This window comes from Moschus berezovskii, chromosome 17 (genome assembly GCF_049115385.1).
Source record: "Moschus berezovskii isolate FMDL1 chromosome 17, NW_MosBer_1.0, whole genome shotgun sequence".
Taxonomy (NCBI): Eukaryota; Metazoa; Chordata; class Mammalia; order Artiodactyla; family Moschidae; genus Moschus; species Moschus berezovskii.
The window spans coordinates 40,389,570-40,593,643 of NC_142476.1; the positions used below are offsets into that span (position 1 = coordinate 40,389,570).

The 204,074-nt window shown below is 44.6% G+C and overlaps 2 protein-coding genes and 1 pseudogene across 7 annotated transcripts; 1 reads left to right on the forward strand and 2 right to left on the reverse strand.

The window, feature by feature from the left end:
- Nucleotides 1-10,739: 10,739 nt before the first annotated feature.
- LOC129550969 (dehydrodolichyl diphosphate synthase complex subunit NUS1 pseudogene) lies at nt 10,740-13,238 on the reverse strand (annotated as a pseudogene).
- A 28,729-nt stretch (nt 13,239-41,967) lies between these two features.
- On the forward strand, nt 41,968-129,889 carry SPEN (spen family transcriptional repressor). 4 transcript variants are annotated; one of them, XM_055419285.2, is made up of 15 exons: nt 41,968-42,193; nt 68,058-68,378; nt 71,479-71,955; nt 103,402-103,562; nt 105,371-105,571; nt 108,172-108,323; nt 110,834-110,959; nt 111,582-111,695; nt 112,566-112,679; nt 114,282-114,382; nt 118,381-126,523; nt 126,934-127,413; nt 127,574-127,768; nt 128,113-128,271; nt 128,727-129,889. In XM_055419285.2, the coding sequence occupies exons 1-15, from the start codon at nt 42,111-42,113 to the stop codon at nt 128,856-128,858; spliced, it is 10,959 nt and encodes a 3,652-aa protein (XP_055275260.2). In that variant the 5' UTR covers nt 41,968-42,110; the 3' UTR covers nt 128,859-129,889. The 4 variants fall into 4 exon arrangements, with proteins under 4 accessions (XP_055275260.2, XP_055275261.2, XP_055275262.2 ...); XM_055419286.2 differs by lacking the exon at nt 105,371-105,571; XM_055419287.2 differs by lacking the exon at nt 71,479-71,955.
- A 1,242-nt stretch (nt 129,890-131,131) lies between these two features.
- Nucleotides 131,132-159,276, reverse strand: ZBTB17 (zinc finger and BTB domain containing 17). 3 transcript variants are annotated; one of them, XM_055419289.2, is made up of 16 exons: nt 159,225-159,276; nt 157,096-157,182; nt 136,995-137,201; nt 135,957-136,145; nt 135,193-135,333; nt 134,734-134,853; nt 133,954-134,195; nt 133,735-133,877; nt 133,338-133,638; nt 133,085-133,172; nt 132,881-132,997; nt 132,670-132,790; nt 132,321-132,451; nt 131,801-132,010; nt 131,596-131,685; nt 131,132-131,511 (listed from the first exon to the last, which is right to left on the reverse strand). In XM_055419289.2, the coding sequence occupies exons 3-16, from the start codon at nt 137,197-137,199 to the stop codon at nt 131,228-131,230; spliced, it is 2,382 nt and encodes a 793-aa protein (XP_055275264.1). In that variant the 5' UTR covers nt 137,200-137,201; nt 157,096-157,182; nt 159,225-159,276; the 3' UTR covers nt 131,132-131,227. The 3 variants fall into 3 exon arrangements, with proteins under 3 accessions (XP_055275264.1, XP_055275265.1, XP_088701477.1); XM_055419290.2 differs by lacking the exon at nt 159,225-159,276 and having other exon boundaries at nt 157,057-157,185; XM_088845351.1 differs by lacking the exon at nt 159,225-159,276 and having other exon boundaries at nt 136,995-137,221; nt 157,096-157,159.
- Nucleotides 159,277-204,074: the final 44,798 nt, after the last annotated feature.

The window sequence follows — 204,074 nt, forward strand, 5'->3', positions numbered from 1 at the left end:
CCCATTCTCACAGAAGTGGAGACTGGAGCCCAGAGAGGGTGAGACCTGCCGGGCTCACACAGCAGGCCAGGGCCATGCCTAGCGGTCCTGATTTCCAGAACAGGCTTTTTCCCATCCCTCCCACTGTATTATCTTCCAAGACTTACTTGCGGACCCAGGCAGGTGCCTGCAAACATCTCGAGGAGAAGGAATGAAGGGTGTGGGCAAGAAAATTGGACCAGTGTTTTGAATAGGCTGACCCAGGGTGGATGATCCCCCGGGGGAAGGCGGATAGGCTTCCGACAGGGGTGAGAGTTGACTTGCCCCAAAGGATGATGTGAGTCACTGGAGAACAAGGCTCACACTTCCTCCTTCCTCCAGGCTTTGGTCTCAGTTCTCTGGGAGGAGGTGCAGCCTGGGTTCCTGGGAGCGGCCCTCCTCCGTGAAGGTCCAGATTGGGGTGCCAGCTATCTGCACCCCTCACAACTCCTCCACATTCCCTTTCTGGGGCCCTGGTAAATTTCCATCTTGGCCCTAGGTCTGACTCAGGCTCAGCCCATCACGTGGACATGGGCTGCAAGAAGGTGCAGCCTCCTCGCTCTCACCCTGAGCTCAGCCACATTTCCTCTGCCCTGGGCTACGCCCCCTTCTCTTTCTCCAGAAGTTGAGCCACTCTGACAAAGAGCCCCTGGCTGCCCAGCCAGTGGAACAAAATACTGACTGCAGGGAAGGTATCTTTGGAGACCGGGTCACCAGGAGCCCCTGATGGAAGACCAGAGATAATGACCCCATGAAAGTGAAAGTTGCTCAGTCCTGTCCAACTCTTTGCAACCCTGTGGATTATACAGTCCATGGAATTCTCCAGGCCAGAATACTGGAGTGGGTAGCCTTTCCCTTCTCCAGGGGATCTTCCCAACCCAGGGATCGAACCCAGGTTTCCTGCATTGCAGGCGGATTCTTTACCCCATAGCTATGGCCGACTGAGGGCCTATCATGTGTAAGGTGCTAATGCAGCCAAGAGCCCCAGGAGGCAGAAATATTCGTGTCCTCGTTTCACAGAGAGGAGAGAAGGTGAACCACAGCCACAGGGAGTGCGTGACCATGACACCCAGGCAGCATCCAGGACCCACTCTGGACTGAAGTCATGGATTTAAGTTTATTTTTTAGATAGTTATTTACTTGTTTATTTGGTTGCACTGGGTCTTAGTTGGGGCATGTGAACTCTTAATTGCAGTGTGTAGGATCTAGTTCCCTGACCAGGGATGGAACCCAGGCCCCCTGCATTAGGAACGAGGACTTCCAGCCACCGGACCACCAGGGCAGTCCTAGGTCACGGATTCTAGGGGGCAAATGACAAGGTGGTGTGTTTTGCTCCAGCTACAACCAGCCGCCCAGGTGAGGCGCAGAGTGGGTGGAGAGCTGGGTTTGACTCCTGTTGGGGTTTTGGCAGGTGCTGGGAAGGTTGTACAGGTAGGAAGAGCAGTGAGGAAGCAGGGGCCGAGGTTCAGGGAGCAGGGATGGGCTTCCTGACAGCTGGGGCTTGGGAACCAGAGATAAGGAGGAGGGGAGGAGGGGGCAGAGGTCAGTCATCGGAAATCAAGGAGACGTTAGTGCAGGCTTTAGTCCTGGGCTCCGAACCCTGGGGTGGCCTCTGCTTGCAGGAGGAGTTGTTTGCTTCCTGTGTGTCCTCGGTCCACAGTCTGCAGGGGAACAGACCCTCCCTGAATATTTATGGAGGGAGAGTGTGGCTACTAGGGGGAATCTGGGGTGGGGTCACTATCCTCTACCATGGTGTTTTATTTTTCTTTTCTTGAAAATTTTTTAAAACTTTGTTTTTGGCTGCTCTGGCTGACCAGGGATCGAACCCATGTCCCCTGCATGGGCAGGCAGATTCTTAGCCACTGCGCCATCAGAGAAGTCCTACTATGTGTGTTTTAAAATAATTTTATTTATTTATTTATTTTTGGTTGTGCTAGGTCTTCGTTGCTGGGAGGGGTTTCTCTAGTTTCGGGGAATAAGGGGTACTCTCCAGTTGTGGTGTGAGGGCTTCTCATTGCTGCGGCTTCTCTTGTTGCAGAGCACACGCTCTCGGGCCCTTGGGCTTCAGTAGTGGCAACGCGTGGGCTCAGTTGTTGCGGTTGCCAGGCTACAGAGCACAGACTCAGCAGTTGTGGTGCATGGACTTAGCTGCTCCGTGGCATGTGGGATCTTCCCAGATCAGGGATGGAAGCCTTGTCTCCTGCGTTGGCAGGCAACTCTACCACTGAGCCACTGGGGACGCCCACTGCCATGTTTGTTTGTTTGTTTTAAATAACAGCTTTATTGAGCTATAGTTTACATACCACAAAATTCAGCCTTTTAAAGGTTTTATAAACAGTAGTTTTGTTTATATTCAGGGCTTCCCTGATGGCTCAGCTGGTAAAGAATCTGCCTGCAATGAGAGAGACCTGGGCCTGGGTTTGAGCCCTGGGTTGGGAAGATCCTCTGTAGAAGGGAACAGCTTATCCACTCCAGTATTCTGGCCTGGAGAATTCCATGGACTGTATAGTCCATAAGAGTCAGACACGACTGAGTGACTTTCACTTTCACTTTGTGTATATTCACAAAAATATACAGCCATCATCACTATCTAATTTCAGAATATTTGTGTGCTAAGTTGCTTCAGTCATGCCCAACTGTTTGCAACCCAATGGACTGTAGCCCGCCAGGCTCTTCTGTCCATGTGATTCTCCAGGCAAGAACAGTGGAGTGGGTTGCCATTTCCTCCTCCAGGGGATCTTCCCAACTCAGGGATGGACCCCAAGTCTCTTACGTCTCCTGCATTGGCAGGCAGGTTCTTTACCACTAAGCCACTTGGGAAGCCCCTCAGAATATTTGATCACCCTCAAAAAGAAACCTCAGACCCGCTTTCCCCATCCCCTCAATCCCTGGCAACCAGTAATCTACGTCCCATGCATTTGCCTCTTTGGGACATTTTTATCAGTGGAATCACACAATATACCGTCTTTTGTATCTGTCTTCCTTCACTTAGCATGTTTTCAAGGTTCACTCATATTGTAGCTTGTATCAATACTTCATTCCTTTTTATTGTCAAATAATATCCCATTGTATGAATATACCACATTTTGTTTATTCGTTCATTAGCTGAAGGGCACTTTGGTTGTTTGCATTTTCTTGACTTTTATGAATAATGCTGCTATAAACATTGATGAATAGGTTTATTTTTTTAAAATATGTTTATTCTTATTTATTTGGCTGTGTCAGGTCATATTTGTGGCACGTGGGATTTTTCCTCGTGGTGCATGGGCTTCTCTAGTTGTGGTGTGGGGGCTCCAGAGTGCACAGGCTCAATAGTTGCGGTGCTTGGGCTTAGTGAGTTGCTCCGAGGCATGTGGAATCTTAGTTCCCTGACCAAGGATTGAACCCACATCCCTTGCATTGGAAGGTGGATTTATAACTACTGGACCACCAGGTAACTCCTTCATGTATCTGTTTCTGTGAAGATACATGTTTTCACGTTTCCTGGGTATGCATCTGGCAAAGAGTGGAATTGTTGGGAGAATTTGTACATTGTTTCAATTTTTTACATAATTCTTTGCTAAAAATTAGAAGATTCCTTTTCTAAAAAGATGAGCTGATCCATAGAAAAAAAAATAATGGAATAATATTTGAAATAGGAAAGAGGTAAGGATAGGTGGGGAGCTGAGACTGAGCCTACCACCTGGTTGGTGAATGACTTTGAGCAAATTCCTGCCCTTCTCAAGGCCAGGCCTGTGAAATGGGGGTGGGGCAGGGTTGGGCAGGGCAGGAGCAGAGGGTTGAGCTGGAATGAAGGCTTTTCAGGGCCCACCCCACCCTGACACCACAAGGTCTTGAAACTGGCTGGGTTTCCACACCTGGTTAGAGAAACAGACGAAGGAAATGATCTGGCCTTTTGAGTTCTCTCCCTGAAAGAATAAATAACATGATGCAGGTATTCCAGGCAACAAGCCAAATTCAACCTAGAAGAATGTTTTAGGTCACTCCCTTTTCAATTCCTCAGTGCGATGAAGAGATATTTCACTCAACCTGACATTTATCTTCCACTCTAAAACAATCTCAAACTAAAACGTGCGTAAGAAATGCTGGGGGCGGGGCGGGGCTGGGGGGAAATCCTGGGGATCTTAATAGTCAAATGCTGAATCCACAGGGCTGAGATTCTGCAATTGTAAAGACCTATCAAGTAATGTCGGGCTTCCCTGGTGGCTCAGAGGTTAAAGCGTCTGCCTCCAATGCGGGAGACGCGGGTTCGATCCCTGGGTCGGGAAGATCCCCTGGCGAAGAAAACGGTAACCCACTCCAGTATTCTTGCCTGGAGAATCCCATGGACGGAGAAGCCTGGTAGGCTATAGTCCACGGGGTCGCAAAGAGTCGGACACGACTGAGCGACGGAACGGAGGGACGGACGGACCAAGTAATGTCAGTGCAGCTGGAGAAGACTCTTCAGAGTCCCTTGGGCAGCAAGGAGATCAAACCAGTCAATGCTAAAGGAAATCCGCTCTGAATATTCATTGGAAGGACTGAAGCTGAAGCTCCCATACTTCTTCGACTACCTGATGCAAAGAAATAATTCATTGAAAAAGACCCTAATGGTGGGAAAGATTGAGGGCTAAAGGAGAAGGGGGTGGTAGAGGATGCGATGGTTGGATGGCATCACTGACTCAATGGATGTGAGTTTGAGCAAACTCCAGGAGATGGTGAAGGACAGGGAAGCCTGGTGTGCTACAGTTCTTGGGGTCGCAAAGAGTTGGACATGACTTAGTGACTAACCAACAGCAACCACAAGCTGATTTGCAGCCCATGATTTATTTACTTACTTATTATAATTTAAAAAATTATCTATTTATTTTGTTTGCTTTTGGCTGCACAGGGTCTTTGTTGCTGCACGTGGGCTTTCTCTAGTGGCAGAATGCAGGGACTACTCTTCGTTGCCCTGCTTGGGTTTACTGCAGTATCTTCTCTTGTTGTGGAGCACGGGCGTGGTTCCTCTGTGGCAGGTGGGGTCTTCCCAGACGAGGGATGGAACCATGTTCCCTGCATTGGCAGCCGGATTCCCAACCACTGAACCACTCAGTTCAGTTCAGTTCAGCTCAATCGTGTCCGACTCTTCGTGACCTCATGGACTGCAGCACGCCAGGCTTCCCTGTCCATCACCAACTTCCAGAGCTCACTCAAACTCATGTCCATCAAGTCAGTGATGTCATCCAACCATCTCATACTCTGTTGTCCCCTTCTCCGCCTACCTTCAATCTTTCCCAGCATCAGGGTCTTTTCCAATGAGTCAGTTATTCACATCAGATGGCCAAAGTATTGGAGCTTCAGCTTCAGCATCAGTCCTTCCAATGAGTATTCAGGACTGTTTTATTTTAGGATTTACTGGTTGGATCTCCTTGCATCCAAGAGACTCTCAAGAGTCTTCTCCAACACCACAGTTCAAAAGGATCAATTCTTCGGCACTCAGCTTTCCTTATAGTCCAACTCTCACATCCATACATGACTACTGGAAAAACCATAGCTTTGACTAGATGGACCTTTGTTGGCAAAGTAATATTTCTGCTTTTTAATATGCTCTCTAAGTTTGTCATAGCTTTTCTTCCAAGGAGCAAGCATCTTTTAATCTCATGGCTGCAGTCACCATCTGCAGTGATTTTGGAGCCCAATAAAATAAAGTCTGTCACTGTTTCCATTGTTTCCCCATGTATTTGCTATGAAATGATGGGACCAGATGCCATGATCTTAGTTTTCTGAATGTTGAGTTTTAAGCCAACGTTTTCACTCTCCTTTTTCACTTTCATCAAGAGGCTCTTTATTTCTTCTTCACTTTCTGCCATAAGGGCTGTGTCATCTGCATATCTGAGGTTATTGATATTTCTCCCGGCAATCTTGATTCCAGCTTGTGCTTCTTCCAGCCCAGCGTTCCTCATGATGTACTCTGCATATAAGTTATATAAACAGGGTGACAATGTACAGCCTTGACATACTGCTGTCCTGATTTGGAACCAGTTTGTTGTTCCATGTCCAGTTCTAACTGTTGCTTCTTGACCTGCATACAGATTCCTCAGGAGACAGGTCAGGTGGCCTGGTATTCTCATCTCTTTAAGAATTTTCCACAGTTTGTTGTGATCCACACAGTCAAAGGCTTTGGCATAGTCAATAAAGCAGAAGTAAGATGGAAGAGCAGAACATGTTCTCATCTTCTTCAAAAACTCCAAAACTACAACTCACTGCTGAACAACTGTCAACTGGAGAAAGTTCAGTTCAGTTCAGTTCAGTCGCTCAGTCGTGTCCGACTCTTAGCGACCCCATGAATCACAGCACACCAGGCCTCCCTGTCCATCACCAACTCCCAGAGTTCACTCAAACTCATGTCCATAGAGAAAGTTGGATCCCACCAAAAAAAGATACCCCACGTCCAAGGGCAAAGCAGAAGCCCCAGCAAGATGGTAGGAGGAGTGAAATCGAGTTTAGAATCAACCCCTTACCCACCAGAGACACTCAGAGGGCTCAAACAAAACTTGTGCTCACCAGGACCCAGGAACCTCACAGAGACCAAACCAAAACTGTGCTTGAGTGTCTCCTGTGAAGGTTCAGGTCAGCAGTGGCCTCCCACAGGGGCAGGGGCTCTGGGTGCAGCAGACCTGGGTATGGCATAAACCGTCTTGGAGGAGGTCACCATTAACCCCACCATAAGCCGCCAGAACTTACACAGGCCTGGGGAAACAGACTCTTGGAGGGCACGAACAGAAGAACCATGTGTGCACTGAACCACTAGGGAAGCCTAATTAGTATAATTTTTATTGGAGTATAGTTGATTTACAATATTTGTTAGTTGTTCTAGTTGCAGGTGTACGGCAACGTGAATCAGTCATACATACACTTATATCCACTCTTTTTAGATTCCTTTCCTGTATAGCCTGTCACAGAGTATTGAGTAGAATTCCCTCTGCTATATAGTAGGACCTTATTAGTTACCTATTTTATATATAGTATTGTATATATGCCAGACCACAATTTAAATAGCAAGGCTCTAGGGAATTCCCTGAGAGTCCAGTGCATTGTTAGGACTCCACGCTGCCACTGTAGGGGGCCAGGGTTCAATCCCCGATTGGGGAACTAAGATCCCACAAGCCATGCAGCATAGCCAAAAAAAAGAAAAAGAATAAAAATAAATAAACAGCAAGACTTTATTCCTCCTACACAAGGGAATGAAATAGCACTTTGCAATTTTGCCATTATCCATTAGGGAAAGCTATGCTATTGCATGTATTTTGATGAATCTCTCATAATTATGATGACTAGGTGAGTGAGAAGGAAATGGCAACCCACTCCAGTGATCTTGCCTGGAGAATCCCAGGGATAGGGGAGCCTGGTGGGCTGCCGTCTCTGGGGTCACACAGAGTCGGACACGACTGAAGTGACTTAGCAGCAGCAGGTGAGTGAGAGAACAAAATGCTTATGCCTGTCCCAGAAAGAGCATGAGGGAAAACAACATCATTTTGTCCTTGCAATAACTCTGTGAGATTAGAAGGTGGTCCCCATTTTGCAAATGAGGAGGGTGTTCAGAGAGGGTGAGCAAATGTCAGAGGTATGGCTTGTTCTATAGTCTGACTCTAAAACCCAGTGCCCACTCCCTCACACTGCCTGGTCCCCAATTCCCTCTCTCCCACATCTCTGGAACTGCTATTCAGCCCTGGATTTTGAAACAGTATCTTTAGGGTTTTCTAACCAAGGTCTGTCTAGTCAAGGCTATGGTCTTTCCCGTGGTCATGTATGGATGTGAGAGTTGGACTGTGAAGAAAGCTGATCACTGAAGAATTGATGCTTTTGAACTGTGGTGCTGGAGAAGACTCTTGAGAGTTCCCTGGACTGCAAGGAGATCCAACCAGTCCATTCTAGAGGAGATCAATCCTGGGTGTTCATTGGAAGGACTGATGCTGAAACTGAAACTCCAATACTTTGGCCACCTCATGCGATGAGTTGACTCACTGGAAAAGACTCTGATGCTGGGAGAGATTGGGGGCGGGAGGAGACGGGGACGACGGAGAATGAGATGGCTGGATGGCATCACCAGCTCGATGGACATGAGTTTGAGTGAACTCTGGGAGTTGGTGATGACAGGGAGGCCTGGCGTGCTGTGATTCATGGGGTCGCAAAGAGTCGGACACGACTGAGCGACTGAAGTGAACTGAACTGAACTGATTACAGTAATCCAAGCCTATGCCCCAACCAGTAACGCTGAAGAAGCCGAAGTTGAACGGTTCTATGAAGACCTACAAGACCTTTTAGAACTAACACCCAAAAAAGATGTCCTTTTCATTATAGGGGACTGGAATGCAAAAGTAGGAAGTCAAGAAACACCTGGAGTAAGAGACAAACTTGGCCTTGGAGCACGGAATGAAGTAGGGCAAAGGCTAATAGAGTTTTGCCAAGAGAACACACTGGTCATAGCAAACACCCTCTTCCAACAACACAAGAGAAACTCTACACATGGACATGACCAGATGGTCAACACCGAAATCAGATTAATTATATTCTTTGCAGCCAAAGTTGGAGAAGCTGTATACAGTTAGCAAAAACAAGACCAGGAGCTGACTGTGGCTCAGATCATGAACTCCTTATTGCCAAATTCAGACTTAAATTGAAGAAAGGAGGGAACACCACTGGACCATTCAGATATGACCTAAATCAAATACCTTATGATTATACAGTGGAAGTGAGAAATAGATTTAAGGGACTAGATCTGATAGATAGAGAGCCTGATGAACTCTGGACGGAGGTTCATGACATTGTACAGGAGACAGGGACCAAGACCATCCCCATGGAAAAGAAATGCAAAAAAGCAAAATGACTATCTGAGGAGGCCTTACAAATAGCTGTGAAAAGAAGAGAAGCGAAAAGCAAAGGAGAAAAGGAAAGATATAAGCATCTGAATGCAGAGTTCCAAAGAATAGCAAGGAGAGATAAGAAAGCCTTCCTCAGTGATCAATGCAAAGAAATAGAGGAAAACAACAGAATAGGGAAAGACTAGAGATCTCTTCAAGAAAATTAGAGATTCCAAGGGAACATTTCATGCAAAGATGGGCTCGATAAAGGATAGAAATGGTATGGACCTAACAGAAGCAGAAGATAATAAGAAGAGGTGACAAGAATACTGTACAAAAAAGATCTTCATGACCAAGATAATCACGATGGCGTGATCACTCACCTAGAGCCAGACATCTTGGAATGTGAAGTCAAGTGGGCCTTAGAAAGCATCACTACGAACAAAGCTAGTGGAGGTGATGGAATTCCAGTTGAGCTATTTCAAATCCTGAAAGATGATGCTATGAAAGTGCTGCACTCAATATGCCAGCAAATTTGGAAAACTCAGCAGTGGCCACAGGACTGGAAAAGGTCAGTCTTCATTCCAATCCCAAAGAAAGGCAATGCCAAAGAATGCTCAAACTACTGCACAGTTGCACTCATCTCACACGCTAGTAAAGTCATGCTCAAAATTCTCCAAGCCAGGCTTCAGCAATACGTGAACTGTGAACTTCCAGATGTTCAAGCTGGTTTTAGAAAAGGCAGAGGAATCAGAGATCAAATTGCCAACATCTGCTGATCATGGAAAAAGCAAGAGAGTTCCAGAAAAACATCTATTTCTGCTTCATTGACTATGCCAAAGCCTTTGACTGTGTGGATCACAATAAACTGTGGAAAATTCTGAAAGAGAAGGGAATACCAGACTACCTGACCTGCCTCTTGAGAAACCTGTATGCAGGTCAGGAAGCTACAGTTAGAACTGGACATGGAACAACAAACTGGTTCCAAATAGGAAAAGGAGTACGTCAAGGCTGTATATTGTCACCTTGCTTATTTAACTTATATGCAGAGTACATCATGAGGAACGCTGGGCTGGAAGAAGCACAAGCTGGAATCAAGACTGCCAGGAGAAATATCAATAACCTCAGATATGCAGATGACACCACCCTTATGGCAGAAAGTGAAGAGGAACTAAAGAGCCTCTTGATGAAAGTGAAAGAGGAGAGTGAAAAAGTTGGCTTGAAGCTCAACATTCAGAAAACTAAGATCATGGCATCTGGTTCCATCACTTCATGGGAAATAGATGGGGAAACAGTGGAAACAATGTCAGACTTTATTTTTTTGGGCTCCAAAATCACTGCAGATGCTGATTGCAGCCATGAAATTAAAAGACACTTACTCCTTGGAAGGAAAGTTATGACCAACCTAGATAACATATTAAAAAGCAGAGACATTACTTTGCCAACCAAGGTCCATCTAGTCAAGGCTATGGTTTTTCCAGTGGTCATGTATGGATGTGAAAGTTGGACTGTGAAGAAAGTTGATCGCCAAAGAATTTATGCTTTTGAACTGTGGTGTTGGAGAAGACTCTTGAGAGTCCCTTGGACTGCAAGGAGATCCAACCAGTCCATTCTACAGGAGATCAGTCCTGGGTGTTATTTAGCTAACCATGCTAAAGCTGAAGCTCCAATACTTTGGCCACCTCATGTGAAGAGTTGACTCACTGGAAAAGACTCTGATGCTGGGAGGGATTGGGGGCAGGAGGAGAAGGGGATGACAGAGAATGAGATGGCTGGATGGCGTCACCGACTGGATGGAGGTGGGTTTGAGTGAACTCCAGGAGTTGGTGATGGACAGGGAGGCCTGGTGTGCTGTGATTCATGGGGTCGCAAAGAGTCGGACACGACTGAGTGACTGAACTGAACTGATGTATAGTTATCATGTCATCTGCAAACAGTGAGTTACTTCTTTTCCAATCTGGATTCATTTCTTTTTCTTCTCTAATTGCTGTAGCAAGGACTTCCAAACCTATGTTGAATAATAGTGGTGAGAGTGGATACCCTTGTCTTGTTCCTGATCTTAGGGGGAAAGCTTTCAGGTTTTTCACCATTGAGAATAATGTTTGCTATGGGCTTACCATATATGGCCTTTACTATGTTGAGACAGGTTTCTTCTATGCCCATTTTTGGAAGAGTTTTAATAGGTGCTGAACTTTTTCAAAGGCTTTTTCTGCATCTATTGAGATTATCACATGGTTTTTCTCTTTCAATTTGTTAATATGGTGTATCACATTGATTGATTTGCATATATTGAAGAATTCTTGCATCTCTGGAATAAACCCAACTTGATCACGGTGTATGAACTTTTTAATGTGTTGTTGAATTCTGTTTGCTAGAATTTTGTTGAGGATTTTTGCATCATGTTCATCAGTGATATGGGCTTGTAGTTTTCTCTTTTGTGTTGTCTTTGGTTTGGGGTCAGGGTGATGGTGGCCTCATAGAATGGGTTTGGAAGTGCTCCTTCCTCTGCAATTTTTTGAAAGAGTTTTAGAAGGATAGGCATTAGCTCGTCTCTAAATGTTTGATAGAATTCTCCTGTGAAGCCATCTGGTCCTGGGTTTTTGTTTTATGGGGGATCACTGTTTCAATTTCAGTACTTGTAATTGGGTTGGTCATAATTTCTATTTCTTCCTGTTTCAGTCTTGGAAGATTGAACTTTTCTAAGAATCTATCAATTTCTTCCAGGTTATCCATTTTATTGCCATATAGTTGCTCATATAATCTCTTATAATCCTTTGTATTTCTGCATTATCTGTTGTAACCTCTTTTTCATTTCTAATTTTGTTCATTTGATTCTTCTTTTCTGCTTGATAAGTCTGGTTAAAAGTTTGTCAGTTTTGTTTATCTTCTATAGTATTCTTAAAAATTTAAGTTTGGCCACCAGGAAAGACTGAACAAAAATTATTCCCCTCCCTCCCAAACAACAAGGAAACAGCTTTAATCATCTCTTTCCTGACCCACAAAAACAGGGAAGTAGTTGGAACTGAAGCCTTTAAATATGAACTTTCAGCTCCTAAAACATTGCTAGTTGGTCAAAGGTGAAAATCCACACATTTTCTTCTCCAATATGTGTCCTATTTGTGAGTTTATTTGCACACAGCATGCATGCACACATCCCCGGTACTCACTCACATGTGCTCTTACTTTCACGTGAGACACTATTTTTGTGTGTGTGTTTGTTCATTAATTATGAGGATAACAAATTATGAGGTGTGTGCAGAGTTTCAAAGGTGCTTTGTCCACATCAAAGTCACCTGAATCCGTTTCTCTGAAAGCCTGAAAAATTGCACAACCAAGGATCACTACTTTCCCAGATGCTGTTCACAGGCTGCATATTGACGGAGGGTAGAGAAAAAAATCCTCATAACTGATGCTTAGGTGGGAAGGCAAAGAGACAACCTTCATCACCCTGATACGCTAGAGCAGAAAGCCTAGTGTGCTGTCCTCAGACCAAACTTCAACACTAAGTCAGGATCAGGGACATCATTCAAACTAAGTAAATGGTCTAACATATCTGCATCCATATCTGTGGATTTCTTTTGCTGCTGAACTACTAACTGGCCAAAGTCATGAGCAGCTCTCACAATATCTGCTTTTCCACCTTCTGGGGACAGCACTTTCGCTGCCGAATGGCAATCTTTTGTCATGACTTTGCAAATTCTACTGAGTATTTGTAACTATCTAAGTCAGTCCAGATATTCCTGATGTTGTTTTAACATTTCATCCATCAACCTGGAATTATTTCTCTGACAATCCCCTGGTGGTCGTAGACGCTGATGTAAGAGATGCCCACAGACCGCACCACCAAGCTTGTGATGTTGGAGAAGCTGGGCTCCTGCGCCTCCTCGGTGATCACCAGGCTCACACACACAGGCAGCTTCTCCAGGGCACGGCCGTCCGCGCGCTACTGCAGCCGCAGGTGGGCCGGCCGGACCGGTTCCCTCAGCGGAGGCCGGTGGTCACGGCCGTTCCCGCCGGCAGCCAGGAGCTGGCGGAGCTGGGAACTGAGCGGCGCTACGACCGCGGCAGAGGCGGCGCGGCTGCGGCTCCGCCTGGTCCAGTTCTAGGTGCCGAACCGCAAGCGGAGCGGGGAGGTGACCTTGAGATGAGGTGCAGGCCGAACCGGGCGTGCAGCCACCTACAGCAGCAGCTCCTACAGCCCGATCATGCTCTCGCGGCTCCCAGGCATCCGCCCGCTCCCAGCCCCGCGGCGAGCCGACTCTCTATCCAGCCGCCCAGCGTTCCCCGCCCCCGGCCCCCAAATCCGTTCTTTACACTTTCCACGCACCCCCAACCTCTTTCTGCTGTCAGAACCTCACCTCGCCCCTCCCCCAACTCCCCCACCCCCATCCCCGCCATCTCCCTCCATCACCAGAGTGATTGAACCGTGCAGACCTAGGTCTGCAGACCTGAGTTTGCACACCGGTTCTGCCACACTAGGGAGTTAATTTGAGTCCCAGTTTCCTTCTTTATATTAGAACTCCCAGATTCTCTGGGATTTTCTTTTTCTTTTGGCAACTCCAGGTGGCATGTGGGACCTTAGTTCCCGGGCGAAGGATGGAATCCCTTCAGATCCCTGCAGCACTGGAGTCTTAACCACTGGACCACAGGGAAGTCCCTTCTTTATAAAGTTACTAACAGGATAATGCTGCCTCCGCCAAACAGTTTTAATGAGCAAAGTACTGGAAAGGGCTTTGTAAGCTGCAAAAGCTCCTTCCAGATGTTAGCTATATGGGTAAGATGTCCACCTAGCCCTCTGGATGGATGTCATCACAAATGATTACTCGCTCTAGTCATCACTAAACAAGAAAAAAAAAAAAAAGAGAGAGAGATTTGGGGGTATAAGTTTTGTGATTCAGTTCAGTTCAGTTCAGTTTAGTCGCTCAGTTGTGTCTGACTCTCTGCGACCCCATGAATCACAGCATGCCAGGCCTCCCTGTCCATCACCAACTCCCGGAGTTCACTCAAACTCATGTCCACAGAGTCAGTGATGCCATCCAGCCATCTCATTCTCTGTTGTCCCCTTCTCCTCCCACCCCCAACCTTTCCCAGCATCAGAGTCTTTTCCAGTGAGTCAACTCGTCGCATGAGGTGGCCAAAGTATTGCAGTTTCAGCTTTAGCATCAGTCCTTCCAGTGAACACCCAGGATTGATCTCCTTTAGAATGGACTGGTTGGATCTCCTTGCAGTACAAGGGACTCTCGAGAGTCTTCTCCAACACCACAGTTCAAAAGCATCAATTCTTTGGCGATCAGCTTTCTTCACAGTCCAACTCTCACATCCATACATGACCACGGGAAAAACCATAGCCTTGACTAGACGGACCTTTGTTGGCAAAGTGATGTCTCTGCTTTTTAATATACTATCAAGGTTGGTCATAACTTTCCTTCCAAGGAGTAAGCGTCTTTTAATTATTAGGCAAGAGCTGAATCACAACCCATGATTACAGCCCGGGCAAAAGCTTGCTAGAAACATTCTCTGACATTTTTAGCCAAAAAGTTGTTCATTCCTCAGTGTTCTCCCTCTTTTGCATCCCACACTCAGCCAGCGACTGACTCAGTCTTAAGGGAGAAGTAACATGAATTCAGCAACTTTGTATATAGCATCTTCTTATATTCCTACACTGAGCCAGACTTCCTTAGGTAAGAAGAGAAACTGGAACTGGAGATCTTCAAGAGACCTAATTGGGGGACTTTCCCCGGTGGCACAGTGGATAAGAACCCGCCTGCCAATGCAGAGGACACAGGTTGGATCCCTGGTCTGGGAAGATTCCACGTGCCATGGAGCAACTAAGCCCCTGTGCCACAACTACCGACCCCACATACTGTAACTACTGAGGCCTGAGTGCTCTAGGGTCTGTGTTCCACAACAAGAGAAGCCACCGCAATGAGAAGCCTGAGCATCACAAGGAAGAGCAGCGCCTGCTCGCCTCAACTAGAGAAAGCCTGCACACAGCAATGAGGACCTAGGGCAGCCAAAAATTAATTTAAAAGAGAGAGACCTAGGCAGAAGTTGCCAGAGATGTCATAAAGGGGATTCAGATATGAGGTGAGAGGCTGGAGCAGATCAGTACTAAGATCTCTTCCAACTGTAAATTTCTATGGAGAAGAGCTCCTGCCCTTTTGAAGCACACAATCTAATCAGGGAGATAGACATGAAGAACGTGTAGAGACTTTCCTGTCGGTCCAATGGGCTTCCCTGGTGGCTCAGGTGGTAAAGAATCTGCCTGCAATGCAGGAGACCTGAGTTGTATTCCTGCGTCAGGAAGATTCCCCTGGAGAAGGGAATGGCAACCGATTCAGTATTCTTGCCTGGAGAATTCCATGGACAGAAGAGCCTGGCAGGTTACAGTCCATGGGGTCACAGAGTCAGACATGACTGAGCAATGAACACTCCTAACCTTTTCCAGTGGTTAGGACTCTGTGCTTCCACTGCATCAGGCATGTATTCCATTCCTGGTCTGGGAACTAAGATCCCTGCAGGACCAAAAAGAAAAAAGATGAAAAGACAGTAAAGAAAAAGTCCTGAGCAGGAATGAGCATTGCCTATTTAATTACCATTTCAAGTATGTTAGTTGCTTCAGTTCAGTTCAGTTCAGTTCAGTTCAGTCGCTCAGTCTTGTCCGACTCTCCGCGACCCCATGAATCACAGCACGCCAGGCCTCCCTGTCCATCACCAACTCCCGGAGTTCACTCAAACTCATGTCCAGAGTCGGTGATGCCATCCAGCCATCTCATTCTCGGTTGTCCCCTTCTCCTCCCGCCCCCCAACCTTTCCCAGCATCAGAGTCTTTTCTAGTGAGTCAACTCGTCGCATGAGGTGGCCAAAGTATTGCAGTTTCAGCTTCAGCATCAGTCCCTCCAATGAACACCCAGGATCGAGCTCCCTTAGAATGGACTGGTTGGATCTCCTTGCAGTCCAAGGGACCCTCAAGAGTCTTCTCCAACATCACAGTTCAAAAGCATCAATTCTTCGGTGATCAGCTTTCTTCACAGTCCAACTCTCATATCCATACATGACCATGGGAAAAACCATAGCCTTGACTAGACGGAACTTTGTTGGCAAAGTAATGTCTCTGCTTTTTAATATATTATCAAGGTTGGTCATAACTTTCCTTCCAAGGAGTAAGCATCTTTTAATTTCATGGCTGCAATCAGCATCTGCAGTGATTTTGGAGCCCAAAAAGATAAAGTCTGACACTGTTTCCACTGTTTTTCCATCTATTTCCCATGAAGTGATGGGACCAGATGCCATGATCTTAGTTTTCTGAATGTTGAGCTTCAAGCCAACCTTTTCACTCTCCTCTTTCACTTTCATCAAGAGGCTTTTGAGTTCCTTTTCACTTTCTGCCATAAGGGTAGTGTCATCTGCATTGTGTCCAATTATTTGTGACCCCATGGACTGTAGTCTGCCAGGCTCTTCGGTCCATAGGATTCTCCAGGCAAGAATACTGGAGTGGGTTGCCATTCCCTTCTCCAAGGGATCTTCCCGACCCAGGGATCAAACCCAGGTCTCCTGCATTGCAGGCAAAGTCTTTACCATCTTAGCCACCAGGAAAGCCTATCACTGCAAGGAATGGTGACTGTTTTTCAACTGGGGGAGGCCTGTGGGTTTAACTCCTCTAGGAATCCTTGAAATTGTTGATGTTTAGTACTTAAGTCATGTCTGACTCTTTTGTAACCCCGTGGACTGTGGCCTGCCAGGCTTCTCTGTCCATGGGCTTCTCCAGGCAAGAATACTGGAGTGGGTTGCCATTTTCTCCTCCAGGGGTTGGAACTGACAGGTCTGGTTTAATAAGTCAGCAAATGTGACTTGGGACAACTAAAGTTGGAAGGCTTGGATTAGCTCACTGAGGGAAGGGCAGGTCCTTGCTCTGCAACTGCCAATCAGGGTGCGGAGGTTTTAGAGCAGCAGCAGCCACACTGCCATTAAAGGAAGAGTACAGCCTGCTAGTCAGTGGGAAGCTAGAGGTGGCTCCTTGTCATTGCTACTTGCTTTCTGAACACTGTTGGGACATTGTAGAGCTCACAAACTCACACACATTCTTTGTTCTGTGAGGTACGCAGGATAATTTTTATCCTCACATTGTAGTTGAGGAAACTTTGTGAAATGCCTTACCCTTTATCTAGTGAGTTACAGGCTATGCTGAGACATGTCATGTCCGATTCTTTGCGACCCCATGGACTCTAGCCCACCAGGCTTCTGATATCTTCTGATGTCCCTCGTATCACACAAAACAAGCATGTCCTGAGTGTGTGCGTGTTCAGTTCAGTTCAGTTCAGTTCAGTCGCTCAGTCGTGTCCGACTCTCCGCGACCCCATGAATCACAGCACGCCAGGCCTCCCTGTCCATCACCAACTCCCGGAGTACACTCAAACTCATGTCCACAGAGTCGGTGATGCCATCCAGCCATCTCATTCTCCGTCGTCCCCTTCTCCTCCCGCCCCCAACCTTTCCCAGCATCAGAGTCTTTTCCAGTGAGTCAACTCGTCTCATGAGGTGGCCAAAGTATTGGAGTTTCAGCTTTAGCATCAGTCCCTCCAATGAACATCCAGGATTGATCTCCTTTAGAATGGACTGGTTGGATCTCCTTGCAGTATAAGGGACTCTTAAGAGTCTTCTCCAACACCACAGTTCAAAAGCATCGATTCTTCGGCGATCAGCTTTCTTCACAGTCCAACTCTCACATCCATACATGACCACGGGAAAAACCATTGCCTTGACTAGACGGACCTTGGTCGGCAAAGTAATGTCTCTGCTTTTTAATATACTATCAAGGTTGGTCATAACTTTCCTTCCAAGGAGCAAGCGTCTTTTAATTTCATGGCTGCAATCAGCATCTGCAGTGATTTTGGAGCCCAAAAAAACAAAGTCTGACACTGTTTCCACTGTTTTTCCATCTATTTCCCATGAAGTGATGGGACCAGATGCCATGATCTTTGTTTTCTGAATGTTGAGCTTCAAGCCAACCTTTTCACTCTCCTCTTTCACTTTCATCAAGAGGCTTTTGAGTTCCTCTTCACTTTCTGCCATAAGGGTCTCGTATCACACAAAACAAGCATGTCCTGAGTGTGTGCGTGTTAGGTTGCTTTAATTGTGTCTGACTCTTTGCGACCCCATGCGCTATAGCCCTCCAGGGTCCTCTGTGCAGGGGACTCTCCAGGCTTGGGTTGGGTGGGTTGATATCCCACCCTACCTCCAGGGGATCTTCCCAACCCAGGGATCAAACCCATGTCTCTTACATCTCCTGCATTGGCAGGCAGGTTCTTTACCACTAGCGCCACCTAGGAAGCCTCAGGTGAGTGCTTGTTCCTTAAAGAAGATTGTCATGTGAATTTCAAGACTATCTAGAGTCAGGACTTTAAAAAGCTGATGTGTGTGGAGAAACTTTGTCATATCTCGACTCCCCACTTTCCATATCTAGACACACACAATGATGATAAAGTTAAATGTATTATTGCAAATGCAAGAATACTGCATTTGAATGTGTGCTCAGTCATTTAAGTCGTGTGTAACTCTTTGCAACCCCATGGACTATAACCCGCCAGGCTCCTCTGTCCATAGAATTTTCCAGGCAAGAATACTGGAGTGAGTTGCCATTTCTTTCTCCAGGGGATCTTCCCAACCCAGGAATCGAATCTGTCTCTCTTATGTCTCCTGCATTGGCAGACAGGTTCTTTACCACTAGGGCTTCCCTGGTGGCTCAGATGGTAAAGTGTCTGCCTGCAGTGCGGGAGACCTGGGTTTGATCCCTGGGTTGAAAAGATCTCTTGGATCTTCCACTTGGATCTTTACCACTAGTGCCACCAAATCAAATCCATGAATCTGGTAACTTTCTGGAACAGTGCAGTTTGGTAGGAATATAATTTAACTTTTCTAGAAATTACATTTTATAAATAAAAAGGCACAGAGTAAATTAATATATTTAATTCAATATATCAAAAATATTTTAAAAACTTATAATCACAATATATAATACTAATGAGATAGTTTAAATTCTAAGTCTTCAGAATTTGGTAAGTGTATTATGCTAATAAGACTTGTAGCTTGGACAGTCTTGGTCAGTGCAGTTCTAGAAGTAGAACTGCTAGTATTTGAGGCTGACCCCAACCCACTCCAGTACTCTTGCCTGGAGAATCCCATGGATGGAGAAGCCTGGTGGCCTACAGTCCATGGGGTCGCAAAGAACTGGACACGACTGAGGCAGCTTACCACAGCACAGCACTGTGAAGTTGACAGGCATCTTTTTGGGGACAAAATATCTTCTGATGTCCCTCATATCACACAAAACAAGCATGTCGTGGGTCATCCTTCAAGAAAAAGAAATGAAAAGGAACTACAGTTTACTCAACTTTTTAAACTGTAAAAGATTGTATTGGAAGGGCTCTCTGAGATGATCTAGTCCAGAAGTTGGCAAATTTCAGCCCTGGGTCACATCTGCTCACTGCCTTTTTTTTTTTTTTTTCTGCATCCTGAAAGCTAAAAATTATTTCTGCATTTTTTAAACAGTGACAGACTTTATTCTTTTGGGCTCTCAAATCACTGCAGGTGGTGACTGCAGCCATTAAATTAAAAGACACTTGCTCCTTGGAAGAAAAGTTATGATCAACCTAGACAGCATATTAAAAAGCAGAAACATTACTTTGCCAACAAAGGTCTATCTAGTTAAAGCTATATTTTTTTTTTCCAGTAGTCATGTATAGATGTGAGAGTTGGACTGTAAAGAAAGCTGAGCATTGAATAATTGATGCTTTTGAACTGTGGTGTTGGAGAAGCCTCTTGAGAGTCCCTTGGGCAGCAATGAGACCTTGAGCAGTCAATCTGAAAGGAAAACAGTCCCGAATATTCATTGGAAGGATTGATGCTGAAGCTGAAACTCCAATCCTTTGGCTACCTGATGCGAAGAACTGACTCATTGGAAAAGACCCTGATGCTTGGAAAGATTGAGGACGGGAGAAGAAGGGGACGACAGAGGATGAGATGGTTGGATGGCATCACTGACTTGATGGACATGAGTTTGAGTAAGCTCTGGGAGTTGGTGATGGACAGGGAAGCCTGGTGTGCTGCAGTCCATGGGGTCGCAAAGAGTCGGACACAACTGAGTGACTGAGCTGAACATTTTTAAATGGTTCAAAAAAATTGAAAAAAGAATAATGTTTCATGACATGTAAATATTATATGAAATTCAAAAATCAGTGTCCATTATAAAGGTTTTTCAGAACACCTCCACCCTCATTTGTGTATATTTTATCCATGGTTGCTTTTGAGCTACAACAACAGAGTTGTCACAATGATAAAATGACCTACCAAGCTCAAAGTAGGATTAACTGGCCTTTCACAGAAAAAGTTGGCTGACCGCCTGCACTAGAGCAGACATTCCCATTCTATTGGTAGGGAACTGAGGCACAAAGACATGACAGGCCTGAGGTCACACCATTGGCCAGAGGTTGAAATGAGACCTCAGTGGTTAGTTTCTTCTCACTACACCATCACATAAAAGGTGGTACCCAAAAGCTTCTCAGTTTATCAGGACAATGACTGCTTGGTCCTTTTATGTGCCTGTCTGCGCCTCACCTGCAAGCCTAACATAGGTTTTAGTAGGGGCCGCTGCATCTGTGGTGCAGTAATAAAGAATCTGACTGCAATGCAAGAGACTTTGGTTCGATCCCTGAGTCAGGAAGATCCCCTGTAGAAGAAAACGGTAACCCATTCCAGTATTCTCGCCTGGGAAGTCCCATGGGCAGAGGAGCCTGGCGGGCTCCACGGGGTTTCAGAGTCAGACATGACTGAGTGACTGAGCACGCTGCATTGTAACCTCGAGAGGGCAGCACTGGCTAACGTGGCTCCAGAGAGCAACCTTTTCCAAGAAATGGCCAAAATAGAGTACAGTTGTGTCTTTAAAAAAGAGAAAGAAAAAAAGCAGGTCAAAAAGGTCCTGGGTTGCTTTTGATGGTGACACACATACATACTAGTACAGTGTAAGATATTTAAATTTTTTTTTTTTTTGACAAATTGCCAAAGGTGAGTTAAAGCTCAGAAAATATCCACATCTAGGTAGAATTGAAGGAAGGCAAATTGGTAGCAAAACAAAAGTAGGCATTTCAGAGAAAAGCACCCACACATTTAAAAAAAAAAAAAAACTTTCTGAGTATTGAGGGAAGACTAAGAGGAATAGTAGAGTGGGTTGCCATGCCCTCTTCCAGGAGGGGATCTTCCCAACACAGGGATCGGACCCAGGTCTCCCACATTGCAGGCAGATTCTTTACTGTCTGGTGGCACAGACAGTAAAGAATCTGCCACCTACACATTAGAAAAAAACAAAAAGAAAACCCAATTCTGAGTATTGAGGAAACATGGAGAGAAAATGAGTTCTCCTGGAGCCTTAGGGACAGTTTAAGTAGGTGAGTGGAGCTATGCTTATGACCCAGATTTGTACTCCTTCTGAGGGGTCTGGAGAAGAGCTTCCATCTCTTCATTTTGGTGAGGTCTAATCATAAAATGTGGCTAGTGAGGTTTGCAGCCTAGTAGAAGGCAATGGCAAGCCACTCCAGTACTCTTGCCTAGAAAATCCCATGGATGGAGGAGCCTGGTGGGCTGCAGTCCATGGGGTCGCTAAGGGTCGGATACGACTGAGCGACTTCACTTTCACTTTTCACTTTCACACACTGGAGAAGGAAATGGCAACCCACTCCAGTGTTCTTGCCTGGAGAATCCCAGGGACGGGGGAGCCTGGTGGGCTTCCGTCTATGGGGTCACACAGAGTCGGACACGACTGAAGTGACTTAGCAGCAGCAGCAGCATGAGGCATTTAGTAAGTATAATTAATATTTGCAAAGGGCTGTAAAATCCTACAGATTAAAAGGTGCCCTGTGGAAGATGCAAGATGGACTGGTGTTACTGTGAGGGCAGATATATTTTTGTGGGTGTCACCACTGTTGTTGTTTACTGAGGAGGCAGAGGGAAAAAGTAGGTTAAGGCCAGGTGGCACAGTACTTCAACGTGACTCAGAACTGGGCCACGTGAAACCTGTCTAGGCAGACTATCACATCAGATGGTCTAGAGAAATTTCCCCAAGAATGCATAAATCCTCAGAGGCAGAATGGTTAGCTTCATGACACATAATCACGCCTGGAAGAAATCTGGTGGGGCTAATTAGAAAAACACATATGGCACTTCCGTCTTTACAAGGAAGGGGACTGAATGTATTACTCAGCAAATATTTTCCTCAGCCTGAGCTTGACTTCTGAGATTTTCTGAGAACTGAGCATTTTTTCTAAGGAATCGCAAAAGCCTGGGTAACAGCAGGAACTAAGCTAGTAGTCTAATTAAGCATCCCCATACTGCGACACTTTAACACACTACTGGGAATCCCAATGAGTTCCTAATGTCTAAGTCCTAAATTTAATCCAAAGAGCTCCACTGAATCCTCTTGCATGACCTTTGTTAATTATGTAATATCTAATCACCAGTGATGATAAAAAATTGAGAACGATGACATGAACTGATTCACTCTCCTGCAGGTATTCCATCAGGAACAAAGATTAGAGCATCTCCAAGGAGTAAAACTTCAGCATATAGGAAACTGCTTTCAAATTCTAGCAGTTAAGTATATTCTTAGTCCCTGGAATGATAAAAATATGGATCTGCACTGAATGGGATTTTGTTATTGTTGTTCTTATTTTTTCCAGTTAGAATTTTAGTCCAGGTCAATCCTATAACATGTGGGAAGACCTTACAGACTTACCATGAAAATAATCTGGTGACTTAGGGTACGTTAAGAAATCCACAGCAGAAATATCAGTAAGTTTAAAACTTTATTCTATTACTAAGAAAAGTAAATCCACAACTCCAATATTGTATTCGCTTTGGAAATTATAAACTACCAGAAAATAAAGACAGGAACAAGGAAAAGAAAAATAGAGGTATTATACCACTCAAGTGCCCAGTATTGTAAATATAACTTGGAACTTACTTTACGACATTCACATAAAGCTAATTGACTTAGATGGCTTTGGTTTTCTGGCTTTTGTGTATCTTTGTTAGCTCTGTAATGTTACATGGTTTAGAGGATCAAATCCTATTTTGTGTAATGTTGTATTCCATCTTTGAATTTCAAACCAGTTGACAGAATCTTTAGGTTATTGGTACAGTCCTCAAAGAGGGGGAAAAAAATCCAACTTAACTGTGACTCTGTTTCCTATTGTATTTCTCATTTAAGAAGTCAAAAACTCAGTGGACTTTACTCCAAGTCTCCCTAGCATAATATCTTACTAGATTTCAATAGCATTTCTTAGATTACAAAGCATTTTTACATCCATTCTATCCTTTCATTGGGTCTTCAGAACAACACTGTGGATGGCTATGGCATGCATAATATAGTTATTTAATAGCTTCATTTCCAAAAATTAATTCAGTAAATATTGAATGGCTACTGTTTGCCAGACATTTTTAGACAATGACCATTCAGTGGAAAATAAAACACACAAAGAGCCTGCCAAAAATGTTTGTGATATGCCTAAGACTATAGAAAGTAAATCCAAAACCTTTGGATGGATGTACTATATCATCATTTCCATCTTCAGCTGGAAAAATGAAGCACAGATAACTTACTTGACACTGTCTCTTAGTACTGTACTGGCATTTCTTGTATAGATTTGCTCAACTACATCTGCTTGCCAGTATTTGCTCCCATACATTCCAGCCTCTGGTCTTTCACTAGATTAATTCTTTTATACTCCCATCTACAGTCAGTTCCTTCACATAGGCAGCTCCTCTCTCCTACTTAAGGACATGTATCCAGTCAACTCTCTCCCATACACTGCCATTCTCTAATGTATCAAAAGATAAAATATAGAGTTGTTTAAAAAAAAATAAAGTATTGTAATTTCTTCTGCCTTAAACAAACCTCTCAATCCCACTTCCCCCAGCCACTCACCCCTTACCAGTGACCACTCCATTTTTCTTCTTTCCTTTTGCAGCAAATTCCTATTCTTTAATTTGTAAGTCAAATAAGTATTTATTGAACAGATGCAGAATAAATGAACTAGGAATGTTTCACATGAAGTTAAGTTCAAGTATTCAGATGCCTTGTCACACACACACACACACACACACATACACACACAAACTGGTTTTATATTTCTGCAAAAGGCAGAACTATACCCAATGGTTAGAAATATCCAGCATGATATTTGCACCAATAGTTTCAGTTTCTCCAATATAATGGATGCTAAGGTTTCTCTCGTAGCTCAGTTGGTGAAGAATCTGCCAGCAATGCAGGAGACCCAGGTTTGATCCCTGAGTCAGGAAGTTCACCTGGAGAAGGAAATGGCAACACACTCCAGTATTCTTGCCTGGAGAATCCCATGAAAGAGGAGCCTGGCAGGCTACAGTCCATGGGGTTGCAAGAGTTAGACATGACTTAGTAACTAAATCATTCATACTTTTTCAAAGAGATGAGATATAGGGACTTTCCTGGTGGTCCAGTAGCTAAGATTCCAGCTTTGAATACAGGGGGCCGGAGGTTCAATTCCTGGTCAGGGTACTAGATCCCACATGTCATGACGAAAAGCCAATGCACCCAAATAAATAAATAAATAAACAAAAACAAATATTTTTTTAAAAAAGAAATGAATATAAATTTATTTATTTTTTTAAAAAAGCAGGGGCTTCCCTGGTGGCTCAGCTGGTAAAGAATCTGCCTCCAGTGTGGGAGACCTGGGTTTGTTCCCTGGGTTGGGAAGATCCCCTGGAGAAGGGAACAGCTACCCACTCCAGTATTCTGGCCTTGAGAACTCCATGGACTGTATAGTCCATGGGGTCTCAAAGAGTTGACTTTCACTTTCCTTTCACTTATAGTATTCTTGGACCTTTCAAGGAAATCGAATTTTCATGGCCTATCCTCCACACCAGCAATGGAGGCACTCATACCATCAGAAATACACCTCAAGTCAACTGATTTGTTAAGGAAGTGGTTTTTCGTTCTCAGTTATGTTTTCAGTTTCATATCAGTGATTCTCAGAAGGGATGAGGAAAGTCTCACAAAGCAGATATATCAGAATCCCTGGAATTCTGATATTCCATTCTAGGGAGACAGTCTTCCTCAGCCCCTAAGTGAATCACTTACCAGTACAAACCAGTGTGAACTGATGAAGTATAGTCTGTGCTAATACAAGGGAATAACTAGAAAATATAAACTAAACTACATAATATACTAAGCTTCAACCAAATTGATATTTCAAAGTAGAAATTGTTTGAACAATTACTAGGCATAAATGTACATGGTAATTTATATCTATGTTTTATCACATGTTCCAATAAGAATAAGATAATACAATACAATACAATAATACAGTAGGAATAAGATAATACAGCTGAAGGTAAAAAATGTTAATATCTGTATTTATCAGTACACAGCATTTTAAAGGTGAAGCTTGAACCCAGGATGATAAACACATTTTCAAATAAAGCACATGGCAAAACTAGTTAACTGTTGTTCATTGGGGAACTAGAGCAGGCTCCAATACGATAGGTAGAGAAAACTTACTAAAAGGAAACTTCTGGGACTTTCCTGGTGGTACAGTGGATGGGAATTCACCTGCCAGTGCAGGGGACATGTTTTCGATCCCTGATCCAGGCAGATTCCACATGCTGCATAACAATGAACTCCTGTGCGCCACAACTACTGAAGGCTTCCCACTTCAGAACCTGAACTCTGCAACGAGATGCCACTGCAATAAGAAGCCTATGCACTGCAACGAAGAACAGCCCTCTCTCACCACAACTAGAGAAACCCCTGGTGCAGCAAAGAGCCAGTGCAACCAAAAAAAAAAAAAAAAAAAATTGGAAATCTCTGGGCACTTAATTTCTAGGGCATTACCAGTCTTGTGATGGGGTCAGTTTGTCATCATTGTTCTAATACTTTTACAGGAAATCCTACAAAATCTGCAAAATCATTGGTAATTATTGAAGTACACACTTGAGAAACCAGGGTAAAAGTCTGCCTTGTTGCATTTCTAAGCAGTGTGGGTGGCTGAATTGCCTCAGACCTCTGGTGAGGATCAGTGCTTATATAAACGCCAGGAAAATCTCTGCTAGTCTTTGTCCTACTAACCAAATTCTTCTAAGTAATGACCAAATTCCAAGTTCTGAATTTTCAGATTTTGTAGAACAGTATTCTTTCCCAAAGAAATTGTGTATTATTCAGATTATGGAACATATATGAGGCTAGCAGCAGACCACATCTTGAATGTAACAATTCTTCCAGGAGCCTAAAGGTTTTGAGTTTCTGATTCTCCCACTGATCCAGGAACCTTTGAAATTAACAGTATTTTGTACCATCATAGTCCCTAGCATTTCTGTCCAAATCCACTCCACTGTAGTACTTTTCCAAAGGTCAGACTTCACATACTAATTTTTTTTTTCTGCAACCCAGTCCAGTCATGCTTTTGCCCCCTCTGCTCTACCAAAACCTCTCTTGCCAAGATCACCATTGACCTCCATCCATGTTGCTCCAAGGGTCAGTTCTCAGGCCTCACCTTAACCTCTCGGCAGCATTCTACAGTTGATCACTTCCTCCTCCTTCAGATATTTTCTTCACCTAACTTCCAGGACACTATTCATCTCCTGGTTTTCCTCCTCCTACCTAACTGGTTTGTTCCTACACAGTTGCTCTGCAAGTTCTTTCTCCTGAGACTTCTTAAATGAGAAATGTCTCAGGGCTTTTCTGGTTCTCTTTCCTTCTGTATCTACACTTATTCCCTTGGAGATGTCATTAAGTTTCAGGCTTTAAGTGCCATTTATATGCTGATAACTCCCAAATACACACACACACAGATTATGCATTTTATATGGTAACATATCTTCAGAACTTCCTCCTGAACTAGACATATCCAACAGCCTACCTAATGTCTCCATTTAAATATTTAATAAATTTCAAGTTGAACATGTGCCAAACTGAACTCTTAATATTCCCCTGGAAAATTGTTCTCAGTTCAGTTCAGTCGCTCAGTCGTGCCCGACTCTTTGCAACCCCATGAATCACAGCACGCCAGGCCTCCCTGTCCATCACCAACTCCCGGAGTTCACTCAAACTCATGTCCATCGAGTCGGTGATGCCATCCAGCCATCTCTTTCTCTGTCGTCCCCTTCTCCTCCTGCTCCCAATCCTTCCCAGCATCAGTCTTTTCCAGTGAGTCAATTCTTCACATGAGGTGGCCAAAGTATTGGAGTTTCAGCTTTAGCATCAGTTCTTCCAATGAACACCCAGGACTGATCTCCTTTAGAGTGGACTGGTTGGATCTCTCAAGAGTCTTCTCCAGCACCACAGTTCAAAAGCATCAATGTTCTCTCTAGTGCTCCCTATTTCAGATGATTGCAACTCAGTCTTTCTAGTTGCCCAGAAAACCTCAGGCTCATCCTTGACTACCCCTCCCCCAGCCCACTTCTATTAACTGTATATTCAACCCATCAAAAAGTCCTCTTGGATTTGCCTTCAAAAAAATCTAACCAGGATCCCTTAATCATTGAAGTTCTCATGTTTCATTTGGATTACTGAAAGAGCCTCCTTTCTAGACTTCTGCTTCTATCCTTGATCTTTTATTCTCAGTACTTCTCAAAACCTAAGTCATATCATGCAACAGCTCCACACCAATTAAAAGCCAAAGCCTTCCCACTCTGGCCCACCAGGTTCTACAGATCTGCCTCTCACTCCGCTTACCTCTCTGACATCCATCATCTTCTGTACTCTCTGCCTTGCTCACTCTGTTTCAGCCACAATGGTTTCCTGTGCTACTCTTCAGGTGCCAGTCATGCTCTACTTGAGTGTCTTTGGACTTGCTGTTTCCACTCCCTGGAAACTCTTGCCTAAATATCCACATAGTTTGCTCTCTTAGCTCCTTCAAGTCTTCAGTATTTTCTTGAGGCCTATGCTCCACTTGAAATGATAACACATGCTCCCTCCCTATTTCATCATCTTACTGTTCCTATTAATTTCCTTTTTATATTTATTGTCTCTTCTCCCTCTATTCCCCCATAGTAAGTTCCATGAGAACAATGATTTGTTTTATTCAGTGATGTATCTTGAGCACTTGGAATAGGATCTGGCACAAGCTGATTCTCAAAAACTATTTGTTAAACAAATAAAAATCTCTACTTTTAGAAGTCTTTTTGATGTATTGTCTAACTGGACCATTTCAACTGTGATGCCAAAATGATAAGCCCATGTTTTCATATAATCTGCACAACTGTCAGGATAATATCTTGTTTTAGGAATGACCATATGAACTTTGGCAGAACAAACAAATGTTGAGTTGTTCAGGAGTGTTTATTTTTATAGATATGCTTCTATTTTTCTAAAAAATACACTGTTAACGGCAGGGATTTGTCCTTTGAACTCCAATACTTCGGAAGTGCTGAACTTCTGAGTTTTGCCTCAGAAAGGAAAGGACTATTACAGCATGTGGGAGTGCTTAACTACTGCCAAAAATATTTGGAAAAACTTCCCACAATACTAAGTCTTTAAAGAAGATCATTTATCTTTTCCAGGAAAAGGTTACTATTGTTTTAAATTTGCTCCTATGCTAGAGTTTGGCATGAAAAGCTGGCCTTTTCTGGAATAATGAATAGAGAGATTTAATATTTCTGTATGTTGTTTGGAAAAGGTGCACACAAGCTTCGCCAAGTGCCAAAAAATAAAATCAAAGGCTTAAGCCAAAGGGGCCCAGAACGTAGCACTCAATTCCACACTGGCTGTCTTAAGGATCTGAGTATAATTAACAGTTTTGGTTAACACCTAATCTCTTTCAGGGAACACAAACTGGTACAAATTAATTCAGAACCTGTTTTAGAATAAAACAGAAAAACTAAAGAACAATGGACTGGTAATCCTGGAATTCACTAATCCTGCCTGGTTTGACAAAGTGAAGAGACCCAGGAAAATACATATACAGAAGTATTTTCACTACTTGGGCAGATCAAGAGACTATGATAAGTTGGAAAGTGTTTTGAGGCCAACAGGAGGAGTGTTATTCCTGGATTTCTGTTATACTGTTTTGCAAATGTATGGCACTGGCCACAACAGACAGGTGAAAAGTGCAACATACTACTTACTATTTAAATGATAAACTATTTTTTAGAGCAGTTTTAGGTTGACAATAAAATTAAGTGAAAAGTACAGAGCTCCTTTACATTCCGTGCCCTCAACACACAGCCTCTCCAACTACCAACAGCCCACACCAGAGCAATATATTTATTACACTGACACATCATCACCTACGCTCACGGTTTATATAAGGGCTCATTCTTGGTATTGTAAGGTCTATGGGTTTTGACACATGTATAATGACAGATATCCACCATTGCAGTATTATACAGAGTAGTTTCCCCACCCTAAAGAGTCCTGTTCCCTGCAAATTCATTCATCCCTCCCCACTGCATGCATGCTCAGTCTCGCCCAACTCTTTTCGACCTGCCAGGTTTCTCTGTCCATGGGATTTTCCAGGCAAGAATACTGGAGAGGGTTTCTATGCCCTCTTCTGCAGGATCTTCCAGACGCAGGGATCAGGGACCGAACCTACATCTTACCTTTCCTGCAATGGCGGGCATATTCTTTACCACTACTGCCACTTGGGCCTTGGGAACCACTGATCTGTCTTTGTAGTTTTGTTTCTAGAATATAGTCGGAATATTATAGTACATATAGATATTACCTATGCTTAAGAATATATGAATTGAAAACTTTTTTGGTATAAAAAAGGATGTGCTTTTTGTGTTAAATGTAATAGCAAATGGGAAATAAGTACTCATTTTATAAATTTAAAAAATTGGAATTAGAATTGTTTAAACAGATACTTCTATGTCTGTATAAAGTGAAAGAAAGGTTGTTCAATCATTCTCTGAATTTCAACTGCTTGGCTGATTAGGGGTGTGATAGTTTGTTTGCATTACTAGGAAGGCACATTCTAATTCCCCAATAATACTAACAGTTTCATACTATTCGATTTTCGTTGTGCAGGCAAAAAGTAATAGTTTTTAAAAATACATTTTTAGTAAAGCAACTATTCCCCAATATAAAATAAAAAATTTAAAAATATATTTCATAAGCTCTCACCACCAAAAGAACGTACAGTATTGTGCTTTACAGAATCTTTGGTATTAAAAAATGAAAACTCTATGCAGTGGTTTTAGTCGTACCGAACCTGAAATAAAACTTGGACTTTAACAATCACTCCTCTGATGTTTCTTTCATCTGGAAGCCATCAACGACAAATATATTCTTTACATTTTCATCCACCATTATATATTAACCCCCCGGTTACTGAAACAGATAACCGCCTATAATTATATGTAGTAGGGGGAAAAAAACAAAAAACTACTGTAGCTGTGACACCAAAAAAAATTTAGCCGGAAAGGCTGACTAAATTATGAACACATGCTGCTGTCGTCTTTTTTTTTTTTTTACTCACGCTACTGTGGAAACAAAAAAAAGACTGCACAAAGTTAAACAAAAATACCTCGCGCAAAAAGCCAAGTCTGGAAGACAAATTTAGTAGCATTACTCTTTAATTTCCTGGCTTTGGTGATTTTGGTGTCGCAAAGTTAAGATCACAATGCCAAGATTCATATTTAAATATTTCCCTGGATGTCAGGAAAACAGCTCTTCCAGAATTTGAAATCACACTTGAAGGTAAAGGAGATTTTGAGTCAACGTCTTACTTATATATTCATAAGGGATTTTAAAAAGTTAAATGGAATATATCCTCAACCGACAGAAATAAGTCATTCCAATCTATTGTTTCAGTTTATAGCTCAGATATAAATAAGGGGCTATAAAACCTGATCTGAAAATAGTTGCGCAGTGCGTGCTTCACAGGCAGCCAATGAAAAGCAACGTCTCGCTTCTGTGGCTGACAGCACACTACCTTTTTTTTTTTTTTTAAAGAGACCGACCTCTTTGTTACCCTGTCGTTTAGCACCTTTGTTGGGTCTCCCAGCTCCGCAGTTTAATTTCCATCTGCAGAACGCCATTGCGGTTCAAGGCATTGCATTCGAGCAGGCTTAGTGCTCCTAGCATCACACAGCTGCAGAAAGCGCCTTCACTCTCAAGGCAAAATGACAGCTTCCCACGCTGGAGTTCTGAGCACTGCCTCGTAAAACCGATCCTTTTCACACGGCAAGTGCTGGAGTGAAAGATCCCACTTTTCAAGGGCTTACAGGGTAGGAAGCACTTGGGACTCCGTGCATGCCTCTTTTCAGAGGTTCACACGCCGCATGCTCACCCGGCGCGTGTCCGGGGCGGGTCGCCACAGAGCCTGAGCCCAGCCAGAAGCACAGAGGCGAAGAACAAAGGCGACCCGCCCGCCTTCGCTCCCGGGGGCAGCCCGGCGCGCGGTCGCCGGCCCCGCCCCCCACAGCCCTGCACCCGCGGCTGCGCGAAATGGCGGCCGAGACACAAAATGGCAGCCGGGCCAGGCCCCGAGCTAGCTTGGCGAATAAAAGGCGCCGCGGACCCCTCCCCCCAGCGCAGCAATGCCAGCTCGAGCTTCCTCTTCATGGCAGTCCAGCCCAGCTCTCCTCCAGCACTGGCGCGCCTTGGTGGCTGCATGGAGACCCCCGCCGCCTCTCAAGTCCACACGGCCCCCTCTTCAGGAGGCTCTTACTGAAGGGGGTAAAAACTGAAAAGAACTGAGCGTTGCACACCTTCAGGGCTACCCTTGCCCTCCCAGGACGCCCCTTAAGCCGGGAGCGGGGCGGCGGGAGCAGCTTTAGCTTCAGGTCGCCAAAGACAGGAAAGGGGGATCAAAGAGGCCTCCAAATGAGGGGAAATTAAGGAAACCGGGGTCAGAGCCCCAGACCAGTCCTTCGGCAGCAAGGTCGAATCCCAACGCACTGGCCCCACACCCCAGCGCGCAGAGAAGAGCCGCCGGTGGCCCATAGCGCGCGGGCATCTCCAGAGCCCCGATGTCGGCTTTGGCTCCACCACGCAAACATCCAGTGAGCGTTTTAGGCTTTTCACCATTCCCCTCTGCCCTCTCCCTTCTCCCTGTGTTGAGGGGCCTCGGGGGCTGGGCACGGGCAGAGGAAGGAGCGGCTGCTGTGGTCCCCACACTGTTTCCCCTGGCGTGAGGGTCTCGGTGGGCTTGGGCTTTGCTTTGGTGGTGGCTTGATAGATGGAGGCAGGGCGCTATCGGTGTACTTGGGGTTTTTCGCTTTTCCATCTCTCAAATGCTCGCTTCCCTGCGTTCCCCATCCCCCAGCTTCCTTTGAAGTGCATCTTTCCAGAAACTTCTCAGGGAAACTCAGCAAAAACCCGCAGGCTCTGAAATCGCCTCCCTTCCGGAGCATGCGCAACACACTGGGCGGCAAGCTCAGTGCGCGCGTGTACAAGTGTGAGAGTGGTACGTGCGCGCGCGCGCGCGCGCCGTGCGAGGCGGGACGGTTCTCTCACAATGAAGGGAACAGGTTTTCTCCCCTCCCCCAACGTCCTGTCGTTGCGCAAGCGCGTTGAGCCAACTCCGCTGGCTTTGAGAGAAGTGGGGGGAGGGGCGGGCTCAAAGGTCTGGAGGCGCGGTTTCGCGCGCCTGCGCACTGGGTCGTCTTGGCCCGGCTTTTTCCGCGCAGCTTGTGGTAGCGTCTTTGATGTGAAGTGCATCTGAGCACCTCATTTGCGCCGTACTCATTGTGTCCTCTACTCTCACTCGCGGAAAGTCTCTTGAGGGGTTATCAATTACGTCCCGTGGGTTTCCTGGAGAATGGCCTTCCCTTTGTGTCTAAGGGCTAAGGTTGAACCGTGTCTCCTTAGCCCCCTTCCACTCCTGCTGCGCCTTTCCCACTCCTACCTGCGCCTTGACCCCAGACAGCAATCGATGACTGGAAAGTGTTGGAACCATCTCCCAACTAGGGGAAACAGCTCTGATCGAAGGACCGGGTGACAGCCGCGCTGGCTTCCATCAGGCACTACCTGCAGTTCTTGCTTACTAAATAAAGGTGTCCTTTATTTGGAACCCTGCGCTTGGTCCTCGACACCAGCCTCTGCTGGGGCTGGTGGGAGTGGCAGCTGGGCTAGTCCTCCGAGTGTGGATGCAGACAAAGAAAGGGCTTTGGTGTGTCGCTCTTGTCTCCATTTGCAGAATTGAGGTTAGAGCATGGTAACCATAGTAACCGCGTTTACTTTTTTTTAAGGTGCCTATTGTTTTGTTCTCTTTTCCTCTTCCTTTCGCAGTGTGGTGGAAATGATTACCAGGGTTGTAGCTTCTTAACCCGCCCGGTCCCTCACCGCCCCAGCTCTTTACCTTGCCACCTTTCCACTTACATTCAACCTCGTTTTTTGAAATCCAGTAGGTTCAGTAAGGTCCGCTTGGCAGGGCGTAGAGGCTTGCCACATCTCCAGTCTTGAGTTTTGTTTCCTTGCCACTCTTCTTTTGAAGGACACCACCGTCGCTTCCCTGGTGGACTAATTGTCTTTCTGTATTCATTAGCCATGTAATGTACCTTCAGAGCCTCAGAGATGTAAGGTTTAAAAGAGGGAATTTGCGAAAAAGGCACCTTGGGGGCTCCTAGAGACTGATGTTGCAGTTGCAATTTTGTATTTTATGGTCTCCAGCACCTGCTAACTTGCCCGCAGGTGCTAGTGAGCCACTGACTCACGCCGAGTCCGAGGTCAGCCCAGGTCATCGCTCTGGGCGGAGCCACTCAGTGGGTCCTAGTTCAGGGAGATCTTTTTTCCTGCTGGGAATTTTGAGTTGGTGCCAGATTCCTCACAGGAACTCTTAGCTGCCTTGAGGCTGTTGAAGTACTAGCAAGCAATCTAATTCTGTCCCTGCTAACAAGGTTATAGTGTCTTTTGAAGATTGGAAAAGATGAGATCAATCGCAATAGTCCCTTGAATTTGCAGAATTTCTGGTAGAGATTGTGTCTTAACAAATATGGTTAATGAGAGTATTTAAAGGCAAAGTTCCTACAATAAGGATAACACTGCTAAATAAGGGGAAGAAAATTTTGAGTATGTACGTCTTGCAATTTTAGTTACGCATAACATATTCAAATTTCTTATGTGCTAATAATTATAATCCTGAGAAACTGATCTCCACAGAAACGATATATTTAAGTTGAAAACCATGGAGAACAAAAGTAACCAGGTTTAAAGCCCATTTCTTTGGGTGAATTTTTTTAAGTGCAGGGTTTAGGCTTGGGTGTGTGTTTACATTATCTTGTGGGGGGGTGGGGAAAACACAAACTGCTTTGTTAGTTCATCTCATTGTGCCCCTCCCCCCATCAAACAGTATATAGTGAAATCTTTAATTATGACTCTTGCTGGTTCTGTTTTCTTAAAAAAAGCATTTAAAGTTAATCTAGCATTTTCTAAGAGAGTTATTTTGAGGCAAATTATTTTTCAGCCGAAGTATTTTCAAAGTATAACTGTAAGGGATGGTTTCTAGGACCTTTGTAGTACATAGCTTGAACAGATTCTATTATCTCTTTTATCAAAATACTGAAATTTAACTGTTTAAATTTCAAAATATTTCAGCATTTAATTCAGAAGTGCATCATGTCCTACTTAAAGTTTAAATAGAATGTGGTTTTAAACCAAAAGGTTTCAAGTGTATAATTATGGAATATATGTAAAATTAGCAATCATTACCATCCTGAAGATTAATAGCAAAATACCGAAGCAGATATGACTTAAAGTAGCATCACTATTAAATAGCAATATTTAATTAAAATGTAAACAGTTTCAAAACATATTTGGAATTAGTTCAGGATGTTTTGAATTCTCTACTTCAAACTAGAAAGTGAAAGTGAAGTCGCTCAGTCCTCTCCGACTCTTTGTGACCCCATGGACTGTAGTCTACCAGGCTCCTCTGTCCATGGAATTTTCCAGGCAAGAATTCTGGAGTGGGTTGCCATTTCCTTCTCCAGGAGATCTTCCCAACCCAGGGATTGAACCCAGGTCTCCTGCATTGTAGGCAGACGCTGTATCGTCTGAGCCATAAGGCCTTTCAGAGGAGCAGTAGGGGAGCTCAACACCCTAAATCTGAAATTTTCAATACATATGTAACAAGATACTAAAGTATATTTGATTTGGTGCTATTGTTTCTGAGATGCTATCAAGTTTACTTTGATAGTTTTCTCTAAATTAATCAGCAGCCTTGATTTGCATTATGTATATTATGCTTACTTCTTGATGCTTAAGTGACAATCTCTTAGACCTGGGGTGTTTTTGGCTATTGTATATCACTTACAGTGAAGAGGTGGTTTTTTCTCACATGAAGATTAGCAGTACAGTTTTTTTGTTGAATTAACTCTGAATTAACAGAATAGTAATAATGTTCATGTGGGAGCTGTTACCATAAATATGTTGATTTAATGTAGTGAAGTACCAACATTTCAGAGGAGACCTTAACTAAAGTCCCCCCAGAAGCTGACTTCCAGCTCATTTTAACTTTCTTCTAATTGCAAGAGCAATACATGTTAACCAAAGAGAAGTTAAGAAAATAAAGATGAATGAGAACTTTAAAAGAAGTTTTGAATTCAGGACTTCCCAGGCAGTCCAATGGTTTGGACTCTGGGGCTTCCACTGCAACGGGCATGGGCAGTTCTATCCGTGTTTAGGGAACTAAGATCCCCACAAACCTCAAGATGCAGCCAAAAAAAAAAGAAAAAAGAAAAATTGAATTCTACCATTTAGACACAACCATGATCAATATTTGTTAAGTATCCTTCCTGTCTATTTTTTATTCAATGCCATCAGTTCAGTTCAGTCGCTCAGTTGTGTCCGACCTCTTTGCAACCCCATGAACCGCACCATGCCAGGCCTCCCTGTCCATCACCAACTCCCGGAGTCCACCCAAACCCATGTCCATCGTGTCGATGATGCCATCCAACCATCTCATCCTCTGTCGACCCCTTCTCCTCCTGCCCTCAATCTTTCCCAGCATCAGGGTGTTTTCCAATGAGTCAGCTCTTCACATCAGGTGGCCAAAGTATTGGAGTTTCAGCTTAAGCATCAGTCCTTCCAATAAACACCCAGGACTGATCTCCTTTAGGATGGACTGGTTGGGTCTCCTTGCAGTCTGAGGGACTCTCAAGAGTCTTCTCCAACACCACAGTTCAAAAGAAACAATTTTTCAGCACTCAGCTTTCTTTATAGTCCAACTCTCACATCCATACATGACCGCTGGAAAAACCATAGCCTTGACTAGACCGGACCTTTGTTGGCAAAGTAATGTCTCTGCTTTTTAATATGCTGTCTAGGTTGGTCATAACTTTCCTTCCAAGGAGTAAGCATCTTGTAATTTCATTGTTGCAGTCACCATCTGCAGTGATTTTGGAGCCCAGAAAAATAAAGTCAGCCACTGTTTCCACTGTTTCCCCATCTATCTGCCATGAAGTGATGGGACCGGATGCCATGATCTTAGTTTTCTGAATGTTGAGCTTTAAACCATAAGCATTAGTAAATTGTATTCCCAATTCTAAACATTAGATATATTAGCAGTATTTCCTCATAGAGGGAAGAAAGTTACTTTTAGCAACTTTCCAAGGAAATGGTAGCGATATAAAGATTGATTTTTTAAAAAGAAAATATCAGCGATTATATCCATTTATGGAAAACCAAAAACAATGTGGAATAAATAATTTAACTTTCTTAGAGAATTGAACAGTAAAGTAGATTGTGAAGTGTGAAAGAATGATTTAGAGAAGGACTGGCTAGCTAATACTGTTCAACTGATGGGAGTTTTATCATTGATGTATGTATAATTTCACTTCAGTGAGCCTCCTATATCAAAATAAATCTGTTAATAGACTGGTCTGTCTTTTTCATCAGTTGACTCAGAACTAACAAGGTGTCAAAATACTCTTTGAGAATAATGCAGTAGTTCTGTCTGTTTTATTTTTTACTGTTCTGGGGAAAAGAAAAAACTGATTCTAATACTAGGAGGTTGCTTGTATGGTCAGGTTTTCATGGGTCTTGTGTGCTTTTAATGTCACCTTTCTGAATTATCTTTCATACTCATGGGAAAATTGACTTCACTATCCATTTATCATAGATGAAAGAAGAATCACATCCTACTTTTTGATCTTTTTCAATGACCATAAATTATTAACTGTTAAACTAAAACATTTTAGAACTAGTTAGTATATCTTCATGTTATGCCTTTAGGAACAGTGCTTATATTTTAAGTATGTTTTCTTATGAAACAGTTCATAGTGTGGAACTTGACTGGTAACCAAATTTGTGTTAAATATCTGGTAACTGTTCTGTCTTCTATTTAAATGGTGATAGTAATTTATCTGCTCTGTTGGCTCCTTAGCATTCAAAGCTTGAGTTTGAGGCTCAGATGCTTTTCCCCATTGGGCTTCTATTACACATGACTGAACTCTTTGAGCACATCTAGCATGCTAAATACAGGCAGTCCGCACAGTGAAAATGAGACCTGATTAAAAGCACATCTATTTTAATTCCACTTTGCAAATGGCTCTGCTTTTAATGTCACCTTTCTGAATTATCTTTCATACTCATGGGAAAATTCACTTCACCATCCATTTATCATAGATGAAAGAAGAGATCACATCCTACTTTTTGATCTTTTTCAGTGACCATAAATTATTAACTGTTAAATTAAAAAATGAGAGAATAAAGAATGGACTGTTTTTCTTTTGAAAACATACAAAAATAAATGCTTATGAAAACAATTCTGCCCTTGTAAATATTTGTAAATAATTCTGCCCAAGGACAGAAACAAAAAAAAGTTTTCCCAGTGTTCCCTGATACATTGTCAAAAAGCATGAAAAGCACTGAGAAAACCCAACATTTGATTTTCAGGGCTGTGCAAATGGCATGTACTTACCAGTTTTGTTATTAAGAGTTTTGCAATAGAAAAAGTCAGCAAGAGTGAAAGGAACTTCATAGTTGATATGCAGTCACACATGCTGATTTGACTATAACATCTGGCTCTAATCCTGAAAAGCTATAAATTGATCATGGTATGTTTTTAACTTCACCTGATGCTTACTTCTAATATTAATATGGAATTACCAGTCAACTTAATAGTATTTATGATATTTTTAGGCTGTGTTACTTTCAAATACTTTTATATGTATTATCTTCCTTGATACTTCTAACAGCCTTACTAGATAAAGAAGAGATACTTTTATCCTCATTTTGCAGATAAGGATATTAAGACTTCAAGGAATTTAACTGACTTTACTAGGCCATATAGCCAGTGACAAAAGTGGAACTGGAATTTTGACTCAATGCAGGGGTACTTCCATTATACTATAATGTCTCTCATTTATACCATCAGTGTTTTTCAGTATCCTTCAAAGTTCAAGGTCAAGTAATGTTATGCTGAAGAATCAGTAAGGAGCATGGACATTACTTTAAACCAGTGAATGTTAACTTTTGTAGAAATGGATAGAATTCCCACCTGAATTGCTCATTGGAACTTAGCATCTGTAATGTGAACTACTTTTCCTTCAAATGAATTTGCCTAACTGAAGTCAGAATAATATTTTTAGGGGCATCAAAGGAACATACTAAAAATTTGAACAGAAATAAAATTTGTTTTACTCATTAAATAATCTGCATGTTTATTTAGGCTGATGTATTGAGATTTTAATAGGCTGAGAATTCTCTTTTGAGAAGTGTATATCAGATTTTAAAAAACCCAAGAAGCTAAAATGAATACCTTGCTACTTTTGGTGCCTATAATTCTGAAAACAAGTATGAAAGTAACACTTCAAGAGAATGTGAGTATGAGGTGCTATCAAGTAATATTTAATGGGATTTTGCTAGCCCAAATATGTTAATATATATATGTGTGTATGTATACATATATATATATATATAGTGCCTTGTGTCTTTGTAATCTTGGTTTCCTGATCAGTGATTGAACCTGGACCCTGGGCAGTGAAAGCACTGAGTCCTAATCACTGGACAGCCAGGGAATTCTCTAGCCTTTATATTGTTGTTTAGAGACTGTTTCTCAGTTTGATAAATCATTGGCAAACTGGGAAATGATATTAACTTCATTTGGCATTTGCTAATCATCTTCTTGATATCCGGTGATCTCTAAAGGTCTTCTGGAGAACTTGTAACTCAGCTTTGCTTAACAATTTGTATGTTAGTAACTATCCACTCCACAGTTTCTCTTCTGCTACCTCCCAAAAGGTGGGAGGCTTGGAAGTATTTGCAACAACTTTGCCATTTCAAATTAAACTTTATGTAGAATTATATATGTACTCTGCTTTTTACATGGAGAAACAGCACTGCTGTAACAAGATCTTTAGGAAAATCTAAGAGAACTACATTAAAAAAATTTAGTTGACAAACATGCTGCTTTCAATTTTCATTTAATCTCTCCCTATTCTTGTGCAGTGGGGAAATTATAAATACCTCTTATTTTGTTTTAGCTTATCCTTTTATTGTTCTGTGGGCGTTATAGATGGATACAAAATACCACATTTAATCATGACTCTAGCCTCTCTTCTCGGAGAAGGCAATGGCAAGCCACTCCAGTACTCTTGCTTAGAAAATCCCATGGATGGAGTAGCCTGGCAGGCTGCAGTCCGTGGGGTCGCTAAGGGTCGGACATGACTGAGTGACTTCACTTTCACACATTGGAGAAGGAAATGGCAACCCACTCCAGTGTTCTTGCCTGGAGAATCCCAGGGACGGGGGAGCCTGGTGGGCTTCTGTCTATGGGGTCACACACAGTCAGACAGGACTGAAGTGACTTAGCAGCAGCAGCAGCCTCTCTTCTAATGATTTTGCTCTAAAAGCCACCCCCCCATCCCTTTTAGCCCTTGAATTTTCTTCAGCATGATTTTAACTGAAGGCTGCATTCAAGGTGAGATATGTTCTTTATTTCTCTAATTGTAGGGTGCTGTTTTTTGAATCTTCTTTGTCTGTTGCCCCTTAAAATGAGATTGAGCTGAGCCTCTTCTATTCTTCCTGTGACACTAAGAAGATGCAGCTAATTCAGGGCCTCTCGGGTTTTAAATGCGTAATTTACATAATATTTTAAAGTGTGTTTCAAATTGTGGCTGCTTATATAGAAATTTATGCTTCATGGAAAAATGACAGTCAGTTCAATGCTAACTGCAGCCATGTATATAGAACTATGTAGTTCATGAGTGTAGATAACTATATGCTGGCCTGACACTCCTTATGTGATAACTGTGACAGAGAAATGGCCAAATGTAAATGTCTAGTCCTACATCTGAATATAGGTTGATTTGCTTTTACTGAGGAATCAATTCCATAATACTTTCAAGAAAAAGTATTTCCATGTCATTTAATGACTGATTTGCATGAAGACAAGGTGAACCTCTGGGGTGGCATTAAAGGCCTTAACTAAATTACGAATGACTGCCACTATTGTGTTGGTACTTTTTTATGAGTAAGTTGTCAAAAAGCGAAAAATCATTTCAATGGATAGTTATCTCCTGAGGAGGCACATCTTGTTCTGTAATTGTTCTAACTGTGTAAGGGGTTGGGGGGCTTGTTTAGTCTTCTAATATCCTAAGAGTAAGGAAGAGAAGATCTCAGTTGAGCAGACCTGCTGAGATCAAATTTAAGTACAGTCGTCTTTGGGGTCGCACAGATTCGGACACGACTGAAGCGACTTAGCAGCAGCAGCAGCAGCAGCAGCAGGTTCAGACCCTGAACCCTAATACAAGAAAAGTTGATATAACTATCTGACATGACTCTGACACATCATTAAAGAAGCATATGTTAAGCTATATGACGAACAAAAAACCTACTTGGAGCTTTACCATCTGTGGAATTAAAGAGACAATTTAACTATGTACAGGTGACCCCAGGTGTTAGTGCCATTAATTATGGTCCATATGTTCCAATTCAACGTATCAGTTTGATAAGTTGGCTTGTATTTAAGGAGACAGTGAATGAGATCTAATATTTAAAATCTGGTCTGTAAAGCACTACACCTATGATTGTTTTTCTGTAGATAAAAAACATAAAAGAAAATTGAGCTGTTGACAGTTCTAAACAATTTTTCTCGACTCAATACCGTTGCCTTAATTTTGTGGGTTTTCTTCGGGGCTCTGATAACTAAAAAGTTCAACTGCAGGCTTTAAAATTTAAAAGCTCTTAGGTCTGGAAAGGCTGGGGTTCCAATCCCTTCCCTCTGGTTAGATTTTTTTTTTTTTCTCATTCAATCCTTTTGTTTTATTTGGTTAGATTTTATAGTAAATTTTCTGAGGGGAACACTATCCAGACATGTAACCATCTCACTTCAGTTCTACTCTTGGTACACCATAACGATCAGCAAAGAGATCTTGCAAACGGTTTCGCAAGATCTTATATAAAATAAAATTGCTTAATGTTACAAGCTAATGATTCTTGGGAGGGATGGGTTTCTGCAGCCGTCATAGCTTAGATGGGCGGTGAGAAAGGCGGCCTTGTTCTGACACTTTCCCAAGCAGGCGCGGCTCCAAGTGCCCGGAAACGGCCAGAAGCTGACCAAAGGTGAGCAGGGGAAGGAGTCCTGACTTCTCCTAGGAGAGAGGGCTCGGCAGCCGCTTTGACACGCAGCCTTGTGAATACCAATCCCCTTTCTCTTTTCTTCCCCCAGGCCAGCGCCTGGGACCCCTGCTCGAGGCGACGGAGGCGGTACCTTCTTCTGCACTCCCTGCGCCCCAAGCCTGAAAGAGCGCTTGACCTGACACAGTGCTGCGCGCCTGCGCACTGGGACGGAGCGCGTGAGCGTTCCTTCCTGGCCCCGCGTTCTTCCCTACCTCGCGCGCCTGCGCGCCGGCTGGGAGGAACTCGGCGTCTCGGCCTCGGCGGGCGGTCGGGCGGACGAGCGCGCGCCCGCGGTGAGGGAGGCGGGCCGCGCGCGCCGGTGGGAAGCGTCCGGCTGCCACAGCGCCAGCTCCATCGTAGTCGCTGCCGCCCGGGTCCCGCTCGCCCCTCCTCCCCGCTCCCCCGCCCGCCTCTGCCCGGGCGCATGCGCCTCCGGAGCGCGAGGGTCGGCTTCGGGTGTGTGGTGGCGGCAGAGCGGAGCTGCGAGGCCCGAGAGTCAGAACCTGGGGGAGAGGGATGGTCTCTGCACGGGGGGGAGCCGGAGGAGCCGCCGCCGCTGCCGACGCCACCGCCGCAGCCGCCGCCGCCGCCGCCTCCTCGGCGCCCGCCTCCCGGCGCTGACGGGCTTGTACGAAGCCGGCGAGGGGGAACCCGCACCAGCGGTCGCCAGCACACCGCCCAGCATGGTCCGGGAAACCAGGCACCTCTGGGTGGGCAACTTACCGGAGAATGTGCGGGAAGAGAAGATCATCGAGCATTTCAAACGGTGAGTGACACGAGGCCCGGGGCCGCGCTCTCTCTTCGGGCACCGCTGCCCATTCCGGCCCGTTGCCGGCCCCTCCCCGTGCGCGGAACTGGTGAGGGAACCCGGGCCAGACCCACGGACCGGTGCTGAGGGCGCGCGGCTGCCTGGCCGCCTCTGTCCGCTTCGCGGCGTTGGGCCTCGGCGGAGCGGGCCCGGCTCCCACCCTCTCCCTTCCCAATAAGGAGGCGGCTGTCGCTCGGCCTCAGCGAAGCCGGCGCCGGGAGGGTGCTCTCAGGCTGGCCAGCCGGCGGTGGGGTCGCGTCCTTGCGCGCCGTTGCCCCGGTTCGGTGCGGCTGTCCTGGCCAACACCGAGCCGCCCCTGGGCTGGGACCCGAACCCCTACCCCGCCCCGACAACCCCCGGCCCGGCCAACTCCCGAGTCCCGCAGCAACTCCAGCTTCTCGCCCTGCGGACGCGTGGATATGTCTGACCTAGAGAGGGTTTTGTGCGAAAGGAAAGGTTATACAAACGAAAAAGTCTTGGTAGGTGACATGGGGGCATCTCGGAACTGGAAAGACACTACTGGATTCTAGGGACCTCTCATGGAAGGCTCACAGACCTCTAAACTAAATGGACGCAAATGTTTTAGAGTCTCCCCACCTTGTTTTTGTGGGGTTGGGCGAGGATGGTGTCCGAGAATAAGCTGGTGCGTCTGTTTCGGCTCTTTTGCCTTCCTGCCTTCGGCGCTCTGGGGTCCCTGGATGGGGAGGACGGTGGGGACCCAGCGCTCGCAGAGGAGGAGCCGCCTCCTGCAGCAGAGTCCCTGCCGCGCCGGCGCTCAGTGCTCGGGGTCTGAACACTGAGCAGCCTTCTTTATAAGGCTGCTCCCCTCCCACCCAGAATTCCTACATCAGTGGTTAACAAATGCAAGCCTTTTCGGGTTAAATGTAACTCTTCTAGAAAGCTTTTTCCCAGAGTGTATTTTTTGTTCAGGGGTAGTAAAGGGTAAATGTTTTTGATACATTTTACTTAGTAGCGTTCAGCATTTGTTTTTACTTTGTGAAATCACTGTCTGCCATCGCTGATGGAGCCCTCGGTGTGAAATAACCGAAAATGACGCTTTACTGAACAGCGATGTAAATCGAGAGGACCGTGGCAGATACGTGATAGTCCTCGGAAATGACTGTTTCTTCCGATATTCAAGACCTCAGAAGGTTTTAAGTTTGGTTTACTTTTAATTCCTCTTACTATCTGGTGAGTGAAGGAAATTATGGAGCGCCCTTATTAGTGAGTCACCATGGGAAAAATAGGTTGCGTCGCTGGCTCCTGAGCAGCGTGGATCAGGAAATGGAAGCAGCGGCAGCGGAGCTCCGCTCTTTCAAATGGAGGATCATTGATTCTGTTGGTGGTTGCTGTTACTGGGGTATTAAATCTTCACCGCCGGAACGCGCGTCTGCGCGTGTCCGCGTGTGAAAAGGAGCCTGGAATAGTGAGGCCATTCATAACCCACTAAAGCTGTCCTCGGCGAGACTGGGGGAGGCGCGCTTCCAGGGACTCCCGGTGTTTACTACGCTGTGCTGAGAAACCAGGCAGCGGGAAGGCAGGAGCAAAAATTCGCCTGTGTCCCCTGTGACAAAGGGGAGATCTCGGGCTCGTGGGGAAGCAGATGGGAACTCGCTCCCTGGCAGTGCTCCACCCCTTACCCCATACCGAGGCCCCGTATCTTCAGTGTTTTGGTGGAAAAATCATTTAGGTGCAAGATTATTGGAGTGGAAAAGCCACTTAGATGCGCTTGCTTTTTTATCTTCTTGCTGACCTTCTCTGTAGGTCTCCGCCTGGGAAATTCGTCGGCACCGACGTGCAAACACGTGCATTGCAGCATTTGCTTTGCCCCTCAATATTACGTGGCCTGAAGTGTCATTTTGGCATTATGCAGATTCTAGAAACAGTGCCTGCCTATCGCGGGCAGTTTGATTTCTCTGGCGAGATGAGGGGTTCGAGAGGAAAAAGGAAGTCATCCGAGGGAGTCTTGGAAGGTTTTGAAGTAGATGGTGCTGCCGTCCGGCCTGTGTGAATGACTTTCTAAAATGGCGGCCAGGACCCACTTTATGTGGGAATCAGCAAAGCTGATCTCAGAATGCACAGAGGGAGGAGCGGGCGGAGAATGCGAGCTGCCTGGGAAGGCGGCGGTCTGCAGGAACGTTTCTGGTTTAGCTGGCACATTGCTCAGGACTGCATTTAAAGCAGTGTGTTACCTATTGCAGAGCAAAAGCAGATGCTATTGATGAAAGCAGATTATCTTAAAACTAAGTAGACCGAGTGTCCCTGACACTCCTTTATATTTTTTAAACGACTTTTGAGAATTTTAAACAAGTTTGCTCAGATCTTTGGATAGATCGTGCATTCTTAGTGGGTTTAGAGAGTGTAAAAAGGTTTACAGAAAAATCTTCCCTTTATTCCAACCCTGGGAATTCCAGTTCCAACCCCCCACCCCCTACTTCCCTAGCAGGTAATCTCTATGTCTGGCTTCTTGTTTATCCTTAAACGTGTACAAGAAATATTCTTGCTGATCCAGCTGTGGCGCTAAATGGACTTTGTTTGGAGAAATTCAAGGTCTTTTATCCTTATTGTAGAGAACGTTTTGTAAAATGTGTGATTGCTACAGGGAGGGAAACTAAATGTGAATAATTTAAATGAAAGGGATAAAACAGTGGTTGTACCAGAATGGTAGCTATGCAAGATAACTTAAGACTATTCACTTCTGATGTCTTCTAGAAATCATAATGAGAAAAACCATGCCTATACCTATACTGAGGTTACAGTATCTACTTTCACTGTTTTCCCTAGCTGATTTCAACATTAACTAATAACTGTTTTACGGGATTAAGTAGTGTACACTGGGAATACATTATATAAAATGTTTCAGAATGAATGTTCTTGTAATGGTGATTAGGCTTTGTAGTAAGTGTTTGAATTTTAAAGAATGATTCAAAGAGACAGCTTTGGGAGCAGGATAGTTGAGAAGCATTTTGGGATGGGGGTCGATCAGAGCCAATTCTTTTATTTATATTTTGATCAGTGTTTGGTAGAAAATAGATTGAAGGAAGCTTGCTGATTTGGCTTTTTTCTCTGTGCCAAAGAAAGACCAAACCTTTAGAATGTAATCAGAACATTTTCAAAATTTGGCTTTACCTTCTTGCAATAAGAATAATACAATGTGCTCGTTATTTTAACAGCATTCAATATACTGATTGAAAAGAATTAAGTGAGTATTTCTGAATCAAATTTTATGTAACAAAGATCCATTGCAGAGACTGAATTTGCACAATAGAGAAAGTCCTTTCCTTTGTATGGTGTGTTAGCTGGATTGAAGGGGGATGGGAGGAGTTATACAACAATTGGTTGCTGTCTTAGTTGTTAGAGGGAGAGGTGTGTGTGCTGAGGCGACTCACTGAATTAGAATGAGCCAATGAATAAAACCCTTTAGAAGAAAAAAGATTCTCTGTATTTTATTTTCAGATTTGAAGTAAATCACATATTCAGGTTCTTCCTATCCATTCTCAGTTTTAAAGAATAGGTTGAAGATCTTACAGAGGTTGAGCAAGGTAGTAGTTCACTTAAAATTGTTGTCTAAGAAAGAACCTCAGTTTTAGCTGGTGTGTGTATTACATTACGTGAATTTGGATAGCTTCACTTCTGGGACACAATAATAAAGTATTGTGGTGGAGTTTCCTTATCCTCACATACTCTATGACTAGAGATATTTTTAGACTTAAACAAATTTGACTCACCCTAGCCTGCATCACTGCTTTATGGTTTATTCTTTTAGGCTGAGCCGGTTTCTATGAAGAAACACCTCTGGTTCTGCATGTTATAATTGTGAATACTTATTTTCATGATAGGCTTTTTCACATTAAAACAATGAAGTAAAATACTTTTATACTTATCTTGAAAAATAGCATTAAAAATTAACACAGAATGCTTGAAATTTTGTATTTTATTTCCTGAGTTAGAACCGCCCCTGGCAGATTGGAGGAGAACAGAGGGTTCAGTGCCAAGAAGAAAGAAGGTGTTTGACTTGCGTTCCGTTCTGTCGCTCAGTCGTGTCCGACTCTTTGCGACCCCGTGGACTGTAGCCTACCAGGCTTCTCTGTCCATGGGATTCTCCAGGCAAGAATACTGGAGTGGGTTACCGTTTCCTTCTCCAGGGGATCTTCCCAACCCAGGGATCGAACCCGGGTCTCCCGCATTGGAGGCAGATGCTTTAACCTCTGAGCCACCAGGGAAGCCCTTGACTTGTGTAGAGGGCACCTTTTTCCAACTACCTTTCTTGTAGACTGATTGCTCAGGTGTTGTATTATTTGGTATGCTTATGAAGAGATTTCAGGCTTGATTTCAGAGATATTTTAAATCTTGTGAGCACTAATGCTTCGGAAAGACATACAGATGTTACAGGGATAGTGATAATTTGAAATTTTTTCCAAATAGTCTTCCAAGTCTCATTTTCCCCTTAGTTTCAAATTTTGCTCAAATTTTTTTAAAAAATTGAATTTTTTTGTGAAAACTAGTATACTCCGATTGGGGACTATGTTTTTTTCTTTTTGTTTTTTTGCTTTTTAAGAGTCCCTAGTGTTTGAGCTGTATTAAACTAGTCCACAGTATTTAGAGTAAACATTGCAGTCTGAAAATACCTTGAGTGTATATAATCGTTAAAATTGTACTCCCAAGTGTCAATACTGGATGCTTTGAAATAAATTGTTGTTCATCAACTTTAAATAGATATATATTAGTCTGTTGAACAAGGAGGTTAACTAAAGTAACACTTTTCTATATTAAAAACACTTTACTATTTGTTTTAATTTCTTTATTATATGCCTTCTGTCTGCTCATATTTTGAGTGAAAATAGCATGCTCTGTTATGGAAATCAGTTAGGATGTTTAATCAGCTTATTATAAATTTATAATTTTGTGTGCTGTCTAGCCGGTTTTTAGTATGTGGAAGTATGCTTTGCAGTGAGGTGTTCTTGGTGTAATGTTAAAGTGTTGAGATAGCCACATTTTTTCCCCTTACATGTGTCTCTGCCAAGTTGAAAATTTTAAACATCTAAAAAAAACCCACAGTGGTATGTCTCTATAAAACCCTAACTTAAATTTAGTGAATTCTTGGATTTAATTACTTAGAATTTCATTTTGATTACAGGATGAATTGAAATCTAGCATGTTTAAAGATTTTTATTATATGAGAACTGCTCCATTTCTTACAGTTAAGGAATATTTGTGGAAAATTCAAATGGAAAACACTTATTACTTTTGTTTTATACTTGGTGCTAGATTTTTGGTCGAGCATTAAACTTCGGGAGTATGTGTATGTCTTTGTATATTTGTATTAGATGCTGAGTTTCGGTTACATTGACAAATGAAATGAAGATTTTTCTGGTTATATCTTGTATTAACTTTGTTACAGTCTTAATCATGTTTATGCACAGTGTATGTACTCTTACATATAATACATTTATAGTTTCTTTGGGCTTCCCTGGTGGTTCAGATGGTAAAGAATCTGCCTGCAATGCAGGAGACCTGGGTTCGATCACAGGATTGGGAAGATCCCCTGAAGAAGGGAATGGCTACCCTCTCCAGTATTCGTGCCTGGAGAATTCCATGGACAGAGGAGCCTGGTGGGCTTATAGTCCATGGGGTTGCAAAGAGTTGGACAGGACTGAGCGACTAACATAGTTTCTTTGATACTTAAAATAGACTCAGTGACTTTTTTTTTTTTAACTTTCACCCAATCATTTTATTCCTTTTATTTAAAAACTAAAATATTTGTACTCTGCTTAAAAACATTTTGTATTTTACATTTGACATATAGTGATTTGCATATTTTGTAAATCAGTAAATTGGTAGGTATGAATTTTTTTCAGGCATTACTTTTTTTTAAAGAATAATAGAGCCCACTAAAGAAGTTGGTTGTCAGCTATCTTTTTTTAAGATTTATTTAATTATTTATTGGCTATGGTGGGTCTTCGTTGCTTCAAGCAGGCTTTCTCTAATTATGTCTAGTTGTGGCAAGTGGGGGCTACTCTTGGCGTGTGAGGGCTTCTCATTGCAGTGGCTTCTCTTGTTGAGGAACACAGGCTCTAAATGCATGGGCTTCAGTAGTTGCAGTGCATGGGCTTAGTAGTTGTGGCGCACGGGCTTAGTTGTTTCATGGCATGTAGGATCTTCCCACACTAGGGATCAAACCAGTGTCCCTTGTGTTGCAAGGCAGATTCTTAACCACTGAACCACCAGGGAAATCCTTCAGCCATTACTTTTTAAAATTCATGCTTCATGCTGTCTGCATTAAAGGCTCATTTTTCTCAAGATTTTAAAAATTTTATTTTTTTTTTCCCATGGGGGAGCTGCATGTTGTGGCATGTGGGATCTTAGTTCCCCAACCATGGAACCAACCCATGCCCTGTGCAGTGGAAATGTGGACCCCTAGCCACTGGACTGCCAGGGAATTCCCCACTCAAAATTATTTAAGTCATCTGAGATTAAAAGAAAAAATATTTTAAAAGTTTAGCACTTTACTATATCAAAAGGATATTAGATTCTTCAATGAAAACTATTGCCATTTAGACCAGAATTTAGGAGGAGGTACTTAAATTTTGCTTGGAAAATACTGTATCTTTATTTTCACTAACTTCTTATCAGAATTTAGCATTTCTGTCAACTCTTAACTGTATCGTGGTATAGTACCAGCATGGTAGTATGAGCAATACCTGTGATGATCACCAGCACCAATCAGATGTATTTGCGTATTTCACATTACAGTTGTTGCAGATATCTCATTTATGCTCATCACAACTTGAAATGATAGTAACTTTTAGACCTGCTAAATACTTCTATTTAATGCATTAATAAAGGTGTGTATAGACACATACACAAATATATATATTTGTATATATATGGGGGCTTCCCTTGGTGGCTCAAATGGTAGAGTCTTCTTGCAGTTTGGGAGATCCAGGTTCAATCCCTGGGTCAAGATCTGTGTCTGTCTGTGTGCAGATTACTACAGACAGCATGAAGCATGAATCTCTCTCTGTACACACACACACACACACACACGATAGTGTATGGTCAATCTGTTGTGGATATACTTTTAAAATTCTACCTTTGAGAATTTTGAACGTACACAAAAGGTAGAAAAACAGTAAATTAATCCTGTGTACCCATCATTTGGCTCCAGTGACCATCAACCATGACCTATTCTGCTTTATGAGGAAAAGAAAGCACATTAAGGGATGGGGAGTAATGGGGGTGGCAGTGATGAGGAATGCCTCTTTGAAAAGATAACATTTGATTCACAGGGATGAAGACCAATCCATATAACTAGATCCACTGCCTAACTGTTACTTTTTTCACTTAAAATTTATTTTGAAATAGTTAAGGAAGAGTACAAAGAATTCCCACGTTCCCTTCACACAGATTCCTCAGTTGTTAGCATTTTGCCACGTTTCTTGCATTACCTTCTCTTGTTGTCTCCTGGCATGTCATCCTTTCACCCTTATATTCTCCAGTGTGTACCTCCTGAAAACAAAGACACTCCTGCGTTTCACCATGCAGTATTCTCAGCCAGGAAATCAACACTGGTATAACAGTATTACCCAGTCCATCAGTTCAGTTCAAATGATGCCAGTCATCCCAGCAATGTCCCTCTTTCTTTTCTGATCCAGGATCCTAGCCAGTACCATCTATTGCCTTTGGTTGTTGGGTGTCATCCTTCTGTAACAGTTTCTTACTCTTAATTCTCATGTGCCTCATAGTCTTAAAGAACATAGTTGTTTCAGTCTGCAGGCTGACCCTGAACCCAGGTCTGTCCAATATTACCTCGTGACCAGATCAGGTCATGCTTTCTTGGTGGATATACCACAGAATGTGCTTTATAAAAATATGGAAACAGTATGGCTCCATCCCACACTGGTGATGTTAACTTTGATCACCTAGTAAAATTAGTGTCTTCAGTATTTTCCCCCTTTTATTTGATTAACATTTTATGGGAAGATATCCAGTGTTGTTCTGATAGTCTTTTCCATCGTCAGCCCTAAACCTGGTAGCCTTAACATCCTTTGATAACTTTTTAAAAATGTTTTCATTTTTGTTTACTTATTTGGCTGCATTGGGCCTTAGTTGTGGCATGTGGAATCTAGTTTCCTGATCAGGAATTGAACCCAGGCTCCCTGCACTGGAAACTAGGAGTCTTATCTACTGGACCACCAGGGAAGTCCCCTCATTGTTGACTCTTGACTGTATTATATACTGCTGTGATTGTTGCCAAATGATAATCTATTACTGTGATTATTTCTTCAGTAATTCTGCTGTAGGTAAGAATTTTCCATATATATATTTGGAAATATGTATTTTTATATACATATGTAAATATATATATTTATACATATATCAGTTCAGTTCAGTCGCTCAGTCGTGTCCGACTCTTTGCGACCCCATGAATCACAGCACACCAGGCCTCCCTGTCCATCACCAATTCCCGGAGTTCACTCAAACTCATGTCCATCAAGCTGGTGATGCCATCCAGCCATCTCATTCTCTGTCATCCCCGTCTCCTCCCGCCCCCAATCCCTCCCAGCATCAGAGTCTTTTCCAGTGAGTCAACTCGTCACATGAGGTGGCCAAAGTATTGGAGTTTCAGTTTTAGCATCAGTCCTTCCAATGAACACCCAGGATTGATCTCCTCTAGAATAGACTGGTTGGATCTCCTTGCAGTCCAAGGGACTCTCAAGAGTCTTCTCCAGCACCACAGTTCAAAAGCATCAATTCTTTGGCGATCAGCTTTCTTCACAGTCCAACTCTCATATCCATACATGACCACGGGAAAGACCATAGCCTTGACTAGATGGACCTTGGTTGGCAAAGTAATGTCTCTGCTTTTTAATATGCTGTCTAGGTTGGTCATAACTTTCCTTCCAAGGAGTTAAGCGTCTTTTAATTTCATGGCTGCAGTCAGCATCTGCAGTGATTTTGGAGCCCAGAAAAATAAAGTCTGACACTGTTTCCACTGTTTTCCCATCTATTTCCCGTGAAGTGATGGGATCAGATGCCATGATCTTTGTTTTCTGAATGTTGAGCTTCAAGCCAACCTTTTCATGCTCCTCTTCCACTTTCATCAAGAGGCTTTTTAGTTCCTCTTCACTTTCTGCCATAGGGTGGTGTCATCTGCATATCTGAGGTTATTGATATTTCTCCCAGCAATCTTGATTCCAGCTTGTGCTTCTTCCAGCCCAGCGTTCCTCATGATGTAGTCTGCATATACGTTAAATAAGCAGGGTGACAATATACAACCTTGACGCACTCCTTTTCCTATTTGGAACCAGTCTGTTGTTCCATGTCCAGTTCTGACTGTTGCTTCCTGACCTGCATACAGATTTCTCAAGAAGCAGCTCAGGTGGTCTGGTATTCCCATCTCTTTCAAAATTTTCCACAGTTTATTGTGATCCACACAGTCAAAAGCTTTGGCATAGTCAATGAAGCAGAAATAGATGTTTTTCTGTAACTCGCTTGCTTTCTCCATGATCCAGCGGATGTTGGCAATTTGATCTCTGGCGCCTCTGCCTTTTCTAAAACCTGCTTGAACATCTGGAAGTTCATGGTTCACATATTGCTGAAGCCTGGCTTGGAGAATTTTGAGCATGACTACTAGCGTGTGAGATGAGTGCAATTGTGCAGTAGTTTATCCAAAATACAAATATATATATTGAGAATATATATACATATTTGAATAAAGGTGAAAGAGAAGAGTGTAAAAGCTGACTTAAAACTCAGCATTCAAAAAATGAAGATCATAGCACCCAGTCTCATCACTTCATGGCAAATAGATGGGGAAACAATGGAAACAGTACAGACTTTATTTTCTTGGGCTCCAAAATCACTGCATATGGTGACCGCAGCTTGCTCCTTGGAAGAAAAGCTGTGACCAACTTACACAGCATATTAAAAAGCAGAGACATTACTTTGCCAAGAAAGGTCCCTATAGTCAAAGATACGGTTTTTCTGGTAGTCGTGTGTGGATGTGAGAGTTGGACCATAAAGAAGGCTGAATGCCGAAGAATTGATGCTTTTCAACTGTGGTATTGGAGAAGACTCTTGAGGGGCTCTTGGACTGCAAGGAGATCCAACCAGTCAATCGTAAAGGAAATCAATCCTGAATATTCATTAGAAGGACTGATGCTGAAAGCTGAAACTCCAATACTTTGGCCACCTGATGTGAAAAGCCGATTCATTAGAAAAGACCTTGATGCTGGGAAAGATTGAAGGCAGGAGAAGAGGATGACAGAGGACAAGATGGTTGGATGGTGTCCCCAACTCAATGGACATGAGTTGGAGCAAGCTCCAGGAGATGGTGAAGAACAGGGAAGCCTGGCATGCTGCAGTCCATGGGGTTGTGAAGAGTCGGACACGACTGAGCAACTAAACAACAACAATATGTATTTGGAAATATGTGTGTACATACAGACACACATATATATGATTTCCATTTTTTCTGTAGGTTTTAATTCAGGGCTTGCTTATTTTGATACCCAAATCATTCTAGATTTGACCAGTGGGAACGCCTTCAAATTGGCTACTTTGACCTTTTGATATCTCCCCACTATTCTCTTAAACATTTATTTCTGGCAACAACAAAGGCTTGTCTTGTATTTTCCCTCCCCCAGTCCTGGAATCAACCATTTGTCCAATAAACTCTTGGTTCTTTTCATGAGGGGTGGTATTTAGAAACCAAGATCTGGGTGCAAGTTTACTCATTGGTACAGAGATAAGAGGATGTGTATTGTGTGTGTATATGTGTACTACCTCTTCATTGACTATGCTAAAGCTTATGACTGTGTAGATCAGAAGCTGGAAAATTTTTAAAGAGATGGAAATACCAGATGATCTTACTTGTCTCCTGAGAAACCTGTTTGTGGGTCAAGAAGCAGCAGTTAGAATCTTACGCAGAACAACTGACTGGTTCAAAATTAGGAAAGGGGTATGAGAAGGCTGTATATCGTCACCCTCCTTATTTAACTTCTATGCAGCGTGCATCATGCAGAATGTCAGGCTGGATGAATCACAAACTGGAATCAAGATTGCAGGGAGAAGAGTCAGCAGCCTCAGATATGCAGATGATACAACTCTAATGGCAGAAAGTGAAGAGGAACTAAAGAGCCTCTTGATGAAAGTGAAAGAGGAGAGTGAAAAGGCTGGCTTAAAATTCAACATTCAAAAAACTGAGATCATGGCATCTGGTCCCATCACTTCATGGCAAATACATGGGGAAAAAGTGGAAGCAGTCACAGATGTTATTTTCTTGGACTCCAAAATCACTGTGGACAGTGACTGCTGCTGCTGCTAAGTCACTTCAGTCGTGTCCGACTCTGTGTGACCCAGACATGAAATTTAAAAATGCTTGCTCCTTGGAAAGGTATGACAAACCTAGACCAGTCAATCCTAAAGGAAGTCTACTTTGAATATTCATTAGAAGGACTGATGCTGATGCTGAAGCTCCAATACTTCGGCCAACTGATATGAAGAGCTGACTCACTGGAAAAGACTCTGATGCTGGGAAAGATTGAAGGCAAAAGAAAAGGGTGGCAGAGGATGAGATGTCATCACTGACTCAACAGATGTGAATCTGAGCAAACTTCAGGAGATAGTGAAGGACAGGGAAGCCTGATGTGCTGCAATCCATGGGGTCACAAAGAGTTGGACATGACTTGGCAACTGAGCACCACCACCACCAAAATTGCATGTGCCACTATATCATATATTTAAAAGCTATGTTCGCACATGTTTCAATACATGAGGATTCTTTCTGAACTCCCCATTTCCATGTTTATAAACTGCTTCTCAGCAGTGAGAAACCTGACTGTTGTTCTCAATATATTTGCTTATTTACCTAGTCATGTTCTCAGTATAGCTTATACCCCAGCCACTCTGCCTCATCTACCTTTGGGCACCTCGCCCCTGCTGCCTCTGCGTCAAATCCCCTCCCTTTTGGCTATTCTCTTTGAAAACCAACACTGGGGGAGGTGAAAGGCAAGGAAAGGAAGGTGGAACTCGAAATTACTTGAATGTTTTTGTCTTCAATTTTTTACCTTATAGGAGACAACTTGTGGATGGATGAATCACCTGCCTCTGGTGCTATTTGTAGGCAGATTTAGAGCAACCTCACTTTTAAACTGTTGGTTTTGGTCCTACTTCCCCACTGACTTTATGACATGAGGTTAATCACAGGATCAATATGAACTGTATTATATACTCAGTCATTCAGAAGAGGTAGTGGTAAAAAGCTTGTTTTTTAGAAATAATATTAAGTCCCATCATTGCTCCATGTATTTGGGTGTTAGTCATTCACTTTATGTGATATCTCAGCAAATTTTCTCTTGCTCTACTTCCCCCCAAACCTTAATGACCTCAACCTTATTTCTTTTTTTGTTTTAACTTAAATTTTTAAAAATTAATTTTAAATTAGTAAATTTTAATTTAATTCTTAATTGAAGTATAATTGACATAACCTTATATTGGTTTCAGGTATACAACATAATAATATGATATTTGTATATATTGCAAAATGATTACCATTAGTTAACATTCCTTATCATACATGGTTACAAAAACCATTTTTTTTTTCTCGTGATGAGAGCTTTTAAGATTTACTCTCATAGGAACTTTCACATATGCAAATACAGTATTAACTGTAGTCACTGTGCTGTACGTTATGTCCCTGTGACATTCACTTTATTACTGAAAGTTTGTACCTTTTGAGCCCTTTCATTCCACCCATCTCTGCATTCACCAGGCGCTGATCTTTTTTCTGTATCAATAAACTTTTTTGTTTTAAAGAATTCCCATGTAAATGAGATCAAATGGTATTTGTCTTTCTCTGACTTGTTTCACTTAGTATTATGCCCTCAAGTTTTACTCATTTTGCTCCAAATGTCAAGATTTTCTTTTCTATGGCTGAATAGTATTCCATTCTGCATGTGTGTGCATAACATACACAGCCCATATGTCACATCTTCTTTATCCATCCACTGATCTGCGGATACAGATTGTTTTCATATCTTGGCTCTTGGTAATAAATGAATATTGCAGTGAACGTGAGGATGCATATGTCTTTTCAAATTAGTGTTTTTGTTTTCCTTGGATATATACCCAGAAGTGGAATTGCTGTCATATGGTAATTATATTTTTAATTTTTTGGTGAACGTTCATACTGCTTTCCATAGTGGTGGCACTCTGCTTTCTTTTTCCCCTCCCTCTGTACTTCTCTTCGTCCCTGTCCAAAGAGTTGCTTAATAAATTAAGAACTGTATTCCTTTGCACAAGCCCTACAATGTGTATAGTTGGTATTATTTTGAAGTAGCTCCCAGACATCTTTATCCATAAATATTTCAGTGTTTATCTCTAGAAGATATGCACCAATACTGTGGTATATCTGTATTTCAAATACCCAGTCTGACTGAGGCATTTGAATAGGGATATACCATTGGCTCAATTACAAACTTGAGCCAGTACTCAAGTTTGTAATTGCTTTAAGAATCTTTTTTATTTTTTAAACTCAGGCTCTAAATAAAATACGTAAGATTTATTTTAAAAATTTTGTTGAGGTGTAATTTGCATACAATAAAATGTACCTGCTTCAAGTGTTGAGTTTGTTGAATTTTGAGGAATGTAGGCATCCTTGTGATCACCACCACTACCACAGTCAAGATGCTACATTTACTTAGACATTAGACTATTTAGATTTTTTTTTAATCCGTAAGTTTTAATCTCTCTTTACAGCTTAATTTGTTGGAAATCAGGTTGACTGTGGAGTTTTTCACAGTATGTTTTGCTGATTACATTTGTGTCCTGTGGTATACATTAACATCAACTTTTGTCCTCTGTATTTCCTATATGTTCAAAAGGGCCTATTTTTGAATATTTGATAACTGTGTTTCAATATAATTGGTTTCCTTGTAATTCATGCATTTTATTTTCCCTATGACCCCATGGACTGTAGCCTGCCAGGCTGTTCTGTCCGTGGAATTTTCCAGGGAAGAATACTGGAGTGGGTTGCCGTTTCCTTTTCCAGGAGATCTTCCCAACCCTGGAATCGAACCTAAGTCTCTTGCATTGTCAGGTGGATTCTTTACCACTGAGCCTTTAATTTAATAATATTCTGAGAAAGGGTTTATAGGTTTCACAAGACTGTCAAAGCAGTCCGTGGAAAAAAGTTTAAGAAATATTGGTTTAGGCAAACCATTAGGTTAAGAGTAGAATGCTAGCAGTATATTTAAGTACTGATTTTAGCCTTGACCTAAAAAGGTTGAGGTTAAAAAGTTAATCACTGAAAAACTTTGACTTGAAAATGAAATAAAGTAGTGTCCTTTGAATAGCTTGATTCTTTCCCTCTTTTTCCTCACTGTAAACTTAGATTAGAACTGCTCCTTATCTTTTGGGATTTTTTTTCTGTTTTTTTCATCCTCCTCCCTTCCCCATTTATCCTAAAAATCATGGAATCTTTAGGCTTTTAAGATTGTTCCTTTTGGTCAGCTTTAATTCTTTGAATGATATGAATTTCAAGCACATCCAGTGTTAGATGCCATATTAGATATTGATTTCTGCTATATAGATGGATCTAGCCTTAAAGAAAACAAGATTTGTAAAAATCTCAATTTATGGAGTGTCTTTAATTCAGTTAGTACGTGATATTGTATATAAAATAAGACAGGGAATTCCCTGGCATTCCAGTGGTTAGAACTCCATGCTTTCACTGCCTATAGGGCGTGGGTTCAGTCCCTCGTTGCGGAACTAAGACCCTGTAAGCCATGTGGTGCAGCAGAAAAGGACAAAATAGGAAACTATCTCTTCAGTAACACATTTATTATCTAAAGTGAGTACATTTATTTTCTCCAATGAATTAAATGGGTTGGATTTTAAGATTTCTGAGATCTTTTTAGTTTAGAAAATCTTGTTCTAGGGCAAACTATGAACATGTTAGAACTGGTAAAGGGTCTTTATTGGCATGGATAAATATTTAATGACAAAACAAGTTATAAAATGGGATATGTAACATGATGTCTATCAGTTCAGTTCTGTTGCTCAGTCGTGTCCGACTCTTTGTGACCCCATGGACTGAAGCACGCCAGGCCTCCCTGCCAATCACCGACTCCTGGAGTTTACCAAACTCTTGTCCATTGAGTCGGTGATGCCATCCAACCATCTCATCCTCTGTCGTCCCCTTCTCCTCCTGCCTTCAATCTTTCCCAGCACCAGGGTCTTTTCCAGTGAGTCAGTTCTTCGCATGAGGTGGCCAAAGGATTGGAGTTTCAGCTTCAGCTTCAGCCCTTCCGATGAATATTTAGGACTGATTTCCTTTAGGATGGACTGGTTGGATCTCCTTGCAGTCCAAGGGACTCTCAAGAGTCTTCTGCAACACCACAGTTCAAAAGCATAAATTCTTGGCACTCAGCTTTCTTTATAGTCCAACTCTCACATCCATACATGACTACTGGAAAAACCATAGCCTTGACTAGACGGACCTTTGTTGGCAATTTTGATTCCAGCTGTGCTTCATCCAGCCCAGCGTTCCTCATGATGTACACTGCATATAAGTTAAATAAACAGGGTGACAGTATACAGCCTTGACGTACTCCTTTCCCTATTTGGAACCAATGTGTTGTTCCATGTCCAGTTCTGACTGTTGCTTCCTGACCTGCATACAGATTTCTCAAGAGGCAGGTCATGTGGTCTGGTATTCCCATCTCTTTCAGAATTTTCCAGAGTTTGTTGTGGTCCACACAGTCAAAGGCTTTGGCATAGTCAATAAAGCAGAAGTAGATGTTTTTCTGGAACTCTTGCTTTTTTGATCATCCAGCGGATGTTGGCAATTTGATCTCTGGTTCCTCTGCCTTTCCTCAATTTAGCTTTAACATCTGGAAGTTCATGGTTCACATACTGATTAAGCATGGCTTGGAGAATTTTGGGACTTCCTGGTGGCTCAGATGGTAAAGCATCTGTCTTCAATGGGTTCAGTTCCTGGGTCGGGAAGATTCCCTGGAGAAGGAAATGGCAACCCACTCCAGTACTCTTGCCTAGATAATCCCATGAATGGAGGAGCTTTATGCAGGCTACTGTCCATGAGGTCGCAAAGAGTCGGCACGACTGAGCGACTTCACTTTCTTTCTTTCTTTGGAGAACTTTGAGCATTACTTTACTGGTGTGTGAGATGAGTGCAATTGTGTGGTAGTTTGAGCATTCTTTGGCATTGCCTTTCTTTGGGATTGGAATGAAAACTGACCTTTTCCAGTCCTGTGGCCACTGCTGAGTTTTCCAAATTTGCTGCCGTATTTCCAAATTTGCTGGCAAATTTACTGGCATGATCTCTATGGGGCCAATGAAAATCTGTACATGTAACTCTCTCGTGTATATGCTCACTGTGTCAACTTTTGATCCAAATGGTGTTTTGATTGATAACTGAAAACTTAAAGCGAGAGATGAACGAGTATAATATTAAAAGCTCTTGCAAGCCAAAGAAAAAGAAAATCTGGTTCTGCCTGTCATTCTTCATAATGAATAAGAGTCACTGGAATGCTGTGAAGATTTTTTAAAAAGTATATATTAATGATTAGTTGGATAATAAAAGAGCTTACAATCTCTGAATACTGTGTATCCATCATGCAAAACATAGGCATATAAGTTCTTTTCAAGTGAATCATTCTGCTAAATAACTACGCTTATCAATCAAAAATAGCCTTTCTTAGGTCCAAATTTAAGTGGTCTTTGTAAAGTTTCAAATAGTTTTAAATTATATTGCAGTTAATTTTAAAACATGGTGTATGTGCCTCGTTATACTAATCTAAGGTATATAAGAATATAGTCTTAATTTTTCTTGTCACTTATAGCACCCCATTTTATTTTTTAATGAACTAGCCCTTTCCACGGTGGTTTTTAACACAGATTATTCCATTTCAGCATACATTTGCTTTGCCAGTGTAAAAGTACATGTATAAAAGGAACTTGCATCACAGATTGGGGTCTCACAGGATTGTGACATTTGATTTCCTTTGTGTTGATCTTATTGGAAATTTGATTGTAAAACATTTTTGCTTATAAGAAAAAGCTTTTTAGCTCTAAAGATGACAATTAATCAGACTAAAGTGTTGACTGAAGAAGTTTGCATATTAGTATTTTCAGGAATGATTGAATAGAAACTGGCGACTTAATAATTTAATGGATTTAATTTTGTGCAAAGTTTTTTTTTAATTTGGAAGCATGATTATTTAAAAGTTTATAAACCATTGGAATTAAGTAGAAAAATCCAAAGATCTTTTAAGATTAGAGTGGTACATTTCCTTAATCTGGAAATACAGGTAGTCTTTAAAGATTTTTCAAAAATACAATGGTGGATAAAAAGAATATTAAATTTGTGTCTATTATAAAAAGATCACATTTCTGTCTTGATTTTATTCTGTCTAAGCACCCAAATGTTATGAAATTAGGATAGAAATGTAATCAAGTGACATATTAGAAGGAATTTATAATTTCTCAGTCTTTTTTAAACTGTTATTTTGTTACTACTATGAAGTAAGCCATAGATTAGAAGTTAATTTCCTTTTCAGTGATTGTACTGTAATAGTCCTATTAAACCAGGTAGGAAGCACATTTTCAGAGACCTTTGCATTTATACCCCTTCCTTCCTTTCTTCTTTCTCTACCCTCCTTCCTTGGAGTCTCTTGCTGCATGTGGGCTTTCTCTAGTTGCCTTGAGCTGCGGGGACGGGGAGGAGGGGGCGGGAGGGGGGCTATCCCTTTTTTTTTTTTTCTTCGGGGCGTGGGCTTCTCCCTGCAGCGGCTTCTCTGGTTGCAAGCACAGGCTCCAGGCACCCGGCCTATGGGCTCCAGGGCTCAGGCTTCAGTTGTTGTGGTGCACTGGCTTAGTTGCCCTGAGACATGTGGGATCCTCCTGGACCAGGGATTGAACCCTTGTCCCTTGCATTAGTAGGCAGATTCTTATCCACTGTACTACCAGGAAAGTCTAAGTGAGTATTTTTGATTTCCAGTATTATGTTAGGAAAGGAAATTCTGACTTAGGCTACAACATGGATGAACCTTGAAGACATTATGATAGGTGAAATAAGTCACGAAAGAATAAACACTGTATGCCTCCACTTACATTAACTACCTGGAGCAGTCAAATTCATAGAGACAAAGTGGAATGGTGGTTCCATTTTTTTTTATTGTTATAAGCAGTACTGCTTACTAAGGAATCTTGTACACTGAGACATGTGCAATTATACATGAATGAAAAATTCCTTTGCATGAAATTTCTGGGGATGTGTACTTAGTTCTGAATTTCTTTTATCATTTATTTTTGACTGGGTCACAGGGCACGCGGAATCTTAGTTCACTGACCAGGGATCGAATCTGCACCCCCTGCATTAGAAGCACGGAGTCCTAACCCCTGGATGCTAGGAGTGTCTTCCTTAGATGTTTATCTAATTTATATTCCTGCAGACAGTGTTATGAAAGTATTATTTTCCTAGACTTTCACTGTTATCTAGATATTAATATTTAGATTTTTGTGTTACATGGTACTCTTTTTGGATTTTTGAAATTTTGAGTGAAATTATTTAAGAATTTCCTATTTAGGTATTCTGCCAGTTTTTGGGGGGGTGGGCTTCTGGCTCCTTTGATTTGCAGAAGTTTGTATATTTAGGAAATCACTTATTTCTCATTTGCAGGTATTTTTCCCCATTTGTCTTTTGACTGCATTTTGCAATTTAGGAGTTATAATTTTTATGTGGTTTAATTTATATGGTCTTTTCTTTAATTTATATGGTCTTTTCCTTTATTACATAGGTATTTTATCTCATGCTGAGAGTCTGTAGAAGACTGTACAACAAACTATTAATTATTTATTTTTGGCAGAGAGAGAACATAAATCAGTAAGCTGTTACAAATCATTCTCCACGCCTTCTTTTACCACCATTCCCCCATTCCTCCAAGTAGAGCAATATTTTAAATATTAGCTTTTCCTAAAAATGAGGTTGGGAGCCTGTGGTTGACTCCTCTTTGCTGGCTGTAGGGATTCTGAGTCTGTTTTTGCCATCTTTAGTTATTTGTACAGTTCTTACTCCAAAGATAGAGTGTGATTAAAGGGGACTATGTTAATTTTTTAAGAATAGCTTATAGATATGTTTTATACATTTATACTGAAAGAATTCGGTATTGCTGTGAAGTGAAGATAGGTTTTGCTTGTCATCTAATGGGTTTCTTATCTTCCCAGGCAGGCATGACTGAAATAGAAAATGTCTTCGGTGTGTGCCCATTTACAGAAAACGTGGCATTCAGTTGATTTATTGAATAGGCCAAAAAGTTCATTCGGGTATTCTGAAACCCCAAATGAACAAAAACTTTTTGGCCAACCCAATATATTGAGGGTAATGTAAATGCTTGTGACTAAAGGAGGCATAAATTCTGATTTATTAAAAGACAGTGACAGGGGCTTCCCTGGGAGTTCAGTGGTTAAGAATCCACCTTGCAATGCAGGGGACACCGATTTGATCCTTGGTTGTAGAATATCCCACATGCCTTGGGGCAGTTGAGTCCATGAGCCACAACTACCATAGGCAGTAGCTACTGAAGCCTGCGCACTTTATAGAACCCGTGCTCTGCAACAGCAGAAGCCACCACAATGAGAAGCCTGCACTCCGTGCATAGCAGTGTAGACTCATCACAGCCAAAAATACATACATACGTATATACATACGCACGTAAATAGTAAAGAAAAGACAGTGACAGGTACTATCTTGTGTTTTTTCTTTTAATAGCAGTTTTAATGAGATATAATTCATATGGCATAAAATTCTTTCCCTGAAGGTTTACAGTTCAGTTGTTTTTTAGAATAATTCCGGAGTTGTGCAGCCATCACCACTGATATCAGAATATTTTCATCACTCCAGAATGAAACCTATTTGCAGTCATTCCCCATTCTTTCTTCTCCCCAACTTCTGGCATCCACTAATCTTTTTTCTACTTCTGTGTATTTGCCTATTTTGGACCTTTCGCATATGAAATCATACAATATGTGACTGGCTTCTTTTACTTGGTATAATTCTTCGAGATTCATCCATTGCTGTAGCATGTATTAGAACTTCATTCCTTTTCATTGCCGAATGACATCCATTGAATGGATATATCACATTTTAAAAACTCCACTCAGCAATTGAACTTTTTTTTTGGCTATTATGAATAATGATATTGTGACATTTCTGTATTTTTATGTGGACATACATTTTTAGTTCATATCTAGGAGAAGAATTGCTGAATTATATGGTTCTAAGTTGAACATTTTCAGGAACTTCCAAATTGATTTCCAAAGTGACTGTACCATTTTGCAGTTTCACCAGCAATGCCTTAGGGTTTAGAAATCTTGGGAAAATCTTAGAAATCTTCTTATCCTAATTACTTGTTATTGTCTGTCATTTTTATTTTCGCCATTGTATTGAGTGCGAAGTGGTATCTCACTGTGGTTTTGGTTCTTATTTTCCTAAAGACTGATGTTGTTAAGCGAATTTTTGTGTGTTTATTGGCTGTTTATCTTTTTGGGAGACATTGTCTATATATCCTTTGCCTATTTTTAAATTATAATATATCTTTTCATTGTTGAGCTGTAAGAGCTATCAGATAATTTGCAAATATTTTCCATTTTCTGGGCTTGTATCAGTTTTTGATCCTTTGGACAGATTAATTTAGACAAATTGGTAAATGACAATTAACTTGTAATTTGTGATTATCATGCTAACAATTTAAATTTATCTTTGTTGTTTTAGATAATTGTTAAAACAGGTTCTTCCTTTGGTTTTTAACTTATTTAAATTGATAATAAGACATATGACATATTAAAACATCAACATCTTATTTGATTATGTCCAAATTGCGGGAGTTTTGCAATCTAAACGTATGATTCTGAGCTACATACTACATTAATGTGTTGATGTATGGGGAGTATCAGTAATTGTAAATTATGTAGCTTTAATGTCTACCTCCACTATGTTGAGGACCAGAAATAGCTGTCATTTATTTGAAAAGATTGGGGTTGTACTCTTAAGTGTCTAAATAGCTAATTTTATGTTATATTTTATTGCAATGAAAATTAAAAAAAATTTTTCCTGTGACTATATAGGAAAATTGTGGCCAGCTCCAGTTTAAATGCTGTTAAGAACCCCTGGAGGAGGGCATGGCAAACCACTCCAGTATTCTTGCCTGGAGAATCCCATGGACAGAGGAGCCTGGCATAGGGCCCATAGACTTGCACAGAGTCCGACATGACTGAATCGACTTAGCACACACACACACATAATGCTTTTAAATTTCTAACGGATTCTGCACTTTGGTATTCTTGAAGTATTTGTAGTCACTGGTATAGGAAATAAAGGTCTAACACAGAGGGGAAGCCAGTCTTTTGGTCTAAATATAGGATCAAGTCATTGATTTATAAATTTTGTAATTCCTTCATAAAAATTTTTTACTATTTGATTTCTGTAAGTGTTGATGTTACAGCATTGTTACAGATAGCTTGGTGGTTGTGATGGATGTATTTATAACACAACTGTTTGAGTTTGGAAGAGGAATGATTTTGAATGTTTTAATAATGTAAAAAAATTGTTGTTTAGTTGCAAAGTCGTTGTTTAGTTGCAAAACTCTTTAGCAACCCCGTAGACTGAGCCACCAGGAAAGCCCATAAATAGATGTTTACAGGAGACCAAGTGAAAGTAAATTTGCTCAGTCGTGTCTGACTCTTTGTGACACCATGGACTGTAACCCACCAGGCTCCTCCGTCCATGGAATTTTCCAGGCAAAGAGTACTGGAGTGGGTTGCCATTTCCTTCTCCAGGCATCTTCCTGACCCAGGGATTGAACCCGGGTCTCTCACATTGTAGGCAGATGCTTTTACCGTCTGAGCCACCAGGGAAGCCATCACAGTAAATGTGGCACTATTTTGGGTTATTTTAAAATTCTCTCTTAAAAACTTTTAAGAACTCTAGTGTATGTTGATAAATTTAATACGTTTTGATGGTGAATATTTTTGACCAAACAGAAACCAATGTAATATTTTTTTATTGTGTTTTTGAAAACAAACCTTTTAGATTTTATATACTGCAACTGGTAGCAATCAAATACGATTTCTCAAGTTTATGTTCTCATTTTTAAAAAGTTTTGGTTCTCTGATTCTTTAAAAGCTACAAGTGAATTAACTTATTACTACAAGCAGTGACTATGTAACTTAAAAAATTTTTGTGCGTGTTACTGGAGACTCTTTGGTAGATTCTCTGAAAACCTATAGCTAAGGCTTGATGTTGTTTTTTATAAAGGAAAATATTATTGTGATTTTATTATTTTTGTTATTTTTTCTTTTTTAATTAGTAAATGTCAGGTAAATGTTTGATCTTGAACACTTGAGGACTACTTGAGTACTATAGGAAATGTGTTGTTTTGAAAAGAGTAGACAAAACCAGGAAATCACATTTACATTTTGTTTTTGTTGTTCAGTTGCTAAGTTGTGTCCAGCTCTTTGCGATTCCATGGACTACAGCATGCCAGGCTTCCCAGTCCGTCACTGTCTTCTGAAGTTTGCTCAAACTCATATCCATTGAGTCAGTGATGCCATTCAACCATCTCACCTGTCACCCCTTTCTCCTCCTGCCCTCAATCTTTCCCAGCATCAGGGTCTTTCCCAGTGAGTCAGCACTGCATCAGGTTGCCAAGCTTCAGCATCAGTTCTTCCAGTGAATATTGAGGGTTGATTTCCTTTGGATTGACTGGTTTGATCTCCTTGCTGTCCAAGGAACTCTGATGAGTCTTTTCCAGCACCACAGTTCAGAAGCATCAATTCTTTGCTGCTTAGCCTTCTTTATGGTCCATCTGTCACATCTGTACATGCTGAGTTTTATGAATATGAAGAGTTAAGCAGTTTTTTTTTTCTTTTTTTTTTTTAAGATTCGGGTGTTTCTAGTCTACTCAGTGTAAAAGAGTAATATAATACCTGATGAAGTTCTTTGTTAACTTTGGAGACAAATTTGTATTTTGTTTCCAGACTATACTCCCCTTATACAACAATGATGGGGACCGTGAGCCCACCATTTTGATGAAGGAGGGCCATTTGACTTTGTTTTACATGCATAATTTGTGCATTGAGTGTTTGGTCCCTTTTTTCAATATTGCATTTAGCTCTTTGTTATTCAGAATTTAAGCTTAAATATTTGTTTTTCCTGTCATATTTTGGCTGACTTTTTTTTGACGGAGAGTTGGCTGATGCTTCCCTCTTTTCTTTCTTCTTTCTAATAGAATAAACCTTTGTGCTCTTGGGCTGAAGTGATAAGTTGTGTATGTGTGTGCATGTTAAAATATACAAAATACAAAATTTATTATTTTAACCATTTGACGTGTACAGTTGGTGACATTAAGTGCATTCACAGGGAAGTCCCTGGTTGTCCAGTGGTTGGATTTGGTGCTTTTACTGCCAGGGCCCAGGTTCCATCTCTGGTTGGGGAACTAATCCTGGAAGCTGCTTGGCACAGCCAAAAAAAAGTGTACTCACAATGTAATGTACCCGTTAGCACTATCTATTTCTAGAATTTATTCATTCCATACAAAATTCCATTCTGTACCATTAAGCAGTATCTTCTCAACCTTTATTCTACTTTGTCTTCATGAATTTGTCTATTCCAGATACCTCATATAAGTGGAATCATAAATTAATTGTCCTTTTGTGTCTGGCTTATTTCATTTAGTATGATGTTTTCAAGGTTTATCCATGTTCTAGCACATATCAAAACTTCATTTCTTTTTATGTCTTAATATAATATTCCATTTTATGTATATGCCACATTTCACTTTATTCATTCATCCATTGATGGATACTTGGGTTGTTTCCATCTTTTCGTGTTTGTGAATAACGACATTGGTGCATATGTACCAACATTGGTACATATGAGGGCTTCCCTCATAGCTCAGTTGGTAAAGAATCAGCCTGTGATGCAGGAGACCCTGGTTCAACTCCTGGGTTGGGAAGATCCGCTGGAGAAGGGGTAGGCTACCCACTCCAGTATTCTTGGGCTTCCCTTGTGGCTCAGCTGGTAAAGAATCCACCTGCAATATGGGAGACCTGGGTTCGATCCCTGGGTTGGGAAGACCCCCTGGAGAAGGGAAGGGCTACCCACTCCAGTATTCTGGCCTGGAGAATTCCATGGACTAAGTCCATGGGGTCTCAAAGAGTCGGACACGACTGAGTGACTTTCACCTTCTCCTTCACCAACATGGGTGCTCAAATAGTTGAGCCCTAGTTTTCAGTTGTCTTGGGTATATACCTAGGAAGTGCTGGGTCATATGGTAATTCTGTGCTTAACTTTTGGAGAAAATGCTACTTTTCCACAGTGGCTGTACCATTTTACAGTTCCAGCAGCTATGCAGGAGGTTTCAGATTTCTCCATATCCTTGCCAATACTTGTTCTGTTCTGTTGTCTTTTCTAATAGCCAAACTAGTGGGTGTGAACTGAGTGGTATTTTATTGTGGGTTTGATTTGTATTTCCCTCATGACGAATGATTTTGAGCGTCTTTTTCTGTGCTTGTCTGCCATCTGTATATCTTCTTTGGAGAAATGTCTTCTCTAATTTTTAAAAAATGAGTTAAGATTTCTTAGATTTTTAAAACAAGTCATTTGTCAGATACATTTGAAAGTATTTTTTTATGTTTATATTTCTGTTTCTATCATTTTATTCCCCAAATTTAAAAGATCCTTTCATCAATTTATCCCATGTAATTTTGTTACATCTAGTTCAGTTGCATGATGAAACTGGATTTTAGGATTATGTTTCCCTTGTGAGAGGTAACAACTTAAATCATACTGGAGAATATAAATGAAAAGTTGTGCTTTCTGATAATGTCAACTTCTTCAGGGGAAGTGTAAAATTATGATCTTGGATTGTCAGCATGTAAGAGTGTTATATTTAAAAGTGCTGTGCCTGCCTTTTTAAAATGCCAAATTAAAAAAAAAAGCCAAATTACAGGGATATATAAAATACAATGAACTCCTAATGAAATTTGTAGAATTTTCTTGAATTTTAAAATTCTAGATAATTATATTTTTTACATGCATGCTTCAGAATATAAATGGTGCCATACAATTTTTCTTTTTGTACAAAGTAAACATTATTTTTGGAATGAAAATGAGAACACAGTCTGTCAAAAGATTTTCTGATGTATTAATTTATATAAACAATTTAGTTATACATAAATTATAAATTTTAACACTTTTTCTTTTAATCCCCTGGAAAAGAGAATTAAATAGGACTAATACTTGCACATGCACAGAATATTTGAATTTATTTTGCCTTCCAGTAAGGAGTGTTTGAAATCATTTTTTCAGTAAGATCATTTTCACTTAATGAATTAAGTTAAAATGAAATCTTTAAAATAGCTATTTTCAGCTACAGTTTTTACTTTAATAAAAATCTCTTAAGACTGGTAAGTTACTTTGATTATCTTAGGTATAATATCCTTTTTTAGGATGTAGAATTCCTAAAAACTTATGAAAGTCATTCAGCTCAGTGTTATAGAAAGATAAAAGTCAACTTATAGTAAATACTATATTTACAAATGAGAGCAATAAAATAACCTGGTAAAAATGTTTGGAAATAATTGCCTCAAAAAATAAAAATGTGAGTATACAAGACATTTAAAATTAACTCACAACCCATCCCCTAAACATGCATAATTAAATTGTTTAAATATAAGAAACATTTTGAAAATTATTACTATGCAGCAATAACATTGACTGTTTGTTTTTTATTTTTTTCAGATATGGCCGCGTGGAAAGTGTCAAAATTCTCCCAAAGAGGGGTTCTGAAGGAGGAGTGGCTGCCTTTGTGGATTTTGTGGACATCAAAAGTGCACAGAAAGCTCACAACTCGGTCAACAAAATGGGAGATAGAGACCTACGCACGGATTATAATGAACCAGGCACCATTCCGAGTGCTGCTCGGGGATTGGATGATACAGTTTCCATAGCATCTCGTAGTAGAGAGGTTTCTGGGTTCAGAGGAGGTGGTGGAGGGCCTGCTTATGGCCCCCCACCATCACTTCATGCACGAGAAGGACGTTATGAGCGGAGACTTGATGGGTAAGTTCCAAGGTTTCTGTAGGCAGGTATTTTGTATTTGATATGGTGAGAAACAGAAACTCATATTTAGGGGCCCCAGATGGATTTAAAGTTTTGGGCATTCTCAATGTTTCCTATTTTGGGTTGGAAACGGAAGTGATTTCTATCCCAGTGGCTGGTATCTTATGGAATCGTAGAGGATATTTCCTGCAGCTGGTTGGATATCTACTGCTGAGATATAAAGTGGTGGAAGATTTTGTATGGCAGCATCATTTTTGGAGTTACCTGTCTTCTAGACTTTTATTCCTTCTCTTGGATAATGTTAAGGCTTTCCTTGGATATATCTCTTCTACCTGATGGAGCTACTTGGCTACAGATTTTGTGGTTGTACTATATGGAATATTTCTGGAATATTAGAGCCTACAGATTTCTTTTAGAATTTGATATTTGTTTCTCAGTTTTCACTGCACGAAGTGTATGAACGAATTGGATTGTCACCAAAAAACCTAGCAGTCCATATGATTCGACCTCTTGGATTCTACAAACAATACTTTAACCTGGAAATGTGTACTTGGATCAAGAGGAGTGAAGGCAATGCTTGATTTTTCCATTTTGGATCTACACAGTTTCCATGTTGGAATTATACTCCTTGATGGAATGGGGAAAAATTGAGATGATGGACGTTCCTAAATCCTGGAATATAGCCCTTCTTTTCTAATTGCTGGAATGTATGGGATATCATGTTGTCAAGATTCCATTAGCCCAAGAGAAGAGGATTACTATTCTGTTTCTTAAGCAAGTTGCTGTCCAATTAAAGGTACTTTAGCTTTGAACACATGCTGATGATCAGTTGTGGATACAGCAATCAAAATGGACTTTGCTGGATGGCTACAAAGGTGAACTGTTGGCGAGCAACTGTGCCTTCCTCATTTGGTGGAATTGTAGAGGATATTTCCTCTTCTGTCAGCTGCCTGATTCATACTTAGGGCTGGAGATTTTTGTGAATGTGGATCAATTTATAATTTTCTACTGTCTCAAGAAAGAAGTCTGGGGGTTTAAGAGTTACAGTTTGTCTGGGACTGCTTGCTTCCAGTGGAATTATTTTATCTGGTCATTAAGATTTTTTTTTCTTGTGGTTCATCTAAATATCATTTGACACCCTTGCCCATTAAGAAGGTGGATTACCCCCAAAAGAGGGGCCAAAATTGGGGAAGTTATGTTCACAATTCTCTCCCTAGATTTAATTGGGATTATAGGTCGTGGTTCCACACTTGGAAAAGGTTGGTATGTCCTGACCTGTGTATATTAGCCCCTCTCCTAACCCAAGTCAAACTTTCTTTTTTTCCCCACTAACTCTAGAATTATTTAGTACTAATAGATGATTCAAAGAATAGCTATTAGATTTCAGCTCTGCTAGCTCTTGTGCTTGCCTTCTGTATCTTCCTAATGGATAAGAACTTTGCATATTTATAAAATATCAGATATAGCAGTAATTCTCTTAGAACTATTACTTATTGCTTCTGTTATATCATTAATAATAGCTCTTACTGATTAACATTTGATAGGATACTAATTGAATTATTTGTGAAATTTTCTCTTTAAGTCTTAGAAGAACCCCTCTTCTTTGTTAGACAGTGAAATATCTATCCAAATTCCAGAAATGTAGCAAATAAAAAAGGAGAGTCATTTGGTATATTTAAGTAGGAAAGATAATATTGAATATTTTTGCCATCCCAGTTGCTTTTTATAATAGCAAAAACAAAATACTGCCTAGGAGAAGGTGTGATTGCTACTAAGTGAGATGGTGAAAATGAAGGTTAGTGGAGAGATTTGGAATCTAGGCACGTATTAGAAACACAGTATTAGTTGTAAGATTTTTGCCACATATTCTTCATTGCAGAGATTCTAATTCTTCCGTATCTTTCATAGTTCCTTAATCACTTTTGATAAAAGATAAACCCAAAGGTAAGGTTGAGAAGAGACTCAACCTCATGCTTGAGATTCAAGTGAACTGGTGTTTTAGGAACTTTCTTAAGTAGAGAACTGAAGATTTCTTTGTAGGATTGGAATTGGTTTTTAATATTAACATATAATTGCATGTGTGTAACTGTACATGCAACAGTTTTTGTACTCATAGATTGACAAGTATTCATGACCTACAGAAAAAATTTTTTATGGTTAAACCATTCCTAAAAACTGAATTTTACAGTTCACAAAGTTGCCTTATTTCATCAGAGGCAATTTGAGTATAACTAAAACCCTAAGAGAATATATTTCTTTTAACCATTAAGTAATACATTAACAGATTGAATTATGGACTAGCCTTTTAAAAATTATTTGTAATTTGATAGCACAAGAAGATTAAATAACCATTATTCTTTAATTAGTTAAATTTATCATAGCATAGCATGCGGCAGCCCAATATTTTGATATCCTAAGTGGTTTTTGGTTTGATTTTCTTTTTTATGATCCTGTTTTTATTATTAAGTGTGATTGTTTGAGCACAGCAATTTACATAATTTACTAATTTTATAATTACCTAAGAAATTGAAAGTTAATATGAAAAAGTTATACTTAACATTTTTTTTCTATACTTCTTTGAAAATGCCCTCCTATTGCTGGGACATGGGCATGCATTGCAATGAGGCTTTCATGTCTGTGTGAAAAACATCATGGAAATTTTGCCTGAAATACATTTGCAAAGTAAATACAATTTGGCATATATTTTAATCCGATGGAAGTATAGAAAGTTTCATTTTCATATTAAAATGAAAGTCTCTTCTTGTTCCATTAAATTTAAAATAAAAAAGGAAATGGCATATGTCTATTTCTGTATATAAGCCAGAAAATCCCTAATAAAAAGAGCAACTGACTTATAGAACACTAGTCATGAAAGCCCAATATACAGTTACAACAGTAATTGCTTAGCTGTGGAAATAAGTTTTGGAGTCAAGTAAAATGTTAAGCTTGTTAATGTTTGCTTACTAAAGTAGGTTACTGCTGTTTAGAAAATGACCAGTTGCACAAAGAAAATGCTGAAGTGAATGTTTGCATGATTTGCTTTTAGTTTTGCTTTCCCATTTCTGATTGATTAAATATTTTTCCCCCCTCCTAAATGCAGGGCTTCAGATAACAGGGAGCGTGCTTATGAACATAGTGCCTATGGACACCATGAACGGGGGACGGGAGGATTTGATCGGACAAGACATTACGATCAGGATTACTATAGAGATCCTCGAGAGCGGACTTTACAACATGGGCTCTATTATACTTCTCGGAGTCGAAGTCCAAACCGTTTTGATGCTCATGACCCCCGATACGAACCTAGGGCTCGGGAGCAGTTTACACTGCCCAGTGTGGTACACAGGGATATCTACAGGGATGACATTACCCGGGAGGTACGAGGCAGAAGGCCCGAGCGGAATTACCAGCACAGCAGGAGTCGGTCACCACACTCATCCCAGTCTAGAAATCAGTCTCCTCAGAGGCTGGCTAGTCAAGCGTCTAGACCCACAAGGTCCCCTAGCGGCAGCGGCTCTAGAAGTAGATCCTCCAGTAGTGATTCAATCAGCAGCAGCAGTAGTACCAGCAGTGACAGGTAGGTTAACAGTCTTTTGTTATCAGAGACAGGGTCTTGAATAAATTGTTACAAATGTGCTACCATCAGTGGTACTGATTTTTAGTATAGTAATATTTTTGAAAGTAATCTTGGATCATGTATATAATGAATGAAGAAACCTTGATTAGCCCTCTGGCCAACGAATTAACTATTTTCCCAAGTACTTGAATCTAAATGATGATTTGCAAATACTGTTTCATCCTTCAGATGCTGAATGTTAAAATTGCCAAAAAGGAAGAAAAGCAGTAACTTCAGTTGTATGAAACTAATCTTGTGCCATACAATGAAGTTTTCAAAGTTCGTTAATTTCTTAGTATATACTATTTCTATTATTTGGTTGAAAATTTGTAAAAGCTGTTGGGTTAAAGATGTATTGGTGAAATATATTGTTGATAAGTTTATTATCAATGTATAAATTGATGTGTACATTTTAACTAATTTTAACATCAAGATGGTAATCAATTTATAAACTCAAGTAAGAAAGCTTTCTTTAAAATTCAGGTTGTGTCTTTGCTGTTCACTAAGGGTGAGTAGACTAATTTTGTTAGTTGGGATTTTTTTTTTTTTACAAAGGAGTTGTATTTCAAAGATGAAAATGATAAACTGAAAATAATCTTAACAAGAAACAGCTTATAAGTTAGGTTATAGATTTTGAAGTAATAGGTCAAGGTAAAAAAAAAAAAAAGGTCGAGGTAGACAGTGTACTACGTTTACAATCTTGGACAAGTTACTAAAGCTCTCTAGGCCTCAGCTTTCTCATCTTTCATAAGAACCACGTTTCCTAAAGTTATTTGGAAGGTTAAAATGAAAAATACTTAACGCGCTTAGCTTGATGCCTTGTTAAATACTGCCTTCAGTAACTCCCAGCTCTCGTCACTGCTAGTACTTGAGATGTTGGTAGTCTTGAGTATTTTCTGTTCCTCATTACTGTTATTCAACATGTTAATCTCAGACATTCTAGTTTTAAATTTAGGTGGGATGTATTGTAAATTTACAAGACACAAATTCTTTGACCTAATTGAAATGCCCAGATTATTTTTCCTTTAGTATTGCCTGCTTAGAATTAACTCAAGAAAAGTAAATGATCATGTAATTGATAAAAGGCTCCTTTTACGCCTCCTGAGTTTTCTGATTCAAAACAATAAATGGAAGCCTTTTGTACATTTATCTATCTAGATGTAATTCAGATATTCTGGAAGATGTAGCATATTATAGTGAAGCAAGCAGTTAGTTTAAGTCGGAGGAGTTAGGTTCTGGCTCCAACTTTGCAGCTGTGACATGGTTAAGACCCTTAACTTCTTTTGATATCATTTGATGTATTGTTGAGTTAAATGAATGAAAATTTTATTTGAATTCTATAAACTGATTATAAAATCTTGTCATGATTCACTTTCTTCTGCATAGAATTGGCCTAAGATACTCAAGTTTTAGTCATTTTTCCCAAATCTACCTCAGTAAAGGGATGGCACGGCACTCCACTCAATCAAAACTTTTTGAAAAGTCAACCAATTGAAGAAGTATGGATGTTAGAGATGAAACGCATGGCTTTCAGAAGGGTGGCATTGTACTTTGGTGGGAGTTACAGTGGTTTGGGATCTGGCCCTTGGAGTTGTGGGATCAAAAACTTGAACCCAGAGGTGATCTGATGAATTTTGATGGAGCTAATTGGTGTTTACATAATCAAAAGAAACAGTTGTATGCTTCTGAATATTCACATTCAGAAAGATAACTGCCACAAAGGCAGGATGAGCTTGGGAAATTTGCTGCTGCTGCTGCTAAGTCACTTCAGTCGTGTCCGACTCTGTGTGACCCCATAGACAGAAGCCCACCAGGCTCCCCCATCCGTGGGATTCTCCAGGCAAGAACACTGGAGTGGGTTGCCATTTCCTTCTCCAATGTGTGAAAGTGAAAAGTGAAGTAGAGGGTATTTTCTCCTGTCTCAACTGCCTGAATCATACTTAGGGCTGAAGATTTTTATGATTTAGAGCTATGAAGGATATGTAGAACTTCAGCAAGAAGATATGAATTTTGGGCTAGACAGGGAAACATTGTGAGCAGAAGGAACAACTTGAAGAGATACAAGTAGGTGGAAGAATGTTTTGAGAACAGCAAATAATTTCGTATGACTTAACCATGCTAATGTTTTTGGGTTTTATATTTTTTGCAGAGATGAGCCATTGAAGGATTTTGAGAAGGGAAATAGCTTGTTGAGAACTGTGCTTTAGAAAGGCATCTGCTTTAGAATAGGAAAGAGAGATTCCAGTTAGACAATTTCAGTATTCCATTGAAGGAAAACTTGGACATTGAGAGTGCCTAACTTGGGAAAAGTGGACATTGTAATAACATTCAGATTATATCGATTTATGAAAAAGAGAGTCAACTTTTTTGAAAACATGATGATCGTTTTGGTGCCATTCTGTAAGAACAGGGCCAGGTAGGTCTTCCTTTTTGCACACTGCAGAGCCAGCTAAGTGTATTGCCTTTCTCCGAGTACACGTTCAAATAGTTGAAATACTTAGATACAATTCTTAGTAAAGAGGAAGGTGAAACCAAAATTGATGTAGTAGTTAAAAGATTGGTCATTATATTGTTACTGAATCAAGTACAGAGAAATAAAATATTTGGATGTTCAGAACACATCCATTGTCTTGGGGTTCATCCCCCTTTATCAGATATCCTCCTTTCCTCTATAATTATATTGATTACAAAACATGTTATTTTTTTTAAAAGATTTATTTGTTTTTTGGCTGTGGGGGTCTTCGTTGCTGCATATAGGCTTTCTCTATTTGCGGCGAGTTGGGGCTACTCTTTGTTGGGGTGCACAGACTTCTCATTGGAGGGACTTCTCTTGTTGTGGAGCACAGGCTCTAGGCATGCATACTGGTTCAGTAGTTGTGATGCAGGGGCTTTGTTGCTCCGAGTAATGTGGGATCTTCCCGGACCAGGGATTGAACCTGTGTCCCTTGCATTGTAAGGTAGATTCTTAACCACTGGACCATCAGAGAAAGTGAAAGTGAAAGTCACTCAGTTGTGTCTGACTCTTTGTGACCCCATGGACTATACAGTCCATGGAATTCTCCAGGCCAGAATACCGGAGTGGGTAGCCTTTCCCTTCTCCAGGAGATCTTCTCAACCCAGGCATTGAACCCAGGTCGCCCCCATTGCAGGCAGATTCTTTGCCAGCTGAGCTACAAGGGAATCCCCTCAAAATGTAATATTTTGAGTTGTCATTGTCAGTTCACAATGTTCAATGCCTTTTTGGAAGAAATAAGTTCTTTTTTGTAATCCTTAAAACTTGATTGTGAAATGGTGACATTCCAAGTCCTTTTAAAATGTTTTAAATCAATAGGTTATAGTAGATAAAATATAGCTTGGTTTTATCTATAAAAGAGGTTTCTATTCTGTCTGTATGACTGACTGGAAAATTAATCATCCTCCGTGCCCCTTAATTGTTACAGCTTTGGTGAACAGATTCCTTGCAGTGCATTTCAAATGAGCAAACATGGGATTGATGACAGTCTCATTGTGAAGTCCTTGTAAATGATACACTAACTGTTTCTGCCAAACTATTCACAGTATTTATTTAGCTGCTGAGAAGATGAGGGGCAGGTCACTTAATGTTACAGACTTCGTGTGTACAAAGACCTGTGCTGCTGCAGTTGCTGCTGCTGCGAAGTCGCTTCAGTTGTGTCCAACTCTGTGCAATCCCATAGACGGCAGCCCACCAGGCTCCCCCATCCCTGGGATTCTCCAGGCAAGAGTACTGTAGTGGTTGCCATTGCCTTCTCTGAAACCTGTGCTGCTGCTGCTGCTGAGTCACTTCAGTCGTGTCCGACTCTGTGGGACCCCATAGACGGAAGCCCACCAGGCTCCCCCGTCCCTTGGATTCTCCAGGCAAGAACACTGGAGTGGGTTGCCATTTCCTTCTCCAATGTGTGAAAGTGAAAAGTGAAAGTGAAGTCGCTCAGTCATGTCCGACCCTTAGCGACCCCACGGACTGCAGCCTACCAGGCTCCTCCATCCATGGGATTTTCTAGGCAAGAGTACTGGAGTGGCTTGCCATTGCCTGCTCCGAAACCTGTGCTACTGGGTGTCTATTTCTTTCTCTGCCTTGGTTATTTAGTGAGGCCCTTTTCTTTTCAAAATAAACTTTAAATACATGAGTTGAAAACTTTAGGGGTCAGCCTTTTTTTTTTTTGTTCCTCTGAATCCTTTTGGTTTGTCCAAAGAAGAATATGTCAAGTAACCTACAGACTTTTATTCTTTCTAATCACAGAAACAGGCATTTAGATGGAAACCCTTAAAACAAATGTAGTAATAAACACAGATAACTACATATAAATAACTGTTGTTGGTTGTTGTTCAGCCGCTCAGTCGTGTCCAACTCTCTGCAACCCCATGGACTCCAGCATGCCAGGGTTCCCTGTCCTTCACCATCTCCTGGAGCTTGCTCAGACTCATGTCCATTGAATCGGTGATGCCATCCAACCATCTTGTCCTCTGTCATCCCCTTCTCCTGCCTTCAGTCTTTCCCAGCATCAGGGTCTACTCTTCGCATCAGGTGGCTAGAGCTTCAGCGTCAGTCCTTCCAATGAATTCAGGGTTGATTTCCTTTAGGATTGACTGGTTTGATCTCTCTGCTGTCCAAGGGACTCTCAAGAGTCTTCTCCAACACCACAGTTCAAAAGCATCAATTCTTCAGTGTTCAGCCTTCTTTATAGTCTAAGTCTCACATCCATACATGAGTACGGGAAAGACCTAGTAGGTGACATCTCATTGTGTCTGTCTCTGTGGCTTTCAGTAAGCCATGTTGTCTTAAATTGTGCTTAGTTTACCAGTTTGAAGAAATCAGAATTTTAGAGCAAGTTTCCTTCTTAGTTAGGTTTTAAGAATTGGAATAGGTTGATTTAAAAACTGTATATAGGCAATTCCCTGGCAGTCTAGTGGTTAGGACCCCATGCTTTCACTATTGAGGGCCTGGGTTCATATGTTGAAATATATAAGGAAGAAGCTTGGAGATAGGAAGGGGAAGAAGAAGACACACATACAATATCACTTCTAGGTCAGAAAACAAACCTGTGAAAGTCCTTGTGGTGTTTGTTTAAAGTAATAAGAAACGTCTATATAACTGCAAGCAATCAGTCTTTTCAGTTCTGATGCTGTATTAAGATGTGACAGTCTTTATGCCCATCTCTTGTCCAGTATATTGGCTTTGCATTAGAATAATTTACTTTTTATTGAAAGGGAAATGAAAAATAATTTTTAAAAATAAAATTTATTTAATTTTGGCAGTGCTGGATCTTTGTTGCTGTGCATTGCCTTTCTCTAATTGTGGCGAGCAGTGACTACTCTCCAGGTGCAGTGCGAGGGCTTATTACGGTGGATTCTCTTGTTGCAGAGCACGGCCTCTAGGGTATATGGGCTCAGTAGTTGTGGCACATGGGCTTACTTGCCGTATGACACGTGGAATCTTCTCACACCAGGGATAAAACCCTTGTCCCCTGCATTGGCAGGCAGATTTTCAACCACTGGACCACCAGGGAAGTCTATAAAGTATTTCTTATTGCTGGTATTATTTGTAGAACTTGTATGTGTATTTCTTTTATATGTTTTGAATAAAATATCTACAGTTTTATTAATTTTTTCTGTTTGCTTAAGAATATTTTGCATGAATTATAGTTACATAGTAATTATTTAGAATATTAAATTCTGAATTTTTACAACAGATAAAGGTAAAATGAATGTGACCCTTTTAACTAAAAAAGTGTTAGCATGGCAGTCCCTAAACTGACAAGCTTTTAAAAAAATTATACACACACACGCACATATATATATAATGTGTGTGACCAATTCTGCTAATAATTTTATGAATGATGTAGATGTTTTAGATTATAGTTTCTTAGAGGGGGAATTTTATTCACATATCCTTTTGTCTGCAATTTCATGAGGAAGTTTTGTAGTTCATTTAGTTTATGAGAGAGAATTTCAAGTTCATGAAGAAAAATTGTCAGAATTGTCCATCTGAAGCTTTGTGGGAAAATATGGATGAGGCTGAAGAGGTACTAGATGTGGTGGCAATGCATGTATCAAGGTGATCGTGGCCATGTACTTCCCACTTCTCTTAAAGTATGCTTATTTATAATGTTGATTAGGGGAAGGAATTCTCATGTCATTGGTATTACCTGGCTATGTAATTTGCTATGATATATATTATATGCTAGAAACTGTCAGATATTGCACCAGTTTTAACAGATACATGCATGAAGTAAGAGTCAGTTTCTTAAAGTTGTTAAAGGGATTAATAATTAGTGGGTTTTTTTGATGATGGTTGCAATGGTTAATCATAAAAACACATTTGTCTGGAATTGTATCATCAAAGGTGATCTTATCTATAATTGGGGCTTCCCTGGTGGTTCAGATAATGAATAATAATTTCTGAATTCAGTTAGAGATAAAATTTGTTTTTTTGCACTGTTTGACATGAATCACTTAAATTGACATGGGATTTTTTTGTTATTATTCTTTGAGTGTGTAAAGAGAAGATACTTGTGCTCTGAAACCCCTGAAACATAAACTGTCTACAATGTAAAAATCAATGATTAGATATCTATTGATTTGAGGGATAAAACCAAGTGAAATGTATGTTTTAGATGCATTCAGAGGACTTTCAAGGAGGAACAGTAAAGGTTTATCAAAAGGCCTTTAGAAGAAGCCAAAGTCAAGGATAATAAATATTCTTAGGATGTTTTTTTCTTTGTCTTTTGCCTCTTATTTTTATTTAGAATGAAACTATTTCCACTCTTATTTTAAGCTTGAATAAAACATTGCATTTTAAATATCTGATTTATTTCTGGATTTCACAGACATTCTTGGCCTGTTTTATTGTTTTTGTCCTTCTGCCTCATTTTTACTTTTTTAAGATAGTTGAAATTGTCTGAATTTTCAAAAGAGAGAATGTCTTTCCAAATATCAGTATTATGAATAAAATGTATTTGTTACAGTGGACTATTCCAGCTGCTAAGTGAAGTTTTTATTTTGAAATTTGCAACTCTTATTTGTGATGGATGGCTTTTTTGACTATGGTTTTGACTTTTTTTAAATGATTATTCTTTCGCTGAAATATTGGTATCTTAAGGTTTTTTTTAAATATTAATTTTGGTGTGTGTGTGTGCTCGTGCTCACACACGCTCTTCTTCCTTGCTTTGCACAGGCTTTCTCTAGTTGGGGCAGAGGGGACTACTCATGATCATTGTGCACCTGCTGCCCTTGTGGAGCACAGGCTCATGGCACTGGGTTCAGTAGTCCTGGTGCAAGGTCTTTAGTTGCTCCCAGGCATGTGGAATCATCCCTGTTGTTTATTTGCAGTCCTGGAGAAAACCGATCTAAAATCCACATTGTTTTGCCTCATTTTGCTTTCAGTTCAGTCGCTCTGTTAATTTCCAAAGGAATAAACACTTGCTCATTCCCTCCTTAACGCAGTTTTGGGGTTGTCAGCATGAAGGCATACATGTTTAGCGATGTGTGCTTGAAGAGCTGCTGTTCTTCAGTCGCTCAGTCGTGTCCTACTCTTTGCGACCCCCTGGACTGCAGCATGCCAGGCTTCCCTGTCCTTCACCATCTCCTGGAACTTGCTCAAACTCATATCCATTGAGTTGGTGATACCATCCAACCATCTCATCCTCTGTCGTCCCCTTCTCCTCCTGCCTCCAATTTTTCCCAGCAGATGAGTACCCCCATCTAATTAATTAATTAAATTTATTGGTAGTGTTTTTTACATTCCCATCAGTGGCAGGTATACTGAAGAGACCGTATTCTGGAAATATTCCTTTCCAGTTTATTGGACAGTAAGCTACACACTTCTTTTGGGATCACCTTAGCCAGCCAAGCCTTTTTTTGTATGCTGAATATGGGAGATGGACGTGTTCGCTTTCTAATTGCTCTGGTGGGCTTAACTTCCATTATGGAGATTTATAAATAGGTCTAGTTCCATTTTTTTTTAATTTTATTAAGTACAGCATTTCAATAAGGCTTTTGAGAGGTGTAGGTAGGTGTTGCCAGCGTTAGCGTTCCGTGCGGAATAGGCAGTCGGTGTTGGAAACCAGTGCGAAGCGGACCCATTTTGACTGTATTAGGAGCCTTGCTTTCATTGGGAGCCTCCGCGGCTAGGGAAAAGAGAACGAGCGAGGTAGACTTAGAGCTGATCGTAAATGAGGAGAGTTCATTGTGTGCCGCCAGGGCAGCCAGTGTCGCCAGTGCCTCTGAATATTATGGGGAGAGCTAGGAACTGCTTGTTTGTGACTCAAACCAGCCTAGACTGGAATCATCCAGTTTGAGTTGGCGGCTTGCCACCTTCCAGAGGCTTCCTTATTTTGACAGGTTTTGCCCGGCCCTCAGCGCAGGGGGCGGGGCCTGCGCCTGGGGGCTGGCCCGATTTGGGGAGGAGCGCCTGGGAAGAGGCTGCAGGTCAATCTCCGTGTGTTCCTAAGGAGGTAGCCTTTCAAAAAATTCAGGAGCCTAAGAATAGAAGCTGGTGTGAGCTCCAGTCTTCAGTGCATCTTTCCATTGTTACTCTCTTGTTTTAACTGTAACTTCAGAGAAATTAAGGCTGGAAAAATAGCTTCTGCTGTACCGCCGCTTGGGTATATCACCGCATTTTCTGCGTTTGGTGATACGGAATTTGTTACCCCCCAATTAATTAATTATCAGAGTTCCCCAGGAACCTTTAGTTGTTCGTCTGTTTGCAGTGAGGAACTTTCTGCCATGCCCCTTTTCATTCTTTTCACCGAGGCGCTGGTTTTTATTTTGGCTTGTTAGGTGGAAGGAATGAAAATTAGGTTTGAGGGATAAACTGGTGACTTGGTATCTTGTGAGTTTTATTTAACTTTGATGTAAATTTTTAAATGTTGCTTTAAAAATTAACAGAAAGTAATTTAAAGTCCTAAACAAACTTTAAACTTAAAAATACTGTGCCAGATTGTATTTGATTTAGAAGCAGAATCAAAACAAAAATGCTTAAATTGCAGATTTTTAGTGTCATGACTGATTTGTGCATAGCCTCTTTCACAACTTTCCTCTTTGACAAATAAGGGAGTTAAATATGGCCTAATTCCTGGTCAGAGAACACTGAGAAGTCACTAAAATAATAAAGCCACAAATAAAGGAGTGCATTTATTTTTGTCTTTAGAAGTGCCAGAGCTATATAGAAAATGTAAGTGCCTATAAATTTGTTTATGTTTTAAACTTTTGGAATGAGATTGAAACCTGTGTTAGTCTTTTTTTACTTAGTAGCATTTTCTGAAGCTTAGAATTAGCCAAGATTTCATTGCCTACCTCCTCCCTAGGTTTTTTTTTTTTTTTTAAATGTTTTTTCTAGTACAAACTGAGTGTTTACCCTTATCTGTAAAGGATAATTTTGTGATTTCCTTTTGTGAGAAAATGGAAAGAGCACCCTTTGATGATTTATTTACTTAAATTATTAGTCATTCGTTAAACTAGATACTATTAGGGTTTCCTGCTGCTACAAATTGTATAGTCACTTCTGTGGGACATTTTCCTACATCTACTTTGTAGGATAAAGGAACTTCTCTTTCCAGGTATACAAGATAATAAGTGAAATAGGTTTTAAAATTAACTTTGCAAAACAGTTGGTATTCCTAAGAATCTGAGTCACACTCTTTAAAAAACTTCTGTTGGTGTAGAATAGATTAAAAATATATTCAAATATATGGTGATAATAATATGTATTCTTTGAATTAGATTGGAAAATATTTAATTCAAGTAAAATAAGATTAGACTTTTTTTAATCTTTTATTTTTTAAAAATTTTATTTATTTTTGGCTGCCCTGGGTCTTTGTTGTTGTGTGCTGGCTTTCTCTAGTTGTGGTGAGGGGGCTCCTCTCTCGTTGTGGTGCAGACTTCTCATTGCGGTGGCTTCTCTTGTTGTGGAACATGGGCTCCAGGGTGTGCAGGCTGTAGTTGTGGTTGACGGGCTTGGTTGCTCCATGGCGTGTGAAATCTTAGTTCCTGGACCAGGGATCAAACCTGAATTCTGTATATTGGCAGGCAGATTCCCAACCACTAGACCACCAGGGAAGTCCAGGGCACATTTTATAATTTGACTTGGTTAATAACCTTTTGAGTTTTTCTTAATGCCATTAAATTAGAAAAAAAAAATTGTTTTAAACTTGTGTGAATTACTGGTACAATCCCAAATAAAGGATGGTGGTGTGTGTTTTTTTTTTAAACTTATCAAGAAAGATAGTTTTTAAATTTTAAAGTGATAGGTACCCAAAAACTAAGTTCTACTTTGTCTATTTATTCCTCTGTACTTTTGAAGTGGAAATGTATGTTTTCAGGGATCATTCTGCTCACTTCCTAGAGCTGTCTGGAATTAAAATGAGAATTTACGTGACTTTAACAAAATAACACTTTTCCGTTAGTTTTTCTTAATGATTTTTTGTGTATACTGTAACAATTATTGATTTATTTTAGAAAATATTTATTTCTGTATTTATGGCTGTGCTCGGCCTTCATTGCTGTTCTCGGGCTTTCTGTAGTTGTGATGAACTGGGACTACTCTAGTTGCAGTGGCTTCTGTTGTTGCACAGCATGGACTCTAGGGCTCTCGGCTTCAGTAGTTGCTGCTTGAGGGCTCTAGAGCGTGGGCGCAGTAGTTGTGACACATGGGCTTAGTTGGCCCTGCAGCATGTGGAATCTCCTGGACTAGGGATAGAACCCCTGTGTCCCCTGCATTAGCAGGCAGATTCCTAACCACTGGACCATCAGTAACAATTATTTTTAAATGTGCTAAACCTCTGAAGTGTTACCTCTCATAAATGGTGTTTCTTTTAAGTACTTTTAAGGCTTTAACATGTTCTTGTTGTTCAGTCGCTCAGTCATGTCCGACTCTTCGCGGCCCCATGGACTGCAGCATGCCAGGTTTCCCTGCCCTTCACCGTCTCCAAGAGCTTGCTCAAACTCATGTCCATTGAGTCGGTGATGCCATCCAACCATCTCATCCTCTCTCGTCCCTTCTCCTCCTGCCTTCAAGCTTTCCCAGAATCAGGGTCTTTTCTAAGGCTTTAACATGGCCTCTTGTTTAAGGATAATGAGCTTGTTTATTGGGGAGCTTTCTGGTACTAGAACTCAGTTGTGTATTACTGTATCCACTAGCCACATGTGGCTGTTGAGCACTTGAAATTTGGCTAGTCTGTGCACCAGTACTGATCCACGCTGTGACACGGATAAACCTAAAAAAAATGTTTAGTGACAGAAGATGGTAGGAAAGACCACATATTATATGATTCTCTTTATGTAAAATGTCTGGAATAGGTAATTACAGAGACAGGAAGTAGATTAGCAGATTAATGGCTACCTTGGCCTGAGGATGGAAGATAATGGGGTGTGCTGCTAATAGGTATTCGTTTTTTTTCTTGAACAATGCAGATGTATCAAAATTACATTATGGTGATGATTGCATAATTGTATAAATATACTAAAAACTATTAATTGTATACTTTTAAATAGGTCAGTTTTATGGTATGAAGTTATATCTCAGTAGAACTATTTTTTAAAAATACAAAATTTTGAAGATACAGCAAAACAAAGTTACTAGTTTTTATGTTGACTGCATGTTGAAATGACATTTTGAGTATATTACATTAAATAAAATACATTATTAAATTTCACCTGTTCTTTTTAAGGTGTGGCTACTTTAAATTACATTTTTGTCTTCTATTAAATTTCTGTTGGACAGCGCAGTTGTAGAAATGAACTCTATCAAGATGGAATGTCATGGAGTAATTTGTGCATTCATATTTAGTGCTTTTCATTTTTTTAGAGAATAGCATCCATTATTTTTATTCTCATGACCCTTCTATTCTTTTTAAATTAACGATTAATGAAAAAAGCTCTTGGGACTTATCATAAAGTGCTAAGACTTAAAATATAGTCTTTGCTGAGTCTGTCTTTTTCAAATTTAGGATTGATCAGCCTAAAATATTAAAATACATGTTGATTTCCAAGATGGCCAAGGGAATGTCTCAGTTGTTGAAAACCTTTAATGTGTAAGTCTCCAATAAGTTAATCTTCCAAGAGGAAAATTATGTCATCTTAACTGAGTGATATTTTTTAATAATAAAAAAAAAAAATCCCTCAACCCCTTAATCTGAAGGTAATTTTTAAATGATGGCTAATACTGTTAATAAAGGTTTAAAATGTGTTTAAAATACATGAAATTCTGGTGTTGGAATTAGAATAAGACACACATTTAAGAAATACTTGTCTTGTTTCTAGATGCGATTTATGTAACCCAAACTGGGGAGTTCTGTGACTCTTTGAGTGTTAATTTTGATCCTGGGGAGGGGCACACTCCTTTTCTGAATGTGCTGTGTCATGGTAGTTGGATCTATTTGGAGTGCCGCTTTGTGTTTGTTTCCATTGGAAGAAATTGCAGAGGAGTTGTTTAAGAGGAAGGACTTGAGGCTGGAGTTTTTTAGTGAGTAATTTGAAGTCATTTATAAATAAACACATGCATCAAACAGTGTGTGGCTTTAGGCTTCCTAGTGGGGAGTTAGGTGCCCTGGTAACCTCTTGAGTATGGAGCTGCCTTAATAAAGAGTTTAGAAATGGAAAATAGCAAGCCTCTTTTTAAAAATCTGGATAGGAAAGAGTTACAATTAGCTCCAAAGTTAAATTGGAGAAAGGCAAAACCCAAAGTTCAAGTTTACTTGTGGGTTTGGTAAAGACTACAGCATTTGTACATAACCATTTGGGAATTGAAAAACAACAGCAGCAACAAAATGGTTTCACTTGATCTGTATGCTTTCTTGGTTTATGCCTTTTAAACTGTTTCTTTGTTCATACAACAAAGAGATCTAGTCTTTATACTGTGTGTAGTTGAGGAAATAAATCCCACTGTAATAATTTAGCGGTTTAGATTTCTCCTCAGTTTGTCCCTCAAGTGATACATCCATCCTATGGATGTTCTAAGGGCTTTGCCGCCTTACAGAGCGATGTCTTGTTCCTTAGGCAGATGTATGTGTTCTATCTGCTTGTCACTTCTAGGATGGCTTCATGTTTGATGGTCTTTGCTTTGAGTTACCTGAGTAGCAGGTTTTGTGAGTCTTACATTGCCAAAAATGTAATGACACTGCAGGCTGAGGCTTTTTGGAATTTAAGCTAAAGGTACTTTTGACCCTAGAGGAAAGGCTACAGTGAGAATATATACATAAGTAATTTTCCCGCTTTATCTGCTACAAATTTTTTTTCTGCTATGCATCTGTCCAGGCAGAATCTGATCACATACCTGCCCCGCCCCCAAATCTGTTTAAAAAAATAATAATAAACTGCACTTTGTGACTAGTTTTCTGCCACCCCATCATCTTAAAATTAACTTGGAAGTTTTTTAGAGCCCCATGAAGCCCATCAGCAAATATGCCACGCAATTCTTAATAACAGATTTATAAGAGCTTAGCCACTTTCCAATTTTTTTCCAATAGCCAAATTTTGCTGTTGTTATTAGAACACTAAGATTTGAAACCACAAAACTATAGTTTCTTAAAAATATTTATTCAGTATTTATTTGGCTGTATTGGGTCTTTGTTGTTGTTATTGTGGCACATGGATTCTCTAGTTGTGGTGTGAGGGCTTAGTTGCTCTAGGGCATGTGGGATCTTAGTTCTCCAACCAGAGATTGAACCTGTGTCTTCTGGATTGCAAAATGGATTCTTAGTCACTAGACCACCAGGAAGGTCCTCCAAATATGTTTTTAATGCCTGAACTTGTAAACCTTCAATTTTTAAAAAATTGTGGTAATATATATATATAGCATAAAATTACCATTTTAACTGTTTTCAAGTGTACAGTTCAGAGACATTGAGTATTTTTACTTTGTTGTACAACTATCACCACCGGTCATCTCCAGAACTTTTTCCTCTTCCCAGACTGGAACTCTGTAACCATTAGACAATAGTGGTTTTTCTACCCTAGTCCCATTCTTCTCTCCCGTAGTCTCTGGAAACCAACATTCTACTTTTTGTCTCTTTATGAATCTGACTATTCTAGGTAACTCATAAAAATGGAATAATACAATATTTGTACTTTTGTGTCTGGCTTATTTCACTTAGTGCAATATTTTAGAGATTCATTGGTGTTGTAGCAAATGTCAGAATTGCCTTCCTTTTTAAGACTGAAATGAGTGCGTCAAGGCTGTATATTGTCACCTTGCCTATTTAACTTCTATGCAGAGTACATCATGAGGAATACTGGGCTGGAAGAAGCACAAGCTGGAATCAAGATTGCTGGGAGAAATATCAATAATCTCAGATATGCAGATGACACTACCCTTATGGCAGAAAGTGAATAGGAACTCAAAAGCCTCTTGATGAAAGTGAAAGAGGAGAGTGAAAAGTTTGGCTTGAAGCTCAACATTCAGAAAACAAAGATCATGGCATCTGGTCCCATCACTTCATGGGAAATAGATGGAAAAACAGTGGAAACAGTGTCAGACTTTATCTTTTTGGGCTCCAAAATCACTGCCAATGCTGATTGCAGCCATGAAATTAAAAGATGCTTACTCCTTGGAAGGAAAGTTATGACCAACCTTGATAATATATTAAAAAGCAGAGACATTACTTTGCCAACAAAGGTCCGTCTAGTCAAGGCTATGGTTTTTCCCGTGGTCATGTATGGATGTGAGAGTTGGACTGTGAAGAAAGCTGATCGCCAAAGAATTGATGCTTTTGAACTGTGGTGCTGGAGAAGACTCATAGGTAAAGGCTAGGTGGAAACTAGTTAACTTTTGAAAAGTTAATTTTTGAAGTATAGATTTTCTATTATACTTAAAAATCCTTAGAAAATAAATTATTTTTTATATTAGTAGAAACTGATTGCAGTGTAAAAAAAATTTATTGCTGGTGGATTATGGCTCTCTTTCTGCTTCTAGCTGTGTCTGTTGAGGTAAAGGTTACACACAGGCATGTGTGCTCATGTGCGCACACACACACAGAGTATTACTCAGACACACACACACACACACACAGAGTATTACTCAGCCAGCAAGCAACACAGTCAGACCTGGAGATTACTATACTAAGTGAAATAAGTCAGAAAGAGAAAGACAGTATCTTTTATCACTTATGTGTAGAATCTAAAAAGATGATGTAAGTGAATTTATTTGCAAAACAGAAATAGACTCAAAGACATAGAAAACAAACATATGGCTACCAAAGTGGGAAGGGATAAATTAAGAGTTTGGGGTTAACAAATAAATACTACTGTATATAAAATAGATACACAGTAAGCACCTACTGTATAGCACAGGGAACTGTATTCAATATCTTAACCTACAGGGGAAAAGAATCTGAAAAAGAGAATATAAATATAAATAACTGAATTATTTTTCTGTACACCTAAAACTAATTAACATTGTAAATCAGTTATACTTCAATTAGGAAAAAACAGATAAATGTTGAAAGAAAAGGAGACAAAACTTCTATTGTCAGTTTCATTATTTCAGTTAATCATCATATTTTTAAAATCAGATCTTTTCCCATTAAAAGTCTTTGTGGTTTCTAATGATAGAAGAAATATGTGGACCAAAACAAAATTGACATTAAAATATTGGTTCCATATATTAAAATGCATTTCCACTCTTTAATATATTAGTACAGTTTTTCTCAATAAGTATCCTAAATACCAAGAATTTAAACTAACTTTTCATTAACTTTAGGTCTAAAGAGTTTAGTTTATAATTTATACATTCAAGACCTAAAATGCTTTCCCCATTTCTTTCCAGATAGTTGTGGAATCACCAGTTAGAACTGACTCATTTCTCTGAAATTATTTCTGGGGAACCTTGATATGCCAGGTTGTGAGACCTCTTGATTCAGCAGAGCCTTATTGACAAAACCCAGCATGTAGCTTTTTACATTGACTGATTTGGAATCTCTCCATTTTTTTCTAAGGAACAAAGAGAAGTACAGTTCATTTTGTATTTTACTTCTTAGGTTTTGTGTGTATGTGTTCAGTTCAGTCGCTAAGTCTGACTCTGCCACCCCATGGACTGCAGCATGCCAGGCTTCCCTGTCCATCACCAACTCCTGGAGCTTGCTCAAACTCATGTCCATTGAGTTGGTGATGCCATCCAACCATCTCATCCCCTTCTCCTCCTCCCTTCAGTCTTGCCCAGCATCAAGGACTTTTCCAATGAGTCGGCTCTTTGCATCAGGTGGTCAAAGTATTGGAGCTTCTGATTCAGCATCAGTCCTTCCAGTGAATATTCATATTCAGGACTGATTTCTTTTAGGATTAACTGATTTGATATTCTTGCAGTCCAAGGGACTCTCAAGAGTCTTCTCTAACACCGCAGTTCAAAGCATCAATTCTTTAGCGCTCAGCTTTCTTTATAGTCCAGCTCTCACATCCATACATGACCACTGGAAAAACCATAGCTTTGACTGGACAGACCTTTGTTGGCAAAGTAATGTCTCTGCTTATTTAATATGCTGTCTAGGTTGGTCATAGCTTTTCTTCTAAGGACCAAGCGTCTTTTAATTTCATGACTGCAGTCACCATCTGCAGTGATTTTGGAGCCCCCCAAAATAAAGTCTCTCACTGTTTACATTGTTTCCACATCTGTTTGCCATGAAGTGATGGGACCCGATGCCATGATCTTAATTTTTTGAATGTTGAGTTTTAAGTCAACTTTTTCACTATCCTCTTTCACCTTCGTCAAGAGGCTCTTTAGTTCCTCTTTGCTTTCTGCCATAAGGATGGTGTCATCTGCATATCTGAGGTTACTGATATTTCTCCTGGCAATCTTGATTCCATCTTGTGCTTCATCTAACCCAGCATTTTGCATGATATACTCTGCATATAAGTTAAATAGCAGGGTGACAATATACACCCTTTACGTTCTCCTTTCCCAATTCTGAACCAGTCCCTTGTTCCTTGTCTGGTTCTAACTGTTGCTTCCTGCATATGGATTTCTTAGGAGGCAGGTGATGTGGTCCGTTGTGTGTGTATAGATAGCATGAAATTTACCATTTTAACCATTTAAGTATACACTTTAGTGACATTAGTACATTACTGTGTTGTGCAGCAATCACCGCTTTTCATCTCCAGAACCCTTTCATCTTTCCATTAAACAAGAATTCTTCATTCTCTTCTTCCCCAGCCCCAGGCAGTGCCATCATTCCTTGTCTTTATAAATTTGACTGCTCTAGTTACTTCATAAAAATTGAGTCATACGATATTCACCCTTTGGTGAATGGCTTATATCATTTAGCATAATATCTTCAGAGTTCATCCAAGTTTTAGCATATGCCTGAATTTTCTTCCCTTTTAAGGCTCAATAAAATTCCATTGTATATCAGTACCACATTTTATTTATACAGTCGTCTGTCTCTGTACCCTCGGGTTACTTCTACTTTTTGGCTATTAAACATGCTATGAATGTGGGTGAACAAATATCTATTTGAGCCTCTGCTTTCAGTCCTTTTGGTTATATATCCAGAAGTGGAGTTGCTGAATGGTTGTGGCAATTGTAATTTTTTAACCAACGACTGTACTGTTTTCCACAGTGTCTGCACTATTCACTTTCCTACCAACACTATTCGCTTTCCTACCAACAGTGCACAGGAGCTCCGGCTCCGTTCCATCCCAGCCAACACAGTTATATTCTGTTTTTTCACAATAGCCATCCTAGTGAGTATGACGGAGAAGGAAATGGCAACCCACTCCAGTATTCTTGCCTGGAGAATCCTGTGGACGGAGGAGCCTGGTGGGCTGCCGTCCATAGGGTCTCACAGAGTCGGACACGACTGAAGCAACTTAGCAGCAACAGCAGCAGCAATGAGTATGAAATGGTATCTTGTTTTGATTGGAATTTCTCTAACTGTCATGTTTAGCATGTTTTCATGTGCGCCTTGGCCATTTGTGTCTTCCTTGGAGAACTGTCTGTTCAAGTTTAAAGATACTCATTTTTTGCATCTGATGGGTTGTTTTTTTGCTGTTGAGTTATTGTCATTCTTAAAGGCAATTTTTAAAATGTCTCAGAGTTATAAGGCAAAATACCCCCTTAAGCTCTTTATGCAGAATAGAAGTTTTATTCATTTCTCTGACCATGGTACTTTGGTGAGAAAAATATCTAGTTGTGATACTGAACTATCATCTTAAGTCTTTAGGTTGAGGGTGAAGAAAGCTATTGAGTTGAGGAACAATTTTAACATGAATTGGAGTAGTTACCATTGATGTGAACCTGATAGAGTAGGAGTAGCTGTACTGTATATTTCACCCATATATTTCACCATTTATTCAAAAATTATAAAACAGCTTTGTCTGCAAGTACTTTGATCCTGCTATTGACATGGCAAAGCACATATTATAAAAAGCTACGTGTGGTTTCCCTTTTTGTCATGTTTTCCAAAATCAAATGACATCAGAACATTTTTGATCCTAGCTTCCTCTCAGTCTAATCTATAAAAGTTGACCTTTTTTTATTTTTTCCCCTGTAAGTTTTGGTGTTACTCAGAGATTGTTATGAAGTGATAAATATTTAAAAATATTTATTCACTTATTTGGCTGTATCAAGTCTTGGCTGCAGCAATGAGATCTCTGTTGGGGTGCACAAACTCTCTAGTTGTGGCTCTCAGCTCAGTAGTTGCAGCTCCTGGGCTCCAGAGTACTAGGGCTTCAATAGTTGTGGCAGGCACTCAGGCTCTCTACTTGTGGCACTTGGGCTCTCTAGTTATGGCATGTAGGTTTTGGACTGCGTAGATACACGCACTCCTATGGACCCAACTGCAACTCAGTAGTTGTGGCACAGGGGCTTTAGTTGCTTTGTGGCACATGGGATCTTCCCGGACCTGGGATCGAACCCACATCTCCTGCATTGCAAGGCAGATTCTTAAGCACCAGACCACCAGAGAAGTCCCTGAAGTGATATATTAGTAATAAGGAAGAGTGCACCCCACTCCAGTACTCTTGCCTGGAAAATCCCATGGACAGAGGAGCCTGGTAGGCTCCAGTCCATGGGGTCGTGAAGAGTCTGACACAACTGAGTGCCTTCACTTTCACTTTTCACTTTCACAGATTGGAGAAGGAAATGGCAACCCACTCCAGTGTTCTTGCCTGGAGAATCCCAGGGATGGGGGAGCCTGGTGGGCTTCCGTCTGTGGGGTTGCACAGAGTCGGACACGACTGAAGTGACTTAGCAGCAGCAGCAGCAGTGACTTTAAGGATCCCACGTTTGAATTGCAGCTTAAAATTAGCACATTGGATTTGCAAAAGACAGGAAAGCAGTCAAAGAAATAATGTAGGCCGGGTTTTCTCAACCTTGGTACTATTCATATTTAAGGCCAGATAATTCTTTGTTGTGGGGACTGTCTTATGCATTGTAGGATGTTAGTAGCATCCCTGGCCTCTGCTCACTAAGTGGCAGTAAGCTTCACCCCTACCCACAATTGTGACAACCAAAAATGTCCCTTGGGGCACAGAATTGTCCCAGCTGAGAGTCACTGATGGAGGTCTTCACAGTTACAAGATTTTTGAGTGAAATAGAATAATGCATCTAAAGACTCTGGACTTTGTTAGATATTTAATGCATTGTGTTATGTGTTATAGTTGTGCTTTTTCTTTCATCACATTCCCTGGTGGCTCAGATGATAAAGCGTCTGTCTACAATGTGGGAGACCTGGGTTTGATCCTTGGGTGGGAAAGATCTCCTGAAGAAGGAAATGGCAACCCACTCCAGTACTCTTGCCTGGAAAATCCCATGGATGGAGGAGCCCTGTAGGCTACAGTCCCTGGGGTCGCAAAGAGTTGGACACGACTGAGCGACTTCACTTTCACTTTTCTTTCATCCCAGAAAATGTCTGTTTAAAAAATCTTCTACAAAGTTGTAGATGACAGGATCCATGAAGTGTTTTTGTTTTTACCGTTACCAGTGATTTTTCAGTCAGGTTAATAATATGTGTCGAAGTCCTAGAATCTTGGCTAGAACAGCCATTGTTTTTCTTGAATAACTAATGAAACATTAAGGAAGAAAGACACACTTTGCAGTTTCCAACAAAGCCATATTTTATCAGAAATTTTCATTTCACTCTTAGATACTGAATGTATTACCTTCATTCTGTTGAGCTTGGTGTACTTTGCTAGGCATCAATTTCAAGTTGCTTGCATAATTCAAGTCAATAATTTCTTGGAGGCACACATCCATTATACATTGGGCACCATGGCTAGACTCTGTACAAAGATGAATTCAGTCTTGGACTTTTAAGAGTCCAGTAAATGAGTGGTTATAATACTGAGTGAAGAGGTTTGAGATAGTCATTGTAGTAAAAGAGGTTTAGAAATACACAACTAAGAAACTAATGAATGCTTATGGGGTGGGGTGGGGTTGTCAAGAACAGCTGCAGAGCAGGAGGTTAACTTTGGATTTCACTAATACTTGAAGGGCTTCCCTGGTGGCTCAGGCGGTAAAGAGTCTGCCTACAATGCGGGAGACCTGGGTTCAGTCCCTGGGTTGGGAAGATCCCCTGGAGAAGGAAATGGCAACCCACTCCAGTACTCTTGCCTGGAAAATCCCATGGGTAGAGGAGCCTGGTAGGGTATAGTCCATGGGGTCGCAAAGAGTCGGACACGGCTGAGCAACTTCACTTCAGTCCTTGAAGGCAAATCAGGGAAGTACAGGAAGGTGTCTTTAGTAGGAGCAGGTATGGACAAGAGCACTCATGTTGCTGTGTGCTAGGCAGAGTGCTAAGTAGTTTGTCATCACTAACTCATTAAACCTCACCACAGCCTCTCATATGTGGTAGGTATTATGACCATTTACATGCAAGAAAGTGAAAGATTAGAGAGGAAGTAATTTAACTAGACTGGGAGAATCCCAGGGACGGGGGAGCCTGTTGGGCTTCCGTCTAAGGGGTCACACAGAGTCGGACACGACTGAAGTGACTCAGCAGCAGCAGCAGCAGCAACATCTGATAAGGAAAAAGGGAGGTACCCATGATTAGAACCTGGTGTACTCTTTTGTTTGTTTGTTTTGGCTGCACTGTAAGGTGTGTGGGATCTTATTTCCCCACCAGGGACAGAACCTGTGGAAGCGCAGAGTCCTAACCACTGGACCATTAAGGAAGTCCCTAAACTGGTGTACTGTTATGCGGATAGATCATTGCTGTTGTTTAATCACCTGTGGACTGTAGCCCACCAGGCTCCTCTGTCCATGGGATAGATCATCAGTGGGTGGGATAAAGTGTGACAAGAGACTGAGAATGAGCAACTAGGCAGTTAGTTTGGGGCCGAGTTGTAAAGGGTCCCCTCTCCCAGGTTGAACAATATGGAGGTGTAAGAGCTGGAAGACTTGGAGAGAGGTAGAGAGTCATAGAATCCTAGAGTTAGCAGGACCTTTGAAGATCTCATAACCCACTAGGGAAATTAAAGTTTAGGGAGGCAAAATGAGGTACCTTGCCAGACTGAACAGTTGAGTATTTCCTTCCTGATTTTCTTATAAAACCAAAAAACCACAGAATTAATTCAGCAATTCAGGTTGTATCAGAACTGGTGGAGTATAAAATGGAATTAGGATCACATCAGACCATCTACTGAGCTAGTGGGGTTTTTGTTTTTAGTCTTGTTTAAACTTTCTGGTGGGCTCAGGACCCTTTTATATTTTTAAATTACTGTGCTTTTGTTTATTTTGTACTGTCTAGACATTTTGCCATATTAGAAATTTAAACTTTTAATTTGAAATTTTATTGACTCATTTGTCATAACTTTTTCTTTCCTTTTAAATTTTAATAGTTTATTTGAGCAAAAATCTAATTGAATTGGGCACTGCCAAACTGGAAGTGGTTAGGAGTGCTCCATCAATAGGAGCTGGAGGGAAAGATTTTTATGGAGAAAAGCAAAGCAGAAAAATGATTTGATCAGTTATAGCTTTAGTGTTTGCCTTATTTGGAAAAGCCCAACTGGCTGTTGGTTATTGGTTGTCTTGGTTTGATTTCCTAATCTTGCGGCATTTGCAGGCTTAGGTTTTGGTTTACGTATGTTGGGCTGTAAATTATCAGAACCACCTCAGTCTAATGGTCTCCTTGCTTAATTAACACCCTCCCCCCCTTTTGGCCCTCTTCTCATGCAGGAGAGCTTAATGAAAAATTCGGTGTAAGTGCCACTCTTGGTCACCATCAGGTTGTTGTTTTCGTCTGGGCGTGAAACTCATAGGTTATGAGTCTGGTCTGTGAAAGAATTGTTTTTGCTGTTCATCTTATTGTTCATCTCATTTCTCTCCAAGTGCAGTGAGATCATCTAATGTATTGCTGATGACTGCAAACATGAATTTAAGACCCTTAAGAGAATACAGCCCATCAGGGAGAGTATAATGATGACTGTCAGTTGGATAATACCAAGAGACTAGAATGCTCCTTAAGGCTCCCTGGGAACCAGCCAAGTTGGTATCTGCAAGAATGTACTCAAAGGGGCATTAACCTGTCTTAAGTCAAGTGGCTTCTTTGTTAATTTTCTGTGTTTCCTCCAGGATCAGAGGGATTGATCCAGGTATAGCAGGAGGTATTTGCTATGGCATAAACTTATGGCTTGTTTTGCCAGTAATTGAAAGCAATTCTGTTATCCAAACCACCTTAGCAAGAAATTCTAGGGACTTTTGTTGTGCAACTATGGCCTTAGTGGTAGATTTAGTGGCAGTTGCCAGAGTTAAGGACATTGTCTTCCTGTGTGTTAAGGTCCGTTGTCTTCCTGTGCATTTACAGAGGAAAAAATCTAGTGGCGCAGAGACAAACCAAATAGTTTCATATTGGAGACAAAGATCTTCACCCATGATCTTGGGAGAGCCATCTACCTCAACTTGTCTGCTTCTGGGGAGGAAGCTCCATAGTCAGTTTTAATTTTAGCTCCCTAGCTGGGTGACATAACCATCTTTTGAAACAAAAAAGAGTGAGATGAGTGGCATCTCAGCAGATAGCTAGATTCTCATAACTACTTCTGTATTCAAATTGTGATTATAAAATTTTTATATGAAAAAGTGTGAAGTATATGAAGAAAATGTGGCCTCACACAGATACATAATTGAAATAGGGAGAACCTCAGAGACCCTCAAAAGGACCTTGGAGATCCCCGCAAGACCTCACACCACATTTAGAGAACTGCTGCGCTAAAAAGATTGTCTTGAGAATTTGGACTTGTGAAAAACTGGACCTAACGGGATTATTACTTGGTATGATAATACGTTCTGTTTAAGAAATTAGATCATTTTACCCCTTCATTTTATGAAAGCCCCAAGGGCAGCAGGTACATTTTGAATTGCCCAGGCCTGATGGAAAATCTGCATTTGGCATCTTTTATCCTAAGCTTATATATTGACTATATATATAGAAAAAATTGTTAGTTGCATGATAGAAGAGAGACTGTTGGAAAGTTGTCACTTGAGATTATGTCTGCTTTTAACAAATCAGCCTTCTTAACTAAAAAACTGCCAAGTTTTTTAGTCACTTTCCTGGTTCCTTTAAAAAAAAATCCACTTAGGCCATACTTTTGTTTCTCAACTTGATTTGGTGAAATGCTTTTTAATATTCCAGCTTAAAAAAAAGCACAGATGCATATTTATCATAATGTAATGTTTTCAAATACAAGTATGTACGTGTGTGTGTGTGTCATTGGATGTTACTCTTGTGTATGAACAAATTTATCCCCGAGTCATCTTATAAATGGGCTTCCCAGGTGGCTCAATGGTAAAAGAATCCGCTTTGCAGTGTAGATGATGCAGAAGGCTAGGGTTTGATCCTTGGGTCAGGAAGATCCTCTGGAGGAGGAAATGGCAATCCATTCCAGTATTCTTGCTTGGAAAATTCCATGGACAGAGGAGCCTGGCAGACTACGGTTCATGGGATCGCAAAGAGTTGAACACACTGAGTGACTGAGCACATCTTATAAATAGACATACGCAGTATCTTGACATTTTCAGTGTTAAGAGTCAAATGCTCACTGTAGTTCTGTGTATAAAATGGCTGTGGAAACAGTAACGGTTACTTATTTGACAGCATAATTTGGTTTAAGGGAATCCTGGCATCCCATATTCTGTTTGCTTATCAAGAATTACTGTGTAACCAATCACTTATATTTCTCCACTATGGAAAATTTCGATCAGATCCACTTCTTAGTTTTCTGAATAATTTTTCTTTCTGGGGAGGAGGGTAGAGGGCTGTGTCACGTGGCCTGCGAGACCTTAGTTCCTTGACCAAGGAACCACAGCACTGAAAATGCAGAATCCTAACCACTGGATCAGAAGGGAATTCCCCTTAGTAATTGTAATTTAAAAATTTTAAGCACATACAAGAAATAATTCAACCTTAATTGTCTTATGCACTTAGGAAAAGTGAAACTAGATTTCTTTTAAATTGTTATTCTTTCAGGTTCTTTACCATTTAGAATTTTTAAGTGATGTTGAAAATATAATACTGATACGGTCAGGTAAAATTTTATTTATAGTTTTTTAATCAAAGTGAAGTTGACTTACAATGTTGTGTTAGTTTCAGGTGTACAGCAAAGTGATTCAGTTATACATCAGTCAGTTCAGTCACTCAGTCCTGACTGACTCTTTGCGACCCCATGGACTGCAGCGTGTCTAGGTTGGTCACAGCTTTTCTTCTAAGGAGCAAGCGTCTTTTAATTTCATGGCTGCAGTCACCATCTGCAGTAATTTTGGAGCCCAAGAAAATAAAATCTCTCACTGTTTCCTTTTTTTTGTTTTTCAGATTCTTCCTCCTTAGGTGCGCTCAGTCGCTCAGTCATGTCTGACTCTGTGATCCCATGGACTGGGGCCCACCAGTCTCCTCTGTCCATGAGATTTCCCAGGCAAGAATACTTGAGTGAGTTGCCATTTCCTTCTCCAGGAGATCTTCCATATACAGGGATCGAACCCATGTCTCTTGTGTCTCCTGCATTGCAAACGGATATTTTACCCACAGAGCCATCATTGGAAGGCTTATAGGTTATTACAAAATACTGAGGATAGTTCCCTGTGTTATATAGTAGTTGGTTATCGACTTTATATATAGTAGTGTGTATATATTAATCCCAAACTCTTAATTTACCCTCTTTCCCACATTCTTTTTTATGGCTGAGTAACATCCCATGGTATACATACACCATATCTTATCCATTCATCTATTGATGGACACTTAAGTTGCTTCCATATCTTGGCTTTTATTAATAATGCTTCAGTGAACATTAAGGTGGATGAATCTTTTCGAATTACGGGGTTTTAAAAAATACTTATTCAGTTGGCTACATTGGGTCTTAGTTGTGGTACACAAGATGTGCTTCTCTCATTGTGGCCTGTGGGCTTCTCTCTAGAAGTCTCGCCGATACCCAGGCTCTAGAGCACATGGGCTCTCTGGTTGTGGCACGTGGGATCTCAACTCCCCGACCACATCCATTGCCTTGGAACGTGGACTCTGAACCCCGGGACCACCAGGGAAGTCCCTAGGTGTGTTTTTTTTTCCTAGGTGTATTCCCAGGAGAGGGATTGCAGAATCATGTGGTAGCTCTGTTTTTTAGCTTTTTATGGAACCTCCCAGTGTTCTCCTTAGTGGCTGCACCAATTTAAATACATTTCCACCAACAGTGTAAGAGGGTTCCTTTTTCTCCACGTCCTCTCCAGCATTTATTATTTGTAGACTTTTTGATGATGGTTATTCTGATCAGTGTGAAGTGATACCTCACTGTAGTTTTGATTTGCATTTCTCTAATAATTAGCAATGTTGGACATCTTTTTGTGTTTCTCTTGTGGCCCAGTAAATTTAAAGCCCACTTTCTTAAAGCTATTAGTTGGTGCATCTTCATTACCAATACTTTAGACAATTTAGATTGGAAAGCTTCCTATTAACTCTTCTTGGCTTTTAAGAAACAACTAAAATACTATACAGGCTTCCCTGCATAGTATGGCTCAGCAGTACAGAATCCCCCTGCAATGCAGAAGATGCAGGTTTACTCCCTGGATTAAGAAGATCCCCTGGAGGAGTAAAGGGCAACTCACTCCAGTATTCTTGCCTGGGAAATCCCATGGACTGAGGAGCCAGGTGGTCTACAGCCCAAAGGCTCACCAAGAGTCCGATGCAACTAAGCACAAAATACTATACATTGTAAGTTTTGATGAACTCTTGTGATTTTTCTATTTTAACAAGATTCTGAAAATAAGAATTTTTAAAAGTTTAAAATTGACACAAAAATTCTGAGCATTTGGTTTTTCTTTAAGTTTATAGGGCCGAAAAGTATTTGGGGACCTGTTTTGATTCACGATCTTGAAATCCACAGTACATTTAACAGATTACAGTTTTGGGTTAGCATATTAAAATACAAACTCAAAGGTTATATTGTTTTATCATTTCATTAATTTATTTAAAAACCTTTCCTTCTTTTTAGTTATAACTCCAAATTGATAGCAGATATTTCTGCCAGTTAAATTTTTTATCTTGTTTCAGAATTGGTGTGGTAGCAGGAAATTAAACAAAAGTGTGATGACATTTCTATCATTGTTTTATGCCTTCAAACCATTAGCATTGATTCCTCTGCATTTTTATAACATAAACTTAAACATAACTTTGTTGGCTCATTATTTTGGTACCCAGAAATTCTGTTCCTGACCATATTTGTTTACATCTTTCCCCACTATTGCTAAGGAATTTTGGTGTATATAATGGTAGTATTGATAGTAAAGTGTTTTCCTTAATGGTGATTTTATAGTTCCTTGAAATTAAATTGATAAGTCACATACATATTTTATATTGTAGTCATCTGGTGGCCTTATGAATAATCTTTATTGCTTGGAGTATGTAATACATGTACCAACCATTTTTTTTCCTTCTGTGCTAAAAACAGGAGATTAATTTTGTTAACCCTTGATTTGAATGGGGCTTCCCAGGTAGCAGTAGTAGTAAAGAATCCACCTGCCAATGCAGGAGATGCAAGAGACTTGGGTTCAATCCTGGGTTGGGAAGATCCCTTGGAGAAGGGGATGGCAACCCACTCCAGTAATCTTGCCTGGAAAATTCCATGGACAGAGGGGCCTGGCAGGCTACAGTCCATGGAGTTGCAAATAGTTGGATACAACTGGGCACACATGGGTTAATTTGAATGAGAGTAGTGTCCTATTTCAGAGAAGGCAGTGGCAACCCACTCCAGTACTCTTGCCTGGGAAACCCCACGGATGGAGGAGCCTGGTAGGCTGCAGTCCATGGGGTCACTATGAGTTGGACACGACTGAGTGACTTCAGTTTCACGCATTGGACAAGGAAATGGCAGCCGCTCCAGTGTTCTTGCTTGGAGAATCCCAGGGACAGGGGAACCTGGTGGGCTGCCGTCTATGGGGTCGCACAGAGTTGGACATGACTGAAGTGACTTAGCAACAACAGCAGTGTCCTATTTGGGCTTCCTAGTAGCTCAGCTGGTAAAGGATCCACCTGCAATGCAGGATACTCTGGTTTAATTCCTGGGTTGGGAAGATCCCTTGGAGAAGGGACAGGCTACCCATTCCAGTATTCTTGGTTTCCCTGGTCACTCAGATGGTGAAGAATCCGCCTGCAATGCAGGAGACTCTGATTTGATTCCTGGGTCAGGAAGATCCCTTGGAGGAGGGCATCGCAACCCACTCGAATATTCTTGCCTGGAGAATCCTCATGGACAGAGGAGCCTGGTGGGCTACAATCCATGGGGTGTCAAAGAGTCGGACACGACTGAGCAACTAAGCTCAGCTCAGCACAGTATCCTATTCAGTTTGTTGACATTGTTGAATTGCTCATTTGTGTCCAACTCTTTGTGACCCCCCTGGACTGCAGCATGCCAGGCTTCCCTCTCCTTCACTGTCTCCTGGAGTTTGCTCAGACTCGTGTCCATTGAGTTGATGATGCCACCCAACCATCTCATCTTATTCACTTAGTAGTTGTAACACTACTTGTACTTTATAACCTAGAAAATAATTTATTTTTATTGATGGGAAAACTGAAGCCCAGTCATTTCTAGGAGGCGTAGTAGTGATGACTTGTGATTCTGTCTTGAGGCTTTTATCCATAGTAGTTTGTATTTTGTAACTCAGATATCTCCTTTTGGCTCTTACTGGCATAGGTTTATTTCTTTATGTTTTAAACTGCAGAAAACTCTGATAACTTCATAAAATTTTTTATCTTTTGCCTTATTACGTGAGAACTAAATAAAAATGCTGTATAAGTTGTATTTTCTTAGGGTATTCCACCCCCCGGCCCCAACCTGAGGTATTCAAAAAGCAGTAGCAAGTTGGTCTCAGTTGTTGGAGTTGGACTTACTCATCTGACTGGTTCAGAGTTTGTTGTGGATGTGAGAGCTCTAATCTGAGTGCAGATGACAAAAACTATTGAATTTTTCTTTTAGGGAGTGTGCCTAAGGTGGATTTACCACCTATGCCCCACCCCCAACCCCCATCCTTAGTTGTTTGCTTAAAGGGTTAAGTCTTCCACTCTAAGGAGCTGAGAGAATGAAGCAAAATTTCAGAACCCTGGAAATAACAGAACCTGTAAATAGCTTTTTATTTTTAGTGTATTTGGAAATGCTATAAAAAAACTTAAAGCATAGCAGTCTTGCAAATGGAGTACTGAAATGATACTTTAATATTTCTCACATGGTTCTTGGGCATTATAAACGTGTTAGAATGTCTGTCTCTTGTTCTGACCATGTTGCCATGTTGATTGTTTTCTCTTTGTCTTTCTATTTTCCCAGAATTTATTTTTAGTTGGAGGGTAATTGCTTTACAGTTTTGTGTTGGTTTCTACCATATATCAACATGAATCAGCCATAGGTACATGCACATCCCTTTCCTCCTGAACTTCCCCCACCACCTTCCACCCCATCCCACCCCTCTAGGTTGTCACAGAGCGGCAGATTTGAGCTCCCTGCGTCATAAAGCAAACTTCTACCGGCTATCTAATTTTGCAGATGGCAGTGTGTACGTTTCAATGCTACTCGCTCAATCTGTCCCACCTCTCCTTGTCCCTGTGTCCACAAATCCATTCCCTATGTCTCCATTACTGCCCTGCAGATATGTTTATCAGTACCATCTTTCTAGATTACATATATATGCGTTAACATATGATATTTGTTTTTCACTTTCTGACTGACTTCACTCTGTATAATAGGCTATAGGTTCATCCACCTTAATAGAACTGAGTCAGGTGAGTTCCTTTTTATGGCTGAGTAATATTCCATTGTGTATATGTGTACCACAACTTCTTTATCCATTCATCTGTTGATGGGCATCTACGTTGCTTCCGTGTCCTAGCTGTTGTAAATAGTGCTACAATGACTATTGGGGTACATGTGTTTTTTTCAATTATCATTTTTTCCAGGTATATACCCAGTAGTGGAGTATTTGGATCATATGGTAGTTTTATTCCTAGTTTTTAAAGGAATCTCCATACTGTTCTCCATAGTGGCTATATCAATTTGCATTCCCACCAACAGTGCAATGGGGTTTGCCTTTCTCCACACCCTCTCCAGCATTTACTGTTTGTAGATTTTTTGATGGTGGCCTCTGACCAGTGGAGTGATACCTCACTGTAGTTTTGGTTTGCATGTCTCTAATAATGAACAATATTGAGCATCTTTTCATGTGCCTATTTTTTGTTTGCATTGTTTGTTTTCTGGTATTGGGCTAGATGAGCTGTTTGTATATTCTGGAGGTTAATCCTTTGTCAGTTGTTTCATTTGCAGTTATTTTTGCCCATGCTGAGGGTTGTCTTTTCATTTTGTTTATTGTTTTGTTTGCTGTGTGAAAGCTTTTAAGTTTAATCAGGTCCATTTATTTATTTTTGTTTTTATTTGCATTACTCTAGGAGGTGGGTCAAAGAGGATATTGCTGTGATGTATGCCAAAGAGTACACTGCCTATGTTTTCCTCTAAGAGTTTATAGTTTCTGGCCTTACATTTAAGTCTTTAATCCATTTTGAGTTTATTTTTGTGTATGGTGTTCAGAAATGTTCTAGTTTCATTCTTTGCATGTAGCTATCCAGTTTTCCCAGCACCACTTATTGAAGAGGCTGTCTTTTCTCCATTGTATATTCATGCCTCCTTTGTCAAAGATAAGGTGGCCATAGGTGCGTGGATTTATCTCTGGGCTTTCTGTCTTGTTCCATTGGTCTATATTTCTGTTTTTGTGACAGTACCATACTGTCTTGATGACTGTAGCTTTGTAGTATAGTCTGAAGTCAGGATGGTTGATTCCTCTAGCTCCATTTTTCTTTCTCAAGATTTTTTTGGAAAAACACAAATTGTCTTTTGTATTTCCATACAAGCTGTGAAGTTTTTTGTTATAGTTCTGTGGAAAATAGCACTAGTATTTTGATGGGATTGGATTGGATCTGTAGATTGCTTTGGGTAGTATAGTCATTTTCACAGTATTGATTCTTTCAGTCCAAGAACCATGGTATGTCTCTCCATCTGTTTGTGTAATCTTTGATTTCTTTCATTAGTTTCTTAAATAGTTTTTTCCATACATGTCTTTTGTCTCTTTAGGTAGGTTTATTCATAGATATTTTATTCTTTTTGTTGCAACGATGATCTCCTTTTCTTTCAACTGTGATTGTCTTACACTTCAAGGTTTATATTAAACTGAAGAGAAAAATTAAATTTCACTGACTCTCATTTCCCACATTATTCACAGAGAAAAGAGCCTAACTGACAAGACTCAAGTAATTTGTATAATGTTTCTTTATTAGTCCTTCAAAAATTTAAACCTGGGAAATTATTTTGAATGTCTTTTTTTCCTAAAAATTAATATCTATGAGGTGGTGGTAATAGTAGTAGTAGCAATAATAGTAACAGCATTGCCACTTCATTTATTTCTTGCCAGTCATATTCTGAACTCTAAACCTGTGTGGTTTTTTGTTTCTTAACTTTGTGAGATAGGTACTATTATTATTTCCATTTTTACAGATGTAGAAACTAAGGCCTAGCAAGAGTTAAGTGACTTGTCCAAGGATACATGCTTTATGTCTGAGTCAGGATTTAAATAGACATCTCTGAATCCAAAACTCATATATCCACTATTTTATTAACATTACCCTTAAGTCATGTGTGTGTACTAGTCTTGTTTTATTTGGAAAAAATTGTTCAGATTTTGCACAGAACAAAACATTTGTCTTTCTGTGGCCTGTGGTGGTAAAAGATTGTTACTTTTACTTCCACATTCTTAGGCAAGTGTTTGCTGTCTTCTGGCCTCTCTGAAGGTAGAGTATGAAATAGATGTGGAGAAAGTAGGGTATCCAGAAAACCCAGACCTGCAATTTAGACCTTTTAATGATTGCCACTTGTTGACTATAAGAGGTTTTATATGTGATTCTTTGTTGGTTTTTTCACTTGTTTGTTTTTTTCTTTGCCCATCTGTAGCACTGATTCCAGCAGTAGTTCAAGTGATGACTCTCCAGCCCGATCGGTTCAGTCTGCAGCAGTCCCAGCACCCACTTCCCAATTGCTTTCGTCTCTGGACAAAGATGAGCCCCGTAAAAGTTTTGGGATCAAGGTTCAGAATCTTCCAGTGCGCTCTACAGGTAAGATTTTGTATTACTGTACTTTCCTCTCTGCTAATTTTGGGGAGTGAGAGAGCAACTTATATTTTCTATATTGTATAGATTTTGTTTAAATCTCTCTCTCTCTTATTCTGACTGTGTTGGTAATATTTTCTATTTGTCTTTCAGCTTTGATTTCTTTTTCTTTTTGTGGTTCATTGATATTTAATGCCATGTAATAAAAAGCAAGTGATTATAATTTACGTAATTTCTAGGTTGTTACATATGTAAGATTACATGTTCAGTTCAGTTCAGTCGCTCAGTCGTGTCCGACTCTTTGCGACCCCATGAATTACAGCACGCCAGGCCTCCCTGTCCATCACCAACTCCCAGAGTTCACTCAAACTCATGTCCATCGAGTCGGTGATGCCATCCAGCCATCTCATTCTCTGTCATCCCCGTCTCCTCCCACCCCCAATCCCTCCCAGCATCAGACTCTTTTCCAGTGAGTCAACTCGTCGCCTGAGGTGGCCAAAGTATTGGAGTTTCAGATTGCATGTTACTTGTACCTAATTATATATACATATATATACATTATTATGCATATTGTATGCATTTACACACATGAAGATTGTATGGTGGGTGTTATATAAAGAAAACATGGTTTGTTTTGAATAAAAATGCTTTCTGGATTAAATATTTTTATATTAGAAAAATTTAGTATAATTAAATTATAGAAACACTATTTTGAGTTAGATTTACAGTGGTCTGGAGTCCTATGAAATGACTTGGACATAAAAAAATTATGCTAGGAAACCCATTTCAATATGTTAACATTTTAAATGAAGAAAGTCATGAATAATGACTTTATGTAGTTAAAAGCTCTGTTGTAATTTTTATTCCGATTTTTTTGGACATTTGGTTATAATGTATTTTTATTGCTCTGTCAGGCATATACTGAGTATGTAAACAACTGTTAGTCGATGGTCAGACCAACAAAGACCAAACTAAGTATGTCTTGCTAAGTGCATTTCAGTGATTACTTATTTATTAAAATAGCCTGTGAAACCTACATACCAGGTTTATGAATAGAGACTATTGAGATGCAAATGTTGATGAACTTTTGATTTAATTACTTTGTAATTTAGGAATGGACAGGGGTTAAAATTGGCTTGTCTTTCTGTACAGTTTTAATTTTTATAGTGGAACTGATTAACGCAAGACTTCCAGATAGTATAATTCATCTCTAAAAGGCCTTAAAGTTGTTTAGCATGTTATATGCCATTTCCCACACAGTTTTATCATCAGCATGATGCATGGAAAACCAGAGAGATGGCTTTCTTTCTCAAATCTTTAAAGTTTTCATATGCATATATATGTATGTTTGTGAAGTTTTTATCATGAAAATTTTAAAATCACCCACAGTAGAAGAAATAGCAAATTGAACTTCCCTTATAGCATACCAGATTTAAAAATCATCAGTGTTTTGCCACACTTGCTTTAACTGTCTCCATCTTTATTCTTTCCTATTCTTGTTCCCTTTTTATCCTAAAGTGAATCCCTGGTGTTATATCATTTCACACTATCTTAAAAGATCTGTACGTAAGAGTATTTTCCTGAGTAACCATGCTATATCATTCTAGCAGATAACCAGTAATATCTTTTAACACCCAGTTTATTTTCAGAATTGTTCAGTAGTCTCTAAAATGCATCTTTAGAGTGGTTTAATTTGAAAAAGTAATGTTTTAATGCTAATTAGGTCAAAAGTCAGGTTAAAGACTCAGAAGCTTACATTTTGAGTTGTAACTGTATTAGAAAAATGAGCAACTTGTTTTTGTTTGATGGTTTAGATACAAGCCTTAAAGATGGCCTTTTCCATGAATTTAAGAAATTTGGAAAGGTGACTTCAGTGCAGATACATGGAACTTCAGAAGAGAGATATGGTCTGGTATTCTTTCGGCAGCAAGAGGACCAAGAAAAAGCATTGACTGCATCAAAAGGAAAACTTTTCTTTGGCATGCAGATTGAAGTAACAGCATGGATAGGGCCGGGTAAGAGACAGAGACAGCTCTATTAACACACTTTCAGTGTCTTCTGTTTTAAAGAGCTGTTGTTTATTAAGTTGTTGCTCAACTTAATAAAATAGATTGTTTTGGTTCAGAAGGCGTGAAGATTGTTTTTGTAAAAGGCAGTTTAGGCCCTTGTTGAATCCCACCTCCCCCAAAGGATTGAATTGATTGCGATAAGGTGATACTTCCTTTCCTAGGAGAATGACAACAGAATTAGAAAACAGACTACATCAATTGGGGACTAGTTAGACCAGTTTTGTTTCCATTATGCTCTGCACAAATTGGACCTGTTATCCCAGTTTCCATGACCTTGAAAGATAATGACAGATTGAGTATATGCAGCCTGTTGAAAATTCCGAGGGGACGTTACATTGCTTGAACCTACCTGTAAGACTTGTCTATTCTAAAGCAGGAAGTCTTGTCAGACATGACGTGGGTCAGTGTTCTTCCTGTTTCAGAACCACCTGCAGTGCTTGTTTATAATGCAGATCTTTGATCCTACCCTCGCTTACTGGTTTAGAATTTGCATACTCAAGTTTTTAAAACCCCTGATTTACTTGTGAGTAAATCTATAGAGGAATGAGCAGAAATGTTAACTTTGTGCATTCGCATAATGTATGCGTGGGACAGTTGAACTTCAAGAGTGAGACTTTGAGTGGAATTTATAGGATAAACATAGCCCATTTTCTTGGAATATTCATTTTATTTGACAACTAAGAGGAAAAAGATAGAATTTCTCTGATAACAATGTGTGTTATTTGTATATTAAAAGAGACACAGAGTTGTTAGAATGAAGACTATAAAATGTGCTTAATTTTGTGGTAAAACACAGGAATTCAAAGGAATATTATCTTTTCAAAGGAATTGTTAATATTAAGTTATGCCTTCACATTTATTTCCTCCTCTGTGGAGTTTGAGATGTATTGCCCTAACTTATACTGGGCTAAGGGCAGCTCAGGAGTTAACACATTTTAAACAGTCAGAACTGACTTTGAGGAATAAGATTTATAATGTCATATAATCTGTACAAGTTTTTAGAGCCATATGTACATATGTAATTTTTAATTAGTGAGGATCTATCTCAGGCATTATCAATAAGTGACCTAATCTCCAAGTAGTGGGCTCAGCTTGAGATTTTTAGTGGGGAAAAAAAACAATGTTTGAGGTCTTTCCTGGCAGTCTAATGGTTAATACTTTGTGCTTCTAGTGCAGGGATCTCAGGTCCCATCCTTGGTCAGGAAACTAAGATCCCATATGCTGCACAGCATGACCAGAAGACTTTTTAAAGAAAATCATTTTCCCTGATTAGTTAACACCCAGGATGTTAACTGGGCTTTAACCACCAGCCACTGAACATGTTCAGATGTTTTTTTAAACTTCCCTGGTGTCTCAGACGGTTAAAAATCTGCCTGCAATGCAGGATACCTGGGTTTGATCCCTGGGTCAGGGAGATCCCCTGGAGAAGGGCATAGTAACCCATTCCAATATTCTTGCTTGGAAAATCCCTTGGACAGAGAAGCCTGGCAGGCTACAGTCCGTGGGATCACGAAGAGTCAGACACTACCGAGCCACTAACACTTTCACTTTCTTTTATTGAAGATGTTGAGAAGTTGGATTGGTTCAAGCATAGGAAATTCAAAGTTACTTTTCCCAAATGGGACAGCATTGAAAGACCAGTTGAGTGGGTTATTTGAAAGCTGTGTAAGGACATTTGGTTGGAATTAGCTGTTGGATGGTTGTCATAAATGTTTTATATTGAAATGTATGGAGCTGATTGCTTCCTTAGCTCTTGGAATTAAAAATATCCAAATCCAGGAATCCTAACTTTGCCGACAGACCTCTGGTGGCTTCAAACATTGTGCTTTTTTACTCCTCTGCTGCACAACATCACAGTCCCCTCAACATTTCAGTGATGTGTAGGTAATAATAGTTAAAACTGGTCATGAAGGCTGAAAGACACACTCCGAAATTTTTACTGAGCTGTTTGGTGGAACTGAAGTCATTGTAGATTTTAATGGTTGCAAATCACGCTTTATCATTCTGATTCTGCTTTTTCTTTTTTTTGACTGCACTACGAGGCTTGGGAGATCTTAGTTCTCCTGACCAGGGGTTGAATCTGGACCACAGCAGTGAAAGCCTAGAATCCTGACCACTAGGCCTATTTTTAGCTGAATTTCATGTTTATTTCAGATTTTAGGATTTTAGTTTTATAGTCTGCATTCAGAGCCTACTACATAATTTTGAAACCTAAGATTAGGCTTAAATAATTGCCATTTTCCGCTGGGGGTTAAAACCTATTTCTGTGATAGTGATTATCTTTTAAAACAAATCAACTGAAATGGAAATTCAGTCTACTTTTCTATTTGAAAGATCAAGGTGTTAACTTTCTCTTAATTTTTTGGACATGTTTCTCTAGCCTCTGTATTCTTCTTTTGCTTTGGAGCTGTTTCTGATGGTATATATGATTTTTCAGATTACATGAGAATTAAGCCCCGTATATCAGAAAGTTGATTTCTTAAAGTAGATTTTCCCATGATATAAGAGTAAACATTAAAACACTCTCTGCCCCTTCCCACTTACAGAAACGGAAAGTGAAAATGAATTTCGCCCCTTGGATGAAAGGATAGATGAATTTCACCCCAAAGCAACAAGAACCCTTTTTATTGGTAACCTTGAAAAAACCACTACTTACCATGATCTTCGCAACATCTTCCAGCGCTTTGGAGAAATTGTGGTATGTTGGTTTTTTTAAACAATGAAAACAGTTTTAAATCTTTGTCATAAAATATACAGCATAAGTGCAGGTTATATTTGGAAAAATGTATTTAGATGTTAAAATGAATATTTTTCTCATTTGCCCTATGTGTTTTTAACTCCTGGTAAAAGATGATCTGGCAAAACTCATCAGGGACTGCTTTATGTATGTATGTAAAAATATATAATTGTCTTTATTTTATTTACATATGTATTTTCCTTTCTACTTTTCTTATCTTTGTCCACTGGATGCTGTTTTAATGCCATCTCTTGTCCTGTGGGTTGAAAGGAAAATCTGGAAGAGAAAACATGTCTGTCAGAAAGAAGCAGCAGATTAGTATATGATGCTTTTTATCACAATGCACATTAGAAGTACCTTGGGAGTAATTGGAATGTGGTTGTCGTCCTGGAAGCTCAGTTCTGTTTTTAAGTTTTAATTAGAATCTGTTTAAATTATACAGGTCATTGTTTGATTTAGAGATAGAAGGATTTTTCTGTTCTCCATGATTTAAAACTTGAGTCAAATTATAGTGAAAATGGTTTGGTTACAGTTTTGCATCCTTAGGTATACTGTTTTGTGCTGTGTTTGAAAAAATAGGAAAATTACTTCTGTCTTCCTAGACTTTCTCTAGGACTTCACCGTTAATAATTGTGAAGAAAGTAATATATTTGGACTTTGGAGAGCAAAAAAAAAAAAATTTGAGTAGAAACATCTATTGTACGTCTTTTAGGCTTGTGTATATGTGATGTCCATTTGTCCATTCTTATGTTTACACTAATGCTCTAAGCAAAAGATTCTTAATATTTTTTAATGGCATAACCTAGTCTTGTGAATAAAATATTATTTGTGCTTGTGGCTGAACAAAACTTCCATCTTTAGGGGCTTGAGACAAGAAATTGAAATGGTTGGCAGAAGTGAAGCAAAAACAGAGAAGCTGTTTAGGGAGAGATACAAACAAAACATTCATCTTTCTTTTCTGATTATTTAACTTCTCTTATTTTTGTGAGGGTACTGTATACTCTTAATTCCAGCTCTACCTGGATGAGTGACTAGACACTCAGTTATCTATCTGGGCTACAACTTCTTCTGTCTTTCGATCACAGTCTGTTATTTATTTGTTTTTTGGCTTTGCAAGACTATGAATTGATAAAAATTTCAAACATACTTTTATTTGAATGTAGCTGCTACCATAAGTTTTGGAGGGGTATAAAAAGTTGAATTTGGGCATGTGGATATATTTTCATCACCAGGGTTGCTAAAAATGGAATGATTATTGAGAGCTATGCTTGTCAATAAGGTGGACATGTTAGTATTCCATTTGAATACTATTCTCTTGTCTGCAGTTGCTCATGATTGTCACTGTTTTAATGACATACAAACCTTGGGAACATAGTCTGCTGCTTATTGATAACAGATTATGCTATAACAGAACCTTTTTAGTGAGTCAGCCCACCATTGTTCTTTGGGAAATTTAAATGGAGCTATCCTGAGTTACTACATTCTATGTAATGATGAAACAGCTTCCGTTTACCATTACTTAGAAAAATTTTGAGTATAAATTATTGCTTTTCTTTTTTTTAAGGACCCATCAAACAGCTCTTTAAATGCATTACTCATTTTGCTCTGTTTCAGGTTTTGATTATTGGCTTGTGACCCTTAAGGAGGCTTAGATAATCACAATACATAATCTGCAATATATGGCCCAGCTCATTATTGTTTAAGTACAAGTTTTGCCATCCAAGTGTCTGGTTTCTCTGGACCATTTTCATGTGTAAGCCAGGTTTTTTCACTACCTCCTCTAAGTAGGCAGGACCAGAGTGTCAGATGTGACAGCAGGTTTTGAGCATTCCAAAGAGATGGGGATATTCCTTTATGTGGAGTGTTTCTTTAGTCCAAGGATGGTGTTCTAATGCATCTTCCAGAGTAGTTCAGATATTTATGTAGTCTATTCTTTCTGGGTATGAGAGATTATTACCACATTTATCAGTCACCAGGTTTGATTCAGTTAGATATACTAATAGAATGAATCTTCTGATTCAGGATTGCATATTTCAAATCACTTTTTGAAAATTTGACTTCTTTATCATTGTTATTCTTCCCAGATGCTGTATTTTAAATAGCTTGCCCCTAATAAGGATTTTAGATACTGCAGAAGGGAATTATTTGTTAGGTTTTCATTAAATAGGCCACTTTTTACTTCTTATCATAAATTTCTCTTAACACAGGTATTATGGATTTAAAATTTTGAGTTTTGAGTTGCATTGCAGTTGCTCTTCTGCAAAGAGCTTCACGTGAGAAGAATTTCATGGTTTGTGACTACAAATGTTGTGTTGAATAGATTTTTAGGCTATTTACAGTTGCATTAAGATGTATAATTGTAACTAAGCAAGTGGTTTGGAGGGAATCTGTAGCTCATATGGACTTGGTTTATTCTGATTTATATTTTATTGGCATATCACTAAGTGGTATCCAACAATTGTTTTTTTCAGGATATTGATATTAAGAAAGTAAATGGAGTCCCTCAGTATGCATTCTTGCAATACTGTGACATTGCCAGCGTTTGTAAGGCTATTAAGAAGATGGATGGGGAATACCTTGGAAATAATCGTCTCAAGGTAAAGGAATTTATATAAGTTGCTGTGCTGTTAATATTTGCTGTGTTTTTTTCCCTCAAGATTTGGAGGTGTTTTCTTTTGGTATATATGATTATTTAAAATTGTAATAGTACAGTTGCTGCTACTGCTGAGTCACTTCAGTCGTGTCCGACTCTGTGTGACCCCGTAGACGGCAGCCCACCAGGCTCCCCTGTCCCTGGGATTCTCCAGGCAAGAACACTGGAGTGGGTTGCCATTTCCTTCTCCAGTGTGTGAAAGTGAAAAGTGAAAGTGAAGTCGCTCAGTCGTGTCTGACTCGTAGCAACCCCATAGACTGCAGCCTACCAGGCTCCTCTGTCCATGGGATTTTCTAGGCAAGAGTACTGGAGTGGCTAGTACAGTTAGATAACCATAAAGGTAATAAACTTCTTTGCATCCTTATCTTGTTATACTGTAATCTGAATTAATACTCACTTAGCCAGGCAGGATAAATTTTGTGCAAATTTTTGTTTGATTTTAACTTGATGATTCCCACTTGAGGTGGTGGTTTGATAAGATTCCTACAGAATACAAGTTTTTTCACAATTTTTGTTGTTGAATAATTGGTGGCTTAACTAATAGAAATTTTGCCTTTTGTATTCAGCTGGGTTTTGGAAAGAGCATGCCTACAAACTGTGTGTGGTTAGACGGACTTTCTTCAAATGTGTCAGATCAATATTTAACACGACATTTCTGCCGATATGGGCCTGTGGTAAAGGTAAGTGGGAGGTTTGGGTATGTGGCTTTAAGTTACTACTGACTTCCTTTCTTTTGGTATCCTGTCCTTTCAGACCCAGTTTCTACTGCTGACTTTTCTTTAGTAACTCATACATTAAAATTCTCTTTTTTTCCAAAATTTGGTCTAGAAGAGCACTTGCTTATGATATGAGTATTTTGAAAAAACTGTATCGAACCCATCAAAATGATTAATTTTGGAACCAGTCTGCAAAATACTGTTAAATAGACTGTTGCTTAGGGATTTCTATAATTTTATCTCACTAAAATTAGTCTGATTATATAATTATTCACATTCACACTTATATGTAATTAGACTTGATTTTTAAAAAAAATGATAGTTTTCAAAAACACTCACACAACAGAATATTCATTCAACTAATGTTTGTTGTGTAACATTCACAAACAACAGGAAAAGGGTCTCTGGACCCCATTCCATTATGTGAAGGTTAAAATTTTAACTTCTTAAAAGGAGATTTTACATTGTGGGAGAATGTTGCAGAACTTTGACATTTCTTTAAGTGTAGCTTTTGTTGTAAGGAGAAACAGTTTTTTGGTCTGGTGGTTTTTTGTCAGTACTTACTTGAATATAGGACAGTACTCAGTCAACGTGGAAAAAGTAGAATACAGAAAAACAAAATAAATATACCTCAGGCCACAGTATCCACTAATCTAAACAGTTCCTATGACATTTTGTTGTGTTTTTACTATAACATGCATCATCAGGAAAAACAAATTTTTTTCTGGAATAAAAAATATATATATTTATTCTTGGCAGTGTGTTAGTGACTTGGATTTTGTTGGGACTAACACAGAATTTTGTTGGGGCTGATGTTGTTTTGTTTTTTTACAGGTGGTGTTTGATCGCTTAAAAGGCATGGCCCTGGTTCTTTACAATGAAATTGAATATGCACAAGCAGCTGTAAAAGAGACCAAGGGGAGGAAAATTGGTGGGAATAAAATAAAGGTGTGCAGAATGACTTTAAGCAGAACCAAAACAAAATCATGTTTGGATCCCAACCTTTTAATGATTGGCATTTTGTTGGCTTACAGCACATCTAGTATATGTCCTCAGTTTTCAAAGTCAATATTACATTCTTTACATTTGACTACTTAAGGACACAGAGTCATAAAACATTACCACAGAACCTTCCCTAAAAATCTTCATTCGAGGAAGTATGCTTCCCTACACCCTGGGTTCCTGGTGCTCACGAGTGAGCTCTCAGTGCAGGCTGCACTCCCAGGAGCTCCAAGTGTCAGTCCAGCTTCTTGAATGATCCTCTCTTGATCTTTTTCCCTCTTCTCTTAAAGAATGGGTAATCACTGAAAGTATGATCTTTTGTCTAAGTATTTTTATTTAAAAACTTTTGTTCATGAGAGTTTCAAGGAATTTATGAACTTAATAACTGATGGTTAGATTGAAATCAGTCTTTTTAAAATAAGATATTGATAGATGGTGAATATCATGCTTTAGTGACTTTAAGGCCCCACTGAGTAAAGTTTAAATGTTCTTCCATATTTTGTGTTCTAACTGTGGTTCCAGCAAATTTATGCACAAGATGTTGTTTAGTTGCTCATCATATCCAACTCTTTGTGACCCCATGGACTGCAGCACCCCAGGCTTCCCTGTCCTTCACTATCTCCCAGAGTTTGCTCAGACTCATGTCCATTGAGTCGATGATACCATCCAATCATCTCATCCTCTGTTGCCCCTTCTCCTCCTGCCTTCAGTCTTTCCCAGCTTCAAGGTCTTTACAACGAGTCGGCTCTTTGCATCAGGTGGCCAAAGTACTGGAGCTCCTGCATCAGTCCTTACATTGAATATTCAGGGTTGGTTTCCTTTTGGATTGACTGGTTTAATCTCCTTGCTGTCCACGGTACTCTCATCCAGCACCACAGTTCAAAAGCTCAATTCTTGGGCGCCCAGCTTTATTTTTAGTCCAACTCTCACATCCATACATGACTACTGGAAAAACCATAGCTTTGACTAGAGGACCTTTGTCAGCAAAGTAATGTCTCTGCTTTTTAGTACGCTGTTTATGTTTGTCATAGATTTTCTTCCAAGGAGGAAGCATCTTTTAATTTCATGACTGCAGTCACCATCTGCAGTGATTTTGGAGCCCAAGAAAATAACGTCTGTCACTGTGTCCATTTTTTCCCATCTATTTGCCATGAATTGATAGGACCAGATGCCATGATCTTATTAGTTTTTGAATGTTGGGTTGTAAGCCTGTTTTTTTCATAAGATATTACTAGATTTAGTTGGTCTGATTATTTAACTGATGGCCTAGAATCCTGATAGGTATGTTTCAGTTTTTTATTTTGCTTTCTCCACTTCTTCAGGATTGGGTTCTGAAATTTTAAATTTTATTAAGATTTCTGTAGAATTTGAGAGCTTTCAAGTAAAAAAAGTACAGTTTTAGTTATGAGGACTATTTCACTTAAATGAAATTTAAGTTACATTTTCTTGAAATTTATCCAGAAGAAGAGTTTTCAAATTTGGTAACACTTTCCATCATTGAAATCTGAAACTTGAATTAAACACCTGATATTCATTTTTTTTTTTAAGGTGGATTTTGCAAATCGAGAAAGTCAGCTGGCATTTTATCACTGTATGGAAAAATCTGGTCAAGATATTAGAGACTTTTATGAAATGTTAGTAGAAAGAAGGTATGTATTTTCAACCTATCAGCATAGCTTGAATTTTAAAATTTCTAGTACATAAAATTTAGATGGGATTAAATTATGTTTTTCATGCCTTATTGCTACTCTCATTCCCCTCAAACTTATCCCTTTTATTATCCCCACGTATGGAAACACATTAAAAAATCAAGAGCTTTGTTTTAAATTCAGATCTCTTAAATAATTTGTGAATCAGAAAGCCAAAGTTGTATAAATTAGTAACTTTAGCTATGTAGAAAGTAAAGAATCCTTGGGAATTCCCTGGCCTTCCAGTGGAAGGACTTGCTGCTTTCACTGCCATGGACCTGGTTTCAATCCCTGATCAGGGAACTAAGATCCCACAAGCCACATGGCATGGCAAAAAATAAAGTAAACCGTACTTGTTAATGTTTGCAGTCATGGTTATGTGATATTTGATATTTTTTCTGCTGCTTGTGGGAATTGTAGGAACCATTACAGTTCACAGTCATTTAAGGTGTCACCATCTAAATCAGGCTAATGCTTAAAATTGCATCAGAACTGATGATTAATTCTTTTTTAGACCACATATATTAAAACACCCTGACAATGTCAGTGGGTTCTTCAAAAGCTGATCACATTTGAAAATGGAAGCTATCATCCATATGATAAAGCTTTGTCCAAACTTGCCTCTGTGATTAAATCTCCTGGAATGTTTGTACTAGATCTCCACCCCTGTAGATATGTGTTAGACAAAAGACTATTTGAGAAATGCCTTTAGACACTCAAGTATGAAACGGCTCTGTGGCAAGGATGAGGCAAATCCTGATCATGATCCCAGAAACCTATTGAGTGCATTCCCTTTTTATTGCCTCTTCTTGCCACTTCATTTTTGTTTAAATCAAAGAAGGTATATATTTCTTTTTCATTTCCTCATGGTGTTTAGTGTAATGGTCATTAAATACTTGGGCGGTTTTTAATGAAAAATGTCCCCTACAGACAAATTTCCAAAAGGGTGAACTTCTAAGGTGTCAGTGGTTTTTCACTAGTGAATTGGAATCCACGTTCTAAATTTTTCTGTGTGAGAGAGAAAGAGAATGAACATATGTGAGAACATGGTCTACATATCCTCTACAGGGAAGATTCTCCATCCTCCCCACCCCCACCCCCACAATATGAAGTCATTGTTAATACTTTAAGTGCTTATAGGAATTCTTAGCCATAAGTGAGTGGAAAATGTCTTGATGATCTAGTGGCACTTAAGACATAAAAATTTCATTAAAATTCTCTGTGTGTATGTTCAATATTTTTCTGAGAACAGTGTCTTGTGAGGGTTGGATAATGTTATGTGGGTGTTAGTTTTTTAATACTACCACTCAAATTAATTCATTTTACTGATGATCTGGCTCTGGCTTTGTTCTTTGGTCATTTACCCCTGTTGAGTGGAGTTTATCTCTAAAGCAGGAAGCATGAGGGTGTGGGACTTCACGTGACCCAGTTTTGCCTCATTTGGGTTCAGTGTTTCTGGAATGCATTCCTTTCAGTAGAACTTAAGAATCTTTGCCTTTTCCATAGAGTGGAAGGAAGTCATGCCACTCAATAGTTGATAAATAAGTAGGGCGGGGGGATGCTTTACCCGCTAATGACAGTTCAGCTCAAGAAAGCAAGTGATGACTCATTTTCATAGGGCTCTGCAGTTTAAAAGTATTTCTTTTATTCCCTTGAATACAGTGTCAGGGATTTGAATAGGGCTGTGACTCTTTTCATGTGTTACTTACAGTAGGAACTGACGATCAGATGACTTTGCTGTTAAGGTCACAGGCTCCTAAGTGACTGACTGGAAATAAACCCAGTGCATTTAGTTTACCTGCTAGTGTGTTGAGTCTTACAGGTCACCAAAGTGATTCTCAGCACAAATTTATGGGGTCACATTATGCTTTAGATGAATTTCTCACCTACTTATGGTAGTTTGGATATTGTGTAGTCATGGGAACAGCGTTCTCTGAAAACCTGACCTTTCAGAGTCCCTCCGGGTCCTGCCAGAGCCTTTTGTACATAGTACTGGTGTGCAGTTTTATTGTCTCTGGCTTGAGTTCCTTGGTGGCAGGAACACTCATTTCTTTTGGTAGAGTCCGGCAAAATGTGTACAAAATCATCATTTATTAAACTGAACAGTGTGGCACTAATGTTTACGTGTATACCTTTGACTTCTGTAACTTTTTTCTTTCACAGTTTGGACATAGTTTTAGTTTGCTTATTTTAGAAAATACCTGGAAGCCATTTTTAAACCTACTTTTAATGCAGGCAGTAAACTTACAGCCATTCTTGGTGTCTTAACCACTTTATATTAGAAAGCTTAGGGAATTCCCTGGTGGTCCAGTGGTGAGGACTCTGCACTTTCATTGCCAGGGGCTTGAGTTCAATCCCTGGTTGGGGAACTAAGATCCTGTAAGCCATGGTGTGATCAAGGGAAAAAAGGAAGCTTATAGTGTGTTCTCCTTTACATGTGAAAGTGATGCTTCCTTGGAGTTTGTATTTATGGTGATAATGAGTTAAGTCAGCCTAATTTTACAAAATGGGTGGCCAGTATTGAGGCAAAGAATCTGATTCCTATGGAACTGTAGAAGGATCATCTTGAATTGGTCATCCTATTAAATGAAATATCATAGATGTGTCATAAATGATTCTCTTTGAAATGATAAAGTTCAGTACAAATGCATATAATAAGGTGCTATTGATGCTTCCAGTGTTGAATGCTAAGTCTAGATGCTTCATTTGCTGTTGAAAATGGGTTAGAACATTGCCCAGTAGCAACTTTTACATACTTTTCTAAGGTTCATTCTTTCAACAAATTTGAGTACCTGCTATGAGCCAGAAAGACAAAAGCTCATGCTTTTAGAAGCTTAGGTTCAAGGTTCATTATGCTTCGTTGAGCTGCTGTTAGTAGTACGAGGTAGACTGAGTAAGCCACACTTGTTTGAAAGAACAAAAATAGGACTTGAACCAAGAGTAAAGGAATTGGCCTCTGTTACAGGTCAATTTCCATTTTATACACCATACACGTTCTTGCATGTAAATTCAATCCTATTTTGAATGCACTGGGTCATGTCACTTTAACAATTAAGGAATTCTTTTACAATTAAGGAATTATCTCACACAGTTTGTAATACATAATTTGTTATTTGCCCGGGTGGGGAAAAGTAGCAATTACTAAAGGCCAAGTATGTGCCTTGTATTATGTTAGGAAAGTTTTTACAAAGTTTCATCTTATTTAACCTTCTTGTTTAACTTATTCTTAAATAACAGTATCATTTTATAAGTGTAAAGATGGAGCCCAGGGAGACTGGCCCCCAATGTGTTTTTTTAAACTGTGTATTGAGGTAGAGGTTGTGGAGTTAGAAAGATTTTAGTTAAATTGTTAATCTATCTTTTCAAACAATACATTTGTTTCCGAAGCTGTGGTAAGACTATCTCTTGGCAGAAAAGTAATTGATGTATTTTAACTTAGTCTGTCTGAAATACTGTTTCAACATGTATTCAGTCTGACTAAATTACTGAAGTATATGTCTTCTTTAAAAAAAACAAAAGACTAAATCTACCAGATCTAGTCTGTATTTTATACACACCTCAATTTAGACTAGCCCGATTTTAAGCTCTTAGTGGCCACCTGTGGTTTGTAACTGTGGTATTGGATGGTGAAATTCTAATGATTCGGTCGTTGTTTAGTTGCAGAGTTGTGTCTGACTTTTTGTGACCCCATGGGTTATAGCCTGTCAGGCTCCTCTGTCTGTGGAATTTACCAGGCAAGAATACTGGAGTGGGTTGCCATTTCCTCTCCTTCCTTGTCTTGGGTGAGAGATGGAACCCATGTCTTTTGCATTGGCAGGTGGATTCTTTACCACTGAGCCACGAGGGATGCTCCAGTGCTAATAATTAAATAATGGCAAAGATTTTTAGAAGCAGGGCTCTGTAAATGTGTCATTGACGAGAAAACAAAAAACCAATATATTCTCTTTTCTCTTTGGCAGAGAAGAACGAAGGGGATCTTATGACTATAGCCAAGACCGTACATATTATGAGAATGTCCGTACTCCAGGCACATATCCTGAGGATTCCAGACGGGACTATCCAGCTCGAGGAAGAGAATTTTATTCAGAATGGGAAACTTACCAAGGAGACTACTATGAATCACGATATTATGATGATCCCCGGGAATATAGGGATTATAGAAATGATCCTTATGAGCAAGATATTCGGGAATACAGTTATAGACAAAGGGAACGAGAAAGAGAACGAGAAAGATTTGAGTCTGACCGGGACAGGGACCACGAGAGGAGAGCAGTGGAACGCAGTCAGAGTCCAGTGCACTTGCGGCGCCCTCAGAGCCCTGGAGCATCTCCCTCACAGTCCGAGAGACTGCCGAGTGATTCCGAGAGGAGGGTTTACAGCCGCTCCTCAGACCGGAGTGGAAGCTGCAGCTCACTTTCCCCTCCAAGATATGATAAACTTGACAAACCTCGTTTGGAACGCTATGCAAAGAATGAGAAGACAGATAAAGAACGAACTTTCGATCCCGAGAGAGTGGAAAGAGAGAGACGTTTAATAAGGAAGGAAAAGGTGGAGAAGGACAAAACTGACAAGCAGAAACGAAAAGGAAAAGTTCATTCCCCAAGTTCTCAGTCTTCGGAAACAGACCAAGAAAATGAGAGAGAACAAAGCCCTGAAAAATTGAGGAGTTCTAATAAACTGAGCAGAGAGAAAGCTGACAAAGAAGGATTAGCCAAAAACCGCTTGGAACTTATGCCTTGTGTGGTTTTGACACGAGTGAAAGAAAAAGAGGGGAAGGTTATTGACCATGCCCCTTTGGAAAAGCTGAAAACTAAGCTTGATAATGACTCTGTCAAGTCTTCTGCCTTAGATCAGAAACTTCAGACCTCTCAGACAGAGCCTGTAAAATCTGAATTGTCTAAACTGGAATCTGTTAGGATGAAAGTGCCAAAGGAAAGGGGGCTTTCAAGCCACATAGAAGTGGTAGATAAGGAAGGCCGGCCTAAACCCAGGAAGCACTTAAAACCAGAGCAGAGTGCTGATGGGGTGAGTGCTGGGGATTTGGAGAAGCTGGAGGCGAGGAAAAGGCGTTTTGCAGATTCCAATTTGAAAGTAGAAAGGCAGAAATCAGACCTCAAGAAAAGTAGTCCAGAGATGGAAGATACTCGGGTGCTTTTAAAGAAACAGCCTGATGTGTCATCTAGAGATGTCATTCTGCTGAGGGAAGGAGAGTCTGAAAAAAAGCCTATGAGGAAAGAAATTCTTAAAAGAGAATCTAAAAAACTTAAACTAGACAGACTTAATGCTGTGCCCAGCCCCAAAGACTGTCAGGAGCTTACCAGTATTTCTGTTGGGACTGGCTCAAGGCCCAACTCAGATCTGCAAGCAAGACTGAGAGAACCAGTAGGTGAATCTGTGGAAAATCAAGAAATCCAGTCAAAAAAATCCACTCCCTCAAAACCACAACTCAAACAGCTGGAGCTATTAGATGATCAAGGACCAGAGAGAGAAGATAATCGGAAAAACTATTGCAGTCTTCGTGATGAACCACTTGAATGTAAATCGGGCCAAGAGAAACCACATTCAGTAAATACTGAAGAAAAAATTGGCATTGATATTGATCACACGCAGAGTTACCGAAAACAAATGGAGCAGAGTCGTAGAAAACAGCAGATGGAGATGGAAATAGCCAAGTCTGAGAAGTTTGGCAGTCCTAAAAAAGAGGTGGATGAATACGAAAGACGTAGTCTTGTTCATGAGGTAGGCAAACCCCCTCAGGATGTCACCGATGACTCTCCTCCCAGCAAAAAGAAAAGGATGGACCATGTTGATTTTGACATCTGCACCAAGAGAGAAAGGAACTATAGAAGTTCACGCCAGATCAGTGAAGATTCTGAAAGGACTGGTGGTTCTCCCAGTGTCCGGCTTGGTTCCTTCCACGAAGATGATGACCCTATTGGTTCTCCTAGGGTACTGTCCATAAGAGGGTCTCCTAAAGTAGATGACAAAGGTCTCCCCTATTCTCATATAACAGTCAGAGAAGAGTCCTTGAAATTTAATCCTTATGATTCAAGCAGGAGAGAACAGATGGCAGACATGGCTAAAATCAAACTATCTGTCTTGAATCCTGAAGATGAACTAAATCGGTGGGATTCTCAAATGAAACACGATGCCAGCAGATTTGATGTGAGTTTCCCAAACAGCATAATTAAGAGAGACAGCCTTCGAAAGAGGTCTGTCCGTGACTTGGAACCTGGCGAGGTGCCTTCTGATTCTGATGAGGATGGTGAACACAAATCTCACTCACCTAGAGCCTCTGCATTATTTGAAAGTTCTCGGTTGTCTTTTTTATTGAGGGACAGAGAAGACAAACTACGTGAGAGAGAGGAAAGACTCTCCAGTTCTTTAGAAAGGAACAAATTTTACTCTTTTGCATTGGATAAGACAATCACACCAGACACTAAGGCTTTGCTTGAAAGAGCCAAATCCCTTTCTTCCTCTCGAGAAGAAAATTGGTCTTTTCTTGACTGGGACTCCCGATTTGCTAATTTTCGAAACAACAAAGATAAAGAAAAGGTAGACTCTGCTCCAAGACCTATTCCATCCTGGTACATGAAAAAGAAGAAAATCCGGACTGATTCAGAGGGAAAAATGGACGATAAGAAAGATGACCATAAAGAAGAAGAACAGGAAAGGCAAGAATTATTTGCTTCTCGTTTTTTACACAGCTCAATCTTTGAACAAGATTCCAAGCGACTGCAGCATCTAGAGAGGAAAGATGAAGAATCTGACTTTGTTTCCGGCAGGTTGTATGGGAGGCAGACCTCTGATGGGCTGAATAACACAACTGACTTGATTCAAGAGCCAGTAGTTCTTTTCCATAGCAGATTCATGGAACTCACACGAATGCAACAGAAAGAAAAAGAAAAAGACCAGAAACCCAAAGAGGTCGAGAAACAGGAAGATACAGAGGATCATCCCAAGACCCCTGAATCTGCTTCTGAGACTAAAGAGCCAGAACTAAAAACTCCATCTTCAGTTGGGCCTCCTAGTGTCACCGCTATAGCTCCAGAGTCAGCAGCAGCATCAGTGGAGAAGACAGCTGGTGAAAAGACTGGAGAGGGGCCTTCGGTGACAGAAGAAAAGACCACTGAGCCAGCCTCTGTCCCGGAAGAAGCAAAACCCGCAAATACAGATCTGGCTTCCATCACTGTGGAACAGCCTGAGCAAGGAGACTTGCCCCCAGGAGTGGACACCAGGAAAGACACTGCCGAGCCTCCTTCCGCTGTTGAAGGAGGCTCATCAGTCGATCAGCTGCCTTATCTGGATGCCAAGCCTCCAACTCCTGGGGCCTCATTTTCCCAGGTAGAGATCAGTGTAGATCCTGAGCCTAACAGCACCCAGACACTTTCAAAACCAACTCAGAAGCCTGAAGAAGCCGATGAGCCTCAAGTGGAAAAGCCAGACTTGGCCACTAACGTTGAACCAAACGCAAGTCAAAAAACGGAAGACGTTCCTGAGGTTCCGCCTCCGGCTACTGAAGTTGTAGAGACTGATCCTCCAGTTGCTGCAAAAGATAAAAAACCAAACAAAAGTAAACGTTCCAAGACTTCCGTTCAGGCAGCTGCAGCAAGTGTTGTGGAAAAGCCCGTCACCAGGAAGAGTGAGAGGATAGACCGGGAAAAGCTCAAGCGGTCCAATTCTCCCCGGGGAGAAGCACAGAAGCTTTTAGAACTGAAGATGGAGGCAGAGAAGATTACAAGGACTGCTTCTAAAAACTCAGCCGCGGACCCTGAACACCCCGAGCCAAGCTTGCCACTTGGCCGAACCAGGCGCCGGAATGTGAGGAGTGTTTACGCAACCATGGGCGATCATGACAGCCGCTCTCCAGTCAAGGAGCCTGTGGAGCAGCCGCGAGTGACCAGGAAGAGACTGGAGCGGGAGCTGCAGGAGGCCGCGGCGGTTCCCACGACCCCTCGGAGGGGGAGGCCTCCAAAGACTCGCCGTCGGGCCGATGAGGATGACGAGACCGAGGCCAAAGAAGTCGAGACGGTCAAACCAGCTGAGGGCTGGAGATCCCCACGATCCCAGAAAGTAGCTGCTGGTGGTCAACAAGGGAAGAGGGGGAGAAATGAACCCAAAGTTGACCCCGAGCGTCCTGCGGCGACCACTGAGGGGAGTCCCCAAGCGAACGTGAGAGACAATAATACAAAACCCAAGGCTGATAGAGAAGCAGCCGCGAGTGAACAGACACGCGACAAGAAGGAAATCAGCAGAGATGCACCTGCAACGCCCCCAGCTGAAGTAGTGGAGAAAAAAGCAGCCCCGGAGAAAAACTCCAAGTCAAAGAGAGGACGATCTCGAAACTCTAGGTCGGCAGTGGACAAATCTGCAAACGTGAAAAATGCGGAAGCCACCGTGAGTCCCAGTGTGGCTGCAGGCCCTTCAGAACTGCCGGTGGAGAAGGAGGCTGGGGTCGTGGCAGTTTCCCCCGAAAAGAGCAAGAGTCCCCAGAAGGAGGGGAGTGTATCATCACAGTTGAACGGTGAGCCCGCTGAACCAGACAAGGAACCAGAGAAGGAGGATGTGTCTGCCTCCAAGCAGTCCCCAGAAGCAAATCAGTTAGCCCGGCAGATGGAGCTGGAGCAGGCCGTGGAGAACATCGAGAAGCTCACAGAAACCTCCACACCCGCAGCTTTCAAAGCAGCAGCTCCTGATGCCGCAGAGGGCCTCTCTACAGAGGACAGGGACAAGCCTGCACACCAAGCCAGCGAAACAGAACTGGCCGCGGCCATCGGGTCCATCATCAATGACATTTCTGGGGAGCCAGAAAACTTCCCTGCACCGCCACCTTACCCTGCGGAATCTCAGACAGATCCACCACCTCCTGAGGAAGGCATGGAGCCTGAGACCAATGAGGCTGTGTCTGGCATCTTGGAGACAGAGGCGGCTGCTGAATCTTCTAGGCCACCAGGCAGTGCATCTGACCCCTCAGCAGGCCCAGCAGACAACAAGGAAGCCAGAGGAGATAGCAGCGAAACCTCCCACTCAGTGCCAGGAGCCAAGGGGTCAAAAGAAGCAGAAGTTACTCTGGTTCGGAAAGATAAAGGGCGCCAGAAGACTACTCGATCACGCCGCAAACGGAATACAAACAAGAAAACAGGCAGCACTGCAGAGACCCACGTCCCTGAACCTGACCAGGTTCAAAGCAAGAGCCCCGCTTCAAGTGACGGGACGACGGTACAACCCCCAGAAGCTCCACAGGAAGAAAAGCAGAATGACAAGCCCCAGTGCACTGCTTCTGAGTCATGTGCTTCTGACCCAAGCAAGACTCCATCCCGAGAGGATCTGCCCCAAGAAAGCAGCATGGAGGAGGAGACTCCGAGCAGAGCGCCTGCGCCCCCAGACCCCGCCCCTCCTTCGCAGCCTGCCCCTGTGCATGACGAGCCTCAAGCCAGATTCAAGGTGCACTCCATCATTGAAAGTGACCCAGTGACCCCGCCCAGTGACTCAAGCATGCCCACCCCCCCAATTCCCTCTGTAACAATAGCAAAGCTCCCACTCCCTGTCACTGCTGGGGGGATCCCACAGCAGAGTCCCCCTGCGAAGGTGACAGAGTGGATCACGAGGCAGGAGGAGCCACAGGCACAGTCTACCCCGTCTCCGGCTCTTCCCCCAGACACCAAGGCCTCTGACATCGACACCAGCTCCAGTACGCTAAGGAAGATCCTCATGGACCCCAAATATGTATCTGCTACGGGTGTCACTTCCACGAGTGTCACAGCTGCCATTGCAGAGCCTGTCAGCGCTGCCCCTTGCCTGCATGAGGCACTGCCCCCTCCAGCTGAATCTAAAAAACCTGTTCTAGAAGAAAAAACAGCAACTCCGGTAACTAACATCTCTGACACGCAGGCCTCAGAGGTTCCAGTAGCCACTGACAAAGAAAAGGTGACTCCAGTCATTGCTCCCAAAATTACTTCTGTCATTAGCCGGATGCCTGTCAGCATTGATTTGGAGAATTCGCAGAAGATAACTCTGACAAAACCTGCTCCTCAGACCCTAACGGGCCTAGTGAGTGCCCTGACTGGCCTGGTGAATGTCTCCTTGGTCCCGGTGAATGCACTGGCCGGCCCTGTGAATGCCCTGAAAGGCCCTGTGAAGGGCTCAGTGGCCACACTGAAAGGCTTGGTGAACACTCCTGCTGGCCCCGTGAACGTCCTGAAGGGACCAGTCAATGTCCTGACAGGGCCCGTGAACGTTCTCACCACTCCGGTGAACGCCGCCACCAGTGTGGTGAACGCTGCCACGGGTGCAGTGAACGCCACTCCAGGCACGGTGAATGCCGCCACGGGTGCAGTGACGGTCACGGCGGGTGCGGTGACCGCTGCCTCTGGGGGTGTGACAGCCACGACAACGGGTGCCGTGACGGTGGCAGGTGCAGTGATCGCACCGTCAGCAAAGTGCAAACAGAGGTCCAGCAGCAATGACAACAATCGGTTCCACCCGGGGTCTATGTCTGTGATTGATGATCGCCCAGCAGACACAGGCTCCGGTGCCGGGCTGCGTGTGAACACTTCCGAAGGGGTTGTGCTCCTGAGCTATTCGGGGCAGAAGACTGAAGGGCCCCAGCGGATCAGCGCCAAAATTAGCCAGATCCCCCCAGCAAGCGCGATGGACATTGAGTTTCAGCAGTCGGTGTCCAAGTCTCAGGTCAAACCCGATTCTGTCACACCGTCTCAGCCTCCGGCCAAAGGCCCTCAAGCTCCTTCAGGCTATGCAAACGTGGCCACCCATTCTACTCTGGTACTGACTGCACAGACATACAGCGCATCCCCTGCGATCTCATCGGTGAAGGCCGACCGCCCGTCCTTGGAGAAGCCCGAGCCCATTCACCTGTCTGTGTCCACACCTGTCACCCAGGGTGGCACAGTGAAGGTCCTCACCCAGGGCATAAACACACCCCCCGTGCTGGTTCACAACCAGCTAGTCCTCACCCCGAGCATAGTCACCACGAACAAAAAGCTTGCTGACCCCGTCACCCTCAAAATAGAGACCAAGGTCCTTCAGCCGGCGAACCTGGGCTCCACTCTTACTCCCCACCACGCTCCGGCTCTGCCCAGCAAACTGCCAGCAGAAGTGAACCACGTCACATCAGGGCCCAGCACCCCGACAGATCGAACGGTGTCCCACCTGGCAGCCACCAAGCCAGATGCGCATTCCCCTCGACCCAGTGGGCCCGCTCCAAGCCCGTTCCCACGGGCGTGCCACCCCAGCAGCACCACGTCCACCGCACTGTCCACGAACGCCACGGTCATGCTGGCGGCAGGCATCCCTGTGCCCCAGTTCATCTCCAGCATCCACCCGGAGCAGTCTGTCATCATGCCTCCGCACAGCATCACCCAGACTGTGTCCCTCAGCCACCTGTCTCAGGGCGAGGTGAGGATGAACACGCCCACACTGCCCAGCATCACCTACAGCATCCGGCCTGAGACACTCCACTCTCCACGGGCCCCGCTGCAGCCGCAGCAGATAGAGGTCCGGGCCCCGCAGCGCACCGGCACCCCCCAGCCAGCCGCAGCTGGGGTGCCCGCCCTGGCCTCCCAGCACCCTCCAGAGGAGGAAGTGCACTACCACCTGCCCGTGGCTCGAGCCGCAGCCCCCGTGCAGTCGGAGGTGCTGGTCATGCAGTCTGAGTACCGGCTGCACCCATACACCGTGCCTCGGGATGTGAGGATCATGGTGCATCCTCACGTGACGGCCGTCAGCGAGCAGCCCCGGGCGGCAGACGGAGTTGGGAAGGTGCCGCCAGCCAGCAAGGCCCCTCAGCAGCCAGGGAAAGAAGCTGCTAAGACGGCAGATGCCAAAACTGCCCCCGCCCCTGCCTCTCACGGGGAGGCCCGCATCCTCACAGTCACCCCTAGCAACCAGCTCCAGGGGCTGCCTCTGACCCCACCAGTGGTGGTGACCCACGGGGTGCAGATCGTGCACTCGAGCGGGGAGCTCTTCCAGGAGTACCGGTACGGAGACGTCCGCACCTACCATGGCCCAGCCCAGCTCACACACACGCAGTTCCCTGCCGCGGCCTCCATCGGCCTGCCTTCCCGGACCAAGACTCCCGCCCAGGTGAGCACACCCAATCTGTCTCTGGTCCAGAGAGTTGGGGGTACCAATGAGGTCCCTGAAATATGTCGTCCTTTTTGTGGATTTCAAGAGGAGCTTCCTCAACTTCAGAATGAAGGGATCAGATTACAGCAGAGCCTGGGGACATGAGGGAGCTCACAGTGGGAGTGGGTGGTGTGGCAGCTCTGACCCGAGGGGGTGACAAGGTAGGAAACAGGTGACTTTTTACCAGAACCCTCAATCCTGAATGCCCAAGAGCGGGGCCATCTGGTTAAAGCTTCTTTTGGGGGCCTGGCTGCCAGGAGCTGCCCTGCAGGTGACCCATCCGGGGGCTTTTGGCTGCTTGGTTGAGGGCAGGATGCTCTTTGTGTGAAACAGACTGACTCTTCCTTTTTCTTCCCACCCAACTCCAGGGCCCCCCTGAAGGCGAGCCCTTACAGCCCGCTCAGCCCGCACAGCCCCTCCAGCCTGTGCAATCCGCACAGCCCGCCCAGCCTGCACAGCCCTCCCAGCTCAGCCAGCCTCCAAGCAGCAAGATGCCTCCGGTGTCCCAGGAAGCCAAGGGCACCCAGACAGGAGTCGAGCAGCCGCGCCTCCCTAACGTCTCTGCCAGCAGGCCGGCTGAGCCTCATATCCAGGTCCAGAGGGCACAGGCAGAGACGAGCCAGACCTCCTATCCCTCCCCTGTGTGTGTCTCTTTGAAACCTGACCTCCCGACTCCTCTTCCTGCTCAGGCTGCCCCAAAGCAGCCGCTGTTTGTCCCCACCTCCTCAGGCCCCAGCACCCCTCCGGGACTGGCTCTGCCCCATTCTGAAGCCCCACCCACCCCCAAACAAGATTCCTCTTCACACTTGACTTCCCAGAGGCCTGTGGATATGGTGCAACTTCTGAAGGTAAGCTTGGACAGGGCCTCCCCTACCACCCTCCAAGCTTTACGTTGTGTTCACTATCCTGAGATCCCCACTTGGATCAGCACTTTCTACTCAGGGCCATGACCAGCATGGCCTCATTCTCTAGCCGTGAGCTCACTGTTCTTTGTTTCCCTGCGAGCAGAAGTACCCCATCGTGTGGCAGGGCCTCCTGGCCCTCAAGAACGACACGGCTGCTGTGCAGCTCCACTTCGTCTCTGGCAACAATGTCCTGGCCCATCGGTCCCTGCCCCTCTCTGAAGGAGGGCCCCCCCTGAGGATTGCCCAGAGGATGCGGCTGGAGGCCTCACAGCTGGAAGGGGTTGCCCGAAGGATGACGGTAAGGCTCAGGGCCCAGGTGAGCCACTGTCCCACCCACAAAGAGGGAGGGCACGGGTGGCCCCCACTGTCTCCCTGGCTTGTTTTGGGGTGCAGTAATGGGATTCTTGGAGTGGATGATGAAGGGCGTGTTCTGTCTCCACTAGGGGTGTAAAGTTTCTCTAGACCCAGAGATGAGGCTCTTTTTCATTCAGCAAGTATATGGATGGACCTCAAGGTCATCTCAGTAGTAGGGTTTTTTGTGGATTTAGGAGCCAAATCCCCTGGGTTGGATAGTCGTCTTTTTGGTCTCTGACCTTCTTTTGTGAGGTGGCCTCTGATCACTGACAACTCCCTCTTCTCCAGGTGGAGACAGATTACTGTCTGCTGTTGGCTCTGCCCTGCGGCCGCGACCAAGAGGATGTCGTGAGCCAGACAGAGTCGCTCAAGGCTGCGTTCATCACTTATCTGCAGGCCAAGCAGGCGGCAGGGATCATCAATGTTCCCAACCCCGGCTCCAATCAGGTCAGCCCAGCGTCCTGCCTTGGCACGCACATGCCTCTGGGGGTTGTGGGTAGTGTTGTTGGGCAGTTTGACTAACCTGCCAGTGCCAACTAGAGGAGTCCAGGACTGTTTTCCAGAGGAGCTAGACAAAGGGGCATTCTGGATGGAGGAGACCAGCTGGGGATGGGCATGTATGGGCAGGACTGCTGTTTGCCCATCTGGGAGACAGTGGACAGCTGAGACAGCAAGGTTTTTCTTTAGTAAAAGAGGGTCCCAGGGAGGCGGTTAGTTTGTTTTCTGATAGCTAGTTTTCTTCTGAAAGTCTCAAGAGACCTTAGCTGGTTGGGAACTTGACTCAGCCTGGCTCTGTGTGTTGGGCCTTCAGGGCCCCCCAGTTGGGAGTTTGAGGGAGGAGAGGTAGTGGGTGGGTGATGTGAAGCTGGGGGTCCCAGTTCTCTCTCTCGTCCCCACTCCAGCCTGCCTACGTGCTGCAGATCTTCCCACCCTGCGAGTTCTCTGAGAGTCACCTGTCCCGGCTGGCCCCTGACCTCCTGGCCAGCATCTCCAACATTTCTCCCCACCTCATGATTGTTATTGCCTCTGTGTGAGCCACTGAATGGTCACCACTCAGTGTATCTTCCTGAGGCTCTGCAGCAAAAAGTCACACACAGGACAACCCAGCCGAGTGGAGGAAGAAGCTGCCGAAGGGGACAGACTCCACTGCCAGACGGCCAGCCTCACCCTCCTGCCCGCCCGCCCGGCTCAGTCGGACAGACCCCTCTGGGCAGTGGTGCTGCTACTTGTATGTTTACATGACGTTTAGCCCAAGGACAGACCACCAACTGATGGACTTGCAGACACCTTGAGGCTGGGTTTCTCTCTCCTCTTTTTGGAGAAAAGGAACAGGGCAGTGGGATTTTGTTTTTGTTTTTAAGAAACAAAACAGAACTGCCTTTGCACTAAATTAGTGACTTGGACTTTTGCACAGTGAAGACAGGCTGTGACACTCTGGATGTCTTGGTGTACGTGAACACACATCGCAGACTCACGCAGGACTTCAAACATCTGCTGAAACCTTGGGGTCAAGGAACATTTCATTGAGTTGTTTGGTCCCCACTCCCCCCTCCCCCTTGCTCATTTGGATGTCACCTCTCTTCATTCTGCCACCGTCGTCTTTGATTCACCCAGGATGTACAGTTTACAATCAAAAAGAGCAAATGGAAGGATTTTCTCTCCTAGTGGAATATGCAGAACTTGGGATGTGTGTATATATAAATATATAATATATATAAATATATATAATACTGACTTAAAAATCAAATTCCCTGACATACATTTTTTTTAATCTGTGCCAAAAATGTGTTTTCAGAGAAAATCTTATTTTCATACTCAGACTTTGTATTGTCACCCATTTGTATAAGTGCGCTTCGTTATAGCACGGGCCCTGCTCCCACAATTTGGAAGTGTCACACACACAAAAAGACTGTACAAAAAGACTGGCTTCCCTTCTTCCTGTGACCTTGACCTCTCCCCCAACTTCCTAACACTTATTAATTTATGAAACTGTTTTTCTCAGCGCAGTTTTGTTTTGTGTGTCCATTGGATTACAAACTTTATTAAAAAATACAAAACATGTCAAGTGTGGATGTGATTTTCACTTGGATGGGAGGACCAGGGGTCCTTGGCCTCTAAGAACAGTAAGCCCTCACTCCATGTTTGCTTTCAATCCCCTAAGTCTGTATATGGAACCCATCTCCTTTCTGCCACTAATCCTCCCCAAAGATCATTTTATCTTGTACAAAAATTCATCACAGACTGACTTTAACCACCTTTTCACTGCTGTAGTGGTAATGTGACACTTCAAGGTCCCAACTGGTTTCTGGGTAATGTTGAAGGCACTTCAAATTTGATAAAGAATAGGGCCACTGCCCAGTCAAACTCAGAAACATATTAAGAAAGCTTTGGGGTCTTGTCCCTTCCTCCTCTGGGTAAGGTGCAGGCTGGCCCTGCAGCAGCTGCGTCTGAACAGCTGGACCCACCACAAGGTGAGGAGTTGGGCAGGGAGGGGTAGAACACAAAGACTGGTCTCACCTGCAGCACCCCTGGACTCCAGACAGACCTGCACTTCCAGTGCTGGATGCTGCTGTCTCTGAGTGAGGAATTACAACCGCTGGGGGACAAGCCATATGGAGAAGCGGCAGAGATGGCATCTGGGGACCCCCTGCTTCTCCATCCCCACTGCTACACTGCCCACCTCCCCATCAGAGCTCTGGGCCGCTCATTCCTGTTCCTCCAGCCCCTCACCTTAGAGATTCCACTGATTCAGGGCAAGTAAGTATTCCCAGAAGATGACGCTGGCCTGGCCTTAATCTTGCAGCCAGAGTTACCATGAAGCAATGTGGTGCTCTCTGGCTTCCTTAAACCCAACAGAACCAGGCCTCTGCTCTGCCTACCTTGCTGCTCTGGCTGAATGAGCCCTCGAGCTGGGCCCTGCACGGGTGTCCTGGATCCTGGTAAGCAGTGTGGCCAAGCCCTTTGGGCCCAGCTCCCAACACGTGAGCAGAGGGGGGCAGGGTCACAGCTGTGTTCCACGGCAGAGAGGGAAGGTCCAGTCCTCAGGTTAAGCAAGTGAGAGGCCTCCAAAGAGGAGACCGGATGAGAGGACGGGGCTTGTGGAGCCACGGTTTCTCTGGTGTGCTGCCCACACCCCAACTCTGGCGAAGGAGTCAGCCTCCTTCTAGACAGGTCTCGGGGCTCCCTGAAAAGGGGCAGCCTGGCCTTCCCAAGAAGCGGGCTCTGCTGGCTGGTGACTGGTGGAGCAGCCCTTCTGTGGCATCAGCTAAAGCTTCCACCCCACCCCCACAGGGAGCTACAGGCAGCATTAGAAAATAATCAAATTTATTCTCTCTAGGGAATGGGGTCACCCTTCTCAGTTCTAGGGTGCCATCCATCCTTAAATAGGAGGAAGGATGCCTGCTCACTCGGCAGGCGGTGGACATTCAGGGGCTGTAGGGGGTGTCTCTGCCAGGGCAGGCTGCCCATCAGCCCCATCCCGAGGGCGGAAAACCAGCTCCCCGGCCTGCAGCACCTGCCCGGCTGGCCACGTGCTGCCCGGCCCATACTGCTGGTAGAAGTCCGCATCTGTCTGGAACATGACCAGTGCCTGGGCCGTGTGGATCCGCACATGCTGGGCCAGGCTGTTGGCATCCAGGAACTTATCCCCGCAGGAATCACAGGCATAGAGGATGTGGGTGTTAGGATCTGTGGGAGGTAGGGGTGCGGTCACGGCAGGAAGGGCCCTCAGGCCCACCACCTTCCCCGAAGGCAGCTCTGCTCCCCTCTCACCTTCTTCCTGCACTTGCTTCACAGCTTTGCTGATCTCGGCTTTAAGGACTTCAGTCTCATCAGCAGTCACTGCGGCCCCTACTGGCACCACTGTGGGCGGAATCAGCAAGGCCTGAGACCGGTCACCTGCTCCTCTGCAGATGCCCCAGAGGCAGCCCTGCTGTGACCACCCCCTGCTGCCCTGGGAGCTGAGTGATGTCCGCACCTGTGAGCTGTGTGACAGCCGTTGCTGCCAGTGCCTCGGTAGCCAGCGTGACCATGTCATCGACAGTGACCACACTGACCTCACCGCCCTCCTCTGGCTCCAGGATTTTGATGCCGGCCTTGCCCTGGTGCACAGTCTTCACATGGGAGCGAAGGTTGTCCACCCGGTTGAAGCCGCGACCACACTTGTCACACAGGTAGGGCTTCTCTCCTGGGGGGGGAGGCAAGGTTCTCTCCTGCCATTGGGGGGAGGGTGCAGGGGGGAGGACCTCAGTGGCCTCCAGCTTCCCCTGCAGCCCTGTCTTTCTAGCAGGAAATGCTCTGGGGTGGCCACTTGAAGCACAGATGGCCCTTCTAGAAAGTCTGAGAAAGTGGGGCCCTCCTGGCAGTTAAACTGCTTTGGAGGCGGCCTGCAGCAAGTGTCAGCTCCCAAGACTAGGGTCCAGGGCGTCTCCCACCCCTCCCCCCCACACCACCCGGCCCAGGGTCAGGGCCTGGGACAGAAGTGGGCACACACTCACCAGTGTGGATAATGATGTGCTTAGACAGGTCCCCCACGTTCACGAAGGCCTTGCTGCACACGCTACACTTGTGGGGGCGGATATTATCATGGTGGCGGATATGATTGGCCAACTGGCTGGACTGGACGAATCTGCAGGGCCAGAGGAGGGGCTTGCACTGAACCGCCTAGGCTAAGGAGGGGCTGAGATGGAAGAGGACTTGGGGACCTGCCCTGGACAGCCGTGTGACCGGCTCCTGAGCGGACCGGACAAAGCGGGCTTGTGCTCTGTCTGACCCTCTCCGCCCACCCAGTGCTGGGACGCCACCGTGCCTGGATGGGAGGTGGGGGGGCAGGCAGAAGGGCAGCACCTCTTGCCACAGCGCTCACAGACGTACGGCTTCTCCCCGGTGTGCTGGCGCACATGGGCAATGAGAGAGCTGGCCTGGGTGAAGGCTTTGCCGCACATCACACACTGGCATGGCTTCTCACCTGGGGACGCAGGCAGAAGCCGGGGCAAGATGTTAGCACCTCCCTTTCTTCCATGTCCCCGCGTCGCCCCCGCGAGGCTCACCCACCCACCCGTGTGAATGCGAACGTGCCGCTGCAGGGCGCCGGGGTCAGCGAACTGCCGCTGGCAGTGGACACACACGTAGGGTTTCTCCCCGCTGTGGATCCGCAGGTGCCGCTTCAGGTTCCCTGTGGCGAGACCAAGGGAAGGCTTGGCAGGAGGTGGGGAGGCGCGGGGTCGCCGTGGGGTGGAGGCCGGGGCCAGCCGGGCCCTACCTGAGGTGGTGAACTGCTTTCCACACTCCCGGCACTTGAGGGGCCCGTCGGCGATGTGGATCTTCAGGTGGGCCTTCAGATTCCCCACCTGCGCCCAGACAGGGGGTCAGAGGGCCAGCCCCTCCCTCCCCGGAACCTCTGGTCTTGGTCCTCTCCGGGCAGTCCTGTGGGGGGTTCCACCCTTCCTCCAGTCCGGTGGAGAAGGCAAACCCCCTCCGGATCTGCCCTCCCAGTTTCTTCTCCCTCCACCCACCTGGTTGAACTTCTTGTCGCAGTGCGGGCACTTGTGCTCCTTGTCGGTGTCGTGCGTCTCCAGGTGGCGCATCTTCGATGTGGGGTCGGAGAAGGAGCGGCCGCAGTAGTCGCACTGGTAGGGCTTCTCGCCGCTATGCACCAGCTGGTGCCGCTTGAGGTTGCCCGACGTGGTGAAGAGCTTGCCACAGTCCTCGCAGCGGTAGCGCGCCTCGCCCGAGTGCCGCTTCTTGTGCAGGTTCAGCAGGCTGATGAGCCGGTAGCTCTTGCCGCACTCCTCGCAGCCGTAGGGCTTCAGCGGGCTGGCGGCAGAGCGTGGAGGAGTAGGGGTCGCGGGGGGGTGCTCGGTGGGGATCCAGGGTGGGTCAGGCGGAGGAAAGGGCGGCCCCAGGGCCTACCTGTGTGTCTTCTCGTGGGCCTTGCAGGCGGCCGGGTCAGAGAAGGCCTTGCTGCACTCCCGGCACGAGAACGGCTTCTCGCCCGTGTGGATGCGGATGTGCCGCTTGAAGTTCCCGGTGTGCGTGAACTCCTTCCCACAGTCCTGCGGGTGCAGGGGGCGGGGTCAGGGGCGGAGCCGGGCGGGGCCCGGGGCGGGGCCGCCACCGCCCGCGGCGCACCTCGCACTTGTGGATGACCGAGCCATAGGCCTTGGACTCCGTGCGGTCGCCGTAGGTGCCCGAGCGCAGGCCTCGCGCCTCAGCGCTGAGTTCCTGGCCCGAGTCCGTGCTGGCTGACTCCTCACTCTCCTCTGGGGCCTCGCCCTTCTCCAGTGGCGGCCCCTCTTCTTTGACCACCGCGGGCGCGGTGCCCTCCTCCTCCTCTCGCTCTTCTCCCTTCCTGGCCGGCTCCACCTCCATTTCTACCACGAGAAGGGCAGACACTGAGGCATCTTGGGGGTTGGGCGGTGGGGGTGTCAAGTGAGGCTGGGGGCCGGCTCTTCTCTGCGTGGGCGCCTCGCAAACGGCTGGCAGGGTCTGGAAGCTGCAGGGCAGCTGGAGGAAGCCTAGGGAGACCGATGACCTGGACAGTGCTACCTGAAGGTTACAGATGGGCCTCAGTCCATCAGGTCCCCAAGCTGGTGACCCAGGTGGGAAGAATGCTGTCAGCCAGCAAGCACTGGGGGCAGGGGTGGGTGCCAGGGGCAGCAAAGCTCCCCCATGGTGCTCAGCTCAGGGAGAAACAGCAGGGCCAGTAGTGGGACAGCCATACTTCTGTGCTAAGAGGAAGAAGCAAGGCCAGGATGTACAACCAAGAAACTGACATCAAAGTTCAGGAATGAGAACAGATGATGTTGGCCCAAAAGCTGATGTGAGAGTGACTCAGAGTGAGATCAGCTGTGGCAGGAAGAGTGGGGGACGCTGACCTAAGTGAGGGCCGACCTGGCCGGTGGAAGGTACCTTGCTCTGAGCTCTCTGACAAGGCAGCCTCAGCCTCAGCAGCAGCCATGCCACTCGTGGGGTCCGGCTTGAGTTCCACAGGCTCCCGGGGAGCATCTGCCTTCTCCGTCTGCTCTGCACCTGCGGTGGGGGGTGGGGGCATCCAGGGCTGGATTGGGGGGCCCTCTGTCCCAGGGCTGGATGGGTCTCTTGGACTAGACCTCTGGAAGTGGCTGTGGCCCCAGGGGTTTGGGGTGGGGGGTGGCACATCCCAGCTCAGGCTGTTTGAGTCTATGCTCTGGCTTTAACAGATGCCCCAGAAAAACCAACAATTTGTTCTGGGGAGCCTGAGCTCAAGGGATGTAGCTGCCTGTGTACCCTCACCCCCAAGAGCCTCCCGAGGAAGCCACTTGTGGTGCTGAAGCCCACACTGCAGGCAGGTGACAGCCAGCCAGCCGGATCCTCAGCATGGCAACTCACCGCTGCCCGTGCTCTCGGCCTGGCCACCTCGCTCCTCCTTGGGCTCCCGGCCTGGGCCCACGGGCGGACTGCTCCTGGCCGGGTCCAGCTCACTCAGCGCAGTGGCAGCAGCCTTCTCCTCTTTGGCTCTCTTGTCCCCCACTGGAGATGGAAGAGGACAGACCTGCCATTTCCCATCAAGTGCCCACCACTGGGAGGGGTGAAGTGGCCCAGAACTCGCTAGCTCTTCCAGACCCTCCCTTGGGATACACCTAAGTAGTGGTTTGTCGGTTGGCTCACTCAACAGACTCTTCACAGGTACCAACATCACGCCAAGACTGCCAGCTAGGCCTGGGATGTAACGGCCGTAGGGCTGGCAGACTGGTCAGGGAGACAGACCTCGCACATGAAACGGCGCTAATCAGAGACTGCTGCTTACATGCAGAGGAGTGTGCTTTTCTCAAAGTGTGTCAGGAGGACTCTGGCCCACACTGGGCTTCGGGGGCTTTCCTGAGGCACTAGAGGAGCAGGAGGAGGTGGGGGGAGAAGAGGCCTGCTGGAGGAGTGGATTCTGGTGCAAAGGCCCTGAGCCAGGCATTGCTGCCCAGTGCCCTCAGGAAGGGAGGGCAGAAGGGCCCTTCTGCGAGGCAATCTCAGATTTTGCTGCGGCTCCTCCCCACAAGCTTCCCACAATGCAGGCGAGGCCTTATGACGCTGTCCCAGAGGCAGGGGCAGAGCTCTCTTCAAGAGCCAGCTGCTCAGGAACAGCCTGCCAAGAAGCTTACCTTCCGCGGCTGAGGCCTCCATATTCTCCCCAGGGCTGGCAGCCGGCTCAGCCAGTGACTTGAGGGCGTGACAGGCCGTAATGATGTCCTGCATCTGCAGGAAGCTGGCCACGGCCAGCACATCGTCCACGTTCTCAGAGCTCAGGCTCAGCTTGGCTGTGTACATAAACTCCAGCACCTGCCCCAGGCCTGCCAAGGACACAGACATCCGTCACAGACCCATCTCAAGACCTGGTACCAGCACCCTGTCCAGTCGCTCCACTCCATGGCAGGATGGAGGGATCTGTAAAGAGCAGAGTGGCAGTGGCAGGCCACCATTTCCCCCATCTCCCATGCCAGTGGAGAGGCAGGCTCCAAAAAGAAGCACACCCACAGAGGGCTGAGGGTGTGAACGGCCACTCTGAGCACTCTCCACCCAGCCACTGCGCTTCATCACCGGAAGACAGAGGACGTCACCACTGGCCTTCATTAGGGCTCTGCCACCAACCCTCTATCTGACCTCCAGGCTAGTCACCTGACCTCTCTGGGCCTCAGTTTCTGCATCTGTAAAATGGGGAAACAACACCCTGGCCAAAATTCTGGCAGCATGGCACATCCTGGGTTAGGAACCTGAATCTAAGACCAGTTAGCGCCTTCTTCAATCCCAAGACCTTCTTGACACTCCTCCTCCAGACCCCAAACCTTGCCACTGCCATCAAGGCACTGGGATAGTGGGTCAAAGACTGACTCAGCAATGGAAAGGGACCAGGGGCTCAGAGCCTTCTGCTCTCTGCCCGTTCTGATGAGCCTGTCCTGTGTTCACTCAGCCTGAACCTTATCACGAGGCCTTCCTGCCACTCTCCCCTCACCACCCTGCTCCCAGTCAAAAGAGGCCTCTCAGTCATGGTAAGAGCTTGGTACTCTCGCACTTATGGCCGAGTCCTGTGTGGGAAGTCTGGCACCCACCCCCTGTGCCCCACAGCTGGAAGGTGCTGCTCAAGGCAGGCCATATGTGGCACGGGGCCTGCCACAAGCTCAGCCCTGGACCCAGTGGGGTACCTGCTGCGTTACTGATGTCCAGGTGTACCACATCCTTCTGGTCCACGAAGAGCATCTTGAAATATTCGCTGCAGGCCGCCAGCACCGCTTTATGAGCCTTAAAGTCAACACCGTCCACCACAAAAGTGCAGTCGCACAAAAGTCCCAGTTGTCGCTGCTGGTTCAGCTGCTCCAAGACATGCTGGCTGTGCTGGGGAAAATCCATGGCTGGAGAAAGCCACAGGCCTCTGCATTACCAACAAGGAAGGACGTCAACCGGCCCCGCCAGTGATCCCGTCACCCCCGGACAAGAAGCAGGGGGACAGGGAGGATGGAACCAAGTCCACAAAGGCCACATGCCTCTGCAGGCCCAGACCGACCAGGGGCTGGCTTCTAGACTCCTAGAATGACTGGCCGGGAAAGGTTCAAAACCCAGAAAACATGAAGGGGCCGACACGAAACAGTCACCTTCATATCTCAGCAGGTAAATGATATTAAAAAGTCAAAACCAAGTAAACACAAAACACTGATTACTGTCAGCACTTTTTAAAAAAAACGGTTGCCTAACATTTTTTTACAAACAGAATTCATGACAGAATCTTAGAATAAACAACAGATCTTTCAACTGGATGTACTGGGTCCCATGTAAACCTTTCTGTTTTATTTTCACTTTACTCTGTGCCGTGCGCACAGGAAACACATACTTGGGAGGGCAGATGTTCCAACGGTCAGCATTACAGGACCGGCCCCTCTCCTGCAGCACCCATAGGGCTCTGTGCAAGTCCCTCTGTCCACGGCAAACCTGGCCCTTGGGGGTGAGGAGCCATGTTTCCTGCTCTTCCCCACTTCATGGGCTCAGTGAATTACATAAAGTTGATGAGTTCTCCACCTCTGGAAACCTCTCTAGGTTGTCCCTCGAGAAAGAATGAACTCTGATCCTAACCCAAGAGCTGCTGGCCTGGCTGAAGTTTCTCTATCAAAGACCTTGCTTAGTTACTGCCTGAAAATTTCACAACTATCTCAAGTAAAAATGCTCACAAAAACTGCATGGCCTGGGACCAAATCACCCTGAACTGCACAAGCCATGACTGAATAAGAATCTAAAATGGCTCTCCCCTTCCCCTCAATACCACACCTGGGTCCTTCTCAAGATTGGCATTTTCTAAGGAAAAGAAGCAGGCAGGCTCTCCTTTCAAGAAAGAACCAATTTCCAAGTAAATGTCCACGCCCACTCCCGTGACCACATCACAGACCCAATCAGGCTGGGCTGTCACACCCTGGCCCAGCATCTGATAAGAGGCAGTGGTTTCTCTTCCAGCTCTTCTGGAACCTCTGCTCTGAGACCTGGGTCTGTTCAGAACTGCCCTAGGTGGTTCCTGGGCAGGCGAGGGTGACCCTGGGGTGGGGCGGTGGGGTGGCTCTCAGCCTCCAGGTTTCAGCAACCACACTCTGGCTCCGGTTTTCCCCCTGTTACATCAGCCTCTAGGGGCTGAGTCACCACGCGCTGCAGCTCTGCAGCCACAGTGACCATGTATGGCTGTCTGGCTGTGATGAGACGTGATGAAAGCCACGCCCTCACGCACGTGGCTCAGCCGGCACAGATCCATCTGCTTTGAAGGATGCACAGCCCACCCACTCCACAGTGTCTGGAAACTTACCAAAAGTGGAGGGGTATATTTGCTGAACTGGGACAAGTCACCAGGTAGATGGGCAGGGCTCCATCAAGTAAGGGGGGCCAGAAAGTGAAAACAGACCATGTGCCATGGGGTGCCAGCCCCTGAGTCATGAGTTCAGAATTGCTGCCGCCAGAGACTTGAAAATCCCCTTTCCCTTCCCCTAGCATCCCCAGGACTGTCCTTTGGTCCCAGCCTCCACACACAGCCTCCCAGCCAGAGGCACAGCTTCCTGGACCACTCAGATTAGAAGTGGCTGTGGCCTGAGGTTCTTATGTACAGGCAGGGAAGAGCTGGAAGCCAGCTCTGGAGCAGAGAGGTCAGACTCAAGGTGGCTGAACAACTTGCTGGGCAACAAACCAGCCAGCACACCACAGGGCCCCAGGAGCAAAGGCTGCTACTGACCGGGGTACGCCATAAAGACTTTCAATCCCTGGGAGAAGTTCCCATTCATTCCCATTAGTGATCTAAAGGGATGCAAGGGAGAAGTTTGGCTGCTCTGTTCCTGAGCAGGTCAAAGCTAAAACAAAGAAGTTTGGAGACATGGAAAAGAACCAGTGTCCAGCCTGTGGGCTAAACACACAGGCCAGGCACTTAGGCCAGGGACCTGAAGAGGGTACATACCAGGCAGGTGTAAATAGAACCAAAGGTGGGTGGCAAGGACAGGTCTGAGTCAAACCAACCTCTGAGTTGTCTTCTCCCTGCTGTGGAAAAGCCACACGAGCAGACAAATGTGCGCATGTGGGCGTGGGCAGCCCCTGAGTTCCAGTCACCAGCTCACCCTCTTTGTCCTCGGGAGCCTCAGGTGAGATACTTCCCAAGTGCAGAGTGAAGGACCACAAGGGCCTCCTCAATGAGTTGCGAATCATCCCCTCAGAACTCTCCAATCAGACCCAAACCAGTCCCTCCTGGTGGGGGCCTGGCTCTCTCACCTTCACTAGGAGCCGGGAGGAAGCACCTCCCAGGCTCAGAAAAGGAGCACTGGCCGAACAGAACACAAGTTCCCTGCCTCCTACCCCCACACAAGAGGCAAAGAGTTGTTCTCATGCCCCTGGGCTGAAGCCAGCTGCAAGTAGAACCCTCCAGCCGGAAGGCGATCTGACTTGTTAGGAAGATAAACGTGAGAAAAGACTCCTGGCCAACAGCATGGAGAGACCAGCTGGCTTAAAGGTCAGGTGATTACTACCCTTGCCTGCCTGGGACCAGGGCTGCACAAGCCCTCAGGCTGTCACACTTCCCGAGGCTTCTAGGGGAAGGGGCTCGAAGCCCAGGACTCTGGTCGGGGACAGGGGCGGGGGTGGGGGGAGGTATAGGGGCAGGGTGCTTATGTCCAGAGGCCTTGGGGGAAGGCTGATAAAGGTCCCCGGGAGAGGGTGCTCCGTGACCCAGTAGCTTCAGCACCCCCCCCACACACGGGAGCAGCTGTGTGCCCTGAGTAATGTTTTCCACCCAAAGCTAACCACAGCTTTCCGATGAGACATGCCCGCCCAGAAGTGGGCTCCTCCCCAGATGTGGGTGTCAGAACACCAAAGCCTTCTGGAATCCCTCTGAAGCCTCCAGAGCTGTACCAACAAGAGAAACAGTCCTAAAAAATCATCTGTTCCGACAAAGAAAGAAAAGGACGGGAGAAAAAACAGGAGAGGATAAAAAAGAAGGAGGGAGCAGGGAAAGATGGGAGAAACAGGGACAGGAACTAGAAGGAAGGAAGGAAAAGGAGAAAAAAGGCCATCCCCACAGACAGCGGTGCTTACACATACACGCTCACAAGCCCCATCTTGTGACTGGCCCCTGGGGGGCTTGCCAAGTGCTAAACAGTATCACTTGTCAGCAGCACTGTGGGTTTCATAACTGCAAACCCCCAGGGGCAGTCTTCCAGGCTCACCCACTCACCTCCCCGAGCCTGCTGCCTAAGAAAGCTCCCACGGCCCCTCTCTCCCCCAGGCAGTGCCCAGAGCCAGTGAGGGGCATCCCCTCAGGGGGGCTGAGCTACAACCAGGCAGCGCCCACCTCCAGACTTAGGTGAACTGAGCACGCCATGCTCCAACCGTCTCCTCTTTCACAATCTACAGCAGTGGGCCCCAACCGTTTTGGGACCAGGGACTGGTTTTCAAGGAGGACAATGTTTCCACAGCCCGGAGGGTAGCGGGGGATGCAAGTGACTGACACAGCTGTAAATACAGATGGAGCTTTGCTCACTACTGGTCACTCTCCTGCTGTGCAGCCCAGTTCCTAACAGGCCACAGACAGACGCTGGTCTGTGGCCCAAGGGATGGGGACCCCTGCTCTACAGTGAAAGGAACCTACCAGGATCTGAGCCAGCTTAGAGGGGACCAGAAAGAGGGGTGAGTGCATGGGGCACACAGAGAGACCTGGGGGCTCCAGGGGCGGGCAGTGTGGCGGGAGCCAGGAGTCCCGAGTCCATGTGAGGAGGGGGCACTATCTGAGGAGACTTTAAATGCAAAGTAAGATCAGCAGTCATCACACCTCTCATCGCCCACGACCGGGATCCAGTGTGGCTCCTCCAGCCCACCCGTACTATGCGGTGCCCTCTGCCAAGCATAAGTATGCCTTCCTCCCCATTTCACCTCGCTTCAAGGGCGCTACACGTGGGCCTCAGTTAAAGCTGCTCCAAGAAAGAGGAAACTCACACAGAACAACACTGCAGAGCCCACCAAGCCCAAAGCCCTCATGTTTCCGACCAACTCCTGCCTGCAAACAGGCAGCTTCCGTGATATCGCCATCTGCCCAGTCAAAGGCCCTGACTGTTGGGGCAGACCATGTCATCAGAGCTGGGATGCTCCCCAGAGGACGAGCAGGCTGACTGGACATGAGCCCTGGCCGACCTCACAAGAAATTCATTTGGGAATGAAAACATGAGGGACCTGGGGAAGCCCCACAGCGTGGTTTCAAACAGGCCACATGGACACAGGCACAGTGGGTGCAGTCTCCACAGACAGCGGCCAGCAATCCCTCCCTCCAGTCACACCTGCCACGAGACTCCAGCTGAATCTGGGCGGCTCTGTGTGACTCTGACCAGCAGTGACACTGTGCCAGTCCCAGGCCTGGCCCTTAGGTCTGGAAGATTCTGCTTTGCTTGCTTGGAGCCCAGTTGCCCTGCTGTACGGATGCCCAGGTGCTCCTGCTGGGGACAGAGAACACACGGAGGGGCTCTGGAGGAGACACCGTTGTGCACAGGCCCCCGATGAAGAGCTGAGATGCCCCTGCTGACAGTGCCAGGGTGCCAGCCCAGCCACTGGCTGAATGCTGGCACAGGAATGACCCCCAACACCTCATGGAACAAAAACAACTGCCCAGTCGACCCATGAATTGGGGAGAAACAAAAAACTGCTGATGGTTCAAGCCACTAAGCGTTGCGATGGTTGGCTGACAGCAAGAGATAACTGATACAGATGGTAAAACTGTAAAGAAAAGGAATGATTCATGAAAAATTTCAGGGTAACCATTCTCTCTGATGGGAGGAGGCGCAATCAGGGGTATTCTAAGATACTGGAAGCTCTCTGTTTCTTTATCTGGATTCACCTAGATTATATACACATGTACATTTCACATACTTTTATACAGGAATATTTTTCAACATTTAACGATACCTGTAACAAGAAAGAAGTGAGGTACAGGTGCCACACTAAGTCCCATGCAGAGATGGGGTCATTTCCAACTGTGCCCCCGGCCACTCTGACCCGGGCTACCCTGAGGAGGGGAAAGGGTCTCGAAGGCTGACAGGAGTACAGGGGGTGCAGGGGGTCAGTGGCACCAGAGAAAACACAATCCATCTCATCTGCCTTTCAGATCCAAAACATGCGCAAAAAGACTGCTGAGATGAGGAAAGTTTCTCACTGGGTCAGGAAATCCACGCTACTCAGTTCAACAAAATCTGAATCCCAGACCCCCCAGTATCAACAAAACAGCATCTGTGGAGTGTCCTCAACATGCCAGGCAGCATGGCACCAGGTGTGGCATAGTCCAATCACCTCAAAATTAAGAGCATGGCTACCCTGGGCACCAAGTTCCATCCTGCTGCCTCCAAGGGTAAGGACCTAAGAGGCAGTTCAGCACCATGCAGGCAGCAGAATCTCTGGGGTCAAGCCAAGCAGGGCCAAACCCAGGGCCTGACACCCACCACACCAGCAGGTGACAACCTTCTTGTGCACACTGGAGCCAATGGAACTACCTCCCATGTTTGTTACAGGATCCAATTAGGTAATGTAACTAAAGGGCCTGCCCAGTGCCTGGCACGTGGTAAGCACTCCGCAAATGACTGCTACCAGGAGGCAGAGATGCAGACTACATATATTTTTAGGCCAAAGACCACATCAGATGATATCCACATTATCTTTTCATGCTGGGCACCTCAAGTGTACTTGGTGACTTGAACTTTGTTTAGACGTTGTAATCATAACTCATTATTCCTTCTAAATGTAATCTGGAAAAATCCCAGAGCCCAACTAACATTAAGAGACGAGAGGGTACTGGATAAGAACAAGTAAGAGCAATTTTCTGTCAGGGAAGCACTTTATATCGAACAACTGTCTGGTAAGCCCCAAGTGTGCTTCCGGCTCATGTGCCTGCCCAAAGCTCTGAGTGGGTCCACAGAGCACTGCTCTATCTCAGAGTCGAATGGACACCTGTCAAACATAAAATATTACCCAGGTTATCAGCACTAAACTGCAGGCAGGATTTCCAAACTGTGGCAGAGAGGGAAGCTACTAAGCCAGGAAACAACTGGCCGATCACCAGATGCCGATCTGAATGAACCACAGTCCCTGGCTCCTAGAACGTGTTGTGCCAGCTACAGGCCTGGACACGACATAGCCGTCCAGAGGCCTGGAGGCATCTGAGAGCAGTGACAGGATCAGCATTCCTGATTTTCTAGAAATACTGGTGGCTCCTGGACACAACTTGGCATACACAAACTTGGGCCAAGGAAACGGAAGTTCATAGCAGGCCATCCCTGCAAATGTGAAACCTCCCTGCCCAACCCCACCAACCTACCCGGTGTGACAACCTGTCCCTTTTCAGTAAAATGTGACAGAGAAGCAAATACCAACAACAGGCAACATGACAAAGAAGCAAATATCAACAAAGCCAGCCCTGTGGAACTTTCCCCCTTGCCCAGCAAATACAGCTCTTCTATTAAGCTTGTGTTTCTCAAACTTTTAGAATCAATTTCCACTTTATATAAACCCACAAACCTGACTCACCCCTTCCCAACAGCCCCAAAATGCTTCATCTTCTACTGAATAGTGGCCCCCACCCTGAAAATCACTGCTTCCTTCTATATAACGCTCCCTGCCAAGGTTTAGTACTGTTTTCTCTGCTGAATTTGTGTTATTAAAAAAACACTGAAAAAAAAAACTGATTTTTTAAAAAATCTAAAAATAATGTCTAAATATAAAATTAAATTGTGATACTGATGTTGCTTTTCAAACTATACAACTTCCACAACCTCCAAGATTTAACCATGCTTCTGAATAGGGAGTGGACACCCTTCTCCCTGACCCCATCACTCTAGGAACGTGTCTGGGTGGGAAGGGCTGGCTGACCCTGCAGAAAGCAGTCCTGTATCCCAGCACCTGTGCCAGTTTAGAACCCACTGTACCAGTACGTGCAGATCAAGGGCCTTGCTACCAAAAAGAGAACATCAGAACATGGGTGACATGCGTGGGGTCTGACCATTTCGGCCCAGTACTCCCTGAGGCTGGTGGCACATGGACACAGCCTGAAATTACACCAGTACAGGGCTTTTCCTACAAAGTTTAATAAATTCACTGCTGGGCTTCCCTGGTGGCTCAGTGGTAAAGAAACTGCCTGCCATTGCAGGAGACATGGATTTGATCCCTGATCCAGGAAGATCCCACATGCTACGGAACAACTAAGCCTGTGTGCCACAACTACTGAGTCTGTGCTCCAGAGCCCAGGAGCCACAACTACTGAAGCCCACACACCCCAGAGCCTGTGCTCTGCAACAAGAGAAGCCACTGCAATGAGAAGCAGCACACTGCTGCTAGAGGGTAGCCCCACTCACCAAAACCAGAGAAAAAGCCCACGCAGCAATGAAGACCTAACTCAGCTAAAAAGAAACAATACAATTTTTTAATTTAAAAATTAAAAATAAGTAAATAATATATTCACTGCTGGGTGGGCCGACTTCTGGTTTCTTCCTTACAGCTGTTTACAGCACCTAGGACCTTGCTCTCAAATCAAGTTGGGGAATAGGCCTGGTATAGAAGATTCCTGGCCGTGTGGAATATGACTGATTCAAGGTCAAAATATTCTGTGGACCCTTACAAAATGATCATTGTACTTTTGGTGCATGCTACTGAAAAACTAACAGACAAAGCCACTATGAAAAGTGAACTTTTAATCATAGTCTTTTAATCACCACAGCAGCAATATGTATTTGAGAAACAGTTCTATGCATGTGAATGAGAAATCTCCCCTAAAATACAGAAACTCTGTGGTGTGCTACAGCTGCCCATATACTTACTGTACTCCCCTCTGGGGTCCTCCATCCATAAATCAGGAAACAGATATAAACAGAGACTAAACAATCACACACACATTTAATGAGTGCTTACTCTGTGCTCGCCTTAGGGGCAGTAATCCCACTTTGAGCCTAGTGGGGAAGACAGGTAATAAATCAATACACTACATAATGTCACATACTCAGTGCTGTGAAGAAAACCAAAGAAAGCTGAGGCTATTAACTGAGAAAAGGGTCAAGGAGGAGCTCTCTGAGGAGGTGACATTGAAGCAAAGACCTGGATGAAGTGAAGAGCGAGTCATGCCACCATAAGCCCAGGGACAATTACAGACATAAGGAAGGGCAAAAGCAAAGGTCCGGAGGCAGATGTTACTTGGCCAAAGGGGCCAGAGTGCCTGAAAAGGGGGACGGGAGCAGGAGGATGAGAGGCACCAAGATTGGCAGCAGTAGCGGCTGAGATCACTCAGGGTTTCAGAGGCAAGTCAGGCTTTGGAGTTTCTTCTAAGTAGGCTAGTATGCCCTGGGGGTGGGGTGGGGCTGAGAACAGAAGAGTGATTGCAAGGAGCCAAGTGTGGACACAGGAACACCAGGAGAGAAGCCAGAGAGGAAGGTGGCCTCCAACAGGTGTAGGCGGAAAGGTGAGAAATAGTCGGATTAGGGATATGTCTTGGTGACGCCAACAGAAAGGCTGACCAAGTAAGATGTCGGCTGTGAGAAAACAAAGGAGTCAAGGATGACACCAAAATTTTTAGCCTGAGAAATTGGCCAAGTGGCAGTGTCATTTACCGAGATGAGGAATTGATTGTGGGAGCAAGGGATTAGTGGGGGGAAAGCAAGGAGAGAGAGTGGTGAGAAATGCAGGTGGAGGGACAGGCTGGAGGCCACGCCCGTCATGCCAGGACTCAGCCTCATCCCTAGCGTAAGGGAGTCATGCCAGGTTTAAGCAAGAGAGCCACAAAATAGACACATTTCTGAAAGGTCACTCTGGCTGCATGACTGTGGAGCAGCTGAAAGGGCAACAGCAAAAGCAGAAAAACAACTCAGGAAGTCCTGCGGCACTGGCCCCGCAGGACGTGAGGAATGGGGCAGTGTCACCCCCAGGCTGGCGCCAGGTGAGGCTGACTGGTGCCCAGAACCCAACACACTCACTGTGGGTCTTTCTGAGCAGCGTGTACAAGCAGTCCTCCTGTTGAATATCAGCATCCTTTGAAAGTTTTAAGTACATCAACATCCCTTACCATTTAGTACCCAACCGCGCCCGGGAGAAGCTGGGCCATGCTATTTGTCCACCACCACATCCCAGGCAGAGAATTCTGACCTCTTATTCACAACTCAAAGAAAATGCCCACAACTCTGGAGGGACGTACAAGAACCTGGCAATGGGGATCCCCTCACAGCGCAGGGGAAGGATGGAAAGGAGTTACACTCTTCACTCTTGCATCCTGTCTGGGTTTTTCTGTTTTATTTTACCATTTGTAAATGTTATTGAATAAAATATTAAACCTGAGAAAGTAAAACACAGAGGGAAGGAGGGGAGAAAGAAGAAAAGAGAGAAAGAAAATGTCCATGAAGTCAGAGCTTCTTCCCTTTCTCTTAACCATAGCCTTTCAGATATTTTCTGCAAGACCTGGTGACCGAAAACTTCTCAAAAGCAAAAAATTTCTCATAAGGGAAATGGAATATTATGGTAATTTGCACAAAGCATGTGTCACTTGGGAAAACTTGATAAGCAAAAATTCCTTAAGGGGACAAAATGGAAAATCCCCTAGAAGAGCAGCTGGTGGCCTTTTCCAGACGCGGATGAACCCCTCTGACTCTGCGACAGCCCTGAAGGCCTCTCCTGGGAGTCACACACACAGTTCAGCACACGACTTCAGGGAGCTGGCTCCCCCGACCTGGTTAAAACTCCTGCCTTGGAATCCAGCCAAAGTTAGTTAAGTCCCTCAGGCAAGAGTACTTAAATCTCTGCACCTCAGTTTCTTTTCTGTGAAACAGGGATGGTATGAAAGTGTCCACCTCACAAAGCTGCTGTTGGCCATCATTGTTGTTATACATAAACCCAGGCCAGCAACGTCAATCTGTAACAGGAAAGCGGGGAATGCAACGCTCGCCTCCCTTCCCTATCATCTAAAAATGGACATAGGGACTTCCCTGGTGGTCCAGTAGCTAAGACTTCACGCTCCCAATGCAGGGGACCCAGGTTTGATCCCTGGTCAGGGAACTAGATCACACATGCCACAACTAACAATTTGCAGGCTGCACCTAAACATTCTGTGTGCCGCAACTAAGACTCGGCACAGGCAAATAAAAAGTTTAAAAATAAATTTAAAATAATAAAAATAAAAATGGATGTAAAATCTCATCAGTAAGCCAGGCACCCATGACAGATAAAGCTGCAACCTGAAAAAAGATCAGAAAAAGGCTCTGCAAACTGCAATACTTCTTCCACTCAATAGTAACCAGAAGGCAAGGCAGAGGTGCTTTGTACTTGTCAGCAAAAGCCACCTTCTTTTCTACAAAGAACACGATGATTTTGGAGGAGCAAAGCAGCTTTCCTTGAGAAAGAAGATAAAACATAACAATTCCAAAGGAAGGATTAGCCATCCCATGGTACTAGTTAAGATCAGGAATCCCAAATAAAGAAAGAAGTAAGTTGAATACTATTAATAATTACTAGAGGTAGATGTGTATATCTGAACTTCAATGTAGCACATGATTTTCATGTGACTGACTTTTTCTGGGTTTGTTTTGTCATTAGGATTAGTGACTTCAAAGGTCCCTTCTACTGTTCAGATTTAATAAATGCTGAGTAAGTGATGTCATTAATAAGACTGAAGATTACAAATGCATGCATTTGAAATATAACAGATACCATGTGAATGACAATAAAAATGACATATTTACCTAGCGCCTAGCAGGTTTTTTTTTTTTCCTCTAAAACTTTCCTTATATTGGAAATCTTAAGATTTCCAACTAGGAGCATGAACCATATAGGACATGAACATCAGCTATGAACTATATACTGGGACTTCCCTAACAGCTCAGTTGATAAAGAATCCGCCTGCAACTCAGGAGACCCTGGTATGATTCCTGGGTAAGGAAGATCCGCTGGAAAAGGGATAGGCTACCCACTCCAGTACTCTTGGGCTTCCCCTGTGGCTCAGCTGGTAAAGAATCTGCCTGCAATATGGGAGACCTGGGTTGAGTCCCTGGGTTGGGAAGATCCCCTGGAGAAGGGAAAGGTGACATGAACATCAACTATAAACTATATACTAAAATCTATGACCTATATAAGCCAACATCAAATTGTATATTCACTATTCCATATAGGATTAAACTGAAGTTAATATTTGGTAAAACCTGACTGGGAAAAATGAAGAGTAAGGATATTTTAGAGGAGTATTTTCAGAGACCTCAAAAACTTAAGATAGGCCTGGACAAAAAGTGGTCAAGAATTCAGTGCCTCGGCTTCCAAGGATTTCTTCAAACTGTTAGGCTCCTCAAATCCAGATGCTGAGTGCTGCTCCAGAAGAGAGAAATGTTTGGACAGCAGCCGTGGGAGAATGAGAAGCAGCTCACCCTGGCCCTTGAGAAGAAACAGTGCAGCCGGCCTCCTGCCCCTCCAGCCACCACCTGCAGCAGCATGAATCAGCAAAGCTGCTGGAAGCCTTGTAACGAATGACTTGCAACCCTGGCGGTTTTTCAGCCAGCCCCGTTTGAAGTGCAAGCTTCTGAGAGAAACTTGGAAACCACCCTAAGCACTGCCTGGTTGCTGGTCCGAGGGCAGGCAGGCCAGGAGACAGACAGAGACACAGAGAGAGAGACAGAACACCCGCAAGGCCACGGTGGGGGGGAGACAGGTCAGCCCCCAGGGGCCACTCAATGGGACCAGGATGAGAAAGCGGCGGTACCTGAACTTAATTCTTAAGGGCATGAAAGGTCAGAAACATAAATGTTCTGTCTCACTCACATTTCTACCCTTATCTTCTCAACTTCCCAAATACAAATATAAACTGGAGGGGGGGGGTAAATATTTACAGCCTATATGGGAAATAAGGGTTAATAGTCCCAAAATATAAAGAAGTTTAATCAAATGAAAACGTATGTCCATACAAAGCCTGCAAATGTTCACAACAGCATTACTCATAACAGTCAAGAGGCCAAACAGGACTTCCCCAGTCATCCAGAGGCCAAGGCAGGGGACACAGGTTCGATCTCTGGTCTAGAAAGATTATACACGCTGTGGGACCACTAGGCCTGTGCACCACAACTACTGAAGCGCACGTGCTGCGGAGCCCATGCGCCACAAAAGAAGCCGCTGCAACGAGAAGCCTGCACAGCAACTGAAGAGGAGCCCCTGCTTGCTGCAGCTAGAGAAAGCCCACGTGCAGCCACGGAGACTTAGCACAGTCAAAAATTAATTAATTTATTTAAAAAGGTCACAACAGTCTAAATGTCCATCAACTAATGAATAAATAAAATGTGGCATGCAGAGAATTATTTGATAATAAGAAAGTACTGATATGTGCTACAATTTGAATCGAACCTTGAAAATATCATGCTATGTGAAAGAAGCCAGCCACAAAAGACTAAGATGCATGATTCCATTTATACAAAATGCCTAGAATAGGGAAATCCATAATGATGGAAAATGGTTGCTGGGGGAGACAGAGGTAAATGGGGAACGACTGCTCATGGGTGGCAGGTTCTCCTTGGGATGATGAAAATGTTCTGGTTGCGAAAGTTGCACAACTCTGTGAATAAACTAAAAGCCACTGAATTGTGCACTTAAAATAGGTGAACTGTATGGTATGTGACTGTCTCAATAAAGCTGTTATTAAAAATTAAACAGCAAGAAAAAAATCTTCTAACAGAAAAACAAGCCAAAGAAATGAACAGGAAATTCACAAATGAAAAAATATGAGTGTGGTCAATATACTCAATACAGAGAAAAAGATGTTTAACCTTACTAATAATCAGATATGAATGAGCACAAGTTACCACTTCCAGCTTCAAGGTGGCAAAGATCGAAAAGACTGAGTTCCCACTCTGGGCCAGAGCACGGCCCCAGCGAGCAGGAGCAGAAAGTGGTACACTGTGTCAGACTGCAGCCTGTCAACACCAATGCAGATTCTAAATGCGTTCATCGGTTAGGTACAAATTAAAAATGCCGAGATATGAGTAACTGACCAGAGAGCCCACCATGCGGAGGATACGATTTCCCAGCCTGATGGGGTATTACCCAGCCATAAGGAAATAGTGAGTCCTGGTAAAGGACTATGGGACTGGGTCCAGAGAAAACAGAGCCGAGCTAATAATAAGTCCCACTATGCTGAACACTTGAGGGGAGGTTACCGGCAAGAGAAATACTTGGCTCGCTATTTCCCAAGGGCAGTGGCACGTGGGGCGCACAAGTCCAACAGCAGCCACGAGGGAGAAACTGGAATAGCTGCCGGGGCAACCTGCCTGTAGAGTGTTTCCTATATACACGCAACCTCATCAAATGTTCACACTAATTCTCTGGAAGAGTAGTGATATGATCACCCTCGCTGTGCAGGTGAGCAAAATAAGGCTGAGAGAAGCTGTCATTCCACCCAGGTCTAATGACATGCCCGGATGCGAGGCCAAAGCCCACCACACTCTATAAGGTGTGCTCTGTTCACTTTAAACAGGGACAGAACGTCCACGGACAGACACTGGATCCTCACTGGATCAACACTGGATTCACTGGATCCTCAGTCTGTCCCAAAAGGGCAAATTCTCTGTCACTAACTGGCAACTCCCTTTCTTTATACTAATTAGTGTTACAAAACATGTTATATATTTTTTTAAAAAGTCAGAAATGAGCAATGTTAAGTCTTAGTTCTGATCTTTAGTTTGCAACTGCCAAATGAAACCTAAAACTTAAACTCTGAAGCATCTTAATTTCTGAAAGCATGGCACACCAGGTAGGGGCTTCCCTGATGGCTCAGTGGTAAAGAATCCACCTGCCGATGCAGGAGACCTGGGTTTGATTCCTGGGTCAAGAAGATCCCCTGGAGAAGGAAAATGGCAACTCATCCCAATATTCTTGCTGGGGAAATCCCATGGACAGAGGAGCCTGGAGGGCTACAGTCCATGGGGTCATAAAAGAGTCAGACATGAACTAGCAAGTAAACAACAACACAGCATACCAGGTACCCCGACTGACTCTCACTACACAGGGCTACAAATGCTGAAGAAAAACCGTATGACGTCTTTTCAAATGCATCAAAGAACTGGCAAATTAACAAGGAATACTGACACCTCAAACCAACTTAAGCAAAGGCTGGAATTCAGATAGCAAGTGGAGCTTTAAGGGTGGGCAGCAAGAGCATCTGCAGAACTGGGCAAGCTCAAGTTTTCCCCCTACCCCCAAAAAGGGAGGTCCCTCCAGAATAAAGCTGAGTCCCAAAGGATTCTATCTTAGTGGAAAGAAAATGGCACAGAAAACAGCCTATATCAAATCAAGGCACCAGATGGAGAGGTGTACAATCCCTCTGGGAGAATCTGTAACCGCTAGATGGCCTCCATGGACTACAGCCCAAAGTCACACACTGTAAAAGATACGCTTCAGGTAGATAAAAAGTGATCCCAAATGAAAGTATTTGATGCAAGGAGGGAGGACCAACTAAAATAGTAAATAAGAAATAAGTGTATCTAGGGGCTTCCCTGGTGGTCCAGTGGTTAAGAATCTGCCTGGCAATGCAAGAGTCACCAGTTTGATCCCTGGTCTGGGAAGATCCCACATGCCACAGAGCAACTGTGCCAGGGCACCACAATTACTTAGCTCATGTGCTGCAACTACTGAAGTCCATGTGCCTAGTGCCTGTGCTCAGCAACAAGAGAAGCCTCCACAAGGAAGAGAAGTCCCCACTCGCCATAACCAGAGAAAGTCCATGCAGCAGTGAAGACCCAGCACAACCAAAAAGTAAAAGAACTAAACTACACACCTAGGGAATAAAAGCTGAGGAGGGAGTATTAGGAACTAAAGTGTGATAAGGTCCTAACTGCTTGGGAGAAGAGTGTAAAGACACTGACTAAAGTTTGCCTGATAGCTCAGTTGGTAAAGAATCTACCTGCAATGCAGGAGACCTGGGTTTGATCCCTGGGTTGGAAAGAGTGCCTGGAGAAGGGAATGGCTACCCATGCCAGTATTCTGGCCTGGAGAATTCCGTGGACTGTATAGTTCATGGGGTCACAAAGAGCCGGACACAACTGAGCGAACTTCACTTCACAAACTTAGAATTTGGCAAGTCACGCAAATTGAGAGATACACTATGTTCATGAATCAGAAGATCAATATCATAAAAACATCACCTCTATCCAAATTGACATGTAATAAATTCAATTCTAATAAAATTCAAAGTGATTCTAATAAAAGACTCCAACAATTTTTATGGAATTTGATAAGCATAATCCAAAATGAAGATGGTAGAAAGCCAAAACCTCACCAGATACCAAGCATTGTTATATAAGAACTTAGAGGGACTTTCCTGATGGCCCAGTGGCTTAAGACTCCCGCTCCCAATGCAGGGGACCTGGGTTTGATCCCTGGTCAGGGAACTAGATCCCACATGCTGCAACTAAGAGTTTGCAAGCTGCAAGTAAAGATCCCGTGTGCCACAACTAGAAGATCAAAGATTCTGTGTGCTGCATCTAAGACCTGGCCCAGCCAAATAAACAAAAAATAGAAAAAATAAAATAAAAAGAACTGAGAAATTAAATCGGTGGGATATTGGCACACAGACAGAGATAGATGGTAAAGAGCCCAGAAATAGACCCATACATTTGTGAACACTTGATGTACAATAGTGGTTACTGGTGACTTTAAAGATCCACAAGAAAGGAATGTATTTTTCAATACATAGTACAGGCTTAATCTGATATGCTTATTTAAAAAAAGGAAAAAATTATCTCCTATCTCAAACCATATACAAAAATTATTATGAACAGACTAAAGACCTGAGAGTAAAAGGTAAGACTCATAAAACATTTGGAAGACAATACACGGGGAAATACCTTTATAAACTTGAAGCAGGGAGGAAGTTCTTAAAAAGAAATAAGTGCAAACTATTCAGAAAAACTTAATAAATGACATTAAAACTAAGAATTTCTGTTCATTAAAAAAAACTAGAGTGACAAGACAAGCCACAAACTGGAAGTGGATAGTTTCAACACATCTAACTGACAAAGGATTAGTATCAAAACAAAAAAACAGGGAGAAAAAAAGTCTCCATATAATAAAAAGACAACTCAATAAAACAATGAGAAAAAGATTTAAGCCGTTTTTTCAGGGAAGCTGAAAGATGAATGATCCATTAGTGCATGAAAAGATGCTCAACCCACTAATAACCATGAAGATGCAAATCAAAACCACGTGAGGTACCACTGAGCTTCCAACAGATTAGTAAAAAGGTTTAAATCTGATGATACCATTGTTTGGAGGATGTGAAGCAGGCAGAATTGTCAGCTGAGTAAACTGGGGAAACCACTCTGGGAACAACTTGGTATTACTGTATTTAGTCAAACTGAAGATGCATATACCCTAGGATTCAGTCCTCCTCTCTGGGGTGTATCCTAACAGGCTGCACACGCATGCCCCAGGAATGGTCACAGTATCACTGTCTGTCTCAGCAAAATACTGAAAACAAATGTCCATCAACAATAGAAAGGATATGTAAATTCTCATACAACAGAACATAACTCACCAGTGAAAATGAAATACACCTATATGCAACATGGATTAATCTCAAGAACACATGTTAAGCAAAAAATTTAGATCACTGAGAAAAACAAGATGATGTACTGAGTTCAAAATCAGGCAAAATTAAACAATAACATTGTTCAGCAACACAAACACATGTGCTAAAACTATAAAGAAAAACAAGAGATGGGAATTCCCTGGCGATCCAGTGGTTAAGACTTGGCACCTGCAGTGCCATGGCCTGGATTCAATCCCTGGTCAGGGAACTAAGATCCCACAAGCCATGGGGCCAAAAAAGAAAAAACACTAAAAAAAAGAAAAGAAAAGCATGAACACAGTAAAAGCCAAATCCAGTGATTACACTGGGGTGGGAGTGGGACAGGATCAGGGAGGGGTACTTCAAAGGTAATGGTAACATTCTTTAGCTAAAGGAGGTGATGGGTATATGGGTGTTCCTTGTATGCTTATCCTTCAGGTGGTATGTATTTGTTTCAATCTACTCAATATTTAACAAGACAACTTACAAAATTAAACAATGTTACTTCTGACTTTAAGCCATGATTTGAAGCATTAACTTGGGCAGCTGACTTGAGTTACACTCAACCAGGAAAGTCCCTGACAGGGGCCCACCCAGCCCTGAGACTACAGAAATGAGAAATGCTTCACCACCCAGGCTCCTGAACTGGAGACAACTTCCCACTGGGCCCTGGAGCCTTCCATTCAGGACAGGAAAGGTACTGCTTAGATGAATCAGGTCAGGAGAGGAAGTGGGGTGGGTGGGGTAGGGGGAACAGGTTCTACTGCCAGACCTTTTAAGACCAGAAGCTGAGTACATTTTTGATGTGACAATGAACCCACCAAGGCTGCTTTCAGGCTGGGTCCAGACTCTCAGCAGCAACTGCCACCTCTGAGGCTCTGCATGCTGCTCTTTAGACACGAGCGAGCAACTCTCAACCCTAACCATGCCCTCCGCCTCCTTCCTTTGAAGCTCAAGGCTGATCTCTTCAATTCCTAACAAGCAGGTGTGAATGTAAGAGCCCTGGCTTTCTGTAGCATCTGTGACTACATCACTGAGGTCAACCGTAGGTAGCCCTCAGACTGTTAAGCTATTGATACCCATGAGGACCTCTGAGAGTGCCAGACATCTATGCTGACACTGAACACACACACCTGGAGCAAACGCTAAAATCACTTGGTGCTAAAATGCCTACTCTTTGTGACCTCTATTATTTCAATCATTTAAAAATGTGGCTGGCAAAAGAAGTAGATTTTGGTAAATTATGGTGTCTAGGACAATATGCTTTGTACACAAAATGTACTTGGAGTTTTTCGCTTCCTGTGAGGTTGGAGACCCGCCCTTTGGTGGTGTCCACTACCCGGCCAGACACCAGGTCTGAGAACCTCTGTGCCACCCGTGTGGCACCATCCTTGGGGGGATTCCAGGACGGTAAAGAGTGGGACAACTGGTCTTTTTTGTGGCAAACTGTTCGAACTGAAGCTCTGTCCACAGAGGCTGCCCTTTTGGCATTCTAGACTGAATGCTCAGTTTACGTGCAATAAAATCAAGCCACCTGACACTTTAACATGTCTTTCCTGTATACACACACAGGCATGCATGTACACAGAAGGGCCCGGGCGCGAGGACACACAGATGCAGTTAACAGTTATCTGGGACAGGAACCGGGTCAGACATAAGAGGGTCACTTACTTTCCTATCCTAAGCCCTTTTTTCTTCCTTAACTCTGCACACTTTCTTTCTTGACCCTCATAGGAGGTTGTTGTTAGGTCATCCTCTCCTAATTAACACACAGTAACACTAGATACCGACTGTGGACTCAACGACTAGATAAAGCATTCTACATGCATTACCTCATTAATAATTCTACCCAATAAAGCTAGCGTGAGGTCATCATTATTCCCACTACACACCCCAGGAAATGGAGGCTTAGAGAGGTCAAGTACTTTGTCCAAAGGCACACAGCTAGTAAGTGTAAGGACCAGGTATGTTAGGCTCAAGTATCTTTGACTTAGAAGTTCATGCTTCTAACCAGCACCCCGTACCCTAGAAATTCTGTTTTTTGTTGTCTAGTCGCTCTGTTGTGACCGACTCTTTGCAACCCCATGGACTGTAGCCTGCCAAGCTCCTCTGTCCATGGGATTCTCCAGGCAAGAATCCTGGAGTAGTATTGCCATTTCCTTCTCCAGAGGATCTTCCTGACCCAGGGATTGATCCCATGATTCCTGCACTGTCAGGTGGATTCTTTACCACTGAGCCACCTGGGAAGCCCATACTGTGATCACCCACGTGGCTAAGAGTGCCTTGATCCTGGGATCCATCTCCCTCATATCCACACCCCGAACCCCCAGTGCAGTATCTCACACATCAGGCACAAAAAATAGTGTGTAAGCAAGCCTCAACTCCCTGGACCCAAGCAACACGAATGACCCAAAGCCAGAGGAGCCTGCTTTAGGGGCCCAGGGAACACACCCCACCCTGTTTCAACAGTGAGTGGACTTCCCTCAGGCCTAACCATCAGAGTCAGCAATCCAGTCACACTGAGAACAGAACAGGTTCTCTCAGTCAGCTTGCCCTCCAGCAATGGAACTGTTGTGATTTCTCCTTTGGTTGTACACCAGAGGCTGGGGTTTGGGGACACGTTGTACAAAAAGATGTATCTTTAAACATATTAGAACCTTAAAAGGAATGGGTATGTGCTCCCTACTCTGTCTTTCCCTCTCTGCCATACAGAGTGCAAATACAATGGCAGAATCCAGAGCAGCCTGCTCAGTCCATGAGATGGAAGCCGGGGTTTGAGCAAGGAGAGCCACATGATCAATGGAACCTTGCTCCTGAAGGACTCTGCAGAACAGAGTGAGCTACCCTGACCAGTCCTGGACTGCCTACTCCCAGACTGTTAAGGGACAAGAATAAATTTCTATTTCCTTTCGCCACTACATTTTGGAGCATTTTAGATTGTACTTAATTAAAACAAGGTGTGAACACTGCCCAGGGATTAATCTAGCATGATCTTTGTCAGCAAAATGACAACAATATTATCAACATTCTCCTAACCAAACTAACTAGGATTTTGTCATTACTGTACACTTTTAAAGAAAAAGTTGTCTTGAAAGGGTGAGTTGAAGCACACTGCGCCTAGAGAGAAGAGGGACAAACAAACTCACCTCCTGGTTTGTTTCATCTTTGAGTCTTAACAGACATACCTCAGATTTCCAAGTAGCCCAGGCTACTCTGTTCCGACAGTTTGTCTGGGGAAACTCCAGCTTGGCTCTCCTCCTCCAGCTCATTACCTGAATCAAAGACCAAGTGGAAAATCTGATGAGAACCTGCAGGATTCTAAGAGCTGCTCTTGTATCCACCAAATACAGGCAAATGCAGAGCACTAAGCACAGAGTCTGGCACAAAGGGAGTGCTCGATAAATGTTACACTGGATTGTGACTGGGCTGCTGCATGCCAGACCCTGTGCTGGACAGCTGGGACACAAAGATGAATAAACCAAGTCGCAGTTCCTATACTCGGGAAAGCCCCTATACTCGGGAAAGCCTGCTGACCGAAAGGCATAACACAAGGTTGACAGGCAACAGCAAGGAGTCTGTGCCCATTAGTCTTACAGCACTAGCATCCCCAGGAACGCCCCAGACCCCGTGCCTCTCACTCCAGACCCTCACCCAGGTGACACATCCCTTCCCGTAACTGTAGTGACGTTTGATGGATGCTAGCCCACCAACAGACAGTTCCACTTGAATGTTTTACAGGCACTAACAACAGACATGTTCAAAACAAAATATATCTTCTCTCCTTAAATCCCCTCCCTATCCTGTTCCCTATACCACTGAGCAGCATCGCCATTCACCAGTCAAAGATTCAGAGCCAACCCTGACCTCTCCCCCAGCCCCTAAATCCCCCATCTAAGTCATCACCAACTTTGGTCAAGTTTACCTCCAACACACCTCTCCCCACCTTCTGCCTCTAATCTAACTCAAGGCCATGGTCATCTCTCAACTCCACAGTTCTAGTAGCCTCTTAACTGGCCTCCAGACCCATTCCCTTTAATACAGTCTTCACTAATGTGATCTTTCTAATCCACAAATCTGATTCTTAAATGCGTTCTCAATAAAATAAATTGCAAGTCCACAGCTAGGTTTAAAAACTTCCCTAGGGGAGATTCCACTACAGGATCCGTGGTTGGGGAACTAAGGATGCCTCATGCCCCATGGCTGCTTTCCCTCCCCAAAACAAGACCCCTGAAGACCAGACCATACACTAGTATCTTTCATCTCTGTCCCTAGGCAGCTTTCTCACACATTCCATCTTCAACTGAGAGCACTCTTCCCCTTTTCTGCCTGCACTCTCCAAGCATCCTCCAGTTCTGTTCCTGGGGAACAGAAGCCTTCCTGGATTTGCCTAAACTGAGTGAGGTGCCTCTACTCAGTGTTTCCAGTGTTTTCTGCTTTTTATCCATCATATCAGAAGTGCCTACATTTCAGTATTTCTCCCACGTGAGTTTCTGAGCTCTGGGTGATGATGATGATACAAAAAATAACAGCAACAAGCACAGGCAGCATTTACTTTGTGTCAGCAGGCCTTCTCAGCACTTTACACAGATTATCTCATTTAACCTTTATAATCGTTCTAGGAGGCAGATTTTATTCTCAACCCTGCTTTAAGGATAAGAAAACCGAGGCTGGAGGCGAGGAATCAACGTGCCCAGGGACACAGTTGGCAAGCACCGAGACAGGATTCGAACCCGGCTGCTTGGCTCCACAGCCTACACTCTTTAACCACTCGCTCTATCCTCTGAACCCATCAGGAGTTGAACTACCGTCTGTGGAACGAATGAATGAATGAAATGATCTCATACGCGGGCAGTAGCCGTCTCCACCACGACAAATTCCTCCTAGGTCCTCACAGGCATGTGTCCTCCGGCCCCGCCGGCCAAAGTGAGCTGCGCGGGCACCCCGCCACCTCGCGGCCTCAGAACGCCCACCCGCCGCGGCACGCGGGGTCAAGGGGCGGTGACAGCCGGGCGGCGGGGGCGGAGATGCTACCAGCTGGGGTGTCACCCAGCCCGGAGGCGACTCGCGCTCCCTCGCCGGAACGGCGAGTCCAGTCCGCCCGCCCACTATCCGCCCGCTTGCCGGGCAGCGCCCCCCACCCATTTGTCCTGCACCTTCATGTTGTGCGGGGTCCCCTCAGTCCGGGTTCCCGTCCCAGTCCACTTCCCTCCCCTCCCCCACACAACCGTCCCCGGCGTCCCGCCGCGTCCCATCCTCCGCCGCCTCCGCCCGACTGCTGGGACTCCCCCGGCCCCGGGTGCTTGCTGACCCTCACCTGCCATGTCCTGGACCCCACCGCAGAGGGAGGTGCATCACGGCCGCGAGAAGGCCGGGGACGGCACCTCAGAGCAGACAAAGGGCGCCGCCATGTTAGAGTCGGGCGGAACCGACCTCGCTGGCTTCCCGGCTGCAACTTCCGGCGCATGCGCAGTGCCCGTCCTAGGCGTAACTCGCGGACTGGCGCATGCGCATAGTAATCCAGAAGTTCTGTAAAACAAGTCAGTCTGTCAGTTCAGTAGTTCAGTTGTGCGACTCTTTGCGATCCCATGAAACACAGCACGCCAGGCCTCCCTGTCCATCACCAACTCCCGGAGTTCACTCAAACTCTTGTCCATCGAGTCGGTGATGCCATCCAGTCATCTCATTCTCTGTCGTCCCCTTCTCCTCCCGCCCCCAATCCCTCCCAGCATCAGAGTCTTTTCCAGTGAGTCAACTCTTCGCATGAGGTGGCCAGAGTATTGGAGCTTCAGCTTTAGCATCAGTCCTTCCAATGAACACCCAGGACTGATCTCCTTTAGAGTGGACTCTGCGCTTATAAATTCTCTCATTTGCCTAGAAAATCCCATGGATGGAGGAGCCTGGTAGGCTGTAGTCCATGGGGTCGCTAAGGGTCGGACACGACTGAGTGACTTCACTTTCACTTTTCACTTTCACACATTAGAGAAGGAAATGGCAACCCACTCCAGTGTTCTTGCCTGGAGAATCCCAGGGATGGGGGAGCCTGGTGGGCTTCCGTCTATGGGGTCACACAGAGTCGGACAAGACTGAAGTGACTTAGCAGCAGCAGCAGCAACCTTTCCTTGGTTTTCTTTTTCAAATGTAAAAGTAACAGCTTCTACGTATCCAGCGCTTCCTGTGTGCCAGGCACTGTGTTAACCACTTTACGTGCATTATCTCAAATCCTCTTACCATCATACGATAATATTTTTCTCCCATTTTTGAAGAAGGGAAAACGGAGTTTCAGGGTAAATGAGTTGCCCGTTGTCACGCGTCTTACAAATGGTGAAGCAGAGATGTGAATGAACGTAGTTGTGGCATCAAAGCTGTAGGACCACAGTTATGTTTTTCTACCTTCTGAGTTAAACGTTACCCCTTTCCCTGTTTAGGGGATATCCAGGATTCAGTTCAATTCAGTCGCTCAGTCGTGTCTTTGTGACCCGTGAACCGCAGCACGCCAGGCCTCCCTGTGCTCCCTGTCCATCACTAACTCCTGGAGTCCACCCAAACCCATGTCCATTGAGTCGGTGATGCCATCCAACCATATCTCCAGTAGCATATTGGGCACCTACCGACCTGGGGAGTTCATCTTTCAGTGTCCTATCTTTTTGCCTTTTCATACTGTTCATGGGGTTCTCAAGGCAAGAATACTGAAGTGGTTTGCCATTCCCTTCTCCAGTGGACCACATTCTGTCAGACCTCTCCACCATGACCCGTCCATCTTGGGTGGCCCCACATGGCATGGCTTAGTTTCATTGAGTTAGACAAGGCTGTGGTCCATTAGCCTGTGTGTGAATGAGGGTGCCTGAAAACAAAATTTGCCTTGCAGACTTTACCAGCTCCTCTGTGGTGTCTTTCCAACTTTTCAGCACCACCAGTTCATTGACTTTTCTATTTCCCAATAGTTCTCCTTTCTTCATTTTTGACCCTATTTATTTTCATGATCCATAATTTTAGCAACACCCCTGCAACAACCTTGATCTCCTTTGCTCTCTTCTCTTTTTGTTACGTGGATTTCGTAAGAATTTCAACCCTGGATGAATCCAACTGCTCCTTTTTCCCTTTGCCAACACCTAAAGAGCCAAACTCAACTGGAGAAAGTACCCAATGGGACAGACTGTTCTCTACAAATTCATGACTGCCAGCCTTAAGAGGGACTTCAATAAATGTCAGTCTGGCCAGTTCTGCTGCTGTCTTCACAATAACTAGAGAAACTAAAACACTCAGCAACAGTTGACTTCACCCTTTCTTTTACAGGAAAAATAATAATAGCAAATCTGATAGGAAGCCTCTTATCTTCCCAATGCTAAACATATAAGTTTCTACTTCGAAGTCCATCTGTGTTGGATGTAGTCAGTTGAGACTTGCAATCCATTCCTTTCAGAATCTAAAAAGTTAAAATTTTATTTTCCAGACTCAGTAGCAGTTAGAATCCCAGGTACAGGTAGGTTCTGCCAATAAGTAAGATTTGGAAGACGTTGGCCTGATGATGTTAGCCGATTTTTCTGGCAAGAAAGGTCAAGCAAATGTGGGGTGTTGCAGCCAGCAGTACATCATGGCCTGTCTCCAGCTTCTTGAGTGTTCATAAGTATATATGAGATGGAGGCCACCAAACTCAGCATTCTGGTGCCTAGAGCCAGTGTCTAGTCCCAAATCTAGATCCATAGACACTTGCTGTGGCGATGTGTTTGTTTTTCCAAGTCTTAGAAATCATGCCTTCCTTTATTTAATGTTTATTTTTATGCATTTATTTGGCTGTGCTGGATCTTCATTGCTGGGTGGGCTTTCTCTAGTTGCAGCAAGTGGGAGCTATTCTTTGTTGTGGTTCATGAGCTTCTCATTGAGGTGGCTTCTCTTGTTGGGGAGCCCAGGCTCTGGAGCTCGTAGGCTTCAGTAGTTGCAGCTCCTGGGTTCTAGAGCACAGGCTCAATAGCTGTGGCGCACAAGCTTAGTTACCCCGAGGCATGGGCGTCATGTTTATTTTTACCTTTTACACCATGACAACAAAAAGTACACAGTGGAGAAGTGAATAGTTACATAAATTAATCAAAGGCCTAAAAATGCAATTGAGAAGATGAAAATGAATAAACAGTTTTAAAAAAAAATCAATCTAAACCCCAGAGGGAATTAATTATAAAGTGATCCACAAGAGAAATTGGGAAAATCCGCTAGATGCAGGCTAAACATCCAGTCTCCAGTTATGAGGATAAAGTCAGAATCCGGACACGTGTTCGTTATACCTGCATTTCAGCTCACTGTTGGGGAGCAAGTGGTTGCAGGTATTAAAAAAATCACATTAACTGTATTTATAATCACACATTCACTCACTTTTTAAGACAAGTGGTTTTATAATTCATAAAGCAATTACCCAAAACTTACAAAAGACAGCCCTCTTGGAGCCATGAGAACATCGCCAGCCTCTCCTTCCTGGGAGACCTCCCACCGTGACTGGGCCCAGGCACCCTGTTCATTAATCTCAGGTTGGCCATTCTTACATTTAGAAGAAAGTGACTTATCTTTCCCCAAAGGTGCTCCAAGTAGGCTAGAGGGCTCAGCCCCAGAGTCTGCTCAGTTGATGCTGGGAGCCTGAAGAGGAAGCTCAGGTGTGAAAACTGATTCTGGCAGAAAATGAAAAAAATCTGGAAGACCCCACCAACTTGACCAAGAAGCTACACTTGAGCCCCACAGGTTTGAAGCTGCTCTGTATTCCAAAGGACTCCAAGGCAAAGGGAAGAAAAAAAATTAAGGTCAAGGTGGGGGGTTGGAATTTACACTTATGAAAGGACACCTGAAGACTCACTGCAACCCCGACAAACCTTGGATGTTAGGCAGAAGCCTCCTAAGTTCCCATGTTGTATGACCGTGGATCAGAAAGAGGCAGAGCCACAGACAGGGGGTGGGCCAGTGGGTGCCAGGGGCTTCCTGGGGTGAGAATGTTCTACAGTCTGCTGGGTGCCCATGGACCCATGCACTTGAAGCAGGTGAGAGGCGTCCAAAGAAAAGACATTTCCTCCTACGTGTCTGGGAAGGATCAGGTGAACCCAGATTTCCTGCGCTACAGCTGACAGTTCCCTCAGGGTAGGTGATAGCTTATGGTGAACAGTGTTGGATTTGTGATCTCCAAAGAAGAAGATTTAGCTTCAGGACCAGGGAATAGGTTTGATCACTCAAGAGCTTTTGTGTAGCAGAGTTTTATTAAAGTAAAAAAGGACAGAGAACACTTCTGACAGACATCAGAAGGAGGATGGAGAGTGCCCCCATCCCCAGTCTTAGCAAGGGAATTATATACTTTTTAATTGGTTATTACAATAAATCAAAAGGATGTCTCAAGTCTTAAAGATATTACTAGACCCACTCCCATTATATACATTTTAAGATAACAGGATTAGTCAGAAGGTTTTCAGGAAGGAGAAACATGTCCTCAAGCAGGATACATTATTGTTATATAATCCTTACTAAGGAATAAAAATGTTTGTCCTTTCCTCCTCCTTGAGAATTCCAGACCCCTATCTCCTCTGTTTGGAGAAGGAAATGGCAACCCACTCCAGTGTTCTTGCCTGGAGAATCCCAGGGATGTGGGAGCCTGGTGGGCTTCCGTCTATGGGGTCACACAGAGTCGGACACGACTGAAGTGACTTAGCAGCATCTCCTCTGTGAGAGCCCCAGACCCCTTTCTCCTCCTTGGGCACCCTGGACTTCTTATCAACTTGCCTAGAAATTGACTCTATCAGAGGGAAATGCAAACCTCACCAGGTGGGCCCATCTGGCTCTATTCACAGGCTGGGCCACATCAGATAGGTGTTCCTTGGCCATGCTTGTTGCTGTGGGCCTGAGGCAGGATCCTCTCCCCCCTCAATCCCACTCCTGCCTGTGGATAGAAAACCAAAATTAAACCCTCTAATGCTTCCCTGGTGGCTGAGGCAGTAAAGAATCTGCCTGCAATGCAGGAGACCTGGGTTTGATCCCTTGGTTGGGAAGATCCCCTGTAGGAGGGCCTGGCAACTCACTCCAGTATTCTTGCCTGGAGAATCCCATGGACACAGGAGCCTGGTGGGCTACAGTCCATGGGATCCCAAAGAGTCGGACACAACTGAATTACTAACACTTTCAGTTTTCACTTTCAGTTAACAAACTGCTTGGATGCTAAAAGGACTATACGCCTAAACTCCCTGAGGGTTTAAGAACCACAGAGCCCCAGGCTCCAGCCCAGAGCAACACCGGGCAGGGCCCACAGGTGTCCCAGGGCCCATTGATCCCCACCAGCAGCTCGGCCTCCATTCCCAGCTCTGCCCAACAACGGGCATTTTCTCTCCCCTGAAAATTTGAACATTTACTGAATGTTTTTTTTTTTTTAATTTTTAGCGGCACTGCGTGGCTTACAGGATCTTTCCTCCCAGACCAGGGATGGAACCTGGGCTGTGGCAATGAAAGCACTGAGCCCAAACCACTGGACTACAAAGGAATTTCCTTGAATATTGTTTTACCTTTGGATTACATCTTACTATATTTTCCTAGGTTTGCATTGCAGGTTAAAAAAACCACCACTTTCTGCAAAAGTAGGCATTCAGGGTGCAGACTTGAGTTTTCAGCTCTCACCTGCTGTATCCTGAGTACATGGACAAAACGTGGGGCTCTTTGCCCCACTTCTGCCCTAGTCAGCAGGCCTTCCACACTGCCATTCCCTTAGCATACAGAGACCCCAGCCCTTTTCCCATCCCCGCCGCCCCAGGCAGACCCTCTGGCTTTATTGGCCAAGGGCTGACTTGGGTGGAGCCAACACAGTGCCAAGCACAGCCATGTCTTGCCCCGTCGAACCTGCATCTAGAAGGCAGAAATCCCACCCAAGTGAAGCCAGTAAACTGACAAGGGTCCCTCCCAGTGCCTTGTGAGGGGCACCGACAGGCAAGTCTATGGGGATGACTTCCCAACCGTGGGCACAACCGTCCCCTGGACTGAATGCTCCGGAGGAGACCATGGACATGTACAGTCACCCCGAGAGGGAAGTCTGAGCCCTCAGAAGCTGGGTTCTGCCCCTCTGTTTAGGGCCACCAGGGACACTCACAGAACCCTTCCAGATTTGATCTTAAATGTGTAAACGCTGCTCATTCCCAAAAATAGCTCTGCCATGAAAGGACCTAATGGACAGTAATTAAGGGAGTACTAACCAGTGAAGCCAATGGCAAGCCACTGCAGTACTCTTGCCTGGAAAATCCCATGGATGGAGGAGCCTGGTAGGCTGCAGTCCGTGGGGTCGCTAAGGGTCGGACACGACTGAGCGACTTCACTTTCACTTTTCACTTTCACACATTGGAGAAGGAAATGGCAACCCACTCCCGTGTTCTTGCCTGGAGAATCCCAGGGACGGGGGAGCCTGGTGGGCTTCCGTCTATGGGGTCACACAGAGTCGGACACGACTGAAGTGACTTAGCAGTAGCAGCAGCAACAAGTAACTATAACCTGTTTTCATTTCTCTCATTGAGTTTAAGAGTTTTTAAAAAACAAATGGTGCTAACTAAACAATAATCTTCAAAGATAGACAAATCTCAGGGTAAGTGGTGGCAGTAAAGAATCTGCCTGCAATTCAGGCGACCCAGATTCTATCCCTGGGTTGGGAAGATCCCTAGAAGAAGGGAATGGTTACCCACTCCACTATTCTTGCCTGGAGAATTCCATGGACAGAGGAGCCTGGCGGGTTATAGTACATGGGGTCACAGAGTTGAACATGACTGAGTGACTTTCACTTTTTCACAAGATAAGCTTGTCAACGGGGAGAGCTGGCAGTACAAGTACCAAAAGCCTGGAGTTAGGGTCACAGCTTTTCTTTGGGGATGTGCCTCTTGGCAAGGCCAGGGCAGCTCTCACTGCATGGACCTCAGGGGAGGAGACACGAGAGCCCATCACCTCCCAGCGGAGACCAGAACTCGGCAGGCAGTTCCCCACAAGTGCTCAGAAAGTGTTACTCACTCACTCAGTCGTGTCCAGCTCTTTGTGGACCTACAAACTATAGCCCACCAGACTCCTCTGTCCATAGGATTCTCCAGGCAAGAACACTGGAGTGGGTTGCCATTTCCTTCTCCAGGGGATCTCCCCGACCCAGGAATCGAACTGGAGTTTCCTGCCTTGCAGGTGTATTCTTTACCAACTGAGCTACCAGAGAATCCCCCAATGGTTACAATATCCATGTAATAATGGATCGTTTGCATTTTCCCAAGTTTAAAAACTTCTGTGCATCAAAGGGTGCTATTCAGAAAGTAGAAACACAGCCCGCAGAATGGAAAGAAATATTTGTACATGATATATCTAATAAGAACCTGTTCTTTAGAATACGTGAAGAACTTATATAAATCATCAACAAAAAAGACAACCAAAATTTTAAAACGGAAAAGAACTTGAACAATGACCAGAAAAAATGTAAATGATCAACAAGCACATAAAAAGATGTATTCCATGAAAAAAAGAAACCCAAAATATGGATCCCCTGGATGGGATCCTGGGGCAGAAAAATGTAGAATGAAGGGAACCTGCATACAGTATGGATTTCAGTTTTTAGTAAGGTATCCAAATTTGTTCATTAATTGTGAGAATTCTGTCGAAAATTAGGATGAGAGGTGAAATTAAAAAGTCAAATGAGAAAAAGCTATTGCATCAACCCGGAAATTTACAATAAAACGGTAATTTCCTAATGACAAATAAATGAACCTAAAATATGGAAAATACAAACAGAACGATTTATCATCCTATGACCTATCCTCCTGGCTACTCCTCCTCTGGTTGTTCTGGGATTTCCTTCTCCGGGGACATAGAGGAAACAGACACGGAGTGACTGGGCAGCTCCCCTTAGATCTGACCCCACCCAGTGTCTCTGCCCACCCCCAGGCATGCCCACTCAGTGAGGACACTGCGCCAGAGGGAGTCTCGGGAGTCATTGGTCTTGATGTGTCGGGACTTTTTTTATTACCATGGACTAGACATGCTTACTCAAGTAAAATAAATTAATATTATTTTAAATGATTGCTGTTGTTGTTTGGTTGCTAAGTCATGTCTGACTCTTTTGTGACCCCATGGACTGTAGCCTACCATGCAAGAATACTGGAGTGGGCTGCCATTTCCTTTTCCAAGGAGCCTTCCTGACCCAAGCATCAAATCCACATCTGTTACATTGGCAGACGGCTTCTTAACCACTGAGCCACCAGGGAAGCCCATTTTTTGATAGAAATAAGTTAATGCTTACAAGAGACAAGTTAAGAGTAGGCTTGGAGGTGTCAAGTCCAAGGGCTCACATTCATGTAGTGTGACCTGGTCCTTCTCCAACCACCGGTCCTGCTGAGTGATTTCGGGGCCCCATTCACGGCACAGACTCTCGCTGCATCCAGGACCTCAAGCAACTCTGGGATGTCAACCACTCAACATCCGTTCTACTGGGAACGGTTTCTCCTTCCCTAGGACTCCATGAAAATGCATGACTTTGAATGCCTTTGGTGTGGTTTGGGTCACGTTCTCATCCTTGCACCAATTGCAGCAAGCAGAGGACTGAAGCTGGGATTGGCTGGACAAACATCATACACCCATCTTCCAGCTGAGTGGAACACAGGGCCAGTCCCCTGAAATTGTTTGGACTGGAAGCAGGTGAGAAGCAGTTCCCACGGGAAAGATTGAGGTTCTTTACTTGGACATGAGGACAGATACTGGCTTGGGGAAAGCAGCAGATTCCACATCACTGGCAACCCACTGCACAGCCCAGAATTTGAACCCCAAGGTTAGAAAGGATTCACATAAGATGGGGAAGCAACCCCTCTGATGCCCAGGCTATCCTCCCACAACAGCAAGAAGGTCTCCCATTTTCTGAAAAGCAAGGTTGATGATGGTGGTAAACTCAAGGGTCCTGCCTTGGGTCCTAGCATCTCAGAGACCGGCCCAGAATAGCCCACATGCCCTTGAGAGGCACACGGACCTCGTTCTTGCTCCTGGGAGGTGGTCACCCAGGATTCATGCCTGCCCCCTGACTACATTAGTCATCAAGCCCTGAAGAACAATATTGCTCATTTTTATAGTCTATTCCCTCCCCTTTACAAAAAGCAGCTACCAAATGCTAGGGTGGTAAGGAAACTCTTGCTCAGTGGAGTACTGGAAGGGTCAAGGATGATTCAGTACCACAGAGCCATAATCGGCCAGCTCCCCAAAACCACATGGGTCATGTAGCTTTCCAACACCACTCAGCCCCTGGGAAATTGCCTGGTGGGAGACCCAGCTGCTCCCCATATCATGACTCTTAATGAGTATGAAAGTCAAAAGTTTATAATGACTGGAAGGCCAAAGATTTTCAGGGCTGCAGTCTGCGTTTGGTTCTTGTGGCCTGGGCACACTCAACACTTGTATTGTTATTACCCCTGTGGACAGGATAGAAGGCTAGGAAGGAGGAGCCCTTTTTCTAAACCACACGGATGTCGGTAACATAAACACGCCAAGGGCCTGTGTGTGCTGTCAGGGTGGTTGTTCACTTGCCCAGCAGCCTGATCACCTCAGTAACTGGTCATGGGGGCTTGACAGGGGCCAGGTTGACTGGAGCTGGAGAAGCATGGGTGCCTTCCTGAACGGTCAGGTGAAGTGCTGTCCTTGAGGCCTCCAGAGATGGAGAGGGAAAAGAGGGATGAGCGCAGTTCATGCTTGAATCTAACTCTGTTGTCATTCAGTCACTCAGTCATGTCCAACTCTTTGCGACCCCATAGACTGCAGCGCTCCAGGCTTTCCTGTCCTGCACCATCTCCCGGAGCTTGCTGAAACTCATGTCCATTGAGTCCGTGATGCCATCCAACAATCTCATTCTCTGTTGTCCCCTTCTTCTCCCACCTTCAATCTTTCCCAGCATCAGGGTCTTTTCCAATGAGTTGGTTATTTGTACCAGGCAGCCAAAGTACTGAAGCTTCAGCCTTAGAATCAGTCCCCGCAAAGAATATTGAGGATTAATTTCCTTCAGGATTGACTGGTTGAATCTCCTTGCTGTCCAAGGGACTCTCAAGTGTCTTCTCCAACACTGTTCAAAAGCATCAATTCTTTGGTGCTCAGCTTCTGTATGATCCAACTCTCACATCCATACATGACTACTGGAAAAACTGGAGCTTTGACTAGACAGACCTTTGTCAGCAAAGTAATGTCTCTGCTTTGTAATATACTGTCCAGGTTGGTCATAGCTTTTCTTCCAAGGAGCAAACATCTTTTAATTCATGGCTGCGGTCACCATCTGCAGTGATTTTGGAGCCCACGGAAATAAAGTCTCTCACTGTTTCCATTTTTTTCCCCATCTATTTGCCATGAAGTGATGGGACCGGATGCCATGATCTTAGTTTTTGGAATGTTGAGTTTTAAGCCAACTTTTTCACTCTCCCCTTTCACCTTCATCAAGAGGCTCTTTAGTTCCTCTTCACTTTCTGCCATAAGGATGGTGTCATCTGCATATCTGAGGTTATTGATATTTCTCCTGGCAATCTTGATTCCATCTTGTGCTTCATCTAGCCCAGCATGTCACATGATGTACTCTGCTTATAAGTTAAATAAGCAAGGTAACAATACACATACTGCTTTCCCAGTTTGGAACCAGTCTGTTGTTCCATGTTCGGTTCTAACTGTTGCTTCTTGACCTGCATACACAATTCTCAAGAGGCAGGTCAGGTGGTCTGGTATTCCCATCTCTTGAAGAATTTTCCACAGTTTTTTGTGATCCACACAGTCAAAGGCTTTAGTGTAGTCAATAAAGCAGAAGTAGATGTTTTTCTGGAATTCTTTTGCTTTCTCTATGATCCAATGGATGTTGGCAAAGAATGTTCTGGTTCCTCTGCCTTTCCTAAATCCAGCTTGAACATCTGGAAGTTCTCGGTTCACATACTGTTGAATCCTTGCTTGGAGAATTTTGAGCATTACTTTGCTAGGGTGTGAGATGAGTGCAGTTTTGCATCAGTTTGAACATTCTTTGGCATTGCCTTTCTTTGGGATTGGAATGAAAACTGACCTTTTCCAGTCCTGTGGCCACTGCGAAGTTTTCCAAGTTTGCTGGCATATTGAGTGCAGCAATTTCACAGCATCATCTTTTAGGATTTGAAATAGCTCAGCTGGAATTCCATCACCTCCACTGGCTTTCTTTGTAGTGATGCTTCCTAAGGCCCTTTTGACTTTGCATTCTAGGATGTCTGGCTCTAAGTGATTGATCACACCATCATGGTTATCTGGGTCATTGAGGTCTTTTTTGTATAGTTCTGTGTATTCTTGCCACCTCTTATTAATATCTTCTGCTTCTGTTAGGTCATACTATTTCTGTCTTTTATTGAGCCCATCTTTGCATGAAATGTTCCCTTGATATCTCTAATTTTCTTGAAGAGATCTCTAGTCTTTCCCATTCTACTGTTTCCCTCTGTTTCTTTGCATTGTTCACTTAAGAAGGCTTTCTTGTCTCTCCCTGTTATTCTTTGGAACTCTGCATTCAGATGGATATATCTTTCCTTTTCTCCTTTTCTTCTTTACTCAGCTATTTGTAAGGCCCCTTCAGACAACCATTTTGCCTTTTTGCTTTTCTTTTCCTTGGGGATGGTTTTGATCACTGCCTCCTGTACAGTGTTACAAACCTCCATCCATAGTTCTTCAGGCACTCTATGAGATCTAATCCTGTGAATCTATACTGTTACCTCTACTGTATAATCATAAGGGATCTTATTTAAGTCATATCTGAATGGTCTAGTGGTTTTCCCTATTTATTCAATTTAAACCTGAATTTTGCAATAAGGAATTCATGATCTGAGCTACAGTCAACTCCTGGTCTGTTTTTGTTGAATGTATAGAGCTTCTCCATCTTTAGCTGCAAAGAATGTAATTAATCTGATTTCGGTGTTGACCATTTGGTGATGTCCATGTGTAGAGTCTTCTCTTGTGTTGTTGGGAGAGGGTGTCTTCTATGACCACTGTGTTCTCTTGGCAAAACTCTGTTAGCCTTTGCCCTGCTTCATTTTGTCCTCCAAGGCCAAACTTGCCTGTTACTCCAGGTATCTCTTGACTTCCTATTTTTGCATTCCAGTCCCCGATGATGAAAAGGACATCTTTTTTGGGTGTTAGGTCTTGTAGATCTTCATAGAACCATTCAAGTTCACCGTCTTCAGCTTTAGTGGTTAGGGCATAGACTTGGATTACGGTGATATTGAATGTTTGCCTTGGAAACGAACAGAGATCATTCTGTCATTTTTGAGATTGCAACCAAGTACTGCATTTCAGATTCTTTTATATAGAACCATAAAGACACTGAATGCCAAAGCAATGTTGAGAAAGAACAAAGCTGGTGGTATCATGGACGCTGATTTCAAACGATATTACAAAACTATAATGATCAAAGGGCTTCCCTGGTAGCTCAGCTGGTAAAGAATCCATCCGTAATACAGGAGGTTTGATTCCTGGGTCAGGAAGATCTCCTGGAGAAGGGATAGGCTACCCACTCCAGTATTCTTGGGCTTCCCTGGTGGCTCAGATGGTAAAGAATCTGCCTGCAATGTGGGAGACCTCGGTTCGATCCGTGATTTGGGACAATCCCCTGGAGGAGGGCATGGCAACCCACTCCAGTGCCATTGTCTGGAAAATCCCCATGGATGGAGGAGTCTTGCAGGATACAGTCCATGGGGTCTCAAAGATTCAGACATGACTGAGCAATTAAGCACAGCACAGCACACACAGTGATCGATACAGTATGCTATAAAAACAGACACATGAACCAATGAAATAGAACAGAGAGCACAGAAGTAAGCCTGTGCGTATATAGTCAATTCATTTATGACAAGATGCCAACAGTATCCAGTAAGGAAAGGATAATCTCTTCCATGATGGTTTTGGGAAACATGGTCAGTTGCATGTAGGGAGGGAAACCAGACAACTGTCTTACGCCAGACACAAATACTGATTCAGCACGGGTTAAAGACGTTAATGTAAGACCAGACACAGGCTCCTAGAAGAAGACATAAGTGGTAAGCTCCTTCAAATCCATCTTGGCAATGACTCTTTGGATTTGACACCAAAAGCAACAAATGTAAAAATAAACAAGTGGAACTATATCAAACTGAAAAGCTTCTACACAACAAAATAAACCATCAACAAAATGAAAGAGCAGCTCATGGAATGGGAGAAAATACTTTCCAGTCACACATCTGATAAGGGGTTAAAATCCAAAATAGATAAAGAACTCACACACACAAAATGAGCTCATAGATAGAGAATAGATTGGTGGTTGCCAAAGGCAGGAAGTGGGGGGATGGGCAAAATAAGTGAAGGGGGTCAAAAGGCACAAACTTCCAGTTATGAAGAAACAAGTCACAGGGATGTAATGCACAGCATGGTGACTATAGTTATTAATGATAATACTGTATTACATGTCAAAGTTGCTGAGAGTGTACATCTTAAAAGTTCTTATTCTAAGAAAAATATAGCGTACAGTTGCATGTTGAAGAGGCAGGTATTGAAGCCGTGGGCACATTCTTCAGGAGTGCATGTAGAAGGTGGCAGAGGAGAGAGTGTAGGAAGGAAACAGGCGGTGCTCAGGCGCAGAGGGAAGCCAGAGGGGCACTGGCAAGAGCACCACCCCACGAGGGTGTGCAGTCAGGAAAGCTGCCCGGAAGTCATGGGGGAGGAGGCTGAGAGGGACACGGACTGGCAGCATGGAGGCTGCCGATAACCACCCCAGGGCCTGCCCACAGTGGTGGGACGTGGGGGAGGTCAAGGAATGGATGTCACCCTTCCGAGGAAGGGGTGCACAGAGAGGGCTGCAGGAAAGGCTCTGATGCCCTCACCCTGCACACAGCAGCCGTGGAAGTCTGTTGAACTGAAACGCTTGAAGGCAGAGAAACAGACTGGCCTGTGAAGAAAGGTTAGCAGCCAGGGAGTTTCCCTGAATGAAGGGCTCCTCCAGCAAAAGCCCCGCCACTGAAAGCTTCCAGATAATCCTGGAAGTTCCCCGGGTCTCCCCTTCAGTTCACATTCTCACTGCACCTTGGCAGTGCAGTAGGCCTCCATTGGTGACCATCATAGCTGTCCTGATTGGGGTGGAGGCATGAGAGGTGTGTAGCCCCCCAGGCCTGAAGCACCCTGCTTGTGCCCAGAGCCCCCAAAGCCTCCATGAAGCAGCACCCTTGGTGTCACCCTCCAAGAAGATGGTTATGTGCTGTCTAGATGCCAGGCCACCCTCCCCCTCTCCCCGTGTTCCCTCTCTGTTCTCCCCAAGCTCACCTTTCCTCTTTTGAAAAAAGCTACATTCCTTGCCATAGGCAGTGGGGACCTGGAAAGCTCCCAGAAGCATCTGAGCTCTTATCCTGCCGGCAAGAACACCACGGGGCCCAGGACCACACTGACCACTACGTCTTCAGCTCCTGTGTGGCATGGTGAAGGCAGGAGATCAAATTGGCCCGAAGTTAACAGGTTCCCAGATCCCCAGCAGGACCATCAGTAGACCTGGCTGCTTTTGCTGGTGTCTGCAGTACACCTGCCCCAGGTGTCCCAGCCCGAGCACTCCCTACCGTTCCCCCCACCATGAGAGTGCCTGCTCATCTGGCTTTTCCTTATCTGCTGCTTTTTCTCAGCTTGTCCTGCTGGTTGCAGGAGCTTCTGCTGGTCTCTGCACGCTGCTTGTTGGCTCATGAACCCACTGTCCTCTTGCCTAGAACTTGAGCGAGGAGTGTTATGTCCTTTCTCCTGCTTTTCCTCCTCTGGGATTTATTAACTCTCTCCCTTCCCTGGTGTCTCAAGGTCTCATTGCTAGGAAACAAGAGGGTCTGTGAAGGACTGGAGGAAGGACAGTGGCACTTGGGATTCTGCGTGTTAGAGGACGCAGGGCGGGGCGGGTGTCAGCCTGGCTTTTGTTGAGAAGGCGGAGCACCTCTGCTCATCATCTCGGGATGGGGACTGGTCGGAGCTCAAGCTGCTTTTCTAGAGATTGTGGTAATTCAGGAGGAGGAGCTGCGGTGGGGGGCAGGGGCCAACACACACCTGACTTGGATCATGGAGAAAGCAAGGTTGTTTCAGAAAAACATCTACTACTGATTTCATTGACTATGCTGAAGCCTTTGATAGTATGGATCACGACAAACTGTTCAAAATTCTTAAAGAGATAGGAGTACCAGATCACCTTACAGGTCTCCTGAGAAACATATATGCTGGTCGGGAAGCAACAGTTAGAACTGGAAATGGAACAATGGACTGGTTCAAAATTGGGAAAGGAGTATGACAAAGCTGTATATTGTCACTTGCTTATTTTTAACTTTTATGCAGACTATATCATGCAAAATTCTGGGCAGGGTGAATCACAAGCTGGAAACAAGATTTCCAGGAGAAATATCAACAGTGCCAGACATGGAGATAATACCACGCTAATGACAGAAAATGAAGAGGAACTAAAGAGGGTGAATGGATGAGGGTGAAAGAGAAGAGTGAAAAAACCGGCATGAAACTCAACATTCAAGACACTAAGATGACATACAGATGTGGAAAATGGGAAGCAGTGTCAGATTTTATTTTCCTGGGCTCCAAAATCACCATGGATGGTGATTGCAGCCATGAAATTCAACGACGCTTGCTCTATGGAAGGAAAACTATGACAAACCTAGACAGAGTATTCAAGAGCACAGACATCACTTTGCCCATGAAGGTCCATACAGACAAATCTGTGGTTTTTCCAGGAGTCATGTACACATGTAAAAGTTGAATCCTAAAGAAGGTTGAGAGCTGAAGAATTGATGCTTTCAAATTATGGTGCTGGAGAAGACTCCTGAGAGTCCCTTGGACTGCAAGGAGATCAAAACAGCAATCCAAAAGAAAGTCAACCCTGAATATTCATTGGAAGGACTGAGGTTGAAGTTGAAGCTCCCAAACTTTGGCCAGTTCAGTTCAGTTCAGTTCAGTCGCTCAGTCGTGTCCGACTCTCCGCAACCCCATGAATCACAGCATGCCAGGCCTCCCTGTCCATCACCAATTCCCAGAGTTCACTCAAACTCATGTCCACAGAGTCAGTGATGCCATCCAGCCATCTCATTCTCTGTCGTCCCCTTCTCCTCCTGCCCCCAACCTTTCCCAGCATCAGAGTCTTTTCCAGTGAGTCAACTCGTCGCATGAGGTGGCCAAAGTATTGCCACCTGATGCAAATAGCTGACCCATTGGAAAAGACGCTGGTGCTGGGAAAGATAGAAGGCAGGAGGTGAAGGGGATGACAGAGGATGAGATGGTTGGATGACATCACTGACTCAATGGACATGAGTTTGAGCAAGCTCCAGGAGTTGGTGATGGACAGGGAAGCCTGGCGAGCTACAGTCCATGGGGTTGCAAAGAGTTGAACACGACTGACAGACTGAACTGATACAAATTTTAGGATTCTGTTTCTATTTCTGTGAAAAATGGCATCAGAATGTTGATAGGAATTGCACTGAATCTGTAGATTGCATGATGGATACATGCCAGGTACTTAGGAGTTGAGAGTGAAGGAACACAACACACCTATGACTTCTGCTGTTAGTAATACTACTTAATCTCCCTCTTCTAGACTGTCCTCCACTCCCACATCCACATAAATCACCTCAGTTCATCCTCAGGCTGGGATCCCAGCCGTCCTTGGAGACCCCAGGGGATGGCATTGGAAAGGGGTCCAGAGACCCACGCTCTTTGGATGCTGGTCCAGTCTCCAACTAGGCCCTGCCTTCATTTTACATTAGTGTATGTAAATGCACACTATTGTGGAGGATCATGCTTTTAGCTGGAAAAAATTTCTAAAAAGTCAAAGATAAGGCTGAATACTGGGCTTGTGCAAGGGGAACTGGAGCCAGAGGCTCAAGGAGAAGGTTATCCCGAGCTGTTTCCTCTGCTTGTGAGGGGCACAGGCAGACAGCATCAGAGGTGACCAGGCCCAGGAAAGATCTCAGACCTGAGCTGGACCGGAATTTGGCCTAGAGAGGGACTTCTCAGCGAAACAGACACAGCTGTAGTCTAGATGACTGCAGCCTGAGTTTCCCCATCAGTGGAATCCCTGGACTGCACAAAGGGGCTTGTGGGTGAGCACTGTGCCAGCCACTAGGGACACTGGGATCCTTGGCCCTGTATCTGGTTTTGCCTGTTGTGACTTGAAGCAGGGCCTTCAACCCTCCAGTGCCTCGAGAAATGCTGGGGAAGAGCAGCCTGAGGACAGGAGGGCACTAGGTCACGCCTCTCTGAACCCAAATTTCTCCTCTTCAGAGGCAGGGATTGGAGAAGATGCAGGCGGAGGACCCTTCTCACCCTCAAATCCGTGAGGTCCAAAGAGACCCTGGCTCCCAGGAGTCTGGTGAGTCTTCAGGGCCACTTGATACCGGTTACCATTACCCTCTTTGTGACCAGGAGATGTGCCCACATCAAGGCCCCTCCTTCTGGTCACAATTTTAGTTCAGTTCACTTCAGTCACTCAGTCGTGTCCGTGATCCTAGGACTGCGGCATGCCAGGCCTCCCTGTCCATCACCAACTTCTAGAGTTTACTCAAACTCATGTCCATTGAGTCGGAGATGACATCCAACCATCTCATCCTCTGTCATCCCCTTCTCCTCCCACCTTCAATCTTTCCCAGCATCAGGGTCTTTTCAAATAAGTCAGTTCTTCACATCAGGTGGCCAAAGTATTGGAGTTTCAGCTTCAAAATCCATCCTTCCAATGAATATTCAGGACTGATTTCCTTTAGGATGGACTGGTTGGATCTCCTTGCAGTCCAAGAGACTGTCAAGAGTCTTCTCCAACACCACAGTTCAAAAGCATCAGTTCTTCAGCACTCAGCTTTCCTTATAGTCCAACTCTCACATCCATATATGACTACTGGAAAAACCATAGCTTTGACTAGATGGACCTTTACTGGCAAAGTAAATGTCTCTGCTTTTTAATACGATGTCTAGGTAAGTCATAACTTTTCTTCCAAGGAGTAAGCATCTTTTAATGTCATGGCTTGAGTCACCATCACGCTTTTAAGAAATCCCCAAGAAACAGGGCTGCTGTGGCTCGGAGTGCTAGGTCCATGTGCCTGCCTGACCCTTAAGCTTCCCTCCCACCTAAGCTAGATGACTGAGGTGCTGTTGCCTCCCACCCTCCTCACACCCCTATCCTGTCCTTAGATGCTGTGAAGGTGTTAGTCACTCAGTCGTGCCTGACTCTTTGCGACCCTATGCTCCTATGATCCATAATACTGCAGCGGGCCGGGTCTCTGTCCCCTGTCTGCACCTAGAAGGCACCTCCCACCGGATTTCCCGGAGGGAGACGGGTCCTCTGCGCAGGCTCCCAGTGCCGCCACCAGGGGGAGCTGCCTTCTTGAAATGGCGCTTATTTTTCCCGGATTTGGGGCAACTCTGATGAAAGGTTGACCATAAAGTCCCACTGTGCGAGTTGGACTATAAAGAAAACTGAGTGCCAAAGCACTGATGCTTTTGAACTGTGGTGTTGGAGAGGACTCTTGAGAGTCCCTTGGACTGCAAGAAGATCAAATTGGCAATCCTAAAGGAAATCAACCCTGAATATTCAGTGGAAGGACTGAGGCGAAGAACTGACTCATTAGAGCAGACGCTATTGCTGGGAAAGACTGAAGGCAGAGGAGAAGGGGACGACAGAGGATGAGATGGTTGGATGGCATCACTGACTCAATGGACATGAGTTTGAGCAAGCTCCAGGAGTTGGTGATGGACAGGGAAGCCTGGCATGCTGCAGTCCATGGGGATGCAAAGAGTTGGACGGAACTGAGCCACTGAACTGATACAAATCTTAAGATTCATTTCTTATTTCTGTGAAAAATGGCAACAGAATTTTGATAGGGATTGCATTGAATCTATAGATTGCATCATAGATACATGCTAGGTACTTAGGATTTGAGAGTGAAGGAGAACAACACACATATGACTTCTATTAGGAACACAAGTTCACGTCCCTCTTCTAGACTTCCGCCACTCCCACCTCCACATAAATCACCTCAATTCATCCTCAAGGCTGGGATCCCAATCTTCATTGGAAACCCCAGGGGATGACATTGGAAAGTGGTCCAGAGGCCTATGCATTTTGGACAGTGGCTCAGTCACCAGCTAAGCCCAGCCTTAATTTTATATTAGTGTATGCAAATGTATAGTATTGTGGAGGATCGTGCTTTTAGATGGAAAAAAATTCTAAAAAGTCAAAGAGAAGGCTGAATACTGGGCTTGTGCAAGGGGAACTGGAGCCAGAGGCTCAGGGAGAAGGTTATCCCGAACCATCTCCTCCACTTGTGAGGGGCACAGGCAGGCAGCATCAGAGGTGATCGAGCCCAGGAAAGATCTCAGACCTGAACTGGACCGGAATTTGGCCTAGAGAGGGGCCTCTCAGCGAAACAGACACAGCTGTAGTCTAGATGACTGCAGCCTGAGTTTCCCCATAAGTGGAATCCCTGGACTGCATAAAGGGGCTTGTGGGTGAGCACTGTGCCAGCCACTCGGGACACTGTGATCCTTGGCCCTGTATCTGGTCTTGCCTGTTGTGACTTGAAGCAAGGCCTTCAACCCTCCAGTGCCTCGAGAAATGCTGGGGAAGAGCAGCCTGAGGACAGAAGGGCACTAGGTCGTGCCTCTCTGAACCCAAATTTCTCCTCTTCAGAGGCAGGGATTGGAGAAGATGCAGGCAGAGGACGCTTCTCACCCTCAAATCCATGAGGTCCAAAGAGGCCCTGGCTCCCAGGAGCCTGGTGAGGCTTCAGGGCCACCCGATACCTGCTCCAATCACCCTCTTTGTGACGAGGAGATGTGCCCACATCAATGCCCGTCCTTCTGGTCACGGTTTTAAGAAATCCCCAAGAAACAGGGCTGCTGGGTGCAGGGTGCTAGATCCATGTCCCTGCCTGCCCCCTGGGCTTCCCTCCCACCTAAGCTAGATGACTGAGGTGCTTCTGCCTCCCACCCTCCTCGCACCCCTATCCTGTCTTTAGATGCTGAAGGCCTTAGTCTCTCAGTCGTGCCTGACTCTGCAACCCTACGCAGCGGGCCGCTCTCTGTTCCCTGTCTGCACTCAGAAGGCACCTCCCACCGGGTTTCCCAGGGGGAGCCGGGGTCCTCCGTGTAGGCTCCCAGTACCGCCACAAGGGGGCGCTGCCTCCTTGAAATCGCGCTTATTTCCCCAGATTTGGAGCAACCCTGATCAAAAAAGAAAAAAGAAAGAAAGTGAAGTCAAGTTCAGTCGTGTCCGACTCTTTGCAACCCCATGGACTGTAGCGTAGCCTACCAGGCTCCTCTGTCCATGGAATTTTCCAGGAAAGAGTACTGCATTGGGTTGCCATTTCCTTCTCCAGGGGATCTTCCTGATCCAGGAATCAAACCGTGGTCTTCCGCACTGTGGGCAGACGCTTTACCGTTTGAGCCACCAGGGAAGCCCAACCCCGATGAAAGGTTGACAATAAGGTCCAGTTTGCGAGTTGGACAATAAAGAAAGCTGAGCGCGGAAGCACTGATGCTTTTGAACTGTGGTGGTGGAGAGGACGCTTGAGAGTCCCTTGGACTGCAAGGAGATCAAACCAGCAATCCTAAGGGAAGTCAACCCTGAATATTCTTTGGAAGAACTGAGGCTGAAGCTGAAGCGCCCATACTTTGGCCACCTGATGCAAAGAGCCGACTGATTGGAAAAGAGCCTGATGCTGGGAAAGATTGAAGGCAGGACGAGAAGGGGATGACAGAGGATGAGATGGTTGGATGGCATCACAGACTCGATGGACATGAGTTTAAGCAAGCTTGGGGAGTTGGTGATGGACAGGGAAGCCTGGGGTGCTGCAGTCCATGGGGTTGCAAAGAGTCAGACACAAGTGAGCGACTGAACTGAGCTGAACTGATACAAATTTTAGGATTTTTTTTCTATTTCTGTGAAAACTGTCAGAATTTTTATAGGAATTGGATTGAATCTGCAGATTGCACGATAGATATGTCAGGGGAGCTCGGTTCTGTCTCGTCTCAACAAAAATTTGAAGCGACGGACCTTAAAGCCCTCGGCGTGTCACAGCTCTCAGACCGTGTTATAGCTCTCGGGTCTCAAACAAACTGTATTATAGCTCTTAGACAGATCAGTGTTACAGCTCCGTGTTACAGCTCAATTTTATCTAGAAAATAGTGGGAAAATACATCCTCGAGGTGTGAGGGCATCTGACTCAAAGGTGCGAAGAGAAGAGAGAGAGAGAGAGAGTGAGTGCAGGAGACAGAGCGACCCCAGCCCTTTGGCTCCTCTTTTTGCGGTTTTCCTCCGCCTGGGCCTGCCCTATGTAAACTGGGCTACCAGGAGTACTGTTTGTTCCAACTGAGGTCCTCACTCTGTCCTCGGACCTTCCTTTGTTCTATTTTCACGGGCTTTTCCCTTGTCCTATAGACACTGCCATTCTGGACTCCTATTTCCTATTCTAACTACCTAATAGATACATGCCAGGTACGTAGGAGTTGAGAGTGAAGGAACACAACACACCTATGACCTCTGCTATTAGTAATACTAATCTCCCTCTTCTAGACTGTCCTTCACTTCCACCTCCACATAAATCACCTCAGTTCATCCTCAAGGCCAGGATCCCAGCCCTCCTTGGAGACCCCAGGGGATGGCATTGGAAAGGGGACCAGAGGTCCATGCCCTTTGGATGCTGGCTTAGTCTCCAGCTGCCTTCATTTTACATTCAGTTCAGTTCAGTCGCTCAGTCGTGACCAACTCTTTGGGACCCCATGAATCATAGCACGCCAGGCCTCCCTGTCCATCACCAACTCCTGGAGTTCACTCAAACTCATGTCCATCGAGTCGGTGATGCCATCCAGCCATCTCATTCTCTGTCATCCCCTTTTCCTCATGCCCCCAATCCCTCCCAGCATCAGAGTCTTTTCCAGTGAGTCAACTTGTCGCATGAGGTGGCCAAAGTATTGGAGTTTCAGCTTTAGCATCAGTCCTTCCAATGAACACCCAGCACTGGTCTCCTTTAGAATGGACTGGTTGGATCTCCTTGCAGTCCAAGGGACTCTCAAGAGTCTTCTCCAGCACCACAGTTCAAAAGCATCAATTTTTTGACGATCAGCTTTCTTCACAGTCCAACTTTTCTTCACAGTCCATCATTTTACATTAGTGTATGTAAATGCACACTATTGTGGAGGATCATGCTTTTAGCTGGAAAAAATTTCTAAAAAGTCAAAGACAAGGCTGAATACTGGGCTTGTGCAAGGGGAACTGGAGCCAGAGGCTCAAGGAGAAGGTTATCCCGAGCTGTTTCCTCTGCTTGTGAGGGGCACAGGCAGACAGCATCAGAGGTGACCAGGCCCAGGAAAGATCTCAGACCTGATCAGGACCAGAATTTGGCCTAAAGAGAGGTTTCTCAGTGAAACAGACACAGCTGTAGCCTAGATGACTGCAGCCTGAGTTTCCCCATCAGTGGAATCCCTGGACTGCACAAAGGGGCTTGTGGGTGAGCACTGTGCCAGCCACTCAGGACACTGTGATCCTCAACCCAGTGTCTGGTCTTGCCTGTTGTGATTTGAAGCAAGGCCTTCAACCCTCCTGTGCCTCGAGAAATGTTGGGAAGAGAAGCCCGAGGGTGAGAGAGCACTAGGTAGTGCCTCTCTGAACCCAGATTTCTCCTCTTCAGAGGCAGGGATTGGAGAAGATGCCTGGAGAAGAAGGCGGAGGACCCTTCTCACCCTCAAATCCGTGAGGTCCAAAGAGGCCCTGGCTCCCAGGAGTCTGGTGAGGCTTCAGGATCACCCGATGCAGGCCCCAATCACCCTCTTTGTGACCAGGAGATGTGCCACATCAAGGCCCGTCCTTCTGCTCACGCTTTTAAGAAATCCCCAAGAAACAGGGCTGCTGGGGCTTGGGGTACTAGATCCATGTCCCTGCCTGCCCCCTGGGCTTCCCTCCCACCTAAGCTAGATGACTGAGGTGCTTCTGCCTCCCACCCTCCTCGCACCCCTAACTTGTCTTTAGATGCTGAAGGCCTTAGTCTCTCAGTCGTGCCTGACTCTGCGACCCTACACAGCGGGCCGCTCTCTGTTCCCTGTCTGCACTCAGAAGGCACCTCCCACCGGGTTTCCCAGGGGGAGCTGGGGTCCTCCGCGTAGGCTCCCAGTGCCGCCACCAGAGGGCGCTGCTTCCTTGAAATCGCGCTTACTTTTCCCAGATCTGGAGCAACCCTGATGAAAAAAAGAAAGTGAAGTTGTTCAGTGGTGTGGGACTCTTTGCGACCCATGACCCATGGACTGTAGCGTAGCCTACCAGGCTCCTGTGTCCATGGAATTTTCCAGGAAAGAGTACTGCATTGGGTTGCCATTTCCTTCTCCAGGGGATCTTCCTGACCAAGGAATCAAACCCTGGTCTCCCACATTGTGGGCAGACGTTTTCCCCTCTGAGCCACCAGGGAAGCCCAACCCCTATGAAAGGTTGACTATAAGGTCCAGTTTGAGAGTTGGAGCATAAAGAAAGCTGAGTGCGGAAGCATTGATGGTTTTGAACTGTGGTGTTGGAGAAGACTCTCAAGAGTCCGTTGGACTGTAAAGAGATCAAACCAGTCAATTTTGAAGGAAATCAGTCCTGAATATTCATTGGAAGGACTGAGGCTGAAGATCCAATCCTTTGGCCACCTGATGGGAAGAACTGTCTCTTCTGGAAAAAAACCTTGATCCTGGGAAAGATTGAAGGCAGGAGGAGAAGGGGTCGACAGAGGATGAGATGTATGAATGGCATCACCAACTTGATGAACACGAGTTTAAGCAAGCTTGGGGAGTTGGTGATGGGCAGGGAAGCCTGAGGTGCTGCAGTCCATGGGGCTGCAAAGAGTTGGACACGACTGAGCAACTGAACTGAACTGTACTGATGAAAGTCCTGTAGAGTTTCGCAGAGTCGGACATGACTTAGCCACTGAACAACAACAAAAGTACAAAGCAAGCGATATCACAGCAATGGCCAGATTCCCAAAGTTCTGGTCTTATTCTGAACCCCAAAGTACATTAAACAGACTGATGTTTGAGAAGCTCTGCCTATAGGAATTTGATTCTGACATATGCACAAGTCCCCACTTCTATGTGGCCACATGTAGGACTTCGATGTCCAGTGTGCAGGTTTGTGGCCTTTTTAGCTCATCTGGTGGCCAACTTGGTTCCCAAGATCCAGGTAGGGACAGCAAAGAATGACTAGGAGAGAAGGGGGCCTTGGAATCAGCAAACTCCTTCCCAAGCGAGAAACTGTGTGTTCATGAGAAAGTCACCCAGCCTCTCTGAGGCTGTTCTGTGATGACAGAGATAAGGATGCTTCCTGCAGAATCCTTGGGACCATCAGAGGCAACAAGGCAGCTCCAAGCCCACCACTGGGCAGCTGGACTCTCTCACTTCCCAACTCCACTGGTACAGTTCTGTCTTCTGAAACTTCTCTTCAACTGAGAAAACAAATACATAAAGCAAACAAGCTAGGTACCACTCCACATCCACTAGAATAGCTATGATTTTTTGATGGAAAAAAAAGCAAGTGTTGGTGAGGATGTATGGAAGATGGAACCCCTGTACACTGCTGGTAAGAATGTCATGTACAGTGGGGAGGCTTCCCTGGTGATCCAGTGGTTGAGAATCCACCTGCCTTCCAATGCAGGGGACATGGGTTTGATCCCTGGTCAGGAAACCAAGATCCCTCATGCTGTGGGGCAATTAAACTCATAGCACAACTAGAGAAGCCCTCACATTGCAATGAAGACCCAGTACGTTGCAATGAAGTACCCAGCAAGAAAAAAGAAGAGAGAGAGAATGTATACTGGGGCAGCCACTGAGGAAAAACTCAGTCATTCCTCAAAAAGTTAAACATAGAATTGCCATTCCACTCCTCAGCATGTGCCCAAGAGAACTGAAAATACACATTTAAGCAAAATCTAGCCCCTGAATGCTCATGCTTTGCAGCAGCCCAAAAGTGGAAACAACCTCAATGCCTACCTGCCAATGAATGGATTAAAAATTTGTGGCATATCCACATAATGGAATATTATTCAGCCATAAAAGAAATGAAGTACTGACACAGGCGGCATCATAGGTGAATCTTGGAAACATTATGTTCCATGCAAGAAATCAGCCACGAAAGGTCACTTATTGTACAAGTTCATTCATGAAATGTCCAGAAAAGGCAAATCTGTGGAGATGAAAGCAGATGAATGGTTACCACGGGTGAAGGAGTGTGTGTGTGCGCTTAGTCCCGCAGTCATGTCCAACTCTCTGCAACCCTATGGACTGTAGCCCACCAGGCTCCTCGGTCCATGGGGATTCTCCAGGCAAGAATACTGGAGTGGGTTGCCATGCCCTCCTCCAGAGGATCTTCCCAATCCAGGGATTGAACCCAGGTCTCCCTCATCGCAGGCAGATTTTTTACCATCTGAGCCACTAAGTTCAGTTCAGTCGCTCAGTCGTGTCCAACTCTTTGCGACCCCATAAGCTGCAGCACGCCAGTCCTCCCTGTCCAACTCCAACTCCCGGAGTCCACCCAAACTCATGTCCATTTAGTCGGTGATGCCATCCAACCATCTCATCCTCTGTCGTCCCCCTCTCCTCCTGCCCTCAATCTTTCCCAGCATCAGGGTCTTTTCAAATGAGCCAGCTCTTCGCATCAGGTGGCCAAAGTATTGGAGTTTCAGCTTCAACAGCAGACCTTCCAATGAACACCCAGGACTGATCTCCTTTAAGATGGACTGGTTGGATCTCCTTGCAGTCCAAGGGACTCTCAAGAGTCTTCTCCAGCACCACAGTTCAGAAGCATCAATTCTTCAGCGCTCAGCCTTCTTTATAGTCCAACCCTCATATCCATATATGACTACTGGGAAAACCATAGCTTTGACTAGCTTCACCTTCGTCAGGAGGCTCTTGAGTTCTTCTTCACTTTCTGCCATAAGGGTAGTGTCATGCGCATGTCTGAGGTTATTGCTATTTCTCCGGGCAGTCTTGATTCCAGCTTGTGCTTCATCCAGTCTGTCATTTCGCATAATGTACTCTACATATGTGTTAAATAAACAGGGTGACAATAATCAGCCTTTCCCAATTTGGAACCAGTTTGTTGTTCCATGTCTGGTTCTAACTGTTGCTTCTTGACCTACATACAGATTTCTCAAGAGGCAGGTAAGGTGGTCTGGTGTTCTTGTTTCTTTAAGAATTTCCCACAGTTGTGATCCACACAGTCAAAGGCTTTAGTGCAGTCAACGAAGCAGAAGTAGAATTTTTTCTGGAATTCTTTTGCTTTTTCTATGATCAAATGGATGTTGGCAATTTGATTTCTGGTTTCTATGCTTTTTCTAAATCCAACTTGAACATCTGGGAGTTCTCGATTCACATACTGTTGAAGACTAACTTGGAGAATTTTGAGTATTACTTTGCCAGCATGTGAGATGAGTGCAATTGTGTGGTAGTTTGAACATTCTTTGGCATTGCCTTTCTTTGGGATTGGAATGAAAACTGACCTTTTCCAGTCCTGTGGCCACTGCTGAGTTTTCCAAATTAGCTAGCATACTGAGTGCAGAACTTTAACTGCACTCCAGCAACATCTTTTAGGATTTGAAATAGTTCAACTGGAATTCCATCACCTCCACTAGCTTTCTTTGTAGTGATGCTTCCTAAGGCCCGCTTGACTTCACATTCCAGGATGTCTGGCTCTAGGTGAGTGATCACACCATTGTGGTTATCTGGGTCATTAAGGGTTTTTTTTTTTTTTTTTTTTGTATAGTTTTTCTGTTTATTCTTACCTCCTCTTCTTAATATCTTCTGATTCTGTTAGGTCCCTTCTGTTTCTGTCCTTTATTGTGCCCACTTTTGCATGAAATGTTCCCTCGGTGTTTCTAATTTTCTTGAAGAGATCTCTAGACTTTCCCATTCTACTGTTTTCCTCTATTTCTTTGCATTGATCACTGAGGAAAGCTTTCTTATCTCTCCTTGCTATTCTTTGGAACTCTGCATTCAGATGGATATGTATTTTCTTTTCTCCTGTGCCTTTTGCTTCTCTTCTTTTCTCAGCTAATTGTAAGTCCCCCTCAGACAACCATTTTGCCTTATTGCTTTTCTTTTTCTTGGGGATGGTTTTGATCACTGCCTCCTGTACAATGTTACAAACATCTATCCATAGTTCTTCAGGCACTCTATCAGATCTAATCCCTTGACTCTATTTGTCACTTCCACTGTATAAACTGTAAGGGATTTGATTTAGGTCATATCTGAATGGTCTAGTGGTTTTCCCTACTTTCTTCAATTTAACTCTGAATTTGGCAATAAGGAGTTCATGATCTGAGCTACAGTCAGATCCAGGTCTTGTTTTTGCTGACTGTTTAGACATTCTCCATCTTTGGCTGCAAAGAATATAATCAATCTGATTTTGGTATTGACCATATCTGGTGATGTCCATGTGTAGAGTCATCTCTTGTGTTGTTGGAAGAGAGTGTTTGCTATGATCGGAGCATTCTCTTGGCAAAACTCTGTTAGCCTTTGCCCTACTTCATTTTTGTACCCCAACGCCAAACTTGTCTATTACTCCAGGTATCTCTTGACTTCCTACTTTTGCATTCCAGTTCCCTATGATGAAAATGACATCTTTTTTTTGGTATTAGTTTTAGAAGGTCTTGTAAGTTTTTAAAGAACCATTCAACTTCAGCTTCTTCAGCATTACTGGTCGGGGCATAGTGTTAGATTACTGTGATATTAAATGGTTTGCCTTGGAAATGAACAGAGATCATTTTGTCGCTTTTGAGATTGCACCCAAGTACTGCAGGCTCTTTTGTTGACTATGAGGGCTACTTCACTTCTTCTAAGGGATTCTTGTCCACAATAGTAGATATAATGGTCATCTGCAAGATAGTCACGATAACGTGATCACTGACCTAGAGCCAGACATCTTGGAATGTGAAGTCAAGTGGGCCTTGGAAAGCATCACTACGAACAAAGCTAGTGGTTGTGATGGAATTCCAGATGAGCTATTTCAAATCTTGAAAGATGATGCTGTGAAAGTGCTGCACTCAATATGCCAGCAAATTTGGAAAACTCAGCAGTGGCCACAGGATTGGAAAAGGTCAGTCTTCATTCCAATCCCAAAGAAAGGCAATGCCAAAGAATGCTCAAACTACCACACAATTGCACTCATCTCACACGCTAGTAAAGTGATGCTCAAAATTCTCCAAGCCAGGCTTCAGCAATATGTGAACTGTGAACTCCCAGATGTTCAAGCAGGTTTTAGAAAAGGCAGAGGCACCAGAGATCAAATTGCCAACATCCGCTGGATCATGGAGAAAGCAAGAGAGTTCCAGAAAAACATCTATTTCTGCTTCATTGACTATGCCAAAGCCTTTGACTGTGTGGATCACAATAAACTGTAGAAAATTCTGAAAGAGATGGGAATACCAGACCACCTGACCTGCCTCTTGAGAAACCTGTATGCAGGTCAGGAAGCAACGGTCAGAACTGTACATGGAACAACCGACTGGTTCCAAGTAGGAAAAGGAGTATGTCAAGGCTGTATATTGTCACCTTGTTTATTTAACTTATATGCAGAGTACATCATGAGGAACGCTGGGCTGGAAGAAGCACAAGCTGGAATCAAGATTGCCGGGAGAAATATCAATAATCTCAGATATGCAGATGACACTACCCTTATGGCAGAAAGTGAAGAGGAACTCAAAAGCCTCTTGATGAAAGTGAAAGAGGAGAGTGAAAAGGTTGGCTTGAAGCTCAACATTCAGAAAACTAAGATCATGGCATCTGGTCCCATCACTTCATGGGAAATAGATGGGGAAACAGTGGAAACAGTGTCAGACTTTATTTTTTTGGGCTCCAAAATCACTTCAGATGCTGATTGCAGCCATGAAATTAAAAGATGCTTACTCCTTGGAAGGAAAGTTATGACCAACCTTGATAGTATATTAAAAAGCAGAGACATTACTTTGCCAACCAAGGTCCATCTAGTCAAGGCTATGGTTTTTCCCGTGGTCATGTATGGATGTGAGAGTTGGACTGTGAAGAAAGCTGATTGCCGAAGAATTGATGCTTTTGAACTGTGGTGTTGGAGAAGACTCTTGAGAGTCCCTTGTACCGCAAGGAGATCCAACCAGTCCATTCTAAGGGAGCTCGATCCTGGGTGTTCATTGGAAGGACTGATGCTAGAGCTAAAACTGCAATACTTTGGCCACCTCATGTGACAAGTTGACTCACTGGAAAAGACTCTGATGCTGGGAAGGGTTGGGGGCGGGAGGAGAAGGGGACGACGGAGAATGAGATGGCTGGATGGTATCACCGACTCTGTGGACATGAGTTTGAGTGAACTCCGGGAGTTGGTGATGGACAGGGAGGCCTGGCGTGCTGTGATTCATGGGGTCGTGGAGAGTCGGACACGACTGAGCGACTGAACTGAACTGAACTGAACTGAGTTAAATTCACCTATTCCGGTCCATTTTAGTTCACTGATTCCTAGAATGTCTACATTCACTCTTGCCATCTCCTGTTTGACCACTTCCAATTTACCTTGATTCACGGACCTAACATTCCAGGTTCCTATGCAATATTGTTCTTTACAGCACCAGACTTTACTTCCATCACCAGTTACATCCACAATTCGTCTCTCCCAAGTTGAAGGAGGAGGAATTAACTTTCCATGCCTCTAACTTTCCCCTCCATTCTGCTCCTCTCTCTGACACTTCTGGTCAGACCTCGAGGAAGTGTAGCTCACAGGCGTATCTCTGCTTGCCCTGTGTCCCCAGCCTCCTCCCAGGCTCCCAGCCCAGGTGGCAGCTCCAAGGAGCACCTTCAGCACTGTCTTCCCGGCTCCTCCGAGGCCTTTCTGAGGGTCGGTGGCCCCCCACCTCGCTAACCCCACTCCTGCTTCCTCTCACTCCTTCAAGCTGCCCTGGATCTCTCCTCTTATAGGTCTGCCTTGAGGGGGGAAGAGGGGACACTTATAGCTGCCTTATATTCATCAGGGTGGGCAGACATCTGGGGACACATAACCCAGGATTGGAGCCTCACTTCACAGTTACTGAGGTCCTTTCTTACTTGACAAAGTTGTGTGGTATCCCCTGGGTGACTCTCAACCTGACTTGAGGGAGCAAGGTCCTTCCACCTGTGATAGCGCCATCCACACTCGAGGAGAGGTGAGGCCCTCCAGAAAGCACTGAAAACTCAGCCACCGCTCAGCCTCTCACCCTAGCCACTCCTCACCTAAAATGCAGAGAGGCCAGGAAGACAGTGGGGCTGAGCCATCTTCCTGTGGGCCCTACACTCCAGGGTGGGTGGAGAGGAACTTCTGGGGATCAGCAACACCTCTGCCGCAACCTGCAGGCAATATCTCCCCTCCTCCCCAGGGATCACTGTGACCCTCATCCTGAGCCTCAGGAATCCCACGGTCACCTACCTGTGGGCCACATCACCTCCAGCACAGTCCACCAGAGGACTGGGAACCAAGAAGCCCCCAGGTCAGCTCTCTTTCCCAGGCATTAAGGAGCCTTGAACACCCTCCGTCCTGACCAGCAATGGGAATGCAGACCCCAGTGTGGAGATCACCCTGAATCCCTGCACTACTCACCCACTTAGCTAAGTCCTGCCTTACGACTTCCTGGGGATCCTCTTTCTACCTGAAAGGGCTTTCCTCTGGTCAAGACAGACATCCAGTCAAAAACCAGCACAGATGCACTGACCTTGTTAAAATCACTCTTTCTCAATCCTCCACATATGACTGTCTAGTGTTTTTCCTATTTATTAATTAGTTTATTTGTTCACTATCTGCCCCACCCCTAGTGGAATACAAGCTCCTGGCATCTAGCAGAGCTCTGCACACAGTTGTTATTGTTCAGTTGCTAGGTCGTGTCTGACTCTTTGAGACCCCACGGACTGCAGCACGCCAGGCTTCCCTGTCCTTCACCACCTCCTGGAGTTTGCTCAAACTCATGTCCGTTGAGTCAGTGATGGTATCCAACCATTTCATCCTCTGCCACCCGCTTCTTCTTTTGCCTTCAATCCTTCCCAGCATCAGGGTCTTTTCCAATAAGTTGGCTCTTTGCACCAGGTGGCCAAAGTATTTAGGAGCTCAATAAAAACTGCTTAGCGTGTTCATCATATGGGGCTGTTAATGCCGCCCGACAGTAGGTGTGGGACAAAAAGGGTCATGGATGGGTGAGCAGGGACCCAACACTTAGAACCTGCTTGCAGGGACGCATGGGTGGAGTCCTGGCAGCGCCTCACAAAGTGGTTTCCTGGCTGGTGAGGGCAAAAGCTGGAGAGTGAAGGGTACAGAGCAGAGGATACTGTCAGTCCTCTACAGACAGTTCTTTAGAAGTTTTGCTGAAGTGGGGACAAGACGACGTGTGGCTGAAAGGAAAGGTTTGTGTGTTGTGATGCTGTGTGAGGCTGTGGGGTCGGGGAAGAAGCAGCTGCACAGGAAGAAGAGTCTGAAGACAGGGGGCAGGAGGAGCAGAGGGAAGTGCAGGCAGGGCTAGTGGGGGCCTTAGCCCTGAGGCAGGAGGCAGGACCCTGGAAGTCCTTCTTGGTGACATTGGCCAAGGCCTTGCCTCTCTGGGCCTCCATTGTTTCATCTGCACCCTGAGGCAACACAGCGATTGTTAGCTTCAGGACCTCTCTGAACAGCACAGTACCTGGCACAGTAATAATACAAAAGTAGTCACAGTCACTGTCATTTTCATCCCTGTGACGTTGGGAGGAAGGGCAGGAGAGCCGCTGTGGAGAGGGAGAGTTCTCTGCAGGGAACCTGGTGGGTCTGGGGCCCGGGCAGGGACGGCAGTGATCCGGGAGGAGCCAGCCGCGGGTCCCAGACCTGCAGCTCCCGAGCGGCCCACTGGGACCTCTGCCCAGGCGGCAGAACCAAAGCCAGGGATAGCCCGGCTCTGCAGGCCGGACTCAGGCCCGGGTCCAGCGCAATCGCCTGGTACCTGCGCTCCAGGCCAGGCCGGAGGGCCGGCAAGAGAAGGGTTAAGCCGCGCGGCCTGGGGGCCCAGGGGCGTGAGGCGTGGGGAGCCGCAGGCGCGTGGCCGCGATTGGCTGGGGCACATGCCCCGGGGCAGCTGCGGGCGGATGGCCGCCCAGACTTCCTGGACGCGCCTGGCGCCTCAGCCGCGCCGCCGCTGGCGACCTCGGGGGACGTGCCGCCGGCTGCCTGGGGACAGCTCCGGTCCCGCGCCGGCCCCCAGCCCCCGCCCGCGGCTGGCGGGCGGCGGGGACTGTCTCTCTAGGGGCTTGTCAACCACAGTGACAGCGTCGCCGCCGGCGCCGCCCACGCGTGCTGCTAGGGCTGGTGCCCACCAGCCAGCCAGCGCCTCTCCCCCAACAGGGCCGAATGTGTCCCGAGGTCCACCCGCGGGGCAGGCCGCTGGCCCAGTGGAGCCGAGCGGGTGAGCCCCTCTTTAGCAGATCGCTTTGGCTGACCACACCTGCAGCGGGGAGGGGCTGCTTCTGGAAGCTCCAGGACCTCATATTGCATAGCAGATGAGGGGGTGAACGTGCTCCCCAGCACCCTCCAGCCGGTCAGACAGCACCCCACTTGATGCTAAAGCTCAGCTTCTCTGTCCACTGGGACTAGATGGGGTCTGGAATCTCCTAGAGAGTATTGGGTGCAGTAGAAAAGGACACAGCCTAGGACAGGTCTCCCATGAGAAGACACAGACAAAGAGGGACATGGTGGGCTCCTGTTTGGAAAAGCTATGCATCCCCACCCAGGAGGATTTGATAAGGAGTTTATTCTGGCATGGAGAATTCCATGGACTGTATCGTCCATGTGGTTGCAAAGAGTAAGACAGGACTGAGCGACTTTCACTTTATAGCAATACTTCCCAAGGGCAGGGCTGCTGACAAGATTAAGGTGCAGTGCAGAGTCTTGGTGAGTTTCTCTGGTCCTTTTAATCTTGCCTCAGGTGGTTTCTGAGGCAACTGTTCTAATCTGCCCTTTGGAACTCAGGGAAGGTCAGGGAGGCTAAAGTCTTGCCTATGAGAAATGGTGGATGAAAAAAGAGGGCTCGGTGCTGAAGAGCCTCACAGAGCCCCGCAAGGTTTCACACTGTGGCCAGGGATCTTAATGGTGGATGCGCAGGTCAGCACCCCCACCCAGGCCCACCCGCAGCTGTTCAGACTAGATCCTAACAGGAACACCTGGAAGAGGCTCCAGAAAACCCCAAACCAGCCACCAAGAGTTGATAAAGTCTCAAGTTGTCATTTTGAAAAGTATTGGTTTGCTCATGCTGGTGAGATAAGCACTGTTGAAAAAGATAAAATTCATGGAGAGTTTCACTGCGAATAGAAGATGGAGCTGCTGCTCCTGGGAAAGACTATGGCAGTTTTCAGAGAAAAGTTTCTCCACCTTTTTTTGGTCTGGACATTGCCCCTACTCTACCTTCTATGTAGGACTCTCTGAACCTCTGCCCTGAATACGGTTAGGGGAGATCATGTCTGCCTTCCTTCCTGGGTTCCCATGGGAGACCTGGCCTAGCCTGTGTCCTCTGCCTCCTCCGCTCCCCTCCCACTCTGCCCTAGCCTACTACCCTGTGTGTGGCTCCAACCTCTTCAGCCCCCTGGCTGCCTTGCCTTTGTAAAAGGGGAGGAATTTCCTTGGAGTGGGAGGCAGTGAGGCGATCACCTGCCCTGCTCCCTCATCTATCACCCTGAACTGTGTTTCATGATAAAATTTCTCATCCACAGCCAGTGATAAATGGAATCAGCCCGGAGGAGACCATACCGAGTCGGGGTGGGAGGGGTGGGGATGCCTCATTCAGGGTTTCCGAACCTGGGTGAGGGAAACCCAGGTAAATTGTTTCTCTGTGTTAACACGCAACCTGGAAAGAGCCAAGGTAGTGGATTTTGTGTGACCTCTTCTGTCCTGTTGGTAAGAAGGCATCCATATGTGATTCTGTGTGCTCTGGACCAGCTTGTTAACCCTGCAGAGTGATGGTGCAAAGCTGGGGGCGTGGTTTGTGGAGGCCAAGCCTTGGAGGGAAAGCAGTAGGGATTCAGAATACAGGCATGGTAGCCAGGTGGGTACTGAATAAGACCCCAGAGCAGAGAAGCTATATCCCCAGTGGAAGCTGCTGTGAAACTGTGTAACTCAGGTTGGAACTTGAACCCACGGTCTTCCAACTGAGATCATACACCTGGTCTCAGGACTTAATGAAGCTCCAGTTCTTAATGTCTCATTGCAGAAAGAATTCAGGGAGAGACAAAGTGATAGGTAAGTAGATTTATTTAAAGAGAAACACACTCCACAGACAGTGTGGGCCATCTCAGAAGGCAAGAGCAGCACCAGAGTATGTCATCTTTTATATTGTTGTTCAATTGCTAGGTCGTGTCCGACTCTTTGCAACCCCATGGACTGCAACATGCTAGGCTCCTCTGTCCTCCACCATCTCCCGGAATTTTCTCAAATTCATGTCCATTGAGTCAGTGATGCTGTCTAACCATCTCATCCTCTGTTGCCTGCTTAGAGTTGAATAATTTCATAGGCTAATGAGTGTACTGTTGGTAAGAAGACATGGATATGTGATTTTATGAGCTCTGAACTGGCCTGTTAGCCCTGCAGAGTGATGGGGCAGGGCAGGGGGTGGGTGAGAGTGGGTTGGTAAAGAATCCACTGGCAATGCCGGAGACCTGGGTTTGATCCCTGGGTTGGGGAGATCTCCCGGAGAAGGGAATGGCTACCCAGTCCAGTATTCTGGCCTGGAGAATTCCATGGACTGTATAGTATGTGGGGTCACAAAGAGTCGGACACGACTCTTTCATTCCAGCTATTTGGGGAATGAGGTGGGGATTTCCAGAAATTGAGCTACTGCCCACGTTTTAACCTTTATGGTTGGCCTTGAAACTGTCATGGCACCTGTGGGTATGTCATTTAGCTTGCTGATGTATTATAGTGAGTGTATACTGAGGCTCCTAGTCTAGTGGAAGTTGACTTGTCCGCCATCTTGAACCTATTTGGTTCCAATCAGTTTATGTCATGTCCTCAGGCCCTGCCCCCTTCCCTCCTGTTTCAGCTAGAGGAATCAGAAAAATGGGGTAAGCCACAGAGTAGGGTGCTAGGGCAGACAGGAGGAGGGGCTGGGTGTCAGAGCCCAGCCTGCTGCAGAGGGAGGGAAGCAGGCAGCTTGTGGGCTTACAGGCAGGATGACGGGAAAGAGCACCTCTAGCAACTCCAGGTGTCAGATGAGCCCCTGGTCCTCCAAACAGGAGCCTCCAGGCCTTTAGGTATCCAGACCTCAGGCAACTCCCAGCACCAGTCCCAGACAACAAGATGACGGCCAATGGCTCCTCTGGGTCCCCTGCTTTCTTCTGCTTTTAGCCCAGGAATCCATGAGAAGTCCTTAAGCTAATAACTAAGGAGCTAATTAATAATCAAAGTGATGAGCTGGAGCAAGCTTGACCCAGAACAGCTGAGGGTTTGTTTGATTAATGCTCAGAGGTCCAGAGGATGGGACCACAAAGCTATTCTGCCACCTGCCAGCTGTCACCTGTAAAAGGAGGTAAAAAGAGCATCTACGTCATAGGTTGCCCTAAAGGCACCTGAGATTATGCTTGTGAGATGCTGAGTCATTATGACGCGTATTTCTAAGGCCTCCTGACTGCCAGCTGGACCCAGGAGAGGAGACCCCTCTGGGGCTCACAGTTCAGGTGGGAATATTGGACTCCTATGCAAGTCAGAGTCTAAGTTCTGGAAATGCAGAGATGTGTGCTCACAAGCTCAAGTGACAATGTCCTTGTCTGTCTGGAGAGATCCAGAAGGCTTCATAGAGGAAGTGGCATTTGAACTGGCATCAGAAGCTGAGTAGGAGTAGATGGATGGAGGGGAGGTTCTGGGGCATGCACGGCCCCTCAGTTCCTGCGGGGCTCTGATACGTGGGTCTCTGCCTGCTCCAAGAGGAGGGTCGGAGTTTCTTTTCTGTGACTCCCACTTGGGGAAGAAAGGGCTGTGTGAACCACCCACCTTGTCCCAGGGGTGCAGCACTGTGTGGCACAGAGGCAGGCTCAGTGCTGCTTGAACAGCTCAGGGAGAAATGAGAACTTGTGGGCTCGCACTTCTGGCAGTGGGCTGTGGAGTTAGTGAGTCAGGAAATAACAAGTCAAATGCTTCAGCAGTACCCAAGAGGGGAGCAGGGAACAGCAGGGCCTGGGGAGCGGCCCAGCCAAGGAGGCCTAAGCCTCTAACAAGGGAGCAAGTGTGGGAGAAGGCAGGGTCCCACCTGAGAGCCAGCCCGGAGCTGGAAGAAACACCGGGGCAGAGTCTGTGGTGTCTGTGCTGTTTGGGTACCGAGGTTCCCAAAGCCACTGCCTTTGAGGACAGTGTCTCCCAGGAATCACACTGGCTTTCATGGTCCACAGGGGTGGGTGGAAGCAGCATCCCACCCCCGCCAGAGAGCATCCCCAGAAGCTCTAACTTGTAGCTGGCTGTGTGGAAGGTGGGTGGCATTTTGAACTAGGCCCTTTTCCCATGCTCTCTCTGGGAGTTTTACCTACCACCCAAAAGCTTCCCACAGATGGAAGAAACATAGCCCAGTTCATGACCAAAACTCATATAGATGGCACCCTCACTTCCACTCCACTCTGGTCCACCACCTTCCACACTGCTCGGGAACAGCCCATCCATCTGCATAGATGGGAGCCAAGGCCCAGGGCTGCCTGCAGGTCGGACATCTGCCTCCTTTGGGAACCATGCCCCAGGGTGCTCCTGTGGCCAGAGGACCAGCCTGAGAGAATTCCCCCCAAGTTCCCTATTTCAGTAGCACCCTGTCCTTGGAGCACCTGGACAGTGACACACTGAGATCCAAACCCATGTATGTTTCAGACAGTGGCCACTCCAAGCCAAAGCCTGGTGCTGCCAGCCCTTCCTGTGTCCTGTGTGTGACAGGTGTGTGTTCACAGCAAGGCTGCTGCTCATACAGTCTACAGAGTGCACCTGCAGATAAGACAAACCCAGGGTTTTCCAAGATTAAATTTCCTCTCCCAGTGTCCATCACTGGGGTGCTGGTGATGAAGTCTTCCCCACTGATGGATGGAACCCTGGTCCCGGGCCTGCTGGCTTCTCCCCAAAGTGGACTCAGCCTCTCTCCAGCTCTCACTGCTCCAGACACGGGGTGTGCTTACACGGCTGACATGCTTTAGCCAACTCCCTCCTCCCATGTCTTCCTGGTCCACTTAGTAAAGCCACCAGCCACCTCCGGCAGCAGGGATGGGCCTGAGGGCCTGGAGCTGGGAGTGGCCAACAGAGGACAGGCTAAGGGTGCTGCAGAGAGCATGGCTTCCAGCCCCTTGACTATGGAGCCCCCTCTGATGCCCTTCCCCTGGGATGTCCCAGCCTTTACCAGGCTGTGGTGAATTGGCAAGTGACAGGGCAGAGGGTCTTTTGCGCGGCAGGCTGTACAGGTCATGGGGCCCAGACACTCAGAAAACACCTGCCAAGAGACTCCCTTATACCAGGCCCTGCACCAGTGTGGGGCACCTTGTAAACTCATGGGACAGGCACTCTGACAAGACAGAGTAGCCAGACCTACCCTCCTGCCAGAACAACTCAAAAACCAGACAACAGTCAGGATACAACAGCCCTCGAAACACATTAGATGTCCAAGGACAGGAGCCGAAGAAGCAGGAACCATCATAGTGGGTCCTTGGACCCCTCAGAATGCTGCCCCCAGAGTATCCAGCTGTATCCAAGAAGGGGACCCAGGCCGTTTCAGGGATGTCCTGGAGGGGAGACACAGAACTCGAAGGCCTGGAAAGCCAAGGCAGAAAGAGTTTGCAGGATGGAGGCCTGGGGAGGAGGGAGCCCCAGAGTCTGCAGAGCACAGATCAGCCCGTGCGTGTGAGGATAGTGCCGGAGGCCAGGAAAGACCCACCAAGAGGAAGTCATGTCCAGAGCTCAAGCAGGATGTGAAAAGTGTGGGCTCATTCTGACAGCCAGGCCGGAAAACCTGAAACAGAGACGGAGTATCAAGTGGGCCTTGCCACTGTAAAGCAGGACAACATTGACCCAAGACTAAAGGCTGCTCTAGTTTTCCCAGCAAAGCTTAAGAGCAAGGCCTAAAGGGACCAAAATGCTACCAAGTAACTTCCCGGTGTCCCGAACAAAGTGCAAGGATATTTATGAAATATTCAGCTCCAGACAAAACTCACAGTGGTGATCACCCAATCAAAAATCAGCAGATACGCATGGAGGCAGGAGGATACAGCCCAGAAATGACTGTGATGAAAGGATGAGTGTTCGAGGACATGGAAGCTTTTCCTACAACCATATCTAGGTGTTCAAGAAGCTGGAGGACAGAATGAATGTATCTGGAGCAAAAATGAATGCTGCAGGCAGGGGAGGGGGGCATTCTGTTGTGGGAGGAAGGTAAAAACTTGGATCTGAAATCTGAACAAGTAAGATCTCATCAAGGGGTGTGGGCTCACAGCCAGACCCTGTGGAGGCCATAGGCACACGTACCCAACCCTACACAGGCCTGGGATACCTGGCACAGAGTAGATGCTCAAAACATACACTTGAATCTTGTTTAATTCATGCTTCCTTTTTAAAGATTCAGATGCAGAGAGGGTGAAGGTCTTTCCAGGGCTACACAGCCAGTAAGTGGGTGGGTGCAGTGCCCGGGGCATGTGGCCTCGGGCACTCTGCACAGCACACCCCTGACCCCCAGGTCCTGCCAACCTGGTGGGTTCAAGGTAGGCTTCGGGTAACCCTGGTTCCCAGAATGCAAGCAAGCTGGGAGAGGAAGGCATGTCAGTGTTTGGGCTCAATGACATTAGCTAGCAGGAGAGAGATGTCCATGCCCACATCTGATCCTGCCACATCCTCTATTCAGGATGGTTGGAGCCCAGAGTCCCCCACCCTAACTCCCCGACCTTGCCTTGCCCTCAGCCTCCTCAACTTGGGGGGTGGGAACCCAGCCTGAGGGTGCTCATTTCTGTAATTCTGTAATCACCATAATTGCCTTAATCACCACTCAGGCTGGAGCACTCTGGGGTCTTTGGCCTCTGCATTCAGCCCTCACCTCTGTGCACATAAGCAGCTCCACCTGGGAGCACAGATGCACAGCCCAGGGGACAGCCCTGGGTCTCCCCTACCCAGCCCAACCCTGCCATGGCTTAGCACTGGGCAACTCCTACAGCACCAGCCACATATCTAGACTGCTTGCTGCACACCTGCCTGACCAGGAGCCCAGTGCTGGACACAGCAAGACAGGATGAGCAGGGAGTGAATGGTGCCACGCCTGCAGGAATCACACACCGTACAGGTGCCTGCCCTGAGTGCCACCCAGGGAGGCACAGACACACCTGGAAGAGGTGATGTGAACCCAGACACCAATCTTTCCTTCACCCTGGGTGGTGTTTTGTGGGGGGCGGGAGCGTGGGCCTCTGTTTTGTTGATGATAGTGACCTCTGCACTGACTGGGCAAGTACCAGGGTCCAAGCATGCAACTTTACCAGCCTCTAGTGATGAGGCTTCATTGACAGAGGCCTGCGCGGAGAGGGCTGGGGGGAAGGCTGAGGTCCAGGGCATGAGAGCTAAAGCCCATAGCTCCACCTGCTCCAGAGCTGTCCTTGGCACCAGCTGCAAACTCTCCAAGGCTGAGGCTTCAGGGTCCTGCATTAAGCGTTGGGGGAGGGAAGACGAGGGGCCTCCCAGAGTCTCCACAGCCAGCAGCAGCTGAGAGCCAGGCCCAGGCAGGCGGCAGGACCGCCACCGGCTCCTGCCAGGCCCCTGGCAGCATGAGCAATGGCGGGCTGAGCGATAAGAAACTAATAATTTATGTTTCCAGTTCCCGCGGCCCCGGCGCCGAGGGAAGGCTGGGCTACAGCCTCCTCCTCACTGAGCGGCCGCAATCCTTTATTGCACAAATTATTAACGACCAGAGAATGAATGACTCTGTAATCAGATCAGGGCTGCCAGCACTTTTCATTTCATTTATTTGTATAAATTCTGAAGTCAGGCTCTAGCCTGAGCCCAAAAGCCAGCCTCACTCTGGCTGGGGCCCAGGTCCCCACCAGAGCACACCCCCTCCCTCACCATCATCCGTGACTCCAAGCGGGTATTGAAGAAAGAGGGGGTTGGGGAGGGGAATGGGCCTAAGCTGCAAGACCTAAGTTGCCACGTGCCCATCGAAACCTCCTCAGACCACGGGTCCTGGGCCAGGGTCAGAATTCAGTCCTTCAGCCCTCTCAGGGCCCCCTCCTACCTGTCCTCAGACCAGGGGGTTCCTGGTCCGAGGGAGACCTGGCCCTACCTGTGCGTCTCCTTCACCCTAGCCCCTCTGATATTCCAGGCCACTTTTGCTTCCTCCGGCCCCAGGCCTGTGCCCCTTTCCCTCTGCTTCTCCTGCCACCTCCTGGTCTTCCTCCCCCGTCACCACCTGCCTCATGGACTGTTCTCTCCCCTGCCCTCCCTCTTCCTGTCCTGCTGCTGGACTGGGCCCTCGCCTCCCTTGGGTTCAGGGGCTGTAAGGCTTTCTGTTCGGCACCGAGGAGTGAGCTGCCTGTGGTCCTCTCACGAGCCCACTTTTAATCTCATTGACCTCTCGTTATACTACAGCACATAAATTCAGATTTGGAGAGCTTATGTTCCATCATAAATTGGGCTGGCAGACTTCCGATCAACAAGATAAAGCTGTCTCCTGTGAGGTGGGTGTTTTATTAGTCTTGGCCTCAGTGCTGCAGGCAGTGGAGGTGGGGTGGGGGAGGGAGGTCTCTGGAATCCTCCCGTGCTGTTCAGATGGGCCTGATGGTGCTTTTTGCCATCATGGGTACAATGGCATCCCCTAGACCCCCATCCCCATAGCATCAGAATGAGCAGCCACAGCTGGACCCCCAGGCTAGGCACTGGAAGGTCAATAGGGAGACCCCATGTGCATCCAGGTGTGTGTCCATGTGTGCCCCTCCCCCTGTGGTGGAGCTTCGTGAGCTTGGCCAGCGCCAGAATGGAGTTCAGGGGTGGGGGAGGCAGCTGCACATGCCTGGGCATCTTGAGGGACAAAGGGCTGGAGGAGGGGCCCAGAGAAAGAGCATCTAGGACGCAGCTCCAGAGACATGGCGGCCTGGCCCGGCTGTTAGACGCTGCAGACACCTAACCACCAGGATCCCCAGAGATGGATATGGGGAGGTCTTGACATCTTCAGGCCACCCAGCAGGGCCTGGGCTCCTGCTGCCCAGGATTGGGGATGATGTCTGCTGACCGTGCCTGCCCCTCCCTGGAGGACAAGTCCTTCTTCAAGAATTCAGTCTCTGCCAATACTCTCTCCCTCTGCTCCCAACACTTCCAGCCCAGCTTCTGGCCCAGCCTGCCAGCACTACCACTCAGTGAAGCCACCCAAATCAGCACAGTAGGAGCTCCATCTGGCCCTTTCAAGCCAGCAGCACTGTGTTCCTACCCACTCTGAGTTTGCTTTAATTGGAGCACCTCTGAGTACCTGGGCCTGCCCAGGGCCATGGCAGCACAGCAGGAAACTTGGGAGACTGGATGTATGCTGGTGTTCTGGGGGCACACTGGGGCCCCACCAGGAGAGGAGGTGATCCTGGGAGGCTTCTTGGAGGAGGGGATGCTGCTGTGAGTCTTGAAGGTGAGCAGGTAGTTGTTGTTCAGTCACTAAGTCATGTCCACTTTTTGTGACCCCATGGACTGTAGCACGCCAGACTTCCCTGTGCTTCATCATCTCCTGGAGCTTGCTCAAATTCATGTCCATTGAGTCAGTGATGCTAATCAACTATCTCATCTTCTGTTGCCCCCTTCTCCTGCCCTCAACCTTTCCCAGCATCAGGGTCTTTTCTAGTGAGTCAGCTCCTTGAATCAGGTGGCCAAAAGTATTGGGGCTTCAGCTTCAGCATCAGTCCTTCCAATGAACATTCAGGGTTGATTTCCTTTAGAATGGACTGGTTTGATCTCCTTGCTGCCCAAGGGACCCTCAAGAGTCTTCTCCAGCACCACAGTTCGATACCATCAATTCTTCAGTGATCAGCTGTCTTTATGGTCCAATACTCACATCTGTACATGACTACTGGAAAAGCCATAGCTTTGACTATACAGACCTCAGTTGGCAACGTGATGTCTCTGCTTTTTAATATGCTGTCTAGGTGCTTGCTCCTTGGAAGAAAGCTATGACAAACCTAGACAGCATATTGTGTTGAGCAGAAGCTGACAAGTTTCCTGAAGGCCATGTTCCTGGCTGGAAGATGGGATGACCCAACCCAAGTAATAGCTTTACTCTTTACTAATTCTGAATCACCTGTCCCATCTCTGAGGCCTTAGATGCTCAGGAACCCACACATACCAACTGGACCTCAGACAGAAAGTTACACAACTGCTGACATGGGGCAAACTCTCAGATTTTGACAAGGCCAGTTAATCCAGGAGGGTGGTGTGTCTGTTCTGGAAGGAGAATCTGTTGGCCTCTGATGTACACAGAGCATCAAAGACTGGGGTCCTCTGACCTGGCGGGGCATGAGGACCCCATATTTGGAGATGCCTGCAATCCTCTACACAAAGGTGAAAACACCCTATATAAGCCCCAGCTCTGTCAACTGCCTCTTCTCCTCCCATTCTCAGTGGCCTCCAAGCAGTCTTCCCACTTTCCCAGTCTGCAGGTGGGAAGCCCCCAGTGCCAACCTAGGACTCTGTTAAATGCTCTGAGGAACACGTCAGGTTGTGGCCTTGGACAGAGGCCTGGAGCTGCTGCCCTCCCACGTCTATGGTAGGTGTGGTCTGGCCTTGGCACATGGGCTCTACTCAGGATCTCAGCCAGTACCAGGCTGTGCCCTTCAACCAGCCCACTTCTGGGTCCATATGCGGGGCACTGTGCATAACTCCAGGGACATGTGTGTCCCAGGGCCACCCATTGTGACACCCTAGACATCAGCACAGAAGACAAGATGGGCTCATGGAGAGCTCAGCAGCTCACACTCAGACAGCGCCCACAAAGATCAAAGCACCCCACAGGATGTTACTGATTCAACCTGTCCTGGAGAGATGGGCTCATTGGCAATGGGAGTCCAAGACTTGCCCTGGGATGGGGTCAGGCTAAACCTATGACCTCAGAACACCAGCCTGGGCCAGAGCTGTGGGGAGAAACAGTAAAACTCACTGTCCATCTAAGCTATTTACTTCTGAAAACCCCTAATGGACAAATCTATGCCGACAAAGTGATTGCTGGCTCTCCAAGTGACCCTGTGGCGAGACTGTGTCCGAGAAGCTCAGACCACCCACTCCTCCTCCTGGTGCAGGCAGGTGCAGAGCAGCAATCCCACCAAGGCACAGGTGGATGAGACCTTAAAGTATATAGCCAACTGCACAGTGAAACCCTGTAAATTCTGTTGGGGTACAAGTTTCATTAAAGAAAGAAAAATGAATGGGAATCCAAAGCAACAGTGGTTTACATGAGGTTCCTCAGTACCTCTGACCCCACTTACTGACCATGACGCAGGCACCCTGGAGAGCAGCCGGGAGTGACAGGGGGGTGTCAAGGAGCCCATTACCCAGGACAGAGAGAGTGAAAGCCATTTCCAGGTACCTCTGGCTGTTTCTCTTTGAGATTCTAATCTGCTTCCCCTATGCTTGAGTTCTGCCCTCAAAGGTCCCAGAGAACAAAATGCTGGTGACCCCCCTATGTAGCAAAGAGAAGGCACTTTGTGGAAAGAAAGTGAGACAGGGGACTGGAGGGCTCAGCCAGTCCCAGCCTGTCTCTGAGACCTCCTCCAAGGTCTATGGTTGCTTCTTCACGCAGGAGTGGATGCAAGCCTTGCCAGGACCTCAGAACAGTGGACCATACCTGTCCTTGGGCTCTGACCTCCCCCCTCACTCTGCACACCTGCTGACAGCCAAGGGTCCTCACTCTGACTCCTGCAGGAAGGTCTCCCAGCCTCCTGAGTTTCTTCTCTCGCTCTGGTGAGGAGGCGCTTCTGGGACAGTAGGGTGGGCAGGTGCTGGGAGAAGAGGTGAACAGGGGTGGAGCTGTCCCAGGCCGGGAGGCCAAGCTGGGCTGGAAGTGGGTCACATGGTGACGGCCCCGAGGACAGTCCTCACACTGACACATGAGTGTGTCTGGGGAGCTGTTGCCAGGAGCTCACATTCCACAGGAAGTCCATCATATAAATGGTTACTGCTGGGCCAGTCTGGTCTCCCTGCACAGCCTGGGAGCCTCGCAGAGCTGGGCCTGGAGGCAGTGACTTCTGCTACCACCCCTGAATGAGTGCCTCAGCTCCAGCTTCTCTCGGTCTTCAGGGTCCCTGCCTGGATGCCCTCTCTGCTTCAGTTTGCACCCAGCAGCCTGGCAGAGAGCCTACCTGGTCCCCTCTTCCATAAGCCCCCTCTTACTGCCCCCTGGATCCTTGACTGATGCCTTGAGGATGGCACAGTAGGTGTCTCTAAGGGTCCTGGAGGACTCCCATCCCTTCACTTGGCCCCACTTTCAGGCGGAAGCCTCCAGCTTCTGCACTCTGAGACCATTTATGGAGAAAACATGTAGGGTATGCCAGGGCTCGTCACAGTACTGACCAGGGCCCCTGAAGTCACATTTCACCCTGTCTGCTCCAAGCCAAAGGGGACCCCACAGATGTTGAGTCCCTCTCTCATTTTCAGATGGGGAAACCAAGGGGATGATAAGGGCAGAGGGGGCTTTGTCACACAGTGGCTGGCCAGGAGGACCCGAGTCTCAGGACACTGCAGGGTCTGCTCTCTCCACTGCCTGCTTCAGCCTCCCCAGCCCAGCTCAGGCCCAAGCAGGGCCACGGCACTGAGCAGGCTGCCCCAGTGATGCCAGTGAGTGTTTTCACTCCTGGGGAGGGACCAGGCATGCAGAGCCAGTGGCAGCTAAGACACCCACCCATGTGAGCAGACAACAGCTCCCTCTGTGCTGGCATCAGTGTACCCAGTGTATTCTGTAGTTTGTCAAGCACATGTGTACCACTGTCCTTACGTCTGGGGTCACTTCATCTGTCTGAGAAGCTGTGCACATGTCAGCATGTGTAAAACAGCAGGTGAATATCATGGCACGTGGAACCAACAGTGTGCACCCCGTGGGTGCCCCAAGTCGGGACACCAGGCCCTAACTTTTTACTTCTTTAAATGGAATTACATGAAGGTCAGTGGACCATAAAAAAGACTGAATGCTGAAGAACTGATGCT

Coding starts and splice junctions, on each gene's coding strand:
- SPEN (XM_055419285.2), top strand. CDS start 42,111: ATGGTCCGGGAAACCAGGCACCTCTGGGTGGGCAACTTACCGGAGAAT. Junction 127,769..128,112: donor GGGTTGCCCGAAGGATGACG/GTAAGGCTCAGG, acceptor CCTCTTCTCCAG/GTGGAGACAGATTACTGTCT. Junction 128,272..128,726: donor CCAACCCCGGCTCCAATCAG/GTCAGCCCAGCG, acceptor TCCCCACTCCAG/CCTGCCTACGTGCTGCAGAT.
- ZBTB17 (XM_055419289.2), bottom strand. CDS start 137,199: ATGGATTTTCCCCAGCACAGCCAGCATGTCTTGGAGCAGCTGAACCAG. Junction 133,878..133,953: donor CGGTCATCCACAAGTGCGAG/GTGCGCCGCGGG, acceptor CTGCACCCGCAG/GACTGTGGGAAGGAGTTCAC. Junction 132,998..133,084: donor AAAGCAGTTCACCACCTCAG/GTAGGGCCCGGC, acceptor GTCTCGCCACAG/GGAACCTGAAGCGGCACCTG.